Here is a 288358-nt window from a genome sequence, read left to right on the forward strand (position 1 = left end):
TAGTGGGAAAGCTGCTGACCAGTAAGGTCACGGGCTCCCTCCTCTCTGCAAGTAGTCTCAAGGACAAACACAGGCTGGTGGGAAAGCTCCCACCAGCAAGGCCATATGATCCCTCTCCCCTACCTAAAACCCCAAATAAAAACCCTTCCTTTTAGCTTTTTGGGGACTTTTGGATTTCGGGGTTAACTGCCCTCTCTCCTTGCTCAGTGCTGTGCAATAATAAAGTCCTACTTTCTTCCACTACACCCAGTGTCAGGGATTGGTTTGCTGCGCAACAGGTGAGCGAACTCACTTCAGGTTCGATATCACCTAGGTATGTGTAAGTAGACTCCATGATGTTTGCACTTGACGAAATCACCTAATGACGCATTTCTCACACCATATTCCCTTGTTAAGCAATCGTGACTGTTAGAGCAAAAAAGCAAGTAAGGGACTCACGAGTTGACAGAATATTAAAGGGAGAGAGCCCATGGTTTCCATATTTGATCTCTGAAAGAATAGAAGTACCTAAGGGACAAGTCTATAAAAGGAGTTAAAAGCCAGAGAAGAGGAAATTGTGCCTGCTCACAAATCAAATGTGAAGTCCTCCCTGGACAACCAACATGAAATTGAGTTTCCTTCCCAGAAATTTTTATTAGGCCCTCTGCTTTATTTTACTCTATAGCATTCATTACCATTCTAATATAGTAAATATTTGTTTTTCATAAACTCTATCTCTATACCCCTAGAAATAAAAGCGAGTTTTTTCCTACTCCCCTGAATGTTTTTTCCAAGAGTTTGTGGGGGACTGGAATTGGCCACCCCAAGATACGTCTGTTTGGCATGAGGATTATTTTGGGCTCGTTACTTTTGAAAAAACTGCAGACATGAGAGAAACTCTGAGAAGTAGAAGTTACCCTTTGTTAAGAGACATTTACATTTGTAAAGGAAATTTCCATCTCTAAAGGTGTCTCCCTCTCTGTACCAGGAATAAGAGGGGTGACCTTATGTCTAGAAACTCTTACCAATGCAGAAGGCAAGGACTTAAATCTGCGTAATAACCTTACTCTTGTTTACTGTGCTTTTCTGGTGATCTCCCATAACTGACTCCCTCCACCCCCAACATGCTCCTTCGTCTTTAGCTGAGGATGGTATTTAAGGTGAGAGCTTCTGCCATTTTGGTGAGTTACTCAGTTTTTCTGGGTCTCTCCCATATATACATGTTATAAAGCTTTGTTTAATTTTCTCCTGTTATTCTGTCTCACGTGAATTTAATTCATTGGCCAGAAGGACCCAGAGTGAGTGGAGGAAATGTCTTCCTCCCCTACAAATTCCAAGAATATAATATTGTGCTCTAATAACCATACCTGTCATAAAACTAGCTCATAGAAGTGATGGTTACATTGCTCTAAAACCTAAGGTCTTGCAACAAGCAGAGAAGCTGTGATTAGAACTGTTCAGTTTACTAAACTGAGACTAGAAGGAAAATTCATTTTCCTCTCTAACCCCTGCTAACCAGGCATTTCTTTGGAGTTATGGCAAGATTTGAGGCTAAAAGAACAAAAGGGACAATTGAGACTGGCCTTAAAGACCCTGGAGATAGTGAAGTTCCTTTGGAAGTCAGGGAATGACCATTTCTGTCACTGAAGATATGTCTTAATTATATTTACAAATAGTGCATGCATCCTCTTTGTTCTCGTCAAATCTTCTTTCTTTCGAAGCTCCTTCCAGAAGAGAAAAATCCCTGAGTAAGGACAATAAAATAATAGATATGATTCTTTTTCTGAGCACTTATTCTTAGTTTTATTATCTTGCCTTTATTTTCATTTACTTGGAATAAAATTATTACTTCATAAAACAAGACAAGGATACTATTACTGCTCTTGTTTTACAGAGTTTGCAGATTGACATTCTATGTCGTCAGACACTGAATTTCAGTGTTTGTAAAGTTAGGAACAAATATTTTTAGACTGAGGGGTGGACTGAAGGAAGAAATACTAAGCAATATAAACAATTATTTCATATCACTTAGACTTCATTTATTCTAATGGATTATGGAGATTAGTTTTAGATGTTTAAAAGGGTACAAATACAACTTAGTAATAACATTCACATTACATTATCCAAATAGAGGAATCTCTTGACATTCAGGGTTCCATTTTCTTAAAGCTAAGATAGGAACATCATTAGTCACAAAACTAATTTGTTTGGCACTGTCCTATTTGTACATATTAAAAGCTCAATCACAGACACCTGAATATTATGCGATTGTTTCAAAGCTGATCTAGATTAAAATTCCTTCAATTCCTGAAGTACATAAAGTTTCCTGAAGAATTATTTCATGTTTCTTGATTTTCAATATTGTAGTATTTTGATTTATAATAAGAAATATATATTTGACCTTCATCCTGTTTCTGGCAGGGAACTCGTAAAACTCGGAATTTCCTAAGGGATAAGAGCAACAAAGGTGTCTTTTACTATGTTAAAGAGGTGAATTTCGGACTGCACCTCAGGATGGCGCTGGTTGCCAGGAAAAGCAACTGAGTGATTAGAGGATTGGACCTTTCAGTCCAGTCCACCTGACCTCCGGGAAGGGGAGAGGGGCTGGAGGTTGGACCAATCGCTAATGGCCAGTGATTTAATCAATCATGCCTGTGGAATGAAGTCTCCTTACAACTCCAAAAGGAGGGGGTTTGGAGAGCTTACAGTACGTTGGTGAACACGTGGAGATTTCAGGAGTGTGGTATGGTTAGAGAGGGCATGGAAGCACCTGGCCCTTTCCCTGTACCTTTCCCTATGCATCTCTTCCATCGCTGTTCCTGAGTTATATCCTCTTATAATAAACTGGTGATCTAGTGACAAATAAAAATGGCAGGCAATAGGATATATTGGAGAATATGAGGAAGCCATTTGGTATAAACCTAATTCGGCCTGACCTTGTCTTTCCAAAAGGGCCTGATCTTGGCTGTTGAGCATGCACTGTATATCTGCTTTAGATATTCCCTATGGCAAAAACAAAGGCCCTTGAGATAAAGGTGCAACTTCCCTCCCCGTCCAAATGTTGGCATCTCCTTAAGGATTAAGCATCTTTCCTTAGGCTAGAAACTGATTGCTGTGCTCACCTGTGACTGCCCAGCTCGAGACAATAGACTTGCCTCCTGCTACACCCTCTGAGATAGCAGACCCACTACCTGCTGTGTCCATCAAGCGCTGTGCTGACAGGGCAATCTTGTGACTATTGTGGGAGGGACATTTCCATCATATGTGAAACGTCCTGCTTGGGGGTATATAACCACTCTGTACATCTCACTTCTTTGGTGCCCTTTCTCCCTTTGGGAAGAAAGGCCCCAGGCCATGGTCCTCAGATTTCAGCTCAGAATAAACTCACCCAAATTTTCATTTATAGATTGGTTATGGATTATTTTCGTGGACACTAGTAAGTAAAATGTTTCTCTGAGTTCTATGAGTGGATCTAGCAATGAATCGAACCAGAGGAGGGGGACAAGGAACCTCTGATTGATAGCCAGTGGGTCAGAATTATAGTCAACTACCTACACTTGCAGCTGGAGTCTGAAGTCTGAGGAAGGGGTCATTGGAACCTCCAATCATGAAGGTCAGAAGCACAGGTGATAACCAGTGCTTGCTTGCAATTGGCTTCTGAAGGTGGGAGTGGGGCAGTCTCGTAAGACTGAGTCCTCAACCTATGCAATCTGATGCTATCTCTTGGTAGGTAGTGTCAGAATTGAGCTGAATTTTAGGACACCCACCTGGTGTCCACAGCATTACTTGGATGTGTGTGGGGAAACTCCCCACCCCCCCAACACACACATTGGAAATTGGATCTCAGAACATAAATAACTATATATTCAATAATGTAGATATACGAGCATGTAAGTTACCTAGAATTTTTGCATCATATAGTAGATGTTCTGGCAGAGGAGTTGGATGAAATATTCAGAACCATGCTCAAATTATCTTAAGCACAAGCAAATGTTATCTTCAAGTCTTTCCCACAAGTGTTTTATGTACATATGCAAATAGTGTAGAAAACTATTTTAATATGTGAATTATTTACTAGAATAGCAATCATTTGGGTATTTAAACAGTACACATTAGCAGCTCCTATGGATTTATTGTGATTTACAGTGGGAATCTGCAGACAGCATATGAAAGATGTTTTTAAGTATTTTTTCTCCACATTTAAATTTAAGAACTTCAATAATATTTGCATAATTTTGTACTGTTTCTTCATGTATTTGGTTGTTAAAGAGACCCATGCTGTTATCATCAACTAGTTTGGGTGATATGCTTTAGACAGAGAATAACATAAATGCCCGTCTTAGTCATCTTAGACTGCCATAACAAAATACCACAGCTTGGGCGGCTTAAACAACAGAAATATATTTTCTCATAGTTCTGGAAGCTGGAAGTGGGAGATGAGCGTCCCAGCATGATTAGTTTCTGGTAAGAGTGTTCTTCTTAGCTTGCAGATCGCTGCCTTCTGGCGGGGTCCTCACAGGGCCTTTCTGTGGTGCATGCGGGTGGAGAGAGTGTGAACTCTCAGATATCACTTCTTATAAGGACACTAATCTTATCAGATCAGGGTCCTACTCTTACAGCCTCATTAAACCTTAATTACCTCGTTAGAGATCCCACCTACAAATACAGCCACACTGCAGGGTAGGACTTCAAATTAAGAATTTGAGGGGGGGACGCAAACATTCCATTTGTAGCAATGCCACAGCATATCATTTTGATTATGATACTATGTACACAGGAGTCATATTGGAAAAACTCAGGTCGTCTGTGGAACATGCACAGAGTGGGTATTATATGGAGAGTTTCTTTGACAATTTCAGGGAAATTTTAAGCTACAATGATGAGTTGCCATTGAAAATATATATTACATCTAGCATAATTGACTGCATTTTCCATTTGGATAATTGCCACAGCCACCTAAGATATATTTACTATGTTTAAATAATATTTGTATATAATCATATTCCAGCATTTTAAATAATCAAAATCATATTTATTTTTGTACAATTATAATTAACTCCAAAATTCAAACATTTTCTGTTTACATAAAAATTCAAAATGATATTCAGAACTTTCCGATTTATAAAGATAAACATTTCTACTACAATAATTTATATTTCCTTATCTTTATTTTTTTAATTTTTAATTTTTTTTGTGAGGAAGATTGGCCCTGAGCTAACATCTCTTGACAGTCTTCCTCTTTTTGCTTGAGGAAGATTGTCCCTGAGCTAACATCTGTGCCAATCTTCCTCCACTTTATATGTGGTATGCCGCCACAGCATAGCTTGATGAGCAGTGTGTGGGTGCACATCTGGGATCTGAACCCACGAACCCTGGGCTGCTGAAGCAGAGCACGCAAACTTAATCACTATGCCACCAGGTTAGCCCCTGTGCTGTCCCTTATAGTAGCCACAAGTCCTCTGCAGCTTCTAAGCACTTGAAACATGGCTAGTGACTGAGGAAATATATTGTTAATTTTCTTTCATTTTAGTTCATTTAAATTTAAATTTGTAATAGACATGTAGGTAGTAGCTACTGTTTTGTGCAGTGCAGGTCCAGAAAAATGGTCTCCATGCATATCATGTGTGAATGCTTCCATGTATCTTGTTCATATATAACATTATAATGAAGAGCCAATAGTGTCCTTTAAATAGCAGTAACTTAGACTCTAAAAGCTTTGTTTCCCCATCATAGTTCCTGAATTAATTCAGATACATGTGTCTTTTCAAAATCAGTTCTTAACTACAGAATGATCAATTGAATGCAATTACTGTATACACTAATGCATTTTTATCTCTAAAAATCTATAATTATATGATATATCAGTGAATATTTATGTAATAATGAATAAGAGTTTATAGTTCTGGAATCCACAGATGAGTGTAATGATCTGGACGTTGTGCCCATAACATTGGGCTAAGATTGCTCATTTCATAAATAGAGAAAATAATGAGTAACTTATAGATAGCAGATGTTGATCTAACAGTTCTTGGAACACAGTAAAAAATCAGTAATTCTCTTATTTTTTGATATATGACACAGACAGCTAATTTTTCCACAAAAGTCCTCTTCTTTATTGTAACAGAATTGTTTAGTTCTTGCAAGCACATCTCTCAGCTTGATTTGTAAACAGGTATGGCTTTACGACTAAATATGGCCAGTGGCCTATGCGTGTGAAAATGATATGCATAGATTATATAGGTCATCTCCTTAAAAAGAAGATTGCCCTTCACATCCTCTATCCTACGGGCTGTAAGGCAGAAATAGTGAGCCAGTTGGCAATGCAGACTAGGGTAACACCTTAGGGAGTGCTTTACAAGACAGACGTATCCCAGGAATTCAGATGTCCTTGGGGAGCAGAGCTCTCTATCCATTCTGGACCATCAAATATCCTCTACATTATTACATAAGAAGGAAGAAATGTCCATCTTGCATTGGAACTCTTTGTTACAGAGGCATAACTTACACTCCATGAGCACATGAAATTGATACTGGGAAGCATGACGCTCTCATAAAAAAACATCTAAAATATGTGGCATTGGCTTAGCAGTTGGCATTGAGGCAGAATATATAACACGGGATAAAAAGTTTGTCTGTGTCTTGGCAATGTTGGTGGTAAAATTGTCACCCATGCTAACTTAGAAGACAGAGCATGTGTTTGTTGTTCTATAAAAGTAATTAGAAAAACTAAAATTATTGGTGCTCCTTGATGCTTCTGGCAGATACTAGGGAGTGATTGATTCAGGCGAAAAGCAGTTAATTTGCAAGCAGAGATGGAAGGGAATTCAGCTCTGCTCTAGGAAAATGTCTATGCATATGGCCTACAATTTAAATTGATTGAAATTTTGGTAATGTTGGGCTTTGGAGTTGGAAAAGCCAAAGGCTTCTGCAGCCCAAGCAGCAGGCGATAGAATTGTCATTCAGTGTCTTTTTCAAGAGCCTCCAGTTAAGCGCCAGACAGTGGGAGCCAGTTCAGCTGCACAGAAGAGATTAATGGCACTGCTCTTCCCAACTCACTCCAAGCCTGCTGTTTCAGCTGGCCTCTCAAGAAGTGTGACCAGATGTGATCTGCGACTGTCGAAATCACAGAAAGCAAATAAAACAAAAGCTTCTGAGAGATCTATGTCCCCGAAGATACATAAACCTACATACACCAGGCTTAAAAGGTTGTTCAGTCTATAGACATCAATGCTCACTTTAGATGGAGCCAAAGAGGATAATAGACTAGAAAGATTTTCCTATAGGGGAAAACCAGGATCCATGGAGGATAATAGAAAAGAGAATTCCTAAAGGCTAGAACTAGAAACGCCAGATGGGTAATCATAGAAATTTCTCCATGCAGAGCAGGAAGTTTTTACAATTTCTGCCAACAGAGGTTGATACCAGCTATGAAAAGCTGTAGTATGCTTTCCACTCCCCCCACCCTGAAGCCCTTTAGCAGTTATCTTGTTCCTCCTTCACCAATTTATATTGGGTGGAACAGATAATTTGCCTTTTAATGTGTTAATCACCAGGAAATGAAGAACCATATCTTGACCGGCTGCAAAGTACAGTGCCTCCCCCAAGAACCTGGATGGCGAGCCACATTCAGCAACTGGTAAGTTCTTTGGAAAGTTATTGACAATGATGTCTATATAAACTTGACTATACTGCAGGAAACACTTTTAATTGATTTTTATTTTTTTTCTTTTACCTGCTGCTTTCCTTTTAGTAATAGAATTCCCAAGTTTCACATATGCACATGGTCACAGTACTGGTCCAATCTCAGCCTCCTTTGCATCTATTGGCAATGGCTATATAGCAATATGCTGGTCACTGGGATGCAGAAATGAGATATGCAACTTTTGTGGGTCATATTCTATAAGAGGAAGCTGTTTGCCCTCTATTTCCTCTTTCCTTCCTCTTTCAAGCTGCAAAAGTGACATATTATAAATGATGTAGTTTTGACTATATAAGTAAATAAAATGCCCTGATCGAACTACAAGATTGAAGAAATCTGAATTCCAGGATGACCACTTAGAACACAGCCAGCCGTTGCCTCTGGTCTGCCCATTTATCTACTGGATTCCTTCCTTTAGACCTTTTTAAATATGTATCATCTGTCTTCTACAAATGATTGTTACTTTGGAAAATTCTGAGTCTAACATGATTTTCTAGTTTTAATCGCAACATATCATTTCAACTACAAACACAACAAATTCTTTCCTTGTCTTACCTTATGTTTTAAATGCAAGAAATTTACAAAGGTACACGTAGGAGTTAACTGTTCTGTATCAGCAATTCCTGCAATGTGGTGTGCTATTTCAATCTATAGTTTAAGGGTTTTTTTTCCTTGAATTTCTAAAGTTATTATTGTTCAAAAGGTAAGTACTAGCCAATATGCCAATATTCTTCGAATGTGGTTCATTTTCCTGGTACATTGGGTTTCTATTGCTGCCATAAAAATTAGCATGAACTTAGTGAATTAAACAACACAAATATAGTATCCGATAGATAATAAATTGGGTCAGAAGTCTGACAGGGGTCATACTGTGCTAAGATCGAGGTTTTGGCAAGGCTGTACTGCTTTCCGGAATCTCCAGAGAACAATCTGTTCCCTTGCCTTTTACAGCTTTTAGAAGATACTTCTGTCTTAACTGGCTCACGACCTCTTCCTCCATGTTCAAAGCCAGCAATTTGCATGCGTTCCACCCTTCATCTGGTCTCACTTTTCTCTCTCTGGACACAGCCTGGAAAGACCCTCCGAATTTTAGGATTCATATGATTAGATTGGGCCCAATTGGATAACTGAAGAAATCTCTCTTTATAAAGGTTCATAATCACATCTGCAGAAGTCCCTTTTGCCATGTAACATAACATACTCATGGGTTCTGAGGACTAGAACAAGTGCAACTTTGGACGTCTGCTACTCTGTCTGCCACACAGAGTTTATTTCTTTTTGTTTGTTTCAAACATTTAAAGAGGAAATAAAACCAATTCCATGCAAACTCTTTTTGAAAATAGGAGAGAAATGAACACTTTCTAATTAATTTATTGGGCCAGAATTACGTGAATACCAAAATCAGACAAACATTACAGAAGCAGATTATGATAATCCATTATCCCTCAAAACAGATGCAAAAGTCTTTGGAATAATATTTATATTCCTCTGAATTGTTTAATAGTGTCTCCTAAATGAGGGCCTGAATCAGGTTTGGGTATTTATGGCTTGTATGGCCTTATTTTTAATTTTTTTGGTGTTTATTGCTTTCTCTGTTTATCTTTTCTCTGCACAAAAATATTTGGTTCCTGTGACCAAAAGCATGCAAAAATCTTTACTTTCTATGGTATTGTATAAAGATCAATGGGAGTTTAAAATGATCTATGTGTTTCTTTGTCATAGCTCTAGAGTCAGGATTCTTTTTTTTTATTCTATTTTAGGCTTCTTTTCTAAATATTTTCTAAATATCGCAACTTTCATAATTGGTTTGTTCCTCCTAAACCCTCAATGATCTGAAGACACACTAAATTTGAACCCTAAAAACTATCTTTATTCCTTAGCCAAAGGGAATGTTTTATTCCCTCTCTCAGGTCTTCACATATACATTGACTTGACTTCTCTTGGTGAATTTGTTCAGTCTTTTATGCTGTCAGATCCATCGTTTTTTTCTACCCATACTCAGATTTTGCATTTTTAAATTCAATAAGTTAGTCTGACTGAGATAGATGCTTTTTGGAGAGTGGGGAAGAGGGGAGGAAAAAAATGATTTCTTTCACTTTAAAGATGGTTTACGCTATAACATACATTCAAATAAAATGTAGTTTAAATTTAAGTAATGATTCCTGGGTTAGCCTACTTGCTGGCTAGATAAAAATGTTTAAACATCTATAATAGGTCTGACAATGATTGTATGCATAGTTCTAAAAGAAAGAGCCATTAACCAAAGATGGTAGGGATTATGGTTGTGTTTTATAACTAGTGTGAGTATTACCAACTATTAGTAAAACCTCCAACAGGTATACTAATAAAGAAATTAAGAAAATCTCAGAGAATAGCTTTGGTTTTCTAATACATATTCTTCTCTTCGAAAGAAATTATACACCTCCTTGAGAGTAGCCATAAGACAAAAATTCCAACTAAATTGAAAATTTAGAAGACGGAGAAAGTTTTAAATATCTGGATGATAATCAATTGCTGAGCAATAAACAGTAAGAGTAAATCACAAATCACAGCAGACTAATATAATTATATTGCCTCTTTTATAAAATTCTAAACTTAGATTTTGATTTTAGAACATCAGTAACTATACTGTCATATTTTCCCTTGTATACTTTAGTTTGAATATGTATGATCGCTTTTATAAGGAATAAACACTATGTAGCTGTTAAAAATAACAGTATTACTATTAACGAACTATGGTTATACATGTTAGAATACAACTGGACTATTTAATAATGAGGGCAGTAGTGAGCGTTATGTGATGAGTTAAGATTTTTCCATGATACTAGAAATCAATTCTGATTAATGGAACTTAATGAAATTTGGGTAAAAGTACTAATTTATTGGTAGGTACCCTTTTCAAGTTAAAAATTCTGATGAAAATAACTAGTCTTTGGTCATATGCTCACTCACATTATTTGGAGTGTGGAATCTATTGGTAGGAAAAGGTGAAGCTGGAGACAAAATTGTCAGACCAAAATTATAATCACCGAATTATGTTATGAAATACAAAGGATGTTAAAATCTGAGAAGTAAAATAAGAAAAATCTTGGAGAGAAGCAGAAATACACGTAAAACTTAGTAGAAAACTAACTTGATCTTTAAGAACAAAAACTGATGAAGGTGGAGCCATTCATAACCGTGTGATAATTCTGACCATGACCCGCTTTAAGAACTCTTTGTCTGGTTCCTATGACACTATATTTACCTGGTTTTCCTCCTACTTTTTTGCAAAGTTCATCTGAGTAGTTTAATGTTTCGTTTTCCTCAACTTGAATCTAGAGAAAGGAGGTCTTAGCCTTAACTGTGGGCTTCTTTTCTCAAGCTATAATCTTTAAAAATAGCTTCAGTTACTTAGTTTGATGTTGCTAAGTTCATATGACTAATGCAGATTTTTTCATAAGAACTTTATTTCCATATAGCTATCCAATATAATATGTACTTGGGGAGTTGAAAATCATCACCTATATAAAGGTTTTGTTGGATAGTTAGACTTTTATGCCCAAGAGATGGAATATTTCTATCACTCAGGTCTGGATCTTGTTCCCAAAATGATGGATTTCCTTCTCAGAAGAAGGATGACAAGGAAATTTTATTTTCATAGGGAAACAACATATATGTACCATCACAATACCAAGTGTTGACAAGAATGTGTAACAAGTGAAACTCAGACATTCTTGGTGAAAATATAAATTGGGACAATTACATTGGAAATTGATTCCATTTATACAAAAACAAAAAGCCCCTATGAGTACACATCCATTTGACTCTTTTATATAATTTTCTTGTTTCTACTGGTGTTTTTCAACTGTACAAACATATCTACTTTTCTACTGTATCTATTAACACTATTTCCTGATTTTTTTGTGTTGTATAATTTAATGCCACACTTGTGTGTAAAAGAACAGTAGAGGCTAAGGCAAACAACATTTACACCCAGAAGTAGGCATGCCCCTTCTCCTGTCACCTTGTGCATGGGGGGGATGGACTCAATTTGGTCTGCAGTCGTGCTGGCTTTGGGCTTTGTTTTTTCATCTACCATAGTGTACTAAAGACTTCAAATTCCTCTGGTCGCTGATTTCAGTGTCATTTTTTCAGTGCAAGGTGTAGAGTGCTAGAGGATGTCTCCTTATCTTCAGATTTCAGACAACACGTCTTACATACCTTTCCAACAGAGGATGTCTCACCTCGCATTCTTTCTCCAACATGGTAGACTGTCTGAGTCTCAGGTTGGGACATTCATAGCATTCTTGTCCTTCCCTAACAGGGAACACCTTCCTCTTCCTACTCGGTGCCCTGTTCAGAGCATTGGCAGGCTTCCAGCCCTGCCCCAAGTGACTGTGGGCCTCTACTCTATATCAGAGAAGGTTTCTGGTCAAGTAGCAGATGGCTTCTTTATTCTGTTAGTAGAGGGTGCAAGGTAGTTGGTTCTCCTGTCTCTCCTCCAGCGCAGTCCAACCTATGCCTAGCATCAGTAAAGACTCCATACTCATATCTAGTGTTGCTTTAGTAGAAATCTACATTAAATGTATCCAATGCTCATCAACTGTCCTTTTGCTGATATTCCTCCCATCAATATTTGTTTCAATGACAGTCATCATCCATATTGATGGTTATCAAACTTTAGCATGCTTTAGAATCATCTGGAGTTCGAGTTGTTGTGGCACAGAGATTGCTAAGTGCTTCCTCTAAAGTTTTTGATTCAGTGGGCCTGGGAGGTGTGAGAATTTCCTAGGTGTTATGGATGGTGCTGGTCTGGGGACAACACACTGAGAATAGCTGCTCTAGATCGAAAACAACAAACCATATATCCAAATCCTATGAGGCTCCTGTTATAGTAAATAAAGCTTTATTGAGACAGTGTCATGATTGTGCATTGATCAATCTTCTATGGCTGCTTTCCTGTTTTAAAAGCAGAATTGAGTAGTTGAGTAGTGGATACAGAGGTCAACGTTTGCTTTGGATGGTAACTCAGAACCTCAGAAAAAGATTTTCCCTGAGATATCAAATGAATAAATTATTTTTCTATTACCTGAATATTTGAAGAAAAGAATTTCAGATGCAAAATTTTTGACTTCTGCTCTATATTTGATACAGACCCTGACATCAGTTCCCCTACATAAAACACAGCATATGTGGAATTAAAATCAAAACACTCTTTCCCTGCTTACTCCCTGGCTTCCTGGATCCAGAATCTGCTATCCTCCATGGAGACAGACACTGCCAAGGACAAACACCTGGATTCGCTATCTCCTCCCTGCAAGGAGATATTGGCTGGTGGGAAAGCTGCTGACTGGCAAGGTCACGGGCTCCCTCCTCTCTGCAAGTAGTCTCAAGTACAAACACAGGCTGGTGGGAAATCTCCAACCAGCCAGCCCATATGATCCCCCTCCCCTGCCTAAAACCCCAAATGAAAACCCTTCCTTTTAGCTTTTCAGGGAGTTTGGGATTTCAGCATTAGCTGCCCTTTCTCCTTGCTCGGTACTGTGTAATAATAAAATTCCTACCTTCTTCCACTACACCCAGTGTCAGAGATTGGCTTGCTGCACAATGAGTGAGTGAACTCACTTCAGGTTCAATGTCATATTCTTGAGTCTCTTAATACCATTACTCTACCATTGCCTTACATTATTTTATTGTGAATTGTGGTGCTAAACTGATTTTCTATCTTTAACAAGTAACTTGGTATTTTGACCTGAAAATCTCAGAGGACTTTTTTTTAACCTTAAAATCTTATAAATTTACTAGAATATACTTCAGAGTTAAGTATTTAGGATGAGCATTCCCTGAAATCATCTATAGGTTCAAAGAAAATCCAATCAAAATTGCACAAGAAAATTTATGGAAGTGAACTGGCTGATTCTAATATTTACATAGAAATGGATGTAACCTAGAATAACAAAAGTTTTTTAAATGAAAAGAAAGTTGTGATACCTACAATCCATCATTTTAAGAATTATCTCAAAGTTAAGGTAATCAAGAGAGTGTGGTGTTGTCAAATGGATATCCTTAAAGACTAAGAATACAAAATAAAATACAGAAATGGATCATCACTTACATGGTCAATTGATTTTTTTTGCAATGACAGTGAAACAAGTTTATGGAGAAAGAATATTCTTGTCAACAAACAGTAATAGGACAACCGAATATGCGTCTTTAAAAAAAGAACATCAACTGTTTCCTCACACTATGTACTAAAATTTATTTTAATCGGACCAAAGATTTCAAAACAAAAACTAAAACTGAAAAATTACTAGAAGAAAATCGTTGTGGCTTTGGAGTGGGCAAAGTTTTTATAGATAAGACAGCAACAGCTAAGGGATAAAGTCATTACATACTATACGATTCAATGTACATGAAAGTCTAGAAAAGAAAATTATAGTGACAGAAAGCAAATAAATGTTTGCAAGGGTCCAGGGGTAGAAAGTAAGAATGCTGAGCGGCATGAGGAGACATTTTAAGGTAATGGAACTCTTTTATATCTTGTTTGCAGAAAAAGTAACATGGCTGTACAAAAATGAACAAAGCTTATCAAACAGTACATCTAAAATGAGTGAATTCTATTGTATGAATATTATTGCTCAATAAAACTAGTTGAGAGGAGTCATGTATTTTAAAAAAACAGAAGTGGAACTTCATTTTAGTAGATGATCTGATAATATCTGTATACCATTAAACACATACATACTGTATGATATAGAAATTTCACTTTTAAATATATACCAAAGAGAAATGAATATATATAACTGCAAGTAGAGTTGCATAAGGTGTTTTCAGTAATTTTAGTCACAAAAGACAAAAATTGTAAACAAAAAGAACATGCAACATGAGGTAAATGGATAAACATATTATGGCATATTCATGCTATGGAATAACACTCAGCTACATAAAAGGTAAAGATACATGTAAAATCATGGACATCTCTCAAAAATATGTTGCTCTGCAAAAGAATTGAGGCACTAAATAGTATACAGTATCTTTCTGACTACATGAATTTCTAAATCTGTAAAACAGAGAACTAGCCTATGAAGACAGAAATCAGAATCACGTCTTCCCTTAAGGAGATGGACTGGGAAAGCACCAAGAGCATTTCTGGAGCGAGAAATACTCCACAGGTTGATAGTGTTGTGTGATACATACTCACTGTCAAAACCCATAGTACTGCACGATTAAAATTTGTGCTTTTCACTATACGCAAATTGTATCTCAATAAAACATCTGTAAGTTATCTACAAGTAAAAATATAAATTATATTTGGTAATATAAATATTAATTTGTCTTTCAAATATTTTGATTAGGATTTTTGTTTCTTTTTGAGCATTTTCTTTGAGAACATTTGTTATTACAAAAACTTCATAATTCATGTAGTATACCAATTGGAACATACCAAAAATTATGTCCGGATGGGATGTATAGACTATCTCTTTACATCATTCTTAATAAAATATATGAAATTCTTTCTAAACATTTCATTCAAAATATGTTACTAAAAATAATATATCTGCTTGCAGAAGAAATAATATTCAAATTTATATTCTTTTTCCTCTTCCTGTGTTCTACTGTTTTGCCTGCCTTCTTATTTTTCATTTTTGTCATATGAACTGATCACCATATGTGAATTTTAACACCTTAATTTAGATTTTCACATCAGTATTTTGTATTCAGTAGCCAATTCTTATACTTCTAAGAGTGTTTTTTTATGATAAGGTGAAAGATGCATTATTGACTGATTACTCAAAAGATTAAAAAAACAGATTAACTTTCTTTCTGAATAGAAGCATATATATGTATGTGTGTGTAATTTATTTCATCAACTTATCTTTATAATGCATAATAACTTCAAAAAAGATATAGAGAAGATTAAAGCAGATGCCTATATTCCCAAACCTCAACAATTCAACAATCCATTTAATGGGTTCTAAACAATGGAAAGTCTGGGAAAAACTCCTTTATGGATCCCCGACTCTAGCAAGTTGGGATGGAAGATTAATAACCTACAAAGACTTTTGTGGCTTCTTCCTATACAAAGACTATAGGCAGATATCTATGGACACTATCCTCTACGCTTTATGTTCTAGACCAGATGATTGATTTTAAAGAGTAGAAAAAAAGAACAAAGAAATTGAAACCATTCACTCCATAATCTTTTTATTTGATTAATTCAAAGCTATGTTGCTCAAAAGAAATTGCATTACTGAAAAGTTTGTATCAAGATCTTTGCATTACAATATTTTGCAATGGGTTTTTTTAGGAAATGGCAGAATAAAATTCATATTATTTCAGAATGAACTCATGTTTTCTGGGAAGTAGGGGATTACTGGAAAGTCTCCAGCAAATGTTTTCTTATTCAACAATACCCTATTCAGTAGCAAAAAAAGAAAGAGAATAATACTCAAATAATACATAATTTCCTGTCAAATGAATAGTAAATCAATAAATAAAACCACGTACAACCAAAAAGCATAACCACCTATAAATACTGTCTCTGATATGTGTTTACTATAACATCCTCAAATCAATTTATGTTCCAAAAAAGAAAACAGAATTTTATATTAAAAATGAAAACCATGTTCACTCTTGCTTTAAAAAATTCCAACTGTGAAAATGAAATTGAACCATCAGGCTCATTGAAAATCTATCACAAGCCATGTGATCTCTCTTCTGGCATATTTTCCACAGAAACATGAAATCATTTGATTAAAATTTTAAAGTGTTGAGTATACATTTTATATCTGTTTGAAAGTCATCAAGTCAAGCATAAATTACATTTTCATTAACAAGACTACATTTTAAAAGATCAGAGGACAAGCAGTTGCCAGAGTTATATTTTTTAAACAGTAGAGCACTCGTTATTTTATGTACTGTTTAAGAACATTCTTAAGTATTTTGCAAGATAATTGGCTGATTGCATGGGAGTGTACAATATTTGAATGAAATATATCAAACTTCATAGCATTTGTGTCTGTCTTCAGAGCAGCATATCTCTATTCCCTGGAGTTAGGCCATGCTACTCACCCTCACCATTGGTACCATTCATGTCAGGAACTTTCCACTGTGACGTATCACCATATTGGATTTGGATATATTAATGAAAGTATTAAGTAATCACCTAGTAGATATTTTCCGCTGCGTTAATTAAATGAGATCAATGTCTTGAACACACAATGGGAAAAAAAGTGATTTGTATACTCTACATTTAATTTTAAAAATGTATGGTAAAGGGGGCCAGCCCAGTGGCTGAGTGGTTAAGTTCGAGCTCTCTGCTTTGGCAGCCCCGGGATTTGCCTGTTCAGATCCTGGGCACTGACATGGCACTGCTCATCAGGTCATGCTGAGGCGACGTCCCCATAGCACAACCAGAGGCACCTACAACTAGAATACACAACTATGTACCGGGGGTCTTTGGGGAGAAGAAGAAGCGGGGGGGAAGAAAAGAAGATTAGCAACAGTTGTTAGCTCAAGTGCCAATCTTTAAAAAAAAAAGTATAGTAAAAATAATTTATTTATCACTTTGAATACTCATAACATTTGCACACTTGTAACATAATATTATTTTCTCTAATTTTCTTGAGACTGGTACCTGACTTGAAGAGGATAACTGTATTCATTTTCTACTGCTGCCATAGCAAATAACCACAAACAGTGCCTTGAAACAACACAGATTTAGTGTCTCACAGTTTTACAGGTCAGAAATTCTGGTCGGCTCCAGTGATTTCTCTACTCTGGAATTCACACAGCCAAAATCAAGGTGTCAGCCAACTGGACTCTTCTCAGGAGACTCTGGGAAGAATTCACTTCCAAGTTCATTCAGGTTGTTGGCAGAACTCAGGCCCTTATAGTCATAGAACTGACATTCTATTTCCTCCTGCCTGTCAGCTGGCAAATGCCCTTTGTTCTTAAAAGTTTTCCCCTGGTCCCTGCAGGTGGGACTGTATACCCCAGAGCCAAAAATGGTACTTTGAATCCTTCTTATGAGTGCAATCTCTGACTCATCAACTGCCACATCTCTCTTGCCAGAGAAAATTCTCTGCATTTAAGGGCTCATGTTATTAGACGGGCCCACCCAGATAATCCACCATAATCTCCCTATTTTAAGGTCCATGAGTTTAATTTCAACTGCAAATTCATTTATACCATGTAATACAACATATTCACAATTTCTGGGAATGAGGTTAATGACTTTTGGCAGGGGCATTATTCTGTCTACCACAATAATAAACCACTTTGATGTCATAAAAGTAAGAAGTAATAGAATGAGAATTTAAGTGCAGGGTTATTTCAAATATACTCGCATTGAATGACTAATTTTCCTCAGCCATCTTTTAGTAGCACAAAGCTTGTATATTTTAAGTAGACACAAAGACATTCAATCACACAATCAAGTGAGATTGGAAAATTAGAATTCTAATTTAAATTTGAAAGTAGATTTACAAAAGAAGTTGTTTTCATGAAACATGTATCAATATATACTTGAATGCCTCTATGTGTGTATGTACAGACATGAATGTGTACATGTGCAGGATTTCGGAGAAAGGTGGGCAACGATACGAAGCCTTATATCATCTACAGTGTGTGTGTGTTTACTGAACTATATCTGAGCAAACAGTAAAGGTTTGTGATCAACTCGAGACAGATTCTGTGAAAAATAAAAGGCACTCCAATTAGCAGGGTAAATCCTTCCTTCCGTGCTCTTCCTTGCTTTTTTAGATAAACCATGAAGTGGTTGCATTTGTCCTTCATAGCTTTGCTATAGTGCACGTGCTATATTTCTTTCCCTGAAGGACAAAATGTAGGAAGAGTATAGAATATTGAAAAACATAATTACAATTTTGATCTATCCCCAATATTAGGGGACACACATTTGTCATGAGTATGTAGGGATTGCACGCAAAAAATGACTAAGTGCGAGACAAACGCACATCTCAATATATCCCAGTTATGGTAGCATAACAGAGTAGGGTTATTTTTAACACAATTCAATCAGGCTTATTTTTTAAATTAAACCTTGAAAGCATTATGCTAAGTGAAATAAGCCAGACACAAAAAGACAAATATTGCATGATTTCACTTATATGATGTACCCCGAATAGGCAAATTTATAAAGACAAAAAGTAGAATAGAGATTGCCAGGGGCTAAGGGGAAGAGTAATAGGGAGGTGTTGTTTAATAGGTACAAGGATCTGCTGGGGATGATGAAAAAGTTCCAGAAATAGGTAGTGATAATAATTGGACAAGATTTTGAATGTACTTAATGCCACTGAAGAGTTCACTTAAAAATGGTTAAAATGATATATTTATTTTACCATGATTAAAAATGTTAAAAAAATTATACCAACCCTTGGAAATCACATACACACACAAACCATTATCTTACGGCTCAAAGAAGAATTCAGAAAATGTTTGATCCTAATGACTACAAAAAGACGACATTTGAAAATGGTGACATGCCCCCAAATCTGTACCAATGGAGAAAATTTTAACACTAAACATTTATATAAATAAAGAAGAAAGGCTAATAAAATTAGGAGGTTTGGGAAAAAAATAACAGAATTAAACCAAATGAAGGCAAAAGAAATATACATGAGCATAAATTCATGACATAGAGTGTGTTGCCAAAGGTAAAAATTAATTACTTAGAAGAGTAATAATACAGAAAAGTCCTTGGGAAAACTATAAAGAAAAAGATCGAAGGTACAAATAAGTAGTAGTAGTACAAAAGGGGACAAATTATGTGTTTGCTTTTTGCCTGCCTTTCTCATTAAACATACTTCCTTGGAAGTAGAGATTTTGCTGTTTTATTTACTGCTTATGATAGGCAAGCTAATGGCCCCCAAAATGTCCACATCCTAATCTGAGGAGCCTGTGACTGTTGTCATCTTACATGCAAAAGGGACTTTGCAGACGTGATTAAGGATCTTGGGATGTAGAGAGCATCCAGGATTATCCAAGTGAGTCTGGTAAAATCGCATCTGCCCTTCTGAGTGAAAGATGGAGGACAGGAAGTGAGCATCAAAGACTTCAAGATGCTACAGTGCTGGCTTTGAAAATGGAGGAAGGGATGTTGAGCCAACTATGTAAGTGTTCTCTAGAAGCTGGAAAAGACAAGGGGATGGACTCCATTAGAACTTCCAGAAGCCTCCTTGATTTTAGACTAGTGAAACCCATTTTACGCTTTCAACCTTAAGCACTGTCAGATTATAAATTTGCCGTATTTTAAGCCATTAAATTTTTGGTAGCTTGCTATAGCAGCAATAGATAACTAACATAGTGTTGTATTCTCAGCTGCAGGAATAGTCCCTGATACAAATTAGTCAACAAATAAATATTTGTTGTTAAACAAATGAATGGGATCAGGAAAGATTATACCTGGAAATGTATATATATCTCTCCATGTATAGTATTTACTGTATATATACATACATGTGCAACATATATATACCCATGTGTAGTATTTACATATATATTTCCCCAAAAACCAGATCATGGTTACATGGGTTTGTGGTATTAAACTTTATATTTTTGTTCATAAATTTTTTTTATTTTTGTTCATAAAACCTTTACAAACAAAAAGATGCCATATACTTAAATATTTATTTTCCCCCATGTGAATTCTATCCCTGTATAACTCAATGTAGGAGTTGCAGAATTGTCTAGATTAATACAGGGTAAAATTAAAATACAATTAAACCTCAAAATCTAGAATTAGGAGGAACCCTAAATGAAGGATAGTTTTCAGTCTCACTAGTTTTCTTTTAATATCAAGAACTCCCATCCATATATACTTGTAGGCTACATGAGGATGTACTTAATTTATATCAATCATAAAGGATTCTTTAAAAGATTACTAGTCAGTTTCAATGTTTTAAAAACCTGAATCAGCGGGCCAGCTCAGTGGCATGCAGTTGAGTTCATGCTGTCCACTTCAGTGGCCCAGGGTTCCCCAGTTTGGATCCTTGACATAGACTTACGCACTGCTTATCAAGCCATGCGGTGGCAGGCATCCCATATATGAGACAGAAGAAGATGGGCACCGATGTTAGCTCAGGGCTAGTCTTCCTCAAAAAAACAAAAACCAAACCAAAAAACTCTGAATCAGAATTAGTTTTACATATCTTTATCCTGAAGAAGATATCACTCACTGATATCTAATTTGGGAAAGAGCAGAGAGAATAACACTAATTAAAGTAGAATCATATTACTATAAAATAGTATGATGGATAATTTGGTGGACCAGTAACAGTAAGATTATGTTGCTTTTCGTAATATCCCTTTTGCGTAAGAAACTGAATGGCATTTTAATGGTCCACAAAGCCTTGAGTCGTTGTGAGGCATGTAAAAATCTAAACTGTTCTTCACAGAGGAGTGAGGACGATTATATATCAGAGAAGTGCAAGTTGTTTTAAAGACTTGTTAATGACAAAAGCTATTCTCATTTTGCAATCTGGAATTGCACAGGCACTGCGAATCTAAGCATGTGGAACATACTCTTGAAATGGAAAGGTAAGCTAAACAAGATTTCAGGAAATATAGAAGCTTTAAACTTTGAAATGAAGTACTGCTTTTTTGGTGTAAGAAGAAATAATGTTTGTTTATTACTTTACTTATTAAAATACAGGGGAGAAAATCCCTGTACTGTGTGCTTGTGTGGAAAGCTTCAATTTGCTATAGAGAACTTTGCAGAGAACTCATTGACTTGTAGATTGAAAAGTCCACATATCACTCCAGATTAATTGACATTTCAAAATGTGGTTATATCAAAGTATTAAATCTGCTTTATTAATGTTAGCGCATTAACCAGCAGCTTGTCTGAACTGAACATTGGACACTGGCATGCCTGGAAGGCATATCTAAATAGAGGAAAGCAACTCAGAACTGGAAACATTAGATGGCTCAGATCACAAATTTCACAGAAATATAATAGGATTGGGTTGGGTAGTTTCTAAATTCCTTTTCAAGCATGACATTGCTGTAATAAAAGGTCAAGAAAAAATTAATTTGTCATAGGTGGCATTTTCAGCATTATTACCTGTTTCACAAGAAAAGTTGCTCAAATTAAAACCTATAAGTCCATGTAAGAAATAATTCCCAAAGTCTAAAGATAATTAGATATAGGTGATTTTCAGGAATGAGACAAAAATAAAACGAGTCCACTAGCTTTTATTTCAAGACTAAATATTTTACAAGGCTCTTTTTGTTTAGCAATAGTTACATTGCTTTCAGCATTTTAAAACTTAATGGGATGCTATAGACTATGCCATCACCATCATTCACTCATTTATTAGTTCATTAATTCACCAAATAGTAATTAAATTCTTAAAATGGACCAACTAGTGTTCTAGTCGCTTAAAAAAGTAAAAGCTAATTTTTGAGAAAGGAGAAGCTATCAGCACTGGTATGGCAAAGTCAGTATATTAGACTGGACCTCATCTGAGAAAATGCAAATCCAATATAATTTCATTTCACGGAGTAGGTTCTAGGAATATCACCATATAGCCTAAAAGATCTGTGTGCATTCAATTTTAACTGATTACAAAAAGATTATGACTATGATAGTGGCTACCAAATCTTTTGGAAGGTCTTAAGCTTTTTTAAAAACATACAACATGGGGGCCAGCCAGTGGCATAGTGGTTAAGTTCTCACCCCCTGCTTTGGCAGTGCTGGGTTCGTGGGTTCAGATGCCAGGCACAGACCTACACATCGCTCATCAAGCCATGCTGTGGTGGCATCCCACATAAAAAATAGAAGAAGATTGGCACAGATGTTAGCTCAGGGCAAATCTTCTTCAAACAAAAAGAGGAAGATTGGGAACAGATGTTAGCTCGGGGCCAATCTTCCTCACCAAAAAAAACATACAATGTGAAGTAAGAATAATTTGCTAAAAGATATTTTTTTCTAATAGAGGGGACATTTACAGGTTTTATAATTAAGAGGCACTTAGCATATTGAAATTTTGGTTTACTTCTACATTTCTTTATTTCAAAGATTTCCTTAAGAATTTAAAACTAGTTTCACCATCATAGTATGCACTATCAAGCAATCCTTAAAAAGATCCATGTAAAATAAGAAACTTGGTTTTCAGAGAAACATTTAAATATTTATATTTATTCCTCAACCAATGCAAAATGAAAACTTTGACATAATTGTTTTATGTAAAAGTTATTTTATGATCCCTTCAAAAGATTAACTACACAGGTAAAAAGATATTTTTCATGCAAAACTCTAAGTTATAAAAAAGATAAAAGATCATATGTTATGTAAGCATATTTTTGCTAAACATAATAATACTCAAAATTTCTGATTAGATGTCATCATTTCTTTTTTTGTTGTTGTTTTTAATTTTGCTGAGGAAAATTTGCCCTGAGCTAACATCTGTTGCCAATCCTCCTTTTTTGCTTGAGGAAGATTAGCCCTGAGCTAACATCCATGCCAATCTTCCTTATTTTGTATGTGGGACACCTTCACAGCATAGCTGGTGAGTGGAGTAGGTCTGCACCCAGGATCTGAACCTGTCAACCAGACCGCTGAAGTGTAGCACGTGGAAATTTAGTCACTCAGCCATTAGGGTGGGCCCAACATTTCTTGAAAAAGTAAACAGATTAGAATTGCTAGGCTAAATCTCATTGCAGCTGTTTGTTTCCTTTTATTAAGTGAACATTCTAAACTACAATTTCTGCTAGAATGCCTGCAGTTGACCTTATTCTATTAAAAAGATGATTTTTTTGTTACTTATTTCATGTTTTCTAGTTAAATCTGATCTTAAGTTTAAGTCCTATTTTCCTATGCATCATCCAACCCCAAACTGAATAACTGCATCCTGTTGCACCAGAAATAAAAATGCACAGACAACAGAGGAACCACTGAACGTGGCCCTATGCTTCCAGTCTAGTGAGGAGATCAATTTACCAACATATGATGAAACTATTGAAAAGTTTCAAAAAAATATTGTTATAAATTTTCTATTTAGCTCTCACGTTTTCATACTATGTCAACTTGGATAAGATGGAGCTACTTTTCCAGAAATTTCCTTTCTTTCATGTTTCCGATTTAGAGTTTGAAAAAGAGAGAGAGGGAAAAAGTTGAATGAAATTTGGAGGGCAGAAGTAAGGTAGCATTGATGAGTCTCTGAAGGTCTTTGTGGTTAGATAAGGCAACAGAGAAATTCAGAGGTCCTGTCAGCTTTCAGCTTGTGTTTGCCACACTCCATGAGTGAGAGAGAACAAATAGACGCCAGCAGGTCCCCATTTGTCATTCTCACCCACTCTGCATCCAGCTCTTTATCCCAGCTGCTGAGTGGGTGGATCCCCAGCTACTTCAGGCCCACGACCGGACAAAGAAGCAAAGTCATTCCACTTTCTTGATTCCACCCTCACTGAAACAGTTATCAATACCAGAAATAACTCCAGAGGAACTAAACATTAAGGATCAGATTCTCTAAGTGGTACTCTCACATGGTTCGATTTAAAGGCACAAACGCCTCTATCACCAGTGTTAAAAGGGACATTGGAAGTCCATGTTAAATAGTGGAAAAACAATTACTTAAATTATCATAACTGCCATCAAGTACATGTTGAAGTAGGTTCTGGCAAAATAGAATGCTTCAGTGAAAATAGGGCCTAGAAGGGAGTCGGGAAGGAATGCTTCTAGGTACAAGAGCAACTTGGAGAAAGAAATTTATCAGGTGAGGGCAAATGCTCAAGTCAAAGTCCACTAGAGACCAGAAAGCTACTATGACTGCCTTAAAAGAAACCCTTATCTACTATAGCCACATGACTGAAATTTCTAAAAATCAAACCCAAAGATTAAAACGTGACCTGAATACAATAGAAATTGAATTTACAGGCATGCAGTGTCTACAATGTTAGGTTTAAATATTGATTAGGAAGGTGTGGAACCCTGAGAATTGGGGAGGGTACATATGAACAGATTATGATGGCACTTTGGACCTTGAAATGTATGTTCCTTTTAAATAATAAGCATTCATAGTCCCACCGTAATTTGTCAAACTTAGAGATGGGTTTCATACAGATACCTGGAAAAGGAAGTTGAATAGGACGTTCTCTGGTCCTGATATTGGATTGGCAACCACAGTTATAAACCAGATACACTTAAAACCCAATACTCCATGCAAACAACCATCAGTTGAGCCCTAACAACTTTCCTCAGGGTGCATTGGCATTGGCATCTGGTATTCCACGACATTCCTTCTGCTGCCCATATAAGAGTTTTGGAGAGGGGATTGCAGGGCCTATGCCAAGAAGTGTGTCTCTTCCTTGCATATCATGGTAGAATTCATAGAGAATCACCCATAGAAATTGGATTGCTTACAATGTGAATGAAATCCCATTTCCCTGTTGGGTATCAAATTGAGCAACAGACTTGCTGATACAAACCCATACATCACATAGAGAGGAAGCAGGGAACTCTAGAGAGTTGGTAGGGCCAAGAAAGTTCACGAAAGTATAGTGGGCTGGGCGTGTATTTTCACCTGTTCGTCAATACTGTATGGATTTCCTGTTGGTCAGGTAGACAAAGTAGAAGACTGAACTGAAGCCAACCTGAGGGCCATATTCAAAAAGGCTAAAAACAATTTTTTTGTGGAACAGCATGCAAAAATGGGGTCAGAACCTAACAGGTGTTGGGGGATAAAAACAGGCAAGCTTGGTGCACAAAACTATAAAGAGAGAAGTTCCCATATGATGCTCAGAAAATTTAGAAATTCAAGATTAGCTATCTGCTCCACAGAGGGCATCAGAGACTACGGCAAGTAAAGGGAGGTGAAGAGTATGTTGCAGAACAATCCTGTGATAGCGGAGGAGGAGAGGGGAATTGCATCAAATATGAGTTTGGTCAGGCCTGGAAAATCATGGAGGCACAGTGGATTGGACTTAAACTAATTTGGACCCAGTAATCGTGACATTTTATAATCCCCTTGCCTTGATTGTGGATGGATACTGTGACTTGCTTCTAGTAATGAATATAGAAAAGGCAAAGGAATTTTGCAGAAGTGATTTGTGTCAACATAGTTGATTTCAAGTTAATAAGAAGAGAGATGATCCTGGGTGAGTTTAACTCAAGTGAAAACTCTTAAAAGAAGGACTTAGTTATCCTGAGTTCAGAGACTCATTCTCTCCTATGAGCCTCAAAGGAGCATGCAGCAATCTTCTACAGCATCAAGGAAATTAATTCTGCAACAACCGTGTGAGCTTGGAAGAGGAACCTTGGTCTCAAATGACACCTCAGCCCTGACTGACATCTCGTTTACAGCCTAGCGAGATACTGATCAGAGGACCCTGTTAAGTTATGCTTGAACTCCTGACCTAAGGAAACTGTGAGATCATAAATAGGTGCTGTTTTGGCTGCTATGTTTGTGGTAAGGTGCTATGCAGAAGAAGAAAACTAATTCACAGTGTGTTTTTTAATCACTTATGGTCATCTCATAAAACCAAGTGGAGCAACCAGGAATGCAAAGGAATAAACCCATGGATAATGTCATTAAAAAAATTCTCCCAGATGGGAACAGCCCACGTGGGGTAGGTTCAGCAGCCGTTTTGCAGGACTGACAGGAAGGCACATGAGAGCTTTGAGGGAAACCTAGCAGGTTGGTAACTCAGAAATCACCAAAATGGGCACTCCCATTATGTCCGTTCATCTCCATCCCGATGAGGAACACGGAAATCACCAAAAAACAAAAAAAGGATTCATTCCTCCTTATCTACATTTATTTCCACTTTCTGCTTGAAAACCTCAGAGAGAAAAATTAAGAACATTTAACTTTTGGAAAAGTCCTCACAGGCATTCAGTTGTAGGTGAACACTAACATAAAAAAATTCTTTTGAAAAAAACTCCAAAGAATAATCATGAGAAACTCTTTAAGAAAATGTAGCAGAGTTAAGGAAGATTGGGAAAATTGGATAATTATTTGGAAAATAAAAATATCACAGGGGCCATTCCAGTGGCATAGTGGTTGGGTTTGCATGCTCTGCTTCAGTGGCCCAGTGTTCATGGGTTTGGATCCTGGGTGCAGACCTACACACCCTTCCCACGCACAAGTAGAGGAGGCATCCCACACACAAAGGGGAGGAAGATTTTCATGGACGTTAGCTCAGGGCCAATCTTCCTCGCCAAAAAAAAAAAATCACAAGCACGTGACACAGCATGGCCAGGGATAAACCCCAAAGGGATTGGACATCTAAATGTAAAAAAAAAAGCTATAAAAGGACTGGAAGAAAATGTGAATGATACCGCATTATAGCCTAGGAATGTAAGACAATTGTTTTATACCCACAATTCAAAATACGGAAATGATAAATTAAAACAATTTTAAATTAGACTACCTGAAAAGATAATATTTTTTTGCCAAACATTACCACAATGATGAAATACAATTTACATAATGAGAAAACATAATTCACCAATAATTCAATAATCTAAAGACAAATAATTAAAAAAGGGCAAATGATTTGAATAGATACTTCACCAAAAAAGACACACAAATAGGAAATAAGCACATGAAAATATATTCAATATCATTAGTTATTAGGGAGATACAATTCAAAATAGTGACAGATGAAACACATCATCTACTAAGATGGAAGAAATAAAAAGGCAGATAACAAGTACAATGATGTGTAGAAATTGGAACCACATACGTTGCTGGTGGCAATGCAAAGTGGTAGAGTTGCTTTGGAAAATAGTCTGGCAATCCACAAACAATTAAACATGTGACCATATGACGTAGAGAGTTACCCTATGACCTAGGAATACTATTCCTAGATATATACTGAAGAGAAGTGAAAATATGTCCACACAAAAATTTGTATATGGAGAGTCATAGCAGCATTATTCATGATAGCCAAAATGTGGCAACAACCCAACTGTCCATCAATTGATGAATGGATAAAGAAAATGTGGAATATCCATACAATTAAATATCATTCAACCATAAAAGGAAGAATGTACTTGCTACGTGATATAATATGGATGAACCCTGAAAACATTATGCTCATTGAAAGAAGCCAGTCACATAAACAACATATTATATGATTTCACTTATATAAAATATCTGTAACAGGCAAATTTATAGAATCAGAAATATATAAATTTTGGGCCATCAGGGCTGGGAGAGTGGAGAATGGGAAGTACCTGCTAATGTTATTTTTGTGGTGATGAACATGTTCTGGAATCAGATATCAGTACTGCTTGCACTCTGTGGATGTACTGGTAGTCATTGAGTTATATACTTAAAAGGGGAAAATTCGGTAGCATTTGAATTGTATATCAATAAAGCTGTAATTATAATAAAAAAGGAGGGCCACTCTAGAGAACCAGGGACATACAAGCAATTGAGTGAGACTAATAAAGCACATCTAGACTTGAGCCAAGTCAACAAATGATTTGCTTGACATTTCCAGACTCTTCACCCTATCTGCCTAATTTTATTGATTTATTGATTTTTTATTTTTTTGTCTTTGTTTGAGGAAGATTAGCCCTGAGCTATCTGCCACCAATCCTCCCCTTTTTGCTGAGCAAGACTGGCCCTGCACTAACATCCATACCCATTTTCCTCTCCTTTATATGTGGGGTGCTGCCACAGCATGGCTTGACAAGCAGTGCATAGGTCCACAACCAGGAATCAAACCAGTGAACCCCGGGCCACTGAAGCGGAATGTGCGAACTTAACCACTGGGCCATGGGGCTAGCCCTTACTCTATCTGCTTAATGGAAATAAAATAAAACTTGCTGGGAGAAAAAGGACCTTAAACTTTAGTCCCTAAGACGTTTTTACATAGTATACAAGGCATGAAAAGAGGAAAGAAATGTAACTTATAATCAAGAGAAAAAAAAAGAAATGCAAAGATAATCTAGATTTACAGTTAGCCCATAAGTATTTTTAAATAACTAAGTATTTTAGAGGTTAAAAAGAAAATGAGAGACAAAATAGACATCCCATAAACAAAAAGTAGCCCAATATCTTTATTTTTTAGGTAACTGAAGATTAAAACCACAAGGAGGTAGCCATATCCTCCAAAATGTCTAAAATTCTTAAAAGCCTGACAGTAGCCAGCGTCAGCAAGGACGTGGAGGAATTGGATCCATCATGTACTAGTAGTAGAAATAAAACGTAATGAAATCTCCTTGGGAAACAATTTGGTAGAATCTGCTAATGATAGATATTTGCCAATTCTGTGACTTAGTTATATTCCTAAGAATAACGTAATAGAAATGAGTGCATTTATACACCAGAGACACATTGGACATATTGTACAATCTTCAAGTATCTTTATTTATAAAAGTCCTAAAATAGAAATAATCCAAATGTTCCTCAACAGGAAAGGGTCAAATATATACATATAATTCTTACTTTCAGTGTCAGATAGTTTTCCACTATGCATATTATTGTATTATAATAATATTATATTATACATTAATATAATACAATAATTAATATAATATGTTAATACTAATATAATAATGTAATAAATATATAATGACATAAATAATTAACATATATAATTTATAATTAATATATACTTATATATAATATATTTATATAATATAAAATAGAATTATATATTATAAAATATATAATTCCATTATATAATTATTATTATATATTATTATAATATATATGATATATATAATGGAAAACTATTGACACTAAAAGTAAGAATTTCTGATATATTATAAAATGTATAAATGTCCCATGTACCTAGTGAATGACAAATGATGTTGGGATTTTCAGACTACCCGCTATAAGAGTCCATTTATATGAAGTCCAGAGATCAGGAGCAGTCAAACTAAATGATGGTAACAGAAGTCAGAACAGGCTTTCTTTCTTTATGGTATTTCCTGGGAAGTGATATGAGAGCATCTTTATGAGGGCTGGAAATACTCTATAATTTGATTTGGATGAGAGTTTTGTGAGTATATATATACATATTTTTTTGAGGTACTTCTGAAAAAGAAAAGGAGATTTATTCCCTTTTTACCCTGTTCTGTTCTTTCTACAAGATGAGAAAGATGTTTTACAAAGTTCATATAAAACAAGTTGAAAAGTTCAATTACATTAAAATAATGTCTTTGGAAAATTGTATCTCCAAGAGAAGCCTGGTGAACAGATCTCTGTAGAAATTAATATTGATAAGATGAAAAGTCGGGAATCGTTGAACTTAGCACCTATGTGCTGTTAGTTCATGTAGGAAATAGAGTTTTAGCCTGCTAGGACCACCATAACAGAGTCCCACAGACCGAATGACTTGCACAGCAGACATTTATGTTCTCACAGTTCTGGAGGCTGAAAGTCCAGATCAGATGTAGGCAGAGTTGGTCCTGGTGAGACCTCGCTCCTTGGCCAGCAGATGGCTGCCTTCTTACTGTGGCCCGTGTGCTGATAAACTGAAAAATGGCCACGCTGGGTTTAGTCTGTGAAGTGGTACTGAGATTTGATACCAGACCTTTCCAAACAGATTGCTCAATTATACAAAGAAAAAGGTGAACTGTCCATGATCAAATCATGGCGCACCTGAACTCTTTTAACACTCATTCACTCAGATACATGTATTCCAAGATAAGATCAAACCAAACTATAATTCCATATGGAATTATGTGTTTTAAGGAGAAGAAAAATTTTCCAGTAACTCTTTAATTTACACATCTCACCAATCTCTGCCAAGACCATCATATGACTAACTGCAGTCCCTGAAGCCTTTTAAGAACCTTCTCTGACTCCTACTGTTTGAGATAATTCATAGTTGCCTTACAGATTTCTCACTTGTTGAAGCAAATCGAGAAAACTAAATTTGCCTATGACTTCCTGGTGGTCTTTTGGCACTGACATTTAAATAAATAAATGGAAATGAAAAGGGGTTTTGTTAAGCAATGATATTCAATTATTTGAAGATTTTCCCAATTACATGCCAAAAATGAATAGTGATTTATCATTAAAATTATAATTACTGTTCTATTCACTGACAACACACTTAGAGACTTTTTACTTCTTGACAGAAAAGAACTGGAAATCTACAGGTATGGAGTAAGCTATTTTTATTCAGACAATTGCTTTCTCAATTCACGTGCCAGAAGTTTCTACCTGGGGATAGGAGTGGGACGTAGTTTGACTATACTTTGGAAGAATTAGAGATTCTCCTTTCTTTGTGAAGATAGGAAACGGCCATTAACATGGGGATGGTAGGGCTGTAGAATCTTCTATTTTTCTGAGAGCAGGCATGTTCTCAGGCCGTGTATAGATGGAAGTAGCGAACTGAAAATTGCTTAAAATGATCTTTGTATATGTAATCTAAAGGAAGTCTTCTGGTTCTTACAGGATTATGTATAACATAGTTTGAGAATCCCCAGCCCTATATGACCAGAGATTGGTAGTAACTGTAGTGCTAAAACTCTTGGACTGATTCCAAATCCAGTGGTGAACCACACTTGGAGTTCTGGGGTAAATTTCAATAGAGTTCACGTTGTAACCATACATTCTTCTTTGTCCTTATTCTATAATTTTTAGACAAGATTCTTTTAGTCCACGTTTAGTCTACCTATTAGAAATGTCAATGCAAATAATCCATAACTAATCTATAAATGAAAATTGGGGTGAGTTTATTGTGAACCTAATGTGAGGACCATATAGCCTGGGGCCATCCTTCCCAAAGGGAGGAAGGGCATCGAAGAAGTGGGGTGTACAGAGTGGTTATATACCCTCAAAAAGCACGTTTCACATGTGATTAAAATGTCCCTTTTACAATAGTCATGAGACTGTTCTGTTGGCACAGCGATTGATGGACACAGCAGGTAGCAGGTCTGCTGTCTTGGGCTGGGCGGTCACAGGTGAGCACAGCAATCAGTTCCTACCCTAGAGAAAGATGCCTATCCTTAAGGAAATGCCAATGTGAGGGAAGTTGATCTTTATCTTAATGGCATTTTTTCTTGTCTTTGGGACATAGCAAACGCTTAAAGCAGATATACAATGAATGCTCAATGGCCACGTCAGGTCCTTTTGGAAAACAAGGTCAGTCCGAATTAGGTTTATACAAAATGGCTTCCTCATATATTCCAATATACCCTATTGCTTGCCATTTATTTGTCAGAACTTTTTTCCAGAATTCAAATAGTCCTTGGATATCCCTATAAACACAGATTTTTAAAATAAATGACCGTGGTGAAAAATAAAAAGAAGAAATTTACTTGGAAAAAACCAGGAAGAGAAATTCTACCAAAAAATCTCAAAAAAAGATTTCCAATAAGATAACTGACAACAATAAATTAAATTTATGATGTAAGGATAATAACTAATACCTTACTTCATTTCTCCAGAGCCAGGGACAAAGAGAAAGGATTATTGGTAGAAAACAAAACTACCAGTGATAATGAGAACAAAGTGACTTGAGATGGAAGGAACATAAAAGGAATGGAGAGATGATGGCATAATTAAGCCTCCTAGCTAAAGCTCGATGAAACACACATGACATGATCTGGGCTAGCTGTGATAATTATTTTATATGTGTCTCAGAAACATATGGAACCCTGAGATGATGTGTCCACATATGTTGTGGTGTAATGAGCTTTCTTACTGTGCTTATGCAGATTGGTTATTTAAGTGCAGCACAGTGCACAGTACCACCTGTCATTTCCCTGACTGTGACACAGACTGTTAAATTAGAGTACTGTACATTTACGCAGGGAAGGTAGTGATTACTAACACTGAACGTTTTACATCGAGAATGGCATGCTATTAACTTATGCGTAATCAACTCTCACTCATTGGTAGTTCTGGAGGAGCATACAAACTTCGAAAGTAGAAAATAAAGATGTGTGTGTGTCTAAAAGAGAGAGAGCTTAGCTTTTAAATTATAGAACATAGATGCAAAAGGATCTAGAAAAAGGTTTGTTATTGGTATCAGAATTTCTTAACTTGGTGCCATAATTCTTATTTGAAAGTAACATTTTTCCATTGACTTATGACAATTTGAATTTTTCTTTATCACAATATTCTTGAAAAACGAAGTTGAAAAGCTTGATGTAGATTATATGGCAATTATTAAAATCTAAAGCTTCTATATAACAAACAATTTTTATAACAAAATTGTTTTATTTAAATCACTACATTTTCACTATTATTTTAAAATGGCATCTAGAGAAGATTTAATTGACTGTATTCTCTGTGAGGAAAGGGGCAATCTTATTTTTTGCTTTGTAGTTGCAGGAGACATTATTAAGGACAGTCGCATATTGCACATGAAAATTAAAGCAGAAGGAAAGCTTTTCCTGACTGAGAAGAGATTACTTCTTCAAAAGTTATAAATTGCTAGTCCTTTCTTCTTTCTTTCATTTTAAAAATTAAAACTCTTTGTCATATTTTTAAAAACCAAACAACTCAGAAAGCATGAATACTCATAATAGTGGAAGTTTCTTTTTAAAACCATTTCTTAGGCCCAAGCCCTTTTTAGACGATTGATGTGAAATCTAACAAGAGTTTGAATGTACTGTCACAAGTTTCCATGTGTTCACATCACAAACACACATACACATGCCAACAAATGACTTGCTATTTAATTTTGTTTTGTTGGTATCATACTGTTTATATAATTTTTTTTCTTTTTTCTTTTTTGTTGAGGAAAATTAGCCCTGAGCTAACATCTGCTTTCAATATCCTCCTTTTATTGCTGAGGAAGCCTGGCCCTGAGCTAACATCCGTGCCCACCTTTCTCTACTTTATATGTGGGACGCCTGCCACAGCATGGCTTGCCAAGCGGTACCATGTCAGCACCCTGGATCCGAACCGGCAAACCCTGGGCCACCAAAGCAGAACGTGTGAACTTAACCACTGTGCCACCAGGCCAGCCCCCATACTGTTTATATAATTTTGAAACAAGATCTCTTCCTTAACCCTTATTAAATATTGTTAATATTATTCTTATAGAATGGTCACCTTAATTTTATCATATGTCTTCTTATTTCTTGGTATCATATTATAGGTCAAAGTTAAGCTTCCATAGAAAACACTCTATGAGGTTTACATGCAGGAGATATATTGCAAGGCCCTTACAAACATCTTGGAATGTCAGGGAAGAAGGGTTGAGTGTAGACAAAAGTCGAATGGTTATGCCATCACAACAGAGGTCTCAGCCTGTGTCTTTCCAGTTTGCTGGAAGTCAGAAGGGCCTTATATGTTAGACATTACCTAGTCATTGCATCTGGGCTGCTCCTGGGGGTGAGCTATGCTCCTGAGTGAAGGCGCTCTCTACTTGAAAGCAATTACCAGAGATGGATTCAGCTGAGAGTCTATTCCCAAAAGCTAGAGGAGTAAGTGTCTCAGCCCTTTGGGGGTCTGAACGGTGCACTACAGAATCCACTACAATCTATCACACTCCAGCCCTTGATCTGTGTCATATACATAGCTAAGATAGATAATTCCCTTAGATGTTTTCTCTCTTTTCCAGGGGAAACTGATGTGAGTAAGGTACTACGACAAACCATCTCAAGTCTGTAACTGATGCTGTATTAGTCAGGGTTTTCCAGAAAAACAGAACCAAAAGGATATAGATATATATAAAAAATATATATAATATATTATATGAGAATATAAATTTTTATATATGATAGATATAAATATGAGATAGATGTAAATAGAATAGATATATATAAATTGATAGGTAGATAGAAAATGAAGAATTGGCTCATGTAGTCATGGAGGCTGAGAAGTCCTATGATCTGCCATCTGCAGGCTGGAGACCCAGCATAGCCAGTGGTCTAATTCAGCCTGAGTCTGAAGGCTTGAGGATCATGGGGGCAGATGGTGTAAATCCCAGTGCGAGGGCAGAAGTAAATGAGATGAGATGTCCCAGATCAATCAGTGAAACAGAAAAAAGGGATAAACTTCTTCCTGCACCTTTTGTTCTATTCAAGTCTCAGTGAATTGGATGATGCCCACTCCTGTTGGGGAGGACAATCTACGGAGTCCAATGATTCAAATGACAATTCCATCTGGCAACATCCTCGCAGACCCATCCTGAAATAATGTTTAATCTGACCTCCTGCGACCAGTCAAGTTGATACATAAAACTCACCATTGCAGACACTCAACACATCACTCTTCTATCATCTGTTCTAGATTCCCCTCATCCTTGTGTAGCACCTCTGCTAATCTCTATGGTTTATCTAATAGGGTCAACTACTCCCTTATCTGTGAACTCTGTAAGTCACTGATCACATAACCTCCAAGGCCTAGCTTCTACATTTATCCACTCACTATCAGAGCTAGATAGGGGATTCTGAAGCAACACGTTAGTGGATCACCTGGATAAAAAAAGTATTTATCTCTGACCCCACTGTATAATAGCAGCCCTACTGGTTCCTGATGATCAGTTTCCATTACATATCCCCAACCCCCAGGACAATATCACAGGTTTTATTTTTAAAAATTAGCCACAGCTGTATATATAGTCCCACAGGCTCATCTGAAATTTGCCAATTTTCCCTCACAAAGTGGAGTCTATTGCCCTTCCCACTTAATCTGGCAGGCTATAATGACTTCACCCAAGAGGATATGGAAGAAACGAGGATGTGTGGATTCCAATGTTACGTTTTCCTCTTTTGGGATGTTTGCAGCTCTGGGGAAAACAGTCACTGTGTTTTGATGAAGCCCTCACTAGCCTACAGGTAGACTCCATATAGAGAGGTCCACATGGAGAAAAACTGAGAACCCCAGCTTTCAGCCATCACCAGTCACCAGACATGAAAGTGAACAATCCCTCGAACGATTTTACTTTATAACTTTGAGTCTTCCTGCTGAGAACCCTGAGATCATGGAGGAGACATAAGCCATGCCCAAGGCTCTGTCCAAATTCCTGACTCATAGAAACCATAACCATAATAAATATTTGATTTATGCTGTGAAGTCATAGGGTAAATAGTTACACAGCAACAGGTAATGAGAACAGATGATAACTCCTTTCCATTACAGCTGGTCTCTTGACATAAGGGGCTCAAAGTGACAGGGCAGCAAATATAGATAAATTTTAATGGAACCCTCCTTGTGGCTCCTGAAGTAAGCATTTATATTCCAGAAACCAGCACCTAAAGATCCACAGAGCCTTGATTTGTGGTGAAGGAAAGCCTGCATTTCTAAGTGGGTTACTTAGAGTTATGGTGAGTGAAGCCACTCCTACTTCCACCTTTTGTTTCCCAGAGCATACATTCTACCTACTGGGGACAAAGTCTAATAAAACAACTTTCACTGTACCCAGAGGATGGAGCTCCATCTTCAGAGAGTGTCATCTCCAAGATTTTTCATCAACCAGGCCTTCAAACGTCACTCTATCATCCTGAGACAGGTAATTTCTGGGGGGTGTGACATGATCAATGCATATCATGGTTATACACATGTTGCCAAAATTGCTTTGCTGTAAGGTAAGTTCGTTGATTGGATGTGAGGTTTTGTGAAATCCTGTATCAATGTATCAAACACTACATAAATCCTCAGATAGTGAAGCTGGGTGAACCTCTTTGGTCAGAAAGTCAAACTCACACACAGAATATGCATCAATTACAGTGAAAGCAAATCAAGCCTCCTCCTTCGTGGAAGAGATTTAATGTAATTCACTTGTCACCAAGCAGCCAGTTGGTCTTCTCAAGAAACTTGGGCTCAGTGATTGTCTCAGTTGCTGGCAAGTTGTATATTTGACACTCTCAGTAGCTAATACAATGCTAGTGATTTGGGAGACCATCCTGGTGGGTCCATCCATAAACTCATTTTCATCCACAGGTATTACATTTATGAGCCTGCTGTGCAGATATTCGGGTGGTCAACAACAGGGACTTGCTGTCTTCAACTGGCTTGATCATTCTCTCCAATTTGTAGTTTAGTATCCTTCTGTGGAGGATAGTCTCAAGAGGGTGTTAACACGTGATACAACTAAATTCAAATTTCATGCACATTTTAAAAGTCCCTCCACAGCCCTATCTCCTAAACCTCCTTCCCCATAAGCTTTCATTCTTTCTTTTTCCAGTCCTGATCAAACATCCCAGGCATTTGCAATTGTCCATCTAACATATATATTCCAACAACAAGACACATCTCTTTGAGCACAAAGTGGACCAACAGGTGCACTACTTGAAACTCTGCTTATTGGGAGAACATTTCCTTGGCTCTTTCAGGACCATCACTGAGTGGAGCTATACAACAGTCACATGTCATTTTCCATCTTGCACTCACATTCTAAGTTGACCCATCCATGAACATGAGCCAAGCTTGGCCTTTTTCAACCTCTATTGGCTTGTCATAGGAAGCTTCTTTGCAGTCATAGATGTGAGCTGAGGAAGAGGCAGTGGTCCAACAATGATGGACTTCATAGACTGATCTACTTGCTTAGGCAACTTTCTTGCATTCTTTGGCCAGTCCATGGTATATGGTCCACGTGCAATCTATATTAATTCTATATTTGAATTGATTTCTGCTGGTTCTGACCCATCTTATGATTCTGCAGGCCTGACAGAAACCAGCTCTGGGTGCATGGTCATTTCATCCCCTAATCCTCCAGGGGAACACCAGGAGCAATTTTTCAAACAGTCTATAATTCTCTAGACAGAAACAGCCTTTTTGCAGAAGCCACTTGGTCTTCTTTTTTTTTCTTTCTTTTAATGAGACTTCCCATATAATACTCTTGGATTCATAGAATTGTTTTCCACTAGAGATATTTCTAAGTCTATAGAGTGTGCTCACTCACATAGTTCAGGGGTAGGACTGTTTGCATCACAGTATGTACTTGCTTCAGAATCTGTTCCTATACTGGAGGCTACTCAAACGTGGCTGACTTCTCACTCTGTAAATGTGTTGGTGCAGCATTTCAAAGCGTTGAATATGATGCTTCTATAATCTAAAGAGGCTTACTAAGTGTCGTGCGTTCTTAGTGGGGGTAGGTGCAAAATGTAATGATAATGTCATTTTCTTTGAAGAGGCTATTATTTCATGTCAATTCCTACAGGCCACTAATCATTTTGGTGATGTGTTGGGTCCATCAATCATTGCTGTGTTTATCTCCAACCATCAGTATTTTGTTTAATAATATCTCCAACATACTACTCATCTGGATCCCTATTCAGTCTTTCCAGTAGTGATATGGACATTGCTCCAAGAGAGGTCCAGAACACCCTCTTAGATTTTTCCTATTGGGTTGTGGAGACCAGGGAGGCATAACTTTGCCTAGAGAGAAAGAAAACAAATTTTTAACAGGATTCATTAGTAAGAACTAACATAATGGGTGAATTTTCATATTTTTCCTTTAGTTTCCTGTGTTTTTCAAATTCCACGTCCTAAAGTATGTATTTTACCATAAGAAAAACAGCTAATGTTATTTAAAAAAAAAAAGGTGATGTGTAAAATTAAATACGTTTTATGACTTCTAATTATGCAAGGAAATTCTCTGGGGTAACTCTCCTTGGGGTTAACACAGAGGTAACATAATCACTGTCAGAATATTTTTACAGCATGGGGTTCTACTTCTTATGTGAACCTAGAATCATAAGCCTCATTGGATATTGCAAAATAGCAACAGTAATATTTGCCTTACAACTCGTGTAATGTTAATTTTATAATTAAACAGGATGAAAAGGCAAGTGAGATGTCATTCTCTTAAAATATCTTTTGTGCTGTTTTAGTTTAGCTGAGAAAAATTTAAGTGGAATTCACTTGACTTGAGCAAATAAAGCTTTTAGAAAATTATTCAAGGTAAGTGCTCTCTGAGGTTGGAAATCATAATACGGAGTGGCACAGCTGGGCGTGCTGACCATGAAATAAAGAACGAAGGGAACTATTATCAATTAAAAAACAGTTTTCAATTATTTTGAAACATCAATGAAATATTCCCAAAGAAATATGGTAATCAGAAAAATGCAAACTACTGATTACACTTCAGTTAGCAGTGAATTTGCAGCATATGGAGCAATTAAATCTTTATGGATCAATGGAAACTTCATGAAGGTGCTTTCCAAAGTCAGTGTTGAGATCACTCATGAAGTTAGAGAGACATGAAGGTCTTTTAACTTGCAACACTTTATAAACCCACTGAAAAGTCATTTCTTTTGTAAAAAAGACCTAACAATTTCCTTTTTAAATATCTTGGAAATGCTTTTTTTAAATAACTTTTTTTCTATGCTTTTTTTTTTTTTTTTTTTTGGTGAGCAAGATTGCCCCTGAGCTAACATCTGTGCCCATCTTACTTTATTTTTTGTATGTGGGATGCCACCACATCATGGATTGATGAGCCATGTGTAAGTTATACCAGGGATCCAAACCCACGAACCCGGGCTGCCAAAGTGGAGCGCATAAAGTTAACCACTACGCCTCGTGGCTGGCCTGAAAATCCTTTTTTTAACTCATAAAATCTACAGATTCTTAAAAAAAAATAGTGATTAAGTTTCTGGAAAAAAACCTCAAATACGTGAAAAATTTAACTTATTTGAAACCTTCCCAACTTACAATATTTTCCTTTTATAAGTCAGTTCATTCTGTATTATGTAGTTTCTCAGAAAATAGCACTATATGCAAATCCAAACAGATGGAATCAGGTGGAAAAAATATAAACTACTGTGTTATTTAGCACCCAAATAAAGCTTTTGATGGTTCTCTAAGAACTTTGTGCCTTGAAAAAACCATGCCTTGATTACATTTTGTTTTATAGGTTTTTTTTTCAGTTTCCCAAGAATTTAGACATAAGAAATATTTTGAAACTAAATAGTATAGCTGATGGCATTATAAATACAGCCAATTCTATTAAATGATTTCCTCAAATAAATGTTCATATTAACTGAATTTTAGAAACAGCATAAACTGAAAATATTATATTGCCTTTCTAATATCACTATTACATGCAAGAGACAAGAAAATGGATATTATTTCCCCTTAGAGTTAATATCATTGCAGTATAAAGATACTTGATCAATAATTTTAATTAAAATGGAGAATCACTAACATCATTTTTAAGACTAATTTAAATTATATGGAGATGATCTTTTAAAGGAAGAAATAAATTTCTAACTTTAGAAAATTTCATTACATTTTTAGACAACCAGGTAAAATTAGATAATTTATGTAATACCATTTGCAGTCTCATACATTAAGTTTCAATTATGAATTTATTCACAAATTTAAAAATTTTTTAACACACTGTCCTACACATGCACTCACAAATATCTACTTATATTTTCATATGCCCCATAATTTGGAAAACTAAAGTTTAAGAAGACCCCAAAATATTCAAGTGAAATAGAAAAGCATAAATATTTTCAAAGCATCATTTTAAGAAGGAAGTTAAGTGATAAAAATGTTTCTTTACTGTTGGCTCAAGTTTTCTAGTAAATAGACAATGTATTGAAAAACATGATATTTTCTTAAAAGTGAACTTGAATAATTAGAAAAAAGATATGAAATGAATGCATAATACTATACAATAGTGTCATATAACATATACTATATATCATATATAATATATGAACTATATATCATATTATATGTAAATTACATATAGAACTATATAATTCATGTTGAGAGGTGATATATTTTGCAAATTTTTACTAAATTTAACAAAATTAAGGTGCAAGTCTGTTGGGGTGTCTTCAGCATTCCCGCCTTGACAGCCACCTTTTAGTATGTATCACATTCATTACTAATTTATACTTTATACAGTTTCAATGATTTACAGGTTTATTGTTTTAAGAGCAACATTAGAAAGCTTATTTTAAAGCCTATGAAAAATAATGGAATATGTCAAGTAAAGTCATTGCATATTATGTAGGACTGTGTCAATGATGAAAGATAAGTAATTCATATCCCAGAATAAATTATGGCACATTTCTTACACAACGAAGGAATTCAAGAAGGTTATTACTTTACTGTAATTGTTGGGCTGAGATCAAATGATAGTTGATATTTCTTAAGGCCAGCATTGACTTAATTCTGGAACATTCTTTGCCTGTGTTTCAAGAAGTATGGCAGAATTGGTTCTCATCAATGGATGTCTTCATAACTATCCGTATGTATTTAGAAAATTGAGGATCGTTGCTCATATAATTCCACACTCTTGTAGAAAATAATTTTTCTTTAATTTTTCTGGAAATTCATACTTCTAATTACATTTTGCATTTTCTTCTGAAATTTGGTAAGTGGTCCTGAAACACTTTGAGATTTTTTTCAAATTGATAGGACCCAAAGAGACATGAAAAGAAACATTTTTTCTTATCAGCTATTAGTATCTGATAATACGCATTCCTCAAGTCTAGCAGTAAAAGCCACAGAATCCATAACAAAAATCCAAGTCACCTCTTCTCAGGGTGTAAGCGTTATTTTACATCTGTGTGGCATTTCACAGTGTGATAATAAGCACAGACTCATAATTTTACCAGATTTCTTACTGAAAATATCTTGCATGGCAACTTGTGGGGTTTATTATTGAGATATAATCGACATATAACATCTTTTAAGTTTCAAGATGTAAGTGTTGAATTGACACATTTGTATATTGCAATATGATTACCACCATAGTGTTAGCTAACACCTCTATCATATCTTTTTTGTGTTGGGAAGAATTAAGATCCAGTCTCTTAGAAACTTTAAAGTTTCTAATAGGGTGTTGCTGTCTATAATCACTATGCTGTGCATTAGATCTCCAGGACTTATTTATCTACCACTTGCAAGTTTGTACCCTTAAACAACATCTCCCCAATTCCTCCACCCCTTAGCCCCTGGTAACCACCATGCTACTTTCTTATTTTTATGAGTTCAGTGTTTTTAGATTCCACATACAAGTGATATCATACAATATTTATCTTTCTCTTTCTGACTTAGATATCTCACTTAGCATAATGCCCTCAAGATTCACCCCTGTTGTTGCAAATGACAGGATTTCCTTCTTTCTCATGGCTGAAGAAAATTCCATTGTATATATGTACCACATCTTTATCAATTCACCTGTTGAAGGGGACTTATGTTGTTTTCTTATCTTCAACACAGTATCATGAACAATGCTGTGATAAACATGGGAATGCATATATCTCTTCGATATCTGTTTTCATTTCCTTTGGATATGCACCCAACAGTGGAATTTCTGGATCATATGGTAGTTCTAGTTTCAATTTCTTGAGGAACCTCCGTACTGTTTTCCATAGTGGCTGTACCAATACACATTCCCACCAACAGTGCACAAGGGCTCCCTTCTCTCCACTTCCTTGCCAACACTTATGTCGAGTCTTTTTGATTAGAGATATCCTAACAGGTGTGAGGTGATATCATTGTGGTTTTGATTTGCATTTCCATGATGACTAGTGATGTTGAACATCTTTTCATATAACTGTTGACCATTTGTATGTCTTCTTTGGAGAAATGTCTGCTCAGTCCCTCTACATATTTTTAAATCAGATTGTTTGATTTTTTGCTATTGAGATGTATGAGACATTTTGGTTAAAAAAACTGATTTGCATATGCTTTGTAAATGAAGTTAGGTTTTAAATTCAAGAGATCTATTCTTGCTTACTTCCAAAACTTATGCCAAATATCTATTGGTCATGCAGTCCTTGAAACTTTGAGTTACCAATCTTTTTCACTTCTCTGCTTGGGACAACTTTTAGCTTTATCATTGTCCTCTTATGTTGCATATATCCCAACCTCTTTCCTGGGTTATTTTAATAAACTTCTAACTATCTACAGTGCAATTAAAGCCAAATTCATATTAATCTTGCTAAGGAATTGTTTTAACGTCTGTATTCTCTTATTAATTTTATCAGTTAACTTGTATTTATTTTCTATCAGTTTGAAGTTATCCACCCTCCCTCTCTTTCTCTCTCTCTGTCTTCCTCCCTCCCTCCCTCCTTCCTCCCTCTCTTTTTTGTGCCTTCCTTCCCCCTGCCTTCCATTCTCCCTCCCTTCCTCCTTGTCTCCTTCTTCCCCTTCCTTCCTTCCTTCATTCTTCTTGCTTTTTCTTCTGAAATCAAGCATTCTAAGCCTTCCATAATGAGGATTCACGTTTCCTAATAAATTTTCTTCCTCTCACAACATTGTCATCCCACTTAAACTTGGTTCCTTAGAACGCCTTCTTCACACAATGCACAATGATATCTTGCAAGGACTGTGGCCATTTAAACACTTGTTTAAACCTTATTTAATTTTGAAATTTTCTCTGAAAATATTTGTCCACATTTATCTCCCTTCTCTCAGTACTCCTTATTATTTTTAGGTATACTGCACAGTTTGACCAACATAGTAGCTTAGTACTCTATGTTTTAATTTTTTACTTGTATAATTGATCATTTATGGAGCAGATACTATTTTACAGCCACTTATTCTGCACTGGAAATAAAATGATAAAAAAGATGCACATATCCTATCTGCCATAATACCTAGGATAGTGAGACAAATTACTAACCAGCTAATTCATATTTTTATTTTTACTTATAAATAATTATAAGTTCTCAGGAAGTTACATAGGTAGAATAAAGCTGATTTGTATGCCATTCAAGTTTCCTCCAATTGTTAGATTTTACATAACTGTTTACATGAGATCTTACATAAAATACAAAATATCAAAACAGAAACTTCATATTGGTGTCTGTATAGTTCTATGCCATTTTATCACATGTATAGATTCTTGAACTACCATTGCAATCAAAACACAGAACGTTTCCAACACAACAAAGGTCTCCCTCTTTCTACACCTTTAGAGTCACACCCAACCCACCCTCCACCATCCTTAAATCCTGGTGACCACTATCTGTTTTCCATCTTTACAATTTTGTCAGTTCAAGAATGTTATATACATTGAGTCATACAGTATGTAATCTTTTAATTTTTTTTCCTACTCAGCATAATGCCCATGAGATTCATCCAAGTTGTTGCCTATATCAAAATTCTCTTTTATTGCTATGTAGTATTCTATAGTATGAATTTAAAATTTCCTTAAATTTAGAGACTGGCGACAAATTCCCTGTTTTCCTTCATCTGAGAATGTCTTCATTTTGTACCTAGAGTACCAGAGTTTGTTTAGTTATTCACATATTGTAGGAAATTTGGTTGTTTCTAGGTTTTGGCTATTACACATAAAGCTGCTGTGGACAATAGTATACAGTTTTTGTGTAAACAGTTTTTTTCATTTCTATGTGATAAATGACAAGCTTCATGTTAAGCGTATTTTTAACATATTTAGATTTTTTTTAAGAAACTGTAAAACCGTTGTCCAGAATGATGGTATAATTTTACATTCCCACCAGAAATGTATGAGAGATCCAATTTCTATACATCCTCATACATCAAACGTGTTAATCAATTTGGAAATAATAGACATCTTTACTATATTGAGTCATCCATTCCATGAACATGGTATATTTCACCATTCGTTTGGATCATCATTGATTTTTTCTGTTTGTTTTACTTGTTTGTACTCCTCTGTTTTCTCCTTCCTGCCTTATTGTGGGTTATATAAACATTTTTTAGAATTCCATTTGATTTATCTATAGTTTTTGAATAGACTTTTAAGAACTTGCTCTAAGTATTACATTGTATATGAATAACTTATCATATTCTACTGGTAACATCATTTTACTCATTCAAATTAAGTGTAAAAACTTTAACTCACTTTAAGTCCTTTCACCATTTCCTTTTTATAATATAATTGTCTTATTTTCTCTACAGACATTGAGAATCACTGTAGACAATGTTATAGTTTTTGCTTTAATTATCAAATATAATTTACAAAACTCAAGAGAAAAAAGAAAGTATTAATTTATACATATATATTTTTCTAACTCTAGTTTTCTTCCTTCTTAGTGTTCCAATATGCCTTCTCTTATCATTTCCTTCTGTTTAGAGACTGTTTACAAATTTTCTGTTTTCCTTCATCTGAGAATGTCTTCATTTTGCTTTCAGTCTTCAAGGATATTTTCACTAGATACAGAATTATGGGATGGCAGTTCTTTTCTTTCAGCACTTGAAAAATCTTATGCCACTTCCTTCTGGCCTCCAAAGTTTCTAATGAGATTTCTTATTTGAGTCTAATGAGCATTGCTATTTTCCCATTAGATAAGGTGTCATTTCTCTCTCACTGCTTTTGAGATTTTTTTGTCTTTGTCTTTACTTTTGATAAGCGTGATTATGATGTGTCTTGACATGATTTTCTTGGGATTTATCCTGTTTGGGTTTGTTCAGCTTCTTGAATTTTGCCAAATTTGTTTGTCTTTTGCCAAATGTGGAAATTTTTAGGTTATTATTTCTTCAAGTTCTTTTTCAGCCTTGCTCTCCTATATTTCCAGGATTTCAATGACACAAATGTTAGCTTTTTTGTTATAGTCCCACATATCCCAGAGGCTCAGTTTTTTTGTTTGTTTTGTTTTGTTTGTTTTAACTACAATTCTCTCTGATATTGAGACTAGGTAGTTTTTATTTTCTGCCCTGAAGTTTACTGATTCTCTCTGCAGTCCTTTCAGTACTGCTGTTGCACCCATCCATTGAGATTTTTATTCCAGTTACTGCATTTTTCTAAAATTTCTATTTTCTTCTTCTTTATATTTTCATTTTCATTGCTGAGACTCCTCTTTCACATTTTCTGGGTCTTTATATCATTTCATTTACCTCAAGCATATTCATATTTGTTCACTGAGGCATTTTTATGATGGCTGTTTTAAAATCCTTAACAGATAATTCTAACATCCATGTCATCTCAGGGTTGTCATCTGTTGTCTATCCTTTCTCACTTGATTTTAGATTTTCCTGTTTCTAAATATGATACATCATTTTTATTGAAACCTGGACTTTTTTATATTTATGTTATGCAAAAATGGATCTTATTTGGTGAAGCAGGAATGCTGCCTCTTTACTGCCAGGTGGGCGTGGAGGTCCAGGATCTCCCTTCAGCCTCCATTGACATGGAGGAGGGAGGAGCTCCTTGTTACTGCTGAAAGGATACGAGAGTTCAGGCTCCTCACTAATCATCCACTGATACCAAACTGGATGGAAAAGGAAAAGATGCCTGTTTATTGCTACCATTGAGTGGTGGTGAAAGTCCTGACTTTCCGTTTGGCCTCCTCTGACAACACCCAGGGAGAAGGAGGGAGGGTGGCTCATTACTACCAGGTAGGGTGTAAATGCAGGTTCCTCAGGCTGTCTCCCCTGAGGTGAGAAGAGGAGTTCCTTACCAACCAGTAGGAATGATCAAAATCCTAACTACAATAGCCATGCCCTCAGTTCTACATTAAAAAATAAATGATGAAGGGGCCAGCCTGCTGGCGCAGTGGTGAAGTTCACACGCTCCCCTTTGGTGGCTGGGGGTTCTCCAGTTCAGATCTCAGATGCGGACCTACACACCACTTGGCAAGCCATGCTGTGGCTGGCATCCCACACAAAATAGAGGAAGATGGGCACAGACATTAGCTCAGGGCCAGCCTTCCTAAGCAAAAAGAGGAGGATTGGTGGCAGATGTTAGCTCAGGGCTAATCTTCCTCAAAGAAATTAAATAAATAACTATAAACTAAACAATGAATGTGAAGGATATTTTCATTCCACCATGAAACCTAGGGGTAGTGAGACACATTCCTAAATAGTACATTTTATTTTCATAAGATAACTTTTTCTATATGGACAATACAGGTCACCTAAGCAACTCGTTTCACTTTAACTAAAGCCTAAAATTTTAATATAAGCTAGAAGTCTGTATTATTTTTCCATTTTCGACTATTTTACTGCATTGATGCATTATTTTATGTTGGACATATTTTTTCTTATTGTCTAGGTAGTACGACAGATATTTAATGCTAAAAGAAATATTAGAGGATTTTTAAAATAACCCCTTGGGTTACATCATTGAGGAAAATTAAATCCTTAGAAGTGAAATGTTTAGACCAAGGAAACATAGTTATTAATGGCACATTTGTAGTGTAGTAAAGATAACACAGTGAAATTTAATTTCCTTCACAGTGACTTTGTTGACAGGAACCCATACATGTAGTTAATATACAAATGTGATTCTCCTCCATATCATGTTGGCTATAAGCACATCACAAATGCTTCCTTTTCTTTGTTTATTTATTACATGATTTGTGCATGTGTATGATTAGAAGAGTGAGACGTCCAATAAATTTTTAATCTTACTCTGTATACAATAAAAACAGTTCCAAAAGTGACTTTCTTTCCATGTATTTCAGATTATGTGAAATGAAGTTGCAAAATGCAGCTTTGTTTCATTAAATGTCATATGCCAGAATAATGAGTATAAAATTCTGGATGACTGGTGCCATAATATAAAAAAAAAATCCAGTTGTTTCATGAAAGTCCATAAAATTGATGCCAATATCCGTTCAAATGATCTGTATTATATAATGTGAGGTAGCTTAATTCTGTCCAGAAATATTTTTAAATTGCAAGTTTCTTAAAAGGTAATTAAATAAAATCTTACAAGTTATATCAGATTGTTTTGTTTTAGTATTTTGCACTGCAATACTCCAGATGTGTTACTTTAAGATATTTTGTCCTGCCTTTTAAAAATGTTACCCAAATCATTTCAAATATTTTCTATTACCTTCTACTATAACTTGCTGAAAATAATTATCTCCAAATTTATGCTTTTCTTTGACTTATCTTTTTGAAGAAGAAAAAGTTGTTTACTTCTGTAACGCTTTTCTTATATTGCTTTTCTTAACATCAAACATTAGGCAAAATAAAATTACAGATGATATGGGATAAAATATACTTCAGAATTTACCTTTTCTTAGCATCATAACTTCATCTTTCTAAAAGGTCATTCCATTCTTTGAGTAATCATCCTTTAGTAATGAAAGTGTTTATGAAGCAAGATAAAAGTGTGAAGAGGAGCATGTAGAATATTTTGCAAAGGATTTGGTATTTTCTTAACACTATGTGATCAAAATGACTAATAATGTCACAAATTTTAATTACATGTATGCTCAAAGCAGTTAAGAATCAATTAGTAGATGTAATGAAAATCAAGACTTGGCGTTTGACTCCCTGAGATTCCAAACTAGTATGTCTTATCACGGATCGAGGAATCTGCTTTCCAGCGTTATTAGAAATACTCATGAAAGTAGTTCACAAATCACACTTGGGGACGTAGGGAAAGAGTAGGATCTTTTCCATTTCTTAATATCTTATGAGAGTTGGATAGAATCAAATTACTTAACTTTCCAATCCAAAGACACTTAACAGATGACGAACCCATAGGTAGTCTACACAGAGGTTGAAATATTACAATGTACACCTGAAATTATATAATGTTATAAACCAATGTTACAGAAATGAAAAATTAATTAATTTTTAAAAGATTTAGCAAAATAAGTAAATAAACAAAAGCATGGAAAAAAATGGGGGTTGGCCTGGTGGCGCAGTGGTTAAGTTCGCACGTTCCGCATCAGTGGCCCAGGGTTAGCCAGTTTCGATCCTGGGTGCGGATGCGGTACCGCTTGCCAAGCCATGCTGTGGCAGTTGTCCCACATATAAAGTAAAGGAAAATGGGTGCGGATGTTAGCTCAGGGCCAGTCTTCCTCAGCAAAAAGAGGAGGATTGGTAGCAGATGTTAGCTCAGGGCTAATCTTCCTCAAAAAAAAAAGAAAGAAAAAAATCTTAAAAAAAGAAACCTGGAAAAAAATAGCACATCAGCAGGTAGTTCTCTCACATTTTTATATATTTTAAAACAGATTTTTAAAAATGTATTTAATTTAATTGTACAAGGATTTCCATGAGCTATATAGTTATATGTTATATAAACACAATCACAAGTAGTAAGTATATAAATCAGACATAGATCCCCAGCATTTTAAGTCAAACTGTTCAAAGCAAAGCAAGGGCGTGGGTGCCAAAACCAAATACCAGCTACTTTCTTCCCTGGCTTTTTGGACCTTGCATCACTCCCCTGATATACAGTTTCTAAGAAAAAGTTTCTGCCTTGTAAATTTCTAATTAGATTACAAAGACCTTTAACTTAGCCCTCAGCAAACAATGCACATGTTATTAAGATAAAAGAATTACCAAGCCCAAAACTATCTAATGATTTAACAATCCACTTACGTTATAAATATAAAGAAAAAGCTTTTTTGGACCTTCCTTCTCTTCTGGAGGAAGATGTGATGATCACAGGCCTCTAATTATTTCTACAATTTTTCTTTTTCCTTTTTTTTTTTTAAAGATTGGCACCTGAGCTAACAACTGTTGCCAATCATTTTCTTTTTTTTTTTTCTTTTTCACCTCAAAGCCCTCCAGTACATACTTGTATATTTTAGTTGTGGGTCCTTCTATTATGGCGTGTGGGATGCCACCTCAACACGGCCTGATGAGCGGTGCCACGTCTGCGCCCAGGATCCAAATCAGCGAATCCCTGGGCCGCCAAAGCAGAGCACACAAACAAAACCACTCAGTCAAGGGGCTGCCCCCTCCACAATTTTTCATACTCAAACCAGTGTACAAGAAAACTGACCCAGGCACAGGTTTAGAAAATATTTCATAATTGAAAGTCTTCTCTTAATATGGTCAATTTTATTGATAGAATTTCTCATAATTGGCTATTTTTTCATTCTTGGAGTGTATAAATTTTGTGATGATTTAATAATAATTGATGAATTCATACTTCTAGTCATCTCTAGTTTTTTTAATTTTTGCTTTGAGGAAAATTACCCCTGAGCTAACATCTGTGCCAATCTTCCTCTACTTTGTATGTGAGACACCTCCACAGCACAGCTGATGAATAGAGAAGGTCTGTACTCAGGATCCAAATCAACGAACCCAAACCACCAAAGTGGAGCACGTGGAACCTTCACCACGGGGCCCGGCCCCTAGTGTTTTTTGAAAATATATTTACAAGTGAGATCTTGCATTTCCTCTAACTTAAAAGCAATGATAACAGTAACGTTTTATACCCTTTAGAACTTTATGATAATGAAATCATATGGTTTGAATCTTTATAGAAATTTCTCTGTCCGGGGTGATTTGTGTATGTTTGTGTATTGTGAGTTTCTCTGCAGTGGTCTTAATACTTTTGATATTTATATTAAATTCTGGTTTCCAATTTATCTAGAGTTAATATAAATAATTCATATTATTTCTATAACAATTTACTTTTCATTTATATAGTTCAATATTTTAGGGAAGTTTATGTTCCCTCTTTTGCTTATGCTCTCAATTATGTATTGTCTATGATTCCTTCATTTCTCCTCTTTCATTACCATGCCATTTCTTTTACTAGGTTTGAATTTCATCTCCTTTTAATATCATATGCTACAGAGAGGAAAAAGTGTATAGACTTAAAAGCAATATATGAAATAAACCAAATAAGTCTGTAGCATATGGTATTAAAGGAGATGAAGTTCAAACCTAGTAACAGAAATGGCATGGTATGAAAGAGGAGAAATGAAGGAATCCCCTATGTACTTTAATTATTACACAATTATTATGTATTTATTTTGATTATAAAAATAACTGGCAGATCTACTATTTTGGATGTATTTCCTGTTTCAGCCAAGTTCTATACTATGAAAAATTTTACAGTTTGTATGAGTGAAAATATTTATATTTGACTCTCACTTTTGGCTGAAACTTTAGTTTAATACAGAAGCCTAAGTTGATGTCTATCTACTATAAATACTTGAGTATATTATTCCAGGTCTTTGGCGTATATTTTTACTTACAGAAAGTGTGTTACCATTCTAATGTTGCTTGTGGGTAATTTTTCCCTTCTCTCTGGAATCTTTTAAGATTTGAATTTTGTCATTTAGGTTCTGCAGTTTCAGCACCACATTTCTTTCCTGGATTTAGGTTTGTTATATTCAGGCTTCCCACATTCTTCTTCTATTGAGGACACATCTGTCTTAAATAACTGATAATAATTACAGACTTTCCTTTTATACTTCCATCTTTTTAAATATCTGCACTTTATTTTAGGAGATTTAATCATATATATCTTGCCTTTACTTTTTTTTTTGGAAGAACTTTTCATAAAACAAATACATCTGAGTAGCCAGCACACATACACACACTCACGTATACATGGAAAATGCCCACACCCTGGAAGTTATCTTTTGAAAATTCAAAAGAATATATGGGACCAGCCCAGTGTCGCCATAGTTAAGATCTCACCTTCTGTGTTGGTGGCCCGGGGTTACCCGGTTCAGATCCCCAGTACGGACATGGCACCACTTGGCAAGCCATGCTGTGGTAGGCATCCCATATATAAAGTAAAGGAAGATGGGCATGGATGTTAGCTCAGGGCTAACCCTCCTCAAAAAAAAAAAAAAAAAAGAATATAAAAACCAACTATTTGGATTGATAAGTAAATATAGCAATATATTTATGATCTAGTCAATATATAGAAGTCAACTGCATTCCTTAAAAAAACAACAAACAGAGCAAGCCCTGATGGCCTAGCAGTTAAAGTTCAGCATGATCCACTTCTCTGGCCTGTGTTCAGTTCTCGGGTGCAGAACCACACCACTCATCTGCCAGTAGCCATGCTGTGGTGGTGGCTCACGTAGAAAAACTAGAAGGACTTACAACTAGAATATACAACTATGCACTGGGGCATTGGAGAGGAAAAACAAAAAGAGAGAAAGATTGGCAACAGATGGTAGCTCAGGGAGTATCTTTCCCAGCAAAAAAATAAAAAACAACAACTAAACAATCTAAGATTATATGAAATCAATGAACAATCTAAGATGAAATGAAAAAATGAAACAAAAATTTCCATATAAAATAGCATCAAAATCATGAAATATCTAGAAATAAATTAAAACTCCATTTGGTTGCTATTGTGGAGTTTCCAAAGTTCTCTATTTCTTCAAAATATGAATGATAAATATTTTAAATTTATCTATTTAATAATACCTTTATCTGGATTTCCTGAAATTCTGCTTGTATTTTCTCTTGAGTTTGATTTTGTATTTTAGCATGTTTTTTTTTTTTTCTTTTGTCAGATTTTGTGTTTTAAAACTTCTAGAAGCTCTGGAGGATAAAATCTTCTTATTGAGAGAGTTAAGGTCCTCCCCTCCTTGCTCACAATTTGAGTACTAGTAATTCATTCTAATTATTTAGAGGGTTCATTAACATATCAGATTTTCTATAGAGGATTTTTGAAGTATAAGTGTCTTGTATAAATGTTACACAATCTTAATAACAGATATCCCAAGAGTAGGACAGAAAACACACACACAAAGGGATTTTTTTAAATTGTTTTATGTTGTATTTTAGATAAATATGTTTAATTAGTTTTTTGATCTACTGATTTTCAACAAATTATTTTCATGTCCTCATAAAAACTCATATTAAAAGATCTTTCAAATATTTTACATAATGAAAGAAAACTAAACCAACAAATCTCCACTAGTATCAGTAGTCAATATTATGGTTCTTTAATCTAGTGGACAAGTTGACATAGTCTTTTAAAAACAGTTTCCTGTTTAGGTAAATAATTCATTTTGTGTGCTTTGTCCAGATTCTTTAGGGCAAATTCTCCATCACACAATTGATTTCTATAAATTAGTAAAATATGGCATGTCTATTGTCAAGACAATAAATAAACAACTTGAACTTTTGAACTTGTTGAAACAAACAACTTTATTCTTTACAAATGACTTAAATTTTGGAAGTCACTGTGAAGGTGTTCATGAAAAGATATTTTATATAATTTATCAGAAATTACATATCTATAAGTTATAAAATATTGGAAGAACAAGAAAAAATAACATGAAGTTAGCAGACAATGCTACAGAACCATGCCCTCCTATAGATTGAGTGGCTATAGACCACATGAGACTTTTTGAATTTAATTTACTTAAACTTAAATGAAATTAAAAATTCACTGTCAGTCACACTAGCCACATTCCAAGTGCTCAGTAGCCACATGTGGCCAACAGCTGTGGTATTGGACAGCGCAGATATAAAACATCTTCCTCATGGCAGTACTTTCCATTGGAATACAGCATTAATAGGATTGCAAATCAATACAATTTTTTTATATTAAGAGTTTATTATCATAGTTCCTAATGCTTCTGAAATATAAAAATCTATAATCAGAATTAAAACGAGGTAAATTAGAAAGGGCAGGGATTCAGTGAACAGATGTGGACTCACAAAATTATCTGTACGATATATACAAATTTAGTCAACATTCTCTTTCCATGTGGAGTTTTCCTGATTAAAACTGCGTTAGCATTTTTGTATGTGAAAGATTTATATAAAGGATTATTCAGCTAGACTCATCCCACTAAAATCAAATTGCAAGTGAGTTGGCTTTCGCACAGTGGATGGCAGGCCTTGCCTTCCAGAGGGTCAAAGCCGATTTCCGGGCTAGCAGTTGCTCTTGAAGCCCTAATTGGCAGCTATAGCTCTAGGTTAGGAACGCTGAATTTGCTTCTAGTCATGATTATTAGGCATCAATTTAGGGTGTCAGTGTTCTATGAACTTTAGGGACTGATTCAGAATATGTAGAAATATAGAATATTAAATATGAGTCTATTGGTTTCAATTGAGTATCTTCCCAACATAAAAATTATCACTTGATAGATGTTGTAATTAGAATTCAGAGATTTTGTATTATATACAAAATCCATACCATTTTATTTTGAAATTTTATTGGTCAATTAGTTCTTTAATTTGGTGATATACAGATACCCAAAACTTCAGATCTTATACTAGTCAATAGATATAAGAAGAGAAACATAGCGCAATACACTTTTATTGGTTAGTTTAAATACCTCTTAAGAAAAATTTAAAAAGAGGAGTGGGTTTAGAAGATAAAGAAGAACTTTATAACGCAGACTGAGTCACTCATACCGTGAGACAGGGATCCCGCTCTCAGGCAGGTGAGTACAGACTTGGAAATGGTGATCTGGGGGTAGTTTAAACATTACCTCCTTAAAATGACACTGTCAATCTGCTGACAAAATTCTATTATATTAATTAATTCACCATTAGCCTCCAAAAAGTGAAAGGATGGAGGGTTTCAGGAACCTCTGCTTTTTGACTCATTAGCATAGAGTTCTCTTCGTGTCATGATTTCCATTTTTGTTTGAATCATGCTGAAAATCTCACTGTTTCACCAGGAGAACAAAGTAAATTGCTAAAGAATTCAACCTGGGAGTCTGTGAAGCAATTAAACACTAAAACAGACAAGCAGTAGGGGACTCTTTGAGCACAGGGAATAAATTAGGAATGATGTTAACACAGTTAACTTAAAAAGAAATGTTAATGGCTAGGCTCAGTTGGAGAGTTTTCAGAGCCCAACAAAACCTCAGAACGAGTGTATTCTAGTATTGTACTTAAAATCTAATTAGATCTCAAATAGCATATTATGAACACATGTGCTCTATTTAAGTAGCATCTCGGTAATTTTTGATTATATAATCTTTCTTGTGGCGTAACAGTCTAGATTAGATGCATAATAAAAGTTGTACATGTTGCATATGAAGTTTAAAAGACTATTTACAAACATGAGGCAATGTCAAACAAATATTTCACGCATCTGTGTGTGTGTGTGTAGGTATATGTGCGTGTGTATTTCCTTACAGCTTTTTTTAAATTCAGCAAATATGAATTGAATATTTACCATATAGCTGTATGTAATCTTTAGGAAAACAGAAAAGAGAGTCCTTGGCTCCTATCCTCGATGAACACACAATCCCTCTGGGGAGACAGTCATTTATGTAGAGAGATTATGGAGCAAATATTACAATCTAGGCATGAAGGTAGTTTCCTGAAACATTGATGAAACTACTAATAATTGGTTTTTAACTAAGTATTATCTTTATCCTTTAGTCTTATAATTGAGAATGGCTCCTCCAACTATCAAGCCCAAATTCTGTGCTTCAGCCCTGATGTTGCCCATGAAGTCTTGTAATTGAATACCAAGATTTCAGTCTCAGCTTTAATAAAGTTATTTCAAACAGTCATGGATTGTAAAAAGATCCTTAGAAAATGATTCACTTAAAAAAAATGTTTAAAGTCTTCCTATAGTTTTATAAGATCGCTTCCAAAACTTGCCTAGTCACCAGAGACATGTGAGTTTCTCTTAAAAACACGTCTATTCTTAGATTCAGAACTATAGACTCAAAGTATCCAAGAAGTAGCCTTGGGATCTTTGCATTCAACAAGTGCTGTACTTAAGAAGTATGATTTCCTAGTTTTGAGAAACATTGGTTATTCCAGTCAGTGCCCAGTCAGCAACAGAAATGACAGTAGTCTTTTGAAAAACAAAATTAATATAAGGAATTATTAATTAGATACAAGATTTTATCTACATAACTGAAAGGTAAAAAGAGAGCGCTAAGATATCACTGAAGTAATAACTACAAAAACCTGCTACTTACTCTGGTGCTGAGGGAATAAAAGAAAGTAGTTGCAATAATTCAAACTTAGAAATTTCTAGACGGGGCCTCTGAAGCTGAAATTCACCTCTGAAGCATAGGTGATATGTGACTGCTGCTAGTGTCTCTCAGCGCAGAAGGAGCTTCCTCCCCGTGGCCCAGAGCTGACACACCCCCGTGGAGGGGCCGGCTTGTGCGCGCATCTCTGAGGTTGAGCACAGTGATGCTGGCTGTGCACACTGGAAAACTGAAAACTTGATGCAGCAACTGTTACAGAAATGACTTGCCTCCCCTGACACAAAGCAGCAGTGCTGGGCTGCTGCCCATTGACTGAGGAAGCCCACAAGGAACCCACAGGAGGTACACAGGAGACGTAATTCTCATCTTCCTTTAACAACCTTCTGGTCTCAGTTTAGTACTCCCTGTTGGCATAGCCTTGCATAAATCCAGCTAGAAAAGCAGAAATGTGATTTGGAGAATCCCAGCATCAGCAACTAAAGGAGAGTATAGCAGGGCTGTTCGAAGCTGAGAAAGAATTGCTTGAAACTGGGGTATCAGTTTATCGGATAAAATAAAAAGATGCATTAAAATCACAAGAGCCTGCATGATTTGCACGTGATCTATCCATTGGCAGTCCTTTAAATAAAGTTCCTGTCAAGCTGCCATCTGTAGATCATCTATTCTAAACAATTTAACCATTTACACATGTAATTAAATATGAAAGACCATTTTAAACTGAACTATCTTTTGTTCTCCTTGCTTTATCTCCCTACAATGACCATTTTCCTTTTGTATACCTGAATAATGTCCTATAATTTTCTAGGATTCTGTCCAATTTCAACTCTTCATGGAGGTTATTTTGACACACACTTTGCAACTCCATTAACATATATAAATATATATAATATATATTAATATATATGTATGTATAATATAAACATATGCATACATATTTGTAAACACGTAAATAAAGAAATTAAATATTATATATACACACATATACTTGTATAGTATTTTTTACTTTTAATATTTTCGCATAGCTTATTCTGAAACCATGCCCCACATCCACTAGGATGAAATAAGAGGTGATTGACGAAGACTCCTGAACTTATCTTGTAGAACAACAGGAAGATGGCAGATAAGGAAACAGCTTGTTGACAGCCCCTCTTCAACTGGACATCAAGCAGGCACATCGAGGGACCAGAATGACCAATCAGTGAACTTTGGACGTCACAGGCCAAAAATCTACTGCATGTAACACATGGAATGCTCCCCGAATTTGTGCCTGTGACCCATGAAAAGACATGAAAGACAGTGGGGCCTGCACAGAGGACTGTCGAAACTTCCTCCTGCCCTTCCACCAATCATTGCTTAGCCCCAGTGCACTCCTACTCCCACAATAAATGTCTCACTCAAAAGCAGATTGGCGAGACAGATCTGAGCTTTGCTCCTGTCTCCTTGCTTGGCAGCCCTGCAATAAAACCTTTTCTTTCTGCACAAGTATCTGGTCTTTCCTTTGCGCATCAGGCAATCAGACCCGCTTGTTGTTGGTAACATCTCTTTGCAAGATTGCAACTTGTGCACCTTCACCACTGCCATAAACTATAATCTCCTTGAGAATGAGTCATGCTGTCTCTTTCATTTCAAGGCCTAGCAAAGTGCCTGATGTGTGGTAAGTAATAAAATTACATTTTTTAAATGAAAGAATAAATGTATCTAAAAGAAGCCTATAGTGAAGAATCTAGACAATCAAATTGATCTTAGAAAATGACAAACATTTTACTAGTAGTATTTCTGTAGGAAGGATGTCAAGAGCAAAGGCAGTCATAAATAGACACAACTCAATCAAAGATAGACAGATTAGGTGTAAAATATACAAAATCTATTTTTAATAATATATGTAAATCTATGTAAAAAGTCAATTTGTGAAGTAAGCAGAATAAAAATCCATGATAACAACAAAAACAACAAAAAAGAATTATTTTAATTTAAGAATTAGAACTACAGAAGAAAACATTATTCATAATGAAATATTTTACAGTATATTTTTCCTCAAACTATGCTAAACCTTATAGGACAGGTTGAATCTACGAGACAGTGTAGACAATGTAAAAAGTATGATTGGGTTAAACATGAAAAGGAAAAACAATTCTAGATGAAACAAATCTTTTTGTTTAAACTGAGCTTTGAATAATTACTTTTATGGAGATTGTAGTTAATTTACCTTTATTAATACAATTTCCTAATGTGTAAAAAATAGGTCAGGAAATTTTTATCCCCAAGGAAAGATTAAAGAAAACAACAATTATAACACTATAATTTTTAGTAGATATTTGCATAACTTATTTCTTGTAATCTTTACAATAACTTTACGTGGTACTTGTTAGGGATTTTATTTCCAGAACTCTATGGCACAGAGTAGTCAGGAAATTTGCCAAAGCAACAAATTACTTAAAGTGGCAGAACACATATTCATTAAACACTGTACACTTCCTGTTGAACCACATTCTTATCAGAAAAACACAATCACTTGTTTTAAACACAAAGCCACACTCTTCATGGTTCTTTAGAACAATGAAAACGCATGTCAGTGCAAATGGCAACATAAAGACAATTCATGGTGTGAAAATGCTTCCCTTTTCTCACTCTCTCTGTTGTCCCTAAGGCCATACATATAATAATACTGAATGAAACTTGTCCTGAAAACACTGAAAGGATCCAGAAAATCTTCAGAACTCAATTCAAGCATGAAATTCAATTCAAGAAGACACATATTTATAATCCTGGGAAATCTTGCCATTCTCTAAAGTGAAATGGCTCATTGTGAGTTGTGAAATATCTTAAAACCACTAGAGTTGTTGTTCTTATCAAATTTTACTTTCTAGTTGAGCACCATTTGTCCAAATAAATCCTAAACATTCCATAAAACTGAGTATGATAATGAGGGAGAAAATAATTGCTTATGCAGAAAATAACCAGGAGAGAAAGTCAAGGACAAATGCATGTGGATAAAATCTACAAACAATGAGAAGTTACTGAGTTGGACATTATTTCTGACGGAAGTGCAACAGAACAAAATTTATATCACAAACAGTAAACTAACTTTAATAGTCAAAAGATAAATTATTCTTATTATTTTGTTAAGGAGATGAAAAGTAACAAATAGAGTTTAAAGAAGAATTAAGTCTAGAAAAGACTTTAAACAGGTCAAGTTTAAAAATAAAAGGAGGAAATTTACCATCAAATTGAGACTCTTTTTAAACAATTTGACTTCAAAAATACTAAAAATAAATAGCATTTGGATCCTTAAATGTAATTAATATCAAAAGGTAAAAGCATCCTTTACTGACAAAGAGAGAGAAAAAAGGATTTGTAAAGAAATATTTCCCCGCACAGTGGTGAAGAATACCAACCCAAACCACTTGGGAATAAGCAAGAAAATAGCTATTTAAAGATTTAAGCCTAAATGCCACAAAATGCATCAAAGATTTACAGGAGATTGTTTTCACTTATGGACTTTTATTTGAAGAATTAAATATAGAAATGTATTTCCCCTTTCTCTTGAGCTATTCATTCAAATTGCAACACATGCACACAATCCATACCCACAGTCTCTCTCTCTTTCATACACACACACACACAGAAATCAGCATCAACATTTTGCCAAAATATTTTTCGAGAAGAAAGAAAAATGTACCAAGGTATAAAAAAAAATATAAATATAAACAAACAGAACTTTCCAAGTAGAAATCTTTCTAATTCAATAAACAAACCAACCCAGAGAACATACTAACAGAACTGCATGTAAAATATGACAATTTAAAAATTTCAGTAGAAAAAAAAGAGCATTACAGTGCTGGCAAAGAGTAACCAAAGAAGCTCATCTATTAATAGAAACACCTTAAAATATCCAAGATAAGATTTTTAATCAAGAGAGAAATTATAGAATGATGATGGCAAAAAATTATACAATGATATAGAAATAATAAATTCATAGAAATATAAGGAAAAATTAAGACAGGTGAAATACCTGGAAGGGTTTTATACCAATACTATGAGCAAGAAAAGGAGAAAACTCAAAATTAAAAAAATAAATAATACTTTAGAAGTGCAATTAGCATATCAACAAAGAGAATATATATATATATTCTAAAAAAACTTCAGGAAATCACCAAATGAAACATATGTTGCAAAAATATTTCAGCAGCTAAAAAGTGATATGATTCAGAAAAAAATTATAAGCAAAGTGTAATAAAAAAGTATGAATAAACAAAAAGAATAAGAAAATGCCTTTCATGTATGGGCAAAAAAAAAAAAAAAAAGAAACGTAGCCCTAATAATACAGACATTGAGGAGTAAAATATTATTGGATGTTAAATACTTAAAACTGAATAGCGGTAAAAATATTGCTTATCAAAACAAGTGGCTCATAGTTAAATAGGTAAATAGAAATTAATCTATTTAAAAATATATAAACAATATGTTAATTTTGCAACTCAACAAGTCAGAAAAGCAACAAGTAACAACAAAAATGTGAAGCAGAAGTAATAAATATAGAAAAACAATAGCACTCCAAGTCTAATAAAGACTCCATAATATTGTATCTTACCATAGACAAAATAGATTCAAAAATATAAACATATCATAAACAAAATTTTGCTAGTTAATATAAAAATGGTAGTTTTAGTGGTGATTTTATAGGATTTATATGCAAAACATATATAGAACTTCTAGAAATCAACACGTAAAAAACAATGCCTTGTACAGACAATTCATAGATGGAGAAACATACCTGTTTTACCTGATTAAGAAGCTTGACCACAAGAGGCATCATATAAATGACAAAGAAGAAAAACAAGGAGATAGCATGATACACCCAGGAAACTGGCTAATTTTTGGAAAGTAATTTGTCAATATATATTGAATTTTAGATGAGCGTTATAGAAATTCTACATATTCATCTATTCCATAGACTAAAAAAAATAAATTCCCACACATGTGCAGAAGAGATATATACAAAGAAATTGATTGCAGCATAATTTGTAATGACGCAAAGATAGGAAACATTGTAGTGTCCACCAAGAGGAGGCTATAGAACAGATACAGCATCAGAATATCCATACAATGGAAGACTATGTCATAACTAAAACAACAAATACAGTTGCAAGAATGAATATGGCAAAATCTCTACAACTTAATGTTGAGTGAAGAAAGCACTTTGCAATATAATTATGTTATAACAAAATTTATGTAAAGTTTAGAGATGCACAATAAACTCTAGACATTCCTGATGGATTCAACTATATAATTAAACTATAGAAATCTGGTCAAGAAGGATACAAAGTACTCGTTTGTGGTTACCTTAGCATGAGTTAGCAGAAGAAGAGAGAGAAGGAGATAGGAGTACGGGAATGGGGAACTTATAAAAATAGAGCTGCAATTCTATATATAATATTTATTTTAAAATATGGTGAGTAACACACATTAGTAAGAAACACTAAACCTGATTGATTTGTGCATGAATGTTTCTTATGTTATTCTCTGCACTTTTCTGTATGGTTATATCATGTTATATTATATTATATGTAATGAATTAAAAAATGAGTGTCATAGCCCACATAATTTTTTATCCTGCTCTGGGAGAAAAGGGAAACTATTTCACGCATCAATAGTCTTCTCTTCAATATAGTAATTTCCCATGTGTTGTTTAGAACATTTTGAACAATAATTGATCACACATATAAAAAAATCAACTCAATCAATATAATTTATTGAGTCCCAATTTATGCTAGTCATTTTCTGTGTGTATAATAGTGAGCAAGACACAATTACTGATCTAAAGAATTTACTTTCTGGTGAATAATACAAATAATGAGGCACATAATCTTATATAGAGAGTACATTTCCATGAATAATAAAACTGTAATTCTGCTGTGATGGCGTGACTTTTGTTTAAGATAATCATTTGAATTTAGATATAGTCTTTCACCAAGTGGTAAATGATCCAAGATATAAAGCAAAAAAAGAGGCAGAGGTGATGGCCCATAGCATGGCTGAGAATGGAGACTTTCATCTCCTTCTAGAAACTAATTTCTATCTAGAGGGGTTTGAAGATGTCTAAGGTTGTAAAGAAGGTCTTGTGAGGATGGAAAAGAAGAATGCCAAGACAAGGAAGCACTCACTGCACACCTCTGTGTTTGTGGCGCAGCCTGTCTGATGATCATCCCTTCTAGCAAGAAAGCTTCTGCTTCAGTTTTACCTTCCAAATTTCATGCCAGTTCCTCTCCTGTGTGGAAGAGGATTCTGGAAACTGTAGTCAGCATCCTAAGAGCAGCAAGAGCACCAAAGTGGCAAAACACAAAACTACCTACTTGCTTTCCAAAATCTATTTATTGGTTAAGAAAACAACCATATTTGATTCAGAAGCTCTTGTCCCACTGGACACATCTAGGTACAATCAAGAGTTTTCAAATAAAAGCAAGAAAAACTTTTGTAGAAAAAGAAAAGTATATCTAATAGAATCTCACCAAAAACTTAAAGTAGACACCCCTATTCATGCTGTTTCCATGTAAAATTAATGATTTGGCTTTCTTCCCAATATTTTTTTTTTGAGCATGGAGATGCTAAACATCTTATTCACCCTAAAGTATGGTGACTTTTTTAAAACTTCGTTATTATATTATCAGCTATCAGAATACTACGGTTGAATATTACTTAACACTTTACAACAATGCCAAAAGAAATTTATTATCTCAGTAGCTTGGTTTCATATTTTTTTAAAAATGCATTTAAACATTTCTTCCAATAGCATCCAAGGAAGAAAGTCTGAATTATACTCAAATATGTCTGTAAATCTATCCATTTGTTCATTCCTTTATCCATTCAATCTAGTAAATATTAAAAACATATAACATCTCCCACTGATGCGGTGTGAATGGTGCAATAGAAAAACTCTAATGTGTTCTGAGCGAAATTTCAGAGTTTCTGACACAGTCCGTAGACATTAGTAATGCACCGGTGGTTAATTAAGCCGAGATTTTAAGATTGAGTAGGAATTAGGCAGGCACGATTATTTGCTAAGATAAATGGTGTTTATGAAGACCAGAGAGGAAAGAAAGAGCTTGGCACATTTGTGGAAATGGAAATTTGCAGTAGTTTGAGGGGTACTTCTGTGAAGGAGAGGGCTGAAAGTGGAGGTCTGTTGCTGGTCAGGAGCCAGATGGAAGAAGGTAACTATGTGCCCTGTTCAGGAGTTTCCATTTTATTCTAAGTAAACTTGAGAGACATTGAAGAGCTGTTAAGCAGTGGGGAAAAAAAAATCGAAGGGAAAATATATCATTTTAAAAAGCGTCTTTGAAATATATTGATAATATCAAAATGACATCCAGAAAGTAAACAAGGTGTGGATTTAATTGAAGAGTTAGATAATGGCCTGGGATAAAGAAATGATCACTAGAATAGAGAAAAATGGATAAATTGGAGAATTTTTATGGAGAAAAAATCATATTACACATTAATTTTTAAAATAAGGGCAATACAGTAATTAAATCTGTGACAAATATGCAGAGGTTACTGACATCTACAGAGATAGAAAACTAGGAAGCAGTAAAAGTGTGTGGCAAAGCTAGTTAGTTTTGCATACACTGTCTAAATATCTGTGGCCATCCAGGTAGTCTACTGTAGGTCATTAGATATAGCACCCTAAAATTAAAAAATAAAAGGTCAGGAGGATATAGATTTTCTAGAGCATAACAGTGGATCAGATCACCTAGGGATGCTATACAAAATGAGAAGATACGAAGTCTAGCACAGAACCAGGAGGAAGAAAATGGATATTAACTATTAAAGACCCCTGACACCAGAGGTTTAAGCTACCCTGTATTTAATTAATCTCAGAACAGAAAACTACCATAAGAATTATGAAATCTATCACCAGGAGTTGATATATAACACAAAACAATGAAGATGTTATGCCAATTAAGATTGCCTAGAATTAAATGTGATATGTGGATTTCGTGTCAAAATTGATGGCATTCTAAGGTACATTACAACAATATTCAAACCAAATCATGTATCTGTGTCCATGAGAGCTACTCACTCAACACAACATGATGGCATTTACCAACATCTTTTGAGATGATAATTCTTGGGTTAAGTATGATATGCCACAATTTATTTTGTTTTATGTAAACAAAGGGATTGGAAATAAACTACAAGGTTACATATTTTAAAAACTATTTGTGTTTTTGGGCTTTAACGATGATAAACCCAAAAGAACTATGCCAAACACACACAAATATGCTGAGATGCTACTGGGCATATAGCAATTCTCCCATAATAAACCCAAAACTGTGTTAAAATGAAAGTGACAGCACAAAAAGCCTCAGGGCAGAACGTCATCTTCTACCTGATCTGTGGGAAACAAAAGGGACAGTTTTATTCCAGAAAATGTGCTTATGTTCCAACATTTGGAGTTGATAGGTAATTCTAAATTCTCTGTAATCTGATTTCATTTGTAAAATAACTTAAAAGTCAATGGCCTTGTATATACAGAGAACATGTTATCACATACATATTCTTCACATGAATGATACTCTTATTTATTTTTTGTTTGTATTTATTTGAGGATATTTTACCTCTTTGTACTTTCTTATGGTTATCATGTATTTTATATACCCTTGAAATTTTTACTGAGATATAAATTACAGCAGAAAATAATACAATGCAAAAGTATAGATTTCATTGAATTTTCACTAATTGAGCTAATTCATATAAAAAATACCCAATCAAGAAATAGAACATTAACCACATCACAGAATTTCTTTTTCCATCATTATCGTTCCTCCCTTCAGGCTCATATTGTAAATTGTAAATTAGCTTAGCCTGTTTTTGAATTTTCTATAAATGTAATCCTACTGTTTACACAAATTTATATTTGGCTTTTCCCCTAAATACACATACACGAAATTTCTCTATATTTTTGAGTTTAGTTATAGTTTATTTTCCTTGTGGCACATTATCCCATTGTATGAATAGACCACAATGTATTTATCTGTTCTACAGACATTTGCATGATTTCCATTTTGGTTAACTATGGACAGTGATGTTATCAACATTCTTTTAGTGCAGATATGAGAGCATTTTTTATTGGACACATCACCATGAGTTTTAAAACATCTTGTAATTACAAAGAATTTACAGTATTCCTTCCTTGTGAGAGATGAGGGCTTGCACTATCTTCAACTGCTGAACTAAGAATCTGAAAATCAAGAGTATTAAATAATTGCAAGGACACCGGGAAAGTATCACAAAAAAGAGCAGAGTCATTATATAGCCAATGGTCCCCAGGGATCAGAGATATTAAGCATCCTCGGTACTTAGAGAGCACATAGAGTGACTGAAAATAGAAAGTGATAGTTTAGCTGAGGTGGTGGCCGGAATTCTAAGACAGCCTCCAAGATTTCCACCCCCTGTATAGTACCCTCCCCTTGAGTGATGATAGGACCTGCAACTATGTTGGACAGGATTACCACGATTATGCTATTTTATATGGCAAATGAGGAGGGATATTTTAGAGACACTAGTAAGGGCCCTAACATCTTGATGTTGAATTAGTCAAATGGAAGAGTCTCCTAAACAAGACTAAGCTAAGGAGCGGAGGTTCATAAAACAGGATCTAGAAGGCAGAGACACTTCCGGAGCTGGGAACTTCCCATGGAAAAAGGCAGCCTCTAGGAAATGAGAGCCTCAAACACATGACCACAAAAAATGAAATTCTGCCAACAATCTGAATAAACTAGACAGAGGCCCCTTAGATGCCAATGAAAATGTAGCTTAGCCAACATCTTGATTGCTGCCCTGTGAGAACCTGAAGAGATAGTCCAGCTAAATGTGCCTTGACTCCTAGGACATGAAACTGTGAGATTAAAAAAAAAAGTGTGTGTTAATAAGAAGTTAAGCTTGCCATAATTTGTTACACATAAGTAGAAAACGAACACAGATTTTGATATAAGAGTTAGTGTAGTACTGCCACAAAAGCCTAAAATGGGGGAGCAGCTTTGGAACTGGGCAATGGGCTCTGATAGCATTTGAGAGAGCATGATGGAGAAAGCATAAGTCAAATGGCAGAATCAGGATCCTGAGGATGCTAAAGACTCAGAAGGAAGTGAGAACATGTAACTGAGGAATTAGAGGAGCTGAGATCCTTGTTATGTAGTAGCAGAAAACTTAGCAAAATTGTAGCCTGCCGTTATATGGAAAGAGAAACTTGTAAGGCATGGACTTGGATGTACCTAAAGAGATTTCCAAGCAAATGTTGCAGATGCTGCTGCTTCTTGCTGCTTATAGTAAAATGTGAGAAGAGAGAGACAAATGGAGGGAAGAAGTGTTAAACATCAGGAACCAGGATGGGATGATTTTGAATGTTCTTAGCCTTTTAAGAAAGCAAAAGATGCTAAAATTTGGAAGTGCCTGCTAACAGCATTGCATAAAGAACAGGCTAAGTGTGTGACTGTACAGCTTTTTGCTAAAACTTCAGAAAGACTGAAAGGTCAGAATACCAAGTGACCAAAAGCGTCCTTTGAAGTGATTAAGGTTGTGCCTCACAGAACCTCTCAGATAAACCAGAGGGTCCCTAGAAGGACATCGTCTCTCAGCCATCACAGCAAGAGTGAAAGATAGAGAAAAGATTATCTCAAAAAGATTTGCGGCTCTGGCTTTTGTCTAACGAATTTAATCCCCTTGAAATCCATGAAGGCTCACAGAGTTCTTGAAAAAATTCTTTCAACAGAACGACTGTCAGCTTGGACTGAAAGAGACAGAGAGACTAGGTAATGAAATAAGGCTGTCATTCCCACAAAATTCTCTTGGCAGAAAGACCACGATAAAACTACTCACCTTCAAAAACACAGAATACCTTCCCTAAAAAAAGGAACGACTCAGAGGGCAGAACCAAGATTCCAGAGGTGGAGCTGAGAAGCACGAAGGATTATTTCCAGATGTTGAATCTAATCAAGGAAAATCCAGCGTTTGCCCTGCTGAATGTCAGGACTCTCAGGGTCCAGCGAATCATTGTTACCGTCTCCTCTTTTCTTTTTTAAATAAAGATCTAAAACTGCTATTCTATACCTATCCCACCATGGTATGTTGGGAGTGTTAGGGGACTTTAGATTTGCCCACAGATGAAGACTAATTTTGCCCTAGGACCTGTTCTTAGATGTTTTACATGATGAGATTTAGTTTGGACTTTGAGCTGATGCTCTAATGGGATGACACTCTTGGGTACCTTTTTATAAGGATGAATATATTCTGAAAGCAGGAGGGAAGTAAAACATTAGGGCAAGAAGATGGACTGTGGTGGTCAGAATGGTAAATGCCCCCCAAGATTCCTGTTCCTGGAATACATTCTGCTATAGACTAAATGTCTGTGTCTCCCCAAATTCATATGTTAAAATCATAACCTCCAACGTGATGGTGTAATAGATGAGGCCTTTGGGAGGTGATTAGCATTAGATGAAGTCATGCAGGTGGAGCCCTCATGAACCAAATTAGCATCCTTTAAAGAGTCAGAAGAGTGCTTACTTCCTCTCTCTGCTCTCTGCCATGTGAGGATACAATGAAAAGTTAGCAGCCTGCAACCCAGAAGAAGGTTCTCACCAGAACTGACCGTGCTGGCACACTGATCTTGAACTTACAACCTCCAGAACTGTGAGAAATAAGTTTCTATTACTTACAAGTCACTAAGTCTTATTTTATTTTTTTGTGTGAGGAAGATTGGCCCTGAACTAACATCTGTTGCCAATCTTCCTCTTGTTGCTTGGGGAATATTGTTGCTGAGCTAACATCTGTGCCAATCTTCCTCTATTTTATGTGGGATGCTGCCACAGTGTGGCTTGACAAGCGGTGCTAGGTCCGCACCCAGGATCTGAACTTGCAAACCTTGGGCCACCAGGAGTGGAGCACGCAAACTTAACCAGTGCACCACTGGGCTGGCCCCCAATAAGTCAACAAGTCTTTAATACTTTGTTATAGTAGCCTGAACTAATTAAGATACACTCCTTGTAGAACATGCTTGATTGTGGGCAGGACATGTTATATGGAGAAAATATTTTTTAAGGCCTTTAATAACTTGCATTGAGTTAATCAAAAGGGTCATTAATCTGGGTGTGCCTTACCTGACTAGGTAAGCCCTTTAAATAGGGCTTAGAAGTCAGAGAGACTCAACTGATGGCTTTAAAGAAGCACAGAGCCACGTTGTGAGCTTCTTGTGGAAAAGCTGAGGGCCTCAGTCTTGCAACCGCCAGGCCCTAAATTTACTCACAACTTGAATTAGCTTAGACAAAGTCCCCAGACTCCAGATAAAAAGCAACCTGATCTACATCTTGATTGCAGCCCTCTGAGCTGAGCCCCTGAGCAGAGGACCCTGCTAGAGTATGTGGACTCTTGACTCACAGAAACTTTAATAGGAATGTTTTTTCTTAAGATGCTGAGTTTGTGGTGATTTGTTATGCTGAAATAGAAAACCATCACAACTGAGAACTGGAAGGAAAGTAGAATTAGACATATTTGTCCGGGGAAAGACAGGGAAAGGAACTCTGTAGTCAAAGAAAATAACAACCCCTTAGTCTAACATGCAGGAAACAAAAGGACATCATATAAACTGAAATTATTTCAGCATGACTGGAACAAAAATTAAAAAGGAGTAGCAATAACAACATTGCCAACGTTTTACACTGTGCCAAATGATTTGTACATATTAACTCATTTAGTTTTCACAATAACATTATCAAGTAGGTTCTATACAACACCATTTTGCAGATGAAGAAATTGAGATAGAGATTTTATGTAACTTGCCCCAGTTCACACCGCTAAAAATTGATATAAGCAGGATTAAAATGCAGAGAGCTAGGAAGCCCTTGCTATAGTTAAAGATTAAGATGCAGTCGAGGCACAGAGAGTTTCCGAGGGTTATTCATTAATGAAGATGATTTTTAGAATTACTCCTTATACCAAGATCTTACATGAAAAGCAGGTCTTAAGATTTAAAAAAAGAGTGAAAAATTTCACAATTAGATGTATGATTTACATATTAGAATACTCTCAGATACTAGGAAAATATGGAAGTGAAGGCTTCTGAGCAAAGTCAACGCTTTACGAAGATAATGCATGGTTTTGAAAAGTATAAAAGAGAAGACTGGGAAAGGCAAAATAGGGAGACAGAACTACACTTTCACAATTTGCTTAGGAGCCTTATGCTATTTTACATTATGAAATTAAAAATGACATGAGACCACCTATCATTATTATTGTTTGATTAAAACATTGATTTTAATCTTACAAATTTGGGGCTTATAGAGTAAACTCAAAAGCATTTCAAAGAAGTAATGACATCTATTTCTATGCGTTATAAGATAAAAAATAAAGAAATGCAAGATTGTTGAAGTCTTCTAAATATTGATAAGCCAGAAAGTGTTTATGAGTCAAGGTGCAAAGTTGAATGTTTTAAAAATATATTAAGAAATGTTATAAATAATATATTCCAAAGTGTACAAAATCAACAAATCATATCATTTTATAGATTACAAGCATCGTACAGCATCCTAATGCACAACAATTTTGAATTATTAGGTACAAAAGTGATTTCAAGAAACAGAATGAATTGGTAAAGGAAATGTGGTATGTATGTGTATATATATATATATATATATATATACAATGGAATATTATGGTATATATATGTATATATATACATGTTGTGTGTGTGTGTGTGTGTGTATATATATATATATATACAATGGAATATTATGGTATATATATGTATATATATACATGTTGTATGTGTGTGTGTGTATATATATATATATATATATATCATGGAATATTATTCACCCATAAAAAAGAAGGAAATCCTGCCATTTGCAACAATGTGGATGGACCTGGAGGGAATTATGCTAAGTGAAATAAGTCAGACAAAGACAAATACTGTATGATCTCACGCATATGTGGAATCTAAAAAAAAAATCCGAACTCACAGATAGAACAAATTAGTGTTTGCCAGATCTGGAGGGTAGAGGTAGACAAAATGGCTGAAGGTAGTCAAAAGGTACAAATTTCCAGTTATAAAATACATAAGTCCTGGATATGTAACGGATAGCATAGTAACTATAGTTAATAATACTGCATTGAAAAATTATGCCAAGATAGTAGGTGTAAACTAGCTGTCAAAGACAAACCAGTCTGTATGGTCACCCTAAGCACAGAAGACTTTAAATTCAGGCTGTGAAATTTGAACTTCACTTCATCATCAGTGGGAGCTATTGAAGGTTCTGGAGCAGAACACTGACACTTAATAGAACGGGTGCTTTAAGAAGAATAAGGAAGCAGCAGGCTTGGATAGATTGGAAGGGAGAGGCTGGAGGCAGGAAGACAGAGGAAACTGGGGATTGAACAGGGAAATGAGACGGTAGACAAAGTGTGAAAATGAGAAGCACTCTCCCAAGACTACTCCAAACGACTTTTTGTTTAAATTAAAAAGGGAGGGAGGGAGGGAAAGGGAAAGGAAGGAAGGGAGGAAGGGAAGAGGAGAGGAGGAAAAGAGTGAAGGAGGGAGGAGGGAAGGAAGGAAGAAAGGAAGGAAAGAAGGAAGGAAGGGAGGAAGGAGAAAAAGAAACAGCCCCAGTAATAGTTCACTTTAGGATACACAAACCACAAACCTGAATTTCTTCCCCTCTTGGTTAAAAACCTTGGATAGAAAAGCAATTCGAAACAGTCTAGACAAGTTGGACTGGTTCTCTATAAATATCTTCTTTCCTAAATGTTCTCAGAATATAGTAGCTTGGCTTTAGATAGGAGACATGTCTACACAAATATGTTAGGACACACCAACTACTAAGAACACTTAGCATGCAACAATGACTGTTACTGGACTTCAGGACTTTTGTAGTTGATTCGAGATTGCTTAGTATTTAATGACATATCTATATATTCTTTCTTTTTCTCTCTCTCTCCGTCTTTTGTTCCACATACATTTCTTAATCATTAATCTTCTTATAGAAATACTCTTTCTTAAATCACATAGCTTTCTTCTTTCACACCAATCATCTTTCTGCTATCATCTTTAATTTGCACAGTTGATATATGCAATATCTTCTGAGTATTACCATTCACCCTGACAGAATCATCATCTTCTTTCAAGCTTCCAGAGCATCTCCTTCAGTTTGTTTTATATATAATGCCCACTGTTTTTAAACAAGCTGCACTTTTCAAGAGAAAAGGAAAAATTTCATCTTCTCTTCCTTGTCCCAGAACTGGATATTCCCTCACTCTCTTATCTCTTTTAATTATGATTTTTTATTTGGCAAGATTGTGCTAGCAAATTTCAGACACATTCTCACATTTTTATTTAATATCCCTGATTGTGTAATTTAAATAACTTCAAAAAGCTTTTGCTACTATTTGACAATTTTTTTTTTTTTGAGGAAGATTAGCCCTGAGCTAACATCTGCTGCCAATCCTCCTCTTTTTGCTGAGGAAGACTGGCCCTGAGCTAACATCCATGCCCATCTTCCTCTACTTTATACGTGGGATGCCTACCACAGCATGGCTTTTGCCAAGCGGTGCCATGTCTGCACCCGGCATCTGAATCGGCGAACCCTGGGCCACTGAAGCGAAACATGTGAACTTTCACTGCTGTGCCACTGGGCCAGCCTGACAAATATTATTGATTATAAATTTAGAGTCACAGAAATGTAAGTATTCCATAACTCTAGCTCCTCATCAGAGGAGCAGTTCCAACATTATTTTCAATTCTTCTACAGCTTTTGTCCACAAGATTACCTCTCCTCTTATTATAAGGATTCCTGTCGAATAGCAAATTTTACACATGATTTTATAAATATGGTAATGCAAATTGTATAGCTAATCTTTCCTTCTTTTTTTAATTTTTTTGTAAACCCCTCTTTGGAAAGCATTATTTCCTTTTTTTTTTGGTGAGAAAGATTGGCCCTGAGCTAACATCTGTGGCCATCTTCCTCTTTCTTTTTCTTTCTTTCTCATCCCAAAGCCACGGTACATAGTCGTATATCCTAGTTGTAGGTCATTCTAGTTCCTCTACGTGGGATGCCGCCACAGCATGGCTTGACGAGCAGTGAGTAGGTCCGCACCCAGGATCCAAACCAGCGAACTTAACCACTCGGCCATGGGGCCAGCCCCAAAGCTAATCGTTTTGGTTGCACAACTGCGACCATCACATAGAATAATCTAAAGACACCGCATTAGAAGGCAGAGCTCTCATCACGATCTCTGCAGTGACAGGGAAAGATGCTCTCACATTCACTAGAGGTGAGGATGAGGTACCCAATCCTTGAAGCTCTGCTACCCCAAGCAGTCCCACAGGTACATGATTTCCTCAGAAGAAATCTACATGAAGATTCGTTTTTTAATTGGCTCAATTAAAAAATACAATTTCAAACTAAAATCCAATTCAGAATGAAGTGGATGATTGTATGAACATGTAAAAAACAATAAAAGTGAAGAAAGAGGAGAAGGAGAAAAACTAAGCAGATTGCATGGAAAGCTTCATCAATTGTTTGGCAATTTATCAACCGAAAGAACCTATTTTTTCTTTGCCATTTGATTTGTATTTACAGGCTGCAGTTTGATCAGATGTGAAGGGAAAAGTGCAGTGAATGCATACAAGCTTTGATTGATGTTCTGTGTAACACTTGAGCTATAGAGGCTATTGCAAAGCACTGTCCAACACTTTGGAGCTTTAAAAAAGCAAAACAAGAAAATATGAGTTATTGCAGGGTTTCCTAGAGCAAAATGCACCAGAGTACAACATAAGTAAACCATAGTTCAACGACTTCCACTCTACAGGAAGAGATTTAGATGGTGATGTGTTTGAAATAAAATGCCTTAGATATACTCACGTACAAAGTCACCCATAGGGTACCATGAGAGGGAGTCAAGTGAGGGATCAAGGCTGATGGGCTATTCAGAGACTGTTTGATAGATCCCTAGGTATTGTAGTACAGCCTGACTGCAAAAACCATCTGTGGTTTTGCTGGGAAGAATTTGTAACCCCAAAGCCAGTGTAATCTTCCACATGTTTCTTAAGTAACTTTTTTTTTTTTATGATCCTGACTTAGATTGGCATTCCTCCCAACATTCTTTGACTCTCTCCTATATGGAATGATTCATATATCATACACTGTCCGTCCTGTCATCTTTCATAATATACACACGTACATGTGTGACCTCATTTTTTTTTTTTTTCTCCCCAAAGCCCCCCAGTACACAGTTGTATATTCTTCGTTGTGGGTCCTTGTAGTTGTGGCATGTGGGACGCTGCCTCAGCGTGGTTTGATGAGCAGTGCCATGTCCGCGCCCAGGATCCGAACCGACGAAACACTGGGCCGCCTGCAGCGGAGCGCGCGAACTTAACCACTCGGCCACGGGGCCAGCCCCCATGTGTGACCTCATTTTGAAGTGATAGGGGCTTCTGGAATCTGAGGTTATATTGGTGTATTAGTCAGCATTTGACGGAGAAACACACCCAACAGCGTGCATATATACATAAGTATATGTATTTACAGGAAGAGATTTGTTTTAAGGAATTGGCTCACTCAATTGCAGAGACTTGGCGAGCACAAAATCTGATGGAGGAGGCCTACAAGCTAGAGACACAGGAGAGAGTTGAAATTCAAGTCTAAAGGCAATCCGTTGTAGAATTCTCTCGTGCTAGGGGGAAGTCAGCCATTTGCTCTATATAGGCCTTCAAGTGATTCAATGAGGCCCACTCGCATTATGGAGGGTCATCTGCTTTACTCAAAGTCCACAGATTTAAATGTATATCTCACCAAAAACCCTCTCACAGAAACATCCAAGACAATGTTTGACCAAATATCTAGACATCATGGCCCAGATATGTTGCAAATAGAATTAATCATCACAGCTGGTTAAAACAAAAATTTTTTAAAAAATCAAACAAAAAAATGAAAAAATAGTTTCAAGTCTTCCTGGAGACATTAGGTAAAATTTGAAAGAGGATGCCTCAGAAAAACTGACACCTAAAGGAAATTAATTACCTTCATTATATCAATTATTATTCTATACTGAATTTTTTAGCTGTCATCTCTCTTCATCAGACCACGTTTATAGTAACTCTATATCATCTTTATATCTATAATATTTAACAATGTTGATGTAAAAGATAGATATATGTGTGTATTTATATTCCCTGTTCACAGTTTCAAACTGTACCATTCACTTTATTATTCACTCAACAAATATTTATTGAGTACTTACTGTGCGACAGACACTTTTTTAAATGCTTGGATACACACAGTGAACACAATGGAAGAAAATTTAAAAGCATTCAGCACCTTTCTCAAGTTAGAAAACTAACATTTTGGAGCATCTTGAAAATTATCTTGAAATTCTACCTGCTGCATGTCTCATATCTCTCGAATATGTCTACTTTTCTCCATTTCAATGATTTGTCAGCTGCATCCTCACTAGTCAATCATTTTCAGTTTCTTTTTCTGGAACCCAAGAGTACCAGAGCTCGCCTGACCACAGGAGGTAGTTCTCACAGGCACCTTTCTCTATTTCCTACGTGCCAACATTAACTAAATTTAAAAAATGGATCCATTCACTTTCAGTCACCTTTGATGATGCTCTCTTGCCCGACCCTGACTAATCTGTCGCATGCTGGAACTGAGTGGGTGAAATTTTCCACTGTGTGGGCTTCCCACTATCAATTTTCCACAACACAATCCACTGTCCACAAACCAGAGAGCTGGAGGGTTAAAAGGCAAATTCCAATAATGTTAGTCACTTGCTTCCTTCAACTCAAATTCTGTAACTCAGCTGCCTACACAGCCCTCAATGCTCTGGCCCCCATCAGCTCTCTGCTGTAACCTTCCCTCACTCACTACCACACTCTTCTCCAGCCGTTTGGAACTCGACAATGCACATCTTCTCTCTTGACACCTCGATCGCGAGCATGCACGTCCAACTGCTGGGGATACTTTTTCTTTGATTGACAATTTATAGACAGGCTTCAGGTTTCTGCTTAATCATCAATTTCTTAACTATACTTCCTTAACTCCTAAATTATCATAGATATTATTATATGACCCCTTAACTTTGTACGTTATTTCATAGCCCGAGTAAGTTCATAAGCACATGTCATTATTTGTTTCTTGGCTGTATTCCCAGTCAGACGATAAGCTTCAAGAAGTATGTCGTCAAGGCTGCTTTCCTTACTCCGGTGCTTAGCAACAAGGCTTGAATAGAGCATGTGTTTAATTAATAATTGTTGAATTAATAAAGGAATAAGTGATTATTTAGACACAGAAACAAGTGCTTCAAAGAGAGTGGTTTTAATGGCCCATGCATTCCTATTTGTTCCAGTACTTGCATATCAATCTATGAGCCTTTCATTCTCAAGTAATAGCTGAGTCCTTTAAATGGGATGGAGCAAATCCTTCAACTTCTCCATGTACTCAGCTTCTTCTGTGTATTCTTATTGAGAATCATCCTAGAGGCAATCTCTTATTTGAATTTTTCATAAAACCTAGTCAGTTCATGTTTGCCAAATGATTCCACTGCTAAAGCATCTAGTGTTACATTACCAGCCATTTTATTTTCCACGTCTCAAACGTCCTAATTATTTCTTTTACCGTTATATCATTGTTTTGAACAAATGCTTCATAGTCCACTGACTGACCTGATCCCTAAACTTTAAAAGCGTATAGGCTTTTTTTAAAAAAAAAAACAAACACATTTATAAATCTTTACACTTCTATAAAACGTCATCATGACTTCAGAGGTTTTTGAAGTTTATTTATTAAGGTTGCATATGTGTAACATTATCTGAATTGTGAGCTAAATCCAATTGGCTCTATGTGGCTACAATTAAAATGTATTTAAAAGAAAATTACTTAGCTAAAAAAGTAAAAAGCAAGGCTGGCCTGGTGGCATAGTGGTTAAGTTTATGCACTCCGTTTCAGCGGCCCAGGGGTCACAGGTTCGATCCCGGCACAGACCTACACACTGCTCCTCAAGCAGTGCTGTGGCAGCAGCCCACGTACAAAACAGAGGAAGACTGGCACAGATGTTAGCTCAGGAACAATCTTCTTCAAGCAAAAAGAGGACGATTGGCAACAGATGTCAGCTCAGGACCAAAATCTTCCTCTCCAAAAAACATAACCAAAAAAGTAAAAGTCAAATAACCAGAGAGGAAACTAATGAGAAGGTACATAATAGAATGATTTGAAAGGACGGCAATTCTCAAGGAAAGTAGATTATTGTACATCTAGGCTGTGAGAATCCAAGATTTGCAATCCTCAATTTTCCCAAGATACAGTTATAAAATGAATTTTTCCTTCTTTAAATGGATTAAATACAAAGAAGATTCAGACACCACAGTCTACTCTAAGGTGAGGTTTGTCAAAAGTGTAATTTGATTTACTAAAAAGAATGAACCATTAGAAAGAATTACTTGTTTACAGCATCATGAGACTTCCAGAAATTGATATTGTAATTATAAAACCATAAAATATTCATGATGCCGTTTTGATGGGAATGCCCTTGTCCCTTGGGTGCCTTCTTCTCACGCCCTTAGTTCTTGGTGCAAATGCCAAGCTCTCTGTAAAAGCCTCCGTTACCCCTCCGCCTGTGTCAGCAGCACCTCACTCGGCCACTGCGACCCATGTTAGCCTACTGGACTTGCCTCAGAGCGTTTATGACTCTCTAACGTTATTTATGTATTCTCCTGACCAAAATGGAAACTCTTTGAGGGCAGGCGTTTTTTTACTTTATTATCCACTGACTCTCCAGTTCCTGGATCAGCATTTGGCAAATAGTAAGCAATAAATAACAGTATTATTTTATTGATTGAATATGTCATGTCCCATTATATATATATTTTTAAAATACTTTGTTGAACACATATCCATTTAATAAGAACAGAAAGAAATGTGAAAAACAATTGTTTTACCATTTCTTTTTCAATAAAGTTTTAAAAACTAATGATTAAATGACAAGACCATTTTCCACGATTTACTATTCACGTGGAGTTATGAAGAGGCTATTTATAATCAGATAAATAATGTTTTACTTCTGTCTGATAACAGTATGTTAAGGAGATTATAAACTCAATAAAGTAAATTTTTAAGTAAACTTCGGTTATTGATACAATCAAAATGTGCTTGCGTGTGTAGGTCAACTGTGAAAATTAACGAAGCTTAATAGTTTCAAGAACGGGATGTGGAGCTTGTCAGGACAGCTTGTGTACATCTATTTACCACAAGCACCATAAATGGCTTGAGGAAAGTTATGTAATTCTCTGAAGATTCAATGACCTCCTCTATAAAACAGAAACAATAAATTCTCTCTCATCTATAGTGATTTTGAAGATTTAAAGAAATATCATATACGAAAGGCTTACAGTGTTTCCAGATATGTGTTAAACAATAAAATGCTATCTATTAGTATTGCACCTATGTTACGGGATTTGAGAATATGACATCTTCCACTGAATAATTAGCCAGCCCTGGTGGTGGTCTAGTGACTAAGATTCAGTGTTCTCACCACCTGGGCCAGGGTTTATTCCCCTATCAGGGAACCAGACCACTGGTCTGTCGGTTGTCATACTGTGGTGGCTGCCTGTTGTGATGCTGAAAGCTATGCCACAAGTATTTCAAAGACCAGCTGGGTCACCCACGGTGGACAGGTTTCAGCAGAGCTTCCAGAGTAAGACCAAGAAGGAGCTGGCTATCCAGTTCCTAAAAACCTGGCCATGAAAACCCTATGAAGTGCAGCGGAGCATTGTCTGATCCAGCACCAGAAGCTGAGAGGATGGAGCAAAAAGACCAGGCAGGGTTCCGCTCTGCTGGAAACAGGGTCGCTAGGAGTTGGAATCGCCTCGAGGGCACTAACAACAAAACTGAATCATTAATATTTAGATATGTAGGTTATAATGTTTATTCTATATTTGAAGTATGGACACATGATGAATTCAAGTGTAAAATTAAACATGAACTCTGAAGTAAGATGAGATTTTTTACTTTCCATGGCAGCATAATAACTTTAGTTATTTCAGGAACACCAGAATAACAGTTTCGTTGCCTACTGATATTTGGTAAATCAGAGGGAAAAAAGTCAAGAAGCACTAAAGTGATACGAAACAAACTCAAAGGACACATATGTAGCATTAGGTAAATTTTTTAGAGAAGTTACTTTACTTGCAATTTTGAACAATTTAGACCCAAATTGCCCTTTACCTACTTAAATATTTTACAAAGATAAAGTAAACAAGGGCTATATCTTATTTTTCTTTTAATGAATTGTCTAAATCCTTTACTGAGCTGACTAGGGGACATCTGTAGCACACTCACCTCACTCATTAAGTAAACGTGTTATGTCAATATACCAATTACTATCAATTCCAATTTTGAATTACAAAGTAAAGGAAACGATATAAAATGCAAATTAGTTAATTAGGTTCCTGGCATGGCATATCATTTATATGGAGGAGAGGGCAGTGAAGCAGGTAGTGAAATGGGGGTTTCCAATGTCTTTTCTGTCATTTGATAATCCTAGTCTTTATATATCATACATGATTAAGTCTTGGTTATGTTTTCCTATTATTATCCTGACTAATAATTTATTACGCTTTAAAGCATATATTTTAACATTGAGTCTTTCCTGTGAAAAATAAATTATAACTGGTAAGATATTAAGAGATTAAAAATAACATTTACAAAAGCATTAACATCTGCTCCAGGAATCTTTATTTGCTCAATGACACACAATATTTAATGATATGCAACATTATTCAGCCTTGAAGAATATCTATGTACAGAATGTGGTACTTAGACTTTTCTGTTTTTAAAAAAGATTTTTAAACTTCCTTCTGCTAATTTACTAAGTGTTTGGCCTTGAACAAGTTACTTTTCTTGGATGAGTTTTGGTTTCTTCATTTTTAAGATGAAAATAGTAATAGTATCAGCTTTTTATAATTGGTGTAAGGATTATATGACATGTAAATCACTTAGCATACTAATAATCACGGTGAATACTCAGATCAATTACTATTGTTATTCAAATCAGTAATAAAAATACATGAATTCAATTAATAACTACAGAAAATCTCTCTCAATTTATCTGCTTGGTTATGTAGCCATTATATATATATATATATATATATATATATATATATATATATTTGGTGAGGAAGATTGGCCTGAACTAACATCTGTTGACAATCTTCTTCCTCTTTTTGCTTGAGGAATATTGTCACTGAGCTAACATCCAGACCCATCTTCCTCTATTTTGTATGTGGGACGTTGCCACAGCATGGCTTGCTGAATGGTGTGTAGGTCCGTGCCTGGGATCTGAATCCACAAACCCCGGGCTGCTGAAGCAAAGCTCACATATTTCACCACTGTGCTTTCAGGCTGGCCCTCTGTTATATTTTTAAAGTAAGCAAATTCAATTAATTATGCAGAACATATAAATACATTTAACGATGACTGAAGTTAAGTCATTTCTTTTAAAATATACTTTACCTAGAAAAATAGAAATGTGGAGCAGGAATAAATTCTAAATAATCAGTGGTTTTATTCTAACAATTCTCAAATATCTACAAATACTGCCATCCATTGAATAAACTGAAAGATGCTGTTGGAAATCATCATTTAGAATTCTCCTGCTCCTTTCTTATTCCCCATTTGGCCTGTGATTACAGTAAGGCGCTATCAGTAGAGTGCCTCCCACTGTGTATCCCCATGAAATAATTGCACCACAAGGCATATAAAAGGTTTATATTCAGACTGTTATTTTGTTTTCTTTAGCAACACAAATGCACCTGCTCTCAACACAATTAGGATGAGCCATACTAAAGATAATCAAAACAAATAATGAAAAATGGTTTGCCTGATTTGGAAAATAAGGCATAATGCCTACTCAGGCATTGGCAACGCTTTGATAGTGATGCTGTGTGGAATTAACATATTTAATGAAAATTGATTTTGTTTATGTACAGAGGTAATGGATATGCCTGCATAATTTCTGGGCACTGGCTCTTAGTTATTAATTATTATTTTATAATTTACCCAAGACAATTCAAGCCAAAGGTAGCATCTGTTTGGTACTGAGGTTCTACTTGGATTTCATTTTCCAGTTCAAGAGAAATAGCTACAGAGAGATAAATAAACTACTCAAGGTCAGAAAAACAGCAATCTGCCTTGATTAGAGATCTGTAATCTACCGCAGCCCAGATAGTGAATTAGAGGAGTTTACCAGCAAAATACATTCCTGTCCATGTGTTATAAAGAGACAAAACTCTGAGAGTCGTTAAAGAATTGGAATGAGAACTGTTTTTTTTTTTTTAAATAAAAATCCCCCTTCCCTTCAAAATCTTTAAAATATATCTATAATTACTAGGTTAATGCTTTCTTACAATGTTATATTCTCCCATTATCTTTCTCACTTTGCTCAAAAACCAATAAAGTACTTTTGCAATGCTTGTGCTATTAAATTATAAATAGTCCTTTGAATTAATATTTTGATATCTGAGTAACTTTATAAATGTGACTAAAATTGAATTGAACTTTTAAAAGTTTGGTTAAAAAAATGTCAGCCTCTAAACCCCTCTTCAGATTGGTACACCTTCTAAAAATTCACTAACTTATGCATCCTTGACATTTGCATGGTGTTTTGCAGTTTAAAATTGACGGCAACATTTAATTTCATTCTAAACAATAATCACAATAGAGATTTTGTTAACACTATGTGTGATTTCACGGATCAGGAAATTGAGATGAAGAGAGAACAGTATAAAATTCATACATTTAGTAAGTGACATGGAAGGAGTCAGGTCTTGTGACTGTAATTCCCAAGGGTGTGTCCACCTTGTTCCCTGCTAAACCCCTAACAGTAAACCCACTGTGAAGCTCAGAGTGGGGCTCCATCAATATTGGGTGAAATGAATTGTGTTGAATTCTCCTGCTCTTTCTATTATATAGTGCTTCCTCATTCACATACAATTTTTTTTAATGTAGTGCCATGATTCCAAGTATATTCCTTTATGAAAATTTGGAATTTTATGGAAAGTTCTCTGAGGCACCAAAGCAGTGTTTGAGTTCCCAATTTGGCCTGTCATTAAATGGTTCTGAAAAACTAATAAAAATACTCTTGGAAGGGGATGTCTGCCTTCTTTTAGATAATTAAGTTATAGGACTGGTTAAAAATAGAACATAGCATACCACATTGCAAGAGAATCCATCTAATCACATCTCTGTCTCCTATAGTATACAATGATACTCACTCAATATTCCATCTATGAAATCTGTGAAGAGCTAAAAAGGAATAATCTTTATTATTAATAACAATTATGTATTTTAGCTTGGTATTTTTAAAGCAGTTGTCTCTTCCCTTGTATAGCATACGTTTTGATCTCTTTTAGGAATAAGATTTGAGATAAATTTCTCTAAAGACTAATATATAACATACTCAATGACATTAAATTTGGGCATTTATCAACCAGAAAAAGGGGAAGAGAATGTATCATGTCATCATTGCTATGGAGTTAACGAAGTGGTACTCCACCTGGCTTTTCATGTCCACAGGGTAGGTTTATACCGCAGGCACCATCACTCAATTCTAATAATTGTATCTAAGTACGTGCTCTCTCTCTTTCTTTCTTTCTCTACACACACTCCCTTCCATGCTCTTTTGAAGTTGGTGAAAATAATAATAGAGTTAATGGCTGTACACAGCCTTCAAACAGGTAGAATCTGTGTGGGCCCAGTATGCCCAATATTTTCTGGTGTCCTCATAAGTCTTTTGAATATTCCTTGCCTCTTAACAAACAAGTTCCAGGAAAGAATCTGGTAAAAGCATTTTTCTTATTGAATGAATAAAAACCACATTGAGTATCATCCAGAAGAAATAGAGTAAGTGGGTGGAGTCGTTCTGATCTGTGTTCAATTCACAAAACTTTCAGTAATTTATATAGTCATTCAACAAATATTCTTCGCCATCAATCTTTGCTAGATGCTGTCTAATTGCTGAATATACAGGAGTGAACCATAATGCTATTTTCAGGAAGCTTTCACTCTAAAGGGAGGAAAGGGTAAAAAACCAAACAACTATATAACTAAACTGTTGCATAATGACTAAGTGCTGTATTGGTTTGCTAGGGCTTCCATAACAAAGTACCCAAGGACTGGGGGGCTTAAACACCAGAAATTTATTTACTCACAGTCTTGGAGCCTGGAAGTCTGAGATCAAGGAGTCAGCAGGGTTGGTTTCCCCTGTGTCTTCTCTCCTTGCCTTGTAGACGGTTGTCTTCTCTCCATATCTTCACGTGGTTGTGTATCTGTGTCCTTATAAGAATGCCAGTTACATTAGATTAGGGCCCATCCTAATGACCACATTTTACCTCTCTGAAGACACTATCTCCAAATATTCTCATATTTTCAGGTACTAGGCATTAGGATTTCAAATTATGAACTTTAAGGAGACACAATTCAGTCCATAACGAATGCTAAGAAGAAAAATAAAGCAGACTAGAGGACAAATACAATGCATACCTTTTCACAGAGCAAGAGGATGGGTGTTATCCGTAGGGTGATAGCCTTTAGTTTAAACCTAAATGCAGTAAGGAAGCAAGCCATGTGTGCTTCAGAGAGGAGGGCATTTCAGGCATGGCAAGAAGCAACTGCAAAGGCTGTGTCACAGAAGCTAAGGGGGCAAAGGTGAGAAAAGTAGGATGAGGCTGGAGAGAGGGTGACGGACTCAATTATGTCAGACAGTGTAGGTCACGGTAAGATCTTGGTTTTTATTGTATTTCTTACAAGAAGTTGATCAAGGGTATATAAGCCAGAACTTACACAACATGACCTATATTCTTCCCAAAATGGTGATACAAAGTTAAAGACCAAAAAAATATTTAAGTTGTATGTATGAACAGCATCCATAAAGTCCTACTTAATGGAGCCCATAACGTTTGTAGGCAGGGTGGAAAAGTTCTGTCTTTTCACAGAATGAAATACCCCTTAGTGAAAATGTTGCAGGTAAGATGATGTGCCAGAAAGATGATCAAGTCAGTACTTTACAATATATCACTGTTAAGGTTCACTTTCTTTCCATTAAATATCTAATTGGAAAAACACTGTGCAGTTATAAAACTCATCAGAATTTCATGTTCATTCTATGAAAAATACAGATATTCAAAGATAGAGAAATTATTGAAAAGCATGTTTATACCCCGCTCCGTTATTATAGGAAATGATTATTTGAGAAACAAAGAGCGGCGGCTGTGAAAAATACCAGAATATATTCACAGATTCAAAATAGCTTGATTACACTCTACTTCAATTGGGAGTCCAAAAACAGCTTATTCAATGGGTGTTCATTAAAGCCACATTCTGAAAAAAGAGCCTTCAATGATTCAATTTTCAAAGGCAAGAAATTGTTTAAAGGAAATTAAAATGGGTTTGAAATTGTCACCTTCAGGAACTGAAGTCTCCTGAGTACCAAAGACTTACTCTGGACAACATTTAAACAAATACTTTCTTTTCCAATTTTAACACATTCTGAACTTAATAAGTTTTGGGAGAAAGTATGACTGACTTTTCCTGAGTATTAAATTTTCTACTTAATTTCATCAAGATTAAAGCATAAAAGAACGTTGTATCTGTCTAGTTCGCCTTCGATAAAAGGAAATCTAAAGCTTATTCCAGAAGAAAATGACAATCCTTCTATCTGCTCTCTCTGAAGAATTGGTATTTTGTCATTTATTACATGGGTCTTGATATACATTCCCTTGATAACTATAATTGATATTCTTTCAAATAGAGCATTTTCTCTTAGAAAATTTTTCTTAGTTGCTCCAATTATTGGTCTAGAATTGAACTAATGGTTTTGAAGAGTCCTGCACTGAAGCATACGGATGTCGGGAAACCGGGCAGTGGGACACACAGCGCATCTATGTGCAGGATCGAAGGCTGACTATATAACAGTGGAAGCTCCAAAGTTGTTACATTGTTCTTTGTCTACTGATTATGTTTGCGGTAAGATAAAGCTATTTAAAACTACCGCTAGGCGCTGGAAGAACTTTACTAAAACCTGCCTCTTTGCTTCTTCACCATGTACTAGATATACATAGAATACGTCTTTATAGATAATATATAAATATATATTTTTAAGATTAATTCTGACAATTTGAGATCCGTACATTAGAATTGCCCGTCTAATATTTAGAGGATAAAAACAAGGAAACACACTTTTTTGTTGTTTGTTTTTAATATGGCACAAAGAATGCCCGAGGAATATATTCGAGTAAATAATAAATCAAACTAGGAAAACATCTCTCTGCACAGATTCAAAATGATTTCTCCTGGGTAGGGAGTGTGTCAGAGTGTATGGAGAATAATATTACACACAATAGCCAGGATTATGCGATTAGTACTGGGAACAACTCTGAATATTATAATATTCACATAAATATTTTCTGTACAGTAAATCTGGTTAAAAACGATATTGTGATCATTAGTACATATTTATACAATGGTACTCCATTCAAATTTATGTACCCATATTTAAATGTTTTTTATACCTGGAAATAAAGATTTACATTTTATCTTTTATTTAAAAATATGACCTTAGCTGAATATTTCTCTAATGATTCTGCAATATCGTCTTTTTTTCCTTTTTAGAAGTCTCTGTCAAATTAAAAGATGAAGTGACTGGTTTACCTATTGCCCAGATATAGGGAATTTAAGAAAGTAACCTGATAAACTCAGATCATGATGTTTAGGGAAATGTTCTCACAACAATATGGCTGCAATCTTGAATTTACATTTTTAGTGATTATTTGTAAAACTTCACTTTTTGCGCATTCTTACTTTTCTCAATGAATTATCCTATAACAATGGTATGATTTTCATAGAATTAAAAATAAAAAGAAATTTCACATGCATCATCTCATGCCTCTGAGAAGGATGGGTATTATTTTCTTCCACTTGGAATATGCACGAAGAAGCTTAGAACATTAGAGGTTTGCTTAGTTACTCACATGCATAGAGTCAAATAATAAATAACATTGTCGAACAATAGATTGTGAGCTAGATTATTCTGTAGTAACAATCAACTCCACATCTCATGCTACAGCACTAAGTTTCTATCTTGCTCAAGAAGAGTCCTAGGTTGCACATAATTATATGTATACATATATAGAGATAGATTTTATATATTCATAATACATGGATCCAAAATTATATATTTTATTTATATTATATAATATGTATATTATTATATATAATACATATATGTTTATGTTATATACATATGGTATGTATATAATACATATATAAACTAATGCATATACATAGTATATAACATATACATGTATATATTACATTAGCATAAACACAATTTGTACTACATCCTATAGCAGTTACTATATTTGTAGTATATGCATACATATACTTATGTAAATGCACCATGAAAGCACCCACGCTGACACCCATCCCACAGCCTACCTGATCCCGGAGGACTTTCTGGAGAGGAAACTGCAGCTCTTCCAGTCCGTCAAGGACTTCCTGCAGAGCGACAAGACCAGCTTCAGCAACTTCAAGAGCCTCTTGGGCTGTTCAGATAGGGTGTGATCTCCGCAGCCCATCTCCCAGGTCCTGCTTGGGGAGAACTTCCAGAGATCTTCACGAGCTGCTGGTGCTCCAGCCTAACCTTGCCAGCTGCTGTATGCCCGCGAAGACGGACTTTTGAGGCTGTGAGAGACCTCCTGGCACCAAAAAGAACAAGAAGAGGGCAAAAAAAAAAAAAAAGAGAGAGAGAGAGGAAGATTGGCAACAGATGTTAGCTCAGGGCAAATCTTCCTCAAGAAAAAAAAAGAGCATAGTAGACACCATACGTGTATTTTGACCAATGTCTTTTGCACCACAACAATTAGGAATGATTAGTACTTTGAAGATTTAGATGTGATGCCAGAAATATAATGCCTTAGTGGGTACCATGAATTATTTATGTTTTTGTTCAATGCTTTCTTTATAGATCTGTTGTGGAAAGGTAGAATATCACTTAAATCTATCCTAAATTGTTCCTCCAGGTTTACAACTCACAATCTGACAAATAGCTTGGAATGTTCTGTATAATTTTTCTTTTTTTAAAGATTTTATTCTTTTCCTTTTTCTCCCCAAAGCCCCCCGGTACATAGTTGTATATTCTTTGTTGTGGGTCCTTCTAGTTGTGGCATGTGGGACGCTGCCTCAGCGTGGTTTGATGAGCAGTGCCATGTCCGCGCCCAGGATTCGAACCAACGAAACACTGGACCGCCTGCAGCGGAGCGCGCAAACTTAACCACTCGGCCACGGGGCCAGCCCCCTCTGTATAATTTTTTATTTCACTTCATGGTTACTGTAAATTTTCTAAAAGATTGTTCCATGTGTGCAAGCTCAGGCAGGAAAGCGAAAGCCAAAGGCTTGTATCTCTGCTCAGAAGTTATCTTTCGACAGGCACAGGCACATCGAATGTAAATAAGGAGGCCATCTATGTATCCAATATTTACCAGAAGCAAACAGCAAAGGGCTAGCCTGTTGGAGTTTGTTCTAATCATCATCTCTGAGTAATAAGAAAGTAGTAGAATCAACTCTCTTCAATCCCCATGACCAGTGTAGGCAAATAATTACATCAGAAAGATAACGATACATTCCCAAACCTGAGGACTGAACATTATTTCAGCATAGCTCATCTTTGCAATGGGAAGTGGTTCAGATATCTGGCATAAAACAATTTCAGTACAGTGGTCACTTGCATCCTGCTCTCTAAGAAGACTTTGCCCAAAGCCCATTTACACTGAGTGCTCATTCACTTGGTTCCCCACCTGTCTTGTGTGGGAGGATGCGGATTCCAGAGGCTGACATGAACTTCCCTGAGTGGAGTCAGGAGAGTCTTGTGTCTCAGGGCCCTCCAGTTTTAGCTGATTTAATTACCAATCCTCTTCTCCATGTGACTTGGAGTTTGAGAAGGTACAGTAGATCCAATTGCAGCTTGTTTAGTGAAGTGATGCCTCCACTATGCAGCTGTTTTTGAGGGTAGGCATGGCGTGGGGATTAACCCCACCCAGCCTCCTCGTGGCCTGTACACGTACAGTTCCTATTTCTGCTACCTGTTGGCTTGTCAGGTCCCCTACCTTTTCACTTTCCAAGGTGTGCTCTCCTTGCTCCCTTGTTTGAGGAAATGGTTGAAGGTATTCCAATTATTCCTAATTTAGTTTTGATGCCGGCCCTGATATGGGTTTCCCTACACTAAACGCAGCATATATGAGGTTAAAACCAAAAACACTCATTCCCTGCTTACTCCCTGGCTTCCTGGCTCCAGAATCCACTATCCACCATGGAGACAAACAGCCAAGGACAGCCACCTGTATTCCTTATCATCTCCTCCTGCTCCCTGCAGACAGTGTCCCAACACTGAATGCAGGCTGGTGGGAAAGCTCCAAGCAGCAAGGCTACTGACTCCCTCCTCCTGTCTGCAAGCAGCCACATTCCTCACAAACCTTTAAAACCCCTCACCTCTCCTCTTTCAGGGAGATGAGACGAAATGGACAAATTTGAGGGCTCACTCTCATCTCCCAGCTGATATCATCTGAAATAAAAACCCTTTCCTTGCCACAAGGCTGGCATTCCAGTTTTTATTTGGCCCCTTGTGTGTGGCAGGTAGGGAAGCTATGTTTGTAGGTGGTTACAGTTTGAAGAAGAGCATTTTTACCCTGTTGGCACGTCTTTTGCATAAGAGTACGGAAGTCCATCCCTAGAATCTAATGATAGTTTAAGTAGCGCTTTTTGTATCTATGTCTCCAACATCCACACTTATGTAGACACTTCCTCTGCAGTCTTCAGGTACGTGTTCTGGACGGTAAGCATACTGTCCTCAAACTGTCTGTCCACCTCCTCACTTTACTGGGCATTTGGCCATTCTACCACAGTCACCAGGAGAGTATTTGGTTCCAGGTTACCAATGCAACTGCATCACGTGTATTAAATTTATAAGTGCTTCACTCAAACATGTAAGCAATCTGCATTTCCTTAGTACAAAGTCGCAGTAAAAGTAAGGGAAACAGCACAAACATGGGCAGGGGGCAGTGGACAAAGATGCAAGTTAAAAGAGTGAAATTTGGAGTCTGAGTTTTAAACCCTACTCTAATATGCAAAGGCTGTGTGCCCTTATGAAAAGAACATAGCTTCTCTCTGTCACAGTTTCTTCATTTGTAAAGTGGGGATAACAGTAACCACCGCTGAGTGTTGTTGTAAGAACTAAACAGGAGATAGTGCTTGGCCCATAAAGATAGACTAGTATTTCTATTTTCTGTCTCTGACTTTAATTTGTCCTTAGGTTTAAAATAGGAATGAGAACTCCTAATTTGCATGACTCCTAGGGTTGGAGGAGATTCAACATCCAAGTGCTGTGTAATGTGGGAAAGAGACTTATATACTGAGGGCATTCAAGCGGGGTTGGTGTTATTAGGGAGCTTATAATAACTATGCAAATATACGATTTATGTAATGATAGTAATATTTAAAATAACTTACTTCCTAGATGTTCTGCTTATGTAACATTGAAGTACTTAGCTACACGTAGGTAACTTTTTCATGAATCAGAATAATTATCAATTAATATTAATGATTGTACCCTTAAAATATGCCATAACCAATTACTGTTAATAATAATAGTTTCAGAAGCAAATTTTTTAATCAATGTGTAATTTATATTATTTAAGTATAAATTGAGATTGTTTACTCAGGTGAAAAAAGCGATTACTGTTTGGCCGATATTTGAAAATGGAGAAGGGGAAACTATAAAATAATGCAAATATCAGACTTAGAAAGATTTCTAAAAATAGCAGAGGAAAATGTTACCATAAGAAAATATAATTCAAGTCCCATTTAAAGAAATTAGTTATCTTAAAAGGAAATACACATTATGTGTCTCCCATTGGTCAGTGATTATTGTAGTTGAAATAAAAAATTATTGTGTATAATCTAAATGGTGACTCTGTGAGGTAGGAACTATTAACTTTTATTTTCTTTTTCCTTCTCTTGTGAATAAAGAAACTAACATTCAAGCTTTGGAGTTGGTGTGTGGCTGTGTCTGGTCAGAACCAAATCTGATTTGGGGTTCAATAACATAACCTGAATACTTAATTTATACTAAAAGCATTATATTACAATTTTTCCAATGGAATCATTATTTCCAGTTTTTCATAGACTGTAATGTAAGAATAAAAATTGAAAATAAAAGTTTTCAACAATATATGAAATAGGCTATTTCTTTTAGCAGGATTCTTATGTGTTAATCTTCATATAGTTGTTAAAGTGAATTAGTGGTAGCCTTCATTTTATTTTAATTCTAAACACTCTTAGCTCTAAACAACTGCAAATATTGACATATCCATGCATTTGGATAACGAAAATCCCAGTGGCTTACTAAACATTTGATTTTTATTGACCATAAAGGTTGTTTTCTCTAAAGGGATCAGTTTGGTATCTAAGAGTAAATAATGTTAATAACCTTTGTGACACGCAATTCCCTTGGAAACATTGTACTAGAACATGACTGAATGGTTTTTGTAATGCGAATTCTTCGTTTGTTCTATTTGTTGGTAGTTAGTGCTTGTCAAAATGTTTTGTGTTGTCTTGTCTTCATATATTTCAGTTCCACTTTTATCCATTACATATGGTGATTTTTTAGAGTAAAAAATTTGTGCCTATTTTAGTCGCTTGGCTTTTTCTCAGGTAGTGGCATATGTATGTGGGAGGATGTTGGCTATGTAGAATGAATACAATCAATCATTCCACTTTCCCTAAAAGCAGCCTCATGATCACCTGGGAGGGAGCAGGGCAAACAGACAAGAACATCAAATAGGGGGGCAAACTTTAATTTAAAATTCTTCTGTAGGTAAAGAATCAAGTTGAATTCTCTTGAGAATTTGCTGGATTGCTAAAATTTCTAAAAGAAAACAGCAAGAATGTTATAAGCAGAATCAGAAGTAGCATGTGCAGGTATAGGGCCTTAGATTTTTAAGTGATATCATTTTTTCCAGACTCACTCATCCATTTGTTCTTTCATTCATTAATATACAAATAATTCATTAAATATTGATTGAGCTGCTATTCTCCTCATTGAACTGTACTAGGTCCTGAAAATTCAAAGATTAAAATAAGTTTTTTCACTTCTGACGGGGCTCAGAAATAGGCTGCAAATTAGATTTCCTCTAAAGAAATATCCTACAGCGCGTCAAGGAGGTAAGTATGAAGCTGTACGTAAGAACAGAACAAAAATCTATCTTATCTCCACCTAGAGAGGTCATGGGTAATAGGAGAAGAAAAGAGGAGAGAGAAGTTAAGAAAACTCCAAATGGAAGTGTACTTAAACTGATCTCAAGGAATAAAGCAGGGATTCGGATAGATGGATAAGAAAAGGATGGTGTCAAGTACAGAGGCCAGAGATATCTGTCATGACCTATTTATCATGCATTGTCTTTGGAGCTGAGAATCTAATGATTTATAATGGTTTCATAGTTCTGCTGTCCTGAAGCATATAGTCAATAGCAATTGTGCCAGATAATTTCCACTCGCTCTTCCAGATCCACCATCCGTCTTCTCTACTCCATTCCATGCCCTGCAAAGCTTATTTCTATGGGCTCCATCATTCTGCCTCCCCTGCCCCCTGAATTGTAATTAAGTTTGTTTAATGGGAAGCCCTGGGAGTAGACTGGATGGAAAGGAAGATCAAAGTGTTTATGGCCCACATCCCAAACCTGATTCTCTGTGCCAGGTGGAATTTTTGTCAGAGGCTGCACTGCTCAAGTGGCAGCCATGGCAACCATCACTTTTATCACAACCTTGCCTGGATTGCATTCCTAGAGCCAGAATAGTCTACAGAGTATTGCAAGCATTCAGAGGTCTTCACTGGCAGAAAACATAGCGATTCTTTTCACATAAATCAGATCATAGTCATTCTGATCAAAATGTTCAAGTACCACCCATTTCATTCAGAGTAAACCTCAAAATCTTTATGGTGATCAATAGCATCCTTCTTTCTCTCTCCCCAGCCGCTACAACACATGCCACTAATCTCTGACTATACCCAGTTCCCCTTTCTCCTGTCTCTCCACAATCTTGCATTTTTTACTGTTTCTCATTTGTTGCACCGCTCACGCTTCAGGATCTCTGCCTTTAATGTTTCTTTTGTTTGTAAAGCTCATCTTATTTCTCCAGGTCTTAACCTCATCGTTCCTTCTGGTCTTTGCCCAGACGCCACCTCTCCAGAGAGGCCTCCCCTGACCAGCCTATGTATATTATTTTTAAATCATTACCCTGCTCCAATTTTCTCCATTGCACTTATCAACAATTTATTTCTTATCCATATATGTCTTTGTTAGAATTTATTGTCTTCTCTGGCCAGACGATGCATGAATGAAAAACATTCTTTTTAGTTTTACCAATATGTGATCATTATTAACATTTGTTCAAAGAATAAATGAGTGAATGACATTTCCATGATTTGTTGAGTAGTATTGAGTAGTATAGCTGACTCAAAGTATAACTCACTTTTTAATTATCTTTGTTTTTCATAATTTTACAATAATGAATATTTCTGTATACCAAAATCTTTCCTTTTTGTTCTGGCATATATCTTAAACACAACTTCTACCTTCTGAGATCAGTTTTCTTTTTATTGCAGTATATTTTTCAGTACTTCTATAAACAAGACTCTATGTTGATAAACTGTCTTTTTTTTTCCCTAAAGGCTTCTTTATTTTATATGAACACTGAAATAATTATATATCTGGTAAAATTTTAAGATAGTTATTTTTCCTTGGCCAATTATCCTTTTAAAAAGATGCAAACAATAAGACAAAATATCTTATTTACCTACATATTTACCATTTCCAGTGCTCCTAATCTTGTGTGTAGATTGAGATTTCCATCTCCTACCTTTTTCCTTCTGCCTTCAGGAATTCCTTTAACATTTCTTTTAGTAAAGGTCTGCTGACAATTATCTATTTTGCCTTTGTTTTGGGATGACACTTTCATGAGAATTCTAGGTTGGGACCTTTACATCTTTCAGTATGTTAAGATGCACTTCCACTGTCTTTAGTCACACATCATTTCCAACTAGAAGTCTGCTTACAGCTCTGTGTGTTTCCCTCCCTATCTAATGTACCCTTTTTTCCCTGGGCAGGCTTGTAAGACTTTTTTTGCTAACACTGGTTTTTAGCAATTTTATTATGATATTCTTTGGTGAAATTTTCTTCATGTCTCTTGTGCTTGGAGTTGTTTGAGCTTTTTGAATATGTGAGTTGATAATTTCATTAAATTTAAATTTTTTTGGATATTAAGTTTCAAATATTTTTCTTCCCACCCTTTCTTTCAGAGTTTCTATTACACAGATATCTGGCCACTTACATTTGTTCCACAGTCATCTGATGCTTCATTAATTTTTTATTTTTCAGGTGTTTTTCTCTGTGTTTGATTTGGACAGCTTCTACTGCTATGGCTTCCAGTTCAGTATCTGATGTTAATCGCATCCAGTGTATTTTTTTTGGCTCCTCTGTTAACATCTGTTCCTAATTTTTTTTTTTCCTCTCCCCAAAGCCCCCTGGTATATGGTTGTATATTCTAGTCATGAGTGCCTCTGGTTGTGGCATGTGGGACGCACCTCAGCATGGCCTGATGAGCAGTGCCATGTCCATGCCCAGGATCCAAACCCTGGGTCAGCGAAGCACAGTGCTCGAACTTAACCACTTGGCCACAGGGCCGGCCACACTGGTGTATTTTTTATCGTATATAATGTATTATTTATCTCTAGGTATTCTATTTGGGTCTCTTTTATATCTTCCATAGTTCTTCTTAACCTGCTCTTTTTTTTCTTTACTTTCTTGCACATGTAGAATATGTTAAATAATCCTGTCTAATAATCTTAACTATCATTTCTAGGTCTGTTTCTATGGATTGATTTTTCTCATCAACGTGTCATATTTTCCAAATTCTTTGTGTGACTGGCAATTTTGATTGGATGCTAGGCATTGTGAATTTCAACTTTTAGATGCAGAATATTTTTGTATTGCTATAAATCCTAGAGTTTTTTTCTTCGTTTTGTTTTTTGCTGAGGAAGATTAGCCCTGAGCTAACATCTGTGGCAATCTTCCTCCACTTTATATGTGGGTCACTGCTACAGCATGGCTGATGGGTGGCTTAGACCCGCGCCTGGGATCCAAACCGGCAAACCCGGGCTGCCAAAGCAGAATGCACTGAACTTACCCACTATACCACTGAGCCAGCCCCTAAATCCTAGAACTTTGTTCTGAGAGGCAATAGATCACATGGAAACACTTTGATCCTTTAAAGACTTGTTTTAAGCTTTGTTAGGCAAGAGCAGAGCGGCCTTTTATCGAAGTTAGTTTCCTCTCACCTCCATAGAAATAGACACTGCCCTTTCCCCTCCCTCCCCCACCCTGATTCACATTTCTATCTTCGTAACTCAGGGAGAGCATTAGGATTGGCTTCTTAACCATTCTTTTGACTTAGCCTGGAAACCCTTTTTGAGAGATAGGCTTGAGCCATCACAACCTCACCCAGTTTTGTTTCCGTCTCAGGGATCACTGTTCTGCACTGCCTGATATGCAATGTTTGATGACAGTTATTTCATGTTTAGTCCAGTTTTTTTGTTATTTCAATGGGAAGGCAAATCCATTACTTGTTACTCTATCTTGGATGGAATTGGAAGGGTTGGAGAAGAAGAATGTTATAATTGTACAGAAGAAAATTAATATTAGAGGGAAAATTTTACAAAGAAAATATTAAAATCTTATCATTGACTCTTATAAATGTGTAGTCTTAAAATATACGAAATACACAGAGAGAGAGAGCGAGAGAGAGAGAGAGAGAATTTTAAAACCAATAGATCTATATCATGAAATTTAGTAGTGGTTATGTAAGCTCTGAGCAACTATGAATAAATATGATCTGTTGGATATCATATACCTCTGCGGTTAGCAATTTGGTAATAGATATTTTCTACCCCTTGAACAATATTTAACAGTTAAATCCTGTTACTAAGCCACTCAAGAAGTTAAAAGCCACATTTTTCTGTAGACTATATAGCTACAAAACTATAACAAAAAAGAGTGAATAATGCATGTAGTTTTGGAAAAAAATAGCATATTACATTATCAATCATGGATCAAGAAAAAAGTAGGAAGAAAAGGTTTTGGGGGGAGTTTTGCTGGAAGAGAATGACATAAAAAATTCTAAAAACTGAAGCATGTACTATTTTTCCTTTTTTTTTAGATTTCAAGTTTTCATTTGATATTTTGTTTTGTATCAATCTGAGTTGATGTTTTTTAAAACTGTATTTACTGTTAGGATATGTATTTTTTTACTTTTATTATTTTTTAAATATAAATTATCTAAATGTCACATAACCATTTCAATGATGCATTTTATTACTATTTCTGACGTACAATTGCATGATTTTTTAAAAGAAAGGCCAAAACAAGTAAATAAGTACTCAGGTACAAGAACCTGGCTAAAGGTAACCTGAACAACATAGAAATTTATTTAAATTTGCAGATTTCATTTAATGAGCCTACTCATGCCAGTTGTCACTCTCCAATATATTTTCATTTCAATAAAAAATGAGAAGTGAGATTAAGCTTTTTCACATACATTTGAAATAAGAAAAAATGAGTCTCACTGGATGTAGATACTTCAAAAAGTAAATATAATTTTGTAGACAATTCAGATTATTTTAATTCATTCATTTGGACTTGATTTTCTGAAAGTCTATCAACAATTAAACTGATTTTACACTTGGACAAGAATGTAAGTACAAGATGAGTAGAACATTACTGCATTTCTTTAAAAATATTGAATAATAATTATGTTGTAGGCTTTACTAACTTCTTAGCTTAATTATGTTGTATTTTCTGTAATAGGATGATAGTACTACCAACCATCAGTTGGGAATGTGCTTGGAGCTGTTTCCTTCCAGTAATTAGTGAGGTGATTGAATATCCACTAAATAAAGTTGGGGAATTTGTAAAGACCACTTGGGAGAATGTGTGCATTAACCAAGCATAGTCTTTCTATAATCACTATGCTTTAAACCTAATTAAACTCAAGAGAATCCAATTAAATGAAGGAGAAACAATAAAGCAATGAAATGACTTGAGGATGAGTTTGATACTTGTAATCCAAAATTCCTTAAGAGTTAAACCCTATGATTAAAGTTTTAGGAAGAGGTAAATGCACTACTTGTAAAATGGCGAACTCTGAAATTCAAATTGAATTGCAAATTCTATCGACTAGGCGAAATCCTTAAAGACAACTTTGAAAAGCAACAGAGATTTGTTTCACTTGTTCAAGGATATTTATATTATTTGCCTCCTTCTTACAATAGTGTATAAGAAAATATATTTTATGAAAATGTTTGAGGTCTGCTATAGGAGCTTAAAAGTTGAAACAAGGTAATAATTTTTAATGAGATATTTGGAGCATATATAAGAAAATTTAGAATTATTTATATTACTTGAACAAGACCATTAAAAATTAATGAATCAAATATTTCAGAAAGATCATGAGAAAACTAAGACACACTTCCTTCTTTTGAGATTATCTTTTAGAAATTAAAGATGTATAGTATGTATTCTTTACATAATGACTACTTATCTCTAAATAATGCCTAGAGGCCAATCATCTCCAAAGAAGGAAGCTTTGCCATTCAGAGGGAACACAATCCAAAAGAAAAATAATATTGTGACTCCATCAGTTAACTCCATTGCCATTTAACTCCTTGTTTTGATATTTGTTTCACCAGTGTTAAGGGTAATTAGCAAATGGTGAGAGAAATTATGGAAAAAATGCAATTATTAATTTATAAGCCTTGGAAATGAAGGGATATAGGGATTAAGAAGATTTAATAAAAATTCTCCCGATTTTATCCAATAGTAACCTAGAAATAAATAAGAAACCATCACACTTTTGTGTTCCTACAAGACATATTAAGAAACTAATATGTCTTGTAGAAACAATCAACTCAAAACAAAATTTGAAATACTATACTACTTATGATAATATTCACATGTAATATAATGGTATTATCCAATCTTAAATAACTATTTGGTTCAGTTGGTTATTGGGTTTCTGTTTTGTTATAAAGTTATATTATTTGGTAACAGCTTCAAATTTCAATTGACTGCATGGTGAAATATACTAGAAATGTAATGTATATGACATATTTCGTGTATATGTACAAAAAAAAGAAATGTCTCGCCTCTAAAAATTACGCAAATTTAAATATGCATGTCAAAAATTAACACACAGTTTGACATTTCAGGAATATATCAATAACATAGTTAAATGATATCCTATTAAAAATTCCGTGAAAGTTGTTCAAAATAATGTACCCTTCCTTTATTAGAGATATGACTACTGTTGAGTAAAAGAGTCAAACCAACTAATTTTGCAAGTGCATGTAGATTAACTTTAATATATATTCTTAATCTGGACTACTTATTCATTCACTAGTTTCATAGAAGGATAGTTCCAACAAGAAAAATGTTTGCAGATTTCTGGGTTCGATGCGGCAAAGCAGAAATCTTATACAGCTTTTCCTCATTCAAAACATCCTAAAACAAAGCACAAAAGAAAATGAAACAATGCTCTATTTTGATGAAAATTAGAGATGGCTGTTTCCCCAAATTTTACTACATGAAGATAAAAATGGAGGAAGGCAGAGGCCTGCCCAGTGGCTTAGAGGTTAAGTTCACACATACCACTTTGGTGGCCCAGAGTTGGCAGGCCCAGATCCTGGGTGCAGACCTACACACCGCTCATCAAGCCACACTGTGGCGGTGTCCCATATACAAAGTAGAGGAAGATTGGCACGGATGTTAGCTCAGGGACCATCTTCCTCACACATACACACACAAATTGGAGGAAGGGAGAAAGAACAAATAACAATGAGATGATAAAGGTAAAACTGGCATATGTATGTGTGTGTAAACTGGTTTATACCATAGAACTGAGTAATGTTTCAGGAACTGGAGACATAATGCACCACAGGAAATGGAGATAAGAAGAGTGTAGTGGTGGAAAGGGGGAGTTTGAAAGAGCATAAAAGTTGACCTTTCTATTCATATTTAAATCTTGCACAATTGTGTGAGGGAAAGCTCCTCTACTAAGTAAGAGAGACCTGTATTCTCTGGAATAACTGAAGGCTCTGAGAACATCAGTGGCAATGTGCCATGAGGAAAACAGGAATGAACTGCCTTTGAAAGGGGAGGAAATAAGTTCTCTTATCTATTGAAGGCCCAATCATCATGGGCAGGAGATTGGAGGATATTTCTATGGATGATCTAAATTGCTCAAGAGAAAAGACCAGCAAGTAATGATGACTTGAATTGTCCAATAGCAAAACATTATCTGTATAATTTTATCTGTGGTGTAAAATATGGTACATTGGATCTCTTCTCCTAGAATTATAAACTGCATCCCTCAGATTCCCTTGTAAATAAGGTTCTGGGTTAAAATTTATTTCCAAATTTTCCTAAATTTTGAAAAGTAGAACTGAGGCAGAAGTGACCTTTCTGGTGTTGATGCTACATAGGCAGTACTAGTTGAAAAATATAATTGTTGAGAAAGTTTGTGGCATCCTGATCCAGGGGCCTTGTGTCTAATTACTGTCATCACAGATGTGCAAATTAGTAGTAATAGCAGCAGTGACTTCCTGATCTATAGTGCAGGTATCATCACGTGCCCTTGAACAAACAGTCTAAAATATCAGACTGCCTTTTTCTCCTCCAGACCTTCAACCAAAAATTTCACTACCTAATCCCCTCCGTAAATCCTTTCCTACTTATAAATGAGTTTATATAAGCTGCACTGGACCCAACTGATAGGATAAATAATACCTTACATTAAAGACCAGCAGTGTACCCTCAGCACTTCCAATACACAGATACACAAACACACACACACACACACACTCATACTCATGGGCAGAGATTCAATTCAGTTCTTTTGTGCTTTGCAATTTAATACGAATGAAAAAGCAGTGAATTCATAGTATTTGAGCTAAAATTCTTACTGCCATAATTCTAAGAAAAATGTTATGCATAAAATTGAGTCAAGATAACAAAAATATTTAGAAATATGGAGGTAAATACCAGTTACAATGCCTATATAGTTTGAAAGTGGTTGACTCTGGAAGCAGAAGTAAGAGGGACTTTGGGAGGTTTATATGAAACTTTCAACAGTATTAGAACTTTTAGATTATTTGCCTGCAGCATTAGACAAAACAGTAAAAAGAAAATAGCAGAGCAGTGTTGAAATGAGTAAACTTAATTGTAATAGCAAAACTTATCCTGTTTAAATGCATGGATAGTACTGTGCACTCAATTTATGTATAGTAGCTCATTGAGCTACTACTATATTGAGGTAAATTTCTCAATATAGTTTAAATACAGAGATATTATATGTTATTCCTCTTACAGTGTGGATACGGTCATAAAGTGACTATTTTCTAATCTGTTACTATTTGATTCAAATTATAGGTAGTTAGTTCAGTAAAAAATCATTATAATAGGTGTTATAAATCTAGACATAAGGATATAAAACTCATAGTGGATTTTATATAAAACAGAAGTCTAATGTATAAAGTGTTGAGAGCAAACAACTTTTTTAAAACATGCCCTTTTTCTATTTTCCATGTTGTTGGTTTGAAGCTCCTTACTGTTTTACGAACTAAAGGAATCAAAATGAAAGTGTTTGAAATTGAAAGGAGAGGAGCGGTAGTTTATTGACCATTTTAAATTAAGACCTTGAGCCCCAAAGACATCAGCCAATTCTTTTATTCCGTCTTCTTTTGAGTTTCAAACACAGTAATTGGAAAAAGTTTGTGTCTATTTGGGATAGTAGCTAAGATATCTATTTCCTTATTTTTTAATAGAACTTTCCCCACTTCTTTTTGTTAAGATGTGTGACTACAGATACCAAAAATACCATTTATCTATCTATATGACTCCAATCACAATTGACTAAAGTTATTACTCTCCTATTGTCAACTACCTTGAATATAATATCTCCTTCATTTATGTAGGATTCCTGTATCTTAGAGCATAAAGGTATTGAGAGCATAAAGGCATTGATTTGTTTTTTCTTCATTTTTCTTTCTAAATTGATTTTCAACCGCCTGAATCTAAAAAATCTGTTAGTTTTTAAATATGTGATATTCTGTGCTGATGAGCAGAATAAGTGACTTATATAAGCACATTAATTGGGGTAAACACTAGAAGTCCAGGAAATATAGCTTTAGGAATATTAACATTTCTTCATTCTCCGAGGCATTCAGTATGCCACAGCTTGAAAAATTTTGAATTAGCAGTAGGAAAGTAAAAAGTATGCTATGTGGTTAGATGCGAGGAAGATAAATATAATCATGGCATCTGGATGCGGGTAGGAAGTCATTCCATTGTGACTCTTGACTGAGAATAATTGACTGAGGGAGTCTGGGGACACCCGACAGATGAAGTTCCTGGGGATGAGTGAACTTTGCAACCTTACTGTTGGTGCCTTTTCTTTTTTGTAAAGAAAGTCTAAATGTCTGCAAACTGTTGTAAAATCTACCTGGCAATGGTGTAAAAATAATAATAGGATTTTATATATTGCTTTTCTTGTTCAAACTCTATTTCAGTTTTGTTCTGTCTCTCCTAAATATAGTATTTTTTTCACAAAATAGATTGTTTAAAACGTTAAAAATTGTGTATTTACCAGTATAAATTTTATAAATTTTATACTGGTAAATATTTCACACTAATTGTCAAATATGTCCATATCGTTATATACTTAAATGACTAACGTCTTATTTGTAACATTCTGCTGTCAAGGTAACAAAAATCTTATTAATCTTAAAAGATACTACCTTATTTTAAAATTATGTCAGCAACCTCATCAAATACATTCATAAAAGTTGGTAGAGATTATCTAGTAATTGGGCATATAGAGATTGAGTAATTACTCCTGCAGAAGACAATTAAAGATTATAAAAGAATATTGAAAACTTATATTTGAAAGACCTGGAAAATGAGCAAAGAGAGGGCAAAACTTTAAAAGAGTTTACTATGGCAAGATTGTTAGTGTATCAAGTAAGAACTGTGAGTTTATTTCTGGGGTCTTCCCCAGACTCCTGTAACATAGGAAACTAAAGTCTTACTAACTCTAGGGGCAGATAACAGAGTGTAGAGCAGCTGAGACTCTGGAAACTTAAAGGAAACTTTCTGGAAGTGAGAGAGCCAGACACTTTGAGCGTCAAACTCTGAGTATAAACTTCACACCAATCCCTGGCTGACTGTTAAATTTTGTATCCTATAGAGACCCCAGGAAGCCCAGTGAAAAAGTAGACAGAAACTCATACACAGCTCAGGTGACAGCAAATAGAAGACTGCCTGGATTGAGATGTCAAATGGCTCTTCTTGGTTCTTGTAAAGGACCTGGAATTATAAGGAGAACTCAGCAACAAAAGAACTACAGAAAGACTTAAGTCCAACAGTCTTGATGTCTGTCCAAAACCTTAAACTCACTGGTAAACTGAGAGGTTGCAAGGGAGATCCTCAAATACAGAAGGCTAAAAAGAGGTCAGATTAGCTGAGGAGAGACATCATCTCTTGCACATGGTGGGGGAAACAGATTTTGTAGTTTGAGATCATTCAATGTCACTGCCTAGTATACCAGCAATCCTTAAATTCATTGAAAACCACAGAGTCATTGACATGTTATTTACAATGTCCAGTTTTTAACCAAAAATACTGGATATGAAAAGACACAGGAAATTAACATTTATAATCAGAGAGAAAAAGCAGTCAGTAGTTAGTGACTCTGTGTGCCCCAGATTTTAGATTTCATAGATAAATATTCATAAAATTTTCAAAGAATTTAAGAGAAAGATTAAACAATGAGAGAAGAGCTAAGAAGGTTTGTATTAGTTTCCCATTGCTGCCTTAACAAGTTACCACAAATTCAATGACTTAATACAACACAAATTTGTTTATTGCTTTGGGGATAGAAATCTGAAATTAGCTCACTGGGATAAAGTCAAGTCGTCAGGAGGGCTGGATCCTCTGCAGTTCCTTGCCTCTTCCACTTACAGAGGCTGCCAGGATTCCTTGACTCTTGGCCACATAGCTCAAATCTCTGCTGCCAAGATCACATCATCTTCTCCTTTGCTTGTCAAATCTCCCTTTGCCTCTCTCCTAAAATGACACTGGTGATTATATTTTGGGCCTACATAATCCAGGAAACTCTTCATTTCAAAATCCTTAACTGAATCATATATGTAAATTCCCCTTAGCCACATAATACAATATTTCCAGATTCTGGGGCTTAAGACATAGATATCCTTGGGGGCCCTTATACAGCTTATTACAAAGCTCAAGAGAAAATATAAATAGATACCAAATGAAAATTCCAGAGCTGAAAATTAAAAGTGTTCCTTTTACAGCAGTTGGTGTTACCGTATGTAACACACCAACTTCCATTGTTATTCTTTGTGACACAGAAATTGGTATGAGTGATCAGCTCCCCATTCTACTACGTAATTTTTTCAATAGACTTTATTTTTTAGGTTCACAGCAAAATTGAGCAGAATGTACAGAGATTTCCTATACCCTGCCCTTACACATGCACAGCCTCCCACACTATCAACATCCCACACCAGAGTGGTACATTTGTTACAATTAATGAACCTACACTGATGCCTTATTATCACCTAAAGCCCATAGTTTACATGAGAATTCACTCTCGGTATTGTAAATTTTATGGATTTTGACAAATGTTTAATGACATATGGCCCCCATCGTAGTATTATGCAGAATAGTTTCATAGCCCTAAAAACCCCCTGTGCTCTGCCAATTCATCTCTTCCTCCTTCCTAACTCCTTGCAACCAGTGATCTTTTTACTGTCTCCATAGTTTGGCCTCTTCCAGAATGTCGTATAGTTGGAATCATACAGTACGTAGCCTTTTCAGATTGGCTTCTTTCATTTAGCGATATGCATTTAAGTTTCCTCCATGTCTTTTCATGTCTTGATAGCTTATTTCTTCTTAGAGCTGAATAATAACCCATCCTTTGAGGCGTCTGTAGAGGCTTCATTATATAGGCATAACTGATTAAGTCATTGACCATTGGCCGTTGATTCAACCTCCGCCCCTTCTCCCCTCCCTGGAGGTCAGGGGGTAATGGTCAACAAATGCCATTACAATTTACACAATTGTTTAAGTAAAAACATTTTGCTTACCAGCTGCGTGCCAGGTGTTTTGCACATCTCACAACAAAAAACCTTTCAAGTTAGATACCGTTTTCATTTGAAAAACTAGGAGCTTGTTGCTCAGAAGACTTTAAAAAGCTTTCAAGGTCACATGGACTTGACTCCAAAATGTTCAACCCCTCCCATGCTGCTTTCCATTAATAATTATATAAAAATTAAATGCAAATGATTTTTAAAGAAACATAATATGATTCAGGATTTCAAATTCGGTTTTTTCCTTCGAATGAGGCATCTGGGCTTATGGGCATTTATTCTAATGATGATTCCATCGCTCAAAATATTTAAGTCCCTCCTTGCATTTGGGCATGATTAGCATTGTTTTTTGAACTATCAAAATGCTAGCAATATATACTTTAATAATTATTCTGCTATGGGGAAGATTTAAAAGTATTTAGAACCTAATGTATGGATGGAGTTTTAATTAAAAACAATGTAAAACAAAAGGTAAAGATACAATTTAAAGCATTGAAATGTTTGAATGTTATTATCTTTGTATTCAAATATGTTTTCTTTCAATATGGTCATTGTGAGAGGTATGTGTGTATTTCACTAATGCTGCTTTGCTAAATATTTTTGCTAATCATCTTTTGGAATTGTCTAATCTGATAGTTTGTTAGCTAAAAAGAAATTCATAGATTTATATTCACATCTCAAATATGATTATAAAGTTACATATTCTAAAATACAAAAAAAGCACTTCCCTAATTAGTCATCATTTTTATCCACCTATTTATGTACTAAACTGTACAGGGAAAAATACAGTATGAGAAACTAATTGGTTTTAGTTAGTAATTTAGAGTCTGTAAGGAACTAGCTATTTATCCTCCCGTGCACCGTTAGGTAAATGAGTTCCTACCTGGCTGATGTTTTGGAAGGAATGGTTACAGCCTTCGTGTGGTGATTATGCAACTACTCCTGCTGCGATGCCACCTATAGACTTAGAGATGGAAGGGGAGGAAATTTCACCTGTTCTCGGGAATCTGTTCTTGTTCCTGCTTTTTAAAAATCTGTCTGATCTAGTCTAGAAAGCAAGAGAGAAAATGAATCTTTGTCTTAGAGTTATATACCTCTGAAGAGGTAAGGACTAATTATAATAATATTCATAACAGTAAAAATAACAAGTACTATTTATCATGGGCTTACTCTGTTCCAGCCATTCTGTGCACTTTAGATATTTTTGTCTTATCCTTTCCTTTCTTTACAACACTCTTCTGTGTTTCCTTGTTCCCTATTTTAATGCTAATCAAAGTGAGATTCAGAGAGGTTAAATGAATTTCCCAAGTTTGAGTAGCTAATAAGTGGGGAGCCAGTAATCAGACCTAAGTCTGTCTGTCTCCTAATCCAAGAAAAAAAGGGGGAAAAATGCTTAACTTAATCTCTTATTGCCCCAATTACTTAAATATGGAAAACTTTCTCTCCACCTAATAACCTGTATTAGCTATATATATATTAGCTCTGTAGAGCTACTGTCCATGGAATGTCCTTGAAAAAGTAAAAATTGCTTTTAACTTGCTCCTTTTGAAGGCAAATAAACTGAAACTAAGCTATATTAGGTTATTTGTCCAAGGTCATAGAGAAATTTAGACCCAGAAAAGCACAGCACAGTGCCTAGGACATTGTAGACATTCAGAAAATTTGTTCTCTCTCTTTCTTAACAAGTTTCCTGATTTTCAACGTAACATCTTTCCACCATAGCACAACTCGTTCTTAAATGAAATGCTAGCAATAAGGACTAGTAATGAGTAGAAGGGTGTTAACTCCATAAAAAGGAAAAGGAACTGAACTATCATTTGAGATCCTCTTATTTCCTGGATTACTGGTCTACATCCCTTTACACGTATTACCTCATTTCGTTTTTGAAATGACTGTGGAATAGGCATTATCTCCCCTCTTTTCACAGATAAGAAGACTGAGGTTGAAAGATGTCATTTTTCAAAAGAAATAATTTATAAATGAAATGTTTCCTCATTTTCACCCAGATTTGTCTAAATTCATACTCTATAATCAAAGAAGGCAAGTTAGAGATAGAAAGTGAGTTTGAGAGCAAGAGAAAAAATAAAAAGAGAGAGGAACAGCAGGGTTTTCTCTCTAAATAGGTGATTTCCTGTTTTTAGATCAAGCATCCGAGTAAATTAAGAGCAATTAACTTCTCAGCAGACACAGACGATTGCCAGGGTTGTTAACACAGAGGGCACACTGGGCCATTATTTGAAAAACTCCTGAAGTTTTAGATTCTTGGGATGGAGTCAGGTAAAATTAAAATTAAGAAAGTGAATAATAGTATTAAAAGGAATATGAAGGATGCTTGTTATATGATCTCCTTCAGCAGTGTGTGAAGTATTCATGAGTAGCGAGCAAGTCTATCTTACTGGTTTATATTTCCCCACTTTTTAGCATAGTGCCTGGGACTTACTAGGTGTTTGAAATATTTGTCTTTGTTTTATTTTTTAGTTTTCTTAATGCATGGAAATTTTTCTTGTTTTTGATCTCATGTATGTTTTCAGTAACACTGGCATAATACAAGGGTAATGCAGTAATGCTTTAATAATACTAAAGAAGATTTTGTGTAACATATCTTTATTCTATACAGATAATGGTTGCCGATTAAGACTTATATGAGTTCTGATAAGTTGAACAAATTTCTAGGCCTATCATGGAGCTACTTCTGCTTGGGGTGCAGGCAATGTCAGTAAACTGAAATTTAGATAACTTTCACGTCCCTGTAAATGTCCCTCTCGATGAGAAATGCATTATATCCAGTCAGCCAATCCTCAAATGCTAAGCCAACTTTTGAGCTCCATACTTAATTCCTTGTTGCTTATTCATTATCCATTTTTTTCTCTTCCTTGTTCCTTATTCTTTTTTTTTTTTTTTTTTTTTTTTGCTCAGGAAGATTCACTCTGAGCTAACATCTGTTGCCAGTCTTCCTCTTTTTTTTTTTTCCTTTAGGGAAATTCGCCCTCAGCTAATATTTGTGCCAGTCTTCCTCTATTTTGTATGTGGGTTGCTGCCACAGAATGGTCTCTGACAATTGGTGTAGGTCTGCTCCTGGGAACCAAACCTGGGCCACCAAAGTGGAGCGTGGTGAACTTAACCACTAGGCTACTGGGCAGGCTCCTTATTCTTTATTCTATAACTGTTTCCTGACTTTTACCCCAATTTTTAGTTCTCTGGACACTTGAGAATGGAGATCTTCTGCTTCATGAAGTGTGAAATAATGTTTGTTTGTATAACCTAAATTGTCATCTTTAATTATTTTTAACAGATATTTCAAAGTTCTATGATTCAAAGAAAAAGATACATTTGCATAGAAAATGACTGTCTTTTGATTTAGATTTTCATACTGTAGGGGAGGAAGACAATTCCTCCACCTTGTAGGTCCTCCTAGCTGTCTAAGAATTAAATTGCTATGAGATAGAATAACAGAAGAAAATCAAACAAAGTTTAATAACATGTATACATGGGAGAAACCCAGGGAAACTGAACAACTCATCAGAATGGTCAAAGTAGCCACCTTAAATACCATTTTCAGCTAAACATGAAGATGTTGGGGATAATGGTTTGGGACTTCAAAGGGACAGAAGGCAATTTCCCTGGAGATAGAAATGCAAATGTTTGTTAAACTAGTTTTGCTGGGTCATCTGTAGACAATGTGACCCGAGAGAAAGAACTTTGATAAAAATGGGCTTGCTAGTGCCTTTTTATCATACCTATTTTACATTATGCTATTGTCATCTGTGGTATTGGCTCCTTCCTGCAAAAGGCCTTCTATCTTAAATTCTTTTAGGCAGTTAAGGGGAAGGTCAAAGTTTCTTTCAAAGTCTTTTGTCCTTAAAATAATCAAGGCAAAGAGACACATTTTGGGATGGCCAATTCTGATTCCCCATAATACCAAAGGAAGAAATAGTCTTTGCAGAAAGCTCAACAAATTAACACAGAGTACTACATTACAGGTAAGACTATAAAGGGCCATGAAAACCTAATTCAACCAGATTTCCATTAAAAGGCTGATTAGTGGAAGCAGATTCCCTGAAAATGAATATAATTCACATTTACAAGTTATAATGTCAAAGTAACTTTAAAATTCACGTTTTTGGAACTTACAAAACATAACTCATAATGATATGATATATGGTGTGACAAGAGACTGTCCTTGATCAAACTAGTCAGGTTCCTCTAAGCCCTCTTCTTGATTAGGCCTCCACCTTGGCCCCGTTCCTTACCAGGTCTGCATAGCCCAGTTTTAGCAAGAATCTTGCTAAGTCAGTTTAGGGAGAGTCCCCCCACCTTTATTGTCTGATCACCCTAGCCGCCCTCAGCAAGAATCTTGTTAGGTCAGTATAGCAAGAATTCTCCCTATCCTTGACGTCTCCTCTTAGCAATTTTCCATCCACCAACACTCTCAACCTGCTCCTTGGATATACCTCCTCACTTGTTCTTGTTCTATTTGGAGTTGAGCACAATTTCTCTCCCATATTGCAATAGTCTTTATACTTACTGCAGTAATCATGAATAAAATCTTCCTTACTCTTTTCACAAGTGTCAGCATGATTTTTTTCTTTATAGGTATTAAGATTCTAGGCAACCACAAACATGGAGGCTGAATATTTCTGGAAAAGTATTAGGCAAATTTTTATAATGATAATATAGTTCATATGTGAGTAAAAATATTAATGACAATTAAATTTGGCTAGGATTCAAAAGTAGTGAAACTGACCTGTGTGAACCAGAGTAGATATGACCAGAACTCATTGGCAGAGGAGGGCAGCAAATTACAGGAAATATTTGACTGCATATTTTATTTAGTAAATACATGTTTAAGGGACCAGGAGTATGGGACATAACCTAGATGGTTTGGTTGATTTACAGTAATGAAATTTTGAAAGGAAGAAATGATAATCTAAGAAGAAAATTAGGAAGACAATTTTTTAATGATACTACTAATTGCTTATGCCTCTCCAATTCATTTATTTTTGAAAGATCACATACTTATTTGGAAGATTTATTTCAGTTCTAGATAAATGGAATGTCTGATCACTTATGACAGTCCCCACCTTTCTCAACCTGTGTGAATGATTGACAAGCAATTGTACTCTTTGGATCTTAAAATGATTAATAATTTGCATGAATATTTAGAATTAGATGAGTAGAACCATTTTAGATTTTGTATCACCTTCTGTTGGATCAAAATTTTAAATTTTCACTCTCAAATACTTTTACAAGCTATTTTTCTGGCACTTTCAATTATGCTATCGTGTCTTCACAGAATTAAAAGATATGGTGCTACAATTTGAAGTTATGAACACACTCATTAACACATTTCTCTGTATTGAAAAATAGAATGCAATCCATAATAATCAGATAATTTTGGAAAATGCTAAGAGTATGCCTGGATGTACTTTACCTGAAAGGAAAAGTGTTTTTCACACATTCTAAAAGACATGCATTTTGGAAAATTGGACAATATATACCATATTCAATAAGCTTCATCTCAAAAATCAGTGGATTTTAAATATTTCCTTCCATTTTAAATGAAGATAAAGTATTGAGCAGGATGAAAATAGTGTTCCATGCTCTATTTTTGGATCTTAAATGGAATTTTTCATTACAATTTGGGGCCTGCATTTCTTCTATGGATCAAGTCATGCCAATGCTCATTTATAAAGCCAGCAAGATTCCTATACGTGTATTATTTCCAATCATAAAGTGTCAGATGTCCAAAGTGAAACTGTATGATACATAGAATGAATGATATCTTTCCTGAGATTTACTTCATATTAACCCTTTCTGGGATGGGTGATGTCAGAGTTGGTATAAATGAAACAACATTGACTATGAGCTAATAATTGTTGAAACTTTGTGGTGAGTACATGGTTTTTGAAAACTATATTATTTTCTTCACTTTCACTTTTTTTAACAAGTTAAAAAATAAGTGGCATTTGATATTCTCATGTAATCATTTCTTCCCTCTTTGGTAAATCAGATTAAAAAATTGTTCTCTTAAAGACATTTTTTTTTCACAAACTGTATTTATAACATGATCACTCCTGTCAAACTCCCCTACCACTGGTAGAACAACATTCAACAGCCCCCGCTTTTCTGTCCTGAGTATGGCTTTCACATGCAGACACAAACATCCTGTTCAAATCAATTTAATCAATTCAGTGGCTCTTGAGATGAGAGAATATTTCTCTTTTAGTACACAAGGCCTTACACTTCCTTCCTCCTCCCGATGCTGGGCATTCCCCCACTCAACAGATCCCAGCCCACTAGCCTTGATTCAGTCCCCACCCCAGGCAGGGTACTCACTGCATTGCTTTTAATCTACGGTCTTCCTGATTTACTCCATTTTTTCTCCAATACGACATAAAATTGTTGCTCTGTCTTCCCTTAGAGTAATGAGTAAAATCACATTTTCATTTATCCTTCATAGCACTTTGAACATGTCCATTCTTAGCAATTTTCAAAATTTATTATAAATACCTATGTAATTAGTTGTCTGGTTAAACTGTGACTATTTTGCTCAATATTCTATCCCATTGGAACCACCAGTATCTTGCAGATAGTATGGACTCTCAATAAATATATCCTTAATTAAAACATTAATGAAAGTCCTTCATTCAGTGGCTGCCTTGGGCCAAGTGGATGATATGTGAGGAAATGCAATTACCTTTTAACTATGGAGTAGCCATTATTGTTTGTGTAAATTTATTTTGTGTACTGCTAGGAATTATTTATATCAGTATATTGCATATTTATCTTATTTATTTCTCCATTAATTAAAAAAATAAGCTTTCTGGAAAATAAACAACAAGGCAGTGTTTAACTCATGAACTTGCATGGTAGTTCATTGCATTGCAAGTTCACAAACTTGCAAACTCATGAATTTGCAAAGATATGTGAAGGCAAGCTATATAAGACAGTTAATAAAGAAACAAACCGAAATCATGGAGTCATATTTGCTGGGGCATTAGAAGTGCTAAGAAGTAAAATAAAATGGTAAACAGATGGGTGAATTTTTTTAAGGAAGTTCTGCTATAATTATTGGTATAAATGGAAGACTTTTCTGAGAAGGAAGTGTTTGAACAGAGCTGTGACCTTAAGTGAAGATGCAGGCCACATATCTACAGGAGAAAGAATCCAGACCAAGGGGATTTTTATTTTAAAGGCCTTGAGGAAAGAGTGTGGTTGAGAGCTGTAAGGAAAAGCCAGGGGGATAGTGTGTCTAAAACGGTGACAGGTAATTCTCTATGAAAGTGTGCTGGTTTTCATAACTTTGGCTTAAAGGGAAAAAGAAAGGAAAGGAAGAAAGAGCGCTGAAACTAGGTAATAGACTCTTTTCTCCACTCTACATCATTTTCACAAGAATGTTTGATTTTTTCCTTTTATTATTACTCATAAGAATAAACTATAAATGTGACAGAAGACTTATTCCTCAATTAGTGAGACACCATTAACAATTCCAGTGAATTTGCCTGCTGAGATAATGTGCTATTGTGAATGCTTTTTTAGTTTCTAGGATGTTTGGTAAATGTCTAAGTTGACATGGTAACATTTGTCCTATGACTGATTTTAATGAGTGTTGGTTTACTTCCGTGACCCTCATTTTATATGCTCATAATTGGGATTGAACTGTCAAAAATGCTTCGAGCTGCATATAAAGTTCATTTTCCTTCATATGTGGGTATTGCAAACACTTGGAATCAAAGGCAAATGAACCCATATGTTTCAAAATAAAGTTAAATCCCAAGATCAGACAACAGAATAAAAACTAAGTGGAGATTTTGGGGAGGATTGCATGATTTGTACACTAACCCAATTTGGCTTAAGAAATAGCATACTTTAAATAGAAATAATATATCCTTGGGTGTTTGACTTTTTTGCGTTAAAATAATTATCTGAAAGACTATGAATCATTTTGGCAAGTCATTTGGCAGTTTCTTATGGAGTTAAACACGCACTTACCATATTAACCAGCAATCTTACTGGTTACCCAGTTCACACAAAACTTACGTGTAGATGTTTCTGACACCTTTATTCATAATTGCCAGTCCCTTCAACTGGTGTATAGGTAACCAGACTGTGATGCAAGCAGTTGAATACTACTCAGTAACACAAAAGAATTAACTATTGAGGCACACAATACGGAGATGATTCCCAGATGCATTCTACTAAGTAAAAGGAGCCAACATAATATATTACACATTGCATGATTCTATTCCTATGAATTTCTTGCAAAAACCAAACTATAAGGACAAAAAATTAATGAGTGGTTAACAGGAGTTGGGGATGGGAAAAGGGATTGACTGCAAAGGAGCACAGGGGAGTTTTGGGAGGTGTTTCAGATTCTATACTGTGATTGCATTAGTAGATATATGAATGCAGGTGTTTGTCAAAACTCATAGAAATGCATGAGAAAAATGATGAATTTTACTATATGTAAATTATTTTTTAAATGCCCCCCACCCCCCAAAGACCACAAAGAAACGTACAACAATCTGTTAAGTGATAAAGTCTTCACCAACAGATAGTTGAGAATCTAGTATTTGCAGTGTATGTTTATTACCAACTACAATCTAGCAGAAATAAGGTAATATGGTAAAGATTGCTATTTACAAAAACCAGTTCACTTTTCTACTTGGACACAAGTAAAACTACAAGCTTCCTTCAAAATTTGTGTTGAGTTGTACCCAACAGAATGAGGGTTGAGGAGATGTGTGGGACTCCCAGATTTGGCACACTTCCATGCTCATCCTCCTTCTGTGACCATAACAGAAGGCACAGGGTAACTTTGGAAGTTGTGTGTTGAAGATATTGGAGCCACACAATGGAAGGAGTTTTGTCTTTAGGGAAGTGAGAATAGAAAACTCTCTACCATCATAAGCCTTTGAAATGTTGACAGCTTTCTATTAAAGCTGGTCTTATTATTTTTACTTATGCATGAACTTTCTTAAAAACTCTATTCTGACTGATTCCATCTGAACTTTTCACTTATTGCCTTATAAAAGAAAATTGCCAATTAATTCAGGTTCTGTAAATTATATGTGTGTCCCCCCTAGTATTTGGTCAGTAATTCTCTCTATCACGTAGAATAATGTATCCCTCTACGATCCGTTAAAAAAACACCTTACTGTACCTAATGGATTTTTTTTTTTTAAAGATTTTATTATTTCCTTTTTCTCCCCAAAGCCCCCCAGTACATAGTTGTATATTCTTCGTTGTGGGTTCTTCTAGTTGTGGTATGTGGGACGCTGCCTCAGCGTGGTCTGACCAGCAGTGCCATGTCCGCGCCCAGGATTCGAACCAACGAAACACTGGGCCGCCTGCAGCGGAGCGCGCGAACTTAACCACTCGGCAACAAGGCCAGCCCCTGGATTTTTTAAACCGGATATTTCCTGTATACCTAAAATTATTCACTTTTTCATCAATTTTTCCTTTCATCAAACATTTACTGGGTGCTTAGTTCAAACCATATGAAATTGCCAATATTTAACTTCTATAAGCACGACAATATCACATGGTCCTATCATATATTACATTTTGTAGATTTAATTAGGTAATGCACATCCTTCCAGTTGCTTAGCTTTTCTATTTCAAGAACAATGATAACTTAGCTACCAATTTTCAGGCTAAATATCTTGCAGTGTTTTCTTTTTAATAGAGAATATTTATTATGTAGATACGGTCCATTTAATTCTAATTCTGAGTTGCATGAAGCCCACATTTTTCTTATACTATGCAAAGACTTCTGACGATTCCACATAAATAATAAAAGGCTAAATAAATCATTTTCCACAAAAACAGCCAGACTTAGTTCTTACATTCTTGTCTTTCCCTATTGCATTTTAATGCCTAATCCCCTGCATTCTTATCATTTAATCATACTAAATATAATTTTCAAAAAGCGAAAGAAGCCTCTCAGGGTTGGAATTTTATGCAGAGGAGAAATTCACAAGGTAAGCTATACAAATAGTATCATTTGTGTACAAATAGCATCATTTGTAAGGCAAGCTATACCTCATTTCAAAACAGTCTCATTTCCAGTGAAACCTTAGTCCAATGAAATTGGTTATATTCTGAAATTGTGAATGATGAGCATTCATTTTTGAGAAAGGGAAAAAAATCAAGACAAATTTTTAGACTGCATACTGATGTTATAATGAGATCATTGCAATTAATTGGAATCTTTTATTTATCTTTACTCATTTGAAAAAATCAGCAACTCCTTATATGTATTAAATTTGTGAATAAATTGTTAGGCAGAAACATAGAAGAAATTCTAGTGATCAGATTATTTTTAGCCTATTAGTTAATCAGTCATAAAGAAATGATCAGATAGTTCAAGTCACATTCAAAGTGTTTAATTATTGTTTTTCATGACTTATATATACCTTATCTGTCTCTCTTATAATAATGGTACCACAGGCAACTAATAGAAAATGTAAGACTATGTTTTGGGATCAAGGAGTTCATTTACAGCAAGAATGAAGCTCAAAATACTGTGACATCAAAAGTAAGCCATGAATGATGTAATCAACCAATATTTAGATCAGAAATAGTGTAGATAAGCAGTAATTAGATTATCCAGAAGTTGTCTCCATGTATTAATTGTCTTTATCCAGTTAAAGTTTAGCATACTCTTTCAGATGTTGGAGATGCCAATTAGAATTGGACAAATGAGACAATTTTCTAAAGGTCAAGGTAAAAATACCCAGGACACTGACTCAATGAAATTAGAAAGGAGAGGCCAGAAGTATTCATTCCAGAAACAGAGAGAAGCCACATCCAGACATGCCCATGAAGCCATCTCTCTAGTCCAGCTTCCAAACTTTTCTCTGACTACTCCAAATTTGGTGTTCTCCCGGATGCACCTGGTGTCCTTAGATGTGACTCAGCATTTGATGACACTTGACTAAAATAGATAATGCAAAGAAAGTAAGCAACAGGTGCTTGTAAGCAAATGCATATTTAATGTACAAATAGGAAAGATATTATCTTTCTATTTCTCATGCTGTCACTTCTACTTTTAGTTTATTTTCATTTTGTAGTAATTTTATGACATATTTAATAGACATTTATGACACTTCTCAGTTTCTATGCATTTATGTTTCTTCTGAAGATTCGAACCACTGTAGTTTTAAATATTAACAGCTTTGGTTTACAGATGAGGTAACAACTCAGTGAAATTAAATATTTTCCCCAAAAGCATAGAATTTGTAATAGTAAAGTCTGTATTTAAACAAGAGAAGTGTGTTGGATGGAGGGGAAGTGCTGATTGTTGCAAGAACCTTTTGTGCTGAGTTTTTCTATAGCTTTGTTTGCTGCCCTGGTCCATTAGTCCCTAGAAGCAGAAGCCAAAGCTAACATACAGTTTATTTGGAGTTTATTAGTATGTACACTGGCAAGTGAGAGGGAAGGTGCTACAGAGAAGGGAGTGTAGCCAAGAGGAATACATTATGTAGTGAGCTACATGAAGTAATCCAGCAGGACCACTCTGGGAAATGATGCAGAATACATGCCTTCGATATTTTGTGGCCAAGAGGAATGCGACTAGGACTATTAGTAACCCCACACCTGTCAGGCATTGCTGGACGTCTATCCTCTGTGGGGATATTATCTCGCAGTCACTTCTGCTCCGTGTGTAGATTCCCAGTGTGGGTTTCAACAAACCAAGATATCCCCCATACAGTGATGTGGTACTGACTATTGGAATATGACCAGAAAGCCTAAGGGGATCCAAGTGGTTATAGATTTAATTCTGACAAATCTTCCCCCAAATGCATACTTTATATAACGTTCATCAACACCTGTGACATTGATACTATTATTATTCACGCTACATGCAGGAAAGTCAAAAGATCTGGAAAAGGTTAATAATTTTCTCATGGTCCCAAAATCTAGAGGTAGAATAGACCCAGGACTCCTGCTTAAGTATCTGAGTTTCAAGTCTGTGGTCTTAATCACTTTTTTAAATTAAAAGATGCTAATTTATCTTAGTTTTATATTATTATTTGATTAATATTGAAGGCTAGTCTATTAATTTTAACAGTAATGTAAAATGAAAAAATAGCACGTTTCTTTTTTTCTAGAATTTTTTTTCCCACAAGCAGAAACTGTGTCTATGAAATTGGAGTTAATCTACTTTAACTTAAATAGTTCAATTCACTTAGAAATCACATTGTACAGCAGCATTCAGAAATGTCAACCTTGGATGTCCAGGCTATTCAATCCCCCTGAGAATTTTCCATGAAAAATCATTACACACAAACAATATTCTCTGACATTATTTTAGACAGCTCACATACAAGGAGTACAAAGGGAGGTAGACTAGAAAGTGAATCTAAGAATATATTAGAGCTTTAATAACAATTTTAGAGTAGTAGGTAGATCTAAAGAAATCATGCTATACAGAAAACAACACCTGTTTTAAAATTTAAAATACTTTATTGTAATTTAAACATGGCAATTACAAGCGGCATATTCTTGTGCATTTATGATCTCTCGGCCTCGTCTTTATTCCACTTTGAAAAATTCATTCTCTAAACATTTGTTGAGGACCTATTGTGAGCCTATCACTATGGTTTGTTTTAGAGTTACAGAGGCAAACAAGACATACAGGCTTGCTACGCCATGGAATATAAAGAAGATAAGTAATAAGAAAATAAATAAATAACTGGTGATAATAAAGGCTGTAAATAAAAATAAGTAGTGCTATAGGAATGGATGGAAGACTCCTTCATGTTGAGAGTTCAAGGAAAGGATAATGAGAAGGCAAGGTTTAAGGAGAATGAGAGAATAAGCCAGCCATGAGAAGCATATCGGACAGAAAAAATAGTTCCTGGATCAATCGCAGAGGTGAGCTCCGTATGCTTCAGGGATAAGGGAAGACCAGTGTGGCTGAATCATTTTAAATAGTCAGAGGAAGTAGATAAGTTTTGTGAAGTTAGGTGAGGATCTGATCTTGTATTGTGTGGAGCTAGGCAATTTAAAATAAAAGGCTTTGATTTCATTCTGAACAGAATAAAAAACTAAGAAAGATTTTGAAAAAGAGTGATGCATAATATATTAGTTCTGTCTATCTTTCTGTCCATAATCTGTCTATCTATCTATCCATCCATCCACTTAACTCAGGATTTAGTTTTGTCTAGAATGGGAGCAGTGGAAATAGATATAATTAGGTAAATTTGGGACATGATTTTAATAGGAATGAATTGTATTTTGTTTACATTTTAAGAAAGGTGAAACACACTAGGAAGAAGGAAAGAAAGAAAGAAAAAGAAATTGAAAGAGCAAGGAAGGAGGGAAGGACAGAAAAAAAGAAAAGAAAGACAGACAACACTGTTAGGTTATTGATGAGACAAGGTGTGTTGGTCTATACTTTGTTGGATGAAAGTTATAAATCTTCATTTTAATAAATTTAATTTATCCTGGACGGTGTACAGAAGCGAAGGTAGAACTGCACGAAGCAGAAGAATCAGGGAACTGAATACTGTTTCTCTCTCTCTCTGTGCCTCTGTCTTGCCCTCTCTCTATATATATAGATAGATAGATAGATGTAGATAAAGATACAGATATAGATATTTCCTGACTGTTTTTTTTTCTGTCTTCTCGTGATGGTTTCCAAGAGGCCTGTCTTGGGTCAAACGCCTGTTCTGGATTAATCAATGAATTCTTATGTCCAGGGGAAGGGACCTATAGTTTGATCAATCTAGTCATATGTCTACTTCTCTGTGTAAGTGGAAAATTTTCATATTTAAAAGGCCACCTCACAGTCAAAGTTAATCCTTACTATAGCATGGGGAACAATCAGTTCTGCATGGAAGACTCAGGGAAGTCTTGCCTAAGAAGTGACATCTGAGCTGGATTTTGAAGGATGGAATTATTCAGTTCAACTCAATATGTATTGAAGGTTTATTAAATTCAAGGTACTCTGCTAAGGTGCTGTGAAGCATACAGGAATGAATAAAATACACTTTCTTCAATACAGGGATTTGCAATCTAATGAAGGAGACTGACACATACACATAAGCTGCTGTGGAAGTTCTCTTGACATCATTAAGTTTAATCCTGAGACATCCTGCGATGTCAGGCAGTCTTAAAAGGCTTAGCCATTATAGCGTATGCAGCAATGGCTTGGGACAAGTCAGGGAGATAAGAATTAGCCCATGGAGGATGGGCTTAGTTATAAATTGGTAATGTATCTATTCAATACACATTTATTGACTACCTATGTGGTCAGGAAAAGACTAGGCCCGATGGATACAGAGATAAAAATTTAGTATGACTTCATCAAAGCACTGGAAATCTATTGAAGGATGTGGACTAATTATAACTCAGTTAAATCCATACTTTGCAAGAGTATTAAACCAAGAGTATTATAAATCACAGATGATTTGTAAAAAGGGCTGTTAGTTGCATAGTGTTCATGTGCTTTGCCTATGTATTCCTTACAATGACCCTCGTAAGTAGATGCTCTTATGATCATCATTTGTGAATGAGAAAACCAATGTGCAGAGAACTTGATAAACTTGCTCCACAGGAAAAGTGGCAGAAAAGTATTTAAACTCAGGCAGTGTGGCTCCAGAGTCCATGCTATCAAGAGAACACAAGAAGACAACAACAAATACGAAAAGTGTGGAAGAGTCTTGGTCTGGAATTTTCAGTAAAATGTTTCAGTTAAGAACAAATGTGGTGGGAGTTACTGAGTGAGAAAGTTGGCAAAGGAGGAAGATAAGATCAAATTAATCATGCAGATTTCTAATGGAATATTTTTTTAGTGATCAAGTGATCCAATATCCAACTCTGAAAGCTGGCTGTTGGAGAGATGTCATTTACATGAGAATTAGTGTTATTTCCTGGGTTTCTCCATTTTAGTTAGAGTTATCCAGGATGATACCTGGGTGTTTGGGGTGGAAAAATTTGCGTGCTACCATCTAAAAATCACCCTTCACACAAGTCTTTGTTTCTAAACTGCTGTAGCTAACGGGGTGCATGGAACCCTAACACAATGGCCATTATCTTTGACTCCTCCTCCTTCTCCTGAACTCTATGCCAAATGTCAATTGGCTCAACTTCTACATCTGTCTCAGTCTGTCTCCTACCTGCATTCCAAGTCACAGTGTGATAGTATACTAGTTCAACTAGTGATATACTTCTATCTCAAATTACTGCAGGAATCTCTTAAGTGGTCCTGTTGATCAGGAGTTGTCCACTTTTAATTAACTCAAAATATTGAACTAATATAGTTTCCAAGTAAAACCCCATGTTAACCTCAGCTAATAAGGTCTGATTCATCAAAGTATACTAAAGGGACCCATATGACACTGCGCTGACCACCTTGCCTTCCTGGTTACCCTCTACTCTCAACTCCAGCCAGTTTTTCTTCTTGTTTTTTGAGGAAGATTAGCCTTGAGCTAACATCCACTGCCAATCTTCCTCTTTTTGCTGTGGAAGACTGGCCCTGAGCTAACATCCATACCCATTTTCCTCTACTTTATATATGGGACACCTGCCAAGGCGTGGCTTAATAAGTGATATGTAGGTCCAGGCCCAGGATCTTAACCAGTGAACCCCGGGCAGTCAAAGCAGAGAGCATGAACTTAACTGCTGCGCCACCAGGCTGGCCCCTCAACTCCAGCCCTTTTGCTTTCCTCGAATTACCTTTATCTCTCACTTTCAGGATTGTGCATCTGTTTCTCTACTTCAAGTATTTTCTTTACTACTGGCCATCTTCTAATTCAAGTCTGAGCTTACCTATCAACTCCTTAGATGAGCCTCTCTTTCCTCCTCTGAGATTAATCCCCAGTTGCTTCTATGCTGATGACTATTTTAGCCCTTTTTTCTTATTGCTATAGTTAGTATTATTACTTTGGTCATCATTATTATTACTATTTGTTTTCTATACCTACAGAGAAATTGCATACATATTTGTATTTATGTAATGGGTATGTAATATATTTAAGTTGTATATATTCTTTACCCAGGTTTATTTATTGTTGACATTTTTCCCCATTTATTTTATCATTTGTTCTCTTTCTCAATGCATATATACATACTGTATATATATAAAATAATACATATATATCTACAATAGTATATTGTGTTATCATATCTAATGTGTGCTATTATATCTATAATATACTATAGATATAATATATACTATTATATAGTATATATACTATAGTATATATTATATATAATATACATAATATATGTAAAATATATAATATATATTATATACTAATATGTAATGTATTCTATCATAGTATATATAATATATGATAATATATGTTATATAATAATATATATACTATTATAGATATATACGTACTATTATATACAGTATATATAGTGTATACGTACATACTGTATATAGTAATATATATAAACTGTAATAGTGTATACATATTATAGATCTACACGTATATATATACATTACATACTATATACAGAGTATAAATATATATAACATAAAATATATTGAAAGTGTGCGTGTGTGTGCGTGCATAATCGGTCCTGCTTCTCTGGAAAATTCTAATACAATAGGTAATCATCCAACACACCTAGACACACAAATATTGCTATGCTTCCTTAATCGTTACTCCTGGTGTTAGTCATCGAAGTGTACTTTCATACAAAACTTGCATTATACATCATTCTTTTCATTCTTTTTTGTAAAGTCCTTTCTGAATTGTGTCCATTCACCCTATAAATCTCTCATCTGGAACTGCCATTTTTCTGTGAAAAGATATTTTTATTTTCCTTCACCAGCTGCAATTCACACGTATTCTGTTAATCTGAAATTGCAAAATCCTGCTTCCTGAAAACTTTTCCACATACATGTACTTAGAAATATTCTTTCTTGATGTTTACTCCATTAGAAATTTTTGCTCTAAAGATCATTCCTGCACATCACGTACTGGGTTCTTTAAATTTACGTAAGCACAAGTTGTATTGCTCATCTGCAGTGCTCAAGGACAAAATATGCAGATAATTTCTCATATATTTTGAAGTCTTGTTATAATTCAAGTTAGATAGCAAATTTTGTTCTCTCCAAAGAGTATTTTCCGATTAAAACTTCCCTTTGAAGGTGAAGGTAAATAATAATTTTTGATGATTGTTTTCACTTCTACTTTCACATTATGCTTACTTTCTTTCCCTCAACCTAAATTCCTTAAGTTAGCATAGGTCGCTCACTTTCATACACACAAAGACACATTCATCATCTGGGAAGCCTGGAGAATATTCCAGTTAATTTGGGTATTGCAATCTTCTTGATGGGAAATGTGCACTAGATATATTTAAACGTGCTGATAGCCGTGAAAGCTTATATCCAGGACTTCTGGCTTTATCCTATATTTAATGGAAATTTTTAATCTATACTTTCGGCTAATTTCGATTGCACTAATAGGCACACTGTAAGGTCGTGTGCATCCTAAAGTTCACAGGAAGAATAAATGTGCACTTATCGCTGAGAAAATTGTTATCAGTAGGATAATGAGCCTTGAGCTAAGCTGCGAAGGATGACTAAAAATTTGATTCACAGAACATAGGTCAGAGGTTACTGAAGGCAGAAGGGAAAGGTGGTTTTCATTCAAACGCATGAAAGCAAGGGAGCAGGCCTCACATGCAGAATAGCACATTAAGCCTTATTATTACCCGTAAACTTGACCTTGTGCTTTTTAAACCATTTTAACTCTAGTGTTCAAATAAGTGCTGATTTTTGTTTTTCTACCTAACTTACTTCATTATGCCTGACTGTAGACAATTTTAACCTCCTTCTTCCATACATTCATGATCTCTTTTCTAGAAAGATCCTCCCACCAGAACCCTGGAGAAGGAAAAAAGTGCAGTACTTTAAAATCAAAGAAAGAGGCCCTTTCCACTGTGTACTTAGGTATGCAATGCTTATTATGGAAATGAAAGGATGTAAGATTCTTAGTGTTCTCTTTCTCTAATAATTACCTTCTCCACACTCAGTCCAGCACAACATTCTTCTTGTACCACAGTCTCCTATGATGTTCGTTCACATCGGATGTTTTATGAAATAACCCACCCCAGAAGAACCCAACTGCTTCTTTCTCATAACCTTTGGCAACAATTGCTCCATATTTCTTAACTTTAACTTTTCTGTTATTTGTTTTTCAAAACTCCATCTCCAGTAATCACGATTTATATTGATGAAGAGGGGCATTTGGAAGTCCTAATCAATGGAGCAAGGTGGTCTCCAAGTTTTTGGCACTTGTGAAGATGATTTATTTCATGTGTGACACTTTTAGTGATGTAAATAACTGTCTGAATGTAACTCTGATATATTCCCTGAAATTTCATAGCATATTTTTATCTTGGGGCAAAAAAGTATAAACCTATTACATATACTATGCATGAATTGATTTTTTGAAAAGTATCTTTATATTCACTTGGGAAAAGCACATCATAGGACATTGAGCTATTATATTGAGATTGAATCAACTTAATTCTTTCCTGTTCCCACTGTGGTTCCCTTCATTCCCCCTTGCAAGCTGATAAAATTGTAGATTATATTTTTCACTTGTGTAAAGTATTTTTATAAAGATGGCGCCAGTTTCCTGGATCTCCGTCTCTAGAGACGGAGTTAGTGTTAACAGATTAAATTGTAGAAAGGCTGTGTTGCCTTGAAATAAAGATAGATTTTATAATTGAAAATCTAATTAACTACTGTAACAGGTTATTGAACAAAGATGGAGGATTTTTGTCCCTAGACACACAGGCAATTAAATTTTTTTTAACATAGTGGTTTTTGAAAAGAATATGAAATAGATAATCTATTGTTTTCTCTTAAGATTTAGGATTTTCCAACTATGTAAAACTACTTATCGTAATCTATGAGAGAGACAGAGCCAGATAGCAGAGAACACAGAATTTAGACCCAGACTTCCTGGGTTCAAGTCTTGGTTCTACCACTTAAGCATTGCGATCCTGATAAGTCCCTATCATAGCTCCCCCAAATATGATCCTGATATAAAATGTGGACAACAATAGTTAGTGCCACATAATGTTTTAAGATAATTTGGTAATTTTTTTTTTTTGAGGAAGATTAGCCTTTAGCTAACATCTGTTGCCAATCTTCCTCTTTTCTTTTCTTGCCAAAGCCTCAGTACAGGGTTGTATATGCTAGTTGTAAGTTGTTCTAGTTCTATGTGAGCCACCACCACAGCATGGCAAATGACAGGTGACGTGCTTCTGCAATCAGAGGGCAGCCAATGTGGTGAGTGCCTAACTAACTACTAGGCCATCAGGGCTGGCTCCATAGGTGTTTTATTTTTGAAATCTTTCATGTTGGAGAATGCTCTCTACTGTTTTACATTAAGAAAATGTGTTATGCTCATATAATATTTAAGTTACACTTTTTTTCTAAGAAAATTTTAGAAGCTACTCGATTGCTATTTGGTGTTGGATGTTGCTTGGGAAAGGCCGACAGAGAGCCTGTGGGTTTCTGCTGGTACAACATGATTTTACTGACTTCACTGAGCTATCTTGAATGTAAAGATCTCCAATCAAAATTCGATGGCATGGGAAAAAATTTTTTCTCTTCTTTTTAATATTAAATGTTTCAAAACTAGAGAAAAATATAGAGAATAACAGAGCAACAGCAATCTACACTGGACTCAAAATTTTTACTTTGAAAAGATTTTCCATATTTACTACTAATAATGTTAAAAATGAATTAACATTAGAGATGCAGCTGATGACTTTCCCTCTGAAATGTGAATTAATCTGTAATTTTTGTTAGATTTTGTATTTTTCTTATTAAACAATATGGAGCATAATTTCACGTTTGAGTACAATTCCCTATGTTCATGTTGGTACTGTACATGTGAATTCCATCACCTGCAAATTGCCTCTTATGTCCATTTTTCTAATGGCTTATTAATTTATGAAGAACTGTATGTAATAAGATATAATGATAATACAGATTCTTTGCATTGTGCATATTTCCCGAGTGTCAGTTTGATCACTTAAAATTAAATACAAAATTGAGACCAGACTTGAGAATTCCCTGAGCAGACAACACCATTTAAGCCATGTAAGCAAAACTAAATCTAGCTTATTTCATGAACATAAGCAAAACTTCATTTAGGTTAATTCTTGTAAATGCCTCTGAAAATCATAAAAGAAATTTAAATCATTTTCCTAAAAATGGCAAAAAATAATCACTTTTAACCAATCACGTGCTATCTGAAATCACATGCTCGTTGTGATAACCAATCATTGTCAAGGTTAAACAACTTCCTCGTTTTCACTTTACAAGCCATCCTATAGTTTCATGCCCTTGATCTTCATATCAGTTTGAGGTTTGAATGCTCTCAGTTCACAAACTCCTCTTATATGCACAATAAACTCTTAGTAAATATGATTTTATGAGTATTAGTTTCTATTATCTAGTGGTTTTAATTTTGCTGTTTCTGGATTTTTGACACTGTTTTATACTGGCATTTGTAATTCATGTATGTTTTAGTTTTATGGCATCAAAATAATCATTTTTCTCTATGATTCAGGAGTTAGAGCACATCAGGGGGAGTTTGTTCCCTATTTTACCATGTCTGGGGCCTCAGCTGGGAAGGCTTGAAAGTCTTGTGCTCAGATCTCCTGGAGGCTTGCTCATTCACGTGATGCATTTGGACTGGATGGCCCAAAGCCTACTGCACTCAGCTGGGACTGTCACACCTTGCACTGGATGAGTGTGCCCTTTCCTTGTGTCTTGGGCCTCACTGCACTGCACTTGGGTTCTGATAGGAAGTGTCCCATGAGCGAGTAATCTGAGAGCAAGTGTTCCAAGAGAGCCCAGGAGAAGCTTCGTGACTTTTACTGACCCAGATTACAAGTCACATGTCTTCGCATTCTCTTGGACACGAGAAATGACCAGTTCAGATTCAATGGATTAGACTTTTCTCCTTGAGGGCAGAGAGGCTCGTTTGAGAAAAGCACATGATGGGAGATAAACGGTTGTGGCCATCACTGGAACCTACAATCTTCACACGTACTTTATTTATTTATTCTTTATGGGACTTAGGACCAATTGAATCTATATGTATTTATTGTTTATATGCTTAATTTCTTTCTCCACAAAATTAATATGTGACCTTTAGGTGGTTGGGGAGGCTTTTGGTTTACTGCAGCATCACCAGTGTCTAGAAAATTGTGTGGCTGTATGGGTGTTGTGTGTGAATGTGTGTGTGTAGGGTCTCGTAGAATATTTTCCAGATGTTTTATTTTCCAAAAGACGACACACACCAATGTATTATATTATCTGTTGTCTTGGGAAAAACAAATAATGCTACTCATCGCTGGAGATGACTAACTCAGCAACTTTGAGTACCACACACCTAACCAAAAAACCCTGAGAGTGCAGGAGCCCAGTTCTCCACATCTGTCATTCATTCCAGGCACACAGTGGGGAGGCCTAATCTAGTAAACAGATGATTAATGTAGATATTACAGATGCACTCAAACAAGTCCGTATCAACTCTTTGCTGAGTGCAGGAATAGAGAAGGAGATCTACGCATACATGAGATTTATCTTTAGTTTGAATTTTGTCTTCATCATTCTTTTCAAAGTACTTTAGCTATGATTTATATAGATATGTAATTTTATACATCTATGTGTACGTGTGCATATCCACTGTATGATTGATAGGCATTATCCTGCATGGTATCTATATAGTCGTGAAAAGACAGACACTCTTCCCAGCATCTTAGAGCCTATATTCAAGTGACGAGTGTAGATATACATATTAAGTAAGTATTCATAAATACGGTTAGGGTAGGAGAATAGGACTACATGGTGTTTTAAGTTCATACAGAAAGAAGAAATAATCTATATAGTGCTAATTCCAATGCCCCAGTTTTAAATTCCACACTGGACTTAGGGGTAACATTTGACTGTAAGCTTTGCAAAAGCATTGAGAGTTTTTATCTTGCTTTCACTTTTTCCTCAGTAATTACTACGGTGTGTGGTATACAGACACCATTCCATGAATATTTGTTAAATTATGGAAAAAATATGACTCTCTTCTTCTCAAAACTTGCTTATTCCTTGGCCTGTTTTAAAAAATTAATCCATTCTTTTCTTAGAGCAGTTTTTGGTTTACAGAGATGTGGAGTAGAAAATACAGAGCCCTGCTAACCCCCCGTCCCCTTGCACACACACACACCTTTTAACACACTTTTTTCTATCGTTAACTTCTTGCATTAGTGTGGTATATTTGTTGCAACTGATGAACCAACATTGACACACTACTGTTAACTAAAATCTATAGTTTATGTTAGAGTTCCCTCTTTGTGCTATATATTTTACGGGTTTTGATGAATGTATAATAACATGTATCCATCAGTATAGTATAATACAGAATAGTTTCACTGCCCTAAAAAATCTCTTGTGCTTTGCCTATTGATTCATACCTACCCCTCCCTCCATTCCTACCAACTCTTTGCAACAATTGATCTTTTTACTGTCTTCATAGTCTTGACTTTTTCAAATGTCATGCAGTTGTAATCATACTAATGTGGCTTTTTCAAATCACCTTCTTTCACTTAGCAATATGCGTTTAAGTTTGCTTCACGTCTTTTCATGGCTTGAAATCTCATTGTGTGGATATACCACAGTTTATTTACCTATTTACCTTTTGAAGGACATCTTGGTTGCTTCCAAGTTCCCTGGCTTATTTTTCAGCTCGCTTTTCCAGTTATTCATTTATCGCTTTTTTATTAACTTCTTGGTGATATCACTATTTTTACCAGTAACCTACAGGTCTGAGAACACCTCACGTGGTTGGGGAAACTTCTAATATTCTAAATATCATTACCAGCAATGTAAAGCATTTCCATGGGATTCACGTGTCGCCTAAATGTCTATGCATCATAACTTGTTCTTCACTACTCTTGACAATCTGAGGCTTCAAATATATATCTCCAACTCTTTTCTGGGATATATGGGCCTGGGTGTTTTGAAACTATATAAAACTCAATATACACATTATGTTAACACTTTTTTGAGAATAGCCTAAAACTCTTCAAATTTCCTTAATGGGTACTTGTTTTCCCACTCCTCAGATGGCAAGACTCATCACGTCATTGACTCCTCCTGCTGGCTCCCTATTTGTTTCCAATATTCATGGTTCTACTATGGGTAACTCTGAGAACCAACGCCATATACAGTATTGTGCTGTTATTTATTTTGTATCTTTAAAAGTCTTTTCCCACAAAATTCAAAATTTTTCAAAGGTAGGAAGTATAACTACATTAAAATTTCTGACACAGAGAGAGTATTTAAATGTGTAATTATTTGATGAATATATTTGTAAGTTAATGCCCAGACTATATTCTTACCCTAAAATTAGTGCTTGTGTAATGAATTTACTAAATTGAATTATTTTTATGTGGTGGAATTCCACCCTCAATGCTGCTAATTGAGTCATCTGATGGTAAGAAAGAAAGAGAAAGAAGGAGAGAACCTTAATGTTAGAGCTATTAAATTTTATCAGACTTTTCCTTACCTTAACTTTTAAGAGTTGATGAGAGTTGAGAAAGTGGAAATAAGCTTGCCAGCATAATAAAATTTGGCAGATAATTCTATTTTCTGACAACTATATTTCAGGATGATAGTGTCAAGAATAAGTTTCAGTTAGGCCTGCCACCCTGTCAGACTAATCAGGAAGAATCTGTCATTTTCTGTGTCTCTAGTTTACTTCATGTCCCAAAGCAGACTCATAGGCTGACTTTGGTATTTTTAAGGCAATCCTTTTAAGTTTAATATTCTAATGGGAGTGAGCATTGTCATTTAGATACTCTGTCATGCAATGTCACTCTAGGAAAATTGGTGTATGTCACTAGAATAGTCATAAATGTTTCACTCAAAATGTGATTACCTAATTTTTGGTTTCTTATAAATTTCACTCTGTGAGATCACTTTAAAGTAGCATTAATTAAAATTGTTTCATGTTTTAATATTATGGTAATTTAGTCGGTGTTATTTTTCAAAGGCAAGTATTTACATGCTTATTAACAGAAAGAGTTAACATTTACCCAGTTAAAGACTTTAGCAGGAGATGCAATTGCTTTTTCAAAGTTTTCTGCAATTGAAATTCCTCTGTTCCAAGAGTGGTGTTGAGTATCAAAAAGGGATGTAATGTGAATGCAAAGTATGATGTTTGTGGAATAGATAGATTGCTGGTTTTTTCCCCATTTCCAAAGCAAATGTTGTTTTATAGTGACCTCTCTTTACATTTTGAAGTATAAAAAGAATCAAGGAAATATAAAATGTAGAGTTTAAAAGTTTAAAAAATAGTAAAATGAACGTGTCTGCTCAACCCATTTTAATATAATGGGAGGTAATACAATATAATATATAATTTTAATATAATGCCATCTATATTCCAGGTGGGCTTTGTGACCTCCCCAGATGCGGCACCACAGAGCAGTAATCAGTGTACTGAGTTTAGTATTAACTGCTCTTTGACATTTTGAAACAGCACAGCGTGCTACCATCTGTGTCTGCGTCCATAAGCTATCAAATTGTGCAGATCTGCCTGCTAAACTTTTTGAAAAAGTATTTTATAAGAATGTAGATTGAAGGTTAAAAACTAATATTCTAAATGACTTCATATAACCTTGTAAAATTAACTAGTATTTTTAACTTAGCTCTGTGATGGCTGAACAGAGATCCTCCTAAAAACAATATACGTGTAGATGAATTCGCAGACTGCTGTTGACATTTTTCTCCCTGCTTCCATGAAATCTTATTTATTACTCTACAATAAGGTGTATCCAGTCTGACTTCTAGCTACTTGAACAGTTATCAATTCATTTCTCAAAAACTGTCAGTTTCTTGAGCTCCAAAATCGTGGTTTATGTAATGTTTATATTAACATAGTTAACATTTATTAAGCTAATATTAATATGTGCCTTATACTGTTTCATACGCTTCGTGTATATTAAAGCATTTAATTCTAGAGGAAAAAAATTGAACTATGAGATGCTTATATTTTCTTCATGTTTTTCAGGTAAGAATACCGTGACAGAGAGAGGTTATGTAACTTCCCTGAGGTCAATTAAACTGGGATTCCAACCCAAGGACACTGATCCAAACCCTGTGTCTGAGGCTCCAAAACTTTCTTGGTTCCCAATGCTTTTAGTGCATTGTTCCTTTGCTAAAGAAATATCTAACAGTTCTAATTTTCAAGTACTTGAGTACAAAAACCTTAACGAGTGTTTATTCTTAACAACTTAGCAGTCATTTGAAATAACAATACACTTAAGTTGAAAGAAGAGTATTTTCGTGTCTGTCTGGAAGGGGTTCAGAACAGGCCTCCTCAAAATGTGCCCCTTGGCATGTGGAATATTTTGACCTAAAGGCAGTTGAGACCCTGTGGGCTAAAAGAAACTTTTGTCTCTCCCTTAAAGAATTTAAATTGAGGACCTTTCCCATCATAAGAGTTAATTATTACCAGAAATAAATTTTTATGACCTATCTGTTTAGCAGGGCAAACCTCTAATTCTTGAACATCTGCTCTTCTTATCCTATGAATTACCTTCCTCTCTTCTGAAACCTCAGACCTCTATTCCATTATTTGACTCAAGATGGTGTATATGGCTCATTTTACCTTTTTGTCTCTGAATCTTTCATGTATGTGGGGTTCCGGTATGTACAAAATTAAATTTGATTTTCTGATATTAATTTGTCTCATTCAATTTAATTTTTAGACCAGCCAGAAGAACCGAGAAAAGTAGAAGACAGTATCTTCCTCTCCTATGATCTTCAACAACCATAATTATTTACCACTGGGATGTGTGCACTTTTTGGGCACTGCTCAACTTGGAATTGAATTGGACTTGATTTACAGCTCTACTCGGGTTTTCCCGTGATACTTGCTTTTTATCACAGCAATTATGAAAACCCAGCTTCTCAAAGATATGACATCATTGAAAGTACATAGCATAAGCAAATATTAAAACACTGAACTCCCTGTAGCTAGTATTTTGTGCAATGGCTGACAGATGTGGAATATCTCTTTTGTTTCCCTCAAAAATTTAAAATATCCTGCTGCGCCCCTGGGAGGCCCCTGTGGAGCTCTGTGGTGCCTTAGCACACAGCTTGGGAGCTTCCTCATTGTGCTCTTTAGCCTCCTGTCATCCTGGGCAAAGGCCTCGTGCCTAACTCAGTGCACATTTTATGAAAACATTCTAACGTGAATGAATGAATGTGAATTACGAAATCTACCATTTCAATGTATAAAACTGTCTTTTATTTCTACAAAATTTTCTATCTTAATCATTCCTATTAAAATTAAATTTATTTTTATTCTAAAGAAATTGTGGATTTAAACTTTTGCTGTTTCATTTAGTAATTGTGTGGTTTTCAATGACTTGAACTCCACTGAGCTTGTTACTTAGATGGCAAAGGGAGACAACAGAGCCTTAGTGGATTAAATGAGTTCATATATTTAAATTGTTAAGTTCTCAGTAAAATATATGATCTGAGAACAACATGTGACATCTTTCTTCCTTTCCATAACTTTCCTCCTTTTACTCTCTACCCTCTGGTATTGCAGATGGCCTGAGCAATTGTGTGTAATTCAAGGTAAAATTATGTCTGGAGATATAAATCTAGGACCATCCAATAAACTGATGTATTCACCGTAAGAAATTCACATTGTGTGCAAAGGTGCTGTTAGCTCTTTCCACAGAGCAGGCTTTCCTACTTTAATGGAAAAGAAAAGGATGGGAAGAGGAGAAAAACAAAAAAGAACAGAGTGTGGAAACTAGAAGCTGTGGAAATTTAGTTTCATTTATTTAACAAATATGCCTCAACAGTGGTCATAGAATACTTATGCTGTTTAGAATATCCGTGCTTACACACAACCAAATCTTTTTTTTGTTTTTGTTTTTATTACTAAGTGCTATTTTAAAACATATTTTTAAGTTGTCCAAACTAAATTTCAGATAATACCTTGAATATGAGATTTAAATAAATGTTTTGGTGAATATATAATCCACTACCACAAATCCACTTCTTTATGTAGCCTCAGACCCTGAGGAAAACTGTTTAAGCAAAGTGTCTGTTATCAGCACTTGACTGCCTCCAAGTCTGCATTGTACCAAAAAGCCAGCACCTGAAATTTGATTGCCACAAATTCATCCCTTGGGTGATCTAGTCAGTTTAATTGACCTTCGTCAAGGTCAAGGGTGTAGCATGTAATTGCATTGGGAATCATTAGTTTCCACTCATAAATCTAACCAATTTTATAGAATCAATTTTAGTGTATGAACTTCATATGGCTATCTTTTCTGTTCTACCCGTAAGTTTTCACTAGTTGATTTACCCATCAGTAGTAGAATAAGGATTCTTATCTCTTAATTGAGATAATTTGATTATAATTAACTGAGATAAAAGAGATATATCTATCTAGACTTCTAATTAAATTGCTTAATTATATTTCCAGATAATGTATTTAAATTTTATCTGTCAAAATAAATTTTAAATTCATCTTATTTAACTTACCAATAAATATATTTTATTTGCATTACATTTAGAAAATTCAACTTAACATATATTTTCCCTAATAATACTATTGATTATTCTTATTTGAAAGAGGAGAAGCTATAAATTGCCTTCAAGTGCACAAATAATGACTAAAAATAAGATATAAAGGCCTGTTAAAAGAAAAAACTACTGTAAAATGTATATGGCACTGTATGACAGTTTACTTGTAGATCCTAAAAGGTATCTACGTGTGTATAATGCATTGCAATGTAAATTGTTGAAATTAATTGTTGCCACAGGAAGTGCTTATAAATCTTAAAATATATTTATATATTCCTTTGATCATAGCTGAGTGATTAACAATCTGGCTACATTAAATCCAGAGCAAAATGTCTTCTAAATAACCATGGCAGAGTAAGATATATACTCTGTAAGAGTAATCATGTTTCTTTTGATGAAAATTGAAATGACATTTCATTTTAGATTAACATAAGCCTACAAATGATTGTCTTCAATTTTCCCCCCAATTTATTCTCCCTTTGAACATTAATAAAGCCAGTTTTTAAAAGCATGGGATAATCTTCCCCGTCTGTGGGTTCACACTCTTATGGATTCTGATGATCAGTGGTTATAGCCTTCTATCATTTGAATGGTGACCTCAGAAATGGTATAATTTTAAGTAGAATTTGAAACTTGGAGAAAATTTCAATGGAATAAAAACTTCATTGTCATTTGAGTTATATAAAATTGTACTCAAATACACAATCATGCTGTCGAATTATAGTCTCATTATATCTGAGTCTAGAATAATAGTATATACTATGCCAGGTTGTTCTGCAGAGTAAGTAATATCTTATATCGAAGTCTTAGTATATGGTAGTCCTTAAAAATATTTGTTTTCTTCTTTCCTGAGCTAACGTCTCTTGCCAATCTTCCTCTTTTTGCTTCAGGAAGATTGTTGTCGAGCTAACATCTCTGCCAATCTTCCTCTATTTTGTATGTGGGATGCCATCTCAGCACGGCTTGATGAGCAGTGCGTAGGTCTCTGCCCAGGATCCGAACCCGTGGAACTCTAAGCCACCAAAGCAGAGTGCTCAAACTTAATCACTACGCCATGGTGCCAGTCCCTGAGAAATTTTTAAAACACAAGAAAAAGTATACATTAAATTTTAGAAAATTTATATAAATCTATTGTGGATAATATGTATAAATTACTTGAATAATAGCAACAACACTTTACTATGTCCTGAATTTAAAATATTAAAATAAAAGGAATAAAGGATTTCTGGAGGCTGAAGACAATGGCAGCACCTAGAACTCCATCTCTCATATTTCCTCTAAAAGTGATACTGAGGGAAAAAGAAAACTACAAAAAAAAGTGCCTTTGGCATAACTGGAAGGCAGAGAATGACTAAACTTTAAAATAATATAAGTTAAAACAGAAAAAAAGCACCAAATCATGACATGGAATTTCTTATAATCCTACACCAAGTCTACTCCATGGGAGGGCAAGTGGGCAAGCAGAGAGACCAAGAAACATTGAATGAAAGGGAGAAGAGAATGAACAATGGATCCTAAGAGTGATCTCAAGTCATCACCAGAAAGACTAAGTCCCTGAATATTTTAGTCTGAAATGCTAATTGCATCAGCTAGTACAGTGTATGGACAAAATGCATCCCCAAGGAGGGGACTAAAACAAACGTGATTTGAAAAGACACTGGTTGAAACTCATGGGGCAGAAAAAGCCAAAAAAGAAAGGAAAACACTCTTTGGCCATTAGGCGCTGCAAGGGGAAAGAAAACAAGTAAAAGTGAAAATTGTAGGTCCTGCACATTTTAAGAGACCTAAAAATTTAGAGGACGCACAACTCCTCTTCTATCACCAAAGCAAACAAAATAAAGAAAAACAAAAGAAACACTAAGTAATTCACTTTTCTATACTCAGACATGAGGATGCCCAAATTAAGAAGCTAATGAACACTCCAATAACACAAACATAAACTATAACAACAAAAATCAGAAAACAAAATCTAACACCTATCAACTGAGTAAAATTTTCCCTAGAAATACAAGCATAAAGGAGAAGAAAACTTGAAGGCTTTACTCAAAATTGACTTACATATACTCAAGCAAATAATCAAGTATAAAAAAAAGGTCACCTTAAATAAAAAATTCAAAAACTAAGAAAATAACTAGATAAAGAAGTAAAGAAAAAGAGAACTGATTGAACTCAAGAAGTGGAAGAATAGCATAGTGGCTTAAAAGTGAAGACTATAATGCAGTTGCCCATGAGAAAATAAACTAAAAAACATTTAATAGGGAACATTAAAGAAAGACAGAAAAATAACCAAGTGAATGAAAACCGTTAGAGAAAGAAAACAGTTCACAAAAAGTAGAGGAAGTGGAAGACAGACAAGAAAGAATAACATTTGGCTTATCAGATTTTCTGAGGAAAAATAAGACAATAGGACAGAATTAATGTTCAAAACTATGATCCAAGAACATTTTCTGGGGAAAAAAAGTCCTGAATCTACACATTAAAATATTCCACTGGTACCTGGGAACATTAACAAGGAAAATCAACTTCAAGGTATAACTTAATAAAATTATTGCATTTTAAAGGTAATGAAAAAATCGTCAAGGCCCAGATAAAGTGAAAAAACAACCTATACACGCAAAATAATTGTTCTGTCATCAGACTTTTCAAAAACCACATAAGCAAGGGATATGCAAATGCAGCACTTTTTTGAAACTCAATGAAAGAAAGCATGAACTAAATATTTTATTTCCAGTCCACCTATCCTTCAAGGATCAAGACTACAGGAAAATTATTTTCTATATATAAAAAAAGTAGAGAATTCTGAATACATGAGGACATTTTGAGTACCCTAATATTTGGTTTTGAAACCTTTTCCTGCCTAAAATTATTTCAAAATTAAAAATAAGAAAGTAGCTTCAGGAAAATATTAGGATAATTCTATGAACCAATAAACGTGTTTTGAATGTAAAACTCTGCCTAGTATTAATCATCAGATCTAAGAGCACTTATCTTTACCAAATAATGGGATTCAGGTTAGGTGGAGTGAGAAGGAGGAAGGAAAGGCTGTGAGTGCCAAGCAAATACATTGCCATTATTTTATTTGAAATTTTTGGAATATATCCAAGTGCAAATAAAATATATATTTCAAAGGCTATCATGAACAAACATTTTGGTGTCTTTGACTTATTTTAATCAGGGATTATAATTAAAATTTGATCACAAATATGGGAGAAAATAGGAATAAGGGGGATAGTGATATTAAGCTGAGATTTATCATTCAGCTACAGCTCTAGAATTATCCATATGCTCAGACCTAAATATTAATCTGTAGCTATATTTTCAAAGACAATTGATGGAAAATATTTTATGGAAATTATTTGTGTATGTAGGCAGGTTTTCCTTTTATCCGGTGATAACTGGAGACCGTATGAACTCAAAGTTTGATATTAAAGAAAATACATAACATACTTTCCATTGTATTCTTAAATAAATGTATAACCAACAGAATTACCAAAAATTATCCAGTTTTCAAACTAAAGCATTTTGTGATCGTCTCCCAACACTACAGTTTTTAAGCCAATTCTAGCAGCTGAATATCTGAAATTGGCTTTTCTCCACGTAGCATGATTCATGCAAATGAACCCAGATGAAAAGAACTGAAAATAGCTAGTATGTCTGGCTAACATTTGGGTAACGGCATAAGCAAACAGCTCATGAGATCTTCATCTCTCAAAACATAACTGATAACTACTGTGTCTTTACAGAACGATATTAAAATGAGTTTTTGTGGTTACTCTTCAGCAGCATGATTTTATTCATGGTACCTACATGATAAACTCTATATTAATCCATCATTAATTTATGACTATCTCAGATAGCAATTTAGTTCTAACAACAAACACTTTGAAAGTATTAGCACAGGATAATACTTAGATAATAGGTAAAGGAAACAATATCAAGGGCTTGATTTACATCTCATCCTCCTGTAAACTAATTCAGAAATAGTTCTTAACTAATTATGCGTCATAACTGAAATAACAAATGAATGGAATGTGTCATCAGAAAGCAAATGAAAGTTACTGAAAAACCAATTAATATCAAATTTAGAAAAGAAGCTATCTTTTGAATATTAAACAAGAATTATTAGAGTTCATCCTTTCGATACTAAAATAATCAATGTCATATATAAATATATTCAATATGAAGATATTTTATGATTTCATGATTTTATGAACAAAGCTTGCATAAACATGTAGGGAAAATATTACTTTAGGTTTATACAGAAAAGGCAGACACAAAATCTCACCCTGAATAGAAACCTGTGAATATAGGATTTCATTCACCTCATTGCAATATGTTCTTGTAAATGAAATAAAAACAAATTTAAAACTACACTTCGACCATTCTTATTTAGGAATTATGATGAGAAAACTTTAATTTTAGTGTCTTGTTCTTTCCCCAGCTTCACTACAGACAATCTGAGGTACTGTGCTCAATATCTTTATGAAGGATTTCTCTTTCGTTGCAACCAATGTGCAAAAGGCCCTATTGATTCATACTGGATTCACCAGAATAAGAAAGCTAAGGCATATATTTATAACACTATAGCTGAACAGAGACAGTCCAAACATTTTACATATCATGTGCCCTTTGGATATTTACAGCACAGTAATATTTACCTTTGATGTAACAGGCTCATTTTCATGAAACAAGAGTATGGCTCAATTTAATTGTAGCAAAATTATAAATTTAGGTAACAAAGGGAAAGAAAACACATCTTAGGATAAGACATGTATAGCTTCTAATCCTCTTATCGCCATCCTTTACAAATTATGTCTCCAAAGATTTGGGGAACACAAAAAGCTTGTTCCTCAGTCACGGTCTCATGCATCTCACTAAAAAAAAAATTCTGTCAGCATTGGTGTTGTTTAGCATGGGATACTTTTCAACATTTTCTTAGTTATAATTGTAAAACATAGATTATAGAATACACATAAATTTTCATGCCATGTAGAGAGATACATTCCCTCTTGCTACCTAGTTTTTCATTGGCTTGTATGCATATTCTGAGGGTACAAAAAAGGTTCTTACAGTTGGACATCAATGTATAAAGTGAATAATTCTCTGGATTTCACTAAATAATCACACAGTGTTTTGCTACCTGGGAACAGTTCTTGGTTATCACTTAATCAACTAGACTAATGAATTGTTTAAAGGAATTTGGCAAGTTCTCAAACAGTGGTTGGGTATACCATGTGCCCTCTAGAATATTGCTAATTGTTTCCAGACTTTTGAATTTGCAAAGTAACATATATAGGGTTTCTAGTTTAATTCTGTCAATTAGCAGTACTAAAAGAACTACCAATTATCGCTATAGTTTCATTAGGAAAGAAAGTTTTATCAACAAAAATATAGAAAAAAAAGGATTACAAGGGATAACCCTTTAAATCAAATCACTTCATAATTATGAAACACCTAAAATAATGCCTTTATTCCTCTCACTTAACATCAGTGGTGAAAATTATTTTTCATAAATAAGAATGATGTATTGAATAGACTTTCTGAACCATTCAGCTAGACCAAACTAAAGCATGTGTGCTTCCCAATGTGTGTGCTTTATTCAATACCCCAAACTGAAGACTTCATCAATAAAACACATTTTAGTACTATAAGACTAAATGAAATATTCTCACTAATGTGTATGTTGGCATTATGATAACATAGCACTTTAAACTCATGTCTGGTGAAATTATTTTATCCAGCGTTTAAACTAATTTCTTCAGCATCATCCTGGAAGTACACATTGTCTGATAAAATTACATATTTTTTGGTAATTATTTGTCTTCCTCCGCTAGAATATAAGCACCAGTAGAGCAGTGACTTTGTCTTGTTTGTTTGTTTCTCCATCCTCAGGATCGAGGAAAACATTGGCATGTAGCAAGTATTTGCTAAATATTGATATAAATTTTTAATTAAATGAGTACTTAAGAATTATCCATGTCTCACACCACGTATCATTTGTTCATTTTTTTATGTTTTTAATGTATTGAAAATAAAAGAGAGACAACTGTGAACCAGAAACTACTCTAAAAATAAAAATTATTAATAGAAAAAGGATTAAAAAAGGAAAACATTTCTGGCATAATGTCTAGACATCATAGTTAATGCATTTTTCATCCCTCTTTTGTGGCGGGTATATTAGAGTACCTATGTGTGTAGAACTAGTCATCAAACGTATTTAGCATAGTCCAAAATTTAGTAATGAACAATCTTCAAATCTAGAAGCAAACCCAAGTAGCTGTAGCTAGAGATGATATGTATTTATGTTACACAGGAGCTGTCATAGTCTATGCTTCTATCCAACAGGAGATACATTTCACATAAAATTGAGTGATGTAAAAAATAAAATCAATATATATTTTATATCAGAGGGTTAAAGAGAGATCACAGAATATACAGGCAGAAGGCAAAGAAAAGCAGAAAACTTTGATATCTAATATATTGCAGTGAGTGTTTTTACAGTATGATTGAAGGAAATAGAGTTTTCTTAACAACGCAGTTAGTAAGGACTCTTGCTTCAGGTGAATTGTCAGCAACTAAAATGAGGAGAAGAGTGATATCATGGAAATGGCATTAAGATATCTAATAAAGAAATAGCCTCGCTCATCAGTGACTGATGTGGATCAAGCACAAAGTGAGGCTCATATGCTAAGAGTAAGAGAAATTCAGTAATGAAAGAAGGAAATTATAAAATGAAACTATTGGTTTGTCACCTTAGGAGTTCCTGGGTGAAATGTGAAACTGACCCCATATAGGAGGGCAAGGAGAGACTGAAGAAAGAGGCAGGCCACTCCAGATTGGTAGGTAGAAGTTTTAATAAGGAAGGATACTTACATATGAGGCTTGTCTTGGGGGACTGCAAGACAAGCGGATGTCTGCACCAGCCCCCCAGAATCTTAAAAGTTTATACAGTACAGAGGCCTTAATGGGGTTCAGTCACGCACACAGTCCAGCTGGTTTCAATACATTGCACTCTCAAGGTTGTGTCCTTGAAATAACTTCTAGTATAGGAAAGGTGGGCAGAAGGTACCTTCCAAAGACAGAGGACGTGGGGTGAAGAGCCTCCAATTGACCGTCCACCTTGCAGGTCAACTGGGGTCATGTCTTCCTGATGACCTTCTCCAACAGGAACAGAAAGAAACGATTTTGTTTTCTTAAAATGTTATCTTGTTTTCAGTTACAAAAGAAAAAGAAAATGTCAGAACTCTACTGCCGAATATATGTAGATAATTTATTAAATTATTTTAGATCAGTGAATAAAATAATTCCTATTAGTTCTACGTCATGTCCTCAGTTTTTTTCATACAAATCATTTATCAACTTCTTAGTATCATGTTTTAAGAGATAAAACATGTTAGGAATTTGTGTTTAGACTACTATCTGACTAGTTGTGTTATGCATAAGGTCAAGGAAGGTCAAGGACACCAGACCTTCCTCTGGAGGGCGGGTCAGTGCAGCCCTACCACCGCCTGGGTTTTCATTCCCTTCTTTCTCTGTGTGGATTTACTAACAGATACTCCATCTGAATGTTAGCAAGACTTTTGACAAAGAATATTTACAGAATATCATTTAATATTTTTTTCCAAAATCTTCTAAATAAGCTTCAAAAGTGACCACTAATGATGTCAGATTACAGAAACGAAGTTGATTATATTTGTCTTGTCAAAATAATTGCTTCTATCATGGCTACTTAAGTGAATGACAGAGCAAAATAAAACCTACTTTTGCCCAGAGAAGTTTCAGAATCAGATTAGTCCAAGAAAGGTGACTTTATTTATTTCAGTTATCTTAACAATTCGATCTTGGGTTTATTATAAATTAACTCTATTATGGTTTGAATCAACCTTTTAAACCTAAATAATTAGATTCAGTTTTCTGAATTAGCTAATATTCTCAGAATCCTAGGATCATGAAACTGGTAGGGATAAAGAGCACAATTTAAAGTATGTCTTAAATGATTCTGGAACATTTTAACATGCACACATGTATAAAATATTTTTCGTAAATACATAAAATATATAAAAGGCACTCAATTTAAGCTCTGGAAGAAGGATATGGAAAACGGCAACTCTGTCTCTGTCTCTCTGTTTCTCTCTATCTAGCTATATATTTAAACTCTTTAAATTCCAATAAACAGAAATGTAAATATCACTAAGGTTCTTCCAACTTTGGTTAGAAGGTAGAAATTTGCAAGAGTCAATCATCCCATTCTAACAAAGAATAAAAGCCATATAAATTACAATATCTTGTCTTGTGTATATATGTATATGCATGTGTCGTTTATCTGTTTATTTTTACCATAAGAATGCAGAGGACACAAACAAAAAAGCCCACATAAATAAATCCCAAAACGGGATGTGCAGATTCTAGCAGACAAGAAATCTATGGGAGCGTCCATTCCTGTGGCCACTGGATGAGCTGAGAGCTAAACACACTGCAGAGTGGGGTGAGGAGTAAAAGACAAACTTTCATGGCCATTTAATAGCCCCATGTGGCCTACAGTGAGGACTGGGATTCCGAGAACCTGCAGTTACAAAGTGAACCCACATCCATGTGCCAATTCTTTCCCAGGATCTTCAACAAGTGCAGTGCAGGGCAGGCTGAAGGCAGGGCAGGAGGGCTTGGAGAAACCCCACCCACAGTTGACCAGGCCTTAACCTCCCTGTGCAGGGTCACGGATTGTCAAGGGATAGGGCAGGGCAGGAAGGCTGAGAAAGATCTCTTCCAGGCATGCAGGGTCCTCCCCACATGCTCAGCAGGAGAACTGAGAGGAACTGGTGGAGGATCAAAGGTTACCATCATGGTAGGGAGGTCGAGGCAGAAGCCCGGTTGTTTCATTAGCTCTATTCCGCAGTCCACCTGGTGGGTTTCTACAAAATAGAAACCCAAAACATCTAGGTTCTCAAAGCAAGCAAAAACCAAACTGTTAGAAACACCCACCCACCCCTACCTTCTTCCTCTCATTTTAAATCAGAGTGTTGGTGTAATTCAGCGTCCTCCCTCCCATTATATGGGGTTGGCAGCAGGGTGGTGTGAGCACACATCCTTGGAATGTATTGTAATTATTGCTAGATTTTGTTTTTTACTAGTGAAGTCAAAGCATCATTTGATAAACATAATACGCCCTAGAGCATGATATACAGCCCTAACCTAGAAGCCAGGTTATTTATGTGAACAACTGTTTATATGAATGATCTCAAATTTTCTTTAACAAAGCACTAGAACATGGCTAATTACAGATGCAATCCTTAGACGAATTAATTGGAAATGGGCTCTGATTATCAGGGTTTCTTCTATTTTATTTTGTTTAACGAGGCCAAAATTGGCAACACTCAACCAGGTAATTTAGCATCTCTTTAAATTGCTCACTGTGCAGAATTCCGTAAGAGCCTGCTAGGATTTTGATGGGATTGCACTAAATTTACAGATTGGAGAGTATTGACACATTTGTACTGATTCCTTTATTTCATGACCACAGTATGTGTATCTTTTCATTAACATAGATATTTTTTAAATGCATTCAACAATGCTTTCTTGTAAAATGTGCATATCTTGCACATATCTTGTTATATGTATCCCTGAGCATTTCATTTTTCAGATGTTCCTCTAAATGGCATTTAGTTTCATTTTCCAACTTTTTTTATTATAGAGAAATACAGTTAATTTTGTAAAATAATGTGGTAATCTGCAATTTGCTACAATTACTTATTCATCTTTTTTAATTCTTTAGGATTTTGACATACACAATTATATCACCTTTCTTTCCAATATGTGCATCTTTTATTCATTTTATTTGCCTTATTGCAACGGCCAAGATCTTCAGTGAAATACAGAACAAAAGCGAGGATAGTGATGACTGTCTTTTTCCTGATCTTAGAAGGAATCTTCTAAGATTAACTTCAACATTAATTTTCAACATTAAGTTCAATATTAGCTATCAGCTTTTCACAGCATTCTGAATAGCTTGAAGAAATTCCATTCCATTCAATATAGTCTAAGATTTATTATCATGAATGGACACTGAATTTTGCCAATTTTTTCTACTTCTATTTTGGTGGTCTTAGAGAGTTTGTCTCATTTATTATATTAATGTGTTGAACTCATTGATTTTTAATGTTAAAACAACTTGCATTTCTAGGATAAATGTACCTAATTGCTACGTATTACCTATTTTAATCAGTGATGTACATTGCTGGATTTGATTTGCTGACATTCTGTAAAGGCTGGTTTGCAACACTCTGTAAGTTTTTCTATTTTATACTATCTTTTTCTAGGTTTGATATTAGTAAAATATTGCCTCATAAAACGATGTGAGAAGTGTTTTATTATACCCATATTGTTAAAGGGTTTATGTAAGAGGGATATCATTTCTTTCTTAAATAGGTGATAGGATTCGCCAGCAAATCTTTCCCTGGCTACAGTTTTATTTGTGGGCAACATTTTAAATACACAGCACATTAAAACCTGTAATAGATACAGGGCTTTCAGGTCTTCTATTTCTTCTATAGCCATTTTTGGAAAGCTGTGAGGAACTTTTCGATGTCTTCTGAGTTGACAAGTTAATTAGCATAAAGTTGCTCATAATATTTGTTACCATTCAATTTCTACAGGGACTCTGGGAACGTCCCATCTTTCATACTCCAGCAGTTTGCTTTTTCTCTGTTTTTGCCTGGTCAACCAACCTCGAAGACCAGTTTCATTTAACTTAAAACAAAAAATGTTTGTCTCATTGATTTTTTAAAAATTTGTATATTTTTTAAAAAAATGTATTCTCTTGATCTTCCTTTTCTTTATTGTATCCTTCTTCCTATGTATTTTGCTTTAATTTGCTCTACTTTTTGTGGTTTCTTAAGGTGGAAGCTTAGGTCATTGTTTTTAGGCCATCCTTTTCTAATGCTTAAATTTTGATGTTTTGTGTTTTCATTTTCAATCAGGTCAACATATTTTCCAATTTCCTTTGTGACTTCTTTACTCTCTGGGTTATTCAAAAGTACTGTCTTTAATACCCAAGTATTTGAAATTTATCCCAAGTTCATTTATGTGATTAATTTCTAATTAATTCTATTATAGAATACTGTTGGCAAAGTATATACTTTGCATTACCTCAAGTCAGTTAACTATATTGAGACATTTTATGGAACATCATATAGTCAATTTTAGTGTGATGAGTAACTTTTTGTGTCAACCTGACTGACCACGAGGTTTCCAGATTAAACATTTGTTCTGGATGTGTCTGTCGGGCTTTTCCAGATGAGATTAGCATTTGAACTGGTGGATTCAGTAACTGGATTGCTCTTCCTACTGTGAGTGGGCATCATCCAACCCATTGAAGGCCTGAATAGAACCAAAGGCAGAGGAAGGAAGAATTCACCCTTTTTCTTCCAGCCTCACTGCTTAAGGGGGTCCTCTCATCACATCCTCTCCTGCCCTCAGTCTGGGATTTACACCATCGGCTCTCCTGAAATACACCACCAGTTTTCCTGGCTCTCCTGCTTGCAGAGGCAGATCGTGGACTTCTCAGTATCCATAATAATATGATCCAATTCCTCATGATAGTTCTCCTTTATATGGACATGCTGGAGATATCTATAGCTATATATCTCTATAGATATAGATATAGATATATACTATTGCTTCTGTTTCTCTGGAGAACTACAATACATAATACACATGGTAAATAACGTTTATCTCTTTATGAAAGATCATTTATTCTGGGGCCAGCCCAGTGACATAGTGGTTAAGTTTGTGCACTCCACTTTGGCAGCCCAGGGTTCACCTGTTGAGATCCCAGGTGCGAACCTACACATCGCTCATCAAACCATGCTGTGGTGGCATCCCACATACAAAGTAGAGGAAGATTGGCACAGATGTTAGCTCAGGGACAATCTTCCTCAAGCAAAAAGAAGAAGATTGGCAACAGATGTTAGCTCAGGGCCAATGTTCCTCACCAAAAAAAAAAAAAAAACCCAAGATCATTTATTCTGTTGATATTGAGTGTAATGTTCTACAAATTTCAATTAGGTCACGTTGTTTGATGATGTTTCTCAAAGTTTTTATACCTTTACTAATTTTTTCTGCTTGTTTTATCAGTTATTGAGAGAGGAGAGTTGAAATTCCAACTATACATGTAGAGTTTTCTATTCCTCCCAACAGTTTTATCAGTTTTTGCTTCCTATATTTATAAGCTCTGTTCTTAGCACTCGTAGGTGCTTGCACATTTAGGAGTCCCTGTATTTTTGATGAATTTACACTTAACATTATGATTGTCTCTCAATATCCTTTCTAACATAGAAAAGCTTAAAATGCATTTTTTAATTAAAAATAGGCAATCTAGCTTACTTATGATTAGTTTATGTACAATGTATCTTTTACATCCTTTTGTATTTTAACCCAACCTTTTTCTTTTAAATTTAAACTGAGTTTCTTGAAGACTGCAGTTTTGGGAGTTTTTTTAAACCTAATTTGAAAATCTTTATAATCAGAGTGTTTCAAGCATTTATTAATTAATGAACATCCTGCTATTCTTTATTATTTGATATTTTGATATCATTATTGAATGCATCCCATCCATTCTTTTCATAGTTTTCTCCCTCCTCCTGACTTCTTTTGGACTAAGTATTGTATCAGTTTGCTAGGGCTGCCATAACAAAGTGCAAGAGACTGAGCAGCTTAAACAACAGAGATTTATTTCCTCACAGTTCTGGAGGCTAGAAGTCCATGATCAAGGTGTTGTCAGGGCTGGGTTCTGTTGAGACATGTCTGCTTGGCTTGCAGATGGCCATCTCCTCCCTGTTTCTTCACATGGTCTTTTCTCTGTGTGTCTTTGTCCTAATTTCCTCTTCATAAAAGACACTAGTCATATTGGCTTAGGATCCACCCCAATGATGTCATTTTAGATTAATTACCTTTTTAAAGACTGTATTTCCAAATACAGTCACATTTGAGGTACTGGGGGTTAGGACTTCAACATGAATTTCGGGGGATATAATTCAGCCCACAAAAAGTATATATTTTTAGGATTCAATTTTTATTTCCACTATTATCTCTTTTTTGATGTCACTATGTATTATTCACTTCATTTGTTACCCTACAATTTAAAATATATGCCTTTAACTTACCACTTTATACTTTCAAATAATATTATAACAACTCAGTTTAATATAGGAAACTTACAACAATATCCTTTCATTTCACTTCTCTGATCATTTGTATTCTTATTGTTGTAATAAGGTCCCTCTTCATGTTAGTAAACCCAAATACACTGCTGTTATTCCTGTTTCAAAAATTGAATTGCTGGGGCCGGCCCAGGGGTGCAGTGGTAGGGTTCGAGGACTCTGCTTCAGTGCCTCTGGGTCTGCAGGTTTGGATCCTGGGTGCAGACCTACAAACTGCTCATCAAGCCATGCTGTGGAGGCACCTCACACACAAAATAGAGGAAGATTGACACAGACATTAGCTCAGTGACAGTTCTCCTCAAGCAAAAAAGAGGAAGATTGGCAACAGATGTTAGCTCAGGGCCAATCTTCCTCACCAAAAAAGAAAAAAAAGAAAAACACCCAAAAACCTGAATTGCTTTCAGACGAAAATTTAAAGCGATAGAAATTTCTTTTCTCTTTCTATCTACTCTAATGAAAAACATGTTACAGCTCTTGATGCTATCTCAAAAGTTACTGAGGCTCTGATCATTGTCTCTGTAATGTTTAAATTGCTCATTTCTAGCTAGCATAATTTAAAATTTTAAATAGCACACATTTTCTCTCTTTAAATTCCATTTTTGCCTTTTTTTACAATTTCCATTAATCTCCTATTTATATCTGTGCTTTCTTTTATATAGTTAGCCTAATAACCATACTTTCAATAGCATTTTATGGACCTTGTCTGCTAATTCCATCATCTCTGCCACTGATTATTTTTCTCCTATGGATTGTTTATTCTCCTAACTGCATCAGATGTTATTGTTTCATTGCATGTTTAGGAATTTTTATTGGATCCTGGATATTGTGACCACTACATTATTGAGTGCTGGAATTTTTAAATTTTGTTTCCTCCTTATTGAGTATTATACATAGTGCTTAAAGGCAGTTACATCACATGTGGTCCGTCTGATCAATCTGAGCTTGCTTTAGAAAAATTTTAGAAAGGTTTTCAAGTCGACTTTACTTTAGGACTAATTTTATGTTGCTACTAATTCATAGCCATTCTTGGGTCATTGTATATCCTTGATGATAAATGCGGACCATGCCCTCTGGAAGAAAAATCTAAAATGTTTTTGAGCTCTGTGTGAGATTTGTAACTTGTTCAGACTACAGCTACCTGATGGTTCTTTGCCAGTCAGGTGGAGTTTCACCATATCTTAGTGTTTAGCAACAGGTTCAAGGGGAATATTATACTGATTTCTGGAGCTTTCTTTGTATGGCGCCCTCCTCTTTCATGTGCATCTAACAAATTACAGTTATTCTCCATCAAGTTTGGTCTCTGTCATACCAAGTGAGAAGGACTACCATGCCCTGCTGAGGATACTCCTCCCTGTACCCTGGCCAGAAAAGTATTTCTAGGCAGAAAGTCATCATAGAGCCCACTTTAATTGCTTGCTTACTGTGAGGATTACAATTCTGCAACGTATCTTTTCCAGTGTCTGAAAATTATTCGTCTATATTTTATGTGACAAATTTTCTAGCTGTTTATTGTGGTAGGTTAATTCTGGTTCATTATTGTTGATTTATTATGTTTGATAATAGACATAGAAAATAAATTTTCAAGCATCTTAAAAATTAAATTAAGGGGGCTGGCCTGGTGGTGCAGTGGTTAAGCTTGCATGTTTTGCTTTGGCGGCCCAGGTTCACCAGTTCGGCTCCCAGTGTGGACCTATGCACTGCTTGGCAAGCCATGCTATGGCAGGCATCCCACATATAAAATAGAGAGATGGGCATGGATGTTAGCTCAGGGCCAGTCTTCCTCAGCAAAAAGAGGAGGATTAGCAACAGATGTTAGCTCTGGGCTAATGTTCCTCAAAAGAAAAAAAATTAAATTAAGTATGGTACTCTACTGTTTTCTCCAAAATGATGCATTTAAAGGTCTTGTATTTTACGTGTTCCATAATTAATAAAGTTTGAAAGCAATGCCTATATAAAAATGAATGTCTCTATAGATTTAAAGATATATGAAGATACCTGATATTTCAAGCAAAATTGAGGCTTTTATATTGATTTTTGCTATAGTTAGTATAAAGTCATTAATAAGTAATTTCACTAGATTTTGTATAAATAAATAAAATCCCTTGTTAATTTGTAAGTCCTACAAGATGAAATTATATTAGAATCCTTCAATACATTCAGTTTTGGGGTTTCAAATCAGAAATATTTGTAAAATATAAATTATTGTTTTCAAGTGCTTTCACATCTTTTATGATAACAAATAATAAGAGAATTTTGTACTTCTTATGCTGAGAGAATGAAGATTTAATCATACAAAACTCCTGAGGGGAGCTAAATAACTGATGAATAACAATCGAGTGTTTGGAAAGCTAGTGACTATTTTCTAAGAAATACAAACTAAATAAGAAATCATATGGGAAGTTAGAAAACAAACAAAATGATAATTTTAAATATTTGATTTTAAGTTGCAATTAAATTAAAAATGCATAATAAATCCAAATTCAAAATGAGAAAAAAAAGCTTAAAATCAATGATAGAAGTATCATTATCCAAAACAGTTTGAAAACAAATCACAAAATAAATGCAAAGAGAGTTAATATTATAGCAACAAAAAGCAGAAGTTAATAAAAACAGAAAATAGATATATCAGGGAAAATTAACAAAACCAAAATTTCAATCTCTGAAAATGCTGGTGAAATTGACAAACACCTAGAAAGACTTCTTAGTAAGACTGAGGTCACAATTTGCAAATAATTGAAAGAAAAAAAGAGGAACATCACTGTTAATCCTAAAAATATAAATATACATTTAAAGTTCATTATGAAAAATCAATACTCATTTATTTAGAAATTTAGATAGAATGATAGAATTGTTAGATAAAAACAACTAACCAAAGATTATACAAAAAGAGTGGAAAATCTTGAAATTTCCATATTTATTAAAGAATTTGAATTTATGTTTATACAACTTCTGCTAAGTACTTCAAGGATCTTATGGCTTCTCAACTTTTTCCAAACATCAAAGAAAGACAAAATAATTACATACAAATTATTGATGAGAAGAGTATAAGACAAAACACCCTAAATCACTTTATGAGGCCTCCACATTCTTCATTCCAAAGCCTAAGCAGAATTTTCAGTGAAAAGAAAACCATGTTTTCCTTATTCAAGAATATTATAAAATTATAAGAGAATATTAGCAATCAAAGCAGCACTATAATAGTTGAGCAGAATAGACAGAAAATAATCCCACACTTATAAAGAAATTCAACTAATAATAAAAGGTACAATACATGACAATGTCTTTTTAATTAATGATGCTGGAGCAATTGGTTATCCATAAGAAAAAATAATAATCCTGACTCCTAAATCATACCAAAGAAACAAAACTTTATGTGGATGGTAGTTCAAAGTACAAATAGTAAAACAATAAAGTGTTTGAAGAAACCACAGAAGGCTCTCTTGAGTACTTGGAGTGGGATAGAATTCTTAAACAGGACACAAAACTCATAAAGTATTTTCACCACAGGAAGAGACTGCTAATTTGTACTACCTCTGAATTAAGGATTATATTATATATACATATTCATGACTATGTGTGTTTCTATATGCTATAACAGGGTTTATTGAGTGAATGACTTATACCTAGTGATTACAAAGAATTTTCACAAACTATGAGAAAATGACATCCATCAATTCTATAGAAAAAGGGCATGGTTTTTGAACAAGCATTTCACAACAAAAATGATATCAAAATTGCTTATGAAATTAGATATCACTATACAATAATTAGAATAATTAAAACAACTGAAAAAAATTTTTTTAAATATTGGTTGGGATGTGGAACAACTAGGACTTTTATCATTGTTGGTTGGCATGTAAATTAGTACGACCACTTTGAAATCTTTAGGCAATTCATGGTAAGTGCAAGAAGAAACATGAACTCTGATCTCAGATTTTTGCTACTGTGTAAATACCCAAGTGAATAAATCCTTTTGTCCAGCAAAAAAAGGGAGAATATAAATGGAAGAAATATTAGTAGCAGCCAAAAATGGCAATAATCCAAATATCAATCAGTGATAGAATGGATAATCAAAGTGTGGTATTTCCATAAAATTCAATATTGCTATATGTTAATGTAAATTAGCAAATCACTGGCACACATAATTCTATGGAAGAATCTCACCAACATAGCACCTATTGGAAGAACTGAGACACAAACGATGCTTACACTTTAATTCTATGTATCTTAAGGTCAAAACAAGCAATCTTGATCTATAGTGATAGAAGTTGGAGGGATAGTTACCTATTGCAAGGAAGGAGATAACTGCTGTCAGCGTGAACTTCTGCCTTGCTTATGTTCTCTTTCTTGATATGGAGAAGGGTTGTGATGACTTTGAAGAAATCATCAAGCTACTCACTTTAAGTAGAAAATGGTTGTCTCAAATACACTGTATTTCAGCGTTTTTGGAAATTTTTTATATAGATATTTTTTCCTTCCATCAAGCTTTTGTTTAAAATTTCAAAAATAGAAATATAAAATTAGAAAGGGCAGGGATTGGTTATTGACATGGAAGCTGACAAAAGTCTTTTAATTATATTCTCTGAAGTTGTTATGTGGACAGAAATGAGGAAATAACTTGTTTGATAATCTGATATGTGGTAAATGAGAAATAACAGAAAACTTTTAAAAATGAATTTATTTTATCTCTTCCAAGATATGATGAAAAATAGAGAAGTAGAAGTTAAGGTTGAAGATAACTCATTTCAAATCTGAGGGAATTTTTTCTTTGATATAAAATTTAGAAAAAAATATACTATGAAGACAATAAAATTTGGTTACTAGGGACGTTATGGAACAAACCAGTCTACTGGAAATATTTCCCACACTGTTGTAAAATTTAAAACAATCAGAGAAATGAAATAAAGGAATAAAGTATTGTAGAAAAAACTGGAAATGATCATAAGCTTAAAACAAATTCTCTAGAATAACACATTTTTATGTGTTCACTAAAAACAATCGATTTGGGGACTATTTTTGCAATCATTTTCTTCGTATATAAGATTAAGTCTTTTTGTTTTTGTAATTTACTGTGTTAACTCAAATACAAATAGATTAGTAATTTCCCAGATTGAACATTATATAATACTTTTTACTAGGTTCTTTCACTATTTAAAAACACATAAGGGGCCGGCCTGGTGGCATAGTGGTTGAGTTTGCATGCACTGCTTTGGTGGCCTGGGATTTGCAGGTTTGGATCCCTGACACAGACCTACACGCTGCTCATCAAACCACACTGTGGTGGTGTCCCACATACAAAATAGTGGAAGATTTACCACAGATGTTAGCTTAGGGCCAATCTTCCTCACCAAAAACAAAATAAAATAAAACCCACAAAAAAATAAAAATTCTCTTATAATACACTTATAGGAGCCCTGTGTTGTTATCTATAATAACTTTCATTATTGTTTTAGTAATAGATGAGGGAATATTCCTATCTCCAGCTTGTTTTTAATTGAAGAAAAGTTTAGGGGAGCATGAGAAATGCTAAAGACTTTAGAAGCCAGAAAACATCAGATGAAATTTCAGGTAAATTTTCATGATTCTTGAATTCTATTCATTTCATAATAAAGTTTTTAATCAAAGCCTTAGCACTATTTGAAGTCTTATTTGGATTCAGAGCCCTTTGAAAGCTCTTTATGATAAATTCCGTGAACGTTGACATATTTTAGAAAATTGCAGTAATAAATGTTCAGGAGTATTAAAAACAAGTTATCATAAAGCTCTTCATGAACAGTTGCAAGGAAATAGGCATCCCTGAGTTCAGCCCTGGAGCCCTGACCCCAGACAGTCATGAGTTGCTGTTGATCATTTGGCGGGTTGCAAGGTTACCAATTGTCTGCCAACTTACCCCTTGCCCTCTAACTCTCAGATCCTCTGGCCAGAGGACAAGACTTTCTTTTCTTTTTATAATTGGGCATGAAATAAGCCAAAAACTTCAAACACTATGCTCATGACATTCTGGGGAAAAAAGAACTCTTGAAAACTACAGCTTATGATGATCTGAAAATCTCTTCAAATCAGTGGGCACTTGATTTATATTAACCATCCTGTTCCTTCTTAGAGATGCTGAGGTCTGAAAGAAATGACAACAGTAGTGAAATGATTCAACGTGAAATTTAAAACATAACTTAATAATTATCAGTCTGGTTATTGAAGGATAAATTATTTATTTGGAAAATACACAGCTAAATATCTGTAATAATTTCCTCTTTATAGACAGGCAGTTTTTTGTATAACTATATTGGACCTCCAGTTCTCATAAGTAGATTAATCTAACACTTGGTCCACTACATAATTAATAACCTTTCAATGTTTTACATTTTATTTAATAATAAAATAATCAACACACAAAAACCCACTTCATTTTTTCTGGATTAAAAGATGGCCAGAATTACGGATCTACACTGATTCTTGAACAGTTGTTAATTACTTACTGGATGATCTGTTCACTGGAAAGAATAGGTTTGAAAGATTGTTAACAAGGAGCTGTGGGAAAGAGCTGTGTGGATGGACCTCTCAGAACAGACTAAATGTAAAGATAATTATGTCCCTTGTGAGTGATTAGCAAAGGGCACTCACTCCAGAGGGGGCTGCCAACAACGAGGTGAATAAAATGACTGATTCTGTGGGAGAACAGCAGCCTATCTTCTCTGTCCTGCTGGCACTTGCTCAAAATGACTATGTAACAAGTGGCCACTGTGACAAAAATGCATGGGCTCAAAAAACATGGACTTCTCTTCCCCAAAGCTAACTGCTGCAGCTTGTTTAATCCATCCAAAGCAGAGAGCAGCGCTGAGCTCCACCCCCGAGGGTGACCAGACAGTCAGGTAGTGGTGGGTTTATTATACTGGAATCCTTCCATCAGCAAAGGTGCAGATTTGTCCTCTGTGGAATAGACACATATTCTGCAAATGGATTCACCTTCGCCCATAATGCTTCTACAAGGCCACCATCTGTGAACCTATGGAATGTGTTATTCCCTTCAGGCAATGACTGATATATTTTGGTTTAACATCAATGAATGAATCTTAGATAAAATATTATGGAGAGAAGTATATAGAGACGATAGGTAAATAGAGAAATATGAAAACATTGGGTAGGTAATGTATGATTAAATAATTTTTTATAAAAATATACTGTGCTATTTTACCAGCTTGGGAAAAAGAAATCTCCATTTGCTCAAAGTCCAATTTCTTTATCAACTTAAGGAAGATAATATTTACTTCAAAGACTGTTGTTTGATTTAAAAGAGATAATATACATAAAGTGTTCAGAACATAGTAGGAAATTTGATAAAGATCCTATATTTCATTTTCCTATTCCTCTTTCTTTCCCTTCCATTTTTATATCATGTATAAAATTATATCAACATGTAAAAAATTAAAAATACATTTGTATGAGCACTAAAAGGTAAATGTTATTAATTTTTATATTTAGTGCAATATTGTACATCTAGACAGGGTGGAAAACACAAATACTTTTTTTTTTAAATATATGATCTATCTCCCAAATAAACCCTTGGAAGGACATGTATTTAGCTCTCTTTATCTGTATAAATAAATAATATATCTACATAAAATTTCCTTACTGTCTGCATTTACTATATCATGAAAATGTTGTTGTAATAGAATTTGTCTGTATATATGAATGGTTGCATTCATCACGGTTAACATATACCATTTAAACTGTCTTGAAGTTCTGATGTTATAAAGAATAGAGGCAAAAATTATAACTTTATATGTCTAAAAAAAGTTTGAATTATTTCCTTTGTATAACATCCAAGAATAATAACTGCTGAATAAAAGGCTATCAATGTTTAAGACTTTTCCTTCATTTATTCATTCAGCAACTTTATTGTTGAGGATCCAGCAATGGACCCAACAGTTGATGTCTCTGTGCTCTTAGAGTTACCAGATATAGGTAAATATAAAATATATCAGACGTCATTAAGTACTATAAAACTATGGCAAGGTAGGGGAGAGAGTGAAGCAATGGTTGGGGCTGGTAGATACCACAGTGGATACTATTTTAAGTATGATGTTCTGTGAAGGTCTCTCTGATATTGTGAAAGTTGAGCAGCCATTTGATGGATAGGAAGGAGCAAAATATTCAAAATCTGAAGAAAGAGAATTCTGCCAGTAGAAGCAGCAATTGTAAAGCCCTTAGGTGGGAACAACCTTGAAATGTTTAGAGAACAAACAGGTGTTTAGTGAAGCTGAGCTGCATGGTAGGTATCCTTCTAAAATGACTTCCAAAAATCCTTGACTCCCGATATTCATGACCTTGTATAATCCCCTTCACTTGAGCGAGGGCTGGGTCTAGGGACTTGCTTCTGATAACACCTTGTGGCAAAAGTAATGGGATGTCATTTTCAAGGTTAGCTTATAACAGACTGTGATCTTGTCTTGCCGTCTCTCTCTTCTCTTCTCATCTTCTGCTTCCACCACTTCCTCCTCCTCCTTTCTCTCTCTCTGTCTCTGTTTATCTCAGCTCTGCTCTGATGGAGCAAGCTGTCATGTTATGAGCACAGCCCCGTAGCGGACCAGGTAGCAAGGAACTGAGAATGGTCTCTGGCTAACAGCCAATCGGAAACTGATATCCAAAATTTAACAGCCTCAAGGAAATGAACCCTGTGAAAAAACCACATGAGTAAACTTGGAAGTGGATCCTTCCTTAATCCAGCCTCAACCCTGGCCAACACCTTGACTGTAGCCTAGTGAAACAAACTGAAATACAGGACCCAGCCAAACTGTGCTTGGATTCTAGATCAAGAGACTGTGAGAAAATGTGTGTGTTGGTTAGAGCCATTGAATTTGGGGGCAAGTAGTTATGCAGCAGTAGATAACTAATACAAGGTGAGTAACTGAGAGGAACAGTGGTAGAAGATAAGCTCAAAGAAATTCCATTAGATACAGATCAGGTAGAGGTATCGCTGCTTCCTCTGGGTTGGCAGCCGCTGTACAATCTGAGCAGACAATTTTCCTGAGATGACGTACATTTTAAAAAGTTCTAACTTATATAATAAGTATAGAGTATACATTTGAAGCTGAGATATTAGAAAGCAGACCTCTAATAGTCCTGCAGTGCAAGGTGGGAGCATTTACCAAGATGATAACAGTGAGCAAAGTGAAAAATCATCAAACTCTAGATTTATTTTGGAGAAGAATCCTCAAAACTTGTTCATGGATTTGGGAAAAAAGAGGATTCAAAGACAACTCCAAAGTCTAGATCCAATCAATCAGAAGCATAGAACTGCCATTTGATGAGATATAGAGGAGGGTGTGAGGAGCAGGGTTAGACAGGATTAAAAGTTAAATTTGGACACGGTGAGTTAATGATGGTGAAATCCAAGCTGGGAGTTGTATGTATGATTCTGTTATTCAGAGAAGAGCGCTAGATTGGCTGGAGATATCTAAATTTGGAAGTTTAACACATATTAATGTCACTTAAAAACATGGAATTCAGGAACTGAGTGTAGACACAAAAGAGGAGAAAGGAGCAGCCAATTGTGTGAAATATGTCAAATAGAATAAGGGAGGAGAATAGGCGATGGGTTCTCGAGACATGGAGGTTAACTCTGATTTTAGCCAAAGATAATATTATCCCATCAATAATGAGATCACAAAGAATTAAGTTACAAGCAGTGTTGGAGAAAGTGAGAACTCCAGGCTTCTTTGATGTAGATTGAAAACTATGTTAAAGGAGAAAAATTGCTATTGTTTTAGTAACGCATTTTTATTTAAATATTTGTTAAATCCAGCAAGAGACAGATTTTTAGCTAAAATAGACATTTTCTTACATAAACACCATTAAATCAGATTGGCGATAGACTAATTCGTTATTTTTCTGTCTATGAAAGTTTCCCATATAGTTGTTCTAAACACTAATGAATGTTCATAACCTTCCGAAAAGCAGTTTTCTATGTTCACACAAGTTTGGAAAGGGGCATATTATATCCCCTATGGTGGAAACATTAAGAAATTCTCTACCAAAAAAACTCATTTCAGGTAACTTCACCCCATAATTCTTAAACTTCTTGACACAGTGAACACTTCTTTTTTAGAAGACATTTAAAATATAATACCGAATAGTGTCTGAGGAACACTTATTTATGAAATGCTGCTCTGACGATAAAATCCTGCTGCAATAATAATCTTGGTTCATAGAATAATTATGGCAAAGACTAATTATTGACTTCTGCCACATGGATAAAAAAGAAAGCGAGCAAATATTGGCTGTCATAAGTATTGTATATTAGTCCTCACCTTCCTTATTGAGTTGTAATCTAAGCTAGAGGAATTTATGGACTACAGATTTACAGTGTCAGAATAACCTTTGCCAGGGAACTGCATCCACCATCATAATTAGTTTGTCACTGTGAATTTACAGAGCTTTGTGTCACATTGAAAATTCTCTTGTTACCTTAACAGCTATCTTATCTTGAAATTAAATTTGTCAAGCAAGAAATCCCCTCTCTAATATAAAGTAAAATTTAGTTTAGACATTTTTATTGCACGAGAACTACGAACACAATAAAGTTAAGATTTATATATTTGACATAACTGCCCATTAAAGTGAGGAGGGGACATATTGTTCATTTTAAGTAAAGAAAAGTCACTGAATCTAATCCTAAAATGCATGTTCAGGCTTGATCCATCCTAGCGTATTTCCCAGACATTTGAACTAATACAATTTACCCTATTAAACATCCCTTTACAAGGTTAATGATATCTTGACATGGCTCTGCTAGGATTTTTGTTTGTCTTGACAGTTACTTCAATATCCTTTACTGAATTTAGTCAATTAGTTTAAAATTTATTAGTTTTTGTTCCTATTAAATGCACCAATTACTCCTCTAAGTCTCATATGTTAACTTTTTAATTCCCAGAATAATCCTTTGAAGTAGATAATACTTTCATTATGATCCAGTCTAAATAGTTGAGTAAACTGATTCATAGAGCGGTTTAAATAATTTATCCGAGATAGAATAACTAGTTAGTTCCAAAGTCTGAGTTTCTACTCAGTTGCTTGACTTCAAAACTTGCGTCCATAATGACTACACTGCAGTCCTGTGGTGTTTTTTTTTTTAATAATTTGAACAAATAAATTCACAATTAGTCTGGTGGTTAGTCATTCATAGATGAAGGAACAAAAATTCAGAAAGGATGACGGGCACAATTTCTCAATATTCCCAAGGACAAAATAAAGGTTGAAAAACTTTACTGAATTGTAATCTCTAAAGTAGTCTTGCATTTTAGCACAGAGATATTATTCAATAATATTTCTAAATTAATACCTTTTCCTCAGTAGGAAGTAGGATGTTATCTACAGCTGTAGCTCTCTATCCAACGATAAGCCAAATTACACCAAGCAGTGTCAGTGGTGAGTAAGCTAAAGAGGTGGGAAATATTTTCAAGAGCTCAGGGAGGAGATTGGAAACGTATATTTTTACAATTCCACTTAGAACTGACTTTTTAAAGTTTTTTAATTGCAATGGGTTGCATATAGTTTAGTTTCATATGAAGCTAAAATTAATTTTTGAGGAAATAATGAAATATATCTGATACAAGTAATTTTATTCATTAACACTGATTAATATTAAAAATATTAGAGATTCTTTGATAGTTTCAAAATTTATTTTGATAATGTTTCAGTTAATTCTAATTCTAAATATATTTTAATACCATTTGGTTAGAAAGAATATAAATCTAGGGATTATTTAAAACAATTCATTACAGTACCTGGAAAATCTAAGAGAGTACTTTCCAGGAGGTACAAATTCAATAATTATTTTTTAAATACACAAGTGGGGCAATAAACTTATTATAGACCAAATTTTTATGTAGACAAAATGAACTACATGCTGCATCTTTTATCTGATATATTTATTTTTGCTTTTAAAATAAGGTTTTGGGCCAGCCTGGTGGCGCAGCAAAGTTCACACGTTCCACTTCAGCAGCCCAGGGTTCGCTGGTTCAGATCCCGGGTGCTGACCTACCCACTGCCTACCAAGCCATGCTGTAGCAGGCGTCCCACATATAAAATAGAGGAAGATAGGCATGGACGTTAGCCCAGGGCCAGTCTTCCTCAGCAAAAAGAGGAGGATTGTCAGGGCCAGGCTGGTGGTGCATCAGTTAAGTTCGCATGTTCCACTTCAGGATTTGCCAGTTCAGATGCCGGGTCTGAAGCAAAAAGAGGAGGATTGGTGGCAGATGTTAGCTCAGGCCTAATCTTCCTAAATAAATAAACAAATAAATATAAATTTAAAAAAAGAGGAGGATTGGCAGCAGATGTTAGCTCAGGGTTAATCTTCCTCAAAAAAAAAAAAAAAATGAGTTTTTAAAGCTTACAGTGTATTTGACACCGAAAGACAAAACTTGCCATGAACAAAATCACTGTTTGTAGATTAATGCTAGTTTTATATTGCAAATAATAATTATATTAATAATATTCTAAGTAAATTATATTAATCTGCCAATTTAAAAACTTTCAAATTTGCATAGCAAATAAATTAAAATATGATGAAAATGGATTTAACTAAATTCATAATAACAGGGTAAATGAGTCATACATGAAGAAGTAGAGATTTGGAAAAGCTTCAATGGAAACGTTCTGAAGAATATTACTAATGTCAATCTTGAAAAGCCACCAAGAGAATTACATTATTTATGAGTAATATCATTTCTTCACATAGCTTAATCGATTGAAGAAAGGAATATAATTTTGGTTAATTGATAAATGTATACATAAAGTTAGGGACAATAGTCAGCTTGTCTATTAAACTAGGGCTATAAGTAGAAAAGTTGGTTTTATTATTATCTGTACTTTACACATTGATCCTTTTCTCCAGGTGCCCTTTTATCCCTTTCGCCCTCCCCCCTCCCTTCCTCCTTTCTCCCTGGTAACCACTAGTCTATTCTTTGTGTCTATGTTTTTTGTTGTTTTTTATTTTCCACACATGAGTGAAATCATACAGTATTAGGCTTTCTTCTTCTGGCTTATTTCACTCAGTGTAATGCCCTCAAGGTCCATCCATGTTGTCACAAATGGCAAGATTCCATCTTTTTTATGGCTGAGTAGTGTATATATTACCACATCTTCTTTATCTATTGATCTGTTAATGGGCACTTAGGTTGTTTCCAAGTCTTGGCTGTTGTGAATAATGCTACAATGAATATAGGGATGCAAATACATCTTCAAATTAGAGTTTTAATGTTCTTTGGATAAATAGCCAAAAGTGGAATAGCTGGGTCATATGGTAGTTCTACCTTTAATTTTTTGAGGAATCTTCATATTGTTTTCCATAGTGGCTGCACCAATTTACATTCCCACCAGCAGTGTACAAGAGTTCCCTTTCTCCTCCTCTCCAACACTTGTTATTTCTTGTTTCTTTATTAATAGCCATTTTGACAGGTGTGAGGTAATATCTCATTGTAGTTTTGATTTGCATTTCCCTAACAACTAGTGATGTTGAACATCTTTGCATGTGCCTCTTGGCCATCTGTATATCTTCTTTGGAAAAATGTTCAGATCCTTTGCCCATTTTTAATTGGGCTGTTTGTTTTGTTGTTGAGCTGTATGAGTTCCTTATATGATTTGTATATTAACCGCTTATCAGATATATGATTTGCAAATTTTTTCTCCCAGTTGTTAGGTCATCTTTTTGATTTGTTGATGGTTTCCTTTGCTGTGCAGAAACTTTTTAGTTTGATGTAGTTCACTTGTTTATTTTTCTTTTATTTCCCTTGCCTGAGGAGACATGATATTCAAAAAGATACTGCTAAGACCAATATGAAAGAACGTACTGCCTATGACAAATTGATTATTAATATGCTTTTTAAAATATTCAATATTTAGTCATTTTTAATAACTAGGTTCTCAGGCTATTTCATTTCAACAATTAGCCCCTAAAAATTTGAAAGAAAATTTCTTCTATTAGTTCTTATCAGCTCCGTAATTACCAAGACCACCTTTTTCTTCGTGTTCTGAGTCACTGGTAGAGAAGCCTATACAGTAGGAAAGTATGTGCAGCTGGCTGAAACTGCTCAAATAATCCTAAATCACATTAAGATGGGAAGGTTCAAAGTTGAAAACAAGCCCTTGACTCCTTTTCTGCCTTTTCACTGACTTCTTATAAAAATGGACCTACACTATGTGCAAACGGGGCGCCCGTCAGTAGCATCCAGTGCCAGCAGTCACATTTTAAAAGGAAATGGAGAAAACAGTGGTGATTCAATGAAAAACATCCTGAATAATATATTAAACAGAAGTTGGACTGTGTCACACATGTTGAAGGAATTGTTTACTAAGGAAAGGAAGTTTGGATATGACAAGCTTGTGAAAATTTTCCATGACAAAATTTAAGGGTGTTTCTCTCTAGAGATATAGTTACTAGATGTGAGAAAATGGACTTTACGGGGGAGAAATTTAATATGTAAAATCAATCAATTAATTCAACAAATTGATATAAAGAAGACAAAGGATATTTTAGAAGCTCCATTTTTTTCCCCCAAGAATTGAAAAAAAATTCCCAAAGAGTTTAAGTGTACAAGATAATGTAGTGCGGCTAAAGCTGACATTGCTCTTAATTTAGATAATGATGGTGATAGCTACAATTACTTTTTTGAAATCGACTCTAAAATTGTCGCTCTGTACAAATATGTAATGATATATAATATGATAATATTTGAGGATATGTATTTGTCAATTATTAAATAGTGTAAGTCTTTTCTCTACCAAGCTGCAACTTAAGAATCTAAAGTTCCAAGAGCACTACTTATGCAGGCAGCAAGGGACCCTGGGAATGTGCCCCTGTCTGTCTGGTGAATATTTTTAGTCATTCACCCAAACCACACCCATTTATGCAGAGCTATTCTTCTGTTGAAGTTATGCTGCTTCTCACAATTATAGGCATGGAAAGAAATACTAGAAAGTGTTCAGGGCCTCACAGGATTTCATTCATTCTCATCAAATAATTACCATTTTCTTTGGAAAGACAACCAATTTAAGTGATTAAGCAAAACTGTGAAAACTGATAAATAAATCCCACTACATTTACAAGAAGAATTTTAACCTACAGAGATAGGTTTATCTTCATATCAATTTCTATTTCAACTTTCCCCAAGGAATATAGGAATCTTTTTACTCTTTCCTAGCTCATTTGGATTAAATATTTATTGCTCTTGTGAGGTAGCTAAGTCGTACAAAACTGTATTCATTAAACCTTAAAATAGCATTGCACATATTGACGAATTCCTCTCTCAAACATAGGCCTCCAGAAACAGATGAAAGGTTGGTGATTTATTATTGAAAGAATTGTAACCACTGCTGCCCATTTCTAATGAGAGGTATCAGAAATGGCTTTTAGATACTATAGAAGAAATGCCATTGAAAATAAAGGTTATTACTATTAAGAACATAATATTAAACATGAAAATGAGCTATCATTTTATTTCTAGTGTTTTCTTTCAACTCACTAACTTTCATCACTACCAAAAACATAGTTATCTTCAAGTTCTCTAACATTAGATCTTTCCAAGGTGTTAGCCTTAACACAGAAAGTTGTTAATTAGTTAATCAATGAGAAAGAGATGAAGAGAGAAAAATATTAAAAACATGGTGAACATATAAGCCAAACAATAAGTAAAATAGAGAAAAATAACCTCATGTTTCCCTTTAAAAATGAGATTTTATGACTCAGAAGCAACACATGTTAAAATATGTGTATGAATAATTTTTGCTGGGAAAAATAAAAATCTACTGTAAAGTTTCAGTGTCTTCCTATGAAAACTTTATTTTCACACACACAGGCCTGAAGTTCAGTTGTGGTTTGGCTGATCTGGGTGGGCTGGGTAGTTCAGATCAACTCCACATGTCTCATTTGGGGATCTGGGCTGAAGGAGCATTGTCAGCGGTTATCAGAGGTGTGTTATTCTCACCATGGGTCAACACAGTGCAGGAGCCCAAACCCATCATGTTAATCTCATCATACACACTAGCATTCCATTGGCCAAAATCAAATCATACTGACATGCCCACCTTCAAGCGGACAGAGAATAATACTCTGTCCACAGCTGGGGTCACTGACAAATCTATACCTCAAAGAAATGGGTATACTATTGCAAAGAAGAAAGGAAAAGTGACTGATAATCCAATACACTACATCAATTCTATAAACTATTTTGAAGGGACATTAGAATTAAGGATTTCTAATTCCTCTGTGTATGTTGTTTCTTTAGTTTCAAAATTTATAAACTACGTAATTCTGTGTCTTTTAAGTAAATACATTTTAACTAATATGAAACCCAGAAATCAAATTAATGCCGTCTATTTTCAATACTTGTTACTAATTCCCCTATCTAGGATTCAACCTGTCAGGGAACTACAGAATTTTATTTATTGGCTTTAATTAACATTGAATATAAATGTATCTCAAAACCATAGTGACCTTTATGGGAAAAAAAATGATACACGGTTAACTCCGACTGATAGTAGAATAATCATAAATCTGTTGTGCACCAAATGTCACAAAAATCCACAATTACATCCCTTTTCTATTGGTATTCCTATTTAGCCTCCGCGATTACCCTTGTGGAATTGCAACTACGAAATTTACTGCAACAAGAATTATGACTGATTGATTTAAACATAAGTTATACCTAAAATGCCTAACTGGTACCAACATAAATTAAGAACAATGATTAAAAGCCTAGATCATCCTTGCAATTTTATTGACAAGCTTTAAAAACATACATTTGTATGTTCAGTGTAATTAGATAATGTAGCTGAATTGCTTAAAAGCAAAAGTGTATAGAAATTCCTTAAACCTTTTAGACAGGTCACTATTGAAGTGAAAATATTTAGCATTTTGTTATATAGCAAGTTGAGCTCATCGAAAGCATTGCAAATGAAATTCTTCCCATTTTCAGTGTTGTGCTGGAAATGAATAAGAAAATTCAAAATCTGCCTTAATTCTGTTAACTAACCACGTAACATATTTCTTCAGAACAAGGAACTCAGTCATTTCTGCTCACATCGCCTATATTAATCATCATTGTGAAGAATTTCTCTCCATAATTATTCAGCTTTAAGAATGAACAAAGATTCTATTTAAATATATGCATTTAAATCCCCATAGAGCAAAAGGATGATTTATGTCTTGCTGAATCTTGTGCAGTAACTTTGGGTAGCTAAAGAAACTAGGTATGGACAGGTGGGTGTTGTCATGGATGAATGTCTTGCTCAACAGACCATGAGAACAAATTAAAAACTACATTTTACAATTTTAGTTATCACATTGATTTTTCAGGCTGGCAGCTGGCAACACCCAGAGGAATCAGACACTCTCGTGTTCATTGTGTTTTAACAAAAGGTCTCACTTTCAGTAACCCTGGCCCAAAATGCTCAAATACCAATTAATCTTATATGCAAATAAGGTGGAAAAATTATCTGTTAATTTTAAGAACTGGGATATAGTCTTTCGAGAACTTCCAGAAAAAGTTTAAGGCAATTTATTCCACAATTCACAGCTAGGATGACACTGCCAGTACTTGGCTATCCCACAAGGAACCCAAAGTGGTCATGTTCAAAACTGAGTCCATTACACTTCGAATATTTTATAGTGGTTAAGAGTCAAAGTTTGTCATTATACACATGTGAGAATGGGCCCCAGGTTGTCCAATTAGACATTAAGTAAAACAGAGAAGGTTACATTACTTCTCTGTATTTCACTTGTAACTGAAATAGTCCCACTGACACCAAATGGAACTGAGGGTGAAGATTAAATATATTGAAATGTGTAAAGGTTTTAATACTGTGTCTGGTACATACAAAGGTCGTCATTTATTTTTAGGTTAATTTGACTATTTAGGGATTACTGAGGATTTATCACGTAGTAACCTCTGCTCTAAATTTATAAAAATGTTTTCTTCAGAGATTCCTTTAAGTTAGTTATAATAATCCTCCCTATTTTACCAATGAAACATGAAGAGAAGTCAATTCCTAAGCTCACACATTCGTATATAGACACACTGCAAAGTGAACCAAGCAATCTGTCTTTAACCACTAATCACCAGTTCTTGTTGCCTAGAATACAATGTTACTCATTGAAAACTTCCTTTCAGGAACTATTATATGCTTACTGATATATGCTCATCAATTTACCTGTTGAAGTTTTTATGTGTACAACTTTCATCAGTTACATACAAGCAACCATTGCACATTTGGCGCAGGGGACAAATACTTTGTGTTTGGTTTTGTGCATTGTTTTCAATTATTCCAGAAGAGAGGCATTGGTTTAACTTTATAAACTAGTAAAATTTTCAATGTAGGTAACAGATTACATATAGCTAAAATAAGTAGTCACATAACAGAATGTATTCCTGATAGGAACTCATTAATCTGACATAATGTCTGCTTTTCCAATTTTGGAGATCTGTTATTCTGAATTAAGATGTGTTTAACATTTTTTGAAAGAATAATATATTATTATTATTTGATTTCACATAGATTCATTTTTTAGCTTTTAAGTCAATGTATTATAATACATTAATATCATTATTCTTTTTGATGTTTAAATTGTCCCACATTTAGTCAATGTAAACTCCTTCCAGCTGGTGCCAGAGTTCTTCTGTCATGTTCCCATCTGGTATTTTCAGAATACTTAAAAGGCGGAATTTGAAGCCACGTGGAGAAAAATGAAACGTTCCAATACATTTAATACAGCAAAGGATTCAAATGTCAAAAAACACATCACTGTCATAGAGGGCAAGACTTCAATGAAATTGCTCTAGCTACTATATATTCTTAATATTGCTGCAATATTATTAAGAGAACATTACTGATGATGGCAAATTAGAATAACACAACTTTAGGTTAAGTTTACTCATATTTCACTTCTCTATCTAAGATTATTAATTATTATTTCCATCAGAAAACCTTAAATTACTCAAGAAATTATGTTTCAATATAAGATCCATTTACTTTTCAAAATCTGAGTTGGTGTTTATGTTATAACTGCCTCCTACGGAAAATACATTTTTGTAGTTTCGTTCTTCAATTAATGAAGATCGTTTATAATTATAGATTATCAAACTAGTTGTGCTGTTGATAATTTGAAGGAGGGCGTTGTTATTAATACTATTTACCATGACCACATTATATAAAGAAGGACTTTCATCTTTGGCCTTCTTGAAAACAAAATAAATAAAAGGCTCAATGGAGTTGCAAAGATACGTGTACATTTTTTTCTATAAGTCATATTCAGCACCATAAGTAAAATCTCCCCAATGTTTTGTTTATTTCACTAGTTTTCAAAGGTCTGTGCATTGTCTGGGAGGCTGTTCTGCTGGAATCACCTGTGCTCACACATGTAGCTGTATTCATCTGGTGGATATGCTGGGGCTGGAGGGTCTAGGGTGCCCTCACCTGTAAGTGTCATAGACCATAACATATGAAATGTCAAGGGGCAAATTTGCTTTCTCATCCCGTTTACTGTCTCTACATTCCACACTTCCAAATTTCCTGCAGAATTTGTTGCAATATGTGCAACTCTTGCAAAGGACCTGAATAAGCCCTACAGTATTTTATCGTCTATTGAACTCTGTTCTGTTGCATTTTGTTTTACTATGTTATGTTCTAGTCTATTCCTAATATATAAAAAAAAGTTCTGGGTGCAACCCAGTAACTTGGATTCCTGCCTCATTAATGGGCAACAAAAAATTTAACAAACTAATATGAAGGAGGTATACATCCCTCATATTCTTCTGTATATTCTCCTTAAAGCAGTATGCTACTTTTTAAAAGGCCTGGAGGCATATTGGTTTTACAGAAGCCTTGAAAGAAAGAACAAAATTAAATCACATCAGGCAGTGTTATACTAATTTATTGGTATCCTGTTTTAACAGTTTAAGCTGATATTGGAGAAACGGTGAAGAAAATGAAGGATTCGTATGAGGTCATTTACTATTCTATTTCATTATGAGTCCTCTATGCAAGTAATTATATGATACCTGTATATTATCCAAAACCATCCGTCAATCCCCTAACAGATTGACGACTCTCTTTTTCCCCTGTTGTTGAGGGCTCAACTTTTGATTGATTCTGCTCAGATTTCCTCCTAATACCTCCTTACTGAGCACGAATCACACCAAGGGACACTGTATTGCCCTTCTTCTTTTCAGGAAACAATCAGGCTTCTGTATACACTTTTCTATATTAGCATGTCATTGTTACATGGGGAGGCATTTGGGTCTGAAGCAACCTTTCCTTGGTGCTTTCTCAGTTGTTTGATAATCGCCCTACTGCCTTTTGGTTTGATTCCAAGTGTGTGAAAACCATATTATGTATGCTTTGGAAGACAAGATTATGCAAAAATATAGGTGTTTGCTAATATATCTTACAAGCTGATCCTTCTGCTTGCTTAATTAACGTCTTTACACATTTTGTTGTACATTTTTCACACATCCTGTATGACAGCATATTATAAAAACATAATTAAATCTACTTTTATATATTTTTTACTCTCCATTAAATAAAATTATGCTTTTTTAATGGTGAGTTTACATCTAAAACAGAGAATATAGATTCAATAAAATATTGATGCCTATCACACGGGTGTTTTGTGACAGATGGTCTGATATTTTGTGGTAGATGCTAAGGGGATTTATCTAGTGATGGACTTTGATATGGCCATGGGTATATCATGAACAAAAGGAACGTCCACCAATGTGTAAGTGACGAGAGAAAAATTTTAAATAATATTTTTATTTATGTACTTCACATTTCTACCAGAAAGCATACTTTAAAATGTATGAACTACAAATTTTTATGACTAGGAATCTGTTTAGCTTTTTGTTGTCAACTTTCCATAGACCAAGAGGAGTTCTGAGTCAGCCTGCCGTAGGAAGAAGTATTGGAGTTTCTCCTTCCAGCCTCATTCTGTCCTTACTCCCTTGCTCACACACGTGAAGGGGAATATGATGGATGGAATTGCTAGGAAATTGACATCAATTAGGCTATTAAGCTGGACCAGTAAATAGGGAAACACGGGATCTGATTGTCCCTTATTATGATCACGAGTATACAAAGAAATTCACACACACACGCACATTCACATTCTCATTCTTTGGATGGAGCAAACATATTCATATTTTCTGTAAATTTAACCAAAGTATTTAATATTTTAGCTCGAGATTTAGCTTTCCCACACACAGTCTAAAAAGTCTGAATTTGGAGAAGGAATGGTCAGAGCAAGAGGAAATAGCATATATAAGTGCTATGCTTCTTTGTAATATACCCTAAACTCTTGGGTTTTGGAGTTTTGGACACTTGTCTCATTTCAGTTCCTATAAATCAGAGGAGAAAAAAGGTAGTTACTAGCATCACTAAACTTTCAAACTCTCTGTTAGTCTCTAACTGCTTTAACAAAAGAAATTGAAATGCTTAACTTTTTCTCCAAATTTGAGAATTTTATAATATTTGAACACCGATTTTATTTGTAGGAAAAGAAATAAATAGGTATGTAACTCTAAAATAAAATATAGCATACATTCCTATGACTACTAGCAATACCTGTGAAACTTATTTTGGTGGGTGGGCTTGCAAGATTGTAGCTAACATGCTGTAACTGTAATCTCAGTAAGGAAGCAGACAACAGTAATTTGCAATTTATCTCTGTGAATGGTACAGGTGCACAAACTATAATTATTATAATCTGAATTAATTTAAAATTGGACATTTGTATCTTCTATGAAATAATTCATATGGAAACTTTATCTGCTCTAAAAATCACAAGTTGAGCTCATACTCACCACTTTCTTTTTTTAGCAATCAAAGCACATTTGTGTGGTGATATATAGTAATGTTACTTAATTAATATTTTCACAGTCTAAGGATGAAAGAAATTTATTAGATGGCACAAGAATTCAGAGGACAAAGCTGATTTTGAGAGCAAATCTGATTTTTAATTGATGACCCTTCAAAATCTTTAGCAGAGTGAACTAGAAGATTCACAAGAAAATCCTAAACTTATTATTGCTCTTCAAGGGCTGGGCAGTGGGAAATAGGGAATAAAATTTCGGCTAATGATATTGTTGACATCATTTTTATAGTATTTGAATAGACATACACAAATGAAGAGGTTTACAAATCAACAAACACGTTTGTAGTGCCTTAATTTATGCAGTTCCACAAAAAAGCTCCCCATGGATGCTGATGATGAAAATAACCTTCCTTTGAAGTAAGCCTGGGGATATATGAAAAGTGGAGCAAGACTTCTTGATCCACAATGATATAAAAATAGATAAATTAATAAAACTTAATTACATGTATTTAGCAAAAAAATAGAGTAAGGGGGAAACAAAAAACATATTTACAAATATAGGCCATATACGTCTCATTATACTCATGACCATACCTTCTAGAATGAGCATAAAATGAGACTCTCAGAAACTTGAATCTCCTTTTCCCCAAGTTGGCTTATGCTATGCTATGATAGTGTATGGTATTGTTGCTCCCTATTATGTAACTCTAAGCATTGTATACCATATTACATGGCTTCTAAACATGAACTTTCTATTTCATCAAATGATCTGCTATGAATTTTTAAGCTGGAAGCAAAACTGTCTGCTGGTTTTATTGTGAGAGCAATCTTAGGTCTCATACATGGAGACAAGATATGAAACTTCCAAGAGTGATTTTGACTTACTATGACTTAGGGCAATTAAATGTTATGTAAGACACAACCTGTGTTCCATTATCTCCTCCAACCATGGAATTTAAAAAAATCAATCAAAAGAGAAGTCAGGATGGATATGCATATACACACAGACACACACACAAATGTATACATCTATGTGAAATCTCCCCTCCAAAAAGTGAGAAGAAATAAATTGATAATATAGTATTTGACACAAATAAATGAAAACCTCTAAATAACTGCAAAAAACCTTACACTTCCTTAATATAAACTCTGGATTTGGGCTTATTAAAAATTTACCATTATAGGGGCTGGCCCCGTGGCTGAGTGGTTAAGTCTGTGCGCTCCGCTGCAGGTGGCCCAGTGTTTCGTTGGTTCGAATCCTGGGCACGGACATGGCACTGCTCATCAAACCACGCTGAGGCAGCGTCCCACATGCTACAACTGGAAGGACCCACAACGAAGAATATACAACTATGTACTGGGGGGCTTTGGGGAGAAAAAGGAAAAAATAAAATCTTTAAAAAAAAAAAATTTACCATTACAAAACTGAAAATTATTAATGTCTATAATGGATAATAGACAAATGCTAAAAATTAAAGTAAGCATAAGTATGAGTAAATACAGAATAAAATAAATAGAAATGGGCGTGACTCACAGATATATTTAATATTCTTAATAAGGCAAAGGTTTTAAAGCAAGAATATTAAGCACTTAAATTATGCTTTTAATTTTACATAAGTAAAAACCAAGAGACAGCCAAAGAGAAATACACGTACTTACAATCTCACAATGAAGGAAATAAGTGTAAATTTACTGAGAATTAAGAGTCGACTTAGGAGGAGGAAAAAAAATGGAATTAGGATTTGATAAATACAATTAGCATGTTTGGAGCTAGAGAGCTAAATATTGAATACCTTACAAAGTAGACCACGCACATTATTTTCCAACACATATACCAACAAACAAGAAAAAGAAAAATCCTACAAAGAAAAATAATTGTATTTTTAGATCATAATGTAATAAAACTAGCAAATAATTTAAGGTAAGTTGGTGTGGGGTGGGTAGGAAAACATTTTTTGTCATTTTAAGACAACACTAGAAAAAAGAAAGCTTGTATTTTGAGTTTCGTAATAGATGTTCTTCCTTTTGCCCTTTACTTGGGGAACCTAGAACTGACCGATTTTGAGAAATTAGCCTTAAGGGTCATTTAATGCAAACTGCAGCAGTAGAAAACATTTGTTCCTATGCTAAAACCTCTCCCTTTTTGTAGGTCTTGGTTTTATGAGACTAAAAGGCAAGACCTGCAATGGTTGCAGTGAATGAGCTTAATTGAGCTACTACAAAATAAAAGAAGTCAAGTCTCTACGGTACTCTTGTTTCTATCCTGATTTGACAATGATTTTGATTTTACTGTAAGCAATATTATTCAAAGGAATTTAAGATACATATAAAGAGAATGGTTACATTATCCTGATGAACCCATCTTTTCAATGATTCTGCTATGGAATATTTCAGAGACCTCCTATGCATGAAGTACAACTGAATGGACTTTCACCATTCATTCCTTTATTCACTCAAGAAATATTTATTGAGCATCTCCACAAAACTTTCAGGAGATTTGATATTTGAAAATACAAGACTCTGAAAAGCTTACTCACGGAAGGTATTTCTTTAGAGGCAAAGGATAAGGGTCAAAAAGAGAGAGTGAGGGCAAACACTGGAAATCTCAGAAATGGAACAGTCACAAATCCCCAGTGCCCTTATTCTGACATTGACCATCAGGATATATAGAGAGGATTTTAGCTTTGGGACGCCTCAGGGAGAAGTTTCCACTGGGGGTTTTTATGTCCCTTTGGTCATGTGGTGAAGCCAGGTTTTCTAACTAGGTATGCCAATTTAAAACCATTAGTAAACAAACTGTTCCTAGGGTGTTTCAGAGTTTAAGCAGTACCTTATAAAGCCTACCATTCTCATATTGTTCCCAAGCAATGGGCTCGTTCTGTGTGCTGCAAGACTAGCCAAAAAGTTAGAGAGCAAGTCAGTGGAATAGAAAGGGTTTATTCATTTTTGCCAGCAAAGATGGAAGATTGTGGACTAGTGTCCTTAAAGCACACCCTACATAACAAAGACGACAGGCCAGTTATATAGGGCTGGTCTCTGAGTGGAGCAGAGATCTGGTCTTAGTTCCTGGTAATCTCGTCAGAGATGGGGGCAATACCTTATACTCTGATTTAGTTTAAAGATAATAAGAACAAAAGCTTTAATATGTATAGTAAAGATTATTGTTTACATGAGTGTGCCAACAATCTTAGCCAAGATTTAAAGCCAGATTTGCAGGAGACCCCAGAGATATAAACTCCTGCTATAAATTGACTTTATCCTCTGCTCCTATAATGTGCAAGGCACTGTTCTAAACTCAGGTGATACAGCAGTAAACAAAAGAGACTTAATTTCCTCATCTATGGAAAAGACAAAATAAATAAGTTAAATAAGTAAATATTTGTTAAGCTAGACAGTGGTAATGCTATGTAGAAAAGAAAAAAATCTGTGTTGTCCAAGATGACACAATTGTTATTTTAGTTCTAGTGGCCAGAAAGATCTTATTTGCAAAAAGTGAGTAAAGAAACGAAGAAAGAGAGGGACTGAGCCTTGCTTTTCTCTGGGGGAAGAACGTTCCAAGCCTTAAAAACCTTAAAGACCTTAAAATGGGGCATAGTGGCTTGTTCTAGAGACTGAGGAAGCCAGTGCAACCAGAAGAACCTGTGCAATAAGGAAAGTAGGAGTTGAAGGGAAGAGAGAGAGGTAACTGGAGGCAGATTACACAGTGCCTTTGTAGCCCTTGTAAAGATCTGATTATTCTGAGTGAGATAGGAAGTCACTGGAGGGCTTCAAGGAAAGGATATTTTTACTATGACATGTTGGTTGCTGTGCTCAAAAAAGAATAAAGGGAGGCAATGAATGACAGAAGCAGGAAAATGTTTGTGAGAGCTACTCTAATAATTCAGACCCTGGAGAATGCTGGCTTGGACTTAGGTATTTGCAATCCATCCATACATCTCAAAAACAGTATAAACAACCTTGCCCTAAAGTACCTTCAGGGAAGCTTCAGACTTTAAATAGTACATTGTAAATCACTAGCAGCCTATCTCATCCTTATCTTGGCCAAGGGTCAGTAGCAGACTCCCCATATCTCTAGAGATAATCATAGAACTGTCCCAGTTAGACATAAGATAGCTCTTTCTTACACAGTCCAATTTCCTGACTCTTGGCCTAGTGTTTTTAATTATAAGTTGCCAGTAGCATTCTTTTTTTTCTGCAGCTTTTGCACCATTTCTAGAGGAGAAAAAGCGAAAAGAAAAAAATACCAAATACTAGCTACCCATATCATCCAAGAAATATTGTTTTAAGGAAACATCTCAGTTAACCAAATAGTCCAGCACAAATTTGTTTATAATCATGTACAGTCTTGACAATTATTTTTCCTTTTTCGACAATTATTTTACCTTTTATTCATTTTTGTCTAAACTTTGTTTCTCTTCTTTCAGTGCTTCTCCTAAAATTTTAGCCTGCATAGTTTACAATTCTTTTACAAAGCATAAAGCTAATTAGTATTTTTCTTCTAACAAGACATAAACCATAAATTTCTCCATCCTTTAAAACTCTGTTTACTCTAGTTTTTTGTACTTTTATTATTTGCTACATAAATTTCACAGTATCTTTAAACTCGAAATTTATTTATCAATATCACTTTCATTTACACTATTATTAATTCTCAAGTCTTCCTTAAATTTACAAATATATTTCATCATTTCATTTCCTTACCTTTTTCCTTAAATCTTACTCTTTCCTTTTTTTAAAATTGCCCTTCATGCTTAAGTTCATCATTTAGTTATTTCTTCAGAGTGTACAGGTAGTGAAAGCTCTTGACTTTGGTGTATCACAGAATGTCTTTCTTCTATCTTCACTATTACAGAAATATTTGGAATACCCTCATGCTTATGGCTCACTTTTTGGCTGGGTTCATCATTTATGCAAAGATCTTTTTCTTAGTTTTTCTTCAATTAAAGGGACCTAAGATTTTAGTGGCTATCCGCAAATGGGTATTATAACCTCAGTCTCTTAGATATATATCCTCTTTGGCTAACTCTGTGGTTAAACAAGTTTAAAGTTCCACTTAGTTTCTGATACCTGGAATTTTATTTCATTTTATCCCAGCTTTCTATAGTTTTGTAACTGAACAGTATGCTTCCTATGAATCAACATAATTTTTAATTTTGACTGGAAAGTCCAAACCATTGCATGAGACTCACTGAAGAGTAATGTTCTAATTCGTTATTTCTGTTTATTGCTACACAGTAAGCTCCTCGAGAACAAGGCTGCTATTGAACTTTGGACTTCTAGCCTGGCACATTTTCAGGCAAAAAATAGCACTTGATAAATATTTAATGAATGAATACTTATAAATGATCCTCAAGCAAATGCTTAGCAGCCATTTGTCAGGGGTGACCTCAAAAATATTTTGATTGGAAAAAAAATGGGGTGATTTTCTCTCTCCAGCAACCAAAAATATTTGAGGAATTTCTTTTGCATAGAAAAAGAAAAAGAATAAAAACTGTCTGCCAAATAATTAAGCATAAAAACTTAAAGTCTTAAACAAGTTTAGGAGATAATACTATTTAGGTGAGACAAATTCTTTTGTAAGAATATTTGTTACGGAAATTTTGGTCTCTGATCCCAATGCCAATCCAAATAATGAGAACAGAGTCTTGGGAGAAAAAGGAAAGGCTTTACTTTGCCAGGCAGAGGGAGCAAAGTAAAGGGCCAGTGACCCAAAAGTGGCTTGCTCCCCATTAAGAAATGGGTAGGGGTGTTTTATTTGGGGTTTTAGGTACAGGAAGGGGGGCTGTGGCCTTCTTGGTGAGCATTTTGCCATCGGCCTATGTCTGGGGCTGCTTCCAGTGGAGGAGACAAAGGATATCTCAGATGAGTGTCCTTGGCTGCTTATCTCCACGGTGGAAGGTAGACTCTGCTGTCAGGAAGCTGAGGAGCTGGGCGTGAGAAGCTTCAGTTTCTTGATACTCTCTGGACATTAGTTTCTCTGTAAAAGAACTTCAACGTCCTCTGATTAGGCACAACTTTAGTGGGAACACAGTGTGAGCTCATCTGGATGTTAACCATTTGTAACTTCTATTTGGTTCTATAGCTCAGGGAGTCAGAGGTTAAAGAAACAATCATTTACATATGTGTGTAACTAAAGAACCAGGGAACTGGGAATGTCTGCTTTTAGTTTTAACCTACATATGCTGGGTTCATTGTAAGGGAACCAATATCAGGGCTGATATTAACTAAGAGCCAGTAACATCTTCAAGAACTCTGAGCTTTACAATTCTGAGAGAGAGTTATAAAATTAGATCATGGGGTGCTTTACAGAACCATAAGAGATAGCCAGGTTAGCCATCCAGTCATCTTCCTCCATAGTTTTAGAGCCACTTGATGCAAAAATTCACTCAGAGTAGAGATTAAGGAAAAGCAATGATGACATATAATTGGTTCCCAGCTCTGATGCCAGCTCCCAGCCAAAACATAGTCAAAATAGCCTCTTCATCTGTGTCCTGTTAACTCACACAGAGATCCCTGTGTTTGTTCTTCCAATTACTTATTGACACACACATATATTGAGTGCTTGCTATGTGCAGGGTACTCTTTTAAAATCTTGCATATGTCAGCAAGCAAAACAATAATCCTTGCTTTCATGAAGCTTACAGTTAGCAGAGAGCAACCAAAATGAACAAAAAGAAAAACTAGCAAATTGTATCATGTGTTAGAAGCTTTCGAATGATAAAGACAGAATAAAAAGTAGAGTTCTTAAAGAGGTTTTTGGTGAAAGAATTGATGGCAGGATACAGTATTAAATAAGGTAGTCAGGTTAGGCCTCATGGAGAATTTGAAATATAGCAAAAACATAAGGATGATGGAGAGAGCTAAATAGATATGATGGTTATACAATGTTGTGAATGTATTTACTGTCACTGAATTTTATACTTACAAGTGATCAAAATGAGATTATGTTAGATATATTTTATTGAAATAAAAAAAAATGAGCTAGTAAGCCACATAAAAGATAGGGATAAATCTTAAATGCATGTTGCTAAATTAAAGAAGCCAGTCTGACAGGGCTACATACTCTATGATCCCAATTACATGGCATTCTGGAAAAGACAAAGTATAAAGATGGTAAAAAAAAAATCAGAACTTACTAGGACTCTGGGGCAGGGAAGAAGAGAGTATTGAATAGATGAATGCAGGGAATTTATTTGAAGGTACTATTTTATATGATACACTATTTGTGGATACATAACACTGCAATTTTCAAAACACTTTACAGTACAGAGTGAATCTTAATGTATACAAATCCTTTAAAAAATCATTAGGGGATTTGGCCGGATGGCATAGTGGTTAAATTTGCGTGCTCTGCTTCAACAGCCCAGGGTTCACGGGTTCATATCCTGGGCGTGGACCTACACACTGCTCATCAAGCCATGCTGTGGCAGTGTCACATATACAAAGTAGAGGAAGATGGGCACAGATGTTAGCTTAGGGACTATCTCCCTCAAGCAAAAGAAGAGGAAGATTAGCAACAGATGTTAGCTCAGGGCCAATCTTCCTTACAAAAAATAAAATTGTTAGGGAGGTCAAAGGAATCTCAGGATAGATTTCAGACTGTGACAAAACAAATTGCAAATGTATAAAACAACCTGAATGAAGTAGGTGGGGAGAAAGTTTGCTGACCTAAGTAACTTTTCAAATAAGTGGATTTTAAAACTAAAGACAAGAGAAACTACATATAAGCAATAAAGTTGTATTGCAAAGGGTTTGGGTTAAAAATGCTGATACTGCTGTTATATGTATACCAGAATTGAACAATTGAGTGAATGGATGGCGTGTGTTGGGAGCCAAGTTTCTCACAGCTTGAGTGGGAGTTCACAGATAAGCAGGGGGAAGAGGCTAGAATGATCTATATAGTAAAGGATTAAAGTTGGAGACAGTCATATGAACTCACGTCTGGCTTAATATAGGTACAGATAGTTACATATAGAATATTTATGGATGTATGTACATAATAAGGTCAGTGTACACACATATATTTCCTTTCTCTGTCACCTGAGAGGGCCTAGAACCAAAACATCACAGTAGCAATGCTCAAACTTAAGCCCGTTGCTTGATTTGTAATATCATCCTCCAATAAAAGGAAGCAGGGCTCCAAGGACACATGGCTGATTCTAGCAGTGGGACAGGAAATCTACAAGGTGAGGCTGGAGCATCTTTTAGTACCAGAATATGTAACTGCTCAAATAAAAAGAAGCAAACAAGCTATGTTATGGGGTTTGTCAAAAGAGCACAAGAGACAATTGAAAGTACTCCCAAAGTTCAAAGTTAGAACAATTTGAGCAAGAAAATAAATAAAATAATATTGATTTATAGACCAAAGTATAAAATAAATATCCATAAGTCTATAACAAAATAAATAAATGATTGAATAAGTATATGAGGAAAAGAGACAAATCTTCCACGTAGAATTCTGAACAATTATTACATTTACTCTGCCCCCTGTCTGAAGTTAATATAGCTACTATTGTTTTCTTTGTTCCATGTTTTTTATTCCACTTTTCACCTTTTTGTGGCTTTAACTGAGCATTTTATATGATTGCTTTTTATCTCCTTTTGTAGCATATCAGTTGCATTCCATTTAGACATTTGTAGGTGTTGCCCTTGGGTTTACAGTTATACATTTAAAACTAACCCAATTCTACTTTAAAACAACACTATTCTACATCACAGATGGTGCAGTACCTTGCAATAACAAGATAATCCTAATTCCTCCCTCTCATCTCTTGTATCCTGCAGTCATTCATTTCATTTATACATAAACATATATACACACATACAGACATATAACATACATAATAAAATACGTTGCTGTATTATAATTTTGAGCAACTGTTATCTATCAGATTAAGAAAAGTAAAAGTTTTGATTTTACTATTGTCATTCCTTCTCTGAGCGTTTCCTTTTTTGTGTAGATCAAAGCTTCTGACCTATATAATTTTTCTTCTCTCTCAAGAACTACTTGTAACATTTCTTTCAAGGCAGGTCTACTGGCCTGTTGAATTTGGATGTTGGAATTGGGCGACATGAGGATCATATATGGATTCTCAAGTGTGGAGGTGGAAACAATAATCAACCGAGTAGCAACTAGATTATACCATCTGATGCCCAATAGTTTTCTGCACAAATTTTAATATTATTTTATTTTGCAACAACATAAAAACTAAAAAGATTATGTGTAATTTTTTTTCATACTATACTACACATCAATGATAATAATTCTAATTATAATTGACATTCTCTCAGTCAGAGAATGCATACAATCCAAAGAAAAATGTAGGCAAATCAAACTCTTGAATGTTCAGAGTCCTTCATAAAAGCAAAATTGAAAATGAAGTTATAAACAAAAGTCAAAATAATACTCTATTAAGCCTAAAGCACAGTTTCTAACAATAGGTACTACACACACTTTTATTGTTGTTGTTTATAAAGAGATAAAACATACAATGCATTTACAAGCAAAAAAAAAAAAAAACGAAGAGTGCCAACAGATGTTAGCTCAGGACCAATCTTCTTCACCAAAACAAAAACCAAAACCAAACAAATAAAATGTGATTCAAAACTTCAGAAAATAAATAATTGTCCTGGATATTATCTTTATCTCTTTCTCACCAACAAGTTCAACAATATCTTAGTAAAATAAGCAAAATATCTTTGGGAAAGTTTTCATCATGGAACTACCTGTCAAACGTTAATGAGTGAACGAAAAGAAATTCTTCTTTTTTATTTGCTGGGAAAGATTGGCCCTGAGCTACCATCTGTTGCCAATCTTCCTCTCTTTTCTTTGTCCTCCTCAAAGCCCCAGTGCATAGTTATATATTCTAGTTATAAGTCCTTCTATGTGACCTGCCACCACAGCATGACTACAGACAAATAAGCAGTATAGTTCCATACCCAGGAATCAAACCCAGGCTGCTGAAGTGGAGTGTGCCAAACTGTAACCATTAGGCCATCAGGCCTGGCTCTCATTTTTTTCTGTACGGAAATGTGATTTTTTTTTCCAAATCAAAACTATCAGTTTTGTTAAGTGATTCATATATAAAATGTAGAACAGATTATTATGTCAAATTAATTCCAATATGGAAATGAGGATCATCTAATAGTTATAGATAATTTAACATTTGCCTCCTGTATTACCCAAGAAATGCTTGTTCTGTGCATGAGTAGCATTGGCCATATGTGTCTATAATTAATTACAAATTACCTACTCAATTGATGATACCTGGAACAGCTGTGCTTTTTTTCCCTGAAACTAATGTTTAAAGAATTGAAATATTCATTAATTTCTGTAGCCATATGTATACTCACATTTTTGTAATGGACTGGTTTAATTACACACTGAAAATTTATTCCTTGTTAATCATCACAAGAAGTAATATTTAATCAATGAAATTTGAGATCTTACACATAAATTTTATGACTGCTGTTGTTTACTATAATAGTATGCAGATTTCATGCCTATTGCACTACCCATTCTTCTAAGGCTTATAGACTTGTTAGGTACATTAATCAGAGAATGTAATGACAGCAGAGCCAAACTTGAGGTTCAATATTTGCCTTATTTATTTCATTATTTTGCCTTTGCTGAAAAATATGACATTGTGCAGCAAATACAGTTCCATGAAGCGTTTCACTAGAAATAAAGCTTCTCTGATTATTATTAACAGAGCAAGTGAAAAATGTTTTTCAAAGGAAGAGAGAGGAAGAGAGATTGATTCAATAAGGTTGAATAAGACCCAAGATGGGAACGAGGTATGTGCAGAGGAATCGCCCTAGAAATACCTAACAGCAGTAGTTTAAAAATTAACATAGTGAGCTTCTAGTAGAATCCAAAAGGAAACCAATAGTGAAATCTTCCACCTGCCAACAGCATGTAGGCTTGCAACATGGAAAGCAAACACATACTGACGAAAAATGTACATATTTCATGACAGAGTCCAGACAGAAAATGTACACCAATGAATCTAACATATTTTATTTCAGGTAATTAACTCCTATTATTTGTCTTGAATATGATATATCATTTCATAATACAGGAGAAGTCCTATTTTATATACTTTTCCTACAAAATAAAACAGAGAACCACTAGAAAAAAATCAATGAAACCAAAGCTTGTTTTCTGAAACAATCAATAAAGTCAATAATCTTCTATCCAGGTTCACTAGGAAAAAAAGAGAGAATGCACAAATTACTAAGAAGGAACATCATTACAGAGCCCATGGAAATTAAAAAGAGAATAAAGGAGTAGTATGAACAACCTTATGCCTAGAATTTGACTACTTAGATAAAATGGACTAATTCCTTGAAAGATAGAATATGCCAAAATTCACACAAAAAGAAATAGGCAGTATGAATAGGCTTATATCTCTAAAGAAAATTGAATCGATAACAAATAATGTTCCAAAACAGAAAGCATGAAGCTCAGATGAGTTCACTGGTGAATTCTACCAAACATTTAAATTAAGAAATTATATTAATTCTCTACAATATCATCAGGGGATAGAAGCAGAAGGAATGCTTCTTAACTCATTCTATGAGGACAGCATTACATTCTTACCAAATTCAGACAAAGATATTACAAGAAAAGAAATTTACAGACCAATCAATATCTCTTGGGAACTTAGGTGCAAAAATCTTCAACAAAATATTAGCATAATGGAGCTAGGTTAAAAAACAATAACAGGCAGATCTCTAGATAGTTCACAAATATTTGAAAACTAACACATTTCTTATGGCACATGTCAAATAATAACTCAATTGGAAAATTAGAATTTATTTTGAATGAAATAAATGAAAACAAAAAATGGAAGTTTTCAGATATGAATATAGCATTATTTAGGGCAAAATTTTTAACACCAAATGCTTATATTAGAAATAAAAAATGAGCTCAAAACAATGAACCTTCAGAAAGTACAAAAGAATGAATTAAATATAAAAATAAGTAGAAGAACTTTGAAGATGGTAAAAGGGACCACAGGAAAACGATAGAGAAAATTGATGAAAATGCAAGCTGATTATTTACATTCAGTGAAAATAATATATCTTTAACCAGACTGATATTTAAAAAATTAAAATGAAAGAAAAGATAAATTACCAATAGGAATGAGAGGTGATCCCTGCAAATTCTGCAGATACAATGATATAATCATAAAATAATGTGAACATCATAATGCCAATAAATTTGACCAGCAGATGAAATAAAGTTCTTGAGAGGCACAAACTGCCAATTAAACCTAAAAGAGAAATAGCTTGAAACAACGTATTTATTCAAGAAATTTTATTTGTAATTTTAAAACTTCCCTCAAATAATATAGGCCAAGATAGCATTATTTGTGAATTCTTGCAAACATTTAAGGAAGTATATAACATAGAAGGAAGTAGTAAATCAATATACAATTTCAGAAACTTTAAAAAGGAGGAATACTGCCCCAACTCATTCCATGAGGCCATTACCCTGATAACAAAAGCTGAACTGGGTATTATAAGAAAAAAACACTGTAGACTTGTTTCCTCATGAATATAGATCCAAAAGTTCTGAACGAAATTTTAGCTAATCAAATCTATCATCATAAAGCAAGAATAATACATCTTGACTAATTTGAGTTTTTCCTGGAATGCAGGCTAAGTTTAAAAGTCAAACAAAAAACCCAGTAAACAATTGGCAGAGTATTTGAACAGACATTCTTTCCAAAGATGATACACAGATGGGCAACAGGCACATGAAAAGATGTTTGACATCTCTAATTATTAGGGAAATACAAATCAAAATTACAATTAGGTATCACCTCATGCCTGTCAGGATGGCTATTAGTAAAAAGATAAGAAATAAGTATTGGAGAGGATGCGGAGAAAAGGAAACCCTCACAAACTGCTGGTAAATATGGAAAACAGTATGGAGATTCCTCAAATATAAAGAATAGAATTACCGTATGATCCAGCTGTTCCACTTCTGGATATTTATCCAAAGGACTTCAAAACACTAATTAAAAAAGATATTTTCACTCCTATGTTCACTGCAGCATTATTCACAATAGCCAAGACTTGGAAACAATCTAAGTGCCCATCAACAGATGAATGGATAAAGAAGATATGGTATATATATATATATATACACAATGAGTAGCTAGAAAAAAAGATGAAATCTTCTCATTTGCAACAACATGGATGGACCTTGAGGGTATTATACTAAGCGAAATAAGTCAGATGCAGAAAGCCAAATACCATTTGGTTTCACTCACAGGTAGAAGATAAATGACAACAACAACAACAACAAATACATAGGTATAGAGATTAGATTGGTGGTTACCAGAAGGGAAGTAGGGGACTAAAGGGGTAATAGGGCACATGCGTATAGTGAGAGACGGCAATTAGACTTTGGGTGCTGAACATGACGTAGTCTACCTAGAAATTGAAATATACTGATGTACACTTGCAATTTATATAATATTATAAACCAATGTTACCTCAATAAAAAATAAATGTAAAAAAGATTTAAAAGTCAACCAATTCAATTCCCTATACTAAGACTCAAAAAGAGGAAAAAAATAAGATTATCTCAATAGACACAGTAAAAGCATCTAATACAATTCAGCGTTCATTCATGATAAATACTTTCAGCAAAGAAGAAAACTTCCTCAATCTGAAAATAGGGGCAAAATGAAATATGTACATATAGCGTTGCATTTAATTGTGAAAGGCTGAATGTTTTCCCCCAATAGGAAAATACAAAGATGTTCTAGTCAGTGAAATTAGCCAAGATAAAGAAGTAAAAGGCATTCAGATTAAAAAAGAAGAAATAAAACTACCTTTATGGGGCCGGCCCAGCAGCACAGGGGTTAAGTTCACACGTTCCGATTTGGTGGCCCGGGGTTTGCCAGTTTGGATGCTGGGTGCAGACATGGCACCACATGACAAGCCGTGCTGTGGCAGGCATCCCACATATAAAGTAAAGGAAGATGGGCACAGATGTTAGCTCAGGGCCAGCCTTTCTCAGCAAAAAAGAGGAGGATTGGCAGCAGATGTTAGCTCAGGGCTAATCTTCCTCAAAACAAACAAACAAACAAACAAAAAAAACTACCTTTACTCACCAAAGACAAGATAATCTACTTAGAAATTCCGTGAAATTGCAAACAAAATGACTCGCGCTATTCAGCTTTTAAATGGTGGCAATATACAAAAATACAATATACAAAAGTTAATCTTATTTTTATATATTAGCAATGAAAAATTGGAAATTGAAATAAACAATACCATTACAGTAGCATAAAAATAAAAATACTTTGGAATAAACCTGACATCATCTATGACAGTGAAAGCTTTGGACCTCAGAGGAAGAAGCTCCCACACTAAGTCCTCTCCCACCAACTCGTGACAAACAACAGAGGAGTTTTTTTTCACTACCACTAAGTATTCCATGGGTAACGATTTTCTATGTAAAGGATTCTCTTTGCAAATTAAGGGGTAGCTAGGAATGTACAAGAGTATAACACTTATCGGCCCATATGTTCAGAGGTGGAAGCTACAAAACAATTCATTGAATTGGCTCAAACAGCCCTACATGAAATTTCATATTAGCTTCCCTTCTCTCTGTGAAGCATGTCAATACACGATAAATGAAATCTTTGAGTCCCACTCCCTCCTCCACTAGACGGTTCAGCATGGTGACTTGCTTTCCTGTATCCAATGGAACCATGACAGTTTGAGTACCTCCCTGCTCTGACTTTAACCAGCATATTGTGATGGGTGTGTATGACCTTACCTCTGTTTTGGGGCTGGAGAGATCTTAGCCATATTCCTAACTATCTTTCACCTTAATGCATGTGAGGTTAGTGTGAAAAGAAAGGGAGCTACCATGTATAGCGTCTGCCCACCAATAAGCAAGGCTTTGGGTTTACATTCAGTTTTGGAGGGTACCATATGGAGCAACGAAATGAGCTGCTAACGTTTTTGGTTCCTGCAAAACTCTGTGTACCCATTGTGGGCACAATTTATTTGCCAGTTGGGTACTATTTGGTACAGCAGCTATAGCCACTTTGCGTTTCTGATAACATTTATTCCACCGTCTTCTCATCTGAAAGAAATGGTAAACAACAAAAGCATCACTCAGTCCAACCTCTCACCATGCAGCCTTTAAACATTCATTAATAGTAAGGTAGGGGAGCTTTATCCCCACTCTCCCAGCCAATATTTGGATGAGAGTATGCTGTACCGGCCCATAGGAACAGGCAGTCATCTCATATCCTCTCAACTGGTCCAAGGGGGCCTTGTCCATCCTCTTTGTGAAAGTCATGTCTCAGCATCCCATCCTGCTCATCAAAATCTATCAAAACTGAGAATGAGCTGAGATTTTTACCTTACTTGTAGGCTAAGAAGTTAGCCTGTCACAGCTTTAAGGATGCCAACAGAAGACAAGATTTATGTCAGACATACCATGTCAGAGACAAAGGATATCATTACTCACAGCATGGCGAGCAAAACAAGCCTCATGTTCACATAGCTGTTTTTGGGCTAGTGCTGTGCATGCAGTTGTTTGTGTCACAGATGAAAACCTCATACTTATGGAACTTGAATCTTTTTAATCAGCTACAACACACCTGCCTAACCTCTGCCTTGCCAAGTAAATGCGCCTAACATGTGCCCTGGTGGGTGACATTATCTTGATTATACCGGACAGGAAAAGAAATCTGTCCTCCGCTCCAGGGAAAGACAATTATCTCTGTATTACAAGGCTGTTCACTATAGAAACGTCCATGAACATAGAGTCTGGACAAAATCTTTCTCTAAACAGAAGCTTAGAAAGTCAACAAAAGATGAGAATCCATGATGTTTACATCTATATGCACTTTTGTAAAGGATATCATATGAAGTAATATTTTCCTCTACAATTTAATTGCTTATTTTCTCACAAAATGAATTTTTGTATTCTACAGCTATGTCTCTTATTTTTGCTTTAGAATTTTTAAAAGATATTTTACTAAAGATATTGAATTTGAAGAAAAAATATATGAAAGGTACTTACATATATTATTTACATATATTATAAGCCCACCTTATTTATATGATTTTAAGCAATTTGTCTTTCTCTTAGTTAAACAGAAATGCTAGAAGAGTTTTAAGCATTACATAAAATTCAAGTCTAGTAAAAAAAAAGACTACTTTTATTTCGACTAACAGCTGTTCAAATATATACTTTAAATTCAGCCATAAATAGATTCAAAGTGTAGTAATATGTGTTAAAATGACATTATGATTCTGCCATGCATTTTAATTCAAAATTTCTAATTTAAATATTTCTTATAAAGAGAAACATGACAAATGGAATCAAATATCTAACTATATTCTTTATATTCAGTTATGGCTTTCTACATGATAAAAATGTAGAAAATGGAAATCAAACATATTGTTAGATCTGAATGATTTAGAGATTTGAGGAATGGTTATACTACGAAGCATTTCTTTTCCTCTCTCCATCTTTCTTTTTCCCCCAGTTCCTTAGCAATGGTGCTGTCTCTTTACTTGATCCTTCATCGCATTGTACTGGAACACTGTGCCTCTGCTACACTATATACTCATAGAGGGAGTGCTTGCTCTCCACATGCACAGTGTCCCATTTTTCTTTGTACTCTGTAGCTGAGCACTGTGTGTGATTCAAGAATCGTATAACATTGTTTATCCCTCCTGTTAATTTTCTTCCTGATCTATTTCTACTGAGCAAAAATTTACATATAGTGAAATTCACAAGTCTTAATACTATTTTGGATGAGCACAAATTTTAAATCTTGATGAAGCTCACTTCATCAAAAAATTTAAAGATTGAGAACTTTGTGAAAAATCTTGTTTATCTAAACGTTGTAAAAATATTTTTCTACATTTTCTTCTAGAAGATTTATATCACAACTTTTATTTTTAGCTCTAAAATTTATCTGGTATTAATATCTTGCATGTCTGGAACAGTGAGAAAAGGATTATTGTTAATTTTCTTCTTTTTCATATATTTTTTATGTTTTTCTACTGCATTTGATGAAAAGACTTTTCTTTCCCATAGATTTGCCTTGGTATCTGTTGTTGAAAATCAGTTTATGTCATTCTATATCCAAACATGTGTGTTGATTTTTCTGTATTCTCTCTTCTATTCCATTGATCTTTTTGTCTACATTTATAGCAGTAGCACACTGTATAAATTATTGTAGCTTTATAAAAACTTTTAAAATCACTTGGTGTGGGTCCTTTAGTTCTTTTTCACTTTTGCTTTGACAATTGTAAGCACTCTACATCTCCATATAACTACAAGAATTGACTTGACAATATCTATTTTTTTAAGTCTGCTGATATTTTGATTTGATTTGGGTTAAAACTCTGTGCCACATGTAATGTGGAAGATTAACTTTTTTTTAAATTGCAGTAACATTGGTTTGTAACATTATGTAAAGTTCAGATGTACATCACTATATTTTGATTCCTGTGTAGATTACATCATGTTCACCACCCAAAGGCTAATTACAATCCATCACCACGCACATGCGCTTAATCACCCCTTTTGCCCTACTCCCTCTCTCCTTCCCCTCTGGTAACCACCAATCCAATCTCTGTCTCTATGTTTTGTTTGTTGTTGTTTTTATGTTCTACTTATGAGTGAGATCATATGGTATTTGACTTCTTCTTCTGACATATTTCACTTAGCATAATACCCTCAAGGTCCATCCACGTTGTCACAAATGGCATGATTTCATTGTTTCTTATGGCTGAGTAGTATTCCATTGTGTTTATATACCACATCTGTATCCATTCATCCCCTGATGGGCACCTAGGTTGCTTCCAAGTCTTGGCTACTGTGACTAAGGCTGTAATGAACATAAGGATGCATGTATCTTTACGCATTCCTGTTTTCATGTTCTTTGGATAAATACCAAGTAGTGGAATAGCTGGATTGTATGGTAGTTCTATTCTTAAATTTTTGAGGAATCTCCATACTGTTTCATATAGTGGCTGCAACAGTTTGCACTCCCACAATCAGTGTACGAGGGATCCCTTCTCTCCATATCCTCTCCAACACTTATTGTTTCCTGTCTTGTTAATTATAGCCATTCTGACAGGAGTGAGGTGACATCTCATTGTAGTTTTGATTTGCATTTTCCTGCTAGTTAGTGATGTTGAACAACCTTTCATGTGCCTGTTGGTCATCTGTATATCTTCTTTGGAGAAATGTTTGTTCAGATCTTTTGTCAGTGTTTTAATTGGGTTATTAGTTTTTTTGTTTTTGAGATGTATACGTTCTTTGTATATTTTGGATATTAACCCCTTATCAGATATATGGATTGCAAATATCTTCTCCCAATTGTTAGTTTGTTTTTGTGTTTTGTTGATGGTTTCCTTTGCTGTGCAGAAGCTTTTTAGTTTGATGTAATCCCATTTGCTTGTTTTTTCTTTTGTTTCCCTTGTCCAGTCAGGCATGGTACTTGAAAACATGCTGCTAAGACTGATGTCGAGGAGTGTACTACCTATATTTTCTTCTACAGTTTAATGATTCCAGGTCTTACATTCAAGTTTTTAATCCATTTTGAGTTAATCTTTGTGTATGGTGTAAGATAATGATCCACTTTCATTCTTTTGCATGTGCCTGATGAGTTTTTCCAACACCATTTATTGAAGAAACTTTTCTTTCTCCATTGTATGTTCTTGACTCGCTTGTTGAAAATTAGCTGTCCATAGATGTGTGGGTTTATTTCTGGGCTCTGGATTCCGTTCCATTTATCTGTGTCTGTGTTTGCACCAGTACCATGCTGTTTTGGTTAATATAGCTTTGTTCTTTTTCTTTTCCTTTTTTTTTTTTTAAGGAAGATTAGCTCTGAGCTAACATCTGCTGCCAATCCCTTGTTTGTTTGGGTTTTTTTTTGCTGAGGAAGACTGACCCTGAGCTAACATCCCTGCCCATCTTCCTCTACTTTATACATGGGATGCCTGCCACAGCATGGTTTGCCAAACGGTGCCATGTCCTCACCCAGGATCTGAACCAGCGAAACCCAGGCCATCGAAGCAGAACGTGCGAACTTAACCACTGCACCACCGGGCAGGCCCTAACTTTGTTCTTTTTCCTCAGGATTCCTTTGGCTATTTGGGGTCTTTTGTTGTTCCATATAAATTTATAAATCCTTTGTTTTATTTCTGTGAAAATTGTTGTTGGAACTTTGACAGGGATTGCATTGAATCTATAGATTGCTTTAGGAAGTATGAACATTTTAACTATGTTAATTTTTACAATCAAAGAGTGTGGACTATCTTTCCATTTCCTTGTGTTTTCTTCAGTTTCTTTCAACAATGTTTCATAGGTTAGCTTTTTGGTTAAGTTTATTCCTAGGTATTTTATTCTATTTGTTGCAGTTGTAAATGGGATTGTACTCTTAATATCTCTTTCTGCTACTTCAGTGTTAGTGTATAAAAATGCATCCAATTTTTGTATGTTGATTTTGTATCCTACAACTTGACCATATTCATTTATTGTTTCTACAAGTTTTTTATTGGATTCTTTAAGTTTTCTATATATAAAATCATGTCATCTGCAAATAGTGACAGTTTCACTTCCTCCTTTCGAATTTGGATCCCTTTTATTTCTTTTTTTGCCTGATTGCCCTGGCTAAGACTTCCAATACTATGTTAAATAAGAGTGGTGAAAGTTGGCATCCTTGTCTGGTTCCTGTTCTTAGAGGGATAGCTTTCAGTTTTTCTCCATTGAGAATGATATTAGTTGTGAGTATCTCATATATGGTCTTTATTATGTTGAGGTACTTTCCTTCTATAACATTTTATTCAGAATTTTTATAATAAAAGGATGTTGTATCTTGTCAAACGCTTTCTCTGCATTTATTGAGAATATCATGTGATTTTATTCTTTATGTTGCTAATGTGGTGTATCACATTCATTGATTAGGGAAGGTTGAACCACCCCTGAATCCTTTGAATAAATCCCACTTGATTGTGGTGTATGATCTTTTTAATGTATTGTATTCGGTTTGCTAGTACTTTGTTGAAGATTTTTGCATCGATGTTCATCAGTAATATTGTCCAGAACTTTTCTTTTTTTGTGTTGTCCTTGTCTGGTTATGGTATGAGGGTAATGTGGGCTTCATAGAATGAGTTAGGAAGCTTCACCTCATCTTCAATTTTTTGGAAGAGTTTGAGAAGAATATGTATTACATCTTGTTCGAATGTTCGGTAGAATTCAGCAGGGAAGCCATCTGGTCTTGGACTTTTATTTTTTGGGATATTTTTGTTACTGTTTCAATCTCTTTACTGGTGAATGATCTATTCAAATTCTCTATTTCTTCTTGATTCAGGTTTGGAAGGTTGCATAGTTCTAAGAATTTATCCATTTCTTCTAGATTATCCAATTTGTTGGCATACAGCTTTCTGTAGCCTTCTATTACAATCTTTTGTATTTCTGAGGTGTCTATTGTAATTTCTCCTTTTTCATTTCTGATTTTATTTATTTGAGTCTGCTCTCATTTTTCTTGGTGAGTCTACCTAAAGGTTTGTCAATTTTGTTTGTCTTTTCAAAGAATCAGCTCTTGATTTCATTGATTTTTTTCTATATTTTTTTTTAGTCTGTATTTTTTTTCTGCTCTGATTTTTATTATTTCCTTCCTTCTTCTGATTTGGGGCTTTGTTTGTTCTTCTTTTTCCAGTTCCTTTAAGTGCACTGTTAGATTGTTTATTTGAGATTTTTCTTCTTTGTTGAGGTAGGCCTTTATTACTATAAACTTCATTCTTAGAACTACTTTAGTTGTATCCCATAAATTTTGGCATGTCGTATTTTCATTTTCATTTGTCTCTAGGTATTCTTTGATTTCTTCATTGACCCAATCAGTGTTCAGTAGCATTTGGTTTAATCTCCACATATTTGTGGCTTTTCTGATTTTCTTCTTTTAGTTGATTTCTAGTTTCATACCTTTATGGCCAGAAAAGAAGCTTTGTTTTAATTTAATCCTCTTAAATTTATGGAGACTTCTTTTGTGGCTTAACATGTGATCAATCCTGCAGCCTGTTCCACGTGCATTTGAAAAGAATGTGTATTCTGTGGTTTTTGAATGGGATGTTCTGTATATATCTGCTAAGTCCATCTGGTCTGATATGCCATTTAAGGGCAATGTTTCCTTCTTGATCCTCTGATTGGATGATCTATCCATTGGTGTAAGTGGAGTGTTAAAGTCCCCTGCTATTGTGTTACTGTTCTTTTATGTCTGTTAATAATTGCTTTATGTATTTAGGTGCTTCTATGTTGGGTGCATATTTACAAGTGTTATATCCTCTTCTTGGATTGTTCCCTTTATTATTATGTAGTGCCCTTCTTTGTCTCTTGTTAAAATTTTTGTTTTAAAGTCTATTTTGTTGATATAAATATTATTATCTCAGCTTTCTTTTCATTGCAATTTGCATGCAATATCTTTTTCCATCCTTTCACTTTCAGTTTGTGAGTATCTTTATGTCCGAAGTGTGTCTCTTGTATGCAGCATATATATGGGTCTTGTTGTTTTAGTCAATCAACCACCATATGCCTTTTGATTGGAGCCATTGACATTTGAATTAGCTATTGACAAATATGGACTTATTTCCATTTTGTTGCTCTTTTGGGGGGTATTTTTAGTAGTTTTCTTTTCTTTTCTTCCTCTCTTGCTCTCTTCCCTTTTGCTTTGATGGCTTTCTTTAGTATTATGTTTGGGTTTCTTTCTTTTAGTTTTTCATGTATTTATTGTAGGTTTCTAGTTTGTGATTACAATGAGGTTCATATATAATAACTTACACATATAGCAATCTATATTAAGTTGATGGTCTCTTTAGTTTGACCTTTTTCTAAAATCTTTACTCTTTTACTCCTGTGCTCCCACGTTTCAAGTTTTTTACATCATATCTACCTTTGTGTGTGTGTGTGTGTGTGTGTATGTTACCCTCTTATTATGGAAATAGGTAATTTTGGTACTTTTGTCTTTTGACCTTCATATTATCTTCATGGGTGGTTGATCTACTACCTTTACTATTTTTTACCCTTACCAGTGATTTTATTGCCTTTTTTTTTTTTTTTGATAATTTTCTTACTCTTCTTTGTGGTCTTCTCTTTTCCACTTAAATAATTCTCTTTAGCATTTCTTGTAAAACTGATTTCTTGGTGATAAATTCCTTTAATTTTTGCTTATCTGGGAAACTCTTTATTTTGCCTTCCATTCTGAATGATAACCTTGCTGGGTAGAGTTTTCTTGGCTATAACTTTTTTCTTTTCAGCACCTGAAATATATTGTCCCTTCTAGGCTGTAAGATTCGTGTTGAGAAATCAGTTGATAGCCTTATGGAGTTTCCTTTGTATGTCACTTGTTACCTTTCTCTTGTGGCTTTTAGGATTCTCTCGTTATCTTTAATTCTTGACACTTTAATTACAATGTGTCTTGGCATGGGCCTCTTTGGGTTTATCTTGTTTGGTGCTCTCTATTCTTCCTATACCTGGATGTTTGTTTCCTTCCCTAGGTTAGAAAAGTTTTCAGCTATTATTTCTTCAAATAGATTCTCTGCCCCTTTGTCTTTCTCTTCTCCTTCTGGGACACCTATGATATGAATGTTGGTGTGCTTGATGTTGTCCCAGCAGTCCCTTAGACTGTTCTCGTACTTTTTAATTCCTTTTTCTTTTAATCTGTTCTGCTTGGGTGATTTCCTCTAGTCTTTCGCCCAGCTTGCTGATCTGTTCTTCTCTATCATCTACTCTGTTATTGAGTCCTTCTAGTGAATTTTTCATTTCTGGTACTGTATTATTTCTTTCTGATTGGTTCTTTTTTATATTTTCCAATTCTTTGTTGAAACTTAAACTGAGTCTGTACATTCTTCTCCAAGATAAGTAAGCATCCTTATGACTTTTCATTTGAACTCTTTGTCAGGTAGATTGATTATTTCTCTTACATTTAGTTCTTTTTCTGGAGTTTTGTCCTGTTCCCTTGCTTGGAATGTATTCCTTTTCCTCCTCATTTTGCCTCTTTCTCTGTGTTTATATCTATGTATTAGGTGGGTCAGCTATGTCTCCTGCTTTCGGAGAGGTGATCTTATATGAGATGCCTTATGAGGCCCAGCAGTGTACTTCCTTCTTGTCACCAGTTCCAAATGTTTCAGGAGTGACCCCTGTGTGAGCTACATGTGTCCTTCTGTTGTGGCAGGGTTGCTCTTGCTGCAGATGCCCAAGGAGGCTAGACTGCCCACCTGGCCAGCTGGTTGTAATGCTCAGTTGCATGTGGCTACTATGGACCCTTCAGGCACTTTATTGGGCCTGGGGAGCCCCAGCACAGTTGGCTGCAAAGACTAATATCACCTTCCTCTTCTAGTTGTTCTAGTAAATGAGTAGGCCCACAATGTGGCTAGTTCCTAGGCTCAGTGGCTTACAATTGCTATAGGCCTCTGGCCTGAAAGTCTGCTGTTAGCTCTCTCAGGATTGAAGCTGAGTGGGGCTGGGCCCAGACACAGGAGCACTCAATTGTTTCAGGCTTTGGAAGGTTGGGCCACTCCCCCATGTGACTGTCTGAGAAGCACAAGTCTTTTGCAGCTACAAGACCCACCACCCACAGGGACATACACACCATTAACACAGCTGTGCCCTGTCCATGTACCCTGAGCCCCTGAAGTGGGCCAGTTACCCCACTGCAGAGGCCCCACACCCTCCACCAACAACCCACATACTCCACCTACTCCTCATGCAATCCCAGCTCTACAGCAGCAGACCCATTCACCTGGCTGCAGAGGATCCAGGAACCCAGACTTTGCAGGCACACAAGTTGCCTGAGGGCTTCCTGATGGGTGGGATCAGGCTGCTTGCTCTGGCTCAGCTTGATTAAATCATGTTCTAGTGAGTGGCACAGACCTTGGGCTAACAGGCCAGAGGAAGAACTCCAATGGTGTCTGCCAGTGTCTTTGTCAGCACTCCTGTACTAGGTCACAGTGATGGCTGCTGCCAATGTCTCAGTCCCTGGAGAGGTCTTACCTCTCACTGAGGTGCATCCAGGGCCTATCAGCTGAGTCTCTTTTCACCAAAGGACTGTATTCCTTTCTTTGTGGTGATTTTAGGTTGCTTTCCACAACAGGTGAATTTGTGTGTAGGTCCTTTAACAGCCAGCTTTTCCCCCCTTATGTCTGATAGCTTTTCTGAAGGTATTCCCTGTTTTTGTTACTAGCCAGGAAAGCCAGATATTATGATACTCATATGGGTTGTGCTAAGTCCAAAGGACACTTATACCAGTAACACTCTCCTGCTCAGGTCCTCCACCCCTGCAGGGAAGACTATGTACCTTAGGATTGTTCCCATCCAGCCATGAAGTGCTGCAGCTTATGAAGGTAGCTTTTTTTCTCTCCAGAAAGGAATTTCTGCCTCTTCCACCTCAGTTAGGACTTCTCTTGCTTCGGGGGTTCTTTTTATCGAGTTTTCAGTTCTGTCTCAGGGGTAATTCTTCCCAGAGCAGTTGTAAATTCATTGTGTCTGTGGGAGGAAGTGAGTTTGGAGTCTGCCTACACCACTATCTTAACCCCTCTCCAGATAAATTAACTATTATTATAAATCTTTGATGTTTTGGATTATTGTTACAATAGCATATGTTAGATAAAACTGAAAAATAAACAAATCTTAACAGAGAGTTTCCTTCCAACATGACTGCCTTGCAATCCAATTCAAAATAGAAGTCCCAGTCACCCTTTACCTCATAACTCTTTAAAAATTTTAGTACATACCTTTAGTTAAAAATATCTCAAAGTTTATTTTCATATAAATTATTTATCTCCATACTAGAATATGAATTCCATGGGAGCAGGTTGTTACTGGCTCTGTACCAGTCTCTACACCATAACCTAATGAAAATAAGGAACTCAAATATTTGTTCACATAATAAATAGTGTCATCTTAAACTCAATCTAACTTTGGATAGATTGAGTATATTGATTTTATTAAAGCCTTTGGGGAATGAATAATGGAAAACAAAGCACTCTCCCTTTAACTGGAGATCGATGGCATATATATCTGTAAGTGTATAAATGAGAGAGAGAGAGAGGCTCTGTTTGTGTGTGATGTATTTTACGGCAACTGAGCATTCATTCATCAAATACTCTGTTGCCAACGTGTGCAAGTTATTAAAGAAAAAGACAGAATTGGACTGCACACTCAATAAATTTACACAATCAAATACAGAAATAAGTGATTTATACATATAATAATACCATTAATCAGAATGGCAAGTGTCATAGGAGTAATTCCAAGTATAATCCGAGTCAAAACAAGGAGAAGTCAACAATGTTAAATGTATCTTCATATTACACAGTAAAGTAAATTCCAAAGAGCTTATATTTTTGAAATATATGTGTGTATATATATATATATATACACATTTAAAAATAAATTACTGTAATAAATTATAATAAAAATATATTGACCTATTTATTTCTGTATTTATATTTCTATATCTATATACATATATATGAAACATCAGAAATATATATTAATATATTTAAATCTTTTTATTTAAGAGAAATAATATTTAAAATGGCAAACAGGGAAAACACCTGATTTGCTGATAAAAATCTAAAGGTTACTGTTCTAAATCTATAGATACATCATGCAAAAATAATTAATAAAATACGCTTCAATAATAAAGTGAACCAACCATATTCAGAGAAATGCATGGAAGAAATACATATTTCAAAAATAGATGTTTTCATTTACAGATAATACAATGTTATTCTAGACAATTTGTGATAATAGGTAATTGTTAACCACCTATAATGTCACAATATCTTTATTAGTTTCTTGTTACTGCTATAAGAGATTACCACAAACTTACTTGCTTAAAACAACACAGGTTTATTATCTTACAGCTCAGGATACTAGAAATCCAAAATTAATTTAATGGTATCAGGAAGGCTAATTCCTTCTGGAAGCTCTAGAGGATAATCCATTCCTGGCCTTCACCAGCTTCTAGGAGGCATCTACATTCCGTAGTTTGATTGTGTCCTCTATCTTCAAAGGCAGAAGGGTAGCATCTTCTCTCTTCTCTAACCTCTTGCCTCCCTATTTTAAAGGCTCTTGTCATGTATTGGCCCACCTGGTTAACCCAGGGTATTCGTTCTATCTTAAAATCCAGACCAATCACAGTTGCAAAATCTTTTTTGCTACATAAGGTAACATATTCACAGGTTCCAGGGAGTAGAATGTGTTCATCTTTAGTGGGACCATTATCATGTCAACCACAGTATTAGAAATCAGAAATCATGCATGTATTTGGGAAATTATTCAATAAAATAACTTACTGTCATTTATAATTATTATATTTATAAAATTTTAAGTAGAAGATTCTGGTTATTAATTGTGCATTTATGATTCATTTAAATAAATATGCCTGTATGTGTATACGCACACATACACACATAGGTGATAGTGCATAACCTAGAAAATGGCCCCCAAAGATCTCTGGCTCCTGGCATCCATACTCTTGTGCAATGTCCTACTCTTGATTGTGGCCAATAATTATTGATTCACTTCTATCAAATAGAATATGGCAGGAGTAATGGATTGTGATGTATGAAATTAGATTATAAAGATTATTAGATTATAAAAACTATGGCTACCATTTTGGGTGATTTTTCTTCACTCTTGGATCACTCACTCTGGGGAAAGCCAGGTGCCATATTGTGTGTGCTGCTGTGAGTGAGCTTGGAAAACAAGTCTCTTCCAGTTGAGCCTTGAGATGACCGTATTCCCTGTGACACCTTGGTTGTAGCCTCATTGGAGATTCTGAACTGGAAACACCCAGCTAAGCTGCTGCTGGATTTCTGATCCACAGAAATTGTAAGATAATAAGTGTTTGTTGTTTAAGCCACTAAAGTTGGGGTCATTTGTTGTGTATCAATAGATAACTAATACAATATTAGCACATAACGTCTAAAATTGCAGAAAAAATTAATAGAATTTGTTGCTGATTCATGGAGTTATGGATGATATTTTCTTCACTTTATTGTTCTTGTTTTTTCTAAATTAACATAATTACCTGAATAAAATAAATTACTACAAAAAAGAAAGTTGTTTTACAGTGGATGCTAGCTCGGGGTTAATCTACCTCAAAAAAAAGTGCTCTTGGTCTTATAAATTTCCTCAAGAAAAGTTGTCTAAATATAAGTGTAATACTATGTTCTTCAATGTGACACCACTGTATTTTATTAGACAGCATTCTGAATACCTTTTCCTTCTCCATGAAGCAAGTTATGTCTCTCATTTCTTGAGTTCCATCCTACAAGGACTGGTTTCATTTTCTGGAATTTGCTATTTCCTCTTCAGTTTTTCTTTGCCCAACATTTGTAACCAGTTTTATCACTTTCCCAAAGGTCCCTTTCTCTATCACAGAAACTCCATTCCATGACAGTGACTAGTAATTCTCTTGTTAGCTCTGGGGAAGAGCACATTTTATTCCTGTATAACTTTATGTTTGGTGCAGTTCCTCAAGCCTTTAGTGCTGATAATTACTTTGAGAGTGCATGCAATATAAAATTAGATCTTCAAATTTAAAATAGGAATCCCATGCCATGGTTTTTCTTACATTTAAACAAAATAAGACATCATCTAAATATCTGGAGAAAATATTCGTCCTTTTAAATTGCATCTGTGATTTCAACTGATTCTATTTATAATGAATTTGATATTATAATTAACCACTGGTCCATAAATATTTGAAATCAGTGTACCTAATCGCAGTCTGCCTGAATTAGAATGGTTGACATGCATTCTATGTTACATGTGAACTTGTAAATATCAATTAAAAATAAGAGGAGAGGCAAAATATAAGTGATAAATGAGGATTCTCTACATCACCATGGGGCAAAACAAGGAGATTTCATACTTGGTTGCTATTACTGTAAATATGATAACACCATTTTGGAGGGATATGGTCTACCAATTTAAGGGAAAGCGGTGTACCATGAGGTAGGCTGCATTAATATGAATGTTAGTTAAGCATGAAAGAATTTGCTATTGGAGATAAAAGAGAATATTGGAGGAAGTGAACTGTGCTGATGGTATGCAGGTACTCTATGACTTAAGAGAATAAAAGTGGTGGGTCTATTTATATGCGGTGACAGTAACTGCGGAGTCATCATGAGATACATTTTAATAGAAAATTATTTGCTTTATTTACTTGTCACAGGCTGCTTTTTAAGAAAAAGTAGGAAGCCATTTTTTCCATTACTAAGTGTAAGCTGACAACAGGTCTCCTGTAACCTTCATGTTGAATGAGGCAGAAACACAGCAGCATGCCACTTAAATGATTCACTGAGGGGGATGTATTCTGTTTATATTTATCACTGTTATTTCTCTAAAATGACCCAACTTATTATTCACTGGAGAGAAAGTCTCGAATCAGTTTAAAATTGCCCTGATGTGTAAGAGTATTTGCTATATGAGCAGCAGGTGTAGAAGTCAGAATAATTGAGAAAACACATTTCAAAAACAGCAGGAAGAGAAATTAGACGGCAAGAATAGCACTTAATTTCCTCACCATGCTCATGAAATTGCCCTTAATGTCTTTAAATGAAACTGTCTTTACTTTCAACTAGGGAATGAAAGGCTTGGTTGTTGAAAATGAACATGGAACATTTTTTTATACATGGAAGTATAATAATAACAAAATATTTAAGGAACTCTATGATATAAAAGTATTGGTTGCCATATGAGTTCTTGATGGGCATGTAATCATTCTTGAAGTAGTCACACAAAGCTAAAGAGAGGAAGTGATAGGTAACTAGATTACTAATCTATGAACATTTGGCCAACATTGAAAGGTAGTTTGGAGAAATAGTGTGTGAAAAGACCAAGGAAGTGAGAGAGTGCTATTTAACAAGCCAGAGATGTTTCAGAAGGACTAGAAAAAAGTCCACCGGAATGGTGAAATGAGCCTGGTCATTTTAGCTGAAAGTAACTAGAACTCACTAGAAGATTTCTATCAGGAAAGTAAAATGATCATATTTTTTGAAAGAACCGTATATGTTGCTAACACTGGATACTGGGTTAAAGTGGACAAGGCAAGGTACTGGGAAACCAAATAGGAGACTGTTATAGTGAGTCAGGAAATTTGGGAGGTGAAGAAGTGAAGTGAGTCAAAGACGACAACGAAATTCTTGCTTTGGGCAACAGGTTGATTAGTAGTGCTATTCACAACAAAAGAGGAAAAATTTTGGAAGTCAGAGTTAGCGAGAAGGGAAGCTAAGTATGGTTTTTGACCTGTTGACTATAGCATCATTGTAAAATATGTAAATAGAGACATAAGTAGCTATTTGATTACATGGGCCAGAAGCTCAAGTGAGAGCTCAAAGATGAAGATATAAATTATGATGTCACCAGAATATAGATAGATTTAGGGAAAAGCAGGTGCTGATTGGAAGGATTTATTAAAGAAAGAAAGCTTGATATTATGGAAGTGCAGTGGTAATTTTACATATGAATAAAGATTATTCTCGGAGAATGAAGATTAGGATGAAATTAGACAATTAAAGTAACTAGTCTAACAGACAAGGAGGAAAAAACGCTTGCTTCATGGAAACAGAAAGCCCAGCAGTAGGAAAGACAGGAATGCACATAAAACTCTAGCCTAGGCAACAAATAATCATAGGAGTTTCCATTTGGTAATGTTGAGCTTCTTTATAAAATTGCAGTAGGAGTCATTTATAACTGAGGAGAGAGAAAGGAAAGTAAATTTGAAAAAAAATAGAAGTTGAAATAACTACCTTAAGAAGAGACAAGAGAGAATTTACTGATTTTGGTAATGCAAATCCAAGAGTCATTAAAGGCCGTGAATTAACAGTGGCATTTACTTGTTTTTATTGTCACATTAAAATGATTTTCTCCAGCAATTCTTAAATACCTGCATACAGTAGCAGAAAAAAATGTGGAACGGTTTGGCCAGGAAGGTGCAATGTTAAAAGACAGTTGAGAGTACTAGCAAGATAGTGCCTGAAATCAAGGACGTGAAGTTCAGAACAAAGTCGAAAAATAGAGGATTCTGAAATAAACTGAAGGAAAGATCAGGAAGTTTCTAGAAAAACTGACTTCCAATTATATATTTTTGTATACTATCCATGTACCCTACCCTCAGAGACTTTTGATAGACTTCTAGTCACCAACAAATGGTACCTTCAAATGTTGATGTTAAGTCTGCTTTTCTGACTACTGCCTCAAAATTTCTAGGTAGTTTACTCAAATAGTCTATGCAAACAACAACACAATAATTGATATTAAGATATTTAAAACTTACCTGTAAACTATAAAAGATATTTAAAACCTACAAATTTTTCTCTTTTCTCCAGCTGTGCCATAACTTTCCTTCCCTTCATTTCCACATAAAGTTATTCTTCCTTTAACCATTAATGTTTTTTTTCCTGTGGTGTGAATTCCGTTTGAGACTAAAAACTGTCTTTCATGTTTTGTGCTTTCTAGTGTGTTTTCTGATTACGCTCTGTCCCTTTCTCATTGGGAGTCATCCCTGAAAATTCTTAGCCAGGTATATCATGATGGAGCAGTTATGGGGGTTTGGAGAGTTTCTAGCTAAAACTTCAGAACTTTTGATTGGCATACATACGGTTTCTAGGAATATAATTATAATTAAATATTTCAACATTTTCTAGTACACTTTTGATGTATTTCATTGGTTTAATAGTTCTACCATATATACTTTTGAATGTGATATGAAGTAATCATGAATGAATGAATGAGTTTCTTGTTGGAGAACCATTATGAACTAATTAAACTTAAAAATGATTGGCTTTATTTTTGTGATTGTATCCATAATGGCTCTTCAAGTACCTGAATATTTTATGCTTCCTCAACATATGCATGTGGTGGGGAATAACTGCTTTTGTGAAAAACTTGTGGAAAACTCCAGGTACATACTCTTAACTTCCACTCGCCATGCTAAATACATAAAGAACTACGTTAGTAGAACAGAACTTTTTGGAATGAAAATCTGAAATTCCAGACAAATGCAAATCCAGATGACAAAATGAGTATGTTAAACTATGTTTTTAATTATCAACGTTCAGTAACAAAATGTGCATATGTTTCAAGATTTTTTTTGCATTGAGGCATGTATGTAAAATATTTTGCTATTTCAAATAATGTAGAGATATCTTTAGAATGTTGAGCCTTATTTTGGAAGAAAACTTCTGGCTTTGAGGTCCTACATTCCTACTGGAGACAAGAGGGAGTAACTGATCACAATGTTCCAGGCTGTTTTATTGGTGCAGAAAGGAGAGATAAGAAGATAGTGGGGAGGAAGAGATGGGATAACTTTATTTTTTCAAAACAAAGTGAAGAACAATTTTCTGTGGACTTAATGTTTGTCTAATTTATATACTTTGGACACTATTTCAGAAATGCAGGATTCACCCATTCTATGTGACCTTTTTTTCTTGTTTGTAGATTTGAACTTTGGTTTTCTTTTTTATTAAAGTTGTGTTTCCACAATTAGTTTCTGTTATGATAATTAATATTTAACTATGTAGATTATATATATATATTAGATATAGATTCAATGACAAATTACAAATCTAATATAAAACAAATTATGTTAGAAAATAAGATTTATGAATCTCAGCCAAATATGAAAGTACAATGGTAACCAATTCGTTTTTCTGTATTCACATATAATAATTGTATATTTTAATACAATAATATTATTATTGTAATTGTATATGAATGAACAGTATTTCTTAAAACCATTATTATACTTATTTCTAACTTTAGTTCTGTAAAACCTCAAGTTGGAAAATATTTAAATTACAACAATGTTGGTATTTATTGATATATGAATGTGAATGACACACACTTTGGTATTCAACTATTTAAAAAGTCATATGCAAATAGATTTTCAAATAATATACAAAGCATAAAAATAAGTATATCTTTATAAGTATTTAACTTAGATGTTTGTAAAATTTATTTCCATCACTATTAAACTTGAATATTTAATTTCAAATTCTTTATTTCATAAGTAAATAAAATAGCTTCCTGGAATTTTAATCAATTGTCACTCCAGAGTTTTGAAAGAGTAGAATTTTATTCATTTTTTTAATGTAACACTTTTATGTAATTTGGAGAAAAAAATATACAAAACGTATCTGTCAATTATATTTCTATGCCTTAAGAATCGCAGTAATTACAAGAACATATGTTTTATTTTATTTAGTTTTTATTTTTTTGATACTTTATATTTTAGTGCAGTTTTATGTTTAGAGCAAAATCAAGCAGAAGGTACAGAGATTTCCCATATACCCCTGTCCCCACATTTTCATATATTTTAATGTCATTTAGTAGCCTATATCTAAATGAAGATGGAGAATTAAATTATCTTGAACCATGTAATGATTACAACCCAGGTAGTGATAATAAAGTGATAACCTGCATAGTGAATACTTGACTCCCAGGATCACCAAATGTTACAAATGTCACTGCTCATTCAGAGGGCCTATAACAGATATTTAAAGATCTCAGTTGGGATTATTTCACAAACCTCACATAAAAGAAGATACTGTACTTTCAAAAGGAATTTCAAATTTGTTATTCTATCCCTCTGAACTAATCATACAAAAAAATAGTATGTCCATTGTGCAATCATATTTGACACGTTTATGTTCTATGAAAACATTTTTTATAAAAACTTAGTTTCCCATTTTTACAGTTTTTTAAAACCAAATTTGAACTTTCATGTTTGACTTTTATCTTGATTTTGAGCAGATGAACAGGACACTGAATTTTAATAGTTGCATGTATAATTGTCTCAAAAGCAAAGAGATGTTCCAGAGTGTAATAATGTCTGTGGTCCTGAAACTGTACTAGGGATTCTTTCTGTTCAGAGGTCAAATGATGCCCTGTTTAAACATGACAATTATCACAAAATGTTTTAGACTTCAAAATTCATAAAGAAACTACATTAGTTTTAGGTAGAGTAAGCATATGTAATGTGTTTTGGTTGATTTAGTGAGATAGAAAGATGTACAAAGAAAATGAACTCTGGGCTGCTTCTATTTGAAGAGATTGGGTTCAGGATAACCATTTTCTTGTCCCTAAAACGTATAGCATCACCGAAATAGAACATGAAGCAGAATGAAGACGGGGAATTGAAGCCCTTTGTTCTCAGATAGACCCACACTCCTTACCCAAGAGAGACGAGAGTTGAGATTAAAGACTCCACTTAAAGTGGGAATCAATGGCCAGATAGTTGCAGTCCTTGCAAATTGTGTTCTCTGAGTCCAAAATCAAGGTATCAGCAGGGCAGCAATCCCTCCAAAACCTCTAGGGGAATCCTTACTTGTCTCGTCTTAGCTTCTGGTGGTTTGCTGAAAATCTTTGGCACTCCTGACTCGTAGATCCATCATTCCAAAACCTTGTCTTCACATACTATTCTCCCTAGGTGTGTTCATATTGTTTTCACTTTGTGACTTACTGTCCCTGTGTCTTCTTATCAGGACATAAGTTGTTATCGGGACCAACCTTCATGACCTTACTTTAATTTGATTCCCACTGTAAGGATCTTATTTCCAATTAAGGTTGCATTCTGAAGACTTCAGCATATCTTTCTTGGGGGACACAATTCAATCCAAAATAAGCAGCAACAAGAAAAGCAGTACAACAATATTTTATATGTTTGTGGGGAGGAGTGTGGAATGAGAGAGATTTTTAAATGGATGAAAACATACCTATATTTTAGACTTTGCCCCTGGAGCAAAAGACAGAATGAAACCCGAGGTACTAATTAAACCAGATTTCAAATATAGTGGTGAAATTATTTTTAACAAAAATTATAGAATAAAATGAGTACATTGCTATTTAATTGTGGAAAATATTTTATTTTATGGTTTCTACCTCTCAAAAATATGAAGATATGAGGAATATGACTAAAAACAAGAAAATATCTCTTAAGAGTTAGGTTTAATCCATCCTTGTAAGAAACAAGGAAAATAAATGTAAAAAATACATCAAAAGAAAACGAACACTATTTGTACCTCGATACAAAATTCTGTCTTTGGCTCGTGGAGATATTTGCAATGAAAAACTAGGGCTTTTGGTTTATGTTAAAACCTGTATAGCATATCATAATCAGACATTTCACATTAAAGCTCCCTTGGAGACATAGCAAATAAGAAAAGCTCACAAAAATAGGGAATGCTAAGTCTTCAAACAATATTGGCTGCCAGGGATTGACATAAATTGCTCTAAATTATAAATTCTTATTGAGGTGAATCTTCAGGGAATAAAATTATGACCGATGTTGTAAAAAATACTTTATCTCGTTAACACAACAGTCCATTTCCTGGAATGGTAAATTGATACTCATTCCTTCTCCAATCTAGCTCCTAAAAAATCCATACCAACAAAATTTTTGAAGACTCACTCTTTCTGCAGGCAGAAGTACAGTAATAGCTGCCTCCCTTTCATCTGCAGTGTTACACCATTTCAAATGATGTTTATATCATGGGTGTGTGGGAAGGTGAGACAAAACATGGCAGGGGAAAACAAAAAACCAAATCAAAACAAAAATAGGGCAGAGGGAAGAAAGCACAACCTAGAAGGTAGCATACATTTCAGAACCCAGACCCTGGACTATGGTGTCAAATAATTCCAGATTTCAAGCCTGATTTAATAATTAATAGCTCTGTTTACTTAGAGAAGTTAATTAATCTCTGGATGCAGCAGTCTCCTTTCTCAGGAACATGGAGATAATATTATCTACATAGATTTGTCCCATGAGACAAACAAGACAATGCACATGAAATATCTTGTATAATGCTTTGCATATAATAAGCATTTACTACTTGTAGCTAATTTGTGTTACCCAAAATATATATGGAAGATGACATAAATGTAAGCCAAGACAAATAAGGAAAGAAAGTAGACATTTTGTTACAAAGGAAATGATCATTGAAGCAAGTTTGATTTAAAGTTAAGTCCAAATATTTTTTCATGATTACAATGTTGGATGAAAATTTGAGAATTAAACTTTGAAAAGTCTCATGCATAATAGAAAGCAATAATTTAGCATTGAAAATATTTATCCCAAACCCCATTTACATAAAGAAAACATAAGAAGTCATTCAGGGATAAGAAAGAAAACACAACAGTGTGACAAACACTTTTTATGTTGCAGTCAAACTTATGAAAAGTTATTCTTTGAATTTGATTATGATAATCAAAGAAAGTATTTATAAATGGTAGAACTAATACATTTATAATTCTTGAGATTTGATGACATGATCATAGTTATCTAACTGGCTCTTTCTTGGTTACCCACTGAGATGTTTTTGAAAAGATAAAATTGATTAAGTTAATCAGTTTCAGAAACATATCAGTGTCTTCTTCCAGCTAAATATTTTGTGATATTTCTGTTATATAATAATTTAGTTTGGCCCATATTAGAAGAAATCAACAAGTTTTACTTTGAAATTGCCTTTCCAAATGTAGCTAAATAGAGGAAAATTATGGGGTAATTTTTGGGTGACCCTTGAGGAATTTTGAGAGGCTATTAATTGGATTTCCTTTTGGCCTTTAAATAAATATAATTTGGAACTCTGTGTTTCTACAGTTATAACTGGTGAGAGCTTTTAACGTAGCTGAAAATCTTCCCTGTAGCAAATATTATTACTCTAGAAGAAGGACCACCTGCTTAATCAGTTCCTTTCATAAGTTCTGATAAATAAATTATATTTACCAGCAGAATTAAACAATAAATTATATTTATTCTTGGCTAGTAAATGTTCAGTAATTGAATATATTTTCTGAAATCAATAAATAGCTTTTTCTTTGGTCATTATTTGAAGCTTTGAAATTTTACAACTTAATGTACCTCATAATCTGTAAAATTTAAAATTAGGACAAATATTACTCAAAAAAGGCAAAAAATACATTTCAAAATGAGATGGATTTAAATAACAACTCATGAGCCAGCCCTGATGTCCCACTGGTTAAAGTTTAACGTGCTCTGCTTGGGTGGCCCCTGTTCGGTTCCTGGGCGTGGAACACCACCACTTGTCTGTCAGTAGCCATGCTGTGGTGGCGGCTCACATAGAAGAGCTAGAAGGACCTACAACTAGAATATACAACTATGTAGTAGGGTTTTGGGGAGGAGGAAAAAACAAAAAGAGAGAGAGAGAGAGAGAGAGGAAGACTGACAATAGATGTTCACTCAGGGCAAAGCTTTCCCAGCAAAAAAAAAAAAAAAAAGAATGTAATTATTAAAAAAAGAAAAAACATTCACATGAGCCAACAAATTTTCTATTTTTTATGCATTTTGTTTCAACATTTACTTCTTTCTGATAAACAGTGTTTAAAGCTTTACTAAAATTATATGATGTGACAAAGTTATCACCTAAAAGATTCTTAAGTTCAATGTTTAATTATTTAAAACATGAGAAAAAAAAGACCAAATCTACAAATAATTTGTATATATGTACATTTGAATCATGAGTAATTCATGAAGTGTGTTGTGATAACTACATTAAGGTAGGACATAGTAACCATGATATAAAATAGCATAACATTTGTGTGTGTGTGTGTGTGTGAGGAAGATTGTCACTGAGCTAATACCTGTGCCAATCTTCCTCTATTTTTTTGTATGTGGGATGCTGCTACAGCATGGCTTGATGAGTGATGTGTTGGTCTGCGCATGTGATCCAAACCTGTGAACCCTGGGCTGCCAAAGCAGAGTGCACAAACTTAACCACTATGCCATTGGGCCAGCCCCTAAAACAGCATAACTTTTAAAGCACAGTGGTCCATGATGCTAGAAACAAACAATATGTAGAGTTTAGCTAATATAGTCACCCCCATTGCATTTTGCAGATGCTGTTAAGCAACATCTGTGTGTAACACAATGACACAATGCTACATGTTTAGTATTCTAAAAATAAAAGTTAAGTTTGCAAAGAAAGTAATAATTCTAAATTAGACTTATGATACTTGAAATACAGCTTGAATTTAAAAATGAGTTATGATATATAACGTTGAAATTTATTTTGCTTTCTTGTAAATAGATACAAGTATGTTCTGAGCATTCATATCCTCTTCACTAATTAAACAGCAGTGTTTAATTCTTTTGTTTTCTTTCAGATTTGTAAATTATAATAAATCTTCTCTTTTATTCACTTGCCATAACTTGTTCATAGTACTTAGTAACATGCAACTTACAAAGACACTCAAAGACAAATAATCTTTTTTGAGAAAATATTCTTGTTTTTGTCTGTTCTATATTCTTTAGTTTTTATGGGAGTTTACATTTTTACAAGAGCAGTTTATTGTCCCGTTAGGGAAAGAATAATAGCCTTCTAGTTGTTCTTTCTGTTTTCACTTTTGTCACTGTACAGTCATTCCCCAAATAGGAGCCAAAGTGACCATTTCGGTGAGGCCCACACTCCCCGTGGAGGTATACAGAGTCCTCCACGCTCGGATTCCTAGGTAGCCCACGCCACATGCTGGTTCAGTACACTCTGGTTACATTCACTTAACTTGTGTTCTTTGAATAAGGGTTTTGGTACTACCTGTTGTATCTGCAGAGAATATTCTTTCCCAAATCTTCACAAGAGTGGTTTTTTCTCTGCACTTGATTTCAACTCAATTTGAGATCACAAGATGATCACAATAGAGGCTTCTTCTGACTCCCATTATAGAGTAGGCCCCTCATTATGCTCTTTCACATTAGTATAACTCACTTTTCCTCATAGAATTTGTCACTATATCAAATAATTGATGTATTTATTAGTTCTCCATCTCTGTCAGAATAGAAGAACAACGAGCGAGTGGCTTCTTTCCTGTTGTTCTCACACTAGTAACAGTCCCTGGCATACAGAAACCACTCACTAAATATTTCCAGGCCAAGTGAATGAGAATGAAGAAGAAAAAGGAGAATCGGAGTGAGAATCAGCACTGTGTATGTATCAGCTCTGTGAATGAGAAGCTGAGCTGGGAAATAATTTAGTCTTGCTTGATTTCCCTTTGCCCTTTTGTTAAATGAGGGTGGTTTTGTATTAGGTAAACTTGAAAGTCTCTTCTATAAAACTGTCAATAATAAGCTGTGTATGCATATTCCTGTAAAATTTTAACGCTAGACAGACGATTTTAGGTTGGTAATAACACCTTTAGTCAAAGTACAGCCATATGACATTCCTTCTGTAGAAGGTGGTTAGATGATATAAAAGAAGTATAAAATATTTTTTTAAAAAAGGGAAAATGGGGGTCAGCACAGTGGTGTAGTGATTAAGCTCATCCACTCCACTTCGGTGGCCTGGAGTTTGGGAGTTCAGATCCCACTGCTCATCAAGCCATACTCTGGAAGTATCTCACACACAAAAAAATGTAGGAAGATTGGCACAGATGTTAGCTCAGTGACAATCTTCCTCAAGCAAAAAGAGGAGGATTGGCAATGGATTTTAGCTCAGGGCCAATCTTCCTTACCAAACAAAAAAAAGAGGAAGAAATGATTATCTTTATGTCATACATCCAAGGCAGGTATGCAGTATTCACTCTGACAATTTTTTAATAAAAATATACTAGTTGAGCAATATTTCATAGGTAAATGTTTTAAGTGATAGCCATTAAATAATCCATAGTGTCCCTTTACAGATATAAAGTTTTAATTTAAATATATGAACTTGTTGAAATAGGTCAATAAAAATCTTCCTTTAGTTGTCTTAACTATCCCTACCGTTTTCACCCATCATTCAGTCAAATCTCAATTCTTTTTTGGTTGAACAGACAGAAAGAATTCATATTTTTACGTCACCTTTTAAAGAGTAATAGGTATGATTTTAAACAGAAAGAGTAAAGTATTACTTCAAAATATAGAAAGAGAAGGAGGGAGTTCTTGAGAGTTCTTCTGTAAAATTCTGATTACGAATGATGAATTTCAGGTGAGACCTACCCTTATCGACATTCAAAGTTTATAGTTTCTGACATTTATAATCCATGGTTTTAAGTATTACTCTCTCCATCAAAAGAACAAATTGGAATACAACTGACTGAGACTGGGGCCTACATACCCCGACCTGGTCCATCCTCCCTAGCCTTTCGTCTTCATCTCTTTCTATATCCCCCCCTTACTTTTGGGTCTTCCTTCAATCTCCTGAATTCACCCTATTTTATTTTTTCTAGGCACAGATCATTACAAATGCTATATTCTCCGTGTGAAATGCTTTGTACCTCCTTCTTCCCCTCCCCACATGTCGCACTACACCCAGCAGGCTATTGTCTCTTCCAAGTACTGGTTCAGGTGTCACTTCCTCTGGAAAGTCTTCCTGTGCCCCTCCCCCCTCACAACAGCTCAATTTTCTTCAACCATGAACTAATGTCAGCACAACGTATGCTCTCTCTTCATAGCACATCACACAAATTTCTTGGGGTGATAATTTGATTACTATTGGTCTCCCTGAGGAGAGTATAAGCAATATAAGCAGAAAAGAGACTGTGACTCAGTTTTCCATTTATTCCCAAAACCAAAACCAGTCCTGGTACATAGTAGGCACTCATTAAATCTTTGGGAAATTCTTGACTAAATTACTCACTAACAATAAATTAATAAATGACTTCAGTCTTCCTCTATGTGCAACTCGTTACTAAGTGTTCTATTTCCTAAGCATATAGGCCTACTATACAGGCGTTTGGAGCAAAATAATGTTTACACACCTCCTCTTTTTTTAAAATTCTGTTTCTAAAAGACATTGTCCAAGTGATTAGCTATAATGGAAACATGAATTCTACTTGATTATATCTTCTCCTTTAATTTCCACACCTATTTGGTCTCCTAATTCTGTTGATTCCTCTATTTCATGTCTTTCGAGATTACTCCCCAAATTCACTTTTACTTACTCATACTTTAGTGGCTTTATTCATACCTTAGTTAAGGCATTAATAATTTATTTTCTGAATTTATTCAACATGCTTCAAAATATGGCATTTGTAATTTAAGCCTTTTGATATTTATGTCTGGACTAATGTTTTTTCCTTCTCTTTAGAAGAAAGTTCCAGCTTTGCTTGACAGGAGAGGTTTAGAAGGTGATGACAAGAGGGATAAATAATATCTTTGTACACTCTTTGGTCATCTGAGGACACTCCTAGGGAAGAGATGAAAAGAATGGTCTTGACTCTCACTTCCCCGACTTGCCCATTCCTCCTCTCCCAGTGGAATGTGCTCAAGGCATTAATTTGCCTTAGTTTTTGCAAGACGAATAATTCTTCTAAGACACACACAAAGGGGAGACTCAGAAAAATAAATGTTTTGGTCTGCTCATTGAGTATTTCCATAGTGGGTTGCAGGAAACCTGAGCTAGTAGAAGCTTACACTTATATAAAATGAAGTTATATCAAAGAAATATGCAAAGTAAGTGTGCCACACCTTTATTGCACAAATTCCTTTAAAGTCCAGCCAGATATTTACAAAATTTCTTAAAATTTGAGTTAAAAGTCTTCAAATCTTTAGAACTTGAGCCTCAGGTATAAAGTAGCAGCAATTATAAGCATAAACTCATGTATACTTTTCATTAGAAAGAATAAAGTTAATAAACTAAAAAGTTTAATTAGTGTTTTATTTAAATATATTATTTCTTCTACTGAATAATGCATTAAGAAAGGAGATGATGTCTCTATTTTGTTTCCCCGATAGTCCTTAAAATAATACCTTGCTTATACCAGCCTCTCACTAAATTGGCACAGAGTTTTCATTTAAAGAGAGATTGAATTTCAATCCACCCTACTCAAAAATTTATAAAAAATTATGGAAAACTTATGGATTATGATTTGCTTCAGCTATCAATCAGCTCATAATTGACAAGTAAGATTTTTAAAGTATGGCCTATAATTCCCCTGTTGACATGGCCAAAGATAAAAATACTTTTTAATAAGTACACACACATGCAGCAAAATAACATAAAAGCATTTCTTTCATGCTTGCTTGTTTGTAGATATTGTATATGTAAGGCTCACTTGTTTGGACTAATTAGCACGATGAAATCCATTATTCAAAATCTCTCCCCAAATCAATAAGCGTGTCTCCAGCAGAGGCTGGTGTCTTAGCTGACAGCTGGGTCATGATATAAGTTAGAGTGCAGATATTTGTCCCTTCTTTACTGCATCCATTTTTTCTCACGGAAGCTTATTGATTTACAAAATCTCACCCCATCTACATCTCTACACCATTTTACCTTTCTGATTGAAAAAATTAGTGAAAAAGAAAATTATTTCTTGAAGCAAAGGACACAGATACATGTTCTCACATTCTTGCATCTCTTTTAAGGATGGAAACTAAAGAATGTTCTGAGCAATCACACTCCAGCAGTCCCAAAGCTACTTGAATGTAGGGACCGCGTTCCCTAATGTCTCTAAGAAAGTGCCATGAATACTTTGAATAAGTTCATTAATTTTTGTTTGATTAAAAGTCAAGATTGTGTGTTGTGTTTAACAAAATAGACATATTAATAACTTTATAGTTTGTATCATAATATTTTTATGTGGAGATATCAGCTCAAAATATGCAATTTTATAATCTCTTGGCAGCATATCTTTTCCTAGTAGATTTTTTCATTCAGTTCAAATCTCACTAGTCAGATGGTGAGTTCATTCTGTTTCTTGTGTCATGTCATAGCTCTTAATCCAGGATTTATGGGGGGTCCATGGGAAGTAGAAAGCCACTCACTAAAATTGAGGATTATCACCCTCCATTGAATTTTGTCGGGTGCACAATCTATCAATGAGAAAGATTTCTGTTTCCTGTCAATGCAAATTTGGAAAGCTCAGCAATAAGTGGGGGAAAAGAGAGAATGTTTCTCAAATAAAAATCAAGCATAACAATTCTTATTTTATTTAGATTAACGAAGAATGACGATAATCGCACATGTGGGTAATCGCTAAATCCAGCCTCCCAAAACGTTTCATCATATTGAATACCTAGTTTGAAAGTTGCTTCTTGTCTTTCTTTTTTTTTTTTTTTTACCAACTATGTAACAAAAGATGGACAAAAGATTAAAAAATATTGATAGCAAAGTTGTCAGTGAACATAAAGAAATCATAAATTAATTGTAATAAAGACCTGGTTCCAAAAGACCTGATCTTTCTTGTCTCCATTTTTTCATCATTGTGCCCTAAACATTTGGATCAATATCCGGTGCCTGGTAGATTCTAACAAATGTTTATCATGATTGTTTCAAGACCTGTTTATTCTGGATGTTTTCTGAAATAGACAATATGCTTTCCTGAATACAAGCATAATTTATATCACAATATAAGAAAAAGAATATACAGAAGTTCTGTCCCTACCCTTTCCACTTCTTCTCCTTTTCAGCCACTCATTTCCATGTGTACAATGTTTATTTCCTTTATTTTCCTTAAATATTACAAGCAAACAAAAAGATACTCTTTATTTACCTTTCTAAAACAATGTAGTACCCTATATATATTCTGAACATGATCTTTCTGTTTATTAATGTATTTTGGTGAGTTTTTTCCATCAGTAAAAGAGGATAATTTTCCCGTGTCAAGATCCTTAACAATCATATCTGCAAAGATCTCTTTCTTTATGAGGTGACATTTACAGGTTCCAGTGGTGAGGACCTGATATCTTTGAGCGGCCATTATACAACCTACTACATAAGTTTAACCATGAGTAGAACAGACAAACCCCAATTCAGGAGCATTTTCCCAGTAATCTGCTAGTCGTTAAGGTCATAAAAAAGAAGGAAAGTCTAAGAAATTGTCACAACCAAGAGGACTAAGGACATGTGACTAGTAAGTATAATGTGGTATCCTGGATGGGATTCTAGAGAAAGAAAAGACAGAAATTAAGGAAAAGCTGAGGAAACTTGAATAAAGTATGGACTTTAGCTAACAATAATATAGCAATGTTGGTTCATTAATTATGGTAAACTTACCATAATTATTTAGATGATTATAATAGGGGAAACTGGGTGTTGGTTATACAGAAACTATCTATACTATCTTTGCAATAGTTCTGTAGATCTAAAACTGTTCTACAAATTTTATTAAAATAAAGTGTTTTAAAGAAAACTATCATCGTTAGTAAGTATCCTGGCCATTTCTTGCAGGGCTGCTGCTAAACCGTGTGGAACTCCAGCACGTTTTAGATGCTCTGCTCTCTCTTGCCTTTTGCCACCACAATTGGCTTTCAGGTGTGACAGAAATTGTGACTATTACAAGTCTTACTTACCCTCTACTGCCTCATATAGCCTTGTGCAGATAAGTGAAACGACAGTTAATGACATGGAAAAGAAGAGGAAGGCGCTAAGAGAGTAAATTTTCTCAAATTGAACTGTTGGCCAATGAAAAGCAGAGAAATAAGTGCATTTTGTTTTGCAATCAATACAGATTGTGTGATCATTGTAATACAGGAGTTATAAACATGATACGTGGAATAAAATCATCAAATTTAAAACTCTTGGTTGTAAAATAGTGATAATGTGTTGCACATACGTACATAAACTGGGAATGGGTACTGTACTAATTTTTCTTTTTCTTTTCTGTTTTTTTTTACTTCTCCCCAAAGCCCCCCAGTACATAGTTGTGCATGTTGTGGGTGCCTCTGGTTGTGGCATGTGGGATGCTGCCTCAGCATGGCTTGATGAGCTGTGCCATGTCAGCGTGCAGGATCCAAACCGTAATTTTTCTTAATGTTATTATAGAAGTAGACAATTTAAGTAAAAATTTTTCAAGATTTATGAAAGGGTTGAGATTTTTTGCATACCTTCAAACTAACAAGTTAGCTTTCTACAATATTATGGATCCTGACAAAGACACGGGATTCCTAGGTCAGAGATAGTGACTTTATTATTCACTGCAATAACAGTAGACACAGTATCTGCATTTGTACCCGTTCCTCAAGTTCCAATTCCCTCAGGGAGACATGAAGATGACCAAATGATACCTGTACACACAGTGAAGAGAATTTCAGGACGAAAATCCCCAATTTTTTTTTTTTTTTAAATGATGCTGCTTATCTTTTTTTTTTTTCTTTTTTAAAAATTTTATTTTTTCCTTTTTCTCCCCAAAGCCCCCCGGTACATAGTTGTATATTCTTCGTTGTCGGTCCTTCTAGTTGTGGCATGTGGGACACTGCCTCAGCGTGGTTTGATGAGCAGTGCCATGTCCGCACCCAGGATTCGAACCAACGAAACACTGGGCCGCCTGCAGCGGAGGGCGCGAACTTAACCGCTCGGCCATGGGGCCAGCCCCCGAAAATCCCAAATTTAGGGAACACTAATCTTTTATAATAAACTGTGTACTGGTCAGTCAGAGTTCTCTAGAGGAATAAAACCAATAGAGATTATATATATACGTATTTGTTGTCAATATAAAAATATATATTTAATATAAGTATATATTAATTATACTATTTTATTTATTATATATAAATAAATATAAATATATTAATATAAAATATATATATATATTTGTTGTTAGTGCCATCAAGTCAATTCTGACTCCCAGCGACACTGTATCCAGCAAAGCAGAACCCTGCCTCGTCCTTTTGCACTATCCTCTCACCTTCCAGCACTATATCAGACAATGCTCCACTGCTATTCATAGGGTTTTCATGGTCAACAGGTGTTTATAGCAGCTTTATTTGGAATTGCCAAAACTTGGAAGCCACAAGATGTCCTTCAATAGGTAAGTCGATAAATACACATGGTAAATCCAAACAAAAAATAATATTCAACACTAAAATGAAACGAGCTACCAAGCCATGAAGAGACATGGAAGAACCTTAAATGCATATTACTAAATGGAAGAAGTAACTGAAAAGGCTACAAACTGTACAATTCCAACTATATGACATTCCAGAAAATGCGAAACTATGGAGAAAATAAAAAGATTAGTGGTTGCTAGGTGTTGGAGAGGGGAAGAGATAACAGGAAGAACACAGAGGATTTTTAGGGCAGTGAAAATGTTCTGTATGATATTATGATGATGGATATATGTCACTATACATTTGTCCAAACTCATAGAGTGTAAAACACCAAGAGTGAACCCTAAGGTAAACTATGGACTTTGGGTGATTATGATGTGTCAGTGTAGGTTCATCCTTGGCAAAAAATGTACCATTCTGGTGAGTGATGTTGATAATGGTGAAGACTATGAAAGTGTGGGAACAAAAAAAATATATGAGAAATCTGTACCTCCCTCTCAATTTTGTTGTAAACCTAAAACTGCTCTAAAAAATTGCTTTATTTTAAAAAATAATGTTAGTTATTCCTTAAACTTAACTTACCTAGGCATGCGTGATATTTCTACTGTAACATGATGTCTTTCCTTCCCTGAAATGCTGTATGAAAACTTTTAAATTATGTTATCTATTAAACATATGACACTAGTATTATGCATGCATCAAAGTACGTATATTTCAATCACTTCCATTGAGAATAATTATACCATTCCCCATGATTTAGATTTAAATCTTATAATTGTAAGTCATAAAAATTGTGCAACAAATTCAAATTCACCTATACTATCTGATTATTTCATCTTCAGTCCTAGTCTTATCTTTATCCTCCCAATATTCACTCAACCTTCTTGATATAAGTCTTGAACTTGATAGTATCCTTATAAAATATGTAATATTTTATTTAAAAATTTAACATTATACTCTAATATCTACTCTGATAGTCTATCAACTGTTTCTGAGTATTCTCCCAATCCTCCTAAAAATATTTTGCTTTATTTTGTGATTCAACCATGTAGTGTTCTCTCGCTCTCTCTACATATATTATTTACACATGTATATATAGTTTTTATGTATAGTATGGTGAGCACTCACAATAATTACTGACAAATCTTGCGTCTCCAACTCCTTTAGCAAAATGTGCTGCAATAAAGTGGTCTTACTTTTCCCCTCATGAGAATTTCTCTGGGGCATATACTAGCAATTAATAAATCTAGATCAAATGGTAAAAATATACTTTGTTTTATTAGAATGAACAAAACCTCACCACACCTTCTGTTCACACAGTAAATTTTCATGGAGTGCCCCACTATGTTCCAAACATGGTTCTTGATGTTAGGAACACATTTAGAACAAATAGTAAAAAAAAAAACCTACCTTAAAAATAACCCATGTATTTAATGAGTGCATATAAACATTAATCCTAACTAAAATTCAGTGTTTATTGAATGTTGTAAAAACCATTGAAAGTAAAAGAGAAGGTTTGGCAGTTCTGGAATACTAGAGGAAGCGTGGTCAGGTTACCCTTCACATAGTTTGACCAAAGACTTTCATGCATATATCTGGAAGAGGAACATTCTTGGCAGATGGAACAGACATTTCAAAAGCCCTGTGATAGAAAGGTAGCTGCGTGTTCAAAGGACAGCAACAGGCCAGAGTGGCTAAAGCAGAGTGAGTCAGCGTGGAGCAGTGAGAGGTGAAACAGGAAAACATGAGAGAAGGTGGCAGAACGTATAGAGCCTTGTAGTCTTTTACTCTCAAAGAAATGGAGAGCCACTGGAGGATTTTAAGCAGAGAAGTTACATAATATGACCTTTGCATTAACAGCATCAGTATGGCTGCTGTGTTAAGAAGATGATGTAAAATGGCAAGATTGGTCTTAGGAAAGCACATCATGAGGCCATTTCAACAATATAGGGATAAACTGATGGCAGTAAGGACAACGGTGGTATTAGTGGATGATGGAATGTAACTGTATTCTGAATCTATTTTAAAATCTTATCTAAGAGAATTTCTGGCAGATGTAATGTGTGGTGTTAGAAAAATATGACTCCAATATTTTTGGCCAGAGCACCTGGATAGCAGTGGTTGATATGGGTGAAGTCTGAGAATAGTGCATATTTGAGGGGAAAAGAGAGAGTTGAAGAACAGAAGTTAACTTTTGAATATGCTAATTCTGCGATACCTATTAGCCATGCACATGGAGATCTAAAATTATAAGTTGAATATATGTATCCTGAATTTAGGAAAGAGATCTTGGCAGAAGACATAAATTTGTGAGTCAACAGCACAGAGGTAGTATTTAAAGTAAGTATTGGATGGGACTACAGAGGCAATGAATGTAGACAAAGAAACTAGGGGGTCCAAAGACTGAGCACTGAGGTAATACCAATTGAAGAAGAGAGTTTAGAGGCCAACAGAATAGCCAGGGAGGTAGTGGGATCAAAGGAAAACCAAGAGTGTGAGTTGTCTGAAGTCAAGTGAAGACAGTTTATTCAGAAGAAAGATGCGGACAAATATAATAATGATTACTGACAGAGTAAGAAATAGGCTAAGAACTGTCCACCGGATTGAGCAATGTGCAGATCAGCAGGGCATTTGCATTGCTCCAAATTCTCACAAGCACATCTGACACAATCTGATTTTTTAAAATTATTCTAGGTTGTTTATAACCACAATCTTCCATCATTAATGAGTTTGATAATTTCCTCGTAACTTTTTAAGATATTTTCTCATTTTGGGTATTTATTCATCTTTTTCTATTTTTTCTATTGGTTTGCATAAATTTTGTGATAATTTATAGGTGGTGCCTTTATATACCTTGTGTCATTGAAAAATACTATATACCAGTAACTAATTTTTCTATGACGATCTTTGTTGAACAGAAATCTTGCATTTTGATGTAATCAGTATAGGAATATCTACCTTATGTTTTACATTTTTTGAGTCTTGTTCTAAAAAGGCATATACTGCTATTAGATAATTTATTTTACATGTCATATTCTAGGAATCCAATTTCTTATGCGGTGTAAGATCCAGCTTTATTTTTCTCTCTACTGAGAACTATTTTTGGTAACATCATCTACTAAATAATCTATCCTTCCCTTATTGATTTGTGCTTTATATCTCATGTTAGATTCTCTTATATACATAATACTCTCTGGTACGTTGTATTTTGTCCCATTGATCTATCTATTCCTGGACCAATTCCATATTATTTTTTATTGATGTACTTGCAAAACGTGCCTTAATATCTTATATATCAAGCCCACATTTTTTTGCTATACTACTTCAAAATTGGCATAACTATTTATAAACATTTATTCACATATAAATTTAGGAATAAGTTCCCAGGGTTAATTTTGGTTGCACTTACATTCAGTTTATGGACTGATATGAGGAGATTTGATATGTAAAATGTTGTCACTCTATCCATGTACATATTGTATCTCTTTGATTATTTAAAATGTTCTCAGATCTTTTAACAGATTTTTAAATTTTTGATATTACATATTAGTTAATTTTCAGATAGTTCAAAGGCTGCTTGTTGTCCATAATTTGTAGAGATCATACCATCCTTGAGAAGAGAGAGAAAGAAAAAAATAAAGTCTAAAGGGTTTACACTTAGTATATAATCCGCTTTCCCTCTCTCTGATGAGGCCCATCACAACTTGTTTAATCTACTATGAAGTTTCCCAGAGTGTGTGTGTGTGTGTGTGTGTGTAATGCATATGTGTGCTGGTGTATACTTCCTCAGATCCAGTTTCCTTCTGACTTCTATTAGGGTTGCTTGGCCATGTTACTTGGATGTTGTGCCTGGATCATGATATATAACGTTAACTCTGAAACTAGTTGAAGATACTGAAGCCCTTTTTAGTCTATTCTTGTCTAATATCACTTAAGTTTTATAAAATTATAGAGATTAATTTCACACATGCATACGCCCTCTAGATTTAAAATGGAAAACTGTAGCTTCTAATTTAGCTGTCAAGCCATAAAGTAGAAAATCCTCAATGCCCTTTCTTCCACTTGATATGCTGATTTAGTTTTCTTTAGAGCCAAATGTCATAGTGCATGAATAATTAATTCACTTGATGCTAGCAAATAAGTTTAGAAATAAGTAACCCATTTCAAGCAAGTAAAAATTTAACATGACTTAAAGCCATTTAAATTTTTCCCTGTAATCTCCATTATATTTCATAAAATACTATGATTAAAATTATTTTGCATTTAATAGAAATCTACATACAAATCAACATTTTAGAAAGAAATCATGAATTCTGCATTTTCCTTACACTGGCTAAAGTCAAGAAGAAGTTCAAGATCTATCAAACTTAGTTCTTCAACTGTGTTGTCTTCAGACTTAATTCAAAGCAGAGACTAAGACAAGAAATGGAGATACTGGCGGACTGTTTGAAAGGCAATCCTGGAAAAGAGGTAAGCCAAAAAAAAGCCAGTATAATTGTTTAACTTCAAGGTTACTGCTATCAATGCCAGGAATTCCATTCTGCTGCGTTGTCAGAGAAACCTGCTGGATGTCTCTCATATCTTGTCCATGCAAAAACAAGAGACTAGAGCATTTACTCACCTATGTTGACATCCATTATGAGGATTGTTCCAGAGAGTATTAAATCCCACATAGTTCCAAGCTGTGCTTTCCTGGGAGATGAGTAGGTTTCCATGGTTTCAAAGAAAGCCCTGCGACAAAATGTGAGCAGACACGTGGTGTGTGTTTGAGGTGACACTGTCAGTATGAACCTAAACTTGCATGGGACAGACCCCTGTAGCTACAGCTAGAATCAGAGCTAAGCCAAATAGACGTGAAGATGCTGTTCCAAAGGCAATAGCGATAGTCCGCCCCTTGTGCTAAATTTACCCCACTTTAAATGCACTTGGTCACTGGGTCTTCAAGAAAGTGGCTAGCTAGCATCTCTAAAAATAACTTTATAAAAGAAGGTTATCAGAATAAAATTTCTGTCTCATGAAAGGTAGATGGACATGGGCAGATAGTAATCAAATACGCATATATACAATATGTTATCCTGGTGGTAGATGAGAATAAGTATTCTGATGAATATGGAGCACATATAGGAATAAAAAATACTGGTGGAATTGATGTGGATGGTGGTGAGGTTTTGTAATTCTAAGCCTCTAAACAGACTGATCTATTTAATGCTAGAGGTTTGACTTACTATTATCTCAATCCCTGGGTCTAAAACATCTACTACTTCTAATATTACTACTAATAATAATTATTGAAACCTCAATAATTGGGTACTGCATAAAGAAGTTAGGATATAATGAAAGCTACGCAGGATTATGAAAATAACCAACCTTCAGTACATTTTGCAGGAGGTCTATTTATCTTCTGCAAATGCATAGTGACATTTTCATTTTTAGTTTAAAAATTTATGTTTATAGTTTTTGCTAAGGAAAAGAAGCAGAAAATGCACTATGGTATTTACACTTGATCGTATGTTAGCGTAGCTGAAAACTCTGTAAATTGAATGAGTTGGTGGCATATATTAGTACTCAACCTCTTCTTATGATTCCACTTTCGTTTCATCATAAAGCAGAGGAACTTATGAGAATTGTAAGATCTCAGCTTGCTCTTGGTTACACACTTGCATCATTGATGAGGCACTTAGTATTACAAAGCACTTGCATATTTTTGAAATGTTTTGCTTCACAATTTGAGACAGACTGTGAGAATGTGTGCAAGTGTTTATGGCCACAGACAGCAAGATACAATAATGAGAAAGAGAATAATGCAATGAATTATTATTAATGATCTCTCAGCAGGATTTCATATAGATAATATCATACATCCTATCACTACAGATGAGAGCATCTAGAAATCAGCTATAGAGCAATGGTTATCAGTTTATTTAATACCTGAGGTGTTTTCAGTAGCACTTGGGGAAGGTACTGTTGCCAAGAAACAATAAGGCAGCTATCATCTAGATAACCTTGGGGAAATAATGGTTTCCACTGCATATGTAAATCTCCCTCACATCAATGAATTGATTTTAGCACAGCTAAGAGACTGTCACTTTTTAAAGAAATGAAGGAATTTTATGTTATCAGTTTTATACGGGAAATCACTTGCCTGAAATAAATAATAATTTACTTTTAGCGACTGATAAGCAAGGGAAATTTTAGTTTTGTCATCTGTGTCAAAGCCAAATAAAAACACAATAAACCAAAGCTCGGGAGTAGCATCAAAGCCAAACAGTAGACATAGTATGGCCTTCTAACAAGGTAAATCATACAGTACGTATCTGCACACATGGGGCTTCAGCCCACTACTTGATAACGTTGTCATTTATTTTTCTGGCTAACAGCAGTGGGTAAACCATGGTTGGCCAGTTCCTGTGGAGAAATATAAATATTATGACAAGCACAGTAAAAGGGAACAAAATTTCCCACCCTAAAGTGTGTCTCTTTAACATGAGGATTATTTTAGGTTGATGATTTTTAAGAAACAAAATATTCAGAAAGTTTGTCTTGTTACTGCTCCACTAACTGCCTAAAGGAATTTAGATAAATAGCCTATAACAGGAGCAGAGGTATCCCCAGAGGTATCTACAAAGAGTATGGGCTAAGTGTGGTGGGGGAGATGCAGCAGAGCCTAGAAATCAGAGTCCCCTCCATGTCCCATTGTCTCTGCAAGGCCTGGCAAACATTTGTTTACCAACCATTTCTTTTTCATCTCCAGGTGAATTTCCCTTCTCTGCTTTGAAGTCCGAAACCACTTTTCCCAACATCTTCTTCTGTCTTTAGCTGAAGATGGTACTTAGGGTGGTGGCTTCAGCCATTTTGGGAAGTTACTCAGTTTTCCTGGGTCTCTTTCATGTATATGTATTATTAAACTTTTGTTTGATTTTCTCCTGTTCATCTGTCTCCCGTCAATTTAATTCTTAGACTGGCCAGAAGAACCTCAAGGATAGAGGAGAATTTCTTCCTCCCCTACAAGAAGAATGAAGCAAACACAAAAATCAGCAAAAAAAAAAAAAATCAGTCCCTGTGAATCGTCCTCAAAATTCACTTATCTGGATTTATCTAACATAACCATTTTGCATCTCTAGTCCTAAACATTTTGTTTAGGTGTGTGTGTTTTAGCTTTAACACCATTTAGGATACTGATGATTAGTTTTGAATGATCTTTTTTATAGCAAATTATGCTTTTGTTTTTTAGATGGTTTCTACCACTCAGATTCTCTTGTCTATTATTCAAAATAATTAGACTCTCAAACTCTGTCTGAAATTAAATATATTTACTTTTCATGTATTAAACTATATATGCTTTTATGTATTTTATATATTTATTTATTCAATTTTTATGAATTAGTCTCTTCTCCTTCTACTCTCTCAATGCCAGCTTTTTGAGAGGCAAACAGACTCCATATAAGATTTGTGACTAAACTGAGGCCACCAAGTTGTGAGAATCCCAAGGAGGACATGGGATATCAGACATCCTGTGGATGGAAAGATAAGTCAAGGGACACCAAGGTTCCAGCAAGTGAGCGAAGAAGCCACTTTGGATGTGGAAACTCTAGTCCCAAATATTCCTGAACAACAGGCTTGTTCTGCTTGCGGCAAGACTAGCCAAAAAGTCAGGAGGCAAGTCAGTGGAATAGAAAGGGTTTATTCATTTTTGCCAACAAAGATGGAAGATGGTGGACTGGCATCCTTAAAGCCCATCTCACAGAACAAAGACTACAGGCCAGTTACGTAGGAGCTGATCTCCGGGTGGGGCAGGACATCTGGTCTTAGTTCCTGATAATCTTTTGTTTTGCTGGATATGCATCAGAGACCAGAGCAATGCCTATACTCTGATTTAGTTTAAATATAATAAGAACAAAATCTTTAAAATATATGGTAAAAATTACTGTTTACGTGAGTGTGCCAACACAACCACCCCAGAAAGTTGACAGGTAAACCAGAGATGAATGGCCAAATAATCCTTTCCCAAATTCCTGATATATTGTGAATAAAATTAAATGGCAGTTTGAATCCACTATTTGTGGAATGTTTGTTATGCAGCAACATATAAACAAAACATTCCTGGTCTGATATAATGATCATACGATTAAGATTTAAATCTCTGTCTTGGGTTTCACTGTGCTCGCTTTCTGTCATACTCAAGGGTCTGAGGCAGCTTAGTGCTCATCCAATGTATTATCAGCCATAAGCAGTCACAATAAAAAGGGGAGTGACTGCTTATTTATTAGTGCATCTTGGTCATCCAGCTTGTGTGGTAAATATTCAAAAAAATTTGCTAAATTACAGAATGATTAAATTAATTTACTGCAATATTAATTAGTCAAATGATTAATGTTCCAATACATTAATTCATTAATCTACTAATCAATAATTGAAAAATATCTGCCTCCATTAAACGTGGTAATGATTCTCTCTTTTTCTTTTTTCTTCTTTTTGGTAACTCTTAGAGTATAGGATAAATCTTTAAGACTTTAAGGGATTTGGATACTTTTATTGTAAAAACACCTCTGTAGGCCTGGAGAAATTGAATTGCTTGCCTAAGGCTGGATAACCAGTTAAAAGCAAACTGTATCCCATTCCAGGGAGATTTCTCCACTGAATAACATTGGTATTTCTGTTTACAAAAAGTGGGTACTTTACTTGTCTTGCTGCATTACAAATGACCGCAAACTTAACATCTTAAAGTAACATATATTCATTATCTCACAATTTCCATGATCCTCTGCTCAGGATCTCTTAGGACTCTATTCAAGATGTCAGCTGGACTTGGGTCTCACTTTAGAGAAAGGATCCTCTTTCAAGTTCATGTGGTTGCAGCTGTAGAGCTCCTGGTTAATTGTTCCTTCAAGGACAGCAGGAGAACATTTTGTTGCTTCCAACTGTAGGGGAGGAAGACATTTCCTCTACCCTCTCTGGGTTCTTCTGGCCAGAGAATGAATTAAATTCACATGAGACAGAATAGCAGGAGAAAATTAAACAAAGCTTTATAGCATGTATACATGGGAGAGGCTCAGGCAAGCTGAGCAACTCACCAAAATGGCGGAAGCCACCACCTTAAATATCATATCCAGCTAAAGACAAAGGAGGATGTTTGGGGTGGTGGGAGTCAGTTACAGGAGGTTACCAGAAACAGGAATAAGATTATTATGCAGATTTAAGTCCTTGCACTCTGTGTTGATAGGAGTTTCTAGAGATAAGGTCATCCCGGTTCTTCCTGGTACAGAGGGGGAGACAACTTTACAGATGGAGATTTCCCTTACAAATGTAAATGTCTCTTAACAAAAGGGTAAGTAAATTCTACTTTTCAGTTGCTTTCCTGTCTGCAAAGTAACCAGCCCCAAATAATCATCATGCAAAGAGACATACCTTGGGGTGGCCAATTCCAGGCCCCCAAATAATCTTTCCTTTTTTTAATTTAAAACCTTTTTTAAAAAAAATATTTTTATTATTTTTGAGGAAGATTAGCCCTGAACTAACATCTGCTGCCAATCCTCCTCCTTTTGCTGAGGAAGACTGGCTCTGAGCTAGCATCCATGCCCATCTTCTTCCACTTTATATGTGGGACACCTGCCACAGCATGGCTTGCCAAGGGGTGCCATGTCTGCACCCGGGGTCTGAACCATCAAACCCTGGGCTGCTGAAGCGGAACGTGCAAACTTAAGGGCTGAGCCACCAGGCCGGCTCCCAGTCTTTCCTTTTTAAAGGGTTCAATTGATTGGGTCACAGTTCCTGGGACCCTTTTGATTAACTGATACTTAACTGATTAGGGGAAAACTGCAAAATCCCTTTGCCAGAGATGATAACATAATCATAGGAGTGATAGTCCCTCAGATTCTCTCTGGTTCCATCCACACTCAATGTGAGGGCATGGGTCACTGAGGTCATTTTAGAATCCTGCCTACTATAAAGGGATATGATTGCCTTTTGCACAATTTGCAAAAACATTTTGTTAATTTCAATCTTTTTTTTAAAATGAAAGAAATAGCAGATTGATAAAGTTGACAAACTTTTTGGCAACCTACTCTCAGCAGCATTTCCCCTTCTTCCTCACACTGAGACAACTGCTGTCATAAATTTGATAAGTATACACAACACATCTATGTGTCAACCAATAATATGTAATAATATTATGTGGGACTAACTTAAGTATACAAAAAATTATCATTTACTCTGTTGTTTTTCAATCAGTCTTTTCAAAAAAATATTTTGGGGTATCCTCTATTTTATTTGCATTAAAAATTATAGATGAAGCATTAGCTCAATTTCATTATTTGGTACATACAAATTTTCCTTATTCTTAATGATTTCTTAACTACTTAATCTTTAATTATCTGAGAAAGTTGAGAGAATTTTTGCAACATATCTGCAAATTTGTATACTCCTGGTATTTTCCTAAGTTTTTCTTTCCAAATATTGAGGCTGTGGCACGTGGTGTACATGTACTCATGATTTCTACGTTTAAAAACATTGCAAGCTAAAGACAAAGATGTTGGGGATGGGGAAAGTCAGTTATGGGAGGTTACCAGGAAAAGCGCAGTAAACAGGAGGAAGGTTGTTATACAGATTTAAGGCCATTCCTTCCCCAATGATAAGACTTTCTAGAGATTTACACATTTTCCTTTTTCTAGTACAGCCAGGGAGACTTCCTTACAAATGGAAATTTCCCTTATACATCTAAATATCTCTTTACAGAAGGAGAGTTTCTACTCACTTTTCATAGCTTTTCCTATGTTTGCATTTTCTTAAGAAAATTAGCTTAAAATAATCCTTACTCCAAAGAGGTGTATTCTGGGGTGCCAAATTCTGCTCCTCTATAGATTTCTCCACTTGCTAAAATTTATTTGTAAGCCCAAAGTCAACACTCATGGTGCTTTCGTGGTCACTTCTAGACATTCGGAGAATGCCGAAAAATTTGAGTTGCCTGCCTTGCACATTCCCAGCTGAGGATGAACAAGATGATACCCTGCCTTCCTGTTTCAGCCTCATACAGAGATACCCAGAGGATGGAGATGGGAGGAAACAGGCTGTGCAGAGTGCAAGCTCTGGCTCTAGGGCCAGTTGGACGGGGTGTAAATCCCAACTGTCAGGGAGGGGGAAATTCCTCCCTTCTACCCTTCTTGTATTCTTATCGCTGGACTAATAATAAAATTGATACAAAACCAGAATAACAGGAGAAAACCCCAATTTAATTACACACGCACAGGAGAATCATGAAAACGATGCTCAGAGAGTGAACAAAGCAGGTCATATATATTACACAAAGAAACAATAAATTTGTGAAGAATTGAGAGTGTGGGGGATCAGAATTGGCCACGCCAAAATGTGTCTGTTTGGCATGAGGATTATTTTGGGTTGGTTACATTAAGAAACCGCAGACATCAGAGAAGCTCTGAAAAAGAAGTAGACTTTACCCTTTGTAAGGGACATTTGCATTTGTAAGGGAAATCTCCATCTGCAAAGGTGTCTCCCTCTCTGTAACCAAGAAGAAGGGAAGATGACTTTATCTCCAGAAACTCTTATCAATGTAGAAGGCAAGGACTTAAATTTGCATGATGTTACTCTGTTTGCCATGCTTTTCTGGTAATCTCCCATAACTGACTCCCCCACCCTCAACATCCTCCTTTGTCTTTAGCTGAAGATAGTATTTAACATAACAGCCTCCAGCATTTTGGTGAGTTGGTTAGTTTTCCTGCGTTTCTCCCATGTATACATGTTATAAAATTTTGTTTGATTTTCTCCTGTTATTCTGTCTTATGTCAACTTAATTTGTATACCAGCCAGAGGGAGCCAGAGGGTCGAGGAAATGTTCTTCCTCCCCTAAAATAGGACACAGAAACCCATTTTTGGGGTATGTAATTAATGAGGAATTTAACAAGAGTTTAGGTTGAGGTAGTAAATTAGCAAGGTTCGTTTCTGCAGGCTTCTAGGCCCGCAATTCCCCAGCTCTAGAATTAAGGAGGCAGGGCGAGCACCTTTCATATGGGAAGTTTATTTCCCGCTTTCAGGCAGAACAGAGACAGGAGGATCAGAATGACCTTTTTACCTGTAATGAAACTTTAAGTCAAAATAATCAATACACTGTTACCACACAAAATTGGGGTTCTCTGCCTTATGTGTATAAAGAAGCCAGTTAATTATGGCACCAGCCTTTGGAGGAGAAATCAGCTTTCATTCTGTGAGATCAGTCTTCAGGGAGATGGGAGGGCAGGTGTGCCTTCAGATCTGTCTGTCTGATTCAGGATTTGGGGCAAAATTTGAGAAGTTAGGGAGAATAGGCTGGCATGAGGAAATACTGGTGGGACAGGTTTTGATTGATGGGCTTCAAGCATTTATGGTAAGATTCTAAACATTTATGACAGGGTAGGGAAGGAATTTTAACCCAGATCTTCCTGCTTCTGATAAGTGTGTCTTTCAAGTTCTCGCCATGTCCCAGTCCTGGGGTTCTTTGGGAGGGAAGACCTTTGGTCCTGAGGTTGTTTCAGGTCACGATTTCCTCTTTTGCACATGCTCTAGCTATGTGACTTTGCAGATTTTCTGGAAGGCAGTTTTTTTCTTTTGGTGAGGAAGATTAACCCTGAACTAACATCTATTGTCATCTTCAACTTTTTGCTTCAGGCAGATTGTCAGTGAGCTAACATCTGTTCCAATCTTCCTCTATTTTGTGTGTGAGCTACTGCCACAGCATGTGTGTAGGTCTGTGCCTGGGATCCCAACCCACAAACCCTGGCCGCCAAAGCAGAGCATGTGAACTTAACCACTGTACCACCAGGCTGGCCCCAGAAAGACAATTCTTAACCACTCTGTTGATAAGAGATGGGGTCAGTTGAACTGGTCCTGGAGGGTCCCCAGTTGCAATGTCATTGTGGGATATTTGGGGATGGTCTGTCCTGGGCCCCAACATAACTCTGGCACCTGTTAGTGGCATGTCTTCAGGCAAATCACTTAACATTTCAGAACCTCATTTTCTTTTTTGTAAAATAAAGAAAATAGAATCTACCAGAATGAATTGTTTTTATGATTTAAGATTATAATCATCTTCTCAAAGCATGTGGAAAAGGCTCAGAAAGGAGCTGATAGGAGACATAATTCTTTATTCAGGCAAATATAAGTTTTGTTTATTTGAACATGCCACTATAATCTTTCCGAAGGTCTGAGCGCAACACGTCGTTAACAAGAATAGTAAGTTTTTTTCCCTTTTTTTTGAGGAAGATTAGCCCTGAGCTAATATCTGCCACGGATCCTCCTCTTTTTACTGAGGAAGACTGGCCCTGAGCTAACATCCGTGCCCATCTTCCTGTACTTTATATATGGGATGCCTGCCACAGTATGGCTTGACAAGCGGTGCCATGTCCGCACCCAGGATCCCAACTGGTGAACCCTGGGCTGCTGAAGCAGAACGTGCGAAGTAACCACTGAGCCACCAGGCCGGCCCCAAGAATAGTAATTTTTGCATGTAGCTTTTTGCAAACAAGGGAAAATTAAATGTTTTCAACCAACTTCCATATAGGCCCAGGAGAAAAGCTACTAGACAAGTCCTGTGGACCAGTTGTAAGTTTTCTTGAACTAAGAATCAAAATTATTATAATCTTTTTTTACCCACAAAGCATTCTGTAAGTAGTCCTAAACATTCAAATATGGAAAAAGTTTGGGAGTTAAATTAGAATTTAATTATTTTCTCAAAATTTGTTGTATCTTTCTTGAATAACTCTTTTCTGTTTTTTTAAATAAATGTGTCTCTGGTAGAGTATATAGATGCATTTACCTATCAAGCATATATACCATTTTAATGGGCAAAATGCATCCATTTATATTTATTGTGATTACTAACATTTTTGGATAATTTCTCTATGCTTTTTTGTTTCTTTACAATGGTGAATATTTGCTAATTCTTCATTTTGCTTTTTTAAAAAAAAATGTGTTTTTCCTATCCTGTTAAATGTTTTCTGGCCTCTTTCTCATTCTATCAAGTTAGAAATTATATTACACTTCTATTTTAAAAAATTGTTACTATATATTTTAATGCTTAATACTATACTACAGTAATTTAGTTTACATATTCTCTCATGGGGAGTGAGGGGAGTATGTAGGGTGCATTTAAAACTTTTTGCATTTTTTCTGCAATTCAATAATGTTTATACTTCAAGAAAAATGTTGATCATATAAAAGATGAAAACTTGTAATGACAATGATGCCAAGACAATAAATAGAAACACTAGATTTACATTTTTCCCTGGATGACTTATTTTAAATTGAAACAACCCTAGATTTTACCGATGACAGATGAAGAGTGTGATTTAGTTTCTTATCACTTCAATGCTTTTAATAATAGTCTACAAATATTGATGTCTTTCCAATGAATTCTACAGATGTTAACCATCACTTTTAGGGTCAAAAAGTGATGGAAATTTAACATGAATTGTAATTTCATCTTGTAATGCTATTTTCAGTTTTAGTAGCTTATGTGATTATTTGTGTCAACTTGAAGAGTTTTTAGGGTTTTCTTTTTTTTTCCCAATCTTGGTGGTAACAGAATTTTGTTTGTATCTCTCAAATAAATCACTAAACTTACTGAATCTTGAATTGTGTAGAATGATTTATAGGAAAGTGATACAATGTAGAAATCTGATCATTTATTAATTAAATGTCAATATAATTCAATATTTTCATATCAATGGGATAAAGACAAGTATTTGGGAAGATCAGTTGTTAGTAGTAGTGGAGTGGAAAATAGGAAAAATATTTTCAATTTTCTACAATTATTTCAATCCTGATTCTCTGATTCTTTTTAATAATTCTCCAGTAACTTCTAATTTTGGAGATTTACATGGGCTAAAATATCAAAAATCAAATACTCTACAGTTATCTTTAAGAAAAATTTCCTTATAGGTATGTAAATTCCATGCTATAAAATTTGGAAGGTAATTTAATAATATTTTATTTTAAATTTCACGTTTTACTCCTCTTGCCAGAGTTCAGAATTGAAAACTTACAGCCTTTCTCTTCCTACACTTTCAATATTTAAGTCTGAAATCATTCTCACATATTTCATTGACCAGTCCCTTGCCACAGGAAAAATCATTTGTTGCTGAGATTAAGTGTTTATATTTAACACTTGCGATATGAATCGTTTATTTTTTTCCCTCTTGAAATCTTTGATCTGCATATGGTATTCTGTACAGTAATGGAAATGCAACATGCTGTACTTATTCTGACTGATCTCTTAGGGAATTTAAAGAGAGGAGAATCCAATTTTCTTTTAAACTTTTGTCCTTAATGTTCTTGTCCTAATTCGATATTCTCAGTGTCACTGAGATATGTTGATGGAAAATGTTATTATGTAATATTATGCCTTTATAATCTAGGAGAAGATAATAATAGTATTGTATTGGATATTCATCTCCATTTGATTTTTCTTAGACATATTCACCTTTCTCTGCCCTGCTCTGTGGGGAAGGGCATTTTGACTTCCGCAAAGAATATCAGCCCACATGCCCTTGCCCTCTTGCTTATTCTTTCGTTGCGGTCAAGAGCAGTTACAGATTAGAGGCTGTAGGTGAGAACCACCAGAATATTTTCCTTCCATTTCTTCCTTGCCCCTGAAGGTCTGAGGGTGGTAAACAATGCTTCTTGTTCCTGACAGGTCTTAGATATTTCCACATTCTTGCTGGTTACCTTGACGCTGTCCAGACCTCTGTGGACAGACCCTTCATTAAATATTATTCAAATTTCTAGCAAGGTGGAGTTTCTAGTCCTTGTCAAAAATCTGATTTAACAGATTTACTAGAGTCCACTATTACTCCTCCCATTTCCTGTTAACAAGAATAAAATTATTTCAGCCAAGTCTTCTCACTGGCTGGCTTTAGATATAAGTACTTATATTTCTTAAAGTCGCTTTTAATCAAGACATGTTTTATACTTTGAACAGAGTCCAAATCAAATATTAATTTGAAGTGTTGAAAATATTCAAAAATTAATGTGAATATGATTGTCATGCCATTATTAGCAAAGCTTGTGTTAAGTGCCTAGTTTTGTCCTATGCTTTATCCAATACTTACTATGGAAAATATTCAGTATCAACTTATGATATTTCCATAACTTGCCATATTATTCTCTGTTTTTCTACTCTTTTTTTCCATTGTACACGTGATTTCTTATGTGATTGTTTCTACAACTGAATAAATAACAGATGATAATTCAGTCTCTGAGGAAGACAGTAGACCTTGCCATGTCATTTGGCATTTGTTGAACATGTGCGAACACTACAGAACCATTATAAACTGTTCTAACATGATTAACTTGATAAATCAGCATATTCTAAAAGATGTTCTTCAAAATATGTCATCAAAAACTCAAACGCAGCAAGACCACTACTACTCTGCAGAGTGTTTCAAAGTGATAGGGAATTAGGTTTAAATTATGAAAAAGAAAAATCTTTTAAAATTAAGATATATGCACTCTCGTGATTACTTTTTTGTTTATATTTCTCTCAGCTCAATATAAGTCTCCAGCTGAATGAATAGTTACTGCATAATGCATCAATAGGGAAATCAGAGTTTTATTAAGATGACCATATTTACTGCAAAGATAAATGAAAAATTGGAGCTTCCCACTCAAAGCATGAAAAGTCTGTCCAAACTGCAGTGTTACTTATCTTGTCCCTCAATACTGCTATACTGTCAGATCGTTCTCCCATGCAACAGAACTGAAGGGATAGCTGTGTTTGAAATTAGATTGTCACAGATGGTAACACTAATCTTAATCTCAGCTATGGTTCAGAATGCTCTTCAAATTTTGCTTTCTTAAAATTTCTATATGAGACATTAATTTCTTTTCACCTTTTAAAATTATCGTAACGAACACATGCATCAAATTCATCATCTTCACCATTTTTAAGTGTACAGTTCAGTAGTGTTAACTACCATATTCACATCATGTGCATCAGATCTCTAGAACTTTTTCATCTTGCAAAACCAAAACTCCATACCAATTGAACAATAATTCCACTTTTTGCCTCCCCCTAGCCTCTGGAAATCACAATTGTCCTTTCTATTTCTAAGAGTTTGACTACTTTAGATACATTGCAGCATTATTCACAACAGCTAAGAGGTGAGGCAGCCCAAATGTCCATAGATGGATGAATACATAAAGAAAACGTAGTCTATAAATGCAAAGAAATATTATTCAGCCTTAAAAAAAAGAAGAAAATCCTGCCACTTGTTACAACAGGGATGAAACTTCAGGACATTATACTAAGTGAACTAAGTCTGTCACTAAAAGACAAATACTGTATGATTCCATTTAATGAGACATTAGATTTTGATTATTTCTTATTACTTTCTAAGTTAGTCAATAAACTAAAGTGATGTATTTATTCTTTAAGAAGAATTTTGGTATAATTCAGATCCTTAGAATGTATTCAACATCTACTAGATACCAGGAATGTCTCTTCTTGGGATGAAGGGTTCAGAACAGGCCTCCCAAGATGTGCCACTTTGGCATGTGGAATATTTTGAGCCAAAGGCAACTGAGACCCTGAGGGATCTAGAGAGACTTTTATCTTTCTCTTAAAGAATTTAAATTGGAGGTCTTTCCCATAATAAAAGTTACTACTAGGAATAAATTTTTATGATCTATCTGTATGTCAGGGCAAATCTCTAATTACTGAACATCTGTTCTTCTTACTATCCTGTGAATTACTCTCTTCCCATCACTGGCCTCAGGCCCCTACCCCTTTCCTTAGCTCAAAGGTTGCATATATACCTCATTTTACCTCGTCTCTGAACCTCTCCTGCATGTGGTGTCTCTGACTCTCTCCTGTATGTGGGGTTTCTGTACACACACGATCACGTTTTATTTTCTCCTGTTAATCCGTCTCATGTCAATTTAATTCTTAGATCAGCCAGAAGAACCTAGAAGGGTAGAGCAAAATTTCTTCCTCCCCAACAGGGCATGTGAAGTAAATAGGAGACGTGTGTGACATTTACTCTCAAACAATTATAACTAGACTCATTTGTCAGTTGTCAAAGGATTAGATTTGTAAACCCAAAAATTCCACAAGAGCTGTATGTATATTATGCCAGTAATTCAAAATGTTTTAGAAACCTGCTGTTGTTGTTAGTGCTGCCAAGTCAGCTCCTACTCTTAGTGACGAAGAGCTGAACTCTGCCTGGCCTTTTGTCCCATCCTCTCGCCTTCCAGTGCCGCATCAGACAGTGGTGTGCTGCTAGTCACAGGGTTTTCATAGCCAAATTTTTTGGAAGTGGGTGGCCAGGTCCTTCTTCCTAGTTTGTCCTAGTCTGGAAGATCCTCTGAAACCTGTCCACCATGGGTGACCCTGCTGGTATTTGAAATACCTATGGCAAAGCTTTCAACTTAGCGAAATGCAGTCACCATAGTAAGACAGCTGACAGATGGGTGAGGTGGGTCCTTGACCGGGAAACGAACCCCGGGCCATGGCGGTAAAAGCAACATATCTTAACCATTAGACCACCAGAGCTGACCAGAAACATGCTACCCTTCATTAAATAAGAATTAGTAAGAAAACCACTGCATCTAAAACATATATCTGTGTAGTTGAACACTTCCAAAAGCATTAATTTTTACTGAAGAAATGAGCTTTGAAAATGAGCCAGATGATAGTTTTTTCACACTTTTCAGGTAAGGAAATGGCATTTGGAGAGATGCCCAAACATAATTGTTCTTTTAACTGTGCCTTTTATTTCTATTTAGCATTAAGAAAAAAAATCCTTCATATATTTTCCTTGAACAATCTTTTCCGAAATAACAAAACTGAACAAATCAGCAAATACCTATGAAACTGGCTTTGTCGCCTTTACTCTGTGCTGCTGTTGTTATAAGGAGACATTTCCAAGCAAAGCAAACACTTGGGATTTTTGTTTATCCTTAAAATCTTCCACTTGAAACCTCCAGACATGTTTATCTCTTTAAAGACCAACTCCTCCAAGCATTCCCACAGAAAAACACCTATGCAAACATCACCACCTCCTAAACTAAGTCACAGACCAACACACCAAAGGCAAATGAAGCAAAGCGATCCCTAAACATCGTCTTGTCATCTGCATTCTCCTCTCTATTCCTGACTCATCTTTTGAGTACCCTATTTCAGTACCCTTTGAGATCTAGTTGAAACTGGCAAACAGTTAGCCATGGATGATTAAGTAGCTAGTAACTAAAGTTTTCTTTTCCTTTTTGCAATTACTGATAATAGCTTTTGGCTGTTTAACCCACCTAGTGCTAACTGTGCTGTTTAGGCAATATGCTATGAGACTCCCACTAGGTTCCTATAGATAGCATCTTCCTGGAGCCTGGGTCACCATGGTAATGGGTTTTTGAGCTATTTTTTAGGGATTAGAACCCTTTTTCCACTTCAGGGTGGTTGAGACCACCAATGCATCAACTGGGCCCCCACAGATATCCTATAAGTGACTATTTGACATCAAGAAGCTAAAAACTCCACCCTCAGATCATGCTAATGCCACCATTTTGTGACCATGCATCCTACCAAGAGGCATGGAGCCTGACTACTCTTTCACAGATCATCAATTACCTCACCTCTCCTCACCTCCAATCATTGATCTCCACATTGCTGACTACTTTCCCCCCTAACCTGTAAATATCCCTGAGTCCTCCTTTTCGGGGAGGTGGATTTGAGACTCATTCTCCCATTTCTTCCCTCAGCAGCCTTGTGATTAAACCCTCTCTCTGTTGCAATCTCATCAACTTGGCGTTTGGCTTTCTGGGTGATGGGCAAAAAATGAACCTGGTTTGGTAACATAATTTCTTCCACGTTGTTGACCATAAGGACACCCTATGTGAATCAAAACCCATTCAGGTTTGCAGTTTACCTAGAAAACCATTATACCTACTGTGCGCTGTTATTCTTCCCAATTAAAACATAAACATAAAAAGATGAAAAGTCATTCACAAGTTTTGAACATTTTTATTGATAGGAGTAGCATCCTTGCCGGTTTGCTGAACACATCCTCAAAATACTTTGTAGAAGCATCATTTATAATTTGCCTAGACAATCACTTCCAACTGACTCTGCTTCCTGCTCCAAGATGAGTGCCTCTCATTTACATCAAAGGTGTTCTAGCCCTACACACAGACACATGGATAAGAATTCTCTTTCTCCTGTTAATGAAACTGTAACTATAATGACAATAAATTTAATTTTAAAGAGGTCACTGTATAAACACAGATAAACTACTTATAATTAGCATTCCTTTTGGAATTAAGCTAAAAAAAATAAAACAAGGGAGAGGAGTAGATAATTGTTTCATTGAATAGAAATAGTCAAATTTTTGTACCTTGGTGGGAGCAAACAAATACAACCTTTTCCAGTAGTCTCAGAAAATACACTGTCCTGCAAAATATATTATCCTTGGAGGAATATTAAATAAAAGAAAGCATGATTAACAGGATTAGGATATTGACTTTGTAAATAAGTGAAATTAGAATAACCTGTAGAACATGTTGCTATGAAGAATGCAGTCATACAATTAGAGCACCATTTCCAAATTTTAATTATTGTCCCATTAATTTCAGCATAGCTGCTAGAAGGCTGAGTATAACATTTAATTTTGGTTCAGCATCATTGTATAAGGACCAAAGTAAATAGCCTTAGTTTTGTAGTTTTCATGTAAATATGGATCACCTTCTTTAATGTGGCCCATCCTGGGTAGTTCCCAGTGGAAGAGAATTTCCAAGTTCAACAGCAACACAAGCCTGGTAAGCCTCGCACATTTTCTGCCACCTTTCGCAGTTTCTGAAATATAGTTGTACTCAATTAAAAGATTTTAAAATTAATTTTACCTTTATTTATACTTTTATTCTTATAGAAAGTAGTATTAATAATACTCATGCCACCTTGATTCTTGTGATGGAATGATATTTCTCCCTCAGTATTTTACAAACTTTTCTTCCTAAATTTATAGAAATCTGGAAGTTTAGGTGATTATAATTTCACCTAGAATAAACATTATATTTTCCAACCTCCCTTGAAGCTAAGCATTCTCAAATGTCCCAGTTCCATCCAACAGAGATAAAATGAGGTGTCATATGACAGCTTCCAGGAATCTCACTTAAGAGAGAATTACTGTATGTATCTTATACTTTCTTATGCTGACACTTGGAATCTGTATGTGGCTGCAGCCTCATCTTGATTTACATGACAAAGACCACCTAGAAAAAGCAGAAACCTGGGAAGTTTCAGGCTTTCAGGACTCAATGGTGCAGAGCTGCCATATAGTCCTGCAGATTCTCCCTCTATTTCTCTACGAGAAAGACAATTTCAAGTTTTTAAAAAAAATGATGTCTGCTTCTCATGGGCTAACTTAATTCCAAGTGATGGAGTTATTCAAATGCTTCTGACCCAGCTTAAACATTTAAAAAATGTGCTTATTTCTTCACATGGCTATTTTGAGAAACAAGGAGGACAATACACAAACAAGTGTGTTGTAAAATGTGCAATTCACTAGAAAAATATCAGGAGTTTCTATAATGGCATATAACCTCACTAGATCCTTTTGCAGACTCTAAGAGTGCATGCATTGTCTAGAGAGGGAAGCTAGATGGAATCAACTTGTATTTATGAATAAAGAAATCTACATGGAACGTTGTACAGGAAGCAATCAGCATTCAATTTTCAGGACACTACCTATGCTGTTAGAATGCTGAACAAGTACTTGACTTTCCTAATGGAGGAATTATGCAATAATTAAGCTTGTGAAGGAAGTTACCAGCATTATCCTTTGTACACAAGAACATCTCTTAAACATATTGATAGAAAAATATGTTGATTTCACAACTACATTTGGGCTGGTGAACCTTGTTAAAAGAATAATTCAGCTGTGGATATTTGACAACAAATGATCTTTAGCTTCAATTACACACAGGCTGCCTCTGCTTCTCTAATGTACTGACCATATCACAAGTGAGTTCACCATAGCTGAAGTCCTTCTCTGACAAAAATTCTTTTTCCTACAGGCTGGAGTCCCAAGAAGCAGCATGAGGTTGGTTAGTGACTGGATGAGGATGAACAAATGAACAAGGTGGTCTGGAATAAATCGGTCCATTAAGAGGGATGATGGTAATTAGTTCAGCTAATAAAACTAACTCCATCTTTAATTAGGAAGGAAGATGTATTGCTTCTTTGAAGTAAGTGAATGAGATAGTAAACTTGTCTAGAGAAACAGAGATGCTAAGTGAGAGGGAAGGAAATACTAAGTAGTTCCCAGAGTTGGTTAAATCCTGAATGACTTTCCATCCTATGTCTTTATATAGATTATTCTTTTCGTAGAATATTTACTTTTCCTTATAACTAAAGGAAATTCACAGAGAGAAGATGCCATAAGTAGGAGGACTTAATAGAATGGTTACTGTAAATAAATATGGAACTAGCTGTGGCTTCAAGACATGATACGACACAATGAACAAACCCTCATCCTTATCCCTGAATGGAAAGCTAATTGTAGTTTACATTGATGAAGGTATTAATTAATCAGATGTTTGTTATCACCTGAGTCCACAAAATCAGCCTATTGAAGGTGACAATGGGAAGAATTTGTCACTGCTTCTCATAAACACTAGAACAACAGGGAGTAAAAATACTGTGTTTAATTGCTCCTTCTCGAAGCATAAAGTAATTATAGGGAAACGATGAAAAATCGCAAAATAGCTTGCCTTCTTAGAAATATATAAAGAAATTCAGTGCCTCTATGTGAGCATATCAGTATTCTTTTCTGTGGCCTCATCTAACAGCATGAGAATATCCATGCAGTGCCAATGTCCAGGCATTTGCTCTTGTCATCACCGTGTTTGCTACTGTCTCCATTGGTGATACAGGCCTACTCAGTGTGAGGCACTATAAACATAAGGGAAACTTCGATATAATCCTTCTCTCAGAGAGCAAAACTGGACATCTCCATGACCTCAGTCAGTTTATTCGTCAAGTTTTTTTTTGTGTTTGTTTTTTGTTTTGTTTTGTTTTGTTTTTCCTGCTTTTTCTCCCCAAATCCCCCCAGTACATAGTTGTATATTCTAGTTGTGGGTCCTTCTAGCTGTGGCACATGGGATGCCGCCTCAGCATGGCCTGACGAGTGGTGCCATGTCCGCACCCAGGATCCGAACCATCAAAACCCTGGGCTGCTTTAGCGGAGTGCCCGAACTTAACCACTCAGCCACGGGGCCAGCCCCTTTATTGGTCAAGTTTTGATGTCATAAAACTTTTTACTTTTTCTAATTATAGATTTCCTCCAAGTCTTCCATTTAAGCCTCTTCAACAACCTCAAGATGATCTCTGCAGATAGTCTCATTCACAGAGATATTCTCCCTTTTTCTGTAAGGAAAACTAAAAATAGGGCAGTGTTTATTTGCCCACAAATATGTGGCATCGATATGAGAAGCTATGCATCAATTTCCACTGGCAATGTTTCTCCTGGTGTCTTCTCTCATGCCAAATGCCTTTAGCAACTCCAGCCAACCCTGGAAATTATTGGTGTTAATTTGTAGGAAGTGAATTGTTTGAGACAGACTAAGAACATCTTGCTGTGAGGAATTTTTGTCAGCCAAGTAGCGTTGGATTTGTTTCTTCCAGCTATGTCGCTAGGACAGCTAATTGCTGGTAAAACTTTGCATGTGGTTCATACATCTGCTGCAGAAGCTCCACCTACTTGGTCAATTACTCAGTTTCCTCTAAGTGCTCCTGATGGGTTGTAGACTGCTGAAGAGAATCTTGGAACTCTATGTCTGATTCAGTAACGTGTTTCCCAGCTTAGTAGCAACCTGGAGATCTTGTTAGAGGTCTCCTGAGGGATCTGCCAGTCACACTTACGCTTCTCCATCTCAGATGCCTCCACCAGGTCCACTAGAATCACAAGTGTGTCTTCTAAGGCAGCGGCCCACGCCATGGTCTGCCACAGTGACTAGTCCAGCCTCTCCCCCAACCCTTTGGTGCTCAACCAGAAACAATTTAGGGGGACCCCCTCTCCCCAAGCTCTGCTTCATGAATACAAGAGCCTCATCTCCTGCCTCCGCCTGAAACTTACCAATTGCAACTATTTTTGTAAAACATCTGCCACAATCAGATCAGAAAAACACCAAAAATCAATTGTCCCAGAAAAACTACAGAATAATCTGAGGGATCATAATTTAGGACAATGACCCGGGCCACCTTGAGAAATGATTGAGATCACTGAGTCTTCTAAGGCACAAGCTCGTACATGTCACTCTTGACACTGCCTCCAGGTTCCCCGTAGCTGGGTGGGCAACATAAGTGATGCCCTTTTGAGAAAATAGGTATTTTTTCTCCCTTTCTCCATAATCCCTTTGCTGATATAGTCTGTCTCATAAACTTTCTGCTTATTCTCCAAACCAAACTGCAGATTACTGACTTTTACAAGAAAATTTACAATTGAGGTTTGGAAGACTCCCATAACAAACAATAAATTCGTACTTTGATTCATATTAGATTTTTTCTGCTTTCATAGAATCATCTCCGGGAATCCATGAAGCAGCAAAGGAAAGTGAATTATAGAGATCCATGTTTTCTTGGATTTATTGGTGTCAAATAGCACTAAACATCCACTGTGATTTGTAGTCTATTGTGTAGTCTTGTGAGCAGAATCAGAGGAACTGTGATGATGGTTGGAACTTAAAAATAGACAGTTTTGTGACCAGGAAATTTCTCTTGATGCAGAAAACAGAGAGGAGGGGACTAGTTTTGACTGAGATGGAGATTTCTTCCCTGTTTTGTTTTAATCTCCTCAGAGAACTTGAATTTCTGGCGCAACACACTGTTTGTGAAGTTCAGAGAGAACAATTTTTGCTAGAGTCAGGATAACTTCACCTCAAACTTTTTTCTTCCCTCATAGGGATAGAAATAAGATAGTATAACTGAAAAGGATTTGAGGAGATTTGGGACCTTTAGGTGGTTGGAAAGCAGAAAAATCCTCTATGCCTATTTACCTTGTTTTGAACAAAACTTTGCTTGTTTGCTCCTTAATATGACTTTCATGTGGGCCTGAGGAAGCAAGAAGCTTCTGCAGAGAAAGTCAGGTCAGAGAAAGGAGAAAAAGAACTGTGGTATTAATGCATATTTGCGATTAACTTGCAGTCCTGAAGGTTAATTAATATTGAGGGAATTAAAAACTGAAAGGAGGCAAGATTTTGTCTAGAAGCATATGGCAAAAAGCATGTGACATGCACTGAGTCTCAAAAAATAGCATCTTGGGAATTATCATCAGCAAATTAATAGAGCTAAAGAAAGCTTCATTGTTTTACTAAACACACGTTTAGTAAAAAGCATATTGTTTAAGTCAGGGTTTCTCAACCTTGGTGTCATTGACATCTTGGTTCAAACAAATTTTGGTGGGGTGTTTTGTGCATTGTACCATGTTTAGCGACATCACTGGCCTCTACTGGGTAGACGTCAATGTCCCCCTCCCCAGCCCTCTGTGGTGGAGAGAATCAAAAAGTGATGTGAGACGTTGCCAAATGTCCCTTGGGAGGCTAAATCTCTCCAGACGAGAACACTAGTAAAAATATTTTTTCTTTTCTAATTGGGATTCTTCATATACAGAGTAACAATTGGTAAGCCTTGGATTTCTGAAAGGACGGGAAAACTACTTGGCAGTACAATTGACCAATCATTTTTACTTTTATAACCTTTTATGGAAGTATAATACACATACAGAAAAGTATACATATCCTCAATGTTCAGTTTAACGAACTTTATTTAACACACTAAACACACCTGGAGAACTGGAACCAAGATCAAGAAATAGGAGATAATACACAAGAAGGAATTCATCTCATGCCCCCTTCCACACACTTCCTTACAGTGGTAACCCCTGTCCTAACTTTTAACAGTCCAGATTGATTTTGTCTGCCTTTGTATTTCATATGAATGAAACCACATGTTCAGTAGCATTTTATGTCTGGGTTTTTTTTCCCCTCAATATTATTATTATGTGATTCATCCACATTGCCCTATGTGGTTGTAGATTATTTTCATTAGTGTTTGTGTCACATTCTGTAAATAGAACTCTATTTATTTGCATACTATAAATAAGCATTAGAGTAATTTCATTTTCTTTGACTATTATGAATAAAGCTTCTGTGGATACTTTTGTACAACGTCTGTGTGTGAAAATATGGTTTGTGTTTGTATGTTTGTGTTTCTGTTCAGTGTATGCACATGAGTAGAACTGCTGGGCCAGGCAGGGAAGGGCAAACAGAAACTTGTTTTTCTCTATCTATATCCAGTACACTGGATACCACGTATGAAAAAGAGCATCCTTTCCCCACTGTAACAGAGTTTCGCCTTTGTTAGAAATCAGATAACCATGCACGTATTGATCCATTTATGAACTTTAATTATGTTCCATTACTCAGTTTCATATTTGATATTTGATTCCTCCTGCCTTATTCTTCTTTGAGACTGCCTTGACTATTTTTTTGCCTTTTGAATTACCATGAGTCTAAGAATCAGCTTGTCATGTTGATGAGGATTTTTAGGCTGCTTAATTTTAAATTGGCTTATGATGAGGACTTTTAGGCTGGTTAGTTTTAAAACTACAGATGAGATTCAGGCTCCAAGGAGTGGAATTTGTTTGCCCCTTTGTTGGGAAACATTTACATTTCTAAGGGAAACCTCTATCTGTGAAGATGCCTCCCTCTCTGTGCCAGGAAGAGGGGGGGATGGTCTTATCTCTAGAGGCTCTTAATCAATGCCAGAGGCAAGAACTTAAGTTGGTTACTGTCTGGCAACCTCATGTAACTGATCCGCCCCTCCCCCCCCCCCCCCCCCCCCCCACAAATCCTCCTTTGTCTTTAGCCGAGGATAAAATTCAAGCGGTGACTTCTGCCATTTACTCAATCCGGTTTGATTCTTATCTAAAGTTGTGGGACCGCCAAATGGCCAGACCATAAGGCCACTGATACCATTTTAACTTTTTTACATATTCTTTGTCTTGTAAAGAGATAACTCACATACCTATGCCTTAAATTTAGCCCTAACCCTCAACTCGCGGCAGCAGCAGGAGCTCTGACTGCCCGTGGGGCCTGTCCCCACGCACCAGCTCTGCCTGCCCATGGGCTCTGTCCCCATGCCAGCGGGGGCAGCAGAAGCGGCAGCAGCAGGAGCTCTGACTGCCCATGGGTCCTGTCCCCATGCTATTCCACACTATTCTCTAAATAAAAGAGCACTACTGCCAGATCTTGAGAGTCTAAGAAATCTTTCTTCGACTCCTTGGCTCACCCACCCCGCATCAATGTGAAAGCTAAGTCATTTAATTTTGGCCTTTCTTTTTTTCTAATTTAAGTGTTTATGGCTATAAATTTCCCTATAAGCATTCCTTTAGCTCCATCTCATAAATTTTTATATCAATATCTTCACTGTCATTCACTTCAAAAATATTTTCTAATTTCCATTTTAATTTTTTAGCTCAAGATCTATTTTAAAATGTGTATCTTTGGATGTAGGCATGGTGCCATCAACCCTATAAAATTCACTTATGAGCTCTAGCGCTCGTCTTTAGATTCTTTTGGACTGTACATACTACACAATCACATAATCCGTGAATCATGATAGTTCTGAAGCCTTTTTTCCAATTCTTATGCCTTTTTTTCCCTCTTTTTGTCCTTCTCACAATGGCTAAGACCTTGACTCTGTCAGGCAGCACGAGAGACTGAGCATCGCAATCCTATCAGATACCGAGGGAGCTGGGTTAGAATGGGTTGCAACCTCAGTAAAAATCCAGCTGCTCCTGTGTAGCTCTGTTGTCTCTGGAATGTCACCCTCCTAGACTTTTGAGTGTGAGTATGAAGTTATCCTTCCACCTCGGCCATGAAGGGAGATCCACCTCTGCTCTTCAGCATTCCCAAGCCATTGTTGCACTTCTCACTACTCGCACTGCAGAATCCAAAGACCTGACTAGGGACACAACAATGAACTTGCAGTAGGCACTGCTTCCCAGCAAGTCTCTGTTTCTAGGCATCTAATGACTGCAGGAGATTTTATTCTACCCTTTTGGAGCTTTGGCCAATCTTCAGTGTCCTCCGTGCTCCTGAAGTCAGGAGATTACTGTTGGTAATCCTGGGTAGTGGATGAAAGCCTTCAAGTTTTCAGTTTTTCTGCCAGCTCTGCTCAACACTTAGAGATTCATTGGTTTCTCTTTCCCCCAGTGGTGGACCTCTGCCTTGGCTAAGCCTTATCTTAGCTTCTGCCCCGATTTGACCAGTGTCCCCAGTGTGGGAAAAATTAGCTAGCAATGGTTAGCTCTATTCATCTCTTCTACAGACACTAGTAAGTCCCCAAATGTATTGCTGGTCACGTATATGACGTTTCCCCCTTAGTTCTTGCAGTAAAGCCTCAGCCTCCAACTGCCTGCTGTATCCTACTTGATAGCTGAGATCTCTCAATCATATTTTTATCATCCTGAAGGAAAACTCCCTACTCCTTAAGATATCAGTTCTGCTTTCCCCTTCCACCCTGCCCCTCGCAAATACCAATCTATTTTCTGTCTCTGTGGATTTACCTATCATGGATATTTCATTTAAATAGAATCATACAATAAGTGACCTTTCATGCTTGGCTTCTCTCACTTAGCACGTTTTCAAGATTCATCTGTGTTGTAACAAGTATTAGAACCTCATTCCTTTTCAAAGCTGAATCCCATTGTATGTATATGTCACGTTTTGTTTATCTATTCTTTGATGACGGACATCCGGGTTATTAACGCTTTGTTGGCTATTGTCAATTGTAATGCTATGAACGTCTGTGTGCAGGTGTTTGCTTGAATACTTGTTTTCAGTTCTGTGTTATATCTAGGAAAGGAGCGGCTGGGTCACATGATAATCTTTAGTTTAACTTTTTGGAGGAGATACTTGGTTTAAAGTTCTTGTCTGGTAAGTTCAGTGTCTATGCTTCCTAAGGGACAATTTCTGTTCCTTTCTAACGTGAATGGGCCCTACTTGCTTGTTTCTTCATATGTTTTATGTGTTTTTGTTGAAAAGGTGTACTTTTTAAATATTATAATGCACTAACTCTGGAAATCAGATTCTTCACCCCCCTCAGGGTTTTGTTTCAGTTTGGTTTTTTGCTTAGTTGTCTGTTCTGGAATGTAGTTGGTTGTTTAGTAACTTTTATAAACTATATATATATTTATATATATTTTAGGTATGCACTTTTTATTTTCTGGTGAGGAAGATTGGCCCTGAGCTAACATCTGTTGCTGATATTCCTCTTTTTTTCCTTCCCTCCCAAAGCCCCAGTACATAGTTGTATATCCTAGCTGTAAGTCATTCTGGTTCTCTTATGTGGGATGGCACCACAGCGTGGCTTGATGAGCGGTGTGTAAGTCCACACCCAGGATCCCAATGGGCAAACCCTAGGCCACCTAAGCGGAGTGTGCAAACTTAACCAGTACACCATCAGACCAGCCCCTCACAAACTATTTTTAAAGATTGCATTATTTGTCATATGTGGTCTCTGAAGCCTGTTTCTTTAGATTGTGATCCACTAGTGTTTGGAGAGAAATTTCCCTGAATGTCTGGAACAAAAAATAATAAATAAAAATAAATAGAAACTCAGTCTTTGCAGATAGGCTGTGTTAGAACACTGCTTTAATGCTTAGCCAGGCTGTTTACAAATTTGCCTCAGCCTTTATTTCCTGCTTGCACTCGACCTAAACATCAGCCATAGATGGAAAGCTTAGAGTTCCCTAGGGTTTTCCTTTTTTTTTGAGCATGCATCCTTTCCTGGCTTGTGCATGGCTCTCTAAATTCCTAGTATGCATCAGTGCTTTTAATACCCTAATTCTCCAAAGAATCTCTCTTCCCACCTTTCCCTCCCAGGCTTTCAGCACATTTATTGTTTGCCTCAGTTGTAATCTTTGCCTCAGGCAACAGCAGATTATTCTTTTGCCTTTCACTGTTTTTGAAGAATACCCTGCGCATAGTGTATTCTTATATACTGAGAGGCTCCCAAGTTAGGTGAAATAAATGCAAGCTCCTGGCTTCCGTCCTTCAGGCAGCCCCAAACTGATCAAAACCGTCAGATTCAGTTCTTAGAGAACAAGCTCCTCTCCGCTCCCTCTGGAACTAGAGAGGAGGCCCCCGCATGGGAAATGCAGGCTACTGTCTTGGAGATTGCTGAGAAAAAAGTGCGGTAAAAGCGCTGCAAAGCTTTCCTAAGATTTTTAATTCCACTGATTCTTGATTCAGCACTTGCTTGGTTGCTATAAACCTTTGACTGTTTTCCAAAGTTCGGACAAAGTTGATTCGGATCTTTTTCGCTCATTTTAAGGAGGGTGCAGGCATTTCTGCAAAGGGACAAGCCCTTGGAGCTAACAACTCTGCCATTTTTCACTGATATCACAAAACCACTCCCTACTCTTCTTTTTCAACCAAGTTAAAAGCCTTTACCCGGGAGAGCTCCCATTAACTTCTCCTGAAACACTGTCCATAGCTGACACCAGGACCAGGGCTGCAATCCTCTAGCTCTCTCTCCATCTTTTTAGAATTCTGTTACAAATTTGAAATGATCAGTTCATCTCCTCTCAATTACTTTTGAATATATAGGTGTGTGCACTGGACCAAATGACACAGACTTGGAAATGCTATGGAAATTATGTATATGGAAATGTGTATACACATGCATGCACACACACATGTTGCACACACATATATATATACATGCAAAGAAATAATATGTATGACTGGTGACAGCAAAGAGACGCGGAACATGCTATATTACCAACTATGTTTTGAAATTTTCCCAAATGAGGTGCTATTCTTAGTTGTCCTATTTACTGTTTGGAACTTTAGAAAACTGGGACATGAGAAGATTTAATTTATAGCTTCCTCAGCAATTCCATCCAACTCTATTTAGTCTCTGAGTTCCTGAAGGAGCTTTGACTGTCAAAGCTGTAGTAGTCAAAGAAGGAACCCAGAGCTACTCATTCTTCCATCCCTCACAGGGAAATGGCTGAGGTCAATCTGCTGAGTCTAGAAAGAATACAAAATTAAAGATGCAAAATTTTGTATTTTGATTTGAGATTTTTCCAAAAATGGAAGAAAATTTCACATTGACTTAGATATCTCTATAAGAACTTTAATAAAGGGAGGAAATTTATATCTAACCTGGAATAAAACTCAATGTGTTATCTAGGCTTTGCTATCATGTGGGGATCTCTACAAGTTTTCTTTCTTAATATATCTTTACTGTGAGTGGCTAGATTGTTGAATGTGCCAGAGCTTAATGTAAATAAAGAAATAGAAGAAAACTCCTCACGATATCATCATACACCAAATTACGTGTGTGCGTTTCTAATATAATGACATCTGCCCAAAAACTCTTGCATAAATGAACTTTTTAGGAAAAGATAAAGCAGAAATGTCTATAATTAGTTTAGCAGCTTCCTTGCATGGTGTACTAATGCAAATCTAAAATTTTAGCAAAAATAATAAATTATCATTACATCTTCAGCATTAAAAAGGTAGCAGTTACTTTTTAGAGTTTAATATTGGAGTGTGGAAAAGTAAATTTCTTCAGGTCTGTCAGCTTCTAGATTGCTCTGTGGTCACTATAATGCAAATATGCAATAATAAATAGAAATTCATTTTCACCTGAGTTTGGTGGGGGAGAAAACAAAATTTGTCTAGCTTTGCCCACGCAGAGTCACTAATTCTTAAGCTTAATTTTGTTTCTAAGAACAATCAAATTAAAGACTTACACTCTCTTCAACTTTTGACTTATAGTGATTAGAGTGTCAAGACTGTGCCCTTGAAGCAATCCCACAGTCTGAAGCTGTGTACAAAGCTGGATAAAGATGCCTTCAAAATATTTTCAGAAGCAGATTTAGGATGATCGCAATCACACTGTAGAAAGTCTTAAATATGGTCTTAACATTCTTTGACACTCTTCACTTTGAGAGAGAGTTTTATATCCTTCTTCCTGAATCTAGGCCTCTATGACTAGTTGGCCACTGATCGATAAAACTCACCGTAAAACCATCTGGGTTGGCCTTATGTTTTTATTGTGCTTTTTTTCTTGGGGGAAGGGGAATTTATGTTTTGGGGAAGGTTTTAATTTCAAACTAACTTTCTTTCCTTGATATTAGTCTATTCATTTTTGCTACTTCTTCTTGAATTAGTTTTGGTAATTTCTGTCTTTCTCAGACTTAGGTTTGATTAGATTCACTATTTGGTTGCGTGCTAATAAAAGCCCACTACTTCATTGGAGATCCAGTCAGGGGTAGCCTTGCAAATTAAAAGAGAGAAGGAATTCTCCCATTAGGCAAAGCTTTGGTCATTCACTTTATGCAGAAAGAAGGAAACCAATGAAAGAATATATACAGAGTCATAGGCAGTTGCAGATGGCTTAGCAGGTTTGTCATGAGGCTGTGGAAAAACAAAACGAAACAAAATGAGATCAGGGACAAGGATGTATGGGGAATATGTATATCAATGAACTAATAGGAATGAGTATACTATATGATCTTTGTAGTATATGATGATGCTCAACAAAAGACATACACCATTGATAACGCACTAAACAATCAAAGAGAATGACATCAGATAGACATCAGACATTTGGTATCAGAAAGCCTCTGTCATTGACCACTCTACTGCTGGAATAATGGGTGCATAAGTAGAATAGCCAAGGCGGCAGAGATGGAGGCTATGAATAGGTTCAACGAAATAATTTCCAACTAACCAAGGCAGACCTAGTTGCCGCTGAAAGCACAGAAGTCCAGTACTGAACTCCCAATATGGCACGATGCATGAAGACACCACCTGGCCTTTTGGTGGTGAGTTAATTACGATGGAGTCCTCCCACACTAGAAGAGGAAGAAATTATTCTTGACTAGAATCAAAGTTTATTCCAGGTACAGTTCCTGCCTGCAGAGCCTCAATCAGCAACGTTATTTGAGAACTTATAAACTGATATGGGGTTAGCATTGTTTCCAAACCCACTTTGGAGCAAAGTGGTATATCAGTGTGCAGTTTCCCATGGAATCAATTGGTCCTATCACACACACACACACGCACACACAGGCACATGCACACCTTCATATTCATATTACCCAGAAGCTGTTGGCCAAAGAGAGCAGTGTATTTGTAACAGCTTACGGATGGTGCAATGAATGTTCGAGTTTGGAAATGATTCCATGCTAGAGTGGAGCACGACCCTCTAGGATGCAATTATTCCCTAAATCAATGACCCTTACATGGTACTCTGACCCCCAAAGGCAGAATATATGGATTTGAGAACTGAGGGTTAAAAGCAGAATTGAATCTGCAGACTCTTAGCTCCAGTGATCAATTTAGGGGATTTTTGCTTATTTTTCTTTTTCAGCTTTAGAAATCTGAGTTTCTTGAGGGAGAAACCTTTCATCAGGGTATGCAGCAAGAGTCCTTTTAAACTTTAAGCTAAAATCAAGGAAAGGAGTCACTATATTGATAGAACTAATTGATCATCATCAGAAGGAGATTGGAATGTTGTTACGCAAGGAGGACAAAAATTAACATGCTTGGCACTCTGTGACCCTCTGGGGTATCCCTTGGTATTTCCTTATCCAGTTTTGATGTCAAATGACAAGAACGGAAGGCTGAGAGGGACATGATGACCAGGAACTGAGATCCCACTGGGAAGAGCTTCTGGATCAACATACCAGGTAAGTCCCTAAGGCAGTAGAGATGCTTGTCAAAAGTGAGCGGAATCCAGAACTGGTGAAAAGAAGACACAATTAATTTCAGGTGCAGCTTAAAGACCAGCTATGGTGGTGAGGTTGAAGTTTGTCTGACTAAACTTCCTATTGCAATATACCCCAGGAAACGAGACCAACACAAATCCTAGAGGAAGAGTTTCCACAGTTTATTATGTGAAGTGTGTAGAGCTGAAGGTGGATTGTAATGGCTGCTCTGGTGTGCTATTAAAATTTACGCTTCAATTCTGAAGCTGTCCTTGACTGAGCCACTGAACATTTGGTGACTGACTTCTTTCTGTTGAGTCTCACTCTAGGAAATTATCCTCAGTCAAAGAAAGCTGCATTACCCAAGGGAACACCCCCTCCCTGAGATACTCAGCGTCAAATGGTTGGCTGATGTGATGGTGTAAATGCCTGATCTACCTCAAAGCAGGAATATTCTGAAGGGCCATCCCAGAAGAACTGCCCTTGGGATTGGCCAAGGGCTCCATTGAGACTGCATCACAGTTCAAATCCTCCCTTTGCCCAATCCTATTTCCTTCATGCCTCTATAGGTTTAATCTTGAGGACACCTTTCAACAAAATTCTTACATGCAAACTTCTAGCTGCAGGAATTTCCCTGGGAAATTCCATCTAACATATGGACAATATGAGTTTTCATTCAGAAAACAAAACTTCACCAAAACGTCACCCTCTTCTAACTGATTAAGCAGGCAATAATAATTGACTACTTTCTCTGCTAGTGCACCAGATAGGGTATTTGTGTATTCAGATTAAAATAGTAAATTTAGGCATCATAATATGATAGACTATAGGGTTAATTTCTCCAAAGTAAGAGGTTCAATAACATGATTCTGTTACCATTATTCTACTTCATAATGTAACTCAGTGATAGTGTTGGTCACATGATGAAAGTGGGAAAGAATAAGCAGAACAAGCTCATTTTCATTGCCACTATTGAAAAAAAATAGGAAAAGTCATTTATTAGTGGTTTTGGCCTGGTGGAAAAGTGGCACACACATTTATGAGGGGAATATAAGGGGCAAAAGTTGTGACAATATTTTAAGAGACAGAAACACTCTTGGGAATATGAGTTACTAAAAATATTTAAAAATATAATAGCACCAAAAAAGAAAATACTCATTTCTTTCTTCAGCTTATTAAGTAGCAACCTGATGTCTTAGTAAGTGCACTAGGCTTCCCAAGCTATCCAACCCTTTTAAGTGGCCCATTTCCCACAAAAAGAAAAAGAAATTAGAGCATTCAGCTCAAATTTGTTTACTTAAAATAATTCTCCCAGGGCATGGCCTGGTGGTGCAGTGGCTAAATTTGAGTGCTCCACTTTGGAGGCCGGGGTTCCTGGATTCAGATCCAGGCATGGATGCACTCATCAGGCCGTGTTGTGGAGGCTTCCCACATACAGAATGGAGGAAGTTTGACATAGATGTTAGCTTGGGGACAATCTTCCTCAGGCAAAAAGGAAGACTGGCAACAGATGTTGGCTCAGGGTCAATCTTCCTCACCCCTCTCCCCTCAAAAAAAATTTTCCCAGTCAATTTTTAGGGGATTATAGAGATAAAAAAATATTAATGAAAAATTATTATAAACTTGGGGATGGCCTGGTGGCTTATTGGTTAAGTTTGCATGCTCTGCTTTGGTGACCCAGGGTTCACTGGTTCAGATCCTGGGCACGGATCTATGCACTGCTTATCAAGCCATGCTGCGGCAGGCATTCTACATATAAAATAGAGGAAGATGGGCACAGGTGTTAGCTCAGGGCCACTCTTTAGCAAAAAGAGGAGGATTGGCAGTGGATGTTAACTCAGGGTTAACCTTCCACCCCCCCAAAAAAAAACCAGAAAAAAATTGTTATAAACTTGATAAAATTGTAGATAATTGTATCTCCTTTTTGTTCTTGCTTAATAACTAAATATAAAAGTTCCAAAAAATCATTTGCTAACTGGAAAATTTTCAGATTGTGCTTCATTTAAAAAGAATACACAATATTGACAATAAACTTACTGAATTCATGAATATTGGAATCCAAAGCATTCATTTAGCTCTTAGTAGTAAATGAATTCCCCACATTTGATAGAGGAAATGCAACCCAAGTTATACTGGTGGAAAAAAACCTTGAGATAATTAGGATTGGATTATGGAGGCTTGAGATAATTAGGATGGAACTGGCAATACAGAAGACAATGCCTGGACCTCAAGTCCCTTGGCTGCAGAGCACAGATTGGACAGCTGCTGGCCAGAATCCAGAAGGTCAGAATCAGCCAGCTGTATCTGTAGCCAAGAGTGTTGAGTGGTACTCCATTTCCCCAAGCACAAAGGACAACAAGAGGTTAGGAAGTCTTATCTTTTCAACTAAAATACATGTGGAGATTTTCCCAGTAGACTCTGCCTTCCACTAGATGTTAAACCTTAGGGCAAGCAGATGGTGATTCTGTTAAATAGCTTACATTAGGGAATCCATTCTTTTGAGAAAAATCACAAATTAAAATCTTAGAGACATAAAGCATAGTCTAGGTTATGCTCATTTTAAATGATGAGTAACTTAGACATTTTGTGTCAAAATTTTTTTTAAATAAATCATAATTTATGCAGTCTTACTGAAAATAATTCAGCAGCATCGTACCTGAGGATAATGGTAGCCAAATAGAAACAATTAAGTTAGCAAATTGCATTGAAATAGATTTTCTTTCAGGCAAGTATACTGAGATGGTCAGAGAAAAGCCCCAGTACCTTGTTTAATAATGATTAAAACATTTAAAATATCACTAAAATAGTAGCAAAGGGTCCTTAACACATATGGGATAGTGAAAGAGGTAGGCTTGATGAAAGGTTGCTGGACTGCAAAGCAGTACTGTATTTGCAGCCAAGGCCACAGCTGATCACAGGGACTCTGGGTTATGGTTGGTCCTTCCAAATCATCCTGCTTTGAGAAAAATATGCTGAGAACCTATGACTTCCCATTCTTCATCACTGGATATGAGCAATTGCCTAGAAACAGGCAAGAAGTTGGGCAACACAGCTCACTTGGGCTAAGAGAATTTCCTGGAGAGGGTTTCATTTGAGAGCTATCAGTTACCAATATTCTCAATATGCAGTTCCAAAAATTTACCTTTATACAAACTCAGAATCTCCCTTACTAGCTTAGATACTATTTAAAATGCAAAATAAAAGGATTAAGTGTCATTTACCTTTTTAGATGTGAAAAGTTTGGGACAGCACTCAGATATTTTGCAATATTTTTTTTAAAAACTACTATTTTCTCTATTTTTTCTTTCCTTTTTTTTCCGAGGAAGATTAGCCCTGAGCTAACATCTGCTGCCAATCCTCCTCTTTTTCCTGAGGAAGACTGGCACTGAGCTAACATCCATGCCCATCTTCCTCTACTTTCTACATGGGACACCTGCTGCAGCATGGCTTGACAAGTGTTGCATAGGTCTGCACCTGGGATCCGAACTGGTGAACCATGGGCCACTGAAGCAGAATGTGCAAACTTAACCTCTGAGCTACCGGGCTGGCCCTTATTTTTTTTTTTAATTTTCTATGACAGCTTATTCAATGTAAAGGGTAAGAGAGCAAAATCATTACCCAATTTTGCTGTCCATTTTATTCAATACTAAAAGTCTACTTTCTGTTACATTACAAGAATATAATATTTTATGTACACATTTGTAAATCTACAGATATATAGACAACTCTAAAATCTCTTGGGTTAATGGTATATAAAGGTAACTTAGAGTAGAGTATAGGAAATTAGTGAAGAAAATTTCTTTTTTTTTTAAAGTTTTTTTTTCTTTTTTAAAGATTGGCACCTGGGCTAACAACTGTTGCCAATCTTTTTTTTTTTTTCTGCTTTATCTCCCCAAACCCCCCTGTACACCGTTGTATATCCTAGTTGCAGGTCCTTCTAGTTGTGGGATGTGGGACGCCACCTCAACGTGGCCTGACGAGCGGTGCCATGTCCACACCCAGGATCCAAACCCTGGGCCGCTGTAGTGGAGCGCACAGACTTAAGTACTTGGCCACGGAGCCAGCCCCAGAAAATTTCTTGAACAATTTAAATGTAAAGGTAATAAATTCATGATGTAATTTCTAATATCAGTAATAAAAAGATATAAACTCAAGAAGTATTTTTTGGTTGGAATTGACAGGGAGGTGTAAAAAATAAAAAGCAAAACAACACATCTGAAATTTCTGGCTTGGGTGCCTGGATATGTTGTGATTTTTATAACTGAAACATACTGGGGAAAATAAAAGGCTTTGGGCCTTTGAGGTGGAGAAGTGTAACAGGCTCTTTCAAATACAAGCAGGGGATTCAGAGAGTTTCCAGGTTGGTGAATATATGGAGGTGCTGGGAAAATGGCACGCTCAAAGAGCATAGAAGCGTCTTGTCCTTTCCCCATACCTTGCTCTATGCATCTCTTCCATCTGGCTGTTCCTGAATTATATCCTTATATTAAACTTATATAAACTTATAGCTTCCTATTAAACTGATACTCTAGAAATTGAGGCAAAAAGAGGTTCAAGGAGGTGACAGCATCATGGTGGAGTGAGTTTTCCCAGTAATCTCTCCCGTCAAACGTACTATGAAAAGGACATTCATACTCCGACAGAAGACATCAAAACACAACACAAAAAACATCAGCAAGACCCATGCAGTTATACAATGGAGGGCAGAGAGGCTGGAGCCCCCCTTAGAGGATGCAGAACAGAGTAAGTGAAAACTTCGCTCCCTTCCCTAAAGACTGTGATCTGGGTCTCCAGTGGCCTCTGAGAGGGAAAGAACGGGGGTGGGGACATTTGTTCATGGGAACATCAAGGATCCCCAAGGGCCTTTGGAGCCTAGAGGGAAGCCTTCTACCAGGGCAAAAGCTTTCATGAGAGGGTGACCTTAACAAGCCAAGACCACAGGAGAGCAGATAGTGAGAGTGGAAGGAGAAATCCCCGAGAGCAGGCAGGAGAAAGTGCCCCTCCCCTTCTGCTCAGTGCTGGCTCCAGCCCTGGGATCTCAGCTAAAGGCAGAGGGCTCAGAATACATGGCTGTTGACCCCCATCCAGTGGTAATAGGTGGGAACTGTGACCAAATAACACCAGGATGCAAAAAACCAGAGCCACTCCCTGTAGCACTATCAAACATTATATTAGATCTCCAGACCAGAAAGAAAATGACAAGCACCCAGAAATCAGTCCTGAGGACACAGAAATATATAATCTAAATGAAAAAGAATTCAAAATAGCTATCATCAAGACACTCAACAAGTTAAAAGAGAATGTAGAGAAACAATTCAATGAATCAGGAGCTACTTTACAAAAGAGATTGAAACTATAAAGAAGACTCAATCCAAAATATTAGAGATGAAAGACACAATGGAAGAAATAAATCAAAATATTGACTCCCTGAATGCTCTAGTGGACATCATAGAGGACCATATCAGCGTAATAGAAGGTAGACATGTTGAAATGCTCCAGATAGAGGAAGAGAGAGAACTAAGACTAAAAAGAAATGAAGAAAGTCTCTGGGAAATATCTGACTCAATTAGGAAATGCACATAAGAATTATAGGTATTATAGAAGGAGAAGAGAAGGAGAATGGGGTAGAAACCTTGTTTAAAGAAATAATAGCAGAGAACTTCCCAACCTATGGAAGGAGATGGAAATCCATGTGGAAGAAGCTTCCAGATCTCTTAAATATGTCAATGTAAAAGGACCTACCGCAAGGCATATAGTAGTGAAACTGGCAAAACTGAATGACAAAGAAAGAATACTAAGGGCAGCAAGGCAGAAGAAAATAACCTACAAAGGAACACCTATCAGGCTCTTGGCAGATTTCTCTGCAGAAACCTTAAAGGATAGGAGAGACTGGAATGAAATATTCAGATCTTTGCATGACAAAAACTTCCAGCCAAGAATACTCTATCCAGTGAAAACGTCCTTCAGATATGATGGAGAAATAAAAACTTTCTCAGATGAAATGAGCTAAAGGAGTTTATAGCCATGAGACTCACCCTACAAGAAATCCTCAAGAAGGCTCTCATACCTGAAAAAAATAAAAGGGAGAGAGGGGTTACAAAGCATAGGGTTAGGAGATAAATAGGTAGACAGAATCACAGCAGGATAGCAAATACTCAAGTATAGCATTAAAGACATAAGGAAGGAAAACAGCAAAAACAAAGATAATTTTATCATTTTACTCACAAACTCATACTACAAGATGGAATAAGATGTGAGAAAAACCACTTAGGAGGGGAAGAGGAAAGGGACTGAATTGGTTTAGTCTAAGTAAATAAGAGGTCATCAGAAAAGGGACTATCTTCTCCAAAAGATTTTGAATACAAACGTCAGGGTAACCACTAAATGAAAAAGCAGAACAGAGACACAAATAATAAATAAGGAGAAAACAAAGAAACACAACATAAAAAACTACATAACTTGATTGGTGGACCAAAATCTATAGGACGAGAAACAAAGGAAATGGGGAAGAACAGGAAAATAAGTGACAAAATGGCAGCATTAAGCCCCCATATATCGATAATCACCTAAAAGTAAATGGATTGAGTTCTTCAATAAAAAGACACAGAGTGACAAGATGGGTTGAAGAACAAGACCCAAGAATATGCTGCCTCTAGGAAACACATCTCAGCTCCAATGACAAACACAAGCTCAGAGTGAGGGGATGGAAGACAATACTCCAAGCCAATGGCAAACAAAACAAAGCAGACGTTGCAGTACTTAGACAAAGTAGAATTTGTCTAGGACATATTTTAGCATCTCCTGTTAAGTAGGCAGAATTAAACAAGTGCCCCCCACCAAAAGTTTTCATCATAATCCCTAAGAATGTTAATATAACATCAGTATTATGGATATGTTACTTTATCTGATCACAGGGATTTGGCAAATGTGATTAAATTTATAATCAGTTGACCTTACAATTGGAATAATTACCCTGGTCCAGTGTAATCCCACAAGCTTTTTAAAGCAGAGCATTTTCTCCAGCCAGTAGCAGAAGTTGAATAGAGAGAGATTCAAAGTGTGAGAAAGACTAAACACACAGTTGGTGGCTTTGAAGATGGAGTGGGTGATGTAAGAAAGAATAGAGGAGGCATCTAGTAGCAGAGAGCAACGCCTGACTGATGGCCAACAAGGAAAGTGGAACCTCAGACCTACAGCTGCATAGAACTGGATTTTACCATTGACCTGGATAAGTCTGGAAGTGGATTCTCTCTCACAGCCTCTTGATAAAAGTTTAGCCTGGTCAACACCTTGATTTTGGCTTTGCGATACCCTGAACGTAGAACCCAATTGAGCCTACCCAGACTTCACACCAACAGAACTGTGAGCTAACAGATGGGTGCTGTTTGAAGCCACGAAATTTGTGGTAATTAGTTTTGCATCAATAAAAACTGAATACACCCTGGATACTTAAAGAATTATCCCAAATTTGTGGACTAGCATCCCAAACAACACATAGTTTCTTCAGAAGTAGACATCACGGGTGATTCTCAGCCACGAATAATGAACCTGTTCCTGGTGAGACCCAGATCTGGTATCATTAAAGTCAGCACAGGTGCAATTTAGGGATGGGGTGTATCACGTTTGGAACTAGTGCTTCAGATGAGCATATGTGTTTATATATACTTATGCATGTCTACGTTCAAAGCCTAAATTCTCATTCATTTCTCATATTCAAGATTGGTGTGATCCTTTCCTTCTAGAACTTAATCTGCATTTACTTCTGATCCTTGTTGCTTTCTACTATATTTTACAGCAATTTGTTTAAGTAGAATTCTGAACCTGGATTCAAATTTCAGTTTCAACAGTATTAACTATGCACACCTGAAGTAAAGTATTTGATTATCCTCATTGTATATCAATTTGCTTGTATTATGATCATGTATGATGTATGATGAGTATATGATGCAAAAGGTTGTTGACCCAAATAAATAAGGCAATCTATTTGAGGTTATTTAGCCTCACATCTAACACTTGAAGTATGCAATAATTATTAGTGGAATCTGAATCCTGCCAAAAATAAAGATGTTGATTTAATCATTTCTGATTACTCCACAGCACTGGCCAGACTTTGTTATTCAAATACAAGTTAAAGCATTTTTTTGAAAGGTCTTTATTTTTCTCAACATGTTTGACAAAAATAATGTTTTTATGAAATGTTCATATAATAGAAAATAGTCTAGCATATGAAAATGTAAAAATCTTTAAGAAATATCCCCTTAATTTCTTCTGTATTTCAAAATATCAGTTATTTAAGATTTATGGGAACTACTTGACAACTAAACTTGCTTGGAGAACAGGCTCAGGAAAAACAGCTATAAATTACTTTTTTGATAAATTGTTGAAATTTAAATATGGAGCAAATACTAGATAATAGCATTTTATATTTCCTGATTCCAATAACTATAACATAAATATGTAAGAGAATAACCTTGTTCTTAGGCTGAAGTAGTTAGGGGTAAGGGGCATGGACTCCCAAATGGTCCAAGAAAAAAAAGTTGCACGCTAATACACATACATATAAGTGGACAAATATATAGAGAGAGAATCAGAGAGAAAGAAAGAGAGCGAGTGAGACAAAGTAAGTGGGACAAAAAATAAACAGCATATGTAGGTAAAGGGCTTCTGGGAGATTCTTTTACTAACCTTTTCTGTGAAGTTGGAATAATATTAAAATCTTTTAAATAATGTATATTTCATGAAAAATATATAGTAGTATACAATAGGTTCATAACTTACTAATGTGTAATGATGATTGATGTGAAATTCTAAAACTGTCATTATTATAAACATTTAACTTAATTAGTAAAATGTTATAAATATGAATACAAAAATACTAAAAGTTCTTATGTGAATGCCATCTGTTATAATACTCAACTATGCTATAATAAAATATACTGTTATGTGAAAATGTAATAAAGCTCATAAAATCTTGCAGCGTTTTATTCATTCCTTAAATTTCTCCATCATTTGGGATGTATAATTACTCGATGGAAGAACTAATAAACTAAAAGGCAGCACAGAATCCTCTACACTACTTATCATTTTGGAGAAGCCATAGTAATGGTGCTGGGACCTCTTACTCAGGCAGCCCAGAGAGTCCTCAGGTCACTAATGCAACTTAGGAAATTAGTCATTTAAGTTATACTACATCAACTTCATGCGCCTCTTAATATTTTCCATATTTCGGTTACTACGGACGTATGTCCTTAATTTTCAACACAAATTTTTCTGTAAGGTATGTATTTCCAACTTAGAACTGTCTGTCTATTGTCAACTATTATACAGTTTCTAAGGTTAGGAGTTGAGAGAGAGGAAGATAAAAATTACTTGCAAAATATGAATTATACTCCTTTTGAAGATATTTCATTTCATAATTGGATTACACCAGTCATCAGAAATGGGAGTATGGTACTTAACATCTCTTTGGCCACAGGCTCATTAGCATTGTGCCTTCAATTTGCATTGTTATAGTTATTTGAAACTGGTTTTAGAGCATTTTAGTGGTTTTACTCAGCACTTCATATGGAAAGTGTAGTGTTTAAAATTTGTAAATAGGTTTATTTTTTATTATTTATTTGATTAGTCACTAAACTGTTCAGATCCAATTTTACTACATGCTTTCATCAAGAAGGTAGAAACTAAAAATGAATATTGATATATGGAGATGAACTTCTGCTTTCTTTATACTCACCTAAGATTATTTTCTTTATGTATTTCTGTATCTATTTTATACTATATTGACTGCATGTACTTTTGTAAGCTTTCTAAAATTCATTTTATAAGAGACAGAGTGTAATAAAATAATAAAGCCTACAACTACTTGTCTCAGTATATATCAAGGGGTCAATTTGCCATAGTTCATCAGCAATGCAACTTTTCAAATGGAATATATGTCCTTGTCCACACTGTCAACTCTCTTATGTAAGCATCAAGTTTCCTTAAGTTCTTCTTCTGTACCAATAATACCTGTATTATTTAGAATAAATTCTCAAGAAATGAACATCCAGTGTATGCATTGATATCTCATCATATTAATGGTAGACAGGGGCTGTTCCAGACAGCAGAAGTTAGAATGCGTGTATTAAACATAACTTCAAACATTTATAGATAAACAGAGCATCACAGTGCAATTGCTTTTTTTTTTTTTGGTGAGAAAGATTGGCCCTGAGCTAACAGGTATTGCCAATCGTCCTCTTTTCACTTGAGGAAGAAGGTTCCTGAGTGAGCATCTGAGCCGGTATTCCTCTCCTTTGATTATGGGATGCCACCACCGTATGATTTGATGAGTGGTGTGTACATTTGCTCCCAGGATCCACACCCACGACTCCTGGCCACCAAAGCAGAGAGTGCGAACTTCAAAACTATGCCACCAGTTCGGTCCCAATGTAATTGCTTTTTATGTTGTAATCTTTGCCTCTTTCTTTGAATCTGTAATCAAATATCCTTCACTTTATTCATCTACTTACAGTTGGGAATTGCCTCCTTTTCTCAAGAATCAAAATGCATGATAAACTTAAATTTCATCATTCTCCCAATAGAAAGGAAAACATAGGTGTATAAAAGCACTATTTCATGATTCTTAGATCCGTGGAGAGAGCAGGCAGGAGAATGAATAAGAATGGGTTGGTTCTAGCTCTCTGAAACTAACAGAAGAAGCACTTGACCCTGTGAAGTGGCTTGTTGTAATCCTAAGTAGGCATGACTAATCGCCTTTGTGTTTAGAGCATTGATATGAAACAAAAGATTAGCCCCATTTTGTATTCCAAGGTTCGTGATAAAGTAGCTATAAACTCTGATACCTCATGAGAGACATGTGTTCCACGTTGAAAGCGTTGACTTGGAGGTGATTCCCTAGAACTGATTCTATTAGTCGTGGAATAGGATAGTAGGTTCCAGTCCGGTTCTTCTGAACTCGGTGGGACCACACAATGTCGTAAAAGTATCAGAGTACTTTAATACCTCATAAATTAAATTATCTGTATAAAATTATGCCAGTGTGTCTCAAAATTAAATAGTCTTATTTATATCTACTATATCATTACTGTCCTTTAATGCATAGTTTTGACATCATGTAATACAACAATCAAACAAAAATAGGCTTTGTTTTAAGATTTTAAGGACCGTTAAAATCCTCATTCTTTAGAACAAGATGAACAAATTTAGCAGCGCCCCTTGTTTCCTCTTTAAAAGAGTGGAGTTGTGTTATTGCTGTTCATTTTAAATGATAGGCACTTTAGTGGGATATCACATCATTTTGAGAAAGTTGCTGTCATTTTACTCTGCACATTTGGGTTGTATAAACGCTAACTTTATTGATGCAGTATTTCCTTTGTAAAATTATCTTTTATGGTGGATGAACTGGTCATTAATTTCACTATAAAGACATAATTTGTACATTTTAATGTATTTTTCAACTAATCTATTTGTGTGAGCCTAACAGCTGGTAGCTCCTGAAAGAAGACAAGATAGTAAAAACCCTACCTGAGTCCCATAATTTCTTTGATTTCTCTTCCCCGTCATATAAAATCCAGCTTTAAACTTTTATTTCTTTGTTATGCCAGTGTCATAGTTATTTTGTATACAAATACATCCATGGCGTATGAGGGTTACATTGGTGTAGCAATTACACCAGATTGCACAATAGTTTGTTAATGCTCTATTACTTTTGCATGCAAATAGCTCAAATGAAGAGCCTGGAACTCAGTCACTTTAGCTGTACATCTCCAATTTAATTTACTCTTTTTTTGAAAGTCTGCTCATCTACATTTTTACTACAAATATTTCTCATTTTCTTTTATTTCTCTATCTCAGTTTCAATTGAATATTTCTGAACTCACTGGTTCATGAGTATATGAAAAAGCAGATACTGTTGTTTTTTTCAGCAAGCCAAGAAGGTTGAAAATACTGAGTTGTCTGCAAATTCTACAAATATATTTAAATAAAACCTTTAATATATATTGGAGCAGCAATTTTAAAAAATAGCAAATGCATCACAAATATCTAATAAAAACAAATTAACTAAATGTGATATCTTCTAAAGAAAGTGTATTCTGCATAAAAGAAATTGGATTTCAAGATTCAAGACATTTACTATAAGAATACTATCCGTTTTTCTCTTGTGTACTTCCTTTATAAGCAAAGTGAACAGGGAACAAGTTATTTACTTAACACTGTTTGGAAAATATTGCTTCTCATTATAAGTTCGATATTTTTTCAGATGTCTTTCAATACACTGAAAAACATATAACCAAAAGAGTCCACATCAAGTCGAGGAAAAAAGAACATATCTATGTTGTGATCAGAGAAACGCTTACCGGTGAATTCAAGGATACACATTTATTAGCAGTTTAATCCTGTTGAGTACTTAAGTTTCTGAACTCACTGGGTCATATCAAATTGCATTGCCCAAGAACATTTCTGAGCACAAGGCTGTAATACTAAAGAAAAAATGATTCTTCTTCAAGGATCAAGAAGAAAATATTTGTTTTAGTTGGTACAAAAGAACTTATTTGTATTTCCTTTAAGTAAAAACCCTGCTAAGGCAGAAGTATTCATGAAAAGTATAAAGACAGAGTTTGAAACCCAGCGATGAAACTTAATCATCTTTCTCTTTGTTGCCCTTGGCTCTTGGCCCTTTGTGCCACCTGATAAAATAGTAAGGAGGATACTTATTAAAAAATAAGTATCCTCATTATTTTATTGCAGTTTCTCTGAGCTATGGATGGCTGGAAGCAGATTGATGTTGCTAAAAAAGAAGTATCAGGGCATTGCATAAAACAGAATTCCATTTAAATAATAGAGCTCACGCAGAAATGGACTCTACCACCAAATTAAAGTGTGGAACACACCAGGCATCGCCACAACCAAGTGTGTGTGTATGCAGAAATAGTGTCAGACATGGCAGATGGGACACAGACACAGAAAACTCACATAGAGAAGGGAAAACATGTTGTCCTTCTCATAGTACTGTGAAAATACACAGAAGTGGATGTCCGGAATATGGGAGAAAAGAAATGTGGCTTAAATACACAGAAAGACTTCTCTCTTTTGTTATGTTTTCTCTAAATTATCACCAATTTCTGAGCAGCTCCTCTGTAAATGTAGAATAAAGAAGCCATTCACTAGTCACAATTTTTCTATGTGTGTGCCTAAGCTGACTAGTTTTTAAAAATGTGTTTTAATCTGTTTTTATTTTCTTTCTTAAAAAAATTCCAAGATAGTCTCATTAAGGTATTCGGGTAAGAAGACAGATTTTGCAGACTCCAGTCCTCTACGCTTTTGTCCTTATCCATAACAAGCACCAAAAGGGAAAAAAAGTAAAAGCAAAGAGCCAGTAGACAGAGTCACCTAACTCTGGACTAGAGGTTAGGTAGCAAGAGCTCATTCTTGCCTCACCAACTGATCAGTACCGGAATTGCAACAGCAGCGCAAGAAAGCCCTGAAATATCCCCCCAGACAGATATTTATACCTAGTAGGAACTAGGACACTGTAGGAGAAGAAATACTTAGCTGTGGATGCTAACTGCATTGATTGGGCAGAGATGAAACTCACATACCTGACTCTGGCTACACTTAGGGCTTTCTCTTCGCTCTCTTCAGATATCTTCATTCCCAAGGGGATTTTTAATATATTCATTTTTTGCTACTTTAAGTCATCATTTTCCCTTAAAAGGCACCCTCAAACGCCACCATACTATCGCAAACCATTTGTTAAGATCCTCTTAGCTTTCAGCAACACTTGCACAAAGTTCTTTCAGCTTCCACTCTCTCTAGTTCTGAAGCCAGCCTTGCATGTTAGGTTTTTGTTACAGCAACACGATGCTCTCAATGCTAAAATCTGTTTTACTTAATTATTACTGCATAAGAAATTATTCCCTAGTTAAGCAGCTTAGAAAAGAAATACTGATTCCTCCCAGTTTCTGCAGGTCAGAAATTCAGGAGTGGCTTAGCTGGATGGTTTTGACTTAGGGTCTCATGAAAGTGTAGCCAAGATGTCAGCCAGGGCTGCAGGTGTCTGAAGGCTGGCTGCAACTGAACAAACTGCCTCCAGGATGATCGACGCATATCACTGTTGGCTGGAGACCAGAGTTCTTTGCTGTTTCAGGAGGACTCAATTTCTCACTTGATGGACCTCCCCATGGAGCTGCTTGAGTGTCCTCATCATATGGCAGCTGCCATTCCCCCGAGAGAGTTATCTGAGAGAGAGAGAGAGAAAAAATATTACCTGGCCTCGGAAGTGATATACCCCCACTTCTGCTGTGTTCTGTTGATCACACAGATTGATCAAGATACAGTATGTGTGGGGACTACACAAGGGCACAAATATCAAGATGTGGGAATTATGCAGGGCCATCTTGAAGGCTTGCTGCCAAAATCTCCTTAATGTTTTCGATCCCTAGGAAAAGATGTGGACTTTTATGGATTCTTACTTTTTCCACAATACAATGATCACTGTTAAATATATGCTATCAGCTTCCTTTGTATAGTTAGCTAGTATATTACTACAAGGTTCATCTTCCCTTCCTTTGCTAAGTGTCATTAAGTCTCCTCTCCCTAATTCTTTCCTGCTGATCAAAACGTAATTCTTGGAGAGAAGAGGGTCTTCTTAAGATATACTGATATAAATAAAAGTCTGAGGGTCGGACTGGTGGTGTAGTGGTTAAGTTTGTGCCCTCTGCTTCAGCAGCACGGGGTTCACAGGTTCAGATACCAGGCGTGGACCTAGCACCACTCATCAAGCCATGCTGTGGAGGCATCCCACATAAAATAGAGGAAGATTGGCACAGATGTTAGCTCAGTGACAATCTTCCTCACAAAAAGTAAATAAATAAATAAAAATTTAAAAAATAACAACCTGAACTCTGAATGTATTCAAGAACTGGCTGCTTACCTAGCTACTGGCTGGGCGCACCCGCTTCTTCCTTACTGCAGTGTAGTCCTTAGAAAATATAAAGTTTTTTCTAATCGTTCTTTAAACTTTTGGTCTTGTTTTCCTCCATATCACAGCTAGACCTATTTTTTCTTCTTTTGAAATATCTCCAGAATCTTATACTCATTGCCTCCACCTACTGTCCCTAGTCAAAGCCAATGCCATTTATCACCTGGACTATGCCTATAGCCTCCTATCCGAGCTCCCCTGCCTACAGCCTATGCTCCTTCCAGCAGTGAAGTTAATGGTTTTTTAAACATGTTATATAACATCACTTCTCTGCTCACAATCCCACAGGCTTTCCTTGTGATGTTTTTTGATGACTAACATGTCCCTACATGATTGCCCCCAGCACAAACTCGCAGACACACACACACACCCCCACACCCCTTGTTACAATGCTCTTTTCGTTGACCACTCTCTACCTTTCTGCTGCAGCTATACCAGCCTTTATGTTATTTCTCAACACACCAAAAGCATTCCTGCTTTGAGATATTCTCTTGCTGCTACGTCTGCCTGGAATTATTTCCATCAGAATGTGTCACTCCATCACTATAGTTATGTCTCTGTCCAACATGACATTAACAGAGAGGCATCCTCCGACCATGTTGTCTTAACTAGCACTGCCTCTCCCCATCCGGCCCTTTCCCCTCACCTTGAATTATTTTTCTTCCCAAACCCTTTGGCTACCAGACATATTATATATTTATTTTCTGATTTAATTATTTTATCTCCTTAATAGATGCTATGCCCCATAAAAGGAGGGACTTTGGTGGACTTTTCTATTCTCAGCAGCAAGAATAGTGCCTATGATGCCCCACTCTCTGCTCAGCCTCAGCGGAAGCAGCACACTCATTATTTCCCAACATCAGTGATGGCTTTCATTCAGAGTGACAGTAGAGTGAAGACAGAGTCTCAAATCAGGGTGCACCTTTCTGATCCATAGATACTCCCGCCTCCCCCCATGATTTAGAAGGCAAATAAAACCATAAAACCAGATGCCAGAACAGAACAGAGAACAGTCTGCTATTAGGCATGAATTTCTATTTAAATGTGTAACACCATGTGTAGTTTTGCATCTGTAATAAATCTTGTTTCTTAAGACTTTCAAACCAACCATAAATAGATTTTCATGCTTTTATTTTTGAAGCTTAGAAATGAGTCAGGTATAATATTAAAATTCCCTAAACAATCTTCTCGCAAGATTCCTCTCTCTGACAAATTCTATCATGTCCTCCCCTTTTTTTAAGTTGGACTTTTTGTGGTCGATTATTTTTTTAACTTGAATTTGAATTTTTGTCACTTACCCGTGTAATATTTGGTTCCCATAACGACTAAACCTGGTAACCATGTAACATCGTGCTCTAGGCTGAAACAGACAAGAGAGTTTGGGGAACTATCATCTATAACTTTACATCTTTCTAGTTTAACTTTTGATTCTAGTTTAACTTTTGATTCACGTTTGATGTGCTTCTAAATATTTAAACGGGTTCTCTCTGGAGTGCTGTTTTACCAGCTAAACACTTAGATTCAGTTAAATCTTCATAACAAGGGCTTACCTAGACAGGCATTCCTGCTATCTCCAGTTAAATTTGTTTCCATTGAAGCAATCTTCATTTCTCAACATTTATTATGTATGAGTCTTTGTTTTCATGGTTCTCTACTCTCATAGAACATGGTTGCGTTGAAGACAGGACTGAGTTGGAATCATCTCAGTCAAAATGTATGTGGAATATGAAAAACTTTGAGTAAATATTTCATGTCAATTTATTCATTTGTTGAATGTGAAATATCTCCTGACTTTAATGGGCTCACTATCCAGTGGGGAATATAAGCATATGCCATAGTTTACATTTAAATATTTATATAATATTTATGGAAAGAACATAAAAATCTTCTAATAGCAATGTCTGCCAGATCCCTAGCATTCATCAGAGATTATGTCTCACTTTCAGGAACAGATTGTAGTCAGTAGCTAGAGAAAATGCATAATAAAACAAACATCATATAGCATTTATTTTCATGTAAATAGGAATAGATGATATCCCAAGGGTTTTTTTTAATTCAATAAGTAATTAATTCATTAAATAACACTATCCAGTACTTAAAAAGAACTAGTTAATATGATAGACACATGGAAAAAAATGATGATCCTATAAGCCTGACTGTATTTCCTTTGCTGACAATAAATTGGAATAGATGTTGGAAGAAAGTGTTATAGTACACTTAAATACTAGATTAGCATAATAATTATGACAACAATAATAATAATGACAAGAGATTGAGATTTTCAAGCTTCTGCAAGGATAGTGAATTAGCCAGGTTGCCGTCACCTTCGAGTAACATCAATTCATAAACATGAAGCCTCTAGGGTTCTGGGAAACAACTATAAAAACTGTGAGAAAACAGTGTAGGGATTTTGTGTGCTTTGTTGGCCATGGAGGGGGTTGATTTAACCTGGAGCACAGGGAGCCAGAAGAATTCTTGGAGGACAAATTAGAATAGAAGAATCCATCTCCCTGGGAAAATCAGTGCCTGCCCCTTGATTGCCTAAGTCAACACATTAGCATAAACGTGTATTCCAGAGAAGAATATCTCGGAAATCTCGGTTTGTTCAAGAGTTGTGGAAAACACTTGGGTGATTGATTGGCCTCAGGCATTAACCCCATGCGCTTCCCCTTTCCAATCCCAAAGAGCAGTTCAGAGTTCACTGCACAAACCTGCTTCTCCTGGGGAACCAAAGGGGGTGCTGTGACCCAAGGAAATATTTGTTGGAGTTTTAGCAACAAAAATGGGTTAACGTTTCTTCATCCTTCATGCAGTCATGCACTAAAATAAGACATCTGAGGAGGTGAACCGATTTAAAACTAACTTACAAACAAGGCAATCAGAATAACAAAGAGTAGAAGAGATTACAAATACCTCTAGATGTGAAAGTGTCAGAACAGTGGGATAGATATTAAAATAAAGGAAATACATTATGAATGTGAAACAAGAAAAGGGAATAATTTTAGAAATGCACTTATTTATATATGAAAAACATGGTAGTTGAAATTTTTTTAAGATGACGTAAATAGTAAAACATATATGTGAAGAATCAAATAATTGTGTTATGGGCTGAATTCTGTTCCCCAAAATTCATACATTGAAGGCTTAACCCTCAGTACCTCAGAATGTGACTGTTTTTGGAGTTAGAACCTTTAAAGAGGTGGTTAAGTTAAAGTGAGGACTTCAGGTTGGGCCCTAATCCAACCTGACTGACGTCCTTATTAGAAAAGGAAATTTGGACATGCAGAGAGACACTAGGGCTACACACAGAGGAAAGACCACGTGAGGACACTGTGAGAAGGTAGCCATCTGCAAGCCAAGGAGGGAGGCCTCAAAAACAAAACTTGGGGACACTTTGATCTCAGGCTTCTAATTCTCCCCTCCAGAACTGTAAGAAATAAATTTCTGTTGTTTAAACCACCTCGTCTGTGGTACTTCTTGCATCAGCCCTAGCAAACTAATAGAGGTTGGAAGGACAAATTTAAGTACTTCACAGAGAATGCACAAAAGGATCAATAAATTGAAAAAACAAACAAATATTGTTTTAAGTAGAATAGACACAGAAAGATCAATAACTGGTTAAAAATATCAAACTCTTAAAGGAAAAATAATAAAGTAGAAATATTTGAAGAAATCACAGAGATAAATTTTCCAGAAATGAACAAGGACCTGTAGAATGCCAAATAAGGGAAAGAAAGCAATGTTTTCACCAAGAAACATTTTAGTGAAATTTAAGACCATCAAAGACAATGAGAAAATTCTAAAAGCTCCCAAGAGAAATCCTCATCACTTAGAAGCAAGAATATCAACATCATTATATGCACCAGTAAAAAACGAAGACTGAAAGCAGTGGAATAACGTGCATATACACATTTTTAAACATTCTATGCACTGAGAAGAAAAATCAGGTTGAGAAACTGTATCCAGTAGATAGTTTGGCTTCTTATCTCAGTAATTAAAATATTTTTGCATGGGTGGAGTAGAGACTTCTGGAGCAGAAGCTAACATATATGAACACTTGATGCATATATAAGAGGTCAGTGGAAAACAGATGGGCCCTTCCACTAATGATGCTGGAATAATTGGTTATCCACTTACAGAAAATGAAAATGGACTTTTAAAAATTCATTTCTCCTCCCATACACAAATTAACGGCTAAAGTTTGGACGTCAACATTAAAACTTTTAAGTTGTAAAAGAATATCTTTATGATCTCGTTTTAAATGTATGTTTCTTAGAGAAAACACAAAATGATAAATAAGGATACATTTGATCACATTAACATTTTATAAAAACATGCGGTGAAAAGATAAGCCCCAGAACGAATGAAAATAATTGGAGCGTCTCTACATTTGAATTGCTTTTAATTTGTTTATTGAAGTTGAACATATATAAGTTTGAATCATAAAATTTTAAATGTTGTAGGCTAATAAGTGGTCAAATATTGTCAGTTCCCCACGTTTTAAACACATATGTCTTACGGTATGAGGTTTTTTTCTCCTAAATTCTTGTATATGTGCACCCGTGGGATCCATGTACAAAAATTTTCTTAATAATGCTGTTTATAAATAAAAAGCTAGGAATAACTCAGTTATGCATCAAAAATAGAATGGAAAAGTGCATTATGATGTATTCATTCAACAAAGGATGCACATCAAGAAAATAACTACAATTTCGTAAAATGAGAGAATTGCAAAAACCTGATATTAAATGAAAAAAAAATCCACAGAAGAATGTATACATATGACTCCATGGGGGAAGATGAAACTAGACAAATGTAAGCAGCACATTTTTATAGGCTTGTAAATTTGTGGTAAGAATATAAAGATATGTGAGAGAACTGTTAACACAATAGTGGTTTTCTGTAGGAAACAAGGTATAGCCAGGGATGTAAATTGGGAAGAATTTTCAAAGGGCTTCAGTCATTCTATTTTACACTGAGTGGTGGGAAAATAATTCGCTGTCTTTTGTGTATGTGTGTTGCATGTTTCTTAATTTTTTTAAAAAGTAAACAGGTTAGTAAGCATGGTTTGTGATTTCAGGAAGAAACAGAGCTTTCGGGGCCCACAGATTGTATAATAGAATTAAAAAAAGGACTGTGTAGAAAGTGCATCAAGAAGGAACTGAATCATATAAGACCTTCTGGACAAAAATAAGAATTTATAGAAGAAAGATTTTATCCTAATCACAGAGGAGAGTAATAAATCAATTTAGATTTTTTCTTGAAATATGTATCACTCTGGCTGCTGTGTAGAGAAAGATTTTTTTGCCAGAGTAAATAGACGAGAAGGAAAGACCAATTTGGAAACTCTTACAGTAATCCATATGACAGATGTTGGCTTGGACTCATGTGGTTGTCACTGAGCTGGAGAGAAACAGATAGCTTTGAGATATTTGTAGGAGTTATAATTTACTTACAGGACTTTCTGAGATATTGGATCTAGTGGTTTAAGTAGAGGTTAGTGTTAAAGGATGTGTCTATGTCTTCAGATTGAGTCCGTGGAGAGAGAATAATTTATTAACGTAGAGAACATAACAGGAAGAACTGAACTGCGGATGGGGCTAAATAAAGAGTTTAACTTTGGACATATTATGTTTGGGCATATCATATTGTGTTTAGTTACTGGCATGTTATGTTCTGTGAACCAGCTAAATTGAAAAGTTAAGTAATCAGTTTTAAATATGTATCTGGATAGCAGAAGAGTAGTATAGCCTATAAACAATGAGCCATTAGCAAGGAGGGGTGTGGGAAATCCTAGGAATTAATCAGATCACCTAGAGAGATGATGTAGAAGAAGGAAAAAGACCAAGATCTGAGACACTTATACTTAGATGAAAGGTAGTGGAGGAATTGTAAACAAAGAAAATGAGAGGAAATGGCCTGAGAGGTAAAAGAACAAAATGGGAGAACACAGTATCAGAGAAGCCAAGCGAAAAGCATTTTTAAAACAGAATAATCTTCCCTGACAAATGCTATAGTAAAGTTGAGGAAGATGATCACTAGTAAGTGTCTATCGGATTTGGCAAATTAAGGTCACAGGTGCTGGGAATAAGGAAACGTTCAACTGAGTGATGCAGTCAGTGTGAAGAGTACTAAGCAGTGAAAGATACTTGAGGGAGAGACAATGACGGGTGCAGTCAACTCTCAGAAGTTTGGGTATTGAAACCCAGGTGGAAAACTTGACAGCTTGTCATTCAAATGTACAATGGAAACTTAGGTTTTCCTTTTAATTTTGACTAAGTTTTCTCATGAATCCTAACTTTGCTGGATGGCATGGAGCCAAGAATGCTTAAAATTGAATGGAGTTTCCTCTGGTTTAGCTCTGTAGCTCATCTTTTGAACAAGTATATCCCTCAAATATCCTCTCCCTCCTCTTGTTTCTCTCCAAGATGGCAACTGAAAATAGGGGTTTGTACTGGGGTGAGGGTAGTGATGACGGCTGCATGCCTTTCTGGTAGTGGAGAAAGAAGTCTTGGATCCGTACGTGAACATCCTTTTTCTATCTCCTGGGTTGCATGACAGTCTGGCTTCTGGGCACACTGTTGGCATTTCTGTCCGAAGTCTGCAGCTGGAAACTCACAGCTACTCTCTGATCAATGAAGTATGAGAAAGGATGTCAGCTGGATGACAGGATTGAACAAAAGAAGTAAAATTTGTGGATGCTGTATGATTAATAAAATAATTGTGGAAATTAGAAATTAGAAGTTAATTAATTTCCTGCCAACACTTGATTCATGATTTGAAAAGTCAAACAAAACTCAAGGTCTGTGCATACAAAACCATCCCGTGGTTAATTTCTGTCAATAGGGGTAATGCCACTACATTTTCTCATGTACTAATAATGACAACTGAGCCTTCTTGCACACAAATGTAACGTGCTTATCTTTTATGCATTCATTCACTCATGCCTTTACTAAAATATTTTGGATTCCTGATGTTGCTGGGCTCCATACCAACAGCTGATGATTGAGAAATGAATGACAGCATCCTTCTTCTAAAGAATGTAACTACAAGAACAGAACTCAAAGACACTACATGATTACAAATTGAACTAGGGAGTGGGGATTAGAATAAAGAGATTTATTTTTTATTTTAGACTCTGTTGTGATGTATCAACCAAATAGATTAAACAAAAAATGGTCTGGAAATAACTAACACTATATATCACTATACATTACTCCACTACCTGAGAATTCAATCACTTAGGAATTTGGAGCATTTTGGACTGGTGTCTCTTTAACTCATCTTTTCACTTATTCTCCACCTGGGAAAGTCACTGGTAAACCCACGGATAGACAAAGATCCCTGTAGACATACTGTTTCTCAAAGCTTGGCATCTGGTAAAAACTCATTGGGAGAAAAGGATTTTACCTTGGAGGGGCTCATAGACTCCAATTCTAAGAAGCAGTTTCTGCCTCTTTAGCTAAATATATAGCGGACAAAGCACTAGAGGGGGATGAAGTGCTGCTTCTGATGTTTTAGGATATGTAATTCCATCCTATTCAGCAGGACCCCATCAATGCTTTATTAGTTTTCTACAACTGCTGTGACTAGAGTACTTCAAACTGCATGGCTTAAAACAACAGAAAGTTATTGTCTCACAGGTCTGGACGCAAGAAGCAAAAGATCAAGGCATCAGCAGGGCCATGCTCCTCTGAAATCTGTAGAGGAGAATGCTCCCTTGACACTTCCTTGTGGAGGGATAATATATTTTATAATATATTATTATATAAAAGGTATATAATAAATATATTACACATATACAAATACAAAATATATAAAAGCTATATAATATGTATATTAAAAGGGTAAGTATATAATATTATGTATGTATATGTGTAACATATATATGTTTCTCATATATACTATATAAGAGGACTGTTAGTGTTTCATTCAGTGTTTCTAGATATAGATGACTTTTCAAATCCAGAAATCACTTTCCTATTTTCTGCTTGGCAATTATTTTGATCTTGCCACATCATTAACCATGGAACCAACACTCCAATTCAAACAGAATTGTTTCTAAAATAAAACACATGATATGTTTACCTCCCTGAGTCTGGGAAAAATGTCCACGGTCACTGCCTTGGGGACTTAGCTATAAAATCTTATTACTTTTTCTCTTTGATCAAAGGAGGGAGCCATCAATTCTTCTGAAATTGTTTCTGTCAGTAGCTGGCTTTAAGGATGTTTATTTCTTAATCCAGAGGTTCCTGGCTATCAAATATGAATTAGTTGCAAAGACACGGGAACTAGGAGATCATTAGAATATGTAACTAAGTTAATTGCTCTTATAAATTGCTTTTTTAAGTACTTGAATTTTTCAATTTACAGGAAAAACAAGAAATTTACCTTTTGCTGCAGGGCTTTTTGGTAGCTGTTCCATGACAGCTTCTCCCACTTGTAATTGAAAATACCCAGCAAACCAAGCATTTTTTTAAGATTTCAGTGAAGAAGGTTAAATCATCATGTGATAAAGGTTTATGCAAATCTTATATTTAATTATAATTAAGCGTGACATATATTTCAGACGTAGTAACATTTGAAATTATTATTTTTATATTTTCTGTGAGTGCAAAGCACATGCGAGAAAGTAGTCCCTCTTTTTACTTGAAACTATACATGTGAAACTTTCAAAATTTCTACTTTGATTATCTTGGACCAACAAGGCTCTTTATTGTCTGACTCATGAGAAGACACATTAAAAATATCCACAAGATACTAGGTCCTTTCTCTGAAGACTTCCTACGTACTGTTCTTGCTATAGATATGCTGCAAAATACTAAGTTTGCTGGCTTCTAGAAAAGTGAAACATCAAACAATTTGTCTGACACCATTCTGTTTCCTGTTCTTTAATCATGTAAAACAGTACAATATTACAGCTAGAAATTCTATTTGTATTCATCAACCCAACCTTCCAATTTTACAGATGAGTCAACTGAAATAGATATGTTTACTTTTTTCTTCTCTATATGGATTACAAAATACATGTCAAAGAATGCATCTTAGATGTTTAGTAGCAAGATTGATGAACAAGAAATTAAATGCAATAAAATGTATTATGCAGTAAAATATGGGAATTTATTTCATCACACCTGTGAGATCTCCAAAGGACATTCTTATTTACCTCTAATTTCCAGACTCATTGCGACGTCTTTTCTGAGACTTCATCAACAATTGTTTACAAAATGATTAATTGAATGATCAGAACAGCTTTCGAACCTTCTATAAGCATGTATTTATACATAAATTACTTGAAATCCTTCTCTTTATTTTTACATAAAATTATATTTTAAGTAGAATAGTTTTAGATTTAAAGAGAAGTGTGACAATAGTAAGAGAGTTCCCACATACTCCATATCTGCTTACCCCTATTATTAACATCTTACATTAGTATGGTGCATTTGTCAAATTAATGATCAGCTATAGCCATCTTGGTAACTGAAGTCAACACTTTACTCAGATTTCCTACCTATTGTTCCTTTCTCTTCCAGGATCCTATCCAGGACACCACATTATACTTAATCTTCATGTCTCTTTAGGCTCCTCCTAGCTGTGACAGTTTCTCAGACTTTCCTTCTTTTGCATAACCTTGACACTTTTGAGGAGTCTGTATTAGTCTGTGAGGAATGCCATAACAAAATACCATAGACTGGATGGCTTAAACAATGCAAATTTATTTTCTCACAGTGCTGGAGCCTGGAAATCTGAGATCAGGGTGCCAACATGGTCAGATCCTGATAAGGCCTTTCCTCCTGGCTTGTAGGCTGCCTTCTCACTGTGTTCTCACATGCTGGGAAGAGAGAGAGATATATAGCTCTTCCTCTTCATATAAGGCCTCAGTCCTACCAGACCAGGGCCCCTAACTTATGACCTCATTATACTTTAATTACCTCTCAAAGACCCTGTCTCCAGAGGTAGTCACGTTGGGGGTTAGGGCTTCAAAATATGAATTTCAAGGGGGCATAATTTAATCTATAGCAAGTGTTCATAAGGCATTTTGATTAACGCCTCCCAATTACAATTTATTTGGTGTTTTCCTTCTTAGTAGTTTGGGGTTATGTGTTTTGGGGAAGAAGAACAAAAAAGTGAAGTGCCATTCTTTTATACCATACCAAGAGTAAATGCTATGTACATGACTTACCGATGTTGATAGTAACCTTGCTCACCTGGTTGAGGCAGTGTTTGTCAAGTTTATTCAATGTATATGTGCTCATTTTTCCCATTTCCATGCTTTCTTCTTTGAAAATAAGTCACCATGAGCAGCCCAAACTTAAGGAGTGGGGAGTTATGTCCCAGCTTCTTGAGAGTGAAGCATTTACAAGAATTTTTTTGAATTCTTCTACGTGGAGCATTAGTCAGTTCTCCTCTATTTATTTATTTAGTCGATCCTTTATTTGTATCAGTATGGATTAATGGACATTTATTTTATAAGTTAGGTTATAATTCAATACTGTTTTATCATATATTGTTGCTCAAATTATTCCAGCTTTGGCTCTTGTGCCTTTTGACATATCCCCATCACTTTGTGTGTGTTTGTGTGTGTGTGTGTGTGTGTGTGCATTTTCTGGAGTTACCAGATGCTCTAAGCTCATTTGGTACATTCACTTCCCTAGTGCTAGAAACCACCATTTCTCTAAGGAGACTTAATTCCTTTTGTTAGAGAATAGTATTAAATATCAAGATATGGAAGTGAATTAAATCTCTTAATTTTTAATGTGAATTTTACAAATTAGAAATGAGTTAGTACAGTTGGTCACTTCGTGTACTGAAGGAAATTTAAAAACCCATTGGTTTATATAACTGCTGCATCAAATTTTAATATTTTATTAAAAATCATATCCTTCCCAATTCACACTGATATTTGTTCTACATAGGAAAAAAGCTATCAGAATAGAATGTGTATATTTTTGAAAAGATTTAGTTTGAAAGTATACCATTCAATATGAAGCACTGGGAAAAAAATTATCTGGAATTTGCAACTTCAGCTTCAAAATATAAATACTTAGCTGTTGTGACTCCAAACCTTATAATAAGAAAAAGCTGAACAAACTTAAAATCAACAACTTTTCTCAGACATATCGGAAAACTGAGGTTATAGGTCAAACTTCTACCCCCAAATCTGGAGACATAGGTGCGTCCAGAGACTTACGCCAAGATCTGCTTACCTGGAGCACACGCCTCCGAAGCCATAAGCTGGTGGGAATTCTTAAGTGAGGATTTTGATAATAAACTGATAATTTTTATGAATTAGTGTGGCCTGAGTGTAGACTATTATGAAAGTGAGAAACTTGTGTGTGATCCAGGATTCCCACCAGGTTCTCTCAGTGAAGGAGTGAAGATCCCAGAACTATCCACTTCCTCATCTCTGACAGGGAGAAGAGAACAATAATGATTTTGGAATATATCTACAACCTTTTCTGTAACAAAACCCTACAATTTAGAGGAAAAGAAATTGCCAGAGCCTTATCTCAACTTGGAGAAGGGCATTCTTCCCACTCCAGCATCCTCCAGCCTTCCTGTCTCATCTAATGGGGAAAAAGTATCAACAGTAGTCAGAGCTTCAAGAAAATATTTTAGGAACACTGGAGAAATTCTTGTAAAGGTCAGAGCCCCAGTACTCAGGCCCAGTAAGTTAGTGAGATTCAGTCAGAAGACTATAGAATGTTCCCCTCCTTTACACTTTCCTACCACATCAGCAGGTCTCCTCTATAACAACAGGTGATGGCAACTGAAAGAGCCGCAAGACACAGAAACCCTCTGAGAAAAAACACCAAGGGAAGTTTCTCAAATAAGATAGGAGACCAAAACCAGGATACTGGAGGAATTGCAAACCTGTGATACCTATAACTATACCGGATATTAAACACAGCCAACTCCAAGCCAGATTAACATAAATCCTCACGCTATTTATTTCAGCTCTTATTACCCAATAGAATCTGTTAACTCGCAACAAAAAATTGCAAAGCATGGCAAAAGACAACAGAAAACACAGTCTGAAGAGACAAAGAAATGATCAGAATCAGATTCAGATATGACAGGCATGTTGGGATGATAAGACAGGGAATTTAAAATAACTACGATTAACACATTAAAGGTCTATATAAACAATATGCAACAGCCAAGAGCAGAGGGGAATGTAATCAGAGAGATGAAACATATAAGAAAAAAATAAAAGGAAATGCTAGAAATAAAAAACAGTGTAACAGAAATAAATACGGCCTTAATCGGCTCATCAGTAGACTTGATGTGGCTGAGGAAAGAATCAGTGAAATTGAAGACATGTCAAAGAAACTTTCCTAGTTGAAATTTAAAGAAGGATGAATGCCTATTTTGGTAAGCTCTTTACTTTCAAATGTTTTATGAGAACCCATTTAAATTGTTGTTTCTTCCAAAGTCTGAGTTGAAAAAGACTAGTTTAAAATGAGATCAGGTGTAAATTGTTATAGCTACTCAATTTTATTCTAACATATTTAATAAAATATGAAATGATTGCATAATTATCATCCTATTTTACTTAATTTGCCGCAAAATTACTAAATCCATGAACAGTACAATGATAATTACCAATATGAGGCTGCTATTTAGCATCAATTATTTTACCAGTCTAATTAAAGGTGATTAAATTAACTAAATTTCTCTTTTCCTTCCCATTCAGAGTAAAATCCTCAAAAGCTGTAATACAAACATTGACTTAAAATATAAAAGAGATTAAAGATGCATAAATCTATAAATGACTATAAAAAGTTTTAATGGGCAATATAGAACTTGAATAAAATATTCATCAAAACCAATGGATCCTGAAGTGATAATAATGATATTAATAGCACATCCAGAAAAACAGACTAAAAGATCTCTTTTTTTCACAGTTTTTCCATCCCACTGAATGAGACTTTTATTGCCATGATATTTTACCTGGAAATTAGAAATTTTTTAGTCAATGATCCATTATATATGGGATAACATTATTCCCAAGTTTGCTTAAAACATCCATGACATACCATGCCTATTTTTGTGGTCTAAGTTGCCCAAGTCTAGATAGTAAGTTCTGTGGTCACTCCGGTTTTATTGGACTTGCTCAGTCTTGCTCAATCATCCTCTGTATCATAGTTTTAGGTCATAACATCCATGTCCTCCTTTCTCACTAATGCCATCTCCAGACCATGATTCCTATTCTTATTTCACTTACATAACATTGCCATTTTACTATTCTCATCAACTCATGGTTGGTTTTCCCATCCTGAGACTCATTTTTGTTACTGTCATCTACTCATCTTAATACTACTGCTCTTTCAGTAAAGTGCTGCGTATCCCTCAGCCTTCCTTTCCATCTTTAACCCTGTCATCATTCCTGCCTCACAGTTTCATGTTTTTTCAACTTCTGCAATGCATGATCACAGCCTAGATCAGAAACAGAGCCACCTTTAAAATCAGGCATAGAAATAATATATTCTTTAACAACACTCTTATTTTTATTCTTGCTTTCTCAAGACTCCAGCAAATCAATAATTATTCTAATGGAGACAGCAACTTCCTTTATCTTCCATGACTTTATTTTTTAATAGTGTTATTTTGAAGTAGAGTGCATTTAAAGAAAAGTGGTTGCAAAAACAAAATGCAGAATAACAAATTTATACAAAATAAATTACCCCCAAGCCAAGAATTAGAAGATGTCTAACATCCCCAAATACCCTGCATGTCTCTTCCCATCCACAAAGACGTCTCTCTCCCTCTTTCTCTCTCTCTATATTATGGCCGGCATCCAGTCAGTTGAAAGCCTGACTAGAACAAAAAGCCTGATCCTTCTCCCACTAAGAGGGAACTCCTTCTACCATACTGCCTTGAGCTGGGCCATAGGTCTTTTCTGGCCTTCAGACTCAAACTGAAGCATCTGTGCTTGTTGGATCTTGAGACTTCTGGCTTTAGGACTAAAACTTAGACCATTAGCTCTCCTGGGTCCCCAGCTTGCTGACTGCAGATCTTGGAACTGCTTATCCTCCACAAGGTCGATAGGCCCCCAGGTGGGCCAATTTCTTATAGTAAACCTATGGTTCATGGAACAGTTGCTATATGATCTTCTTGTAACAGATGCCAAAACTAAAATGGCAAGCACAATGATCTAAGCGTAGGTTTATAATTGGTGTGTTTTACATCCATTAACATCCCATTGGCCAAAGCAATCACATGGTTAAACCCAAAGTCTAAGTCATACCAAGTGTGTGGATGTCAAATACTATTACAGTGAAGTGGACAAGTGGAACAATAATTCAATCTACCACAACATGTGTGTGTGTACATGTGAACAGGAAATAATCCATACTAGAAAGTTAACAGGTTATATCAGAAGTGTGCAGATTGGAGAGGAAGAAGGGATCCCATTCTCTCTTCAATCAATTTCATCTCGACTTGCTCCACTTTCCAACTGTAAATCCTCTTTCCAAAGATAATTACCTCAGTGGTTTAATATTCAAAGAATTCCTTTCAGATAGCATCTTCTTAGACCCATCTGCAGAATTTCACATAATTTTCCAAATATTTTTCCTCATAACTCTCAATTTTCTATTTCTCCTCCTACTTTTCTCACTTCTCACTTATCTCTCTCATCTCGCTTTTGCTTGATTTCTTGTTTTTTTGTTTTTTTTTCTTGATGCTTAAATGTGGGAGTGCCTTAGGATGCAACCCTAGCATAACAATTTTCACTTTCTGTGCTCTCTTCCTGGATTATTTCATTTAATCCGTGTTATTGAATGTAAGTTATTTGAAGATAGCCAGCAATTACATATGCAATTTAGGCCTGACTTATTAGATCTAGATATGTATTCAACCACCTATAATGGCCCCAAAGATGGATGTAACCATCACTATCTCTTCAATTTCACTACTTGTAACTCTCTTTTTGGTCAGATAAGCTCCACACATACTGGACTTCTTTAAGTTATTTAGAAACACCAAGGCCTTTCCAGCTATAGTCTTTCTGTGTGTGTTTTTTTTTCTACAAAGGGTTTCTTTTCCTATAATCTTGGCATATCCATCTTGTTCTTATTCTCCTTGTCTCCACTAAAATTTCAACTCCTTAATAAAACTTCCCTTACCACCAAATCGAAAGGGGCATTCACCCACTGTCTATCACTAATTTTATTTTCTCACGTATGCTATTCCTTTGGTTTGTTAGCCAAATCATGCATCCATTTATTCCTTTATTTATTCCAGGTCTTTTGCTTCCAGTAGCTGAAAGTTTCATGAGGAATTTGTCCTCATAAAATACATAATTGATGACTGTACCACTCCATGCATGATAATTAGGAAATTACCTGAAACTTAAAAAACTATCAATATTTCCTGAATGCATTAATCAGTATTGTTATAGGACCATTAATAATTTAAAACGTTGAAGTAAATATCAGAAGTTAAAAAATAGTCATTTAAAAAAATGAAAATCATATTGATAGTGGATTTCCAAATATTAAAGGAAACACCATCAGCACAATTCATTTGTTTTATGATTAAAATGAGCACAGTTATTGAAGTGACCCAAGTAAACAGGGTGTTCTAAATCAATAAGAGACAGCGATTTTAGTTACTCTTACAGAGTGATTGTATAGAATACACACATTTGATCTAAGGCATGAATAGAAAATGAGAACTTTATAATGCCCAGATTACTCAGAACAGTTTTTTTTTTTAAGTAATCACCTCTATGTGATAGGCAAGAGTTATGCAGTGTCAAAAATATGGTTCTCAAAATATTCTGATCTGTGTTTAACTACTGGCACTACCAGTTCTTACCTGTATAAACATGAACAAGTTACATGAAGATTCTAATTCTTAGTTCATCCAAGAATTTTTTAAAAAGTAATAAAATATCACACACATTGAAGAACAATAGAGCTCAATATATGAGGGTTTATTTGTTTTTTAAAATTTTTTTAACATGGTATTTTTCTATTACTGGGAACATTACTTTTCTCATTTTCAATTCTAAACAATAATCTTTCTTTGTGGTAGTTTTATCATTAAGTGGGGTCAAACAAAACAACGTGCAGTAAGTGTAATAGTGTTTTACACATAATTGAAGTCTTATTAATTAAATTATGACTTTTTGTATGCCTGATAATAGTAATTACTAGGTATGGCTGTTATTTTTTAAATGAGTTCAAGGTTTGCTATTAAGGGCTTTCAAATTGATTGAGCATTTCAGTTCTTTGCAGCCATTTTCTTCCGCACACTATACAAGAAACACTCAGCAAAGCTGAGCACACTATTTGCTTTTATAATTCCATAACCATACATAGCATAATACCTTTAATAATAATGATCTAGACTCTATTGTTTTTTTAAATCTCAAGTATAGATATACAGACACTTCAATATACAAGTTGTATTATCATCTACCTATTTTAATAGGCAATTCAGTGTGAGTATTCTGAAATTGTTAATAGTCTTTGGAACTGCATTTTATATAATTTGAAATCTCAAATATTTGATGAGTACCTATTGGACAGACAGAATCAGATGTCTCAGATTGATGTAGGAGCAAAAAATAATGCAAATTACTAAGGAAATTGATTTACTTACTCTTACCCATTCTGAAGTCCTTAAATACATAGACTGAGCCATCTTATCATAGGCAGCCCTAGAAATCCATAGGACCTCCAGATAAAGGCCCACATGGGTACAACTCATGGTATAGAGGAGCACCAGAATACATATCACCTGTAGACGGTTGGCTCCTGAACAGTGGGAGGAAGGAAAATACAAACTACCCCAACTAAAACTCACCAATCAGGAATTCAGTCCTCCACCTTGGGAAGGAATGACAAAAGAGGCCAGAGATTTCTAAGGATAATGTCTTTTCATTGAAACCAGTAGAGTGTACTTTTTAACAATTTTTTTCTTTTTTTTTTTTTTTTTTAAAGATTTTATTTTTTCCTTTTTCTCCCCAAAGCCCCCCGGTACATAGTTGTGTATTCTTCGTTGTGGCTTCTTTTAGCTGTGGCATGTGGGACGCTGCCTCAGCGTGGTCTGATGAGCAGTGCCATGTCCACGCCCAGGATTCGAACTAACGAAACACTGGGCTGCCTGCAGCGGAGCGCGCAAACTTAACCACTCGGCCATGGGGCCAGCCCCAATTTTTTTTTTTTTCTTTTTTTGAGGAAGATTAGCCCTGAGCTAACATCTGCTGCCAATCCTCCTCTTTTTGCTGAGGAAGACTGGCCCTGAGTCTAACATCTGTGCCCACCTTCCTCTACTTTACATGTGAGATGCCTACCACACCATGGCTTGCCAACTGGTACCATGTCCACACCTGGATCCGAACTGGCAAACCCTGGGCCGCCAAAGCGGAAGATGTGCACTTAACCGCTGTGCCACTGGGCCAGCCCTAGCAGCACAGTGTATTTTTTTAAATGCCCTTTTCTCATCCCCAAAGTAATTACTTATTCTAATCTTCCACTATCAGGGACTTTATGTTTTGTTTTATATATTGTGTAACAAGGAATAAGAAAGATAAGGCAGCTTCCTGAAAGTCTTACAAAAAAAAGAGAGAATGAAGGCATAAATAACATAAGCAGGAAAATATTGAATTCAAGGGTAAGATTCACTTGGACATATGTAGCAAGTACATAAGGCTATCCTGACTAATAAAACACAAACACTTCAGTCCTACCTTCTTTAAGGAAGGCCCGATTTATATGAATCTCTATGAAGGTATCAATGATTTCTCCCATCAGAGATCCCAACATAAACTTTTGCTTTTCAGAACTGCCATAATATAATTGTAAATGTGTGTGTGTGTGTGTGTGTAATATGTCCAATGTACTAGATTAGGAATGTATGACTAAATTAATGTATAAATTTATCTTTGACTTGGACATAAATGCAAGTCATATGCAGCTTGTCTCCTTATATTTTGTTATGATTCTGTATCTTCCACTGTGTAACTACACAGTTGTATGTTAAATGAGGTTTGCTCTATTAGTAAGATGTTGCAGCTTATCAAATAAACTTCCTTGGGATTTCACAAACCTACAGCTTGTTAAATTAGTGAAATTAAATCAGTGAAAAAGAAGATTTGTTGCAGATAGCCTACTATCTTGGGAAAAGAGCACATACCAGTTGTTATAAATTGGAATCTGATAAAAAAAAAAAAAAGGAAGATCCTCTTAGGGAACTCATCTTGATTTATTCATTAAATATTTGCTGGAAAATAGATTCAAATATTCTTCTAATCTTCAAATTTTGTCAGTCAACAAATATTCATAATTCTTTCCCTTAATTACTAGCATTGGTGAGCAGACATGGCCCAAGAGGTCCCACACAAAGTCTCAGGAGTCATAATTTTGGTTTTCATTAGGAGCCCTTCTTTCCCAGAGAATATTTCTTATGCTAAGCCTAATTTACATGGATTTATGAATAAAAATCCTTGTTTTTACAAAAAATTATGGTGTTTCTTAAAGAGAGATGAAACACATTTCCGCACATTAAACTAAAGCAGATATATTTTTACAATAAGAAATTGAACTTATATTCAATTATTAACTACTGTGCTCATATACTCTGGATAAAATGATCCTCTATCAAACCAATTGTTTCACACTTTATAGAAATTATCTCTTTCTTGTTTTCTATTATTTTTAATATTTATGAACAAACTAGTCTCCATATCTGAGAGATTTATAGAAAAATACCTTGTCCCTAATTGTTCAGATTTATCTCCATTCCTCTACCTCAAAACAATACATATAATTTTGTCTTCTGGAATCATTTTGAAAATTTATTCAGAGCTTTCAAATATTTTTCCAGAATGAGTTTATTCCAATATTTTAGTTGTTAATTTTTAAATGCTCATAATTTAAATGTTTCTTGGCCCAAATTATGAATATTATTATTTTAAGAACAGAAACAAACACTTGAGAAATAAAATTTTATCCATGTGTTTAATGAAAGATTAATTGGTCTCTAACATCAAAAATGTAAAAAAGGCCATACATATGATATTAAATATGAATACTTTAGCACATAATCAAATGAGGCATAGTTGTAGTATACTAACCAGAACATTTTAAAAAGGACTTGAAGCATTTTAGTAAAATTTGAAGGAAAAACAAAATTCAGACCCTTATGTTGGTCATAACCAAAACTAAGATGTTTAATTCTTAACATGAAAAATAATTGTACATTTTTATGGTAGATTAAATTGTTTGGGATGCAATTTAATATTTAAGAAACTAGAAGTAAAAAGATTTAGATTTTAACAGAAAAGAAAGTTCTTTTCATAAATTGTTGAAGTGCCAACATCAAAATAGTGATTAATTAATAGCCCCTTGAAGTATCTTTTTACCCATAATATATATTGACTTATGGCAGTAAAATTTTAGATAGGGACCGTGTGAAGGTCTTAAGAACATTAGAAAGGAAAATGATCATTAAAATTTCGCAAAGATTTTCAATGCAAGAAAAACATACAATTTTGACAATTCCTAAGAATGAATACACTAGTCAGTTTGGTTTGTTTTTATATTGTTGGTGGGGGTATTGAGTCAGGAACAATATCATGGGATTTATTACAATGTAAATGTCACAATATTTCGGTTAATAACTTGTCTCTCTCACTGTCCTCAATTTATAACCCTTTAGCTTTGATTGGAATATTACTCACAATTTCGTTCAATCAGATAAAGTAAATTCAAATCAGATTTCTGGAGATTTTTTTAGTTTTCTACTACTTAAACTTGTAAAAATGAATTGTCAATTTGGAGGCTTATTTATTCATGTGTTTTCTTATTTGTAATTATAGGTGGAATGCTTCGTATATTTATGAAAAAATAATAATGCTTGCTCGCAAAATAGTCACAATCTAATGGAATATGTAGACTACTAAAATTACAACTAAAATCCGTGTTAAGCTATAAGGAAGAGAACACCTTGAGACAGATGTCGGAGACAGTCTGAGGGCTTGTGCTCTATGCTTCATATAACTATAGATATTTCAAATCAAAGCTTAGAAATTTCATAATGCGAAGTCCATTTCCTCTCTTATCTCAGCCATTTCAAAAACAGGACCAGGATATATTATTGTACTCTGTTTTGTCTGTGCTCTTAAATTCCTGTCATTAGTCACCTTAATAATACATGCTTAGTACTAAATAGTATTTCAATAATATTTGTTTTTATTAATTTCATGCAAAGGAATCAACGACACTAAAGATCTTGGAGATTTTGTATTCAACTTTAACGAATTTTAAAAATTTTATTTTTACTGTACAATCAATTCATATATGCTCTTCTTAAAAAACAAAATTTTAAAGAATAGAGAGTTCTTTGCTGATTCATTTTTAAATACATAAGCATGATTAATTTTAGGGTAATTTAAATAATAGCCACATTACTTATTCTTTTTCCAATAAGAATGATTTTGAATTACTATTATTTGCTAATTTCTGTGCATATTTTACTCAAATCTGGTAACACATGCACACACACACATTCAAACATGACAGGGAAGCTCACAAATTTGGAAGAATGCTCTAAATGACTGCAAACATTGTGTACAATTTCACCTTTACCTAAGAATTCTACTTTTTGTTTTAAGAAGAAAGCAGAGTTAATGATCTCTAAGGCTTTTATCTGCAAAATGTATGATCTAAATGTTTTAAATTTTTATTATTTTATTTATTTTTAATTTCAGAGCTTTTGAGCTAACAGTTGAGCTCGGGCACATGTTTTAGTTCCAAGCTTTAGGCTTCCAGCTAAGCCAAATCTATTTATGCAAATGATCTCCAACAGCTGCACTCCGCATTATCTGAGGCTTCTGGGAGGTCTTCCAAAGGAACTCCAAATACAGCATATTGCAGCCATCTAGTCTGGAGTGCTGAAAATAATGTCCCACCTGCAATGATTTCTGTGCCACAGAAAACTCTCAGTAGCTACACGATACATTAAATAGAGAGAGAGAGAGAGAGAACTATTGGTTTCCAAAAGTTTATTCATCTTATTCATCCTCCCTTTGTGTATTTCTTGGCTTATTAAAGATAATGCAAAGTGGTTGGCCGTTACCTCGATCACTCTCACCCACCAGGGGTCCCATTCCCTTTCCACATTCTACCTCCTGCCTTTTTTTGCTTCCTATAGTGTGAGCAGTAGCCCATGGAAAGAACTGGAGTGAACCATACAACATCATTGCTATTAATGAGCTTAAAAAGCACAGTCCATGAAAATACACTAGTTCTGCGGGAGAAAAAAGAGTGGAGATTTTACCACCTATCAGTCAAATGATGAATGAACATACTGAGCTCTTTCTGCAAGACATATGAACAGTAAGAATCGAAGAAGGTTGTTCAGAGGGACTGCTTCAATGAAACCACGACTCATGAAAAATGATGGCACTGCCATCCTTTTCGGCATTAATGGTGCTTAAAATGCATTCTTGAACATGCACAGATGCTTACACTTCTACAGAGATATGAAAGCATTCACTTTCCCTAGATATTTTTTAACCAACAGATTAGTGCAAGTGACTTCTGTAGTTCAGCTTCATAACTTTTCTAATAAAAACTGAAAAAGTTTTGTTACAGCTTGACAAATGATTCTATCTGCAGAAAACCCTTGGAACCAGAACCTTTTTTGTACAGAGGGCTGTGCCAAAATACTTGAAAATAGTTTAGGCAGCTGAAGACTATTTTATTTTCTAGTTTAAGACATGGCCTTTAGCCGTTTGCTTCCTTTTCTTCCATTTGAATACCTTAGCCAGGAAATTACTGTAACAATGATACAGAATTCCATCTAAGGGTTATTTAAATAAACAAAACAAAGCACTAAAGCTAAAAAAGGATCATTGTGACTCATTTATTACCTTCCAAAGGATGCTAGAAATGTGCTCTAGACAACTTAGTATTTCCAAAACTGAACGTCTTTTATGAGAGTTTTTCCAGTTTGAACTGATTTTAGGTGTATATTTGAAGGTCAGTTTTAGGAAGCAGAAGTTTTTACAGGATAAAAACCAACAGACCATTATCTCTGTGGTTTAGATGAGTAAACAACAGTTTATGAAGGAAGTAAAGTGGATAAAATGTCAATATATACCATAGTTTGGCTCTACCAGGGTTTTCAAAATTGACCTAAAAGGATAATCTTTAATTCACATGCAGGTATGCTTCTAGCCACTTTTATAATTCTCAACATCCATTTCTATTTACTTTACACATTACATTCTGAAGAAAAGCAGCGTTATTTGCTTAGTGATAAATTCCCTGAACTATATAAAATGCCTTAACTTGTTGCAAGAAGGACTTAGAAAAGGTTGGCATAAGGTTTTTATACAATTGTAAGCATGATGTCAAGCACTTAAGTACGTGAGTCAAGAAGGTCACTCTTCTGCATCATTAAGGTGATAACATTTGGGAAGGGCGAGAGAAAGCTGGTGATAATAAGCTACAAATGTAGAGCAAATTAGCTTAAGAGCTCAGACTTAAACTTTTGATAATTAAACTCTGAATAGCCACAGGGATGTGTTAAAAATAATCAAATGTTGTATGAGATGTTTCTGGACATGAGTGTAATGTAAAGGGGTAGAAATGATTTCAAACTCTAAACTGTGCCCTTATGGTATTTGTTACAAGTATTAAATGTGTTTGACATGTGACTTTTGTACCCTCAATTCTGCCTACCAGTCTTGCTTTTATGAAGCATTTAATGTCCAAATTGTTAGTTCCATAGTCTGCTTTACTTCTCACATCAATCATCTTCCTACGTTACTCATCCACATCTTTCCCACAATTTGTTTCAGCCAATTAACTCTTTCTGAGTCTCCTTCTAGCTTTGGCATTACTCTTCATTGGCTTGTCTTATTTTATGCTCACTGATCCATGGTTCTCTCATTCTCTCCTAACTTCTGAGTGTGCAAATCCACTCCCAAAGCTTCAGCAAGCTAGAGCCTGTAGGCATGACACCAGTGAAGAGTTTTCTCATGGACTCAAGATATATTTCCCTTTGGGGACCAGTCAACTAATTGGGTACATCCAAGAAAGAATTCTTATCAACTCATAAATCCAATGTGCAGTATGTATAAAAGAGTTCTTTAAAGATACATTTTCATGCTTCATATCTGTCTTTATGAGCAGATGATAAAGTTTTTGAGATGGCACTGGATCTCTTTTCCTCACCATTTCTTCTTCTTCATCTTAGCACCATCTGGCAGAATCCTCCCTCCCTAATGAGTCACAACTTTGCAGGACTCCTCTCTTCATCCCTTTGAATGAGAGAATCAGCTTGAAAACAGCCCCTTCACAGATGTCTGGGCCAAGAAGCCTCTCCTAGGGTCTCAAAGCTGTTACCTCATCAATTATTGCCCAAATAGGGGCAGCTGATGCTTCTTGGAGTCAATATAACTGTGATACTTCAGTATACGTTCATCCTTTTCATTCAGGCATCCAACACCTTTTGTTTGTTTGCTTGTTTTACCAAATTGTCTATATGAAATTCCCTCTTTAAAAAATAATTGTAGTTTCAATTTTTTTCTGACTTGACCCTGAGCTGATATAAATGTGCTACTAATATGGTTCTTCACTCTGTGCCTCCCTATTTTATTCTCTTAATAGAGACTTTGATATACCAAAGTTCTTAATCATAATGCAGTCAATTTATCCATCATTTCAACAATAGTAGGAATTTTTTGTGCAAATGTAAGAAATCTTTTCTTACCCTAAAGTCAGATATATATTCTCTCTTGTTAACTTTAGAGAATTTATTTCCATAATATCTAATTTTTAGGTGCAATCCAACTAATTCTTTTATATATAGAGAGAGTTTTAAAAGCAATTGCTTAATTGTTTTCACAATACGAATATGATGATGACCCAGGACAATTTTTTGAAAATATCATTCTTTCTCCATTGCCCTTTAAGGCATCTCAGTTCTAAGTTGACCATTTCTAGATGCGTGGTTTGTTTCTGAAGTCTTTATTATGTTCCGTTGGTCACTGTTTCCATCTTCGTACCAAAGCCTCACTGTCTCAATTGGTGTGGTTGTATCCAGTAATGTGCTCTCATCTTGTTTTTCAGAAGGGTAGTGATGAGCCATGGCCTTTTTGTATAACTATGAAAGCATTTCAATTTTTTTAAAAAAATGATGCTGGGATTACGTTGACTCTATAGATCGATATGGAGAGACTTGACATCTTTATGGTATACAGAAACACAAGTGAATTTTGATCTTTTGTGTTTTGAGAACTAGCCTTTGGTTTCATTGATTTTTCTCTTTGTTTTCCTGTTTTCAATTCCATTGATTTCTATTTTAATTTCTTTTTTGTTTCTTCTTGCTTGAGGTTTAAATTATTCTTCCCTCTCTAGTTGTTGAGTGTGGAAGCTTAGTTTATTGATTTCAGACGCTTATTCTTTTCTAACTTATGCATTTAATGCCATAAATTTTCCTCTAAGTACTGTTTTTGCTGCACCTCCCAAATTTTAACAAACTGTATTCTCATTTTAATTTAGTTCAAAATATATTTTAATATTCCTGAAATATATTGTTAACTCATGGTTTATTTAGAAGAATGTTTTGTAACTTCTAAATATTTTTAAATTTTATAGTTATCTCTCCGTTATTGCTATCTAGTTTGATTCCACATGGTCTGAGAATGCTATGGGTTAAACTGGATCTGCCCTGCCAAAAAAAATATGTTGAAGATCTAACCCCCAGTGTCTCAGGAAATGAATTGCATTTAATGGTTTTTGTAGTTATAGGTACCAGCAGCTTCAAATTTCTGTAGAATCCTTGTTGTTTGTCTCTTCTCTTGATTTTAGGATTTCCCTATGGATTTCTCCTCAGTTTGTTGCTGGAGAAGTAGACAGAAACCTAATCAGGTGGATGTTAATCTTGTGTGAAAAACCCTTCGGGAACCAAAGATATATGTAATCACATTTATAATTTTAAAAGATCATTGATGTTTAAAAAAATTCCTCCAGGGTAGATTTACCCTATATAGGGGATTGAAAATGGGCAGGATTTCCTAAAACAATGCACTCCTTAAACAAATCCAATATTCATTGATCTGTTGTGTGTCAAAATATAAACCCACATGGAAAACAGTCAGAGAACTATAAAAGAAATAAATGTGATGGGAAAAAAGAGAAATTGGAAGAAAAGGGGGGAAACCTCAATGTTAGGTGAAAACCATAGATCAGCACTTCTATCAGGAGGAAAAGGAGCAATGTAAACATTTATATTTAACAACTCTTCTGGACCCACAACAAGTAAGTAAAAATCAGAGAGAAATTCAAAATATAAACCTAGTCTTGGATTCAATGCAGTGAAAAACATTATTTCTGAAGCCACTGAAAGACAGAGAATTGCTTAAGGACCAGGAGATTCAAAACTGAGGCTTATTTTTTTTCACTGGACTCCTGAAGCCCTTGGATATTGAAGCAACAGTAAGAGCTGGTCACATTCAGAAATTGATTAAGAGAGATCCTTGCACTGGGAAGAATGAAATGGTCGTATGACAAATAGTCATAATAGTAAAATCCAATAGGGCCCTGTAATCCTTCAAGTGATGTAGAAAATCATGACAAATAGGTGGAAGACTGACATTGTGGGTAATGCATACTACGAATGCATTATGGAATGGTAAAATTGGAGAGTTTGTCATTACAATATGGAGCATGTAGCTTGCAAATGTGAGAGGAAAGGTTGTCCCCAGCCAGTCCAGTCTTAACTCAACCTTGGGAGTCTAGAAAGGCGATAGTACCAAGAGAACTAGACACCAAGTGTTTTTTTGTTCTGGTTTTGGGTTTTTTTGAAGAAGATTAGCCCTGAGCTAACATCCGTGCTGGTCTTCCTCTACTTTATGTGTGGGATACCCACCACAGCATGGATTGATAAGCAATGCATAGGTCTGCACCTGGGATCCAAATTGGCAACCCAAGGCTGCCGTAGAGGAGTGTGTGAACTTAACCGCTACCCCACTGGGCCAGACCCAAGACACCAAGTTTTAATTATATATAATATTTCAACTCCCAGCTTTTCTATCCATCAGAAGGATAATTTATGGTGATTTCTTAATGCATTAGTTCATTCATACATATAACATGGGAGAAAATAATACTGAACTCAATAAAGTTGTCCTGAAGATTAATTTAGTTAAGATCTATGATAACAACAGATGCAATGTAAGTGTTCAATAAATGCCACCACTTAGTATAACATTAGAAGCTGAGATAGGTAAATATTCACTAACATTAGTGTTTCTCCCTCCACAGTTAGGCACTGTCATTGAGAAAAATTTGCCCAGCTAGGAAGTAGACAATATTTTCCCCAGCCTTTCATGGCATCTAGAAGGGGTCATACGAGTACAAATGAAGTGCATCCTTTGGTATCAGGACAGGTAAAAAGTGACTTCTTCTTCTACACCATCATATTTCCCTTTTTGCTCATGACTCTGAGGTTCCATGAGGTGGTGGAGCTACAAGATACAAGGAAGGGGTATTGAGCCCCGAATCACCGTATGCAGAAAAGCCATCTGAGAATTCGAAATTATACATTGGACTATAACCTGATGAGAAATAATCTCCTATTGCATTAACCCTCTGAAATTTTGAGTTGGTTACCACAAGTAGAGTTACCCTACTTAGCTGAAAATTTCTTTTATTTACAGTATAAAGGACTTTTGCCTGAGGACTTTTTTTTTTAACTTTTTATTAAGATTATGATAGTTTGCAACCTTGTGAAATTTCAGTTGTACATTATTGTTAGTCATGTTGTAGGTGCACCACTTCACCCTCTGTGCCCTCCCCTCACCCCTCCTTCCCCCGGTAACCACCAATCAGTTCTCTTTGTCTATATGTTTAACTTCCACTATGAGTGCAGTCATACAGAGTTCGTCTTTCTCTATCTGCCAGAGGGCTTTTAAAAGCACAAGTCAAGAAAAAATAGAACAGGTTGGCCTGCCTCCTCATAAAATTGAAAGAAAATGCTTTCCTATGTACTCCTTTTGCTGTAGTTGTTTAGTTTTTATAAGTCTATTTTCTTTCCTCGAATGATATTGCTTGTATGCTTTAGTAAACGTTGGGCAAAAGCAATGTGGATCTAGGTCATAACATGTATAACATTCTAGGAGTACTGTTTTATCCTGTGGTATGATATTGGTTAAGGGCATTGTTGTCTGAGTTTTAAGCTACTGTGGTGGTGCAGGGATTTGTTTGTTCTTTCTAAATGTTATAAGACTTGTCTGTGATATTGTTTATCCTATCAACAACCCAAAAATTTGGAAAACATAGGACACAACAGATTTGAATTGGAATATATGAGACTGTGGAGGTATGAGTGAAATTCATCAGTTCCAGGACAGAATTAGAAATGGAAGAGAGGAGTTTGAATTTTGTTTTTTTTTTAACTTTAATATATTTGAAAGCAAGGGGAGTTTTTATTCTTTGCTTTGTTTTGTTTCATTCTTCTTTAGGAGAAAGAAGAAGTTTTCATTAGAGGAATTTTTAATTTCTTCCCAAGACCTCATTTTCCCTCAAGGAATGAAATAATGAAAAAGAGAGGAGTTCCATATTGTTGTACTTCATATTTCAGGGGATTTTATATTTCTAAAATTGCATTGTTCTCATTAAATTCTTTTCTATAACTGTGACACCAGATCTAGGTAGGCATCGGACTTGAGCCAAACTTTATTTGCGAAACAGAATGGAATTGGGAAGAAGGATTGTCCATTTGTCTATTTTTTGTAATAAGTTACTCTGAAACATAACAGCTTAAAGAACAAATATTTCTTATGTCACACCACCTTTAAAGGTCAGGAATCTGGGAGTGACTCATTTGGGGCTTCTGGTTCAGGTCTTGCCTGAGACTATCTCCAAAATAGCATAGACTATCAGACAAGAGTGTGAATACCAGAAGCCAAGGACGATTGGAGGCCCTCTTCAAGGCTGGCTACTATTATCCTCCATCTGGCCCAAATGCTTCATGTTCTTCCCACACGCAAAATACTCTCACCCATTCCCAAAGTGCCCAGAAGTTTCATGTCTCATCCTATTATCACATGAGCACAAACTCTACAATCTCATCGTCTAAATCAGGTCTAGGTGTGATCAAGGCTGATGGGTTTCATATCTTATGTATTACTTCTCAAATGCAGCTACTGTTGATCTGCAGATCAACAAAGTAAAGAGAAAAGTTAGCACCTCTCCTGTCCCTACAACCAACAAATAAAGATGGGAAAGGCTTAAGATACCTGCTATAAATACTCATCCAAAAGGGAGGGGAAAAGGAAACACACACGGGTCATGAGTCTATAGCAATTCTGAAACCGTGCTGGAAGTGATGGAAGTTCTTCGATTACCTGCCTAGGTCTGCTGATTATATTTCATGGCTTTTTGCTCCACACTCTGGCCTTCTGATTCTTCCTCTGTGTCATCCTTCCTTTTTCATAAAAGTTAGAACATGTTTGTACCTTCTCAGCCTGCTTCCTACTTGTAGAATTTTGGAAATCCAAAAGTCATATTATACTGTCTACTCTTCTGCTTCTTTAAGTTCAATCTGTCAGTGTTTCTGCTAATACAATTTCCCTAAAATTTATCCTATGAGTCGGTTTGGTGTTCAAGCCGTCATGCTAAAGCCACCAATCTCTTTGATATAATTCGTTCTTTACCTTGGGATTTTGTTGAGATTGCTCAGTGACAATGCTCCTAAACTTAGAAATACTTATGTTTTATAAAGAAGACCTGTGAGAATTCTCTCAGAATCATTAGAGAGTCTTTTGTCTGACTGAACAGTACCTCACTCACCAGTTTTGATTTGTCCAAGACCATAATGAAAAATTTTAGCACCACATCTACCACTTTACCTTTAGAAAATGCTTACTTGAGAATGCCTCAGATTAGATCATTGCTCAGAAGCCATTTTTAAATGTTGGCATCATTTGTCACCTGGAGGGATTTGGAATCTTCTAAATGAGCAAGTTCTTTCTCCATTTCAACAGGTTTTCCATTAGCTTCTCTCTCTCTTCTTGCAAATCAAGGATAAAGCATGCAACACCAATACTCTCACTGGAAAGTTCCTTTGCTAGACCACGAATTCATTAGGTATATTTTCCACTTTTTGCATATCTCTGGGGGATAATAATTTGCCACCCCAAAATGTGTCCCTTTGGGTTGATTATTTTTAAGAACAAAGGACTCAGAAAGAAACTTTGACTTTCCTATTAACTGTCTAAAAGAATTTAAGGTGGAAGGTCTGTTCCAGGAAGGAGGTAGTGCCATAGATAACTATCATATAATATAAACTAGGTGTGATAGACAGGGAAGAACCTAACAAGGACCTTTTCATCAAAGTCCTCTCCATCTCTCCTTGTCTTTTCAAGGCAAGGTCAACATTTGTTCATCAAACATTTGCTTTTCCACCTCCTTGTAAATTGCCTTCCTCCACTTTGAAGTCCGAAACCACTACCCCCCAAAATCCTCCTTTGTCCTTAGCTGAAAATGGTATTTAAGGTAACGGCTTCCATCATTTTGGCAAGTTACCGAATTTTCCTGGGTTTCTTACATGTCTACATGTTATTAAACTTTGTTTGACTTTCTCCTGTTATTCTCTCTCATGTCAAATTAATTCTTGGACCAGCCAGAAGAACCTAGAAGGTGGAGGAATAGTTCTTCCTCCCCTACAACTCCAAGTCACTGTCTTGCTAAACTTTTGGAACCGTATAACAAGGAATCCCTTTCCTCCAATTTCCAATAAGATTTACTTCATTTTCCTGCAAGCTCTCATCTGTAGCCTTATCAAAGACCATGAGGCTTCTATTAACACTTTCTTCAAAACTCTTTGGCCTTGCACTGACACTATCTTCAAAGCCCACTGCCTAGTTGCAAGCCACTTCCATATTTTAGGATGTTGTTATAACAGCACCCTAATTTTGGATACTAAAATCAATATGAGTTAGCAAGTTCTGTAAATAAAATTACCCCAAAATGTAATAGTTTAAAATCACAAATATTTATTATCTCACACAATTTCTGAGTGTTAGAAATTCAGAGCAGTTTACCTTTGTGGTTCTAAATAAAGGTTTCTCATGAAGTTTCAATCAAGGTGTCACCCAGGAATGCAGTTCTCTGAAGATATGACTGGGTTGGAGAATCTGCTTTCATGTTGTTGTCACAACTTATTCTGTTTTGTGTTGTGAGTTTGTGGTTAAAATAAAGTTACTATATTTATTTTTGATGTTTTCTTTTATCTTTAGAATTATAATTAAATGTTTGCTAATCTGTTCTGACAGAGAGTTGCAATTTTCTGATTTTGTCTTCTTATCTCCTTGCCCAAGGCTTTGTAACCCCTTTCTATTTTTTTTCAGCTGTGAGAGCCTTCTTGATGATATCTTGTGAGGGAGGTCTTATGGGATGAACTCCCTCATCTTTTGTTTATCTGGGAAAGTTTTTATTTCTCAATCATATCTGAAGGGTATTTTCACCAGATAGACTATTCTTGGCTGAATGATTTTGGCTTTCAGAATTTTGAATATATTATTCCTCTCTCTCCTAGCCTGTAAAGTTTCTGCTAAGAAATCTGCTTAAAGCCTGATGGGAGTTCCTTTGTAGGTTATTTTCTTCTGACTTGCTGCCCTTAATATTTTTTCTCTGTCATTGACTTTTACCAGTTTTACTAATATATGCTTTGGAGGAGGTCCTTTTACATTG

This window comes from Equus asinus, chromosome 10 (genome assembly GCF_041296235.1).
Source record: "Equus asinus isolate D_3611 breed Donkey chromosome 10, EquAss-T2T_v2, whole genome shotgun sequence".
Lineage (NCBI taxonomy): Eukaryota > Metazoa > Chordata > Mammalia > Perissodactyla > Equidae > Equus > Equus asinus.